This window comes from Macaca mulatta, chromosome 7 (assembly GCF_049350105.2).
Source record: "Macaca mulatta isolate MMU2019108-1 chromosome 7, T2T-MMU8v2.0, whole genome shotgun sequence".
Classification (NCBI taxonomy): Eukaryota; Metazoa; Chordata; class Mammalia; order Primates; family Cercopithecidae; genus Macaca; species Macaca mulatta.
In genome coordinates, this window is record NC_133412.1 from 137,441,340 (window position 1) to 137,729,697 (window position 288,358).

At 42.9% G+C, this 288,358-nt stretch overlaps 6 protein-coding genes, 3 long non-coding RNA genes and 3 pseudogenes across 24 annotated transcripts; 5 read left to right on the top strand and 7 right to left on the bottom strand.

The window, feature by feature from the left end:
• Positions 1-8,323: 8,323 nt before the first annotated feature.
• On the bottom strand, positions 8,324-12,785 carry LOC144329787 (uncharacterized; annotated as a pseudogene).
• A 24,599-nt stretch (positions 12,786-37,384) lies between these two features.
• Positions 37,385-38,300, bottom strand: LOC144329788 (uncharacterized; annotated as a pseudogene).
• Positions 38,206-112,234, top strand: MTHFD1 (methylenetetrahydrofolate dehydrogenase, cyclohydrolase and formyltetrahydrofolate synthetase 1). Its single transcript, XM_077941126.1, is given in 28 exon segments — positions 38,206-38,366; positions 52,205-52,289; positions 62,855-62,914; positions 64,580-64,633; positions 66,791-66,927; positions 67,073-67,173; positions 69,318-69,454; positions 71,279-71,390; positions 76,450-76,574; positions 77,679-77,776; positions 77,968-78,141; positions 79,470-79,606; positions 82,630-82,676; positions 83,945-84,052; positions 84,200-84,274; positions 87,931-88,033; positions 91,495-91,571; positions 92,502-92,642; positions 93,758-93,826; positions 94,120-94,231; positions 94,328-94,467; positions 96,763-96,804; positions 100,212-100,312; positions 101,436-101,613; positions 105,749-105,856; positions 106,718-106,870; positions 111,994-112,100; positions 112,102-112,234. Coding segments are annotated over 28 exon segments (2,883 nt in total). The 5' UTR covers positions 38,206-38,325; the 3' UTR covers positions 112,163-112,234.
• A 6,419-nt stretch (positions 112,235-118,653) lies between these two features.
• On the top strand, positions 118,654-124,944 carry AKAP5 (A-kinase anchoring protein 5). 5 transcript variants are annotated; one of them, XR_013396316.1, is made up of 3 exons: positions 118,654-118,754; positions 121,599-123,767; positions 124,885-124,944. XR_013396316.1 is itself a non-coding variant. In XM_001102077.5 (2 exons), exon 2 carries the CDS (start codon positions 121,862-121,864, stop codon positions 123,143-123,145), a length of 1,284 nt encoding a protein of 427 aa, XP_001102077.2. In that variant the 5' UTR covers positions 118,654-118,754; positions 121,599-121,861; the 3' UTR covers positions 123,146-124,245. The 5 variants fall into 5 exon arrangements, 1 of the variants encoding a protein (XP_001102077.2); XR_013396315.1 differs by having other exon boundaries at positions 124,892-124,944; XR_013396317.1 differs by having other exon boundaries at positions 121,599-123,754.
• A 10,797-nt stretch (positions 124,945-135,741) lies between these two features.
• Positions 135,742-140,904, bottom strand: LOC144330282 (uncharacterized). Its single transcript, XR_013396319.1, has 2 exons — positions 139,942-140,904; positions 135,742-137,292 (listed from the first exon to the last, which is right to left on the bottom strand). It is a non-coding gene; the product is annotated as an uncharacterized LOC144330282 (long non-coding RNA).
• An 88-nt stretch (positions 140,905-140,992) lies between these two features.
• Positions 140,993-164,060, bottom strand: ZBTB25 (zinc finger and BTB domain containing 25). Of its 6 annotated transcripts, none has more exon segments than NM_001194209.1 (3): positions 140,993-142,649; positions 148,115-148,294; positions 163,043-163,221. In NM_001194209.1, coding segments are annotated over 2 exon segments (1,308 nt in total). In that variant the 5' UTR covers positions 148,288-148,294; positions 163,043-163,221; the 3' UTR covers positions 140,993-141,514.
• On the top strand, positions 163,098-192,234 carry ZBTB1 (zinc finger and BTB domain containing 1). Of its 5 annotated transcripts, none has more exons than XM_015143884.3 (3): positions 163,098-163,463; positions 175,328-175,492; positions 179,803-182,963. In XM_015143884.3, the coding sequence occupies exon 3, from the start codon at positions 179,821-179,823 to the stop codon at positions 181,960-181,962; it is 2,142 nt and encodes a 713-aa protein (XP_014999370.1). In that variant the 5' UTR covers positions 163,098-163,463; positions 175,328-175,492; positions 179,803-179,820; the 3' UTR covers positions 181,963-182,963. The 5 variants fall into 5 exon arrangements, with proteins under 5 accessions (XP_014999370.1, XP_014999372.1, XP_077797253.1 ...); XM_015143886.3 differs by lacking the exons at positions 163,098-163,463; positions 175,328-175,492 and adding exons at positions 164,146-164,322; positions 190,192-192,234 and having other exon boundaries at positions 179,803-181,718; XM_077941127.1 differs by lacking the exon at positions 163,098-163,463 and adding an exon at positions 164,146-165,992 and having other exon boundaries at positions 175,437-175,492.
• On the bottom strand, positions 169,163-175,015 carry LOC144330283 (uncharacterized). Its single transcript, XR_013396322.1, has 3 exons — positions 174,732-175,015; positions 173,615-174,510; positions 169,163-169,370 (listed from the first exon to the last, which is right to left on the bottom strand). It is a non-coding gene; the product is annotated as an uncharacterized LOC144330283 (long non-coding RNA).
• Positions 186,651-199,059, bottom strand: LOC114679580 (uncharacterized). 2 transcript variants are annotated; one of them, XR_013396320.1, is made up of 4 exons: positions 198,890-199,059; positions 190,805-190,900; positions 188,769-188,876; positions 186,651-188,048 (listed from the first exon to the last, which is right to left on the bottom strand). It is a non-coding gene; the product is annotated as an uncharacterized LOC114679580 (long non-coding RNA). The 2 variants fall into 2 exon arrangements; XR_013396321.1 differs by lacking the exon at positions 198,890-199,059 and adding an exon at positions 198,459-198,596.
• HSPA2 (heat shock protein family A (Hsp70) member 2) lies at positions 194,496-201,829 on the top strand. Its single transcript, XM_077941130.1, has 2 exons — positions 194,496-194,575; positions 199,420-201,829. Exon 2 carries the CDS (start codon positions 199,425-199,427, stop codon positions 201,342-201,344), a length of 1,920 nt encoding a protein of 639 aa, XP_077797256.1. The 5' UTR covers positions 194,496-194,575; positions 199,420-199,424; the 3' UTR covers positions 201,345-201,829.
• Positions 201,830-207,647: 5,818 nt separating this feature from the next.
• Positions 207,648-251,143, top strand: PPP1R36 (protein phosphatase 1 regulatory subunit 36). Of its 2 annotated transcripts, XM_015143888.2 has the most exons (12): positions 207,648-207,867; positions 208,720-208,784; positions 210,602-210,649; positions 223,886-223,972; positions 224,490-224,587; positions 224,773-224,839; positions 228,098-228,196; positions 234,510-234,644; positions 248,572-248,614; positions 248,930-249,108; positions 249,843-250,034; positions 250,899-251,143. In XM_015143888.2, exons 1-12 carry the CDS (start codon positions 207,799-207,801, stop codon positions 251,083-251,085), a joined length of 1,269 nt encoding a protein of 422 aa, XP_014999374.1. In that variant the 5' UTR covers positions 207,648-207,798; the 3' UTR covers positions 251,086-251,143. The 2 variants fall into 2 exon arrangements, with proteins under 2 accessions (XP_014999374.1, XP_077797258.1); XM_077941132.1 differs by lacking the exons at positions 228,098-228,196; positions 234,510-234,644.
• Positions 219,352-220,021, bottom strand: LOC100426879 (small ribosomal subunit protein eS10 pseudogene; annotated as a pseudogene).
• Positions 251,144-288,358: the final 37,215 nt, after the last annotated feature.

The window sequence follows — 288,358 nt, forward strand, 5'->3', positions numbered from 1 at the left end:
GTTGAAGTTCAAGTCCAAAGAATGTCTGTTGGCAGAATTTTTCTTTGCTTGCGGAAGGTCAGTCTTTTGGTCTCTTCAGATGTTCAACTGATTGGATGAGGGCCCCCCCAAATTATGAAGGTAATCTGCTTTACTCAAAGCCCACCAATCTAAATGTTAATCTCATCCAAAAACACCTTCACAGAAACATCCAGAATAATGTTTAACCAACTATCTGGGCAGCACAGCCCAGCTAAGTTAACACATAAAATTAATCATCACGGCCAGGCACAGTGGCTCACGCTTGTAATCCCAGCACTTTGAGAGGCTGAGGCGGGCAGATTACGAGGTCAGGGGTTTGAGACCAGCCCTGGCCAACATGATGAACCCTGTCTGTACTAAAAATACAAAAAAAAATTAGCTGGGTATGGTAGCAGGCACCTGTAATCCCAGATACTCAGGAGGCTGAGGCAGGAGAATCGCTTGAACCCAGGAGGCATAAGTTGCAGTTAGCCAAGATCATGCCACTGCACTCCAGCCTGGGTGACAGAGGAAGACCCTGTCTCAACAGAAAAAAATTAAAAAATAAAAAAAAAAATAACAAAAAATAAATTACTATAAGAACAAAGACCAGAAGAGAAAAAAAAACACAGTAAGTAGCAGTATGGTGGACTTAAATCCAACTATATCAGAATTTAATGTAAATAGCCTAAACATTCCAATTAAAAGACAAAGATTATAAGACTAGATTAAAAAACAAAACTTAATTACTCTTTACAAGAGACATACTTTAATCACATAGACGCACTGAAAATGAAAAAGGGAAAAATACATACCGTGCAATCTAATTTAAGAAATATTATTTAGTTATGTTAATATCAGACAACCTAGACTGTAGGGCAAAAAGTATTACATGAAATAAGTGAGATTTCATAATGATAAAAGGGGCAATTCAATAGAAAGATAAAAATCCTCAATTTGTATGCAAGTAACTTCAAAATTAAAAAATAAATTTTGATAGAACTAAATAAACAGACAAATCCTTAATCAGTGATGGATATTTTGACATACTTTTCTCAATATAGAACAAGCAAGAAGTCCTGGGCCTAAAAATCTCAGTCAACTCAGCCCACACTGCACAAGAAGGATAGACAAAGGGCTGGGAACCAGACACGATATAAAAAGATCCTTTGCAGCTGGGCGCAGTGGCTCACAGCTGTAATCCCAGCACTTTGGGAGGCCAAGGCAGGCAAATCAAGAGGTCAGGAGTTCGAGACCAGCCTGACCAACGTGATGACACCCTTTCTCTACTAAAAATACAAAAAATTAGCTGAGTGTGGTGGCGCATGCCTGTAATCTCAGCTACTAAGGAGGCTAAGGCAGGAGAATCCCTTGAACCCAGGAGGTGGAGGTTGCATGAGCTGAGATCGTGCCATTGCACTCTAGCCTGGGTGACAGAGCGAGACTCTGTCTCTAAATAAATAAATAAATAAAGATTCCTTTGCACAAAGTCTCCTTCAAAGAGTCCTTCTCTCCCTTTTCCAACACTGGTAGAATGATGAAATATTGAGAAAAAATATCATGGTGTGTCACTCAGCCACCATTTCAGCACTAAAGACAAAAACTGATGGTCCCTAGAGCCTCACTCTGTAGTCTTATTTGAGACTGTGCTGAATTTAGAAGATGAAAAGGACAAAGAAATAAAATTTTTAAAATGAAATTATCCTGAAGCGTTTGCTATGCCTGATCACCTGTTATACATCGTTATGGCTATGGTTGATGAATTGATTTAATTACTTTTTCACTTGAACTTTTCAGCCATCTTATTTCAGACAATATCTGCACAACCAGAAAACACACACACACCTTGATGTCTTGTTGCTGGCTACTGAGTTTAATCTCTTAGTTTGAGTAAGTATTTGTTTCCCACTTCAGTTTCAGGCTCCTATGTTTTCCTTTTAAAAGTGATCTGGGAAATGCAAACCCCAGAGGAAAATGAAAGCTATCAGTTGGTCTAACATACAGTAAATAACAGAATAAAGATGGTCTACAACAGAATGTAAATCTGGATAGAAAAGCTTTTCCTATTTTGTGGCTTTCTTAAATATTACTCTTATTATAAGAGGATAAATTAATGACTATCTTTTCTCCTGCTATCAACAAGAGTACTGTACATGATCAAACATCTCCTCTCTATACACATTGACCAGATAATCACAAGTCTTTTTTTTTTGAGATGGAGTCTTGCTCTGCTGCCCAGGCTGGAGTGCAGTGGCGCAATCTCAGTTCACACCATTCTCCCACCTCAGCCTCCCGAGTAGCTGGGACTACAGGCGCCCGCCACCACCCCTGGATAATTTTTTGTATTTTTTAGTAGAGACGGGATTTCACCATATTAGCCAGGATGGTCTCAACCTCCTGACCTTGATAATCACAAGTCTTATAATGGAAAATTGTAATAATGTTAGACCAGGCAATAAGTAAAATTCCATGAGAGTAAACTCTGATCAATCAGGAGCATGGAGTTCATATGCTGTCTGTGTGCTTATGATCAGAGACATGTTTCAAAAATAAACTAGAATTTTCTACCTTAGTTTTATAATTCATTCTATTAAGTCCTGCTTGCCTCTTTTAAGACTCTGAATACTTATTTTTCAGACTTAATTCTGGTTAAAGATACAATATGTTCCTCTAGATCCTTGACATCCTATTTCAGGGACATTATCTGGGATGGCTATTAAACATTATTTTCTTTGTAGTTTTTTAGTTCAGACTTCAACTTTTGAAATGAAATTTCTTTAATAATGTATTAGTTCATTTTCACACTGCTGATAAAGATATACCCAAGACTGGGTAATTTATATAGAAAAAGAGGTTTTAATGGACTCACAGTTCTACATGGCTGGGGAGGTCTCACAATCATGGCAGGTGAAAAACACATCTTACATGGCAGCAGGCAAGGTAGAATGAGAGCCAAACAAGAGGGGAAACCCCTAATAAAACCATCAGATCCCATGAGACTTATTCACTATGATGAGAACAATATGGAGGAAACTGCTCCCCATGATTCAATTATGTCCCACCGGGTCCCTCCTACAACATGTGGGAATTATGGGAGCTACAATTCAAGATGAGATTTGGGTGGGGACACAGCCAAACCATATCATATGAGAAGTTCGTTTTGAGGATTCTTTACCTCAATAGAAAGCGTTTTAAAACTTATTTATAGGCCGGGTGCAGTGGCTCAAGCCTGTAATCCCAGCACTTTGGGAGGCCGAGACGGGCGGATCACGAGGTCAGGAGATCGAGACCATCCTGGCTAACAAGGTGAAACCCCGTCTCTACTAAAAAATACAAAAAAATTAGCCGGGCGAGGTGGCGGGCGCCTGTAGTCCCAGCTACTCGGGAGGCTGAGGCAGGAGAATGGCCTGAACCCAGGAGGCGGAGCTTGCAGTGAGCTGAGATCCGGCCACTGCACTCCAACCTGGGCGACAGAGCAAGTCTCCATCTCAAAAAAAAAAAAAAAACAAAAAAAAAACAACTTATTTATAATTTTAAATTTAAAAGATTCATTATTTCAAAATCATGATATTTTATATATAAATATATATTAAAGTCAAATCTTTCAAATCTGTATGTTCCAGTGTTCAATACATTTTAAAAATAAAATCAAATTAGCACATATAGCTTGGAATACAGTATTTTATGCTAATAAACATAAAAATTGTTTTTTTAAAAAGTAAATTGTACCAACAATGAATTCTGTAATTCCTAGTAGAAAAGAACATTAAGTGTATGCTGCTTTGTGCCATGCCTGTTTTGCTTTATGATGTGTCCTAAAGGGGTGTTCAGTCTTCTCACTCTACCACCAAACTTAGTAGCTTACAGAGCAAACATGTATTATCTGAAAGGAATCCAAAAGTGGCTTTGTTGAGGGATTCAGCTAAGGGCCTCTTTTGAGACATTGATTGACTGAGGATGATAAATACACTTCTCAGGTGGCTCATTCACATGCTCACAGAAGGCTTCAGTTCTTCCCTGGCTGTTGGGAGTAGGCCTATTTCTCACCAAATGTGCCTTTCCATAGCACTGTTTGATATGTCCTCATGACATGGCAGCTGCTTTACTTCAGAGTGAATGATCGAAGGAGAGGACAAAAAGGAAGTCATGACCTATTGACATACCTCCACATTGGCCATATTCTACTCATTAGAAGCAAGTAACTAAATCCAGCCTACACTGGAAGAAGAGGGGAATTAGCCACACCTTTGGAAGGAAAGAGTATCAAAGAAATGGTGGCCTTATTTTATTTTTTTGAGACAAAGTTTCCCTCTTGTTGCCTAGACTACAGTGCAATGGAACAATCTCAGCTCACTACAACCTCTGCCTCCTGGGTTCAAGTAATTCTCCTGCGTTGGCCTCCCAAGTAGCTGGGATTAAAGACGTGTGCCACCAGGCCTGGCTAACTTTTGTATTTTTAGTAGAGACAGGGTTTCACCATGTTGGCCAAGATGGTCCCAAACTCCTGACCTCAGGTGATCCGCCTTCCTCCGCCTCCCAAAGTGTTGGGATTACAGGCGTGAGCTACCACGCCCGGCCTGTGGTCTTACTTTAAAACCACCACAGGAATACTGTTTGGGTAGGGTTTTTTCCTAAAATAATATTTTTAATAAATAATGGTTTTTCCTAAAGTAATATATACCTAGCACTGGGGATATAAAGATAAACAAGAGAGGCAAACCTCTTTTAGAGCTTAGCTTCTACTGTGACAAGACAGTAAACATGTATAAACATTAATAAAATACTTTTAGGTAATAAGTGCTGTATATAGAATAATGTAACAGTGATCAGGGAAGGCACACAGGGAGTAACTTGTTAGTGTGACTAGAAAGGCCTCCTGTGATACATTAAGATAAATGGGGTTATACCATGCATTCTATTAGATACCCTGACTTTATCATTTAACAAAGCTATCTGTCTTAGCTTGGGCTGCTATGACAAAATATTAATAGCACAGACTGAGTGACTTTAAAAACAGACATTCATATCTGGCTGCGGAACCTGGAAAGACCAAGATCAAGGTGACAGCCAATTCAGTTCCTGGTGAGGACTCTTCCTAATTTGCAAATGGCTGCCTTCTCACCACATCCTCAAATGACAGAAGCAGCAAGCTCTGGTCTCCCTTCTTCTTTGCATAAGGACACTACTCCCATCTTGGGGGCCCCATCTGCATGACCTCATCTAAACCAAATTACCTCCCAAAGGCCCTGCCTCCAAACACCATCACATTCAGGGTAAGGGCGTCAACATATGAAAGTTCAGGGGACACAATTCAGTCTATAGCAGCTATCTCCCATATCTATACATTTATAGCTTCCCTTTAACAACTGCATCCATCTTGATAAAAATCTGCACATTTTTACAACTGTAAACAATGCTATGATAAACACTTTTTTTTTGTTGTTTTGTTTTTTTCAGACAAAGTCTTGCTCTGTCACCCAGGCTGGAAGTACAGTGGTGTGATCTCGACTCACTGCAACCTCCACCTCCCAGGTTCAAGTGATTCTCCTGCCTCAGCCTCCCAAGCAGCTGGGATTACAGGCATCCGCCACCACGCCCAGCTAATTTGCGTCTGTGTATTTTTTTTTTTTTTTTTTTTTTTTTTTTTGAGACGGAGTCTCGCTCTGTCACCCGGGCTGGAGTGCAGTGGCCAGATCTCAGCTCACTGCAAGCTCCGCCTCCCGGGTTTACGCCATTCTCCTGCCTCAGCCTCCTGTGTAGCTGGGACTATAGGCGCCCGCCACCTCGCCCGGCTAGTTTTTTGTATTTTTTAGTAGAGACGGGGTTTCACCGTGTTAGCCAGGATGGTCTTGATCTCCTGACCTCGTGATCCACCCGTCTCGGCCTCCCAAAGTGCTGGGATTACAGGCTTGAGCCACCGCGCCCGGCCGCGTCTGTGTATTTTTAATAGAGATGGGGTTTCGCCACGTTGGCCAGGCTGGTCTCGAAACTCAGGTGATCCATCCACCTCGGCCTCCCAAAGTGCTGGGTTTACAGACATGAGCCACTGTTCCTGGACAACACATTTATACATATATATGTGTACATTCTGTAATAAACACTTTTACACATATATATTTGTGTGCACATATTAGCATTTTTGTAGGATAAACTTCCACAGGTGAAATTATCAATGGAAACACAATTTTAAGTTGTAGATAATGTCAAACTGCCCTTCAAAATGGTGGCAGGCCAGGCACGGTGGCTCACGCCTGTAACCCCAGCACTTTGGGAGGCCGAGGTGGGCGGATCACGAGGTCAGGAGTTCAAGACCAGCCTGACCAACATGGTGAAACCCTGTCTCTACTACAAAAACACACACACACACACAAAATGGTTGTAAAAATTTACACTTCTGCAAAAAGGAGTAAACACTGTTTCCTTACTAACTTCATGTATAAATATTTCTATCAAAAGATTTTATGTATTTTTATTTTCTTACAAACAGGCCATTTTCAGTCTTCATTTTATTTGATCAGTGTAACATTTAACAGTTAATTCCTCCTTCACAGAACACATTTTTCACCTGTCTTGTAAGGTAGCATGCTCTTGTGGTTTTCCTCATAACACACTGGACTCTCCTTTTCAATCTTCCCTCCTGTTTCCTCATCTCCTTGAATTCTAAACACTGAAGTGTCCTAGGCATCAGTCTTTGGTTGTCTCTACCTAAACCTATTCCTTTGGTGGGATCTCATCCAATCTCATGAATTTAAATGCCATATGTCCATTTGGATGTCTAAGAGGCAAGGTATTTAAAAACATTTAAAGCCGAACTTATGATTGTACCACCAAAACCTGGTCCTTGCAGTATCATTTTATTTCAACTCAGTAAATCACAACTCTATCTTTGCGCTTGCTCAAATCAAACCCTTGCTTTCCTTCTTATATCCTAACTTCCTCTTCATTCAGATGTTTCTCATCAGATTCTGCCTCCCACTACCATTCCTTGCCCTTTTAACTCATCTATTAAAAAAAAAATAGATCAATCTCTAAAACTATATATTTCTTTACTTGATCATTGTCCTTCCCACCAGAGATGAGCTGAGGGCAAGAACAGTTCACTACGGTATCTGATTCACTAATATCTCTAGCACCTATAGTAGTGTTCTTGGCACACAGTGGCACTCAGTAATTCTTTGCTCAGTAAATGAGTGGCTTGTACTGGTCACACACATCAGTACTATAGTTGAAAACCAAGCTGTTGAGGTAGCAAGGGTAACAAATTGAGAGATAACTCATCGGGGTTTGGGGCCTAGCCCAGGCACAGGTATGCAGCTGTAGGCAACTTATCCTTCAAAGCCTATTTCATCATCTGTAAAATGGGATTTATGCATTTCCTCAGCTTAAAAACCAGTTGAAATGGTCAGTATCTATTTGGTCTTACAAAAGACAAAAGTTTCACTCCCTACAACCTACCAGGAATATTTGCTTCAATTCCCTTCTTAATTTCACTTGCTCAGGTATAAAACAACTTAAGTGGACATTTTCAGAAGCTCTTATATTACACTGTACCTCTAAGATATCCACTTGTGCAAACTTTGAGAACAGTAAAAAGCAATTACCAGAAAAAAACAAAAAATCGGCCAGGCGCAGTGGCTCACACCTGTAATCCCAGCACTTTGGGAGGCCAAGGTGGGCGGATCACGAGGTCAGAAGATCGAGACCATCCCGGCTAACACGGTAAAACCCTGTCTCTACTAAAAATACAAAAAATTAGCTGGGCGTGGTGGCGGGCGCCTGTAGTCCCAGCTACTCGGGAGGCTGAGGTAGGAGAATGGCTTGAACCCTGGAGGTGGAGGTTGCAGTGAGCCGAGATCGTGCCACTGCACTCCAGCCTAGGTGACAGCAAGATTCCGTCTCAAGAAAAAAAAAAATCACCAGATTCCTTAATTCTATGATGGTTGCACCACTCTGCAAATATGCTAAAAATCATTTAATCAATTAAAATGGGTGAACGTTATGGTATGTACATTATACTTGATAAAACTGTTAAAAGAGATTATATAATTCCATATAAGGGACTACTATAAAATATCCTCAGAATTTAGGAATAAGATAAAAATACTAAAACCCCCCAATTTTTAAAAAAAATCTGTTTTAGATGAGCTCTGCCATTAGTTGAAACAGGCCACCGTCAGAAACAGCCTGTAAAAGAAACCCGGTATCTGGTCAAGTCCTAAGTGACCTGAACGAAGCATCTTCAGAACCATACTGAGATGACTGTAACCTGAGTGCGGTTCCTCCAGCAGAGCAGGCACATTCATCGGACTCAGTAACTCAAGGGGCCAGTCCTCTCCAGCATCCCAGCTGCCGTCGCCCTGTCAGGCTCCCCAGGCAATCGCCCATCTTAGTCCCTCTCCAGCGTGGACGCCTAAGGGGAGGGAGCATCCCTCCTCGAGGGTCAACTGGCATCTAGCTTATGAAGCCCGCGTGATTGTCCAACCCCAGACCTGCTGCGGGGCGGGGACGTGGGGGTGACAAAATCTAGACTACGACCCTCCCTGAGCCCTGGCAACCCCGGGGTGACCCCGACACCGAGGGGGCCACGCGCGCTCCAGCTCTAACACTCCTTTCAGCTCGGCCAGGCCTGAAACAGCGGGATCCGCTTCACCAAGGGCTGAGAGTCAGGTTCAGCTGAGGAGATTCTAAAAGCCCGGTACTGGGCCCAGACCCAGGCCCTCCAGAGTAGAACGCGGAGAGGCCCGACCCCAGTCTGGTGGCGTAGGTGTGTGACAAAGTCGGAAGGCAAGGCGAGCCAAGCTCTCCAGTTCCACATGTGCTGTCGAGTCCAGCGCCCGCCACGCGTCCGCGCGGGGACCCACCCATTACTCCCTGGAAGCCGGGCGTCCTCACACTCCTGTACCTCGTCCCCTGAGCTAGGGGGCAGCCACGAGACTCGCCACCCGAACCCGCGAAACTCTCCCCGCTCCCGCGAGACCGCCCCGCCCCCCGCTCCACTCCCTGATTGGCTCGAATAGGGCGGGTTCCGGCGTCGGTTTCAGCCCCTCTTCAGGCGAGTTGCTAGCCACATGCAAAGGTGCGCTCTGGTCCGCCTCTTTTCACCCGCCAAATATCCGCTCCAGCCAGTCATCACCGACTTCCTCCACGTTTTCCTAGTCGTCTCCTGCCGGCAGTGTAGCAGCAGCAACTCCATACGTTGAAGTCCCCTCCCTCCGTCCCCGCCCTCACTTTCTTTTCCTTTAAGGACCTCGCACACGCTGCAGTATTCAGAGGGGCGCAGGCGCGGTAGCGCGGTCTCTTGAGCTGTTGGAAGCACCAGGTTGAGGTGGAACGCGCACCATGAGTTGGGCTGCACAGAAAAGTGGTCTCCGCGTAAACTGTTGCACTTGTCCCTAGGGAATGTTGGACCACAGGAGGGGACCTGAAGTACGATGTACAGGCCCTAATGGTCCCTCTTTATAGAAGCGGACACTTGTAGGGGAGGGGCCCAGCGGGATAGGCAGAGAACAAGGAGGCAGATCTCAGCCTGCCACACCTGAAGACAGGTGCCGTGCAGCTGAGGAATGGGGCCCCAGGCAGAATTTTCCTGGTGGCTGTGCCCCTGGCTCCTGTTCTGGGGCAACAGACTCCTTTATTTGACCAGAAAACGTTTCTGCCAGCCTACTTGTTTGTGGCTGCCTGAAACCCCATAATTCAAAAATCCAGGCCACGATTTATTTCTAGTTTTGAGATAAAGAAAATTCGAGTTTAGTGAGGTGACAAGACTTGATCAAGGGTTACAAGACTGGTTAGTGACGGATGTTCAAGAACCAAATTCTCCTTACAAGCCCATTGCTTTCTCCATTATGTTAGCGTATTACCATTTGCTTAGTGGAACTCTATGCTCTCCCCTGTTAACCATCTCCCAGTCCTAGTCACGATTCATAGCAGCCTCAACCTCCTGAGGCTCAAGTGATCCTCTTGCCTCAGACTCCTGAGTAGCTGGGACCACAGGGGCGCGCCACTATGCCCAGCTAATTTTTGTAGAGATGGGGTCTTTCCATGTTGCTCAGGCTGGTCTCGAACTCCGTGTGGCTCAAATGATCTGCCCGTCTCTGCCTCCCAAATTACTGGAATTACAGCCTGTATTTCTTTTAGATTTTCAATTTATTACCACTAAGTTACAAAATATTCTCTTAGAATTTTTTTTTTTTTTTTTTTTTTTTTTTTTTTTTTTTTGAGACGGAGTCTGGCTCTGTCACCCAGGCTGGAGTGCAGTGGCCGGATCTCAGCTCACTGCAAGCTCCGCCTCCCAGGTTTACGCCATTCTCCTGCCTCAGCCTCCCGAGTAGCTGGGACTACAGGCGCCCGCCACCTCGCCCGGCTATTTTTTTGTATTTTTTAGTAGAGACGGGGTTTCACTGTGTTAGCCGGGATCGTCTCTCGATCTCCTGACCTCGTGATCCGCCCGTCTCGGCCTCCCAAAGTGCTGGGATTACAGGCTTGAGCCACCGCGCCCGGCCAGAATTATTTTTATCTTTGCATTCTGTATCCATTCTGTATGCATATCTATGCATTCTGTATATTCCTCTTTTCTAATGTTGTGTATTTTCACTTTCTCTCTTTCCTTTTTAACCAGGCTTGCCTGAGGTATCTATTTTATCTTTCCGAAGAACAAGTGGTTCTTTTTGATACAGGGTCTGGCTCTGTCTGTTGTCCAGGCTGGAGAGCAGTGGCGTGATTACGGCTCACTGTAGCCTCAACCTTCAGGGCTCAAGTGATGCTCCTGCCTCAGCCTCCCAGATAACTGGAATTACAGGTGCACACCTCCACGCCTGGCTAGCTTTTTGAAGTTTTTGTAGAGATGAGGTTTCGCCATGTTGCCCAGGCTGGTCTTGAACTGCTGAGCTCAAGTGATTCTCCCGCCTCAGTCTCCCAAAGTGCTAGCATTACAGGCATGATCCACAGTGCCTGGCTGGTTCTTTTTTATAAATATACATTTTATGGCCGGGCATGGTGGCTCACCCTATAATCCCAGCACTTTGGGAGGCTGAGGTGGGCAGATCACTTGAGGTCAGGAATTCGAGACCAGCCTGACCAACGTGGTAAAACCCCGTCTCTACTAAAAATACAAACGTTAACTGGGCATGGTGATGTGCACCTCTAATCTCAGCTACTTGGGAGGCTGAGGCAGGAGAATTGCTTGAACCAGGGAGGTGGAGGTTGCAGTGAGCTGAGATTGTGGCACTGCACTCCAGCCTGGGCAACAGAGCTAGACTCTGTCTCAAAAATAAATAAATAAATATACATTTTACTAGTTTATTTTGGTTTATATATAATGAATATATATAGTATGTTTATTAAATCTGCACCCTACTTTCTCTTTTCCCTTCTTAAGTTAATGTGCTTTTTTTTTGTCTTTTGTTTTTAAATCAGAAAAGGAGTAAGTACTATTAAATGTTTCTCTGTAGCTTGTCCAATAGATTTTTATAAGAAATGTTTGTGGCCGGGCGCGGTGGCTCAAGCCTGTAATCCCAGCACTTTGGGAGGCCGAGGCGGGTGGATCACGAGGTCAGGAGATCAAGACTATCCTGGCTAACATGGTGAAACCCCGTCTCTACTAAAAATACAAAAAACTAGCCGGGCGTGGTGGCGGGCGCCTGTAGTCTCAGCTACTTGGGAGGCTGAGGCGGGAGAATGGCGTGAACCCGGGAGGCGGAGCTTGCAGTGAGCCGAGATCAGGCCACTGCACTCCAGACTGGGAGACACAGCGAGACTCCGTCTCAAAAAAAAAAAAAAAAAAGAAATGTTTGTTTTCACTATGTTCTATGTATTTTTGTAATTTTAGTGTTGATTTCCATTTTTTGAACTGAAGGTATTTAGAATTTTTGTTTGTTTGTTTTTTGTTTTTGGGACAGAGTTTCACTCTTGTTGCCCAGGCTGGAGTGCAGTGGCGCAATCTCGGCTCACTGCAACCTCCGCCTCCTTCCAGGTTCAAGCAATTCTCCTGCCTCAGCCTCCCTAGTAGCTGGGATTACAGGTACATACCATCATACCCAGCAAATTTTTGTATTTTTAGTAGAGACAGGGTTTCATCACCTTGGCCAGGCTGGTCTCAAACTCCTGACCTCAGGTGATCCGCCTGCCTCGGCCTCCCACAGTGCTGGGATTACAGGCATGAGCCACTGCACCCAGCCTAGAATTTTTTTAACCCTTTATACACACACACACACACACACACACATTTCATAATCAAATATACCAAGAGTATTTCATTGAAAAGGAGCAGCCCTCTTCTGTACCTCTCTTTTTTCCCAGAGGGAGCTCTTTTTAACTCTTTTAGCTGTTTCTGGTAGTAACTTCCATTTTCCTAAATAATTTTAAACCGCCTTATCTCGAGTTATCTATATTAGACATATTGTTGATTTCCTGTTATATGATAAATGAAATTTCATCTCTCTCTCTCTTTTTTTTTTTTGAGACGGAGTTTCATTCTTATCACCCAGGTTGGAGTGCAGTGGCACAATCTCGGCTCACTGCAACCTCCGCCTTCCAGGTTCAAGTGATTCTCTTGCCTCAGCCTCCCGAGTAGCTGGGATTACAGGCATGTGCCACCAGGCCTAGCTAATTTTGTATTTTTAGTAGAGATGGGGTTTCTCCATGTTGGTCAGGCTGGTCTTGAACTCCCGACCTCAGGTGATCTGCCCGCCTTGCCCTCCCAAAGTACTGGGATTACAAGAGTGAGCCACTGCACCCAGTCCGAAATTTCATCTCTCTTATACCACTTTCCTACCTGCTCCTTTCATCTTCCCAATATGGTTATATTGATATTTTAAGCTAAATGCATAATCAGCATTTACATTACCGTGATACTAAATGTTTACGAAAGCGTGAAGTTCTATATTCTTGGTACATTTTCTTTATTGTATTGCATTTTATTTTTCCTATAGTTAATGCCTTCCTTATATTTTCATACATTTAATTTTCAGCATTCATTTATTAAGGTTTTTTCCCGCCCAAATCTGTATCAGATGATCCTTTAGTCTGTAAAAATCTCCCATTTCTTCTCTCCCAAAGTCCTTCATTCCCTTGCTTCAGTCTGGATTTTGCTTTGGGGACCTGGGCACAGCTGTGATCCTGTGACTTTCCTTCTCTAATCTCCTAGTCAGGTTTCATTGTTTGCCAAATCACATTTCTTCCTCTTTTTTGGTTTCCTTTCTTATTTTACTGGAACACATCCTCCAATGGCTTCCTAAGAAATGGTGCCTTGTAGAGAGACATTTTTTGAGGTCCTTGTGTGAATGACAATGTCTTTGAATCAGCATACTCAATTGATAGCTGGGTTTAGACTTTATTTTCACACACAAACTCCATTGTCTTCTAGTGTCTAGGATTGTTATTGAGAAAAATATGCCATTTTGATTCTTGTTCCTTAATACGTTATTTTAGTTCTTTTAATTGATTAAAACATTTACCACACTTTTTTTGTAATAACATTTTAGATAACTAATTTTTTTCTCATAATAAAATTAGGCCGGGCGTGGTGGCTCAAGCCTGTAATCCCAGCACTTTGGGAGGCCAAGACGGGCGGATCACGAGGTCAGGAGATCGAGACCATCCTGGCGAACACGGTGAAACCCCGTCTCTACTAAAAAATACAAAAAACTAGCCGGGCGAGGTGGCGGGCGCCTGTAGTCCCAGCTACTCCGGAGGCTGAGGCAGGAGAATGGCATAAACCCGGGAGGCGGAGCTTGCAGTGAGCTGAGATCCGGCCACTGCACTCCAGCCTGGGCGACAGAGCCAGACTCCATCTCAAAAAAAAAAATAAAATAAAATAAAAAATAAAATAAAATTAATTCAGCTGGACATGGTGGCTCACGTCCGTAATTCCAGCACTTAGGGAGGCTGAGGTGGGTGGATAGCTGGAGCCCAGGAATTTTAGATCAGCCTGGACAGCATGGCAACACCCCGTCTCTACAAAATATTCAAGAACTAGCCAGGCGTGGTACACACCTATAGTCCCAGCTACTGGGGAGGCTGAGGTGGGACGATGGGTTGAGAATGGGAGGTCGAGGCCGCAGTGTGTTGTGATTGCACCACTGCACTCTAGCCTGAGCAACAGAGTGAGACCCTGTCTCAAAAAATAAAAAAACATGTGTATTAGTGAAGGTTTGTAAAGTAGAAAATAATAGAAATAAAATTGAAATCACCAGTACTGCCACCATTTTGCTATAACTAATATTAAATATAGGTACATTTCCCTCTGGTTATTTTCCATGTATATTTTTTATCATAATCGAGTTATGCATAGTTTTTCTTAATCCTACTTTTTTCATTAACTACATCATTGTATTTTTTCTTAATAAATATTTTTGAAAACAATTTCTAGGGAATAGATAATCTATCATGTAATAATTTTTCTTTTTTGACATTTGCATTGTTTCAGTTTTTTCTATTATGAATAATGTTGTAAAGAATATCTTTGTGGGCCAGGTGCAGTGGCTCACGCCTGTAATCTCAGCACTTTGAGAGGCCAAGGTGTCTGAGGTCAGGAGTTTGAGACCAGCCTGACCAACATAGTGAAACCCTGTCTCTACTAAAAATAAAAAAATCAGCAAGGCATGGTGACAGGTGCCTGTAATTCTAGCTACTAGGCTGAGACTGGGGAATCACTTGAACCCAGGAGGCGGAGATTGCAGTTAGCCAAGATTATGCCATTGCACTCCAGCCTGGGCCACAAGAGCAAATCTCTCAGATATTCAAAAAGAATATCTGAATATCTTTGTGGCCGGGTGCAGTGGCTCGCGCTTGTAATACCAGCACTTTGGGTGAGCAAGGCAAGAGAATCACTTGAGCCCAGGAGTTTGAGAAAAAAAAAAAAAAAGCTGGGTGTGCACACCCTGTAGTCCCAGCTACTCCAGAGGTTGAGATGGGAGGATCACTTGAGCCTGGGAGGTCGAGCCTGCAGTGAGCTGTGATAACGCCACTGCATTCCAGCATGGGCGACAGAGCAAGACCCTAACTTAAAAAATAAAATAAAATAAAGAATATCTTTGTGTGAATCTTTTCCCCCCCGCCCCCGAGACGGAGTTTCGCTCCTTCGCCCAGGCTGGAGTGCAGTGGCGCAATCTCAGCTCACTGCAACCTCTGCCTTCAATCAACCCTCAAGCAATTCTCTTGCCTCAGCCTCTCCAGTAGCTGGGATTACAGGCACCTGCTACCATGCCCAGTTAACTTTTGTACTTTTAGTAGAGACGGGGTTTCACCATGTTGGCCATGGTCTCGAACTCCTGACCTCATTATCTGCCTGCCTTGGCCTCCCAAAGTGCTGGGATTACAGGTGTAAGCCACCGTGCCCGGCCCGTGTGTGAATTTATCCACATGTTTGATTATTTCTTTATAATACATTCCTAGAAAAGTTGAACTAATCTATACTACTGCTTGGTACTTATAAAATCTATTTCATTGTACCCTTGGTAGTCCTGAGTCATCACTTTTGTTGTCATATTTTATTTTCCTGATTATTTTAATAATGCATATTTATGGTGAAAAATACTTTACTTATGGAAGTATTGTTAAACCTGCAGTGTGTTAGTCTGGAGTGGATGTGGTATTATGCTAGTTCAGAATAACATCTTAAAGCGCAATTTTTTATTTCAATACTGTTGATTTCTGCAAAGGAAAACTCAGGGACTAAGCATTCCCAGATAGACAAGCTTAACAAGAAGTTAAGAAAGCTAGAGAAAGACAACATGCAACAAAGGTTATTGAATATTTGGCGGAATTTGCAGATTGCCACAATGCAAAAATTGGAGGAGAAAATTCAGAAACTTCAGAAACAGCTCAGTGATTTGAAATCGTCTAATAAAAATATGAAAACCCAACTGACAAGAGTAAATGTCCTTAAAGTGAGTAAAGGAAGTGAGGCTTTCAGAAATTCACTTAAGCTTTGGTCTTTTACCATTTTAGCAGCATGCTGTTCATTGAAGTTAAAAAAATTAATATTAAAATTATTTTACATACATACAAAGAATATATATAATATTAAAGCATATAGAATAAAATTGGAATTGGAATTCACCACTCATTTTAAGAAACAAATATTACCAATACAATTGAAACCCCCATATATCCATATATCCTTCTCCTTATTCCTCAGTGATAGTTGGTATTCTAAGTGTTATGATTACAAATGCCTTGTTTTTTGTTTTATTATTAGTATTATTATTCTTTTTGAGATGGAGTCTCGCTGTGTCACCCAGACTGGAGTACAGTGGCGTGATCTTGGCTCACTGCAACCTCTGCCTTCCAGGTTCAAGCAATCCTCCCATCTCAGCCTCCCAAGTAGCTGGGAATACAGGCGTGTGCCACCATGCCCAGCTAATTTTTGTATTTTTAGTAGAAACAGGGTTTCACCACGCTGGCCAGACTGGTCTCACACTCCCGACCTCAAGTGATCTCCCTGCCTTGGCCTCCCAAAGTGCTGGGATTACAAGTGTGAGCCACCACATCCAGCCTGTTTTTTGTTTTAGTTTTACTTGTGTCTCTTACTGGGGTGATAGTTAAAAGTTGTAGTCATTTTGGGGACTCTTCTTTGGACCTTCTCCATATCAAGCTTCAGTTATACTATTTCAAAAATTATGCCTTAAGCCAAACAGGCATTAAATAACTGATCAAATGATATGCCAGTTTATCAGCAATATCTCTCTTACTGAAATGCCAGTTATGTTCTGTATTTCTGTATTTGATTAATGTAGGGCTTTAAGACCTTTGAGGATGCAGGAAACATGTTAAGACTATTTAAATCCCAAGTGGCCAGTTAATAAAAGTGCTAAGTAATAGTTATTGATGAGCACGATGGTGGGGAAATGTCTTAATTTAGAAATTATGGAATGTTTTTCTTTTCCATGTATCTCTCTCTTCACAAAAAAAGAAAGAAAAGGAAAAGATGCAAGAGTTATCATAACTGTTATTTAGAAGAGATCTAATCATAGTTATCTCCTTCCTTTCCCCCATCTTACATGCTGTCACAGGACAAAACAATTGAAAGGCTCAGGCAATCTTTAGCAAATGTTGAAACGATGAAAGAGAAGGCAGTTGTGAAAAGAGAAAACTTGAAAACTGCGTTAGACTCTGCAGAGCAAGAGGCAAGATCAGACAAAGAAAAGACCCAGCAGATGTTAGGTGCTGTCACTTCTGAGCCCCCTACAGCAAAGAGCACACCTGAAGAAGTATCAGGACAAGAACAAGAGGGTTTTTTTTAAACAATAAAATTAAAATTAATTTAGTTGAAGTGATAAACACCCATGCCTACTTAGACTGTAACTAACTGGACAAAAGGGAATATTGGCCTATGGAATCAAAGATGAGTTAAACAATCTAACCTCCAGGGAGACGGAGATGCACCTGGGCCCCAGGATCGGCACCTGGAACCTACAAACCCTTTCTCATGGTCGCTTCTTGGCATCTATGTGTCAGCTCATCCGTCTGACTGCTGGTTGCTTTTCTCCATAACAGGAAACATGGTCACTGGCAACCATGGAGATTTATATGGAGTTTCTTGACAGGACAGAGAATCCCAAGAAAGGGTCTTATTGGCCCAGTTTAGGTCAAGTGTTTATCCCTGCTAAACCCACAGTGGCTAGGGATGGGATATATGATTATTTTATATACTCTAACCAGTGACCAGGAGGGTAGAGTTCTATGACATCATGTGTCATCATGTGAAGCTCAGGGGAAACCATGTATGTCATTTTCTGTGTCACTGTCTAGGAGAATAGAGTAGTGCTTCTAAACTTGCTTAGATTTTCACTATACTTATAAAGCAAATATTTTGAGATAATTTTTTTTTTTTTTTTTTTGAGACGGAGTCTCGCTCTGTCGCCCAGGCTGGAGTGCAGTGGCCAGATCTCAGCTCACTGCAAGCTCCGCCTCCCGGGTTTACGCCATTCTCCTGCCTCAGCCTCCTGAGTAGCTGGGACTACAGGCGTCCGCCACCTCGCCTGGCTAGTTGTTTTTTATTTTTTGGTAGAGAGGGGGTTTCACCGTGTTAGCCAGGATGGTCTCGATCTCCTGACCTCGTGATCTGCCCGTCTCAGCCTCCCAAAGTGCTGGGATTACAGGCTTGAGCCACTGCGCCCAGCCTTGAGAGAATTTTTAAAAGGCTAACTGATCATTAGGGGCAATTTTTAAATTATATGTCACATCTCCATATATTAGTTGCTTAGGAAACTTATACCTTAAGATATGCTTAAGCCGGGCGCGGTGGCTCACGCCTGTAATCCCAGCACTTTGGGAGGCCGAGGCGGGCGGATCACAAGGTCAGGAGATCGAGACCACGGTGAAACCCCGTCTCTACTAAAAATACAAAAAATTAGCCGGGCGCGGTGGCGGGCGCCTGTAGTCCCAGCTACTCAGGAGGCTGAGGCAGGAGAATGGCGTAAACCCAGGAGGCGGAGCTTGCAGTGAGCCGAGATCGCGCCACTGCACTCCAGCCTGGGCGACAGAGCGAGACTCCGTCTCAAAAAAAAAAAAAAAAAAAAAAAAAGATATGCTTAAAACATAAAGTCATGATATTAGCATTTCACTTTTTTCTCTCCTTAACAGCCTCGACCTCCTGAGCTAAAGCAATCCTCTCACCACAGCCTTCTGAGTAGCTGGGGCTACAAGCGTGCCACCACCACACCCGACTAATTTTTGTATGTTTTGTAGAGACAAGGTTTCACCATGTTGCCCAGGCTGGTCTCAAACTCCTGGGCTCAAGCAATTCTCCTGCCTTGACTTCCCAAAGTGCTGGGATTACAGATGTGAGCCACCATGTCCAGTCCCTTATTTTCAGTCAAATCTGTTTTCCTTTGGTCACTTTGTAGTTCACTCTTCACTTTTTAGATGATTTTGTGTTTTCTCGCCTGAGTTAAACTCTCACATCTAGGTATCTTGGACATCTTTTTTGTTCATTTATATTCTGAATTATTACATTTCTGATTCAAAATAAAGTTTTTCCCCCATTCTTGTAAATCCTTTTAAAATTGATATTTAATTTTTTTCAGGGTGTTGTGTCAAATATGTGTCCTGTGTTTCATGGCTGGTTTTTTGTTGTCGTTTGTATTTGTTTTTTTTGAGATGGAGTTTTGCTCGTGTTGCCCAGGCTGGAGTGCAGTGGCATGATCTTGGCTCACTGCAATCTCCCCCTCCTGGGTTCAAGTAATTCTCCTGCCTCAACCTCCCAAGTAGCTGGGATTACAGGCGGCGCTACCATGCCCGACTAATTTTTGTATTTTTAGTAGAGACGGGGTTTCACCATGTTGGCCAGGCTCGTCTTGAATTCCTGACCTCAGGTGATCCAACTTCCTTAGACTCCCAAAGTGTTGGGATTACAGGCGTGAGCCACCATGCCCGGCCAATGGCTGTCTTTTGGGAGTATTTCTTTTTTTTTTTTCTTCATTACCTGAATGGTTTAGATGATAGTGCCTTTCTCTTTTCTTCTTAATTTTATGTGAATATAATTTGCTATTTCTGTATTCATTTTCAAATTCCGTGAATTGCTCTGGTCTTCAGCATAGCTGGTACCCTCAGGGTAGCTGGAGGGTACTTTAGGGTAGCTGGAGGCAGGGCTTACTCACTAGCTTCCTTAGCTCAATACCACCCTCTTCTGTTGGCACAATGAGTACAGTTTCTAAAGTTTACTAGATCAAGCCTTTTATTTTGGGAGTGAGGTATGATGTCTGATTCTGTAATACTGTCTCATTTGTATAAACTTCTTAATTTCCACTGTTTGCTTTTTGCTTTTCCTTTATTACCAAGCCTCCAAGGAACACCTCACCCAACTACCTCCCTCTCCCCTCAGAAACCTTGCCCTCTACAACTGCCATTTTTGGTCTCATGTGCTTCCAAGACCCTTGCTTTTCCTTCATTTGTCAGTGTTCTGATCCACCAGATCTCAGATTTGTTCTCGGTATTTCATCATTTATGAACTGTCTTGTTTCTGGGGGTAAGGTTGTCTGTGTTCTACACCGGTGAAAATTAGCTGCACCTTCCTCTGTAGCAGCCTCTGCTGGTTTAGGATATTTATTTCCCCACTTACATGCAAATTGAAGTTTGTGGTATTCTCTAGTTTTGCTTTAGGCATGATTTACAGGTAGTTTTTATTTGATCTCTGTGTTGATCACTATGGTTTTTGGAGGATGGGTAGAGAAATGTGTATTTAGGGGACTGGTATTCAGCAAATCAGAAGTCCAAAATGTAATTACCTTATGGATGAAAAATAACAAAATAAGCAGCAATAAAATTAAGTTTACTCTATAAAAGTGTAAAAACAAGAAAAAATTTAAATGCAAAGGAAATTTTAAATAGAGTTATTGTAATAGAAGAGACCATTTTTCTAGCTTAAAAATACTGTTTGAAAGTAGAATATATTGGCCGGACGCGGTGGCTCAAGCCTGTAATCTCAGCACTTTGGGAGGCCGAGATGGGTGGATCACGAGGTCAGGAGATCGAGACCATCCTGGCTAACACGGTGAAACCCCGTCTCTACTAAAATATACAAAAAAAAAAAACTAGCCAGGCGAGGTGGCGGGTGCCTGTAGTCCCAGCTACTTGGGAGGCTGAGGCAGGAGAATGGCGGGAACCTCGGGGGCGGAGCTTGCAGTGAGCTGAGATCCGACCACTGCACTCCAGCCTGGTCGACAGAGCCAGACTCCGTGTCCAAAAAAAAAAAAAAAAAAAGTAGAATATATTACATTTAATAATGTTTGATAAGACTAAATTTCTAGTACCAATTCTTTGTACATAATACATGGGTGACCCAAACTAATAACATATCTTGATTTCTGTAATCTTTTTGTAGCTCAGTGACTTTCAAGAAACTATTCTCAGCTACTCAGGAGGTTGAGGTGGAGGTTGCAGTGAGCTGAGATCGCGCCATTGCACTCCAGCCTGGGTGACGGAGTGAGACTCTGTCTCAAAAAATAATAAATAAATAAAATTGAAAATTTAAAATAAAAATGGAAACTGCTCACCTTCCGAGGTAGTTTTAGATGTACCCAAGATATCCTCTGTGGGAACAAGTCAGAAGCTGGACAGGCCTGTGGGAGTCAATGCCTGTTTCAGAGAGCTCTTCAGCATGGGAGGGCTGAGGTTATATTGGACCTTACAGAAGTAACATTTTGGAATGAAATAATTATCTTGAATACTCATTCAAGGGATACATGAGAATCACTTTCCAAATGGCCACAGCCATGATTCCCAAACTATGTGCCAAGGCACACTGGTGCACTGGAAGGATCTCAGCATGCCATGGAATATTTTTATTTTATTTATTTATTTATTTATTTATTTATTGAGGCGGAGTCTCGCTGTGTCACCCAGGCTGGAGTGCAGTGACGTAATCTCGGCTCACTGCAACCTCCACCTCCTGGGTTCAAGCAATTCTCCTGTCTCAGCCTCCTGAGTAGCTGGAACTATAGGCGCCTACCACCACGCCCAGCTAATTTTTGTATTTTTAGTAGAGACGGGGTGAAGGGGTGGCCTGCCCCTCCACACCTGTGGGGTTTCTTGTTAGGTGGAACGAAAGACTTGAGAAAAGAAATGAGACACAGAGACAAAGTATAGAGAAAGAAAAACTGGGCCCAGGGGAACGGTGCTCAGCATACAGAGGACCCACTCTGGCACTGGTCTCTGAGTTCCCTCAGTATTTATTGATCATTATCTTTACCATCTCGGAAAAGGGGAAGTGGCAGGATAATAGGATCATAGTAGGGAGAAGGTCAGCAGAAAGACATATGAATAAAAGATCTCTGTGACAGGAATAAGTTTAAGGAAAAGTGCTGTGCCTTGACATGCGTATGCAAACATCTCCATAAACATTTTTAGTGCATAAAGAGCAGCATTGCCGCTAGCAAGTCCCACCTTCAGCCCTAAGGCTGTTTTCTCCTATCTCAGTAAATAGAACAAACAATCAGGTTTTACACCTAGACGTTCCATTGCCCAGGGAAGGGCAGGAGACAGATGCCTTTCTCTATCTCAACTGCCCAGAGGCCTTCTTTCCTCTTATACTAATCCTCCTCAGCACAGACCCTTCACGGGTGTCAGGCTGGGGGATGATCGTCTTTCCCTTCCCACGAGGCCATATTTCAGACTATCACATGGGGAGAAACCTTGGACAATACCTAGCTTTCCTAGGCAGAGGTCCCTGCGAACTTCCGCAGTGTATGTGTCCCTGGGTACTTGAGATTAAGAGAATGGTGATGACTTTTAACAAGCATGCTGCCTTCAGGCACTTGTTTAACAAAGCACATCCTGCACAGCCCCAAATCCACTAAACCTTGAGTCTCCACAGCACATGTCTCTTGCAAGGACAGGGTTGGGAGTAGGGTCACAGATTAACAGCATCTCGAATACAGAACAAAATGGAGTCTCTTATGTCTACTTCTTTCTATATAGACACAGTAACAGTCTGATCTTTCTTTCTTTTCACCTACAATGGGGGTTTCATCTTGTTGGTCAGGCTGGTCTCGAACTCCTGACCTCCGGTGGTCCGCCCGCCTCAACCTCCCAAAGTGTTGGGATTACAGGCATGAGCCACCGTGCCCAGCCTGAATATTTTGATTTTAAAGGGAAACACTGTAATATTTGACATCTGTCAGGAAGGTACATGAATACTAGCTTCAACATTAGATCACCCTTCATTCTTTTTGATGACATATCTTTGTGATAGAAACTGCCCAAGTCTTCTCAGGATTTATACATTTGTTGCCGAGTGAACCTCAGTAGTTAGTGGTATGACTACTAAAGAAGCTGTCTTGCAAACTTGGGGAAGGAGGCTCTTTCCCCAGATTCTAGGATCCCTGGCTGCAATGTAAGAAACTTGCTTATCCTTCCTCTCAATAATATCACCAGCCTAGCAAAAGAGGAAAGGTGAGGGACACCCTGCCCAGAGCCTCCACTTGCAGCCCAGCCTGCTCAAGCTGTGAGAACCACTTTATTCAGAATTTCCCCAGGGCCACGACCCAAGGTTCATCTGCCTGCTGCAGCCTTAGCACACAGCAGCCTGGCCATGAACCAGGCAGATCCTCTCCTCCCTCCAGGACACCCTTCTCTCAGGAAATGGAGGCCCTACCAGCTCCTACAGCCAAACTCTCCATAAAGGCCAAGGTGTTAAGGCGGGCCAGTTTCTGAAAGCGCCACCTTGTGAGCATATTAAAGAAAAATCTCTTGTAGAAACAAAGACGGCTTAGGGTTAATGCTCCTTTATGAATTGTGTTAGTAGGAACTGACTGTTCAATCATGGCACAGTCCAAGATGTTAGCTGTGTTAACTCTGAGCAAACAGGGGAGATCCTCAAATACATGGAACACTCTTTCCTAGAAAAGGTTTTAATCATGTGGCCAAATCACTGCCACACTCTTCTTTAATGGTAAGAATTGGATTTAGATTTAAGGCTTTAGATAAACGATTCTCAACCTTCAAGATGCAATGAAATGACTTAAGGACACTTTTCTTCCTAGGCCTATCCAGAGATTCCAGTTCAGTTTGTGGTATGAGGCCGAAGTATGGATATTTTTTTCAAAGCTCCTTAAGTATATAAATCGATAAAATTACTTTGGAAAACTGGCAGTGTATGAGTTTTCTGTTGCTGCTGTAACAAATATCATAAACTTTGTGGCTAAAAAATACAAATTTATTATCTTACGGTTCTAGAGGTCCCACTGGGCTAAAATTAAGGTGTCAACAGGGTGTGTTCCTTCTGGAAAGGGGAAAATCCATTTCTTTGCCTTTTCCAACTTCTAGAGGTTGCCCACATTCTTGCCTCATTGCCTCCTTCCTCCATCTTTAAAATTAGTAGGAATTGATCAGGCCCGTCCAGTCTTTCTCATAGCTACTATTCTCTGGTTCTTTATCTGATTCTACAATTTATCTGCTTCTCCTTCTCTTGCCTCCCTCTTCTCTATTTTTAATGGCCCTTGTGATTAAGTTGGGCCCACCTGGATGATCGAGAATGCTCTCCCTATTTTAAGGCCACCTCTTGGCAAACTCTGTAAACTTAATTCTCTTTTGCCATGTAACCGAATATACTCATAGGTTCCAGGGATTAGGACAAGGATATTTTGGGAGAGCCATTATTTTGCCTGCTGTAGTTAGCATCTACTAAAATTGAATACATGCATGCCTTATGAAGACGTAGTCCCACTTCTACATACATGTTAGAAGCAAATTTTTCAGTGCTGCACAATAAAAGAAAATAGCACTCGAATATAAATTTTCTCAGCAAGGCAAATTTACTCCTGCAGGACAGTGCCCCTCATAGGTCTGGTCACCATGAGAGCACACACAAACAAAGGGAAGAAGGGGTTTTTATTATCTCTAATGCGGCTTGTTCCTGTTACTGTGTCTTGCCTCCATTGGCTGGAGTTGGACCTCACAATCTAAGCTGAACCTGGTTGGCTAACTTGAAAAGTGCAGAAATAGGGTTACACTGGTGGGAAGGCAGGAAGATCAGTTTTTTGGGGAAAGCTGTTACAGCAGGGAGGGGGTGATTTCTTGGCTGTCATGCCTGAGCACAGCAGGGCGGGAGGGGCTGATAGATTGCGGGGCAAGATTACTTTAGACAAAGAACAGGGAAATAAGACTTCAGGACAGACAGTACAAGGAAGTAAAGACCTCTTGGAGAAGAACACCTTGTTTGTAACAAAGTGAAACTCTTTAAAGAGGAACTGTCTAAACTACTTGTTTTTAACATATTTAACAGAAATGTGTATATATTCTTTTTTTATTTTTTAATTTTTAAATTATTTTTATTTTTATTTTTGAGATGGCGTCTTGCTCTGTTGCCCAGGCTGGAGTGCAATGGCGTGATCTCGGCTCACTGCAACCTCTGCCTCCCGGGTTCAAGCGATTCTCCTGCCTCAGTCTCCAGAGTAGCTGGGACTACAGGCGCCTGCTACCACGCCCAGCTAATTTTTATATTTTTAATAGAGATGAGGTTTCACCGTGTTGCCCAGGATGTTCTCGATCTCTTGACCTTGTGACCCCCCCACCTCGGCCTCCCAAAGTGCTGCGATTACAGGCGTAAGCCACCGTACCCAGCCTTATTATTTTTTTTGAGACAGAGTTTCGCTCTTGTTGCCCAGGCTGGAGTGCAATGGCACAATCTTGACTCACTGCAACGTCTGCCTGCCAGGTTCAAGTGATTCTCCGGTAGTCCCAAGTAACCACCGAGGATGCTGAGGTGAGAAGGTGGCTTAAGCCCAGGAGGCAGAGGTTTCAGTGAGCCAAGATTGCACCAACCCACTCCAGCCTGGGTGACAGAGTGAGACTCCGTCTCAAAAAAAAAGGAAGTAGTTGCTGAACTTTTTAAAGGAAACCCTGCACATTTTTGAGATGGAGTTTCACTCTTGTTGCCCAGGCTGGAGTGCAGTGGTGCGATCTCAGCTCACCACAACCTCTGCCTCCCAGATTCAAGCGATTCTCCTGCCTCAGCCTCCCGAGTAGCTGGGATTACATGCATGTAACACTATGCCTGGCTAATTTTATATTTTTAGTAGAGACCGGGTTTCTCCATGTTGGTCAGGCTGGTCTCGAACTCCTGATCTCAGGTGATCCACCCATCTCGGCCTCCCAAAGTGCTGGGATTACAGGTGTGAGCCACTGAGCCTGGCATAGTCTAAGGATTTCAAAATAAACTTTTTACTATCTCCTTGACAATAATCTGTCTCCCATCCTCCTCTCCCAGACTTCTGTAACACTTTCTGCTAATCATATGAATCACTGTCTGTTGGAGACCAGCCTCATTCCCTTCTTCTAAACCCAGCTCATACCCTAATTCTAGATGTCAGTGGCCCATGTAGATAACCCACTAAACAATTTAGCTATCACAGAGATGATACTGAAGATCCTTCAGCCAGGTGTGGTGGCTTACACCTGTAATCCCAGTACTTTGGGATGAGGTCAGGAGTTTGAGACTAGCCAGGCCAACATGGTGAAACCCCATCTCTAGTAGAAATTTAAAAATTAGCTGCGAGTGGTGGCACATGCCTGTAATCCCAGATACTTGGGAGGCTGAGGGAAGAGAATCACTTGAATCCAGGAGGCGGAGGTTGCAGTGAGCACAGACCACTCCACTGCATTCCAGCCTCGGCGACAGAGCAAGACTTCATCTCAAACAAAACAAAACAAAACAAAAAAACAGAAATGCTTCTAGTCCGCCATGCTGTACTGCTTCCCTTGATCCTCCTTTAAGAAGAAGACCAACAAACTACTCAACATTTATCAATTATCTCCTGGAATAACCCAAGGTAATAAAAATCATGTTTCTTCAAAAAGCAATAAAAATTTCTCCTCACCTTCGCCATGAAAATATCCAAGAAATCTTATTGTCCATTCATATGCATATAAGGGATGAATCTGTTAGTGCCTGAGAACAACTTCTCCGAAAAGTCTGCTTTTCTCTCTGCCTTTTCTCTTTCAACCAGGTGTACTCTATGTAAGATATCAGTAGGCAACCATATCATGAAACCAACTCAACCAATCTTCAAATTTCAACTTAAAATAACAAAAAGAGCCAACGATGCCAATATGGTGCATTGAGCAAGTCCTGTGCAGAGCCCAAAGGTGCTACTATGGCTTCCAATGGGGTCCCCATTGGCACTGCCAGCTGGGCAAGTGAAGCTCCCAAAATTCCAGACAATGTGGAAGATTGGCTTCAGGGAATCTACTGCTTTGCCACCCATAGCAATGATTTCTGGAGGAACTTGATCCTCAATTTGGGACTCTTTGCTTTCAAGTTTGGCTAGCCAGATACTTGAGTGGCATTGACCTCATGGTGTTAGAGGAACCTCTCCTTACCAGACCTCTGGTTTGATAAAACATGACCAGAAATGACTCCATCTTGAAATGAGTAGCTAGGCACTCACAAGGCCTCTGTAAGGTTAATGCTTGTGGTCTGAAAATAGCCACTGGTCTGAAAATAGCCACACCCAAGCTGACACCAATTATAATTACAGAATATTTGTGACCATACAGAACATCTCCCACCGATCCTGCAGAATGTCCAGATGTCCTAAGAGTATAGCCCACTTTATTAAAGATGCTGTTAATGAGCAGGCTTAGGCTGAAAGATTAATGGTCATCTATAACACCAATAGCCCCTACCTTTATTGAGCACATCTGCATGTTCCAAGTTAATTATAGCTTCTCGTAAGTTTCTTATAAATAGAGACACTAACAAGGATGGTGTGTTCCTCCTGCTTTCTGCGGATGACCTACTCTGTAACATTGTATGAACTTGCTTTTTTCTCTGTGCTGTGTGACTCCCCTTGAATTATTTCCTGTGCAAGATCCAGTAACCTGCTCTTGGGGTCTGGATTGGGACCCTCTTTTCTGGCAACAGTGTACCTCAGGCAGGAGTGTAGCCAGGTAGACAAATGGAATCCTGTGCAATACCCAAACCTTCCAAAAACAGAGCCTACAACATGTGACCACCACAAGATATCCTGACGGCAGCTGAAGTTTGCTTCAGATGAGCGCCTTCCCTTTCCCTGCCTAGTTTCCTTTTGTTCCTTGAACCCTCTCAGAATTCCATTCTCTGGTCAGTAGTCAGCCTTCAGTCAAAGCATTGCCCCTGTTCTGTAAAGTTCTGTGCATAGTTCCTAAGCTTCTGCAGGGGATGATCTTTGCTCTTACTCTGAGGAATAACAGTAATTTTTTGTTTGTTTGTTTTTCTGTTTTTTGAGACAAAGTTTCGCTCTTGTTGCTCAGATTGGAGTGCAATGGCACCATCTCGGGTCACTGCAACCTCCGCCTCCTGGGTTCAAGTGATTCTCCTGCCTCAGCCTCCTGAGTAGCTGGGATTACAGGTGTGTGCCACCACTCCCGACTAATTTTTTGTATGTTTAGTGGAGACAGGGTTTCACCATCTTGGCCAGGTTGGTCTCAAACTTCTGACCTCAGGTGATCCACCCGCCTTGGCCTCCCAAAGTGCTGGGATTACAGGCATAAGCCACCATGCCCGACTCTAAAATATATTTCTTATGAAGAAAGCTGTGCAGTTATTCAAGTGCTTCTAGAGAGAGATCAGAAATGGTAGAGAAATGGCCGGGTGCAGTGGCTCATGCCTGTAATCCCAGCACTTTGGAAGGCTGAGGCCAGTGGATCACTTGACCCCAGGAGTTAGAAACCAGCCTGGGCAACACAGCGAGACCTGTCTCAAAAAGAAATCGTAGGCCGGATGCGGTGGCTCATGCCTGTAATCCCAGCACTTTGGGAGGCCCAGGTGGGTGGGTTACCTAGGTCGCAACATGGAGAAACACCATCTGTACTAAAAATACAAAATTAGCCTGGCGTGGTGGCGCATGCCTGTAATCCCAGCTACTTGGGAGGTTGAGACAGGAGAATCGCTTGAACCCAGGAGGCAGAGGTTGCGGTGAGCCAAGATTGCGCCATGGCACTCCAGCCTGGGCAAAAAGAGAAAAACTCCATCTGGGGTGGGGAGGGGGGGTAGAAAGAAAGAAATGGTACATAAATGAAGAGAAAAACAATCCTGTGTTAAGTTCTGCAGTATTTCCCATGGTTGAGGTCAATTTTGAAGCCATTCTTTTAAAGGTGAAATTTGGGTGTGAATAGCTGCCTGCCACCACTGGTAATATTGTGACAATCAGGAGGTTCTGTCAGAGGCATTAGAACCAGAGCAACTCCATCTTGAGTAGGGGTTGGGTAAAGTAAGGCTCAGAACTACTGGCTGCATTCCCAGGACTTAGGCATTCTTAGTCACAGGATGAGATAAGAGGTCAGCACAAGATACAGATCACAAAGACCCTGCTGATAAAACAGAATAAAACAGAACGCGATAAAGAAGACAGCCAAAACCTACCAAGATAGTGACAAAGCTGACCTCTGGTTGTCCTCTGTGCTTATTATACACTAATTATAATGCATCAGCATGCTAAAAGACTCTCCCACCAGTGCCATGACAGTTTATAAATACCATGGCAACATCAAGAAGTTATCCTATACAGTCTAAAAAAAGGAGGAACCCTCAGTTCTGAGAAATGCCTGCCCCTTTCCAGAAAACTGATGAATAATCCACCCCTTGTTTAGAATATAATCAAGAAATAAATATAAATATACTCAGTTAAGCAGCCCATACTGTGATTCTACCTATGGAGTAGCCATTCTTTATTCCTTTACTTTCCCAATAAACTTGCTTTCACTTTATGGACTTGACCCTAATTCTTTCTTGCGTGAGGTCCAAGAACCCTCTCTTGGGGTCTAGATTGGGACCCATTCCCAGTAACAGTTCCACATGGATGCAGCTTTCTTTAGGGTAATATTCACATTACCCAAATGTCATTAAAAAAATTTTTTAATAACATCCTTCTGTGTTGTTATATATAAAACATATCTCTTTTTAAACATTTTTAAATTTTGGAGACAGGGTCTTGCTATGTTGCTCAGGCTGGTCTCAAACTGGTCCCAAGCTATCCTCCTGCCTCATCCTCCCAAGTATCTGGGACTATAGGTGGCATCTGGCTACAGTATGTTTCCTTCTTTATTTTATTTGAGATGGAGTCTTGCTCTGTCACCCAGGCTGGAGTGCAGTGGTGCAATCACAACTCACTGCAAGCTCTGCCTCCTGGGTTCATGCCATTCTCCTGCCTCAGCCTCCCAAGTAGCTGGAACTGCAGGCGCCCGCCACCAGGCCTGGCTAATTTTTTTGTATTTTTAGTAGAGACGGGGTTGCACCGTGTTAGCCAGGATGGTCTTGATCTCCAACCTTGTGATCCGCCTGCCTCAGCCTCCCAGGGTGCTGGGATTACAGGAGTGAACCACTGTGCCCGGCCTACAGTATGTTTCTTGAAAATGCTAAGCATTAGTTTTCTTTTTTTTTTAAAATCTTGTCTTGTACTGAAATGACTATACTGAAACCGCCTGTGCAAAACTATGCCTGAGACAGTGAAAGAGATCTAACTTAACTGACTCCATCTTGTTTCTAACCTCCAAACTGTCCTTGTGCATTCCTGGGTGTAGGCTGAACTAACTTTGGGAGAAACTTACTTTATAGTTTATAGTTTAAAACAAAGGGCCGGGCGCGGTGGCTCAAGCCTGTAATCCCAGCACTTTGGGAGGCCGAGACGGGTGGATCACGAGGTCAGGAGATTGAGACCATCCTGGCTAACACGGTGAAACCCCGTCTCTACTAAAAATTACAAAAACCTAGCCGGGCGAGGTGGCGGGCGCCTGTAGTCCCAGCTGCTCGGGAGGCTGAGGCAGGAGAATGGCGGGAACCCGGGAGGCGGAGCTTGCAGTGAGCTGAGATGTGGCCACTGCACTCCAGCCTGGGCGACAGAGTGAGACTCCGTCTCAAAAAAAAAAAAAAAAAAAAAACAAAAAAAACCAAAGACGACAGTCCTTTCCCAAAGCAGACCTCCTTCTTGCCTGGAGACTAGATTGCCTTGGTAGGACTAACGTTAGCCACAAGATTAGAAATTATGGTTTAGGAGTCATGCAGCTGGGGGTTACAAGATTCTGACCCTCCCTAAACTGCTCCTAAGATTAGTACTTGAGATATTTTGCAGACCCTGCACTTGATGGGTCAGCTGGCACCACCATAAAGTGGCTCATCTGATCTTGAAGTCCCCACCCAGGAATTGACTCAGCTCAAGAAGACAGCTTCCATTCCCTATGATTTCATCTCTGACCAATCAGCACTCATGGTTCACGGGCTTCCTCCCACCCAGCATGTTGTCCTTAAAAACTCTGAAGGCAGAATGCTCGTGGATACAGATTTGAGTAATAATAAAACTCTGGTCTCCCGCACAGCCAGGTCTGCATGAATTTATCTTTCCCTATTGCAATCCCCCTGTCTTGAGAAATCGTCTCTGTCTAGGCAGCGAGCAAGGTGTGGCCGGGCACGGTGGCTCAAGCCTGTAATCCCAGCACTTTGGGAGGCCGAGACGGGCGGATCACGAGGTCAGGAGATCGAGACCATCCTGGTTAACACGGTGAAACCCCGTCTCTACTAAAAAATACAAAAAACTAGCCGGCCGAGGTGGCGGACGCCTGTAGTCCCAGCTACTCGGGAGGCGGAGGCAGGAGAATGGCGTGAACCCGGGAGGCGGAGCTTGCAGTGAGCTGAGATCCTGCCACTGCACTCCAGCCTGGGTGACAGCGCGAGACTCCGTCTCAAAAAAAAAAAAAATAAAAAATAAAAATAAAGTAATTATTGAAATTGTCGGGTTTATCATGTTATTTATTGTTTTTCCCATCTATTCTCTGTTCCTTTACTACTACTCTACCACTTTAATTTGGATTTAAAAAGTTTTTGTTTGTTCATTTATTTTTTGAGAGGGAGTCTCACTCTATTGCCCAGGCTGGAACGCAGTAGCGCTATCGCAGCTCACTGCAACCTGATTCCCTGGTTCAAACAATTCTCCTGCCTCAGCCTCCCCAGAAGCTGGAATTACAGGCACGTGCCACCACGCCTAGTTAATTTTTGTATTTTTAGTAGAGATGGGGTTTCATCATGTTGGCCAGGCTGGTCTGGAACTCCTGGCCTCAAGTGGTCCACCCGGCTCGGCCTCCCAAAGTGCTGGGATTACAGGCATACAGGCATGAGCCACTGCGTCCGGCCTTGGATTAATAAAGTTTTTTATTTCACTTTTCTTCCATATTAAGTTTTTAATATCTTTTAAATTATTGTTTAGTTGTTAAGCTGGATTTTGTGATTACATAATGCATATTTGATTTATTACATTCTACTTTTTTCTTTTTTTTTTTTTGAGACGGAGTCTTGCTCTGTCGCCCAGGCTGGAGTGCAGTGGCGCAATCTCGGCTCACTGCAAGCTCCGCCTCCCGGGTTCACGCCATTCTCCTGCCTCAGCCTCCCGAGTAGCTGGGACTACAGGCGCCCGCCACTGCGCCCAGCTAATTTTTTCTATTTTTAGTAGAGACGGGGTTTCACCATGGTCTCGATCTCCTGACCTTGTGATCCGCCCGCCTCGGCCTCCCAAAGTGCTGGGATTACAGGCGTGAGCCACCGCGCCCGGCCTACTTTTTTCTTTTTTCTTTTTTTTTTCTTGAGAGTCTCGCTCTGTCGTCCAGGCTAGAGTGCAGTGGCGCGATCTCGGCTCACTGCAACGTCTGCCTCCCAGGTGCAAGCTATTCTTGTGCTTCAGCATCCCAAGTAGCTTGGATTACAGATGCGTGCCACCATACCTGGCTAATTTTTGTATTTTTAGTAGAGGTGGGTTTCACCATGTTGGCCAGGCTGATCTTGAACTCTTGACCTCAAATGATCCGCTCTCCTCAGCCTCCCAAAGTACTCGGATTACAGGTGTGAGCCACCATGCCCAGTCTATTACATTCTACTTTAATACTTTTGTGGTACCCCCTAAATAAAACATTTATGATAGCATAACTCCATCTACTATTTCTTGCCCTTGTACTTTTGATATATATTTTACTTTTTCATATGTTATAAATTGTATAGAATTTTTTAAATTAACTGTCAGCACGAATTTCTATTTACCCTTTCTTTACTCCTTATTCTACCCTACAGTTCTCTGTAGCCACCAAGGATCATTTTCCTTCATCCTGAAAAATTGCCTGGTGTGTTTCTTAATAGTGTAGTTCTTCTGACAATAAATGTTTTCTTTATTTTTCTTCTGAAACCATGTTTATTTCATCTTCAATTCTGAAAGATAATTTCACTGAGCATAGATTCTGGGTTGTCAGTATTTTTTCTTTCAGCACTTTAAGATGCCATTCAATTATCTTCTAACTTTTGGCTGGGCACAGTGGCTCATGCCTATAATCCCAGCACCTTGGGAGGCTGAGGTGGAAGGATCGCTTGAGCCCAGCAACTCAAGACCATCCTGGACAACAAAGTGAGACCTTGTATCTACAAAAAAAAATTTAAAAATTAGCTGGGCATGGTGGTATGTGCCTGTGGTACCTGCTACTCAGAAGGCTGAGTCAGGAGCATCACTTATGCCCAGGTGTTTGAGGTTGCAGTAAGCCATGATTGTACCACTGCATTCCAGTCTGGGTGAGAGAGTAAGATCCCATCTCAAAAAAAGGAGCTGCCTCAGCAATTACAGAGGCTGGCGTCAGGGTGGTGGCATGTATCTATAGTCCCAACTACTCAGGAAGATCACTTGAGCCCAGGAGTTCAAGGTTGCAGTGAGCTATGATTGTGTTACTGCACTCTGGCCTGGGCAACAGAGTAAAATCCTGTCAAAAAAAAAAAAAAAAAAAAATCCTGGAAGTATAATTATAATGTCAAAGAAAATACAAATTTAAAACTTTCAGGCCAGGCATGGTGGTTCACACCTGTACCAATCCCAGCACTTTGGGAGGCCAAGGCAGGCAGATCACGAGGTCAAGAGATTGAGACCATCCTGGCCAACATGGTGAAACCCTGTCTCTACTAAAAGTACAAAAATTAGCTGGGCATGGTGGCGCCGCCTGCAGTCCCAGCTACTCAGGAGGCTGAGGCAGGAGAATTGCTTGAACCTGGGAGGCAGAGATTTCAGTGAGCCGAGATCGCGCAACTCTCCAGCCAGTCGAGTGACTGGCTGTTTTCGTAGATATTATCAAATTACCCCTCAAAAAGGCTGTAAAAATGGGGCTTCTGCAAAAAGTAAACATTTTTTCTAGCAACTGCCTTTATAAGCATTTAGGTAAAAATATTTTGTCCTTCTATTCTCTTTGAAAGATTGATTTTCATTCTTTATTTGACCAATTTGCAACAGTTGACAGAATTAATTACCCCTTTTTCCACGAAACACATTCTTCCCTTGTCTTCTGGTTTTTTTTTTTTTTTGAGACAGAGTCTCACTCTGTTGCTCAGGCTGGAGTAGAGTGGCACGATCTCGGCTCACTGCAACCTCTGCCCCTTGAGTTCAAGCAATTCTCCTGCCTCAGCCTCCCTAGGAACTGGGATTACAGGCGTGCACTACCACACCTGGCTAGTTTTTGTATTTTTAGTAGAGACAGGGGTTTCGCCATGTTTGTCAGGCTGGTCTCGAACTCCTAACCTCAAGTGATCCACCTGCCTCGGCCTCCCAAAGTGCTGGGATTATAGGTGTGAGACACCGTGCCAGGCCTCTTCACTTGTCTTCTAAGGTGGGATGCTCTTGGGGTTTTCCTTAGAACACTCTGGACTCTCCTTTTAAGAGACAGGGTCTTGCTCTGTTGCCTAGGTTGGAGTGCAGTGGGATGATTATAGCTTACTGAAGTCTCCAACTCCTAGGCTCACAGGATCCTCCCACCTCAGCCTTCTGAGTAACGGACTATAGGCACATGGCACCATGCCCAGCTAATTTTTAAAATTTTAATTAATAATTTATTTTGAGATGGAGTCTCACTCTGTCTCCCAGGTTGGAGTGAAGTGGCACAATCTTGGCTCACTGCAACCTCTGCCTCCTGGGTTCAAGGGATTCTCCTGCCTCGGCCTCCCGAGTAGCTGAGATTACAGGCGCCAGCTGTCACACCCGGCTAATTTTTATATTTTTAGTAGAGATAGGGTTTCACTGTGTTGGCCAAGTTGGTCTCGAACTCCTGACCTCAGCTGATCCGCCCACCTCGGCCTCCAAAGTACTTGGATTATAGGCAAGTTTTTTAGTTTTTATTTTTGTAGAGACAGGGTCTTGCTATGTTGCTCAGGCTGTTCTACAAACTCCTGGATTCAAGTGATCTTCCTGTATTTGGTCTCCCAAAGTGGACTCTCCTTTGCAATCTTCCTTCTTGGTTCCTCCTGTCTCCTTGCATTCTGAACACTGAAAGGTTCTAGGTGTTAGTCTTTGGTCCTCTCTCTACCTACACTCATTCCCTTGGTTGGATCTCATTCAGTCTCATGGATTTAAATATCTTCTCTCCATTTGGATGTCTAAGAGAAATCTAAAAATGTCTAAAGCTGAATTCATAATCTTTTTTTTTTTTGAGATAGAGTCTCACTCTGTTACTGAGGCTGGACTGCAGTTGTGCAATATCAGCTCACGACAACCTCCACCTCCTGGATTCAAGCAATTCTTTTTTTTTTTTTGAGACGGTGTCTCGCTGTGTCACCCAGGCTGGAGTGCAGTGGCCCGATCTCGGCTCACTGCAAGCTCCGCCTCCCGGGTTTACGCCATTCTCCTGCCTCAGCCTCCGAGTAGCTGGGACTACAGGCGCCCGCCACCACGCCCGGCTAGTTTTTTGTATTTTTAGTAGAGACGGGGTTTCACCATGTTAGCCAGGATGGTCTCGATCTCCTGACTTCGTGATCCACCCGCCTCGGCCTCCCAAAGTACTGGGATTACAGGCTTGAGCCACCGCGCCCGGCCTAGCAATTCTTGTCTCACAGCCTCCCATGTAGCTGGGATTACAGGCACTTGCCACCATGACCAGCTAATTTTTGTATTTTTAGTAGAGACGGGGTTTCACCATGTTGGCCAGGCTGGTCTTGAACTCTTGGCCTTAGGTGATCCACCTGCCTCAGCCAACCAAAGTGCTAGAATTACAGGTGTGAGCCACCACACCCAGCCTCGAATTCATAATCTTAACCCCAAAACCTAGTCCTTCTGCATTTTACCTTATTTCACCTCAGCGAATGGCAATCCCATTTCTCCAGGTGCTCAAAGCAAATCCTCGCTTTCTTTCTTTTACATTCCAAGTTCCTCTCTTCATTAAGGTTTCTGCTCAGGTCGGATGCCCAAAGAAATCTCTCTTACCACATTTCTGAGACAACACTCTCCCACCTCCCAGCATCACTGCCTATACTCTTAGCTTGCCTATTTTTAAAACATAGCATGTCATAATCTCTAAAATTAGCCTATGTATTTCTTTACTTGATCGTTGTCTCCTCCACCAGAATATGAGCTAAGAGCAGAAATTTTGCTGGTTTACTGGGGTATCTCTAGCATCTAACAGCAGTGCTGTTGGCATAGTGGCCACTCAATAATTATTTGCTCCATGAATGAATGATTTATGCAACTCATACATAGATACTGTCAAAACCCAGCCTGTTGAGATGGTAAAGGCGGTAGATTTAGAGATGAAACATCAGATATGGGGCCTATACCAGCTACAACTATGCAGCTTTGGGTGTTATCCTTCAAAGTCTATCCCTCTCTGTAAAATGGGGTTTCTGCCATCTTCCTCAACAAATAAGAAAGCTGGAATAGTCAATATCTATTTGGTAGTATAAGACAAAAGATTCACTATCTGTAATTTACCAGAAACATTTCCTTCAATTTTCTTCTTAATTTCACCTGTTTAGGTACAACACGAGTGTGTTTTACGGTTATTATTATGACATCATTATATTACTAAGTCTGTGCCTTTAACATATCACTTGTGCAAACTTTAAGAATAGTAACTTTAAGGCCACGCACGCTGGCTCATGTCCATTATCCCGGCATTTTGGGAGGCCGAGGCAGACTAATCCCTTGAGATCAAGACCAGTCTGGTCAACATAGTGAAACCCCAACTCTATCAGAAATAGAAAAGTTAGCTGGCATGGTGGCATGCGCCTGTGGTCCAAGCTACTCGGGGGCTGAGGTGGGAGGATCATTTGAACCCAGGAGGCAGAGGCTACAAAGACCGGAGATCCTGCCACTGCACTCCAGCCGGAGCAACACAGCGAGACTCCGTCTCAAAAACAAACAAACAAAAAACAAAACCAAAAAATATATATATATTAGAAATAATTACCAGAAACAGAAAATCACGAGATTATCTAATCCCATATATGGGGCTACTATAAATAACCTCAGAATTTAGAAATAAGAAAAAAATACTAAAAGCCCCCAAATTAATAAAAAATCAGTTTTAGGCCAGGTGCGGTGGCTCACGCCTGTAATCCCAGCACTCTGGGAGACCGAGGCGGGTGGATCACAAGGTCAGGAGTTCAAGACCAGCCTGGCCAAGATGGTGAAACCCCCTCTCTACTAAAAATACAAAAATTAGCCGGGCGTGGTGGCGGGCTAACTAGGTGGCGCCTGTAATCCCAGCCACTTGGGAAACTGAGGCAGAGAACAGATTGTACCCAGGAAGCTGAGGTTGCTCCATCCTGGGCGACAGAGTAAGACTCCGTCTCAGAAAAAAAAAAAAAAGTTTTAGATGAGCTCTGCCATTAGTTGAAACAGGCCACCGTCAGAAACAGCCTGTAAAAGAAACCTGGTATCTGGTCAAGTCCTAAGTGACCTGAACCAAGCATCTTCAGGACCATACTGGGATGACTGTAACCTGAGCGCAGTTCCTCCAGCAGAGCAGGAACATTCATCCGACTCAGTAACTCAAGGGGCCAGTCCTCTCCAGCATCCCAGCTGCCCTGTCAGGCTCCCCAGGCAATCGCCCATCTTATTCCCTCTCCAGCGTGGACGCCTAAGGGGAGGGAGCGTCCCTCCTCGAGGGTCAACTGGCATCTAGCTTATGAAGCCCGCTTGGATTCTCCAACCCCAGACCTGCGGCGGGGCGGGGACGTGGGGGTGACAAAATCTAGACTACGACCCTCCCTGAGCCCTGGCAAACACGGGGTGACCCCAACACCGAGGAGGCCATGAGCGCTACAGCTATGACACTCCTTCCAGCTCGGAGGGGCCTGAAACAGCGGGCTGCGCTTCACCCAGGGCTGAGCGTCAGATTCAGCTGAGGAGATTCTAAAAGCCCGGTACTGGGCCCAGACCCAGGCCCTCCAGAGCAGAACGCAGAGGGGCCCGACCCCAGTCTGGTGGCGTAGGTGTGTGACAAAGTATGAAGGCGCGCCAAGCTCTCCAGTTTCACATGTGCTGTCGAGTCCAGCGCCCGCCACGCTCCAGGGTGGGGACCCGCCCAAAACTCCCTGGAAGCCAGGCGATTGAGACCCCGCCACCGCGTCCCCAAAGACTGGGCGGATACTGGAGAAGCGCCTCCCGAACCCGCCAAACTGTCTCCCGCGAGACTGTCCCGCCCCAGCCCCGCCCCGTAACTCTACTCCCTGATTGGCTGGAATTGGGGCCGGGTACCAGAGTCCTTTCCAGCTTAGTCTTCGGCCGGGTTTCCCGCCGAATGCAAAGGCGCACTGTGGACTGGCTCTTTCTTTCCGCCAATCATATCCGCCAGCCATTCATCACCGATTTTCTTCATCTTCCCCTCCCTCTTCCGTCCCTCAGGCCCCAACCCTTTAGCTCTCAGCTGGTTAAGGGACACCGGGCCTTCCGGGCTGCGCATGCGCTGCCGCGTCTGCCAAGAAGCGGGCAGGGGCGCAGGCGCAGTAGTGTGATCCCCTGGCCAGTCCCTAAGCACGTGGGTTGGGCTGTCCTGCTTGGCTGCAGAGGGACTGGAACCTCGATATTGGTGGTGTCCATCGTGGGCAGCGGACTAATAAAGGCTATGGCGCCAGCAGAAATCCTGAACGGGAAGGAGATCTCCGCGTAAGCACCTGACATTTTTGTTGAGTGTGGGGCTGTGGACTAGGGCTCTGAGGGTGTACAGGTCCCCCGGACCCATTTTTTGCGGGAGGGACACTTGTAACGGAAGAGTTAGGCCTATAATACCGGAAGACCTGCAGCCAAAGAAGGAGATCCCGAGCACAACCTGCATTTGCAAGTGGACTGCTTAGTGGCTGTAAGCCGCTGGCTCCTGTGCTTCGGGGAAAAGTCCTGTGCCGACTATACTCCCAAACGCGCAGCTGCTGGTGACTTTCTGCCGAGAGAGAGGGTAGTTGCGGCTTCCTGGAGACCCCCTAGTCAGAACTCAGAAATCCAATCTACTTAGTTCCCGTTAATTTGGAGGTGAGTAGATGGAGACTAGTGAGGTGACAAGGCTTGACAAGACCACAAGGCTGATAATGACAGAGGGTCCTTCCAGCTCATAGCTTTTCCCACTATATCATGGTCTTATCATATGCTAAGTGAAATCTAATACATTTTTCCTTTCTCTTCAATCTCGTGCTTCTCTCTAACAGCCATCTCTGTGCCTTGGTCCTAGAGTTACTTGAAACTTAATTTGGCTCCTGAGTCCTGAGAATATTCTGCATTCCACTTGACCTCTGCCTGTTCTACCCTTGCGGGACATCTGATTGCTTAATTAGTGGGTATCGTTGCCATCTTTACTCCCAGGAAGTAACACTGGCAGCTTTTTGTCTGGGAGGTGACTGGTGAGGAAAAATGAGAGTAGAAGGAAGAGGGAAAGATATATTCTATCTAGTAGAGGAAGGAGGGAAAGATATATTCTGTGTGACCTTACTGAGTTTGCTCTTGGGACCTTTCACATCACCAGTTATTTAAGTAACTGTTGCCAGTCACAGCAGTTACTAAATTGTAATTGTCCTGTAACTCCTAACTTTGTAATAGAGGTTTTTGAGTGAATTACAAAGTCATTGGTGGTGAAAAGGCTGGGCCCAGTGTCTCATGCCTGTAATTCCAGCACTTTGGGAGGCCAAGGCAGGTGGATCACCTGAGGTCTGGAGCTCAAGACCAGCCTATCCAACATGGTGAAACCCCATCTCTACCAAAAATACAAAAGATTAGCCGAGTGTGGTGGCAGGTACCTGTAATCCCAGCTACTTGGGAGGCTGAGGCAGGAGAATCGCTTGAACCCGGGGCTGGGGGGGGCGGAGGTTGCAGTGATCGAGATGCACCTTTGCATTCCAGCCTGGGCAACAAGAGCGAAACTCCGTCTAAAAAAAAAAAAGAAATCACAATACTTATTGCTTAGTGCTTTTCAAATGTGGCTTGCTAAACTGTATTTCTGCGTGACTTTTCTTTTTTGTTTGCCAGTATTCGAACTTCCTTTTCCAGTGGCTTTTTTTTTTGATATAAAAATCTTCCTTTTAGAAGGACTGTGAAGAGATAATTCAGTGCATAATAACAGTGTAGATAATTTACTGCAAAAATAATGCACCTTGGCCGGCACTGAGAACAGGTGCTCACTGAATATGCTTTCGTTGATTGGAGAGCAAATTAAATATGTTTATCAACTCCATAAGGGCAAATACATGTATTGTCTTATTTTTGTCTATATCCTAAACACCTAGAAACCCTCTTTCATGCCTTACTACTTGTGTGGTTTTAAGCAAATTAATTAACCTCTCTGTGCCAAAGTTTCCTCAGATGTTAAGTAAAAGTCATGTCTAGGTCATTGGGATGTCAGTAGAATTAAATGGGTTCCTAACAGATGATCATTTAGAATTCTTTCTGGCACATGATAAGTATTCGATATATGTTGTATTAATGATCAGTAATTAGTTAATGTATATATGAATGATTCATTATCTTTTTTTTTTTTTTTTTTTTACGTGGTAGCTGCTGCCTTGAGATCTTTTTTTTTTTTTTTGAGATGAAGTCTTGCTGTGTCCAATTTGGCTCGCTGCAACCTCTGCCTCCTGCGTTCAAGCAATTCTCTCTCTCTCACATCAGCCTCCTGAGTAGCTGGGATTACAGGTGCCTGCCATCACGCCTAGCTAATTTTTTTTTTTTTTTTTTTTTTTTGAGACGGAGTCTCGCTCTGCCGCCCAGGCTGGAGTGCAGTGGCCAGATCTCAGCTCACTGCAGGCTCCGCCTCCCGGGTTCACGCAATTCTCCTGCCTCAGCCTCCCCAGTAGCTGGGACTACAGGCGCCCGCCACCTCGCCCGGCTAGTTTTTTGTATTTTTTTTAGTAGAGACGGGGTTTCACCGTGTCAGCCAGGATGGTCTCGATCTCCTGACCTCGTGATCCGCCCGCCTCGGCCTCCCAAAGTGCTGGGATTACAGGCTTGAGCCACCGCGCCCGGCCTTTTTTTTTTTTTTTTTTTGAGATGGAGTTTTACTCTTGTCACCCAGATTGGAGTGCAATGGTGTGATCTCAGCTCACTGCAACCTCTGCCTCCTGGGTTCAAGCGATTCTTCTGCTTTAGCCTCCCAAGTAACTGGGATTACAGGTGTGCCACCATGTCCAGCTAGTTTGTTTGTTTGTTTGAGACAGAGGTTCACTCTTGTTGCCCAGGCTGGAGTGCAGTGGCACAATCTCGGCACACTGCAACCTCCACCTCTCAGGTTCAAGTGATTCTCCTGCCTCAGCCTCCCGAGTAGCTGAGATTACAGGTGTGTGCCACCCCGCCTGGCTAATTTTTGTATTTTTAGTAGAGACAGGCTTTCACCATGTTGGTCAGGCTGGTCTCTAACTCTTGACCCCCCATGATCCACCCACCTCGGCCTCCCAAAATGCTGGGATTACAGGCGTGAGCGACCGCACCAGTCCTAGAATTTCTTAAAAATCCAGCCCACTTCCCACATTCCATCCTGCGGATTAGGAAATCACTGGAGACCAGAAAAGTGGTGTGATTTGTCCAAGGGTGAATGGCAATGGCTCAACTAAAACTAATGTCTTCACTCAGTATATGATGTTTTTCATTCTAACCAGCACTTACTACTTGCTAAAAGGAATTTCATAAGCTTTTCTTTCTTTCTTTCTTTTTTTTTTTTCCAGACAGGGTCTCGCTCTGTTGTTTAGGCTGGAGTGCAATGGCACGATGTTGTCTCACTGTAACCTCTGTCTCCTGGGTTCAAACGATTCTCCCACCTCAGCCTCCCAGGTAGCTGGGACTACGGGCATGTACTACCATGCCCGGCTAATTTTTGTATTTTTAGTAGAGATGGGGTTTCACCATGTTTGTCAGGCTGGTCTTGAACTCCTGACCTCAGGTTTCACCATGTTGGTCAGGCTGGTCTTGAACTTCTGTCCTCAAGTGATCTGTCCGCCTCTGCATCCTAAAGTGCTAGGATTATAGGCGTGAGTCACTGCGCCCAGCGCTTTGCTTTTTCTTTGTAGTCTTCCTCTCATTACCATGTTTCCCACCCTGCTGAGAATGCTATCCCTGACTTTTGTCCTCTTCTATTATTCTCCTTTTATACCTTCCTGGGATCCCGAACATTGACAGAGTTCAGCATTCCAGATTCCTTCTCTACCTGCTCTACTCTGTGGGAAACTGGGTACTTACATGATGGATTTAGTTGCCAAATTATCTTTCTTTGGAAGTAAAAGCCCCATTTCTTCCTTACAGGGAATTCTAAGGTTGCAGCCTGAATTTGACAACTGGGGGAAGGTCCGAGAGGTAGAGACAAGTATCTGTTCTTTGTGGGTATTTATTCACTTACTCAACAAATAGCTGTGTGTGTCCTCTAAGCCAGGCAATCTTCAAAGCTCTGAGACTCTTAACAGTGAACAGCCCAAATCCCTACCCTCATTAAATTTGCATACTGATGGGTAGAGACAGACGTTGAAATAGGTGAAACAAATTGTGAGCTGGTGAGAAGCACAAAGAGAACACCAGAGCAGAAAAGAGGGACAGGAATTTCTGTGGCTTGGTGGCTGCAATTTTAAATATGGGAGTCATAGTCTTTGTAAAAGTGACTTACGGGCAAAGACTTGAAGGAGGTGGAGCCATAAGCCTGCCAATTTTGTGGGGGAAATAGCTCCTGACCAAAAACACAGCCTGTGCCATGGACCTTTGTCCTCACCAGTTAGTAAATTACTGCTTTGGGGGTCAATGGCAATGGCCCTGTGAGAAGCTGACTGAGTAGAGGCTCCTGAGTAGAGGAACTTGACCCTGCCCTGGGCAGAAGTCTTTTAAAAGATTATGCGAAGTGGCTGGGCGGTGGCTCAAGCCTGTAATCGCAGCACTTTGGGAGTGCCGAGACGGGCGGATCACGAGGTCAGGAGATCGAGACCATCCTGGCTAACGCGGTGAAACCCCGTCTCTACTAAAAAATACAAAAAACTAGCCGGGCGAGGTGGCGGGCACCTGTAGTCCGGAGAATGGCATGAACCCGGGAGGTGGAGCTTGCAGTGAGCCGAGATCTGGCCACTGCACTCCAGCCTGGGCGACAGAGCGAGACTGTCTCAAAAAAAAAAAAAAAAAAAAAGATTATGCAAAGTGGGAGAAGGATGTGCATTAGATAGTGTTGGAAGACCCACCTTGCTTTGTAGACAAGAAAGCATAGTTGTTCTGTAAGTACACCTTTCAAAGTGGGGCTTACTACAGTTATATGATTTCTTTGGTTTTCCCTTCCCTTAATTTGCTATAAATTAAGCCTGCTTTCTCCATTGGTGGCATTTTTCTTGATGAAGTCTCCTTTCTAAAGAGACTAGTTGTGAAGAGGCAGATGGTTTGAGTAGGTGCTGCGAGTGTTTGCTGGCCAAGTGCAGGGCAAGTTGGGTATGTTTGTAAGCTCGCTGTGGATGGTAGCTCCAGAGCCTAAGCACGGTGCTGCCTCCTTCTCTGTGCATCACTGGGTCATGCAATTTACCTCTGTGCCTTAGCTTCTGTATATTGGAGTAGTAATGTCACCTAACTCATAAGGTTGTTAGAATTAAATGAGTTAATACCTATAAAGCATTTAGAGAAGTCGTTGGTACACGGTAAGTTTTAGTAAATAGGTACTTAGAAAGTACTCATTGAATAAAAAAGTTATGTGTGTCTTTATCCAGCCTGTACCTTTGGGAGCTGGCTTATAATCTTGAGACTTAAAATTAGAATTTATCCTAGTGATCAAGGATAAAAGTTTGGAACCTTGGCTGTACATTTTAGCTACAGGGCTAGAAGAACTGTTTTTGTAAAAATAATTTGCTTGCCATAGTGAAGGGCAGGTCTTCTTGGTTACTGAGTTAACATGGATAAGGCTTTTACTTTGTCTTGTAGATTAAATACATGTAGGCCCTTTTATGCTTAAAAAGATTTGCCTGGACAGGGCGTGGTGGCTCGTGCCTGTAATCCTAGGACTTTGGGAGGCCAAGGCAGGTGGATCACCTGAGGTCAGGAGTTGGAGACCAGCTTGACTAACATGGTGAAACCCCGTCTCTAGTAAAAATACAAAATTAGCAGGGTGTGGTGGCACATGCCTGTAATCCCAGCTACTCCAGAGGCTGAGGCAGGAGAATGGCTTGAACCTGGGAGGAGGAGGTTGCAGTGAGCCGAGATGGCACCATTGCACTCCAGTCTGGGCAACAAGAGCAAAACTCCATCTCAAAAAAAAAAAAAAAAAAAAAAAAAATTTGCCTGTAATGAACTCCAAAGTGCAGGTTGTTCAAAAGTTACATGGAACCTTGACTGTCATAGCTGGATTGCTTCTGGAAGCCTGTGCAGGAGAGGTCAGAGTTCCAGAGAGGCTGGGACCTTCAGCTAGGACTCCAGCCAGGCTGTTGGGCAGGTAGCAGCGATAGTGCAGCAGAGCCCTGAGCTGGCAGCCAACTGCTATGGTCATGGCACCTGATTGGGGATGTGGTTTGCAAATAAGTGTCTGTCCTTGTCCATCGGGGGGTTGGGATCAGGCAGTTTGGGATTTGGGTAGTGGGGTTCTGAGCAGAGGTGTATGGTTCCCTGTTACATCCCCTATTTTCATGAAGAATCTTCTAGAAGGAAAGCTGGCCTAGCACAGAGGAGGGTCCTTGGAGTGGAGGGAAATGGCTCCCTTCTCCTCTAATTGACTCAGTAGAGGTTGGTAGAATAGAGGTTAGGGGGCAGGGACTGCTTGTGTGGCCTTGGAAAAGTTAGCCTCACTTTCCTCTCTGTGCAGTAGGGATGATGAGAACTGTCTACTTCCTGAGGTTGCCCCAAGGATTAAAAGAATGTAAGACTCTCAAAACAAGCTTCTGTGACATCCCATCCACAGTGCAGAAGGCCCCCATTCCCCCTGCACTGTGCAGTTGGCTCTCCTTTGCTCCCCTTAATTGACCAAAAAGCAGCTTCGGGCACCTTGTAAATCCTTGACCTCGAAGAAGTGGGTGGCTAAAGGTGCCACACTCAAGAATCCTCAGACGCTCAGCTACTACCCTTCCCCTCAATTTTGCAGTTTATGACACTTTAGCCAGAAGCGAAGTGACTTGCGCAGGTGTTCCAAGGTTGGTGGCAGAGGCTCGATGGTGCATTTCTTTCCCTACCATGGGCTTGTCATTGGCTTGCTAGAAGGAATTGCAAACTTCTACCCCCCAGCAGGAGACACCCTGACTTTGGTTCTGCCTGAGGCCTTTCCATTGTGAGGAAATCATTCCACCCCTCAGTCTGGTTGGGAAGCACCCAAACAGATTCTCTTCAAAAAGTCATTTTTGAGGTTATAGTCCAATTTTGACTGGTTAGAGACAGGTCAGACCTACTTACTTTGCTGGCTCAGCCTTTTTTTTTTTTGCCCCTCACCACAAGCCTGGACAGGAGATGGACTGCTTGGTATCTGATGATTGAGAGGTCCCAGGAGATAAGGGAGCATTTCTGTAAAAAGGTTTTGCCAGAGCCTGTTAGGAACTTAATCTTAATCTTGACTGCAATGAATGACTTAACATGATAAGTGATCTTTGGGTTTAGGTGCCCAAATACCAGCCCCTCCTTAGTTAGCAGCCTTTTAGACCTAACCTTTTCTACCTAAGGTTTTCTTTAGTCTTTTTGAAAAGCAGGAAGGCCAGGTCCTTGTGAGGCTTTTCTCATTATGAGCTCTTGGCAGGTTCTTCCCTCCAAGTGGAGAACCCTTACCTTCTCCATTCTTTCTACATTCCCGTCTGATGATCCAGAGGCCTGCAAGGGACCTAGAGTTGTTCACTGGAGCCCTAGTCAGCTCTAGTGGCCAGATCTATGGTTAGGTAATCCTCCAATGGTGAGACTAATTCTCAGAGTTAGGATTAGGAGTCTGCCTGTTCTCACCAGCAGACTTGCTGGTATCACCTCTCCTTTGTTGACATATAGTTAAGCATAGCTTCTTACAGATCCTCGTACTCAGAGCCAACCCTGTCTTGTCTCAAAACTCTTGCTACTGGCAGAAGGTGATAAAATTGTGGCCTAGAGGCCAAATGTTTTTTGTTTGGCTTACAGAATTAGATTACTTCCCAACACATTTATTACTTTACAACATTAGATTACTTCCCAACACATTTATGCCTGTAGTTACACATAAAAATCTGGATGCCTGACTTTTTGAAAGGTATGAAAAGTTTAGCAATACTATGCTGTCTATTCTTCATGCCACCAATTCGTTGGATCTGAGTAGATGCTGCCTGCCCCCTTCATCCTTGAGTGGGTGGGGGTGGGGGAGGTGGGACCTCATTGTTCAGGAATCCTACCACACTTGGTTGCCTGTACCAGGACTCCGAAGGTGCTTTTCTCTTTGAGACCTTTTTCTGAATGAACTTAACGGTCCACTTTTAAAATCCTAAATTTTATAAAGCCTTAACCAATCCAACCCAGTCCATTTATTGCACTAGATCAGAGGTTGTCAAATGGGGCAGTTTTTTACTCCCTCTACCTCAGGGTACTGGGCATGCCTGGAGTCTTTTGGATTGTCATACGGGGAAGGGGTGTACTATTGGCATCTAGCGGTAGAAGCCAGGACTGGTGCTGAGCATCCCGCAGCTGGATAGTCCCCTTAACAAAGGATGATCTGGTCCAAATGTCAGTGGTGCTGAGACTGAAAAACCCTGATCCAGAAGCTTAACATGAGTTATTGTGTCACTGTGCATGTGGATTAATGATGGTCTTTACCCTTACTAAGAATTATAGGATTCATTAAAATTTTACACTATTCTGACTTATTTTCATGTCATAAATATCAAGCAGTTTACCTTTGCTTTCTAAGGGCTTTGAGTTAGAGAGAATTGGATGGAAGAACTTTACATTGTAAACTTCCAATGAAGCATAAAATAGTTTCCTCACATTAAGCTTTCAAATATGTATTTGAGATACCTGTCAAATTTGGTAAATGTTTGGGTTAAATTATAATAATTTTTTGGTAAATATTCTTCAGTGTAATAATAGTACTATTATCAATTGACTGTCTTGTATACTGATATAATGTAGCTTTTGCTATATTAGTGATAGGTGAAAATCAGTTTTCTTTCAACGAGAAGGTTAATTTAGTGTTTTAATTTGACTTAAATGACTATGAATTTGAAATACATGTATTTCTTAGAACACTAGGTGGCCTCACAATCACAATTATTTTTACAAGGAACTACATATTAAGTTTTTAAACATTTTTTGAAGGTTTTTTTTTTTTCGAGATGGAGTTTCGCTCTTGTTGCCTAGGCTGGAGGGCAGTGGCGCGATCTTGGCTCACGGCAACCTCTGCCTCCCGGGTTCAAGCGATTCTCCTGCCTCAGCCTCCTGAGTAGCTGGGACTACAGGCATGCGCCACCACGCCCGGCTAATTTTTTTTTTTTTTTGTATTTTTAGTAGAGACAGGGTTTCACCGCTCAGGCTGTGTCAAACTCCCGAGCTCAGGTGATCCACCTGCCTCAGCCTCCCAAAGTGCTGGGATTACAGGCGTGAGCCACAGTGCCCGGCCGAAGTATTTTTTAGTAGTATGAAAATTGTTAATGAACAAATGAAATAAATCAACAAATAAACAAAATGGGAATAAGACATATTAAGTAAAACATTTGCGTTCTGCATTTTAAAAATCTTATAACAGCCGGGTGTCGTGGCTCATGCCTGTAATCCCAGCACTTTGGGCGGATCATGAGGTCCGGAGACAGAGACCATCCTGGCTAACACAGTGAAACCCTGTCTCTACTAAAAATACAAAAAATTCGCCGGGCGTGGCGGTGGGCGCCTGTAGTCCCAACTACTCCGGAGGCTGAGGCAGGAGAATGGCGTGAACCCGGGAGGCGGAGCTTGTAGTGAGCCGAGATCGCGCCACTGCACTCCAGCCTGGGTGACAGAGCGAGACTCCGTCTAAAAAAAAAAAAAAATCTTGTAACAGTAATCTATTGGGGCAGGGGGATACATTGTGTCCTTGTTTAGAAGAAGACCTGTGTCATGCGCGTTCATGTGAAGAAACCACCAAACAGGCTTTGTGTGAGCACCTGGCTGTTTATTTCACCTGGGTGCAGGCGGGCTAAGTCCCAAAAGAGAGTCAGCCCAGGGAGATAAGGGTGGGGCCCTTTTATAGGATTTGGGTAGGTAAAGGAAAATTACCGTCAAAGGGGCGGTTGTTCTCTGGCGGGCAGGAGTAGGGGGTCACAAGATGCTCAGTGGGGGAGCTTTTTGAGCCAGGAAGAGCCAGGAAGAGCCAGGAAAAGGAATTTCACAAGATAATCATCGCTTAAGGCAAGGACCGGCCATTTTCACTTTTGTGGTGGAATGTCATCGGTTAAGGCCAGGCAGGGCATTTGCACTTCTTCTGTGATTCTTCAGTTACTTCAGGCCGTCTGGGCGTATACGTGCAAGTCACATGGGATGTGATGGCTTGGCTTGGGCTCAGAGGCCTGACAACCTGTTTTTTGTTGTTGTTGTTGTTGTTGTTGTTGTTGTTGTTTTAGAAGAAGCCCTGTTTTTTTTTGTTGTTGTTTTTTGTTTTGAAACGGAGTCTCAGTGGGTCGCCCAGGCTGGAGCACAGTGGCAGGATCTCTGCTCACTGCAACCTCCGCCTCCCGAGTTCAAGCGATTCTCCTGCCTCAGCCTCCTGAGTAGCCGAGTCTACAGGCATGCACCACCACGCCTGGCTAATTTTTTGTATTTTTTAGTGGAGACGGGGTTTCACCATATTGGCCAGACTGGTCTCAAACTCCTGACCTCGTGATCTGCCCGCCTCGGCCTCCCAAAGTGCTGGGATTATAGGCATCAGCTATCACACCCGGCCCAAAGCCCTGTATTTTGAAGGTGAATGTTCTTGGTTCTTCTCTGATCAGTTACTAAAGTTGTTTTTCCTGTGCCTTTTGAGAATTATTTGAGAACTCCTCTAAGCTTGTGGCACATTTCAGCATTTTTGTTGTCTAAAGGCAGCCTTATTTTAATCATGTACATTTCACGCTGCCTCCTTTGCCTACCATATAGCTTCTGTTGAAATGTCCATGTTATATTTTATTTTTATTTACTCATTTTTCTATATCCATAATAAGAGTTAAAGGTTATATTTTAGCAATGTGTTTTTTTCTCTGTCGTAACATGTTAAAGATTTAAAATTGAGCCATGATGTTAAACAGTGAATTGGAATTTATAATGGATTTCGGCAAGAATGATTATATAAGACTTTGGACCAAAGAGAGCCTGGATGACTGTGTAGGGGTATTGGGCTATGCCCAGCACCACATCTGATTGTCATTTAGGGGAGCAGCTAGGCCTGGAACTGCTGGGGTGTGAACACTGCAGTATTCCCTGTTCTCTTGTCTCAGAGCGAACTGTGGTCTTTATCCAGGTCTAATCCCAGTTTAAAAAGAAAAAAAATCCAATGGTCTATTCTTTTGAGCTATATTATTGTAGAGAATACTGATTTGAAAAAACAAGGTCACTAACTAGAAATAAAATTTGAGCTGGGTGCAGTGGCTCATACCTGTAATCCCAGCATTTTTGGGAGGCCAAGGTGGGAGGATCACTTGAGCTCAGTTCAAGATCAGCCTGGGCAACATGGCAAAACCCCATCTCTACAAAAAATACAAAAATTAGCTGAGTGTGGTGGTGTGCACCTATAGTCCCACCTACTTGGGAGGCTGAAGTGGGAGGATGGCTTGAGCCCAGAAGGTGGAGATTGCAGTAAGCTGTGATTGTGCCACTGCACTCCAGCCTGGGCGATAGAGCCAGACCCTGTTCCAAAAAAAAATAATAATAAAATAAATAAATAAAAATAAATAAAAATTGGAAATCTTGGGTATGACTTCTTTCTTGTACCATTCAACATTCTTGATGTTTACTAGGCCAGTCCAAATAATCTATTTCTTGTGTGCCTGTTTATGTCAGTTTTTTTGTGACATGTGGAGAAGTGGAGCTGAGAGTAACCAAATTAGAATGAAGGAAGAGCTGTTTGTGAATGTCCATGTGACAAATGACAAAACTGGTTTTCCAAGAGGGACAGAGCTTGTTCAAGTTGAACGTTGTATCATATATCATAACTGGGCAAGGTTGAGCTATTCAGGTATTTATTTATGGATGTAATTTCATTTACTTGACATCCTAGAGTATTGTTGATGTCACGCATGTCCGTGTGAAGAGACCACCAAACAGGCTTTGTGTGAGCAATAAAGCTTTTTAATCACCTGGGTGCAGGCGGGCTGAGTCCGAAAAGAGAGTCAGCGAAGGGACATGAGTGTGGGGCCAGATAAGTGTGGGGCCGTTTTATAGGATTTGGGCAGGTAAAGGAAAATTACGGTCAAAGGGGGGTTGTTCTCTGGCGGGCAGGAGTGGGGGTTACAAGGTGCTCAGTGGGGGAGCTTTTTGAGCCAGGAAGAGCCAGGAAAAGGAATTTCACAAGATAATATCATCGCTTAAGGCAACCACCGGCCATTTTCACTTCTTTTGTGGTGGAATGTCATCAGTTAAGTCGAGGCAGGACATTTGCACTTCTTTTGTGATTCTTTAGTTACTTCAGGCCATCTGGGCATACACGTGCAAGTCACAGGGGATGCGGTGGGCTTGGCTTGGGCTCAGAGGCCTGACAGTTGAGAAGTTGTATGTTAGTAAATTGATCGTCTTAGTTTTGCAAGAGGTTATACTTTTTTTCACTCTAATAAGGAGACTGCAGGAGGTTATACTTTTAGCCTTGTGTTAAATTCTTGGTAGGGAAAATTCCTTTGTGAATTATAATATAATTTGTAAGTTTATGCTGAATTTGGAGGGGGATTCATTGATTCATCATTCAACCTTATGTGGATACCCTGTGGTAATCTTACTAGTGTAGGTTGAGCAAAAGGTGTGTGCTTGAGTTTGTTCCTATAAAATTTTTTCATGACAGCACCTGGAGAGTGGAAATGTGAAAAAAGATGAGGATCGGCACTTTCTAGAAGTGTTGGTCTAAGTTTTCATTTGTTTACTATATGATTTTGAATGCCATCAACTAATACATTTTCAATTATCCCTGAACCCTTTGGTCAGTTAGTGTCAGTAGGAGTTAGAAAAGATCCAGTTGGCCGGGAACAGTGGCTCACTCCTGTAATCCCAGCACTTTGGGAGGCTGAGATGGGTGGATCATGAGGTCAGGAGTTCAAGACCAGCCTGACCAACATGGTGAAACCCCATCTCTACTAAAAATACAAAAATTAGCTGGGCATGGTGGCACGCGCCTGTAATCTCAGCTACTCCGGAGGCTGAGGCAGCAGAATCGCTTGAACCCAGGAGGCAGAGGTTGCAGTGAGCAGATATCGCACCATTGCACTCTAGCCTGGGCAAGAACAAGTCCCCGTCTCAAAAAAAAGAAAAAAGAAAAAGAGCCACGTCTACTTGTGGCCTGGAAAATTGATGGGAAGTTCCTGTACACATTAAACCAGATAATGTCCATTCACTGGTGTTTTTATTTTATTTTTTTTGGAGACAGTCTTGCTCTATCATCCTGGCTGGAGTGCAATGGCACCATCATAGCTCACTGCAGCCTCAACCTCCTGGGTTCTACCCATCCTCCTGCCGCAGCCTCCTGAGTAGCTGGGACTACAGGTGCCTGCCACCACTCCCAGCTAATTTTTTATTTTTTGTAGAGATGGGGTCTCACTATGTTGCCCAGGATAGTCTTAAACTCCTGTTCTAAAGCAATCCTCTTGCTTTAGCCTCCCAAAGTCCTGAGATTACAGGCATGAACCATTGCCTGCTCCTGGCCAGTGTTTTTGATTTAAAAGAGAAATACAAGGCGGGCTCAGTGGCTCACGCCTGTAATCCCAGCACTTTGGGAGGCCAAGGTGGGGGGATCACCTGAGGTCGGGAGTTTGAGACCAGCCTGACCAATGTAGAGAAACTCTGTGTTTACTAAAAATACAAAATTAGCTGGGCGTGGTGGCGCATGCCTGTAATCTCAGCTACTTGGGAGGCTGAGGCAGGAGAATCGCTTGAACCTGGGAGATGGAGGTTGTGGTAAGCCAAGATCGTGCCATTGCACTCCAGCCTGGGCCGTGAGAGCAAAACTTCATCTAAAAAAAAAAAAAAAGAGAGAGAGAGAGAGAGAAATACAGGCCCAGTGCAGTGGCTCACGCCTGTAATCCCAGCACTTTGGGAGGCCAAGGTCGTAGATCGCTTGAGCCCAGGAAATCAAGACCAGCTTGGGCAATGGTGAAACCCCATCTCTATCAAAAGTACGAAAATTAGCCAGGTATGGTGGCACACACCTGTAAAGTCCCAGCTACTCAGGAGGCTGGGGCGAAAGGATCACTTGAGCCCAGGAGGTCGAGGCTGCAGTGAGCCTTGATTGTGCCACTGTACTCCCAGCCGGGGTGACAGAGCGAGACCCTGTGTTAATAAACAAACAAATAAAAGAGAAATACATCTAATAATCTGCATCACTTATCTGTGCTTGGAACATTCAATATTAACTCCACCCTTTCCTTTTTCTCTAGGCAAATAAGGGCGAGACTGAAAAATCAAGTCACTCAGTTGAAGGAGGAAGTACCTGGTTTCATACCAGGCCTGGCAATATTACAGGTATTATGATAGTTTATTTCCATTAATGTTGTCTTTGCTTGATTTCTTAATATCATTTCACACCTCTCCCTCTACTTTCCTTTCCTTTTTTTTTTTTTTTTTGGCTGCTGTGTAATCTCATGCCTTTTCAGTCTCTCTTGACAGGTTCCCCCTCTTTGGCTCAGTTTCTAAATGTTGGCATATCCCGGCCCTCTGCTCTTCTCTGTGGATACCCTTTCTCTAGGCCAGTGTCTCTTAACTTTTGGTCTTAACTTAGGGCCCCTTTACAATCTTTTTTTTTTCCTTTAATTTAATGTATTTATTTATTTACTTTTGAGAGAAAAGTTCTTACTCTGTTGCCAGGCTGAAATGTAGCAGTGCAATCATAACTCACTGTAGCGTTGAACTCTTGGCTTCAAGCAGTCCTCCTGCCTCTGCCTGCCAAAGCATTGGCATTATAGGCGTGAGCCACTGTACTTGGCCCCCTTTACACTCTTAAAGATGTAAGACCTCAAGGAGCTATTGTTTATACAGATTTATCCATTAATGTTTACTGTATTAGAAATTAGGAAGTTTTGGCCAGGCACGGTGGCTCATGACTGTAATCCAGCACTTTGGGAGGCCAAGGTGGGCAGATCACCTGAGGTCAGGAGTTTGAGACCAGCCTGGCCAACATGGTGAAACCCTACCTTTATTAAAAATACAAAAATTAGCTGGGTGTGATGGTGGGCGCCTGTAATCCCAGCTACTCAGGAGGCTGAGGCAGGAGAATTGCTTGAACCTGGGAGGTGGAGGTTGCAGTGAGCCAAGATTGTGCCACTGCACTCCAGTCTGGGTGACAGAGATTCCGTCTAAAAAAAAAAAAAAAGAGAGAGAGAAATTAGGAAGTTTTAAAAATGTTTATTCATTTAAAAATGCCAATAGTAAGCTCATTTATTATATGTTAACATAAATAACATTTTATGGAATAATAACTTTTTTAAAAACAAAATTTAGTGAAAAGAGGCATTATTTTATATTTGTGCACACCTCTTTCCTGTATGGCTTAATAGAAGAGAGCTGGAGTCTTATCTGCCTCTGCATTCAGTCTCTTGCTGTGTGCTGGTTTGATTGAAATATATGGAGAAAATTTGGCTTCATACAGATGTGTAGCTGTAAAAGGGAAGAACTTTTAAAATAGTCTTTCCAGGTAATTGTGGGTATTTTTCTTTGATGTTGTACCAGGACTCAGTAAGTAAAGTTTTAAAAGATTAGTTGCAATGTAGAATCTGAAACGTCATCAGTGAACTTTGATACTTTGCTACATCAAAATGTTACATTTGGAATGAATATTTACCCCATGCATGGTTTTGTAACATCCTTTGTTCCTCATTTGGAAAATAATAAGTTCCCTGAATTATGCAGATCTTCCAAATGTTAACATTTCATTATGCAATATGAAAGAATTGGAATCATTAACATCACCAAGCTCATCAGAGAAGTTTTCAAGTATTGAGAAGCTGTCAAGCTCACAGGGGTGGATAAAAAATTTTAACTTTCACCCAAAAACTCACGTTTTATCATTGGCAACAAATACAATTAATTGTTTCTCTGGAAATACCAGGCTCACTTTATTCATTTTTGAGAAAATATTTGTCAGATACTCAAGCCTGAATAATCATTGCTTGTCAGTTGTTATTTCAAGTAAAGATGGTGTTCCATATAAAAATGCATCTGTTTCAGCTAACAAGGCAAAAAAGCACAAGTGCAGCCTGGACAACAAAGTGAGACCCCATCTCTACAAAAAAATTAAAAAATGAGTCAGGAGTGGTAGTACAGACCTGTTGTCCCAACTACATGAGAGGGAGGCAGGAGGATCACTTGAGCCCAGGAAGTCAAGGCTGCAGGGAGTTGTATTCATGCCACTGTACTCCAGCTTGGGTGACAGAGTGAGACCCTGTCTCAAACAAACAAACAAAAAATGCACAAATACTTTAGTAACAACCACAACCACTGTACTTCTGTATATAGCAGAAGTGCATTATAAGTGCTTCCCAATTCCTTACATAGACTATTAAAAACACATGCACTCAAGAGTTGAGGTATGTGTGTGTGTGTATATATATATATATATAATTTACTCAGTACAGTGGTACAGTGGCACAATCTTGGTTCACTGCAACCTCCATCTCCCAGGCTCAAGTAAGTAAGTGATCCTCCCACTCAGTCTCCAGAGTAGCTGCGATTACAGGCATACACCACCATGCCTAATTTTTTTTTTGAGACCGAGTCTTGTTTTATCGCCTAGGCTGGAGTGCAGTGGTGCACTGCAGCCTCCACCTCCCAGGTTCATGCAGTTCTATTGCCTTAGCCTCCTGAGTAGCTGGGATTACAGGTGCCTGCCATCATGCCCTGCTAATTTTTTTTTTTTTTTTTTTGAGACAGAGTCTTGCTCTATCCCCCAGGTTGGAATGTAGTGGCGTGATCTCAGCTCACTGAAACCTTTGCCTCCTGGGTTCAGGTGATTCTCATGCCTCAACCTCCCGAGTAGCTGGGATTTCAGGTGCCATGCCCGGCTAATTTTTGTAATTTTAGTAGAGATAGGGTTTCACCACATTGGCCAGGCTGGTCTTGAACCCCTGACCTCCGGTGATCCACCTGCCTCAGCCTCCCAAAGTGCTGAGATTACAGGTGTGAGCCACTGCGCCCGGCCTTAATTTTTTGTATTTTTTTGTAGAGATTTTTTTTGCCTTTTTGCCCAGGCTGGTCTCGAACACTGGGACTCAAAGTGATCCTCCTGTCTCAGCTTCCCAAAGTGCTGAGATTATAGGCATGAGCCACTGTGCCCGGCCTTAATTTTTTGTATTTTTTTGTAGAGATGGTTTTTCGCCTTGTTGCTCCGGCTGATCTCGAACTCCTGGGCTCAAAGTGATCTTCCCACCTTTAGTCTCCCAAAGTCCTGGGATTACAGCATGAGCCACTGTGCTTGGCCACGTTAAGAAAATTAATAATGTATATTTCTTTATCAAGGGCCGTCCTAGTGAAACGGGCATCTAGTTTTACTGAGTGTGTGTGGTAGCGAAGGATACCTTGACAACTAGTCCAAAGCCATTGTCTTGATTTGTGCGGGTTCACTAATAGTCTTACACACCATTGCTTTTGCACCATCAGTACAGATGTTAACACAATTAAAAAGGCAAACAGCATTGTAGTGGTATTATAATGAAACTAGCCTGGCCCAAATAAATCTTTCAAAAGGTCTTGGGGTCCCTAAAGAGTGTGTGGGCCATACTTTCAGAACCATTATTTTAGGCAGTTTCATCTATCAGGCCAGTGACTTCTAAATCTAGATCTCTTCTGAGCTCCAGGCTCTTGATCTGGGACACCACTGGTTTCCTTCCCTCCTTGGAGTCTCCTTTGCTTGTTGTTGCTCATCACCCTAATACCTAAACCATTTGAATGCCTTGGGACTCACCCTTGAGGTCTCTTCCCTGTCTTATTCTTTCCCTAAGTGACCTCACCCAGTCCCATAGCTTCATGAGCGAATACTTCCAAATTTAGGTCTCTATCCCGAGTTTCTTCCCTGAGCTCCAGATTCACCCAGTAGGGAGGTATTCAATAAATATTTTTATGGACAAATGTATGAAGGAATGTTTACAGTCTTGATTTGGATGACAGGAAACTCAAGGCTTTCATTTGAAACTCCCGTCAGAGTTTCACCCAACTTGGACATAGTCTCCCTTACAATCTATATGTATGTCTCGAATACATCATTTAATCCCTTGCTAAGTTTCTATCCCTTGTTTATTAAGAATGTCAAAGTAGGCATTGTGCGGTGGCTCACGCCTGTAATCTCAGCACTTTGGGAGGCTAAGGCTGGTGGATCACTTGAGGTCAGGAGTTTGAGACCAGCCTAGCCAACATGGTGAAATCCCATCTCTACTCAAAATATAAAAATTAGCCAGGTGTGGTGGTGCACACCTGTGATCACAGCTACTCAGGAGGCTGAGGCAGGAGAATCGCTTGAACCCGGGGGACGGAGGTTGGAGTGAGCCGAGATCGCGCCACTGTACTCCAGCCTTAGACTCTGTCTCAAAAAAAAAAAAAAAGTCAAAGTGAATACTACTTAAATATCCCTCTCTCCTCTGCTGTTTGTCTAAAAGGGCTTAGCTGAGAAGAAAAGCACAGAAGGCCTGTCACTCTTTGCCTGGCATGTTCTCTGCTGTGGTGGATTTTCCCTTTTTTGCAAATTACTAAGAATCAAAAGTATATGTTGTGGGTGTATACTGGTACATTTGGTGACTGGTTATATCTTGGCTTATTTTTGCAAATTGTTTGTTGTAGAAAGAGTAAATGTCATAGGCAAGAAGTATACCCTTTTAAAAGAAATATTGAGTTCCCCCCCATTTTAAAAATTAACTTCCAACCTTGTTTTTTTACATTTATTGATGACAAATGTTTTTATTACATAAACACTGTTCTACAGCTAGTCTCATGTCCTTGCTGATAAAAAAAAGTGGTAGAATCTTTTAATTTTGTACTTTAGCACGAGAGTCAACAGCTTTCTGTGATACAAGATTTATGTAATACGTTGTAATCACATCTCCCTGCCTCAGACCTCTAGTCTTTTTCACTCTGGTGCTGGCACCACCGTCTTCCCTGAGCCAGAAGCCTGAGGCCGTCTCCTTACTGAGCTCTCTTCCTCACTCCCTGCATCCAGTTAGGGGCTATTGTCCTGTTGATTCTGCCTCTCATCAACTCTTGGAATCTGTTGCCTCCCCTTGATTCCTACTGCTCCCAACCCTGGGAACACTATAGTTACCTGCTTAATGATTTGGGGGTTCTATCTAGATACCTCCTGTCTGTCCTCCTGATGGCAATTTCAACCCTTGTTAAAATGCAAGTCTGATCACAATCTATCCAGCCACATTCACTCTCCATCCTTTACCAGAATGATAGTACAAGTTGAGTATCCCTTATCTGAAATACTTGGGACGAGAGTGTTTTAGATTTTGGAATCTGTATATACATAGGGATGAGATCCAATTCTAAAGCAAAATTTATTTATGTTTCGTTATATACCTTATACTTGTAGACTGAAGGTAATTTTATAGAAGTGTGTGTGTATATATACACACATATATATATATATTTTGAGACGGAGTTTTGCTCTTGTCGCCCAGGCTGGAGTGCAATGGCACGATCTCGGCGCACTACAACCTCCACTTCCCGGGTTCAAGTGATTCTCCTGCCTCAGCCTCCCGAGTAGCTGGGATTACAGGTGTGTGCCACCACACCTGGCTAATTTTTGTATTTTTAGTTGAGATGGGGTTTCACCATGTTGGCCAGGCTGGTGTCAAACTCCTGACCTCAAGTGATCTGCCTGCCCCGGCCTCCTAAAGTGCTGGGATTACAGGCATGAGCCTCCGCACCCAGCCTAGAATTTAAATTCCTCTGGGAAAGCACACAACACTGAGCCTGGCACAGTGTGCCCTCTACGACCTGGCTTTCTCTTTCTGCCCCGACCTCTCAAAGTGCTGGGATTACAGACGTGAGCCACTGCGCCCGGCCAATTTTATATATTTTTAATAATATTGTGCATGAAACGCACTTTTAACTGTGTTTTGACTGTAAGCCATCACATGAGGCCAGGTGTGGAATTTTCTACTTTTGGCATTGTCAGTGCTCAAAGTTTCTGATTTTGGAGCATTTTGGATTTGTGTTTTTGTTTTTTGTTTTTGTTTTTTGAGACAGGGTCTCACTCGATTGTCCAGGCTGGAGTGCAGGGGTGTGATCACAGTTCATTGCAGCCTGGATCTCCCAGGCTCAAGCTATCCTCCTGTCTCAGCCTCCCGAGTAGCTAGGACTACAGGCATCCAGTTAATTTTAGTATTTGCAACAGAGTTTCTCCATATTGCCCAGGCTAGTCTCAAACTGAGCTCACATGATCTGCCTGCCTCGGCCTCCCAAAGTGCTGAGCCACTGCACCTGACCGATTTTGGATTTTTGAGTTAGGGATCTTAAACCTGTACTACTTATATAGAGTGTTTACAATAGTTCAAATGATTTGTTTATATTTCTAATTGTTCTATGTTTTATCTATGTTTTATACTACCCTACGAGGTAGCAGATGGCCCCTTATAGCCATAGTAACTCATGCTCAAAGATCTTGGGTAGCTTGCCCAAAGCCAGTCAGGAAGGGACTGAGTCTGGGAAATGAACCTAGGTCTGTCTCTGAAACCCATTTGTTCTTCCTCTTTGTTTTTCTAATTCCTTAGCAATGCATTCAAGAACATTCATGATCTGGCCCAAGTATATATTTAAAAGTTGAGTTTTCATTTTTTTTAAATAAAATGGATGAGTAACTTCCCAAATAACTGAATATTTATAGGAAATTAAGACTTGACTTTTCATTATAAGAGATACTAATGGACTAAGCATGGTGGCTCACGCCTGTAATCCCAGCACTTTAGGAGGCCAAGGTGAGCAGCTTGCTTGAGCCCAGGAATTTGAGACCAGCCTGGGCAACATAGAGAGACTTTGTCTCCAAAAAAATACAAACATTAGCTGGTTGTGGTGGTACTTGCCTGTAGTCCCCACTCCTGGGGAGGCTGGGGTGGGAGGATTGCTCAAGCCCCGGAGGTTGAGGCTGCAATGAGCTGTAATCGTGTCACTGCATTCCAGCCTGGGTGACAGAGCAAGACTTTTTCCCATTAAAAAAAAAAAAAAAAATTTATGCTAAGGTGATAGAAATACAGCCTTAGCCCCATATAGCGTCATTAGTATTTCTCTCTCTCTTTTTTTTTTGAGTTAGAATCTTATTCTGTCATGCAGGCTGGAGTGCAGTGTTGTGATCGCTGCTCACTGCAACCTCTGCCCTCCCCTGTCCCCCAGGGGATCCTCCCACCTTAGCCTCCCAAGTTAGCTGGAACTACAGGCACACCACCATGCCCAGCTGATTTTTGTATTTTTTGTAGAGATGGAGTTTCGATATGTTGCCCAGGCTGGTCTCTAACTCCTGGGCTCAAGCGATCCACTCACCCTGGCCTTCCAAAGTGCTGGGAGTATCGGCATGAGCCACCGCACCTGGCCAAAAAACTGATTTTTAACAGTATTCGGGAACTATTCAGAGTGCTTTATGTACAGTAACTCATTCAGTCTTCACAAAATACATGGACAGAAACAATACAGTTAATAAACTCAACTAGACTGTATCTTCATAAGGTTTCTGAAACAGAAAGAAAAATGAACCAGTAGACCAATACCCAAGATATCTTATGGTGTAGAACATGGATTAGTAAACTGTGGCCCATATCCAAATGCTGCCCAGTTTATAAAGAGTTAAAAAAGCATTAGCAGCAGCTCCTATTACAGGGTATGTGTCCCATAAAGCCTAAAATATATACCGCCTGCCCCTCTACAGAAACAGTTTATAGACTCCTGGTATAAAAAAAGTGTCCCTGACCTGTTCTGGAATAGGATCTTTTGGATGATGTAATACTCAGCCATCTTCAAGGAAGAAATCAGCATTTTTTTTTTTTTTGAGATAGAGTTTTACTCTTGTCACCCAGACTGGAGTGCAATGGCAGGATCTTGGCTCACTGCAACCTCTCCCTCCTGGGTTCAAGGGATTCTCCTGCCTCAGCTTCCCAAGTTGCTGGGATTACAGGTGCATGCCATCACACCTGGCTAATATTTGTATTTTTAATAGAGATGGGGTTTCACTATCTTGACCAGGCTAGTCTCGAACTCCTGACCTCAGGTGATCTACCTACCGGCCTTGGCCTCCCAAAGTGCTGGGATTACAGGCGTGAGCCACTGCGCCCGGACAGAATACATGTTCTTTAAACGTTCGTTTTGCTTCTAGTCTATCAATGGTTCTATAGCCACTCTCCCCTATAAAATGCCTATACTGGCCAAGTGGGGTGGCTCATGCCTACCTAGCACTTTGGCAGGCTGAGGGAGGAAGATTGCTTAAGCCCAGGTGTTTGAGACCAGCCTGGGCAATAGTGAAACCCCATTTCTACAAAAAATACAACAATTGGCTGGGTGTGGTGGCGGAGGATTGCTTGAGCCTAGGAGTTGCAGGCTGCAGTGAGCCATGATCATGCTACTGTACTCTAGGATGGGTGGCAGAGTGAGACCATGTCTCAAAAATAATCAATCAATCAATCAATAGGCCGGGTGCGGTGGCTCAAGCCTGTAATCCCAGCACTTTGGGAGGCCGAGACGGGTGGATCACGAGGTCAGGAGATCGAGACCATCCTGGCCTACACGGTGAAACCCTGTCTCTACTAAAAAATACAAAAAACTAGCCGGGTGAGGTGGTGGGCGCCTGTAGTCCCAGCTACTCGGGAGGCCGAGGCAGGAGAATGGCGTGAACCTGGGAGGCGGAGCTTGCAGTGAGCTGAGATCCGGTCACTACAGTCCAGCCTGGGCGACAGAGCGAGACTCCGTCTCAAAAAAAAATTAAAAAAAAAAAATAATAAATAAATAAAACCTATACTAAAAGTGACTCTTTGAATTGGCTTTTTAGATGTCTTTTCCAATAAAACTTTGACATATGCTCATAACTGTAACTATTAAGTTTTTTTTCTGGAACTGGTTGTAGTTTTAGTGTTTTAGACAAACTCCTTCAGAAATATTCAGGCAGAAAAACAGTTACATATAAAGGAACAACAACAGCGAGAGACTTCAGACTTCTCCTGTGTGACATTAGATGCCAAAGACAACATCTCTGAAGGAAAATACTGTCACTCCATATCCACCAAGGCCAGTCAAGTGCAAGGGACAGCAGAAAAATATTTTCAGTTATACGGACTTAGAAAAATGTCCACCTACCTTTCCTGGAAAAGTGACTTACAGTTACATTTCACTTACCTGAAACATGAATGAAGATAAACTCTAGAACAGAGAATCTGTGGCTTAAAAAGGACTGGCAGCAAGTGGTAAAACAATTTAATCTCAGAGTTAAGACTAAATAACTAGTTGTAGGTATAAATATGAATGAAATTGTAAAAAAAAAAATACTTTTTTATTTAGAACCACCTCCTTTCCTACTTTGATCTAAAAATTCCAGAATGTATCAAATCTGGTAACTGCACCAGTAAGGGTTGGGTGGTGGGGCAAAGAACATACATAGAAAGTGACCAAAGAGGAAACATGAGAGGCACTAAAAGTCTAGGGAAGTCCCTACAGGAAGCATCTAATGTACTTAGATACAAATAATCCATTAAAAAAAAAGTAGAATTCCCCTCAAAGGACTCTTCTGGCTCTTGCGATTCAAATTAGCACAACAAAACTGAGAACTGTCTGTATAAGGGACAACTGAAGCTAAGATTCCGGCCATGTCCTGAGATCTGAGGGGAGCATCCAGTAATAGCATCAATATGACAAGGTCAGAAAATCCTCTGTCACAAAAGCTGGCTTCTTTCTTTGCCATGGTCCTGTTAAAAGGAGCTATGCTTCAGTTATCTTTGATATGAAGGGACCTACCACCTTTCCCTCTGTGATACCCTCTGTAATTTTGGGAGAAACACAACTTATGGTAGCATATATCAACCTTGAAAAGGAGAAATACCAACCACTGGAGCATGAAAAAATATTAGTAAAATAAAATTTTACAAATAAATGGTTATAATGATAAACTATAAATATGTTCATGGTTAAAGAAACAGAGGGAACATAGTGAGACACAGCATGGTGGTTCAAAGGATTTGGCGTCTGCACTACAAGTTTCTCCCTCTTTTTTTTTTTTTTTTAAGAGACAAGGTCTCTCTGTTGCCCAGGCTACCCAGGCACAATATCATGACTCACTGTGCACTGGTGCAATCATGGCAAAACTCCTGAGCTCAAGTAATCCTCCCACCTTGGCCACCCGAGTGCTGGGACTACAGTCGTGCACCACCACGCCTGGCTAATTTTTTGTAAAGATGGGGGTCTCGCTATGTTGCCCAGACTGGTCTCAAACTCCTGGACTGAAATGATCCTCCTCCCTTGGCCTCCCAAAGTGCAGAGATTACAGACCTGAGTCGCTGCACCCGGCCTTCTCTCTGTTTGGGCCGGGAGATTGCCCTTTGTCTTGCCTGGCTGTTTATTCAGTGTAAACTAGAGTGAGGTCCTTCCACCACCCTCCTTTCTATTTTCTGTGTGGAGGGGCCAGGGAGCTTTCCATTTCCCCTGGGGGTGGGGGAGAGGGTGTGGACTGTGCCCTCTGGGTGCTCCTGCCTCTCAGGCATTTTTCTTGCCTGATGACAGTTTCTCAGCCCTCCATACTCTGTTTTTTTTGGTATGGCAGAAATCCCACATGTTTCTGGTAGGCCTGCAGCATCCTTGCTTAGTTTCCTGTGCAGATGCAGATATCCTCTACTTTCTGTTTGAGGTTTTGCAGTGAGAACCACGTGGGCCTTGTTTAGGGGAGGGGCTGTAACACCATCTGTGTTCACATAATCCCTCCTGCCCCCACAGCCTCCCTATACTCCTGTAAGTTCTCTGCAACAAGAGTTGCATGATTAAACATTTCTTTTATTAAAACTAAAATTGTAGAAGCTTTTCTGTGCACTTTGCCTTTCCCTAATCATCTGATTTGCATGCATTTATTATTCTAGATTGGCAACAGAGATGATTCCAATCTTTATATAAAAGTGAAGCTGAAGGCTGCTGAAGAGGTAAGCCAGAACAGCCGTGCCATCACCCTCCCCCACCTCCACCTGGGTCCTATCAGTTACCCCTTGCCCTTTTTGTTCCTCCCTGTGTAAACTTTTATCACCCACAGGAGACATTAGTTTATCTATTTTGCAAGTCAGAAATGGGTGAGTTAGACCTGTGACCTCTGGTTTGCCCTTGAGTTTTTGTTTTCTCTTTAATGATTTTCTTCCCAAAGAGCAGGATGTCAGTTGAGAAAAGTGACGAGACAAGTCTCAATCATTTTAGGAGATTTATTTGCCAAAATTAAAGACACACCTGGGAGACAGGTCTATGCCTTTCTCTGAAGATGATTTCGAGTTCTCCAAATTTAAAGAGGAAAGGGCAGGTTATTGAGAAGTACACAATTTTCATGTAAGAGGTGGGTAGGGAAAAATAGTCATTCATGACTTTGGCTAAGTGAATCTGCATTTTTTTTTTTTTTTTTTTTTTGAGACGGAGTCTTGCTCTGTTGCCCAGGCTGGAGTGCAGTGGCCGGATCTCAGCTCACTGCAAGCTCCGCCTCCCGGGTTTACGCCATTCTCCTGCCTCAGCCTCCCGAGTAGTTGGGACTACAGGCGCCCGCCACCTCGCCCGGCTAGTTTTTTGTATTTTTTAGTAGAGACGGGGTTTCACCATGTTAGCCAGGATGGTCTCGATCTCCTAACCTCGTGATCCGCCCATCTCGGCCTCCCAAAGTGCTGGGATTACAGGCTTGAGCCACCGTGCCCAGCGAATCTGCATTTTTTACATAAGATGACATAGACAGTTGGACACCATGGCTTATGCCTGTAATCCCAATACTTTGAGAGGCTGAGGCAGGTGGATCACCTGAGCTCAGGAGTTCGATACCAGCCTGAGAAACATGGAGAAACCCCATCTATACTAAAAATGCAAAAAATTAGCCAGGTGTGGTAGCGCATGCCCGTAATCCCAGCTACTTGGGAGACTGAGGCAGGAGAATTGCTTGAATCTGGGAGGCGGAGGTTGCGGTGAGCTGAGATCATGCCATTGCACTCCAGCTTGGGCAACGAGAGTGAAACTCCATCCCCCCCAAAAAAAAGATGATATAGACAAGTGGGGCTGAGGAAAAATGCAGGCAATCTGCATTTTACATAAGATAACATAGACAAAATGGGGCAGGGGAACAATCAGATATACATTTGTGTCTGGTGGGCTGGGGGTGGCTGCACCTGTAAAGACAAGCTATCGGTTTACATTGCCATGGTGAAATTTTAACAGAAACATCATAAAGATCTTGCAGCTCACTAGGAATTTCCTTGTGGGCAAAATATGGGGGAGGCATGTAGCTTTTCATCTTGTAACATCTTATTTAGGAACCAAAAAGGGGGAGGCAGATTTGCATGACCCAGTTCCCAGCTTGGCTTTTCCCTTTGACTTAATGAATTTGGGGTCCCAAGATTTAATTTCCTTTCTCAAGGAATAGCAAGCGTGACATTGCTGAAGTGCCGTAGTGGCAATTAACCAGCGAATGATGAATGGGTTGAAGTGAGGGACTCATTCTTCAGAACATATAAGGGTGAAATGATGACCAACACCTCCTTGTTTGTTAGTCATGTCTGTAAAAGAAATGGTTCAATATCTCAAGTTGTCTTGCCATTTACCTGCTTTTAATGTCCGTTTTGCAGATTGGGATCAAAGCCACTCACATTAAGTTACCAAGAACAACCACAGAATCTGAGGTGAGTTTTTATGAGTTGATTGTGAAGAGGGAAGCTGAAGTGGTTTCCTCTCTGGTTTTGGTTTAGGGGGACTTTGGGGACTGACACATTTACCCAAGACCTCCAGGTACTTTTTTTTTTTTTTTTTGAGCTAGTTTCACTCTTGTTGCCCAGGCTGGAGAGCAATGGCGCGATCTCGACTCCCTGCAACCTCCGCCTCCCCAGTTCAAGCGATTCTCCTGCCTCAGCCTCCCAAGTAGCTGGGATTACAGGCGCGCACCACATGGCCTGGCTAATTTTTATATTTTTAATACAGACGGGGTTTCACCTCGTTGGCCAGACTGGTCTCGAACTCCTGACCTTAGGTGATTCACCCGCCTCGGCCTCCCAAAGTGCTGGGATTACAGGCGTGAGCCACCACCATGCCCAGCACCTCCAGGTGTTCTTTCTTCACAGACTCCCATAAAGGAGATGGTGCAGTCCTAGGGGAGGAATATTTGGTACTCAAAGTGTGACTGCAGTACTGTTTGCTTCCAAATCATCTGTTGTGTTTATTAAAACTGATCCTTGGCCTGTAATTATCTGCATTCTAAAAACCAAATATGTATTCCTTTTATATGAGGTTTAGGAATAGGCAGAACAAATTAGTGGTGATTAAAGTCAGAACTGTGGTTGCCTGTAGGTGGGAGATTAACGCTAAAGGAGTAGGAGGATAAAGCAACTTCTTTTTTTTTGTTTTTTTTTTGTTTTTTTTTTTGAGACGGAGTCTCGCTGTGTCTCCCAGGCTGGAGTGCAGTGGCGTGATCTCGGCTCACTGCAAGCTCCGCCTCCCGGGTTCACGCCATTCTCCTGCCTCAGCCTCCCAAGTAGCTGAGACTACAGGCGCCCGCCACCATGCCCGGCTAGTTTTTTGTATTTTTAGTAGAGACGGGGTTTCACCATGTTAGCCAGGATAGTCTCGATCTCCTGACCTCGTGATCCACCCGCCTCGGCCTCCCAAAGTGCTGGGATTACAGGCTTGAGCCACCGCGCCCGGCCAGCAACTTCTTAAGGTTATAGCAATGTTCCATATATGTGCTGTCCAGTATGGGAGCCACTAGCCCCAGGAGGCTATTTGAATTTAATTAAAATGACATAAAATTAAAAATTCACTTCCTTGGTTGTACTAGCCACTTTGCAAGGATTCAGTAGCTGCTATTGTATTGTAAGGTGCAAATTACAGAAAATTTCTGCCATCACAAAAAAGATGATTGGACATTGCTGCTCTACATCTTGATTTGGATGATTGTAACATGGGTATTATTGCTGTAATAAGTTATTAGAGTTCTTAGCTCTTTTTATTGTATTGTATTGTATTTTTAGAGACAGGGTTGCACTCTTGCCCCAGCTGGAGCACAGTGGTGTGGTCATAGCTCATTGTAGCCTCAACCTCCTAAGCTCAAGTGATCCTCCCACCTCAGCCTCTTGAGCAGCTGGGACTATAGGCATGAGCCACCATGCCCAGCTAATTTTTTTTTTTTTTTTTAAGACAGGGTTTTACTCTTGTCGCCCAGGCTAGAGTGCAATGGTGCGATCTTGGCTCACTGCAACCTCCACCTCCTGGGTTCAAGTGATTCTCCTGCCTCAGCCTCCCGAGTAGCTGGGATTACAGGCATGTGCCACCACACCTGGCTAATTTTGTATTTTTAGTAGAGACAGGGTTTCACTACGTTGGCTAAGCTAGTCTTGAACTCCCGAGCTCAGGTGATCCACCCACCTCAGCCTCCTAAAGTGCTGGGATTACAGGCGTGAGCCACTGCACCCAGCCCCTGGCCCTAATTTTTAAAAATTTTTGTAGAGATCACATTTCACTGTGTTGCCCAGGCTGGTCTTGAACACCTGGGTTCAAGTAATCCTCCTGACTTGGCCTCCCAAAGTGCTGGGATTACAGGCATGAGCCACCTCGCCCAGCCATTTAGCTCTTTTATTTGATGGACTTCTTACCAGACACCTAGGGGATGCATTTCTATGTTAAATACAGGTGTTCTGCTCAGGAGTCAAGGGGAAGGTACATTCTGAAAGAACTATAATTAAACTGTTGGGGGGAAATAGGGCAACCTAATTTTTGCCTTGAAAAGTGTTTCTTCCTACCTTTTGATTTCTATGTGATATACAAATTATATGTGGTATTACTTTTAGGTGATCAAGTACATTACATCTTTGAATGAAGACTCTACTATACACGGGTTCTTAGTGCAGCTACCTTTTGATTCAGAGAATTCCATTAACACTGAAGAAGTGATCAATGCTATTGCACCCGAGAAGGATGTGGATGGGTAAATGTGGCTTGGCTTCCTATGTCTCATTGCATGCTTTCATTTATAATATGTTTCTATTTGGGGAATACAGCATAAATGTTTCTAAAGAGTAAAGATACCTAATTGCCTTTATTTCCTTCTTATTTCCATCACTTTTTTTTAGATTGACCAGCATCAGTGCTGGGAAACTTGCTAGAGGTGACCTCAATGACTGCTTCATTCCTTGTACGCCTAAGGGATGCTTGGAACTCATCAAAGAGACAGGTAAAAACAACAAACCAAACAACAAGAAAGCATCATTTCCTGAAGCCTGGTCTTGACATGTGGTGGCATAGAGGAGGTACATAGTGGGCCATAAATAAATGGACTTGATTGGCAGAAGGGCCTGTCTAGTAAGGATGTTACCTAAATTTTCTCTCCATTTTCTCAGAAACTCTATGAAGTAGGTACTGTTACTGTTCAACTGCTAAGAGAATAGGCTCAGGCCAGGCACGGCGGCTCACGCCTGTAATCCCAGCACTTTGGGAGGCCGAAGCAGGCAGATCACCTGAGGTCAGGAGTTCGAGACCAACCTGGTCAACATGGTGAAACCTTGTCTCTACTAAAAATACAAAAGAATTATCCAGGCAGGGTGGTGTGCACCTGTATTTCCAGCTATTTGGGAGGCAGAGGTGGGAGGATTGCTTGAACCCAGGAGGAGGAGGTTGCAGTGAGCTGAGATCACCCCACTGCACTCCAGCCTGGGCAACAGAGTGAGACTCTGTCTCTAAAACAAACAAACAAAAACCAGCTCCGAGAGAGCAAGTAACTTGTCTAGGAGACAATGGAACCAAGATTTGAATTCAGAGTTATCTGAGTTGAAAGCAATTTATTTTTTGTGAAAAATAACCTATACAGTAATAAAAATTTGGATAGTTTAAAAGAATACGAAGTGAAAAGTCCCACCTCCCCCCACCCCCAAAATGGGCACTGAATCTCCACAGTAGTTCCAGGACTCGACAGATGGCTGGAAATGGGTCTCCTGTACAGTTGGCCATATTGTCCCATTACTAGTTAGCACCTTGCTATTTTAATTTCATTATGAGTACTTTTAGCAGAGGTTATTTTTTACAAGGAAATGGGTCCTGGTAAAAAGAAGTAGGTCAGAAGTTTCAAGTGGAAAGTTTTGGCCAGCATAAATGAAAATTTTCTGTGGTTGGCAAGAAAAGATCAATCAAGCCATAAACTTTGACAGTTCATTTCTACAGTTAAATGTATATTCTTCAGCATATTTAGCAAACATTGTAGTGCCTTGCTTAAAAAAGAAAAAAAATCCCACGAGGACAGCACCTGAAGGCCACTGCCTCTTATTGACAGTGATGCTATCATTTGCCCTGATGCAGCTTTAACTCTTCTGCTGAATCCTTAAAAAGTATAGAAAGTTACCTTTTAAAACTTCGTGGTCCTTACTTCTAGAGGTTCATGATGTTAACATTATTATTATAAGAGTTTATCTTTTCCTGAAAAAAACGATTTTATACAAGAAGCACAACTTAAACCCTACCTGCCTTGACCAAGGGTCCACTGCCCTCAGCCTTGACTGCCCTGAGGACTCTGATGAAGTCATCAACGTCTCTCTGCTTTCTTCTTTGTGGACAGCTCATTCTCGGGCTCCACTTTGTGGCCACAGACACCTACAGCCTGGTTCCATCCTCAAGCCTAACAGTCATGGGATTGGATCTTATCAGCTGAGGGAAGAAATATGGTCACCTGTCCACTACTGGATACTCACTCAGGCTGTCTTTAGTAGAGTATGAGTCAGCCCTAAAAAGGACATTGGTATATTGCCAGAAACATGGATGCTGTGATGCAAAAAGAAAGCTTGCTGCCACAGTTAAATTTCCCCTTTATCACTTCCCTGCAAGTAACCCTATGGCTCAGGCCCTAAGCCAAAAGAGAAATTTGGGTGAGGAACTGTATAAACAAACTTACCAAATTTGGAAAGAATTACTGATACTAATCTAATTTCCTACACATCTCTCCAACCTGTTACATACACCCTATTTGTTTTAACTGTTTTTCCCATGTAATTTAATCTGATATCTTCTGTATGGCTGATTAGCTGTATGTCAGGGTTTCTTTTTTCTTTGAGTGTAGGTTTTCTTCCCACTCCCTTATGACTCAATGAATGATCTTGGCTTAAGCTGCTCCCAAAAACCCACGGCAAGAAGGACACATGTACAAGTCCCAATTTATAGCTGAAACCCTAGAGTTAAGAATATTATTGCCAAAGAAGGAATGTTTTTGGGAAGGTTTCTGTTTGATGTTAAGAACCTGTTTTTGTGCACTTATTCTGAATTCTCCACGTGGCATGTGAATGAGGGCAGCTTCTATCCTCCAGCTCTGATGCAGGCTGGCTTTTCTTTCAGGGGTGCCGATTGCCGGAAGGCATGCTGTGGTGGTCGGGCGCAGTAAAATTGTCGGGGCCCCGATGCATGACTTGCTTCTGTGGAACAATGCCACAGTGACCACCTGCCACTCCAAGACTGCCAATCTGAATGAGGAGGTAGGGAGTCCAGGGGAGAGGTGAAGGTGTTACGGTGGGGAGGGTGGGTGTTCTTTTCACACACTAAGTGCCAGATGCTGCCATGTCCTTTATACTCATGACCTCATTTAACCCCATCATCTCATTTTTACAAGATGAAAAAGCAAATTCAAATTAAAGGCTGAGTGGGGTGGCTCACACCTGTAGTCCCAACACTTTGGGAGGCTGAGGCAGGAGGATTGTATGAGCTCAAGAGTTTTTGAGACCAGCCTGGGCAACATAGTGAGACACTTTCTCTGCAAAAAAATAAAAAATTAGCCAGATGTGGTGGGCGCATGCCTGTAGTCCCAGCTACTCGGGAGTTTGAGGCAAGAGGATTGCTTGAGCCCAGGAGGTTGAGGCTGCAGTAAGCCATGATCACACCACTGCACTCCAGCCTGGGCTACAGAGCAAGACCCTGTCTCAAAAAAAAAAAAAAATTAATTAATTATTTAAAAAAAAACATAAAATTAAAAGCGTGCCCAAGTTTATACAGAGTTTGTTCTGTGTAATTTCTCTTTTCTTTTTTCTTTCTTTCTTTTTTTTTTTGAGACGGAGTTTCACTCCTGTTGCCCAGGCTGGAGTGCAATGGCGCAATCTCAGCTCACCACAACCTCTGCCTCCTGGGTTCAAGTGATTCTCCTGCCTCAGCCTCCTGAGTAGCTGGGATTACAGGCATGTGCCACCGCACCTGGCTAATTTTGTATTTTTAATAGAGACAGGGTTTCTCCATGTTAGTCAGGCTGGTCTTGAACTCCTGACCTCAGGTGATCCGCCTGCCTCCGCCTCCCAAAGTACTGGGATTACAGGTATGAGCCACCACGCCCGGCCTTTGTCTTTTTTCTTTAGAGACAGAGTCTTGCTCTGTTGCCTAGGCTAGAGTGCAGTGGCAGTCCATCAGAGCCCACTGCAGCTTTGAACTCCTGGGCTCGAGTGATCCTCCTGCATCAACCTTCTGAGTAGCTGGGACTACAGGCATGTACCACCATGCCTGGCTAATTTTTAAGCTTTTTGTAGCGACAAGGGTCTCACTGCATTGCCCAGGCTGGACTCAAACTCCTGGGCTCAAGCGATCCTCCTGGTTCACCTTCCTAAAGTGCTGGGATTACAGGCATGACCCAACATGCCTGGCCTCTCACCAAGTACTTTCTACCTTAGTCTGCCTCGTGGTGGACAAGGATTAGCAGTATAGGCACTCAGACTGACCTCTGGCAGCCAGATCCCATGTATGTAAAAGTGGTGGCCTCAGAGTGGAGGTGCTCCAGAGGCAGTTGTGGGCAGTAGTCTGCTAATATCTACGGCAGCTTGTTCTAGATCCCTGCATCAGGTTCCTGAGCCCAAGAATGCACACATGCCCATGTGCCTGTTGACAGTGCAGTCTCTTAAATGTGGGGAGAGAGCAGGAGAGAGGTCTAGTACCTTCTCTTTTAATCCTCCCAAACTAGTGCTTTGTGGAAGGTGGTAGCCCCATATTCTGTAGGAGAAGAAGCAGTGTCTGGACATTATAACACGCAGGGCCCCAAGCCTGTTTGCCTCTCTGCCTTGCAGGTTACACTGATTTCCCTATTGGGTAAAATGGCTGGTGAAAGGGAGCTCTTTGGCATGTGTAGAAATGAGCATGGCATGTGAAGGGCTGTCAGAAACAGTGCGTGGCTTACATTTGAGGCCTTAACCCAGTGTCTTATGAAATAGCCTATGACAGTTAAGAATTTAATACAAAGCTCAGGGATATCCTTTTCATTTCTGGGTTTTTTTGGTGTGTATTTCATTATTTCATTTCTGATGTCCAAATCCCCTACCCCCTAGGTAAATAAAGGTGACATCCTGGTGGTTGCAACTGGTCAGCCTGAAATGGTTAAAGGGGAGTGGATCAAACCTGGGGCAATAGTCATCGACTGTGGAATCAATTATGTCCCAGGTGAGTGTTGCTGGAGGAGGAAGGTGGCTTCTGGTGTTGAGGATGGTGTCTAGGTCATCAAATGAAGCCTGAGAGAGAAGCTTGTCTCTAATTTTATGCTTGTAGTACTAAGGTTTAGGGAGACTGACTAGCCCAAGGGTGCACAGTTAGTAGATAGAAGAGGTGCCACTTGCAGGCAGGTCTGGTGCCAGAGCTTGTGATTTTAATCATGTGCTGTACAGCTTCCAAGATGACTTTGTCCAGGGAGAAAGTGAGACGGAGGGCAGGAGGGATATATCACTTTATGTTCATGTAGAGATCACCCTTTATTTCAGCAAAGTTGTTGGATGGATTTAAAACACAGTATAATCATTGCAAAGTGCTATGAGAGTCCAGAAGAAGGACTCATTCTGCCAAGAGGAAGGCTTTACAAGAAGATGTTTGACCTGGGTTTTTTTCTAGGCTGAGAGGATAAATCTAGCCTTTTAATCATGTCCATAACTATACTTGGCATCCTTATCTCCCAGTTACCCCTTACTCCCATCTTTTGGTTAGTACCACCATTCTTCCTTCCCACAGGTCTGAAGCCTTTTAGTTTCCCTCCCAAGCATTCCCTATATTGGATCCGTCTCTAAATATTAGGAATTGTTTTCTGTCTCCTCTGTTCTCAGTGTCACCACTGAGTGTTACCTTCTCAGCTGACAGGCTGTGATAACTTCCTTGCAGGTGTCCCTCCCTCCCGCTGCTTCCCACTCAGATCTATCCCCATGCTCTTGCCTTGCCATGTTCACCTTTGGGCATGGACCTCTGAGCCTCTTCCTTCTTACTTGCCAGACTCCTTAGCCTCACACTAATTTCAGTGACCTCTGCAGCCTGTGATCTCACTTGCGTGTGGTGAATACCTGTCTTCAACTTGTAAAGTGGACCACTTTCTCTTCCCTGCACATGCCTCATTTGTCCTTTGTAGCTCCCATCCCTGCATTCTTAGTGGAGTGGGCTATTCTTTCAAACAGAAAACTTCACAGAACAATACGGCAAAACTTGTATGCGTCCTCATAGATTCAAGAAAGGAACTATCTTTAACTGAGCAACTATTGTGTATCAAGCACAATGCCAGGCCTTGGGCTGCACAACTGAATAAGGTTCAACTTGACCTTCACCTTCAGCTTCTTCCTCCCTGTCATGTCCGTTATTCCTTCCAAACCTTGTTTGATTTCCCCTTATCAAGGGATGATCTTTCCTTCTCTGCCTCCCTCCTCTCCCACAGAGCATGTGTATTGTATCTTTTACTGTATGTGTCTCACGTGTGGCATCCTGTGCTCTCCTACCTAGATAGCTCCTCAAGGGCAGTGGTCACTGTGGCGCCACATCCAGTCTCCTGCCATCTGACCACTGGCACTCATATCTGTTGAATTGTTGAAGGGAGTTATAGCAAGAATAGCCTTTTTTCTCCCTTCCCATCTCAAGTTTCAGATGTAGACGCTGAGCTGCCAGGAACATTAGTCACTGTCAAGCCTTCACCGTTTTTAACCTCCCTCCCACTCTCCCCACCGTGCTTTTAAGACAGTAGCTCATAATTGATCACTCATTTTCTTGTAGTGTAATTATCTAACAGGCGATAAAGAAATTGCTCTCCTACAACTCCGCACTTTGAATACTTGCGATATGACATTCAAGCTCAGTCTGTTTAAAACCTTGCATCTTCTGTAACATATTTCTGCTTTTGGCATTTTTTTTTTTTTTTTTTTTGGATTACATGTGAGAGATGGAGAAGAAAAACCTGGGTGGGGATCTGGAGTCTTGCAGATAGGTAGGAAATGTTGACTTAAACATGAAACTTGCCATCTTGTTCACATTAATTTCTTACATAGACAATAAAATATGAATAAAATCAAAGCAGTATCTTCCCTCCTGGTCACCAGTGTTTTTACTGGTAATTTGCATATAGGCAAATGAATGTTGATAAAGCTGAATGTTATTGTGTCCCCCAAAGGATGGCAGAATCACTCAGTTATAGACCAGCAAATGGGCTGCAGGACCTAAAGACTGATATTTGCATATGTTCATTTTAGAAGCAACATATTCTACTACCGAGCTACTTCTTGGTTCATATTTTAATTACTTAAATAGTTTGCATGGTCCACTCAGGGATAACATTGTAAGTCACTTGCCAAATTAAGAGTGAATCAAGGTGTGTATACCTTTTCCAAAGAAGGAATATTTTTAAAGATTCAAGTGCAGGGCAGAAAGTATTAGCCAGAGAAACACATAAAAGTGTTCTTCCTGCTTGGCTTACTAAAGATAAATTGAGAAGGGCCAAATCAATAGTGTTTTATTTGGAAGAGTTAAAAAGAGGGAACAGATTCCCCACCCTACTCCAATCCAGTCTCAACCTATCCAGTGTAGCTGCTTCTGGACTGGCCTCTATTATTAGGGTCCCCAAATTAAATGTAAAAGAGTCAGGGCTCAGCTGGATCTTTTTTTTTTGAGACGGAGTCTCGCTTTGTCGCCCAGGCTGGAGTGCAGTGGCCGGATCTCAGCTCACTGCAAGCTCCGCCTCCCGGGTTTACGCCATTCTTCTGCCTCAGCCTCCCGAGTAGCTGGGACTACAGGCGCCTGCCACCTCACCCGGCTAGTTTTTTGTATTTTTTTAAGTAGAGACGGGGTTTCACCGTGTTAGCGAGGATGGTCTCGATCTCCTGACCTCTTGATCCGCCCGTCTCGGCCTCCCAAAGTGCTGGGATTACAGGCTTGAGCCACCGCGCCTGGCCTCAGCTGGATCTTTAGTTGAATTTTGTACATGTAATTTGGCAAGGAAAGAGAAATTCTGGGGCTGGGGGTAGATAACCAAAATGTCTGCTCATTACTGAGGTCATATACTTAGGTTGAGCAGTGGTCACTTTTTCCACTGACCACGTCATCCTATCCACGAAGCACTGCGTATTTAGCAGTGCCTCGTCAACCCTGACAGTATTTGGTTTAGGAGCAAAACTGAACTCATCTAGTGCTGCGTTTACTCGTGTAGTCAAGATATATGTCTCTTATCTGTGGGAAAACGAAAATGACTAACATTAACACATAGAAATAGATGCAGCAGGTATTTCAAGCTAACTACATGTGAAGACTATTGAAACTTGTACAGAGGGCAAACCTCTACCTATATTTCCTTGGCATTTTGAAATGACTCTAGGGGCTGTGAGAGAAAATGTTCTGCCATAGTTTGCTGCTTTATAATCTTTTAGAAACCTGAAACCATCCCAGTCAGTTGTGTTTACCAGCTCCTTTTACTCCATATAAAAAATATCTTATGTATCTGTGGTGGAAAGAGAAACTCTTGCGCTTGGAGGTTGCTTTTTCAATTTCAGTAATGTACACATTTTCTCATTTTGCCCTCAGCAAACTTGTGATAGGTAGTGTTAAGCCTTCTTTGCATTTTGGACTTCAGATTAATATGGAGCCCACAGGAGCTGCAGAACTAACTTTTTTTTTTTGAGCTGGAGTTTCGCTCTTGTTGCCCAGGCTGGAGTGCAATGCTCACTGCAACCTCTGCCTCCTGGGTTCCTGCGTCCTGAGTCTCCTGCCTCAGCCTCTGAGTAGCTGGGATTACAGGTGCCTGCCACCACCCCTAGCTGATTTTTAAAAATATTTTTAGTAGAGACAGGTTTCACCAGGCTGGTCTCAAACTCCTGACCTCAGGTGATCCACCCACCTTGGCCTCCCAAAGTGCTGGCATTACAGGTGTGAGCCACCACACCTGGACCTAACTTTTAATAAAAGAGCTGATGCTACAGCTAATCTCTTTTTATTTATTTATTTATTTTTTTGAGACGGAGTCTCGCTGTGTCACCTAGGCTGGAGTGCAGTGGCGTGATCCCTGCTCACTGCAAGCTCCGCCCCCTGGGTTCATGCCGTTCTCCTGCCTCGGCCTCCCGAGTAGCTGGGACTACAGGCGCCCGCCAGCAAGCCCGGCTAATTTTTTTGTATTTTTAGTAGAGATGGGGTTTCACAGTGTTAGCCAGGATGGTCTCGATCTCCTGACCTTGTGATCCGCCCGCCTCGGCCTCCCAAAGTGCCTGCTAATCTCTTAATTCTGGCTTCTTTTTTTTTTTTTTTTTTTTTTTTGAGACGGAGTGCCCGCCACCTCGCCCGGCTAGTTTTTTTTTGTATTTTTTTTTAGTAGAGACGGGGTTTCACCGTGTTAGCCAGGATGGTCTCGATCTCCTGACCTCGTGATCCGCCCGTCTCGGCCTCCCAAAGTGCTGGGATTACAGGCTTGAGCCACCGCGCCCGGCAATTCTGGCTTCTTGCCTCCACCTTGGAGCTTCTTCTCAGTTGTGGCGATCTGATCAGAGAGAAGTGGTGATGTCGCTACGACTACCAGATGCAGCCTGGGAGCCTTATTGCTTCAAGGTCTAGGCCCGCCCCCAGCCCCTCCTGGAAGTGCACTGAAGCCAAGTGTAGGATGTTCTTTGTGTGAGTGAGCAATGATGCATCACTGGGTTTTGTTCTCTTGAATAGCTATTCTCTGCTGGTAAGATTTGTAGTTGTTCTTGTGTCCTTTTAAGGGAAGTGTAATTATATTCTTTGCCTTTAGCATACATTTAAGTAGCTGTGTCTTTGGAATTGGATGTCGAATTGTTCCTCCAGCTCACACATGGAGCTCACAAAATGCTGACAGTTGCTGTAGAAACGATATGTGGCAGCTGTGACAGAGTTGGAGCTTTGTGCACCCAAAAAATTTCCTTTGTAGGCTTTGGCAAATTAACATTTTAAAAGGTGCTCATTATATACTGGGTAGTTGGTTTTAAGAATAAAAAACAGTTGATATTTTGTCACCTGAGAGACTACAAAAGGATTCTCCAGGTTCTGAAAAACCACTTATGCATCTTGGGAATTTTTGCAGGTAAAATAATTTTCTCCCTAAGAAATAGCAAGCATCTGTCATTCCATAGCTTTTAAGTTAAGTAGGCACTGGAGCCTGATGGGACTTACACACCCTAAAATTCTGCTGAGTTTTTGTCGTAACTGATCACCAGGATTAATTCTGAGACTTAGCTTTGATTTCTCCCCACTTGACCAGATGATAAAACAAATGGGAGAAAAGTTGTGGGTGATGTGGCATACGACGAGGCCAAAGAGAGGGCGAGCTTCATCACTCCTGTTCCTGGCGGCGTAGGGCCCATGACGGTTGCAATGCTCATGCAGGTACTTGTGAATAAAAGTTTCTATAAGAGTTCTGAAAAGCTGATTGAGTTTTGGCTGCCTTTCTCCCCAAGTAGAAATGTCAAAAACCTACTCAGAAGTTAAGTAAAGATGTGAATTTATTGAGAAAAAGGGAAGGGAAGAACAGAGAAGTAAGATCAGGCACATTAATAGAGGAAAGTAGGGATGGCATAATTCCAATCTCTTTTGGAATATAATAACTTTGAAAGAAGAAAAGTGCAACCCCGGTTTGGCCAGGTCTGTTTTGGTGTGCCTTCCCTTTCTTTTTCTTTTTCTTTTTTTTTTTTTTTTTTTTGAGACAGTCTCGCTCTGTCCCCCAGGCTGGAGTGCAGTGGCACGATCTCGGCTCACTGCAAGCTCCGTCTCCTGGGTTCAGGCCATTCTCCTGCCTCAGCCTCCCGAGTAGCTGGGACTATAGGCGCCCGCCACCGCACCCGGCTAATTTTTTGTATTTTTAGTAGAGACGGGGTTTCACCGTGGTCTCGATCTCCTGACCTTGTGATCCGCCCGCCTTGGCCTCCCAAAGTGCTGGGATTACAGGCGTGAGCCACCGCGCCCGGCCTCTTTTTTTTTTTTTTTTTTTTGAGATGGATTTTTTCTCTTGTTGCCCAAGCTGGAGTGCAATGGTGCGATCTCGGCTCACCACAACTTCCGCCTCCCGGGTTCAATTGATTCTCCTGCCTCAGCCTCCTGAGTAGCTAGGATTACAGGTGTGCGCCACCATGCCCGGCAAGTTTTGTATTTTTAGTAGAGACGGGGATTTCTCCATGTTGGTCAGGCTGGTCTCAAACTCCCAAACTCAGGTGATCTACCCACCTCGGCCTTCCAAAGTGCTGGGATTACAGGTGTGAGCCACTGCGCCTGGCCTGCTTTGCCTTTCTAACATGCACCAGCTGACAGGGGCCAGGCAAGCAGCCCCAAAGCATGTTAGGTGCCTGTTGACTCTGACCTCAGATGGAAGGATGGTAATAAGTGGGTGTGAAGCAGTTCATTTTGTGATTGAACTGGAGTGACCTGGAGCCTGAAACTGAGGTGAGGATTAAAATAACCACCTCTTCTAAGTTTCATTTATTTCATTTTGTTTAGAGCACAGTAGAGAGTGCCAAGCGTTTCCTGGAGAAATTTAAGCCAGGAAAGTGGATGATTGAGTATAACAACCTTAACCTCAAGACACCTGTTCCAAGGTAAAAATAAAATTTTACTGATTTAAAACTTTGTGAATTGTTCGTTTTTAGTTGAAAGATACTGTGGGTGCACATATGCTCCCTCTGAAGGCGCCATCGGTGGTTGGGGTTGGGTTGGGGGCTTGTTACTACTGTGGGATTAATTAAACTCAGTGGATAAACATTAATACCTATTTTCTATATTTCCAAAGTGACATTGATATATCACGATCTTGTAAACTGAAGCCCATTGGTAAGCTGGCTCGAGAAATTGGTCTGCTATCTGAAGAGGTAGAATTATATGGTGAAACAAAGGCCAAAGTTCTGCTGTCAGCACTAGAGCGCCTGAGGCACCGGCCTGATGGGAAATACGTGGTGGTGACTGGGTATGGTTTTTATTCATGTTGCCATCCAAATCTTCCTATCAGTCCTGATCGTTCATACCAGGCGTTGCATTTGCACTTTGCACATGTATGTAGAGGTGCCTTTAATTTGATTTTAGCATTTTCACCTATATTTGATCTCATTTGATCCTTACAGCAATCCTGAGAGGTAGGTAAGAATAGATGATAATCATAGATGAGAAAATTGGTCAAAGTTATCCATCTGGTAAGTGGAAGAGTTTGGTCTTAAAACCCGGTCTTAAGATAGAATCACCTTTTGTTGTTGTTGTTGCTGTTGTTGTTTTTGAGATAGAGTCTTGCTCTGTTGCCCAGGCTGGAGTGCAGTGGCATGATCTCAGCTCACCACAACTTCTGTCTCCCGAGTTCAAGCGATTCTCCTGCCTTAGCATCCTGAGTAGCTGGGCTACAGGTGTGAGCCACCACGCCCAGCTAATTTTTGTATTTTTAGTAGAGACTGTGTTTCACTATGTTGGCCAGATTGGTCTCGAACTCCTGACCTTGTGATCCACCCACCTCGGCCTCCCAAAGTGCTGGGATTACAGGCGTGAGCCACCGCACCCGGCCAGAATCACCTTTTTGAACCCCAAATTCATTAATTCAATGGATCTACTAAGCACTCATTTTATTGCTGGACTGAGGTTATATTAAAAAGCTAGTTTTTGAGTAGCTGGGATTACAAGTGTGCGCCACCATGCCCGGCGAGTTTTGTATTTTTAGTAGAGACAGGGATTTCTCCATGTTGGTCAGGCTGGTCTCAAACTCCCAAACTCAGGTGATCCACCCACCTCGGCCTTCCAAAGTGCTGGGATTACAGGTGTGAGCCACTGCGCCTGGCCTGAATATAAAATGAGAAATTAAAATTATAGCTGTGTCTCTATAAGATAAAGTATATTTGCTTCTTACAGCAAGAAGAGCTAAAATACAGGAATCATTTTTTTTTCTTAAAGTTTTTTGGAAATTACAACTAAGACTCTTGAAAAAGATGTCTTTCAGGGCTTTTGTCTTTCTTTTTCTTTGTCTTTTCTTTCTTTTTTTTACTTTAAGAGATGGAGTTTTGCTCTGTTGCCCAGGCTGGAGTGCAGTGGTGCAGTCATAGCTTACTGTAGCTTGGAACTCCTGGGCTCAAGTGATCCTCTTGCCTCAGCCTCCTATATAGCTGGGACTACAGGCATACACTGCTATGCATCACTTTGTTTTTCTTAATCTTTAGATTACGAGTCATTCTCTAGGGTCTGCTAGGTGTGACTTAGTGATTCAGATACACTTCACTTAATTCTTTAAACTTTCTCTCTTTTGCTTTCGTCTTGAAGAATAACTCCAACACCTCTGGGAGAAGGGAAAAGCACAACTACAATTGGGCTAGTGCAAGCCCTTGGTGCCCATCTCTACCAGAACGTCTTTGCATGTGTGCGACAGCCATCTCAGGGTCCCACCTTTGGAATAAAAGGTACTAGTGAGACTGGACCGTGGGTGATGACAGGGGACCTGCTTCTCCTTCAGTCCTCCCAGGCACACGTGACCTATGATACTTATGAGGTTTCGACTCATTTCAGCACCAGAAATGTCATTCTCACAAACCACTGTGACTATGCTTTTGATGAAGGCTGTCATTGGATCTCCCCAGCTCCTGCTGTCACTGTTTGCCACTGCACAGGGATTCTCTGGGATGGGTGATATGTAGCTGGGGGTGCTTTTATTTGACCCTCATAGTCCACTGCCACAGTAACAATAAAGGTAATCATAGCTACTGATCATCTTACGGATACTCTAGAGACAATGACAAACCCCACAGATGTTTCACTTTGTTGAAAATAAGAAAAGCCTACCCTTATTGAATATATGCTTTGTGCCAGATATTGTGCTGACCAGTTTTTGCATTTTATTTTATCATCCAGTACAAGATAGTATTGTCACCATTTTACAGTAGCAGCAACTGGGACTTCAGAGGTGGCTTGGTCAAAGGCACCTGTATTAAGTACCAGAGTGATTCTTCCATGTCTATTTCAAGCTCTAAGCTAGTACCATACTCATACTTTACCCTCAGATTTTTATTGCTGCGGTACTACGAACATGTGTTTTGTTTTGTTTTGTTTTTTTTGAGACAGGGTCTCACTCACTCTGTCGCCCAGGTTGGAATGCAGTGGTTGCGATCTCGGCACACTGCAACCTCTCCACCTTCTGGATTCAAGAGATTCTTCTGCCACAGCCTCCCAAGTAGCTGGGATTACAGGTGTGCACGACCATGCCTGGCTAATTTTTGTATTTTTGGTAGAGATGGGGTTTCACCATTTTGGCCAGGCTGGTCTTGAACTTCTAACCTCAAGTGATCTGCCTGTCTCAGCCTTCCAAATTGCTAGGACTATAGGCATGAGCCACCATGCCAAGCTGCTATCTTTTTTTTTTTTTTTTTTTTTTTTTTTGAGACGGAGTCTCGCTCTGCCGCCCAGGCTGGAGTGCAGTGGCCGGATCTCAGCTCACTGCAAGCTCCGCCTCCCGGGTTCACACCATTCTCCTGCCTCAGCCTCCCGAGTAGTTGGGACTACAGGCGCCCACCACCGCGCCCGGCTAGTTTTTTGTATTTTTTAGTAGAGACGGGGTTTCACCGTGTTAGCCAGGATGGTCTCGATCTCCTGACCTCGTGATCCGCCCGTCTCGGCCTCCCAAAGTGCTGGGATTACAGGCTTGAGCCACCGCGCCCGGCCTGCTGCTATCTTAATTAAAATAATTTTTATTAATTATGATAGGTTCTTAGAGTTAGCTTTCTCTGCTTGGTGACAGGGTATCAAATTTTGCTTGTTTTAGCAATTACTGCAAATGTTGACACGGGGTACACCTTCACCCTTCCACCTTTTTTTTTTTTTTTTGGCAATGGAGTCTCGCTCTTTTGCCCAGACTGGAGTGCAGTAGCATGATCTTGGCTCACTACAACCTCCGCCTCCTGGTTTCAAGCGATTCTCTTGCCTTAGCCTCCTGAGTAGTTGGGACTACAGGTGCATGCCACCATGTCTGGCTAATTTTTGTGTTTTTAGTAGAGATGGGGTTTCACTATGTTGGCCAGGCTGGTCTTGAACTCCTGACCTTATGATCTGCCCGCCTCGGCCTCCCAATATGCTGGGATTATAGGCGTGAGCCACCGTTCCCAGCCCACCCTTCCACCTGTTTTATAAATATAATCACTTAGTTCTGCTCTTGAGCTTGTCTTAACCCCCTTTCAACTTCAGCACGAGCTATTCCTTATTGTGCTTATTGAACTCTTTATTTTCCTTTTACTCTTATTGCAAATTGCCTCACTGCACGGTCTCTGCCTCACAAAAATGAAATACATATTAATAAATCTCTGGGCTGGGTGAAGTGGCTCATGCCTGAAATCCCAGCACTTTGGGAGGGCAAGGTAGGTATATTACTTGAGGCCAGGAGTTCGAGACCAGCCAGGCCAACATGGCAAATCCCATCTCTATTAAAAACACAAAAATTAGCTGGGCATGGTGGTACGTGCCTGTAATGCCAACCCATTACCCTCCAGCCTGTGAGACAGTATGAGACTGTCTAAAAATATATATATATATCTGATTTACATTTATTGCACTGATAACGTGGTAACCTGGACATTTTTGAGACACGGTCTTGTTCTGTCTGGAGTCCCAGCTCAGGCTGGAATGCAGTGGCATGATCATAACTCACTGCAGCCTTGATCTCCCAGGCTAGGATTACAGGCATGAGCAGCCATACTTGGTGTCCTGGACATCTTTAACTGACTTTTGGCTGATACAGATTGAGCATCAGAAATCTAGAAACCTGAAATCTGAAAGGCTCCAGAATTCTAAACTTTTTGAGTGCTGACACGATGCTCAAAGGATATGCTCATTGGATCATTTCAGATTTTAAGTCGTGGATTTGGGATGCTGGATCATTATGATGCAAATATTCCAACATCTGAAAAACAAAAACCCAAATCCAAAACCAAAATCCAGGCATTTTAAATAAGGGATACTCAACCTGTAATCCAAGTATAAATCTAGCAATCAGGCTGCTTTCTAACAGCCTAATCTATTTATATCTATTTAGGAAATATATCTCTATTTAGGAAAAATTGCAGTCTTTGTGTTAGGTGTATGTACTTTAAATATTTCTGTTTTAAAAGCCAAAGAAGCTTTATGAGAGTAGGAAATTGAACAGGTTTGCCTTTATGTAACTGTCAGCTGGGTGTTTTAACACATGCCGATAATCACAAGGAACCTATTTCTAAAGATAATGAGTAGGTATATATTTGTTCATGGTTTTGTCATTTAAACTCAAATTTCAATTGAGAAACTACTTAGTATTAGAAAACACTTGATCAAAACTGTCCAAATGATTGTAAAAGGTAAATAAATAAATGTGCTTAGTAGTTGCAATAATGCATTTGCATTTATTTGATTTCTGTCATTGGAGGATGCTTAACTGAGTCCCTACCCTTGACCTGTCCCCTAGGTGGCGCTGCAGGAGGAGGTTACTCCCAGGTCATTCCTATGGAAGAGGTAAAGTATTTTGGGATTTGGCTGAATTAGATCCTTTTTTTTTCTTTTTTCTCTTTGGCTGAATTAGATGCCTTTTTTTCCCCAAGACGGAGTCTTGCTCTGTTGCCCAGAGCTGGAGTGCAATGGCACGATCTCGGCTCACTGCAACCTCTGCCTCCCAGGTTCAAGCAATTCTGCGTCAGCCTCCGGAGTAGCTGGGATTACAGGCACACCACCACGCCCAGCTAATTTTGTATTTTTAGTAGAGACGGAGTTTCACCGTGTTGGCCACGCTAATCTTGAACTCCTGACCTCGTGATCCGCCCGCCTCGGCCTCCCAAAGTGCTGGGATTACAGGCATGAGCCACCACGCCCAGCCTAGATTCTTTATTATAGCTTTTTCTCTCTGGAAATTAGCCTTTTTTGTAGAGCTCTTAGTGGACAAATGACTTGTTTCCCAGCAGAAGCAACACCTAGGGGGAAAACAACTTTATTTGTAGACTTGTGATACAGCTTGGTTTCAAACTTTGGCTTTCAGTGGGAATGATCATTATAAGCAAATCACCAAATGAAGCATGGTATTGGGAAGCAGCAATACATAGCGAATTCAGAATTCATTTATGTAACAGCAGAAATAGGAACAGTGCATAGACATAGAGTTGGTGCTGCTCCCGTGCACTTCTCCTCGCTGTTTCAAGGTGTGTCCTCAGTAACCCAGTGTTGCTGTTGATCCCAGTGGTGTGGTATTTGTGGTCTCTGGACATCTCATTTTGGAAAAGCTGCAAGTTCTGTATTTGGGAGGAGATTCTTCTGCAGACAGATAATTGGTCATTTATGTTTTCTTTTTTTTGAGACAAAGTCTCCCTCTGTGGCCCAGGCTGGAGTGCAGTGGTGTGATCTTGGGTCACTGCAACCTCCGCCTCCCAGGTTCTCCTGTCTCAGCCATCCAGGTGGCTGGGATTACAGGTGCGCACCACCACACTTGGCTAATTTTTATGTTTTTAGTAGAGATGGGGTTTCACCATGTTGCCCAGGGTAGTCTTGAACTTCTGGCCTCAAGTGATCTGCCCACCTCAGCCTCCCAAAGTGCTGATATTATAGTTGTGAGCCACCATGCCCAGCCAGTCATTTATGTTTTCAAGAACTCTCTGTATTGGGTGTTCGTCCACTAGCTGGGCTGCCTTCAGTATTCCACTGGCTTTAAAATAGGGATTGAGCTTTGCAATAGAATGAAAGTTGGAAAGATACAGAGCAGCTGGGAGACTAATGTGGCTTCTGTTCTTTTGTAGTTTAATCTCCATCTCACAGGTGACATCCATGCCATCACTGCAGCTAATAACCTCGTTGCTGCGGCCATTGATGCTCGGATATTTCATGAACTGACCCAGACAGACAAGGTAGGATGCCAAAGCCCCATGAATCCCATTGAACACTTTTGAAAGTATTGAACCATCTGAATTAGTGTTGGTCTCTTGGGTGCTGAGGATGCAGGTAGCAAGGCAATGGGGTTCCTCTCATTTTAAAGCCCCTTTCTTTTCTTTAAGGCTCTCTTTAATCGTTTGGTGCCATCAGTAAATGGAGTGAGAAAGTTCTCTGATATCCAAATCCGAAGGTTAAAGGTAAGCTTTTTTTCTTCCACATTTTTTATATTGTGTGGAATCTGGAATCTGATCATTGATTAGGACATAAAAGTCTTCTTGGAGTAGCCTATTTTAGATGAAGTTACATCAGTAATCATAGTCTTAAAGTCGTGATACATAGCAAAGATTGATGGTAGAGGTTATTTCTCATTTATCTATAGATTAGAAGTGGCTAGTGTGGAATAAATAGAACACTGACAACCTGCCCTCAGCTCAGAAAAAAACGACACTTCCTTTATAACATGAACAAGAGTTAGGATGCCACTGTGGCAGCGTAGCAGCCTTTGGAGTTTGCATCATTGGGACCTTAAGCAAATTTGTTAAATGACTTGTTTCTCTGTTTACTCGTCTGTAAAATAATACTTGCCTTCCCCTGAATAGATAAGGGTCTGTGTTAAACAGTTAAAAGCGTGGTTATATCTATATGTTATTTGAATTTCTGTAACAAATATGCAGTTAGCATACACCATACCACCTGACCCAGAAATCTCACCCAAAATAAATCTCTGTTCACATAAAAATCTGTACATTAATGTTTTTAGCAGCTCTATTAATAATTTCCCAAAACTGGGACTAATCTAAATGTCTTTCAATGGATGAATAAATAAACAAACTGGTACATCCATACAATAAAAATAAATGAGCTATTGATACAAGCAACAACTTGGATGAATTTATGCTGGGCGAAAGAAGCCAGTCTCAAAAGCTTGCATATTGCATGACTCCATTTGTATGATATTCTCAATAAGAGAAAATTATAGTGCTAGGGAACAGATCAATAGATGCTAAGGGTATGGATGAAGCGAGGGTATGACCATAAAGGAATAGCAAAAGAGAGGTGTTTTGTTTTGTTTTTTGTTTTCTTTTTTGAGACAGGGTCTCTCTCTGTCACCCAGGCTGGAGTGCAGAGGCACAATAACAGCTCACTAAAGCTTCCACCTTCCAGGTTCAAGCAATCCTCTCACCTTAGCCTCCTGAGTACCTGGGACTATAGGTGCACACACCACCACACCTGGCTAATTTTTTACTTTATTTTTTGTAGAGACCTTGTCTCACCATGTTGCCCAGGCTGGTCTCAAACTCCTGGTTTCAAGCGATGGTCCTGCCTCAGCCTCCCAAAGTATTAGGATTACTGGCGTGAGCCACCACGTCTGGCCACAAGGGATTTTTTGTTTTTGTTTTCTGTTTTTTAATTTTTCAAAAAGGTATTGGTTTTGTTTGTTTGTTTGTTTGTTTGTTTAAGACAGAGTCTCACTCTGTCTCCCAGGCTGGAGTGCAATGGCGTGATCTCAGCTCACTGCAACCTCCACCTCCCAGGTTCAAGCAGTTCTCCTACCTCAGCCTCCTGAATAGCTGGGGTTACGGGTACCTGCCACCATGCCCAGCTAATTTTGGTATGTTTAGCAGAGACAGGGTTTCACCATGTTGGCCAGGCTGGTCTTGAACTCCTGACCTCAGGTGATCCACCTGCCTTGGCCCCCCAAAGTGCTGGGATTACAGGCATGAGCAAGGTTTTACTCTGTCACCCAGGCTGTATTGCAGTGGTGCAATCACATCTCACTACAGCCTCAACCTCCAGGACTCAAGTGATTCTCCCACCTCAGCCAACTAGGTAGCTGAGACTACAGCCAGGTACCACCATGCCGAGATTTTTATATATTGTGTAGAGACCGGGTTTTGCCATGTTGCCCAGGCTGGTCTCAAGCTCCTGGCTCAAGCGATCTGCCCACCTTGACATACCAAAGTGCTAGGATTACATGCATGAACCACTGAGCCCAGCTTTTTTCTTTTCTTTTCTTTTCTTTTTTTTTTTTTAAGAGATGAGGAGGCTGGGCATGGTAGCTCACACCTGTAATCCCAGCACTTTGGGAAGCCGAGGCAAGCGGATCACCTGAGGTCAGGAGTTGGAGACCAGCTTGACCAACATGGAGGAACCCCGTCTCTACTAAAAATACAAAATTAGCTGGGCGTGCAGCTGCATGCCTGTAGTCCCAGCTATTCAAGAGACTGACGCAGGAGAATCGCTTGAACCCGGGAGGCGGAGGTTGCAGTGAGTTGAGGATGCCCCACTGCACTCCAGCCTGGGTGACAGAGCTAGACTCTGTCTCAAAAAAAAAAAATTGGACTTGTGTTTTACAACACTTCTTGGTCACTATGATACTGTGATTATTTAGGTCTAGGCTTAGGGAAATCTGTTGCTCAGTTATAGGGACAAACATGTTAATAATACCTTTGTACGTGTGTGAGTAATGTGAATTTGCAGATATTGGGATAAAATCACTTTTGTCAGACCCAGAAAAAACAGGGCTGGGAAGACACGAAAAAGAGGAGGCTCACACTTACACGTCTGTGATAAGAACTGTTTGCAAGGCCTGTAATCCCAGCACTTTGGGAGGCCAAGGCAGGAGGATGACTTGAGCCCAGGAGTTCGAGACCAGCCTGAGCAATGAAGCAAAACCTCGTCTCTACAAAAAATTTTAAAAATGAGCCAGGCGTGGTGGCATGCACCTGTAGTTACACCCAGCTACTCGGGAGGCTAAGGCAGGAGCATCCCTTGAACCCAAAAGTTCAAGGTTGCAGTGAGCTATAATTGGGTCACTATAATCTAGCCTAAGTGACAGAATGAGATCTTGTCTCAAAAAGAAAGAGCAAAAATTGTTTCCAATGACTTCATAAAACCCCACAAGAAATCCCTTCACATCCTTCACACATCTCCTGCTTTGCACAGCTTGCACGTTTCAAATGTATACTTATGTTTCCATGACAAGACTTACCACTAGACATTCTTTAGGATGGGAGTAATTCAGATAAGATGCTCTTGAAAGGATGCTTTCGCAGTAACGGCAGCTGCACCAATGAATTGACAACTCTGCTTTGAGCTTCTGGGAGTGATGAATTCTGTATTTTTTATTTTATTTTATTTTTTATTTGAGACAGGGTCTTGCTCTTTCACCCAGGCTGTAGTGCAGTGGCTCAATCATGGCTCACTGTAGCCTCGACCTGAACTCTGTTTCTAAGCAGACTACATGAAGCTCTCTCTCCTTTTTTTTTTGAGATGGAGTCTCACCCAGGCTGGAGTGCAGTGGCATGATCTCGGCTTACTGCAACCTCTACCTCCTGGGTTCAAGCAGTTCTCCTGCCTCAGCCTCCCAAGTAGCTGGGATTACAGTCACCCACCACCATGCCCAGCTAATTTGTGTATTTTTTAGTAGAGACGGGGTTTCACCATGTTGGCCAGGCTGATCTCGAACTCCTGACCTCAGGTGATCTGCCCATCTCGGCCTCCCAAAGTGCTGGGATTACAGGCGTGAACCACCACACCCAGCCAAAGCTCGCCTTCATTGCTAGTAAAAGCTTCCCTTCCCTCACTAGGCATATTTGTGGCATCCCAAGTTATAATCCTCATCTCTCATTCCTGAATAAACTCAACCTACTTGGAGATAATTTTTTGTAATGTCTTTTTTTAGGTTGACAGTGGGAAATAACCCCCAGCTTTCAGTTTTTCCTTCTGAATTCAAGATGGTTTGCATTTCCTAGAGGGGATCCCATTTAGAGCTAGAGATCAAAATTTTTGTTTTACATTTATTGTGCTTCTATTTGTCTTATTTTATGTTTTCATTTTCCTACCCTTTCAGAGACTAGGCATTGAAAAGACTGACCCTACCACACTGACAGATGAAGAGATAAACAGATTTGCAAGATTGGACATTGATCCAGAAACCATAACTTGGCAAAGAGGTACCAGAGCAGTGTACAAATCCCGTTTGTTTTGACTATATTGCACACCCCACACCCTCCAGAATAGTTGTTAAAATGTGAGGCTCAGAAGCTTCCATGTTGGTATTTTACCAGCGAAGGCATGACTAAGATGGTGACATTATTTCTTTTTCTTGCCACCTCTCAGTATCTCTCCTTATTAGCTGTCATCAAATCTCTCTTCATTGGATTGGTCGAACATTTTGCTGGCTATTCAGTGTTGACTGAAATTAGGGTAGTTAAACCAAAACTAACATTTTACAACTTTAATTTTATGCAAAAAGTTTTGGTGTCATGAAGTAGAGAAATTATGTTTAATCACTTATTGAATCATGTGTGACCTTTATTCTTAGAACTCTTGTGTGGCATAAATGACTTGATTTTTTCTGTAGTTCTCTAGCTTACCTAATTTTTTTTTTTTTTTTTTTTTTGGGACAGAGTCTCCCTCTGTTGCCCAGGCTGGGCACAATCTCGGCTCACTGCAAACTCCACCTCCCAGGTTCACACCATTCTCTTGCCTCAGCCTCCCGAGTAGCTGGGACTACAGGCGCCTGCCACCACGCCTGGCTAATTTTTTGTGTTTTTAGTAGAAACGGGGTTTCACTGTGTTAGCCAGGATGGTCTCAATCTCTTGACCTTGTGATTTGCCCGCCTCGGTCTCCCAAAGTGCTGGGATTACAGGCATGAGCCACTGCACCCGGCCTACCTAATCATTTTTTTACCTCATTTTATTAAATTCTCTTATATTAGGTAGCCTTCAAGGATTAATTACTTACCAATTTAGTAAGTAGGTTGCCTGGCTTCACTGCCATATGTTACTTTTCTCAATGCACAACTAGTGTAGCTTAGATTTTACTTTGCATCAACAGTGCAGCTTTCTATTCTGTATCACTATTGAGAAGGAATCTTCATCCCCTCATGCAGAATGCAGCTGAAGGCCAATTTATTGACCGTTTTTGTGATTTTCCTTGACTCAATAACTGTTGCTAGCTAATGGCATTTTTTAGATGACACTCTCAACGTCTAAAACCACACAGGAATTTCTCTGCCTTTGCTTCAATAGCTTTAGACAAATGGTATAATATTTTATAAGGAATAAGCTAAAAGTCCATTTTGAAGATTTAGTATCCGATTTACTTTTCTTTTGCTCCGTGTCTCATTCATGTTTTCTAAGAAACTAGAGGCAGTCATACCTATTGACTGGCTATTTTTTACAGAAATATTAGTTACATGAAACCTGATATTTTTTTCTTTTGAAAAATAAGGGTTGGCTCTAACAACGCATTACAGTAAGAGTGGGGCGTGTGTGTGTGTCTGATTGCTATATAAGACACTGCTTTTGGTATGAAATTATGATAGTCTTTATGGAAAATAATTTGGCATGTTATCAAGTGTCTTAAAAATGCTTCTCCTCTTTGACTCATTTAGAGTATGAACTGGGTTTTTTTGTTCATTGTGTGTGTGTGTGTGTGTGTGTGTGTGTGTGTGTGTGTGTGTTTTACTTTGAAATTATTTTAATTTTGAAATAGAAAACATCTTGAAAGGAAAAAAAACCCACAAAATATATAGGCAAATTTGTACTCTGTGAGCTTCTCACATCCTCACACTTCTTCACCAATCTCTAAGATGAAAAACTCTGTTCTAAAACATATTCAGCCATCAACAATGATGTTATTAATAGGAATATGGATCAATTTCATTTTGTGTTTCTTTGATATTGTTTGACATTTGATACTGAAATGGCAACTCCTGTTTCCTCTCCATACTCATAGTACGCTCAGTACCTCACTTCTGACACCAGATGGGTAGTTTTTCTCTTCCACAACAATTCAACTTTCACTTCTCCAGTGGATATTGACTGAGTATCCTATGATTTAACTCAATTCTGATACTAACTGTCTGGAGCAGATCCTATAGGTAAAGGGCTTAGTCCTACAAGACTGCCCCACTTCACACACGAATCGCAAATCTAGGTTGTCACTTGTGCTTCTGATCAACTGGTTATGAACTGGAGGGTCCCCACAATCCCCTGCTCAGGTTCATTTCCTAGAATGGTTCACAGAACTCAGAGAAGCATTTCACTTGTGTTTATGGTTTATTATAAAGGATACAGCTCAGAAACAACCAGATGGAAGAGAAGCATAGGGTGCATCACTCTCCCAGCACCTGGATGTGTTCACCAGCCCAGAGGCTCATCAAATGTTGTTCAGGATTTTTTTTTTTTTTTTTTTTTTTTTTGAGACAGAGTCTCGTTCTTGTTGCCCAGGCTGGAGTGCGATGGAGTGATCTCAGCTCACCGCAACCTCTGCTTCCCAGGTTCAAGCGATTCTCCTGCCTCAGCCTCCTGAGTAGCTGGGATTAACAGGCATTTGCCACCATGCCCGGCTAATTTTGTATTTTTGGTAGAGACAGGGTTTCTCCATGTTGGTCAGGCTGGTCTCAAACTCTTGACCTCAGGTGATCTGCCCACCTTGGCCTCCCAAAGTGCTGGGATTATAGGCGTGAGCCACCACGCCCGGCCTGTTCAAGAGTAATATACACCCCTAATACCTTACCCAGAGGTTGGTGGGTGGGACTGAAAGTTCCAGTCCTCTAATCATTTGTTCTTTTTGGTGACCAGTCCTTTCCTGAGGCTGTCTAGGAGACCTACCATAAGTCACTTATTACCATAAACTCAGGTGTGATCAAAAGAAGTTTGTAATGAATAATAAGACACTCCTATCACCCTTGGAATTCCAAGAGCTCTATGAGCCTTGTGTCAGGAACCCATGGCAAAGGTCAAATATATTTCCTATTACACTACACATACAAAAAACCAGAACTGAGGGTACACTAAAATGTTAACAGTAGTTAGTCCTGGGAAGTCGTTAGTTGGTTAGTTGCTTGATCTTTGCCATGTTTTTCGTGGTTATACAATTGGATAGATATTCTGTCATCAGAATAGAAATTATCTCTGTTAAGTGTGCTATGTTTCCTAAATTTCCAGACCAGGACTGGCACCCAGCATGTTTCAAAAGATATTTGCACTTGCCCTGATTTGATGGCTCCTGTGTTTCTTACGGTGGTGGAAAGTCAATGAGTCATCATCCCACAGAACAACAACACAAACCTCAGTCTTTTGAAAAAATGTAGACTGCTCTGTTTTTCTTATATGTGGAATATGCTTTAAAATAGATTCCAGATTTCTAGTTAACTGTTTGAATTCTCTAGATGGAATAAAACCAAGCCACTCCACATTCCTTTGCTTTAAAAATAACTCCTGTGTATTTATGGTATATGAACATCATTTCTTTAACACATATTCTAGCTTTGCCATCCATTTTGAGATCAAATATTGATAGACAATCATGCAATTAGACTTATTGCTTTAAAACTCTGCTGCTTCCTTTAACTTTGTGGTCCTTTTACTCAAAATCGTTCTATATTTTGCCTGTCTGCTATAGTGTTGGATACCAATGATAGATTCCTGAGGAAGATCACGATTGGACAGGCTCCAACGGAGAAGGGTCACACACGGACGGTAACAATTTGTCCCTTTCCAAGGAGATTAGTTCGGAGGCACTAGATCTTGCTGCTTCTCTCCTCCTCCATCCTCTCTCATACGATTGATACTGCCAGGTGTTGTTCTGCCTTCTCCCTTTTAAAATGGAAGTGAGTAGGTGTGTGGCATTGAGCACTCCTGACAGCTTTTGCAATAAATCCCATGTGTCACCTGTGTGTTTTTCCCCCAGCATTTTTTCCTGGAGGTGGAGAGCCCCAAGTGAATATCCTTGCATAGAAATTGATTAAAATTGCTTCTTTTTTGTAGCCATTTCACTGTATATCTCCTTGGTTTAAGAGGTACCATATTGTTCCCTTGTATATGAAGAAAACAATAAGCACATGATTATAAGCGGCCATGATAAAATCATAGCTTTTTGGTCCTACTGTAACATTTATTTAAAAAAATTGACAACTCAGGGCTGGGTGTGGTGGCTCACGCCTATAATCCCAGCACTTTGGGAGGCCGAGGCGGGCGTATCACTTGAGGTCAGGAGTTCGAGATCAGTCTAGCCAAACCCCGTCTCTACTAAAAAAATACAAAAATTAGCTGGGCATGGTGGCACGTGCCTGTAATCCCAGCTACTTGGGAGGCTGAGGTGCGAGAATTGCCTCAACCCGGGAGGTGGACGTTGCATTGAGCCGAGATTGTGCCACTGTACTCCAGCCTGGATGACAGAATGAGACTCTGTCTTAAAAAAAAAAAATTGACAACTCAGGGTCTTGGAATAATTAATTAATATTTTTTGCTATTAGAAGATTATGTTCATTAAATATTTTGGGTAGTATTCTGTTATTCTATCCTTTTAAGCTATTTGTTTAAGCCTCAGATGTAAAAAAGGATCACTTGCAATTCACACTTCTGGTTTAACACACAGTTTTTGCTAGTGCTTCTTTTCCCTGCCCACAGGCCCAGTTTGATATCTCTGTGGCCAGTGAGATTATGGCTGTGCTGGCTCTCACCACTTCTCTAGAAGACATGAGAGAGAGACTGGGAAAAATGGTGGTGGCATCCAGTAAGAAAGGGGAGCCCGTCAGTGCCGAAGATCTGGTGGGTACCCAGGCATGCCAGGCTTGGCGACATCTGTATCTGTTGTCCTAGGGTCTTTCAGCAGTTATTAATAACAGAATTTAACGCTGTACTTAAGACATTGCAATTAACTCATCAGTTTAATCCTATTTTGCTAATTGCAAGATAATTATGAAATGTTTAAAAAGTACATCAGAGTGAGTAATAGGTGGTATGCTTTACTAATAGATCACAAGTCCAGGTGATTTGAGTAACATCTTCATCCTGTGGGCATCTCTAAAAGTGGGCGTATGACTTCAATTTGCAGAGAACATCAAGAGTACCATTGCTTTATCTTTGTTGCTAGTTAGTTCAGCTACACTTTGATGGCTTAATAGAGTGACCTGATGTTAAAAGTTGGTATTGAACTCTTGCGTAATATTGCAGTTTCAGCTTTGGAAGACACATATTGAGTTTGGTATTTATAGAAATGTCTGCCCAGATACCAGAGTTACAAATAACTGAGTACTCTAGGAACAAGCATTGCCATGCTTTAACCGAGTCTAGAATGGATTTCTCACATCAGTCAGCAGCAGAGCTTGATAAAGATGCTTGTTTCCAGAGTCACATGTTTTTCCAGAAATTACATGTGAATGTCATTTTTATTCTATCTGGCAACTTTGGCTGGGCGCGGTGGCTCACGCCTGCAATCCCAGCACTTTGGGAGGCCGAGGCGGGTGGATCACAAGGTCAGGAGATCGAGACCATCCTGGCTAACACAGTGAAACCCTGTCTCTACTAAAAATACAAAAAAATTAGCTGGGCGTGGTGGCGGGTGCCTGTAGTCGCAGCTACTTGAGAGACTGAGGCAGGAGAATGGCATGAACCCAGGAGGCAGAGCTTGCAGTGAGTCGAGATTGCGCCACTGCACTCCAGCCTGGGCAACAGAGCGAGACTGTGTCTCAAAAAATAAATAAATAAATAATTGGCAACTTCCTAGCATATCCAGAAAGAAACCATGAATGGTCTGATTCAGGTGAAAGTATCAGTTGGTCCAAGATGGCTAACATGGGTAAGCCTAGAATGTCAAATATTGGTTTCAGAAGGTTGGGTTTTTTTGCTGGTGGGAGTTCATGCTGCACACATTTGTTTCGTAGGGGGTGAGTGGTGCATTGACAGTGCTTATGAAGGACGCAATCAAGCCCAATCTCATGCAGACATTGGAGGTGAGCAGAGTGACTCCTGCCTTCTTGAATTGGTTTTGGACAGTCAGAGCAGAGTGGTTATAAAGCACACTTAACCTGGGTAGTCGAGACCTTCTCCACTTGCTCATCTCTTTCTTCTCATTCTTCCTCACACCTGTGACTGGGAGGTTACTAAAATAAAAGAGATGACTTTGTATTTTCCCTCTGGGAAGTATTTTTCCTTCTGATTCTAAATCAATTCCATATTCTTGAATGTATGATCCCACTTTGAAGCAGGATTGGCAACTCAGCTCACGGTGTCCTGGTTTCCACAGGGCACTCCAGTGTTTGTCCATGCTGGCCCGTTTGCCAACATCGCACACGGCAATTCCTCCATCCTTGCAGACCGGATCGCACTGAAGCTTGTTGGACCAGAAGGGTTTGTAGGTTAGTGTTTTTGCAAAACCAGTGAATAGACTGTATATTTCTTTTAACATCAGGGGAATTGGGATGACATTTTTACTGTTGCTTTCCTCCTTACAGTGACGGAAGCGGGATTTGGAGCAGACATTGGAATGGAAAAGTTTTTTAACATCAAATGCCGGTATTCCGGCCTCCGCCCTCACGTGGTGGTGCTTGTTGCCACTGTCAGAGCTCTCAAGATGCACGGGGGCGGCCCCACGGTGAGCAGTGGGTTGAAGTGTCTGATTATCAGCAGTGTGCTGACGGCCGAAAGGAAGTTGGATGACTTCTGCCTGTTTCTTCATTGAGCTGCTTTTATCCTCGTGATTAATAGGCAGCAAAAGCAAGGGATGGGCAGACAGCCCTTGTGTTGGCTGCCTTATCACTCACAGGCACTGTCAGCGCTCAGCATTTTAAGAGGGCCAAAATCGGCTGCCTACCTTTCGGAGGACATCTGACAACATCTAAACCCCTCCAAGGACGTGTGCTTGGCTAGCCCCACAAAAAACTGTTTTACGTTCAGACTGTTCTTTTTAAATCTGCATCCCTCTGTATAGTGACACTGGCAACCAGCCACCCAAACCAGTTAGCTGAGACAGAGGTCAGCCCCGTCTTGAGTAGTTCATGCTGGACAGGGCCTCCACACCCTAGGGAGGCAGCAGGGGAGAGGAGAATGACAGATCTGCCCAGGGCTGCCCTGGTAACAGAGAAACAGGTGGAGACTGGCTCATCCTCACCTCCAGCCTGAATTTTGTATTTCTCTGAATTCTTACTGCTTTGAAATTCCTACTACTCTACTTTTTATCCTAGTATTTTAACACCTTTTCTTTAGGTCCTACATGAAAAGGCATGGTGCTAGTTTTCTGAAATCATTTGAAAAACTATTAAATTCCTGTCCACCAGGAGCTTGTATTGTAACTTAGGAAATAAGGCTTCCTTCACCTACAGGATAAAAATCAAATTTCTTTTGGTCAGGGTTTGTTCTAATGTAGCAGTTCTCTGTTTTGGCCTCAGAACCTCTTTACACTCTTGACAGTTATTGAGGGCCTAAAAGAGCTTTTGTTCATGTGGGTTATAGCTATTGATATTTACCACATTAGAAATTCAAACTGAATTACATGTTAACATAAATAACTTTGTAAACATGAAAATGCACTATCTTTTCCCAACAAAATTTAGGCATTGTCCATTTTTCAGATCTTCTCTGGGTCCGGCTTAATTGAAGATAGCACTTAATCTGTTGTGACATCACATGTCTCATAACATTTGGAAAAGTCCATTATATGCTCAATGAGAGGATGATAATGAGAATAAAAGGGCCATAAGATGTTATGGAATCTTATGGAAATAGTTTTGACCTCATGGAGCCCTTCAAAGGATTGGGTCCCCAGAGCACACTGGGAATGCTGCCATAACAACCCCAGCACCCCATCCAGTCTTAATTATCCCTGAGTGCCAAAGGCACTCCCAACCCAGCACACCCCTTTCTGCTAGTAGCGCAGAATAGACTCCCTTTTTTTTCCCCAGTCACAACTAACATTCCTCTCTCTTACACCCCTCACTCACCCTCACACCATCGCACCTCCTTTCCTTGCTTCCTCCTGACCTCACAGTCAGGATAATGTCCTATAATGCTGTGCATGGAGGGGAACATTTGCACATATGGCTCTGTCAAGGGAGTAGGCGTCCTGCTCCCATTACCTTACTGACGGGAAGCTACGTGTAAGGTCCTTGCTTCTTGCTATGCCTCCTCATGACCCCTTCTGGAGTTGTAGCATCATGGTCTCACTGCAGTGGGAGAGGACGGAGCTTCCTAATCACTATCCACTGCCCATGGTGGGGCCCATGAAATGGACACCTTCACCCACTTGCTCAATTCTGTGGATGCAACAGGGCTGAGCCATGGCATAGATCAAGACTGGGGGCCGGGGGGCGTTGAGGGGGAGGGTGGCACCAGACATCTCCATCCTTTAGATACACTCTATAAAAGAGAAAGAAAATCCTTCTGTATTGTTTTCCCTCTTGTTTGTATTGACCCTACACCATGGTTCAGCTCCACCAATGCTGGGTTGGCATTGTGGACCAGCTCATGAAACCACAGCAGGGCTCATCACAGGCTCCATCGACAGACATCCCAGGATGACTTCCGCAGGCCCGACCGCTTCCTCTTTCCCCACACTGCCCTTGATTCCCAACCCCACTGCTATGGCCTTCACTCGATGAGTCACTGCATCTGCCTAGGGTACACCCCTTTCCACTTCTCCCACCATCGATCCGGTCCTTCTCACCTGCTTAATTCAGGTCATAGAGGTCTTCCACGCTGCTCAAAGCAGTCGTTTTTGTTCTGTGCTGTGTGATTGGTCACATGCCCTAAGTCCTTAGGGCAGGAAATAATCTTATACTACTGTACAGTCTGCAAGCATTGCAGCCTCTTGCCTTTAACACATGACAAGCACCGTTTTAAGCTAGGAGATTTAAATAGGAAATGCCTCTGACTCTGTTTCTTTTCCTTCCAGGTCACTGCTGGACTGCCTCTTCCCAAGGCTTACATAGAGGAGGTAACCTCAGTTATTTCTTATCACGTGTCCTAGAAAGCACCACACTTTGAATCAGCATTTCTCCACCTGGCCCGTGTGGAAATGAATGGGTTATTGCTGTGACCCAGGGTGCAGGGTGCCAAAAGGCCTGCAGTGTGCTGAGTAGTTACATTAAATGAGTAGATAGGGAAGATGGGCCTCACAAAACAGAATTGTCCTACATAGGGTGTCAATAAGCCACTGCCCTAGACCAGTGGTTGCTGCTCAACAGCTGATTTTGACCCCGGGGACATTTGGCAATGTCTAGAGACTTTTTTTATTATTACAACTGGAGGTGAGGAGTGCTACTAGGATCTAGTGGGTAGAAACAGGGATGCTGGCTAAACATCCTTTAATGCACAGGATAGCCCCCTACAACGTTATCCAGCTCAAATGTCGGGAGTGTGAGGCTGAGGAACCCTGTCCTAGACTAATAGCAGTTCCCTTCCATTGTCTTCCCTGCATTGGCTGGGTAAGTTCCAAATGCCGTTCAGATCAGAAACAAGTAGAGACCTTTTTTGAAATGGCTTCTCCTCTCCAGATTTAAATCGATATTAAAGGGCCAAGATACATGGTCAGGATTCTGGTGGTTTTTCTAGACAAAGCTTCCTGGATATTTATAGCATCAAACAGGAAGCTAGAGAACAACTGTGAGCTCAAACCTTTTCATATTTATGTCATTTACCATCAAAGAAACATCTCTGAAGCCAGTTTGGGGTGGTTACAGGAGAGACAGGCCATCATATAAGGTGGCAAGGTCACCTGCTGTCACTGCTAATTCAATTTTTCTGCCTTTTTGGAAGGCTTTTAAATTATCAAGCAATACAGGGTCAGCAGTGTTCAGGCCCCAAATGAAGTATTTCAAAACTGGCTAGAAAAAAATTGAGTCTGCCTGTCATCTGAGTTATGGTTTGCCTTTTATGGTCATTTGTCTGATTCATGCGTAGGAGGGGAATTCACAGTTCTGGCCCTCCTGCCACCCCACAGCCTTTCCTGTGTCTAATTACAGTGACTGCCCCTAGCTGGCCCAGCTGGTGTCTTCATTTAAGAAATTCTGCTTATTTAAAACTGTTCTTGATCAGCCTTACATATTAATTGGTTTTCATGTAAAGAATTAGCAGTGTTCTTTAGAAGCTCAAATAAATCATAATCTCAGTTTTCAATTATTAAAGGAAAAAAAGCATAAATCATTTATAATGAATCAGTTGTTTTCCACCTTTTATCCTACCCATTTCTGCTTTTTTGGTATCCACAAATATTACTGCTGGGTTTTGCTCATGATTCAGTATATGTATTTTTATAAGACTCTTTTATTTTTAAAATATTTAATGTATTGTTAAGCCTACAATAGTAATATACCCTTTGTAAAAAATAATAAACAAACATTACAAGAATATAATATATGTGAGTTGAGTCCCCTTAACAGTTCAGAGCATATTTCTCAACATTTAAAAAATTATCATGAATTATACGCATGTATTTTTGTTTGTCCTAAAATGGAATAATTAAGCTCTCCATGGTTTTGCACCTTTAGTACGTCTTGGACAGGTTCCATGTTAACACAGATGGGTCTCACTTTCATAACATCTGCATGATAAATATTCATTGAGTGTATGTATTGTAATTCATTGGCCCAGTCCCCCTTGGAGGAGGTTTATGTTTATAATTTTCCAATGCTACAAGCAGGGCTGCAGTAAACATACTTAAAGGTACATTTCCTTAATGGCTTCCCTTTAGTTTGTAGTACTTGGTTTTTTTGTTTGTTTGTTTGTTTGTTTTTTGAGATGGAGTCTCGCTGTGTCACCCAGACTGGAGTGCAGTGGCGCCATCTCGGCTCACTGCAAGCTCCGCCTCACGGGTTCACACCATTCTCCTGCCTCAGCCTCCCAAGTAGCTGGGACTACAGGTGTCTGCCACCACGTCCGGCTAATTTTTTTGTATTTTTATTAGAGACGGGGCTTCACCATGTTAGCCAGGATGGTCTCGATCTCCTGACCGCGTGAGCTGCCGCGCCTGGCTGGTTTTTGGTTTTTTTTGATGGACAGGGTCTCACTCTGTCACCTAGGCTGGAGTGTAGAGGCGTGATCATAGCTGCAGCCTCTAACTCTTGGGCTCAAGCAGTCTTCCTGCTTCAGCCTCCCAACTAGCTGGAAGAACAGGAACATGCCACCACACCAGGCTAGTTTTTTAATTTTTCGTAGAGACAGGGTCTCCCTATGTTGCCCAGGCAGGCTGGTGTCGAACACCTGGGCTCAAGTGATCCTCCAATCTCAGCCTGCCAAAGTACTGGGATTACAGGTGTGAGCTACCACATCCAGCTCGGTTTTTTTTTTTTTTTTTGAGATGGAGTCTTGCTCTTTCGCCAGGCTGGAGTGCAGTGGTGTAATCTCGGCTCACTGCAACCTCCGCCTCTGGGGTTCAAGTGATTCTCCTCCCTCAGTCTCCCAAGTAGCTGGGATTAGAGGTGCCCACCAGCACACCTAGCTAATGTTTATATTTTTAGTAGATACGTGGTTTCACAGTGTTGGCCAGTATAGTCTCAATCTCTGGACCTTGTGATCCACCCACTTCATCCCCCTCAAAGTGCTGGGATGACAGGTGTGAGCCACCCCACCAGACCCAGCCTTTTTTTTTTTTTTTTTTTTTTTAATTAACTTTTCAGTTGTGGAGACAGGGTCTTGTTATGTTTCTTAGGCTCGTCTCAAACTCCTGGGCTCAAGTGGATTCTCCTGCCTTGGCCTCCCAAAGTCCTGGGATTACAAGTGTGAGCCACTGGGCCCAGCCACTGGCCTGATTCCTAAAGACAGTATTTATCTTATTTCTTGCCCTCATTCACAGCCGAGTTCATTAAAACCTTTGAAAACATCGCTGCTTACTTCATATTTCCTGGCAGTATTTACGGCAGCCATGTAACGAATACCTCTTCTGTGCCAGCCACTATGTTGTTAGACTCTGTCTTCTGATGGAAGGGTCTGTGCTGTGCCGAGTAGAGTCAATTTGTATTATCATACCCCTACGAATACATAAAATCTAAAAACACAATTTGTAAATATAATTTGGGTAAGGGTAACTAACTCCTTTCAAACAGTAAATAAGCTATAATGTTATGGCATAATGACAGCAAATATACCAGCACTTTTTTTCTCGAAGGCTGGGAAACAAGCAGAGCTCCACTCTAGTGTCATAGGCTGGAGTGAAAGCTGCAGTCCTCCATAGCATCCACTCACAGCACTGGAAGAAATGCACCAAGGGACCTTCTCTTCTTTCTTGGCCTCCTTGTCCTGACAGTGAGTGGCTGCTGGCTCAAGGAGGTTGTTTGCCTTTGAAGAAGAACCTGCAGTGGTTTGCAACTCTCTGATCTCGTAGACCTTTCACTGTTGTTTTTATAGAACCTGGAGCTGGTTGAAAAAGGCTTCAGTAACTTGAAGAAACAAATTGAAAATGCCAGAATGTTTGGAATTCCAGTAGTAGTGGCCGTGAATGCATTCAAGTAAGTGTAGAGTGTAAGAGAAAAGGATGAATGTGGAAAATCTTCTGGAGCTGATTGTACAGCACTGCTTTTAGCTTTATTTTGTTTTTCAGTTACTGCTATTAGTTATAGCCTGTGGTTTTAGCCAGCACCATGACAGGCACTGCGTACGTCACAGCGGGCTCACCACCTCACCCACCGAGGGTCCCAAAGTCAGATTCAGCTCCTGTGGGCCCTTTTTCTTTCCACTGGGGGAAGTAACACACAAGCCTGAAGTTCGGTGTTCCTTTTTCAACTTTAGAGGCCTTTTATGCTAACAGAAGGTCATAGGCCTATAGTGTTCCATTATTTTACTCATCTGGTGGGATGTTGTCTTGACAAAGAATTGGGCATATTACACTGGAAGGGGTCATGCAAGAACTTGTGTGGGTTGTTTAGGTATTGCACTGGTGGTCAGGGTTTTGTTATAATGGCCTCACCACAGTAGAATGGGAAGCAAAATTCTTCTTTTTTTTTGAGACCGAGTCTCTCTCTATCGCCCAGGCTGGAGTGCAGTGGCACGATCTCCGCTCACTGCAAGCTCCGCTTCCCAGGTTCACGCCATTCTCCTGCTTCAGCCTCCCAAGTAGCTGGGACTACGGGCGCCTGCCACCACGCCTGGCTAATTTTTTGCATTTTTAGTAGAGATGGGGTTTCACCGTGTTAGCCAGGATGGTCTCGATCTCCTGACCTCGTGATCCTCCCACCTCAGGCTCCCAAAGTGCTGGGATTACAGGCATAAGCCACCGCGCCCAGCCAGCAGAATTCTTAAAAGCTAATATTTACTGATTCCTTGTGGAGTGCTGGGAATTTTCCAAGTACTTTACGTGAATTTACCATCTGAGTCTCATGATGTCCCAATGAAATAAGTGCTGTGATTATTCTCATATTACCCAGGTGGAAATTGAAGCACATAAAGCTTAGGTAACTGGCCAAAAGTTACCAGCTCGTAAGTTTCAGACCTGAGATTCAAACCCAGGCTGAATTTCTTAGTTAATGTTTGTTTATCAGTGGGTGATTCACATGAGGTTTAATGGCAAAAAGAAGACAGACTCTGTCTCTCCAGCTATTTTCCATGCTTTCATATGAAGTGCTTCCTTTACAGGACAGACACAGAGGCTGAGCTGGACCTCATCAGCCGCCTTTCCAGAGAACATGGGGCTTTTGATGCCGTGAAGTGCACTCACTGGGCAGAAGGGGGCAAGGGTGCCTTAGCCCTGGCTCAGGCCGTCCAGAGAGCAGCACAAGCACCCAGCAGCTTCCAGCTCCTTTATGACCTCAAGGTGGGTGATTTGCTGTTTGCAAAAACAAGAAAAAAGACGGAAAGGGCACAGTGAGGTTTCTGTGTGGCTACTTCTATTAGAGCCCCATGCTTCGCAGCTTCAGCCTTGTGGTTTGATTCCCACATAGGTGAGTTACCCAACCACAGCCTGGACTATGACCTGTAGGCAGCCTTCTTTTTATTTCTGAGACAGAGTCTTGCTCTTTTGCCCAGGCTAGAGTACAGAGGCATGATCTCAACTCACTGCAACTTCTGCCTCCTGGGGTAAAGTGATTCTCCTGCCTCAGCCTCCCGAGTAGGTGGGATTACCGGCGTCTGCCACCGTGCCCGGCTAATTTTTAAATTTTTTTAGTAGAAACGGGGTTTCACCATCTTGGCCAGGCTGGTCTCGAACTCCTGACCTCGTGATCCACCCACCTCAGCCTCCCAAAGTGCTGGGATTACAGGCGTGAGCCACTGCGTCCGCCCAGACAGCCTTCTTATAAACATATGCCATTGCTCACTTACAGAGAGGATTTAAGCAGGAATACCCCAGGGTGGCGGGGGAACCGTTGCTCATATCCTAACTTTGAAAAGGGTCAAAGTACAGGTGGCAGAAGAGAAGGTTACGTATAGACCAAATATGTAATTCACTGTAGCCTTTAACACAAGGCACCAACCATGTGGCAGATTGGTAAGGGGCTGCATCGAGCTTACAAAATTTTTCTGATGGCTTTTCAGTAAAGGGGGAAAGAAGTGGGCCCCCAGGCTCACTTCTCAGTAAGGTGCTGCCTCAATTTCAGGGCCCTCACATGCAAAACCAAAGTACTCCAGGAAGCTTCATCATTTTTTCCATCACTAAGCAAATTAAATTACACCTGGTCTAAGTAGAGCCCTGTTTACTCTATGATACAATAAAGTTAATTCAGGAAAAGGTTTTTCTTATTATAGGGTTGTGTTTTGTTTTCATTTATCTGTCCAATGTATTTCAGGATGTGATTTGACATAAAGTAGTATGGAAAAAACAATTGGAAACTTTGTTACGAATATGAGATATATGCTGTAGTTAATTTTCCTATTCTCTAGGCTAGTTTTTGGCTTGGTTTTTTTGTGTGTTTGTTTTTTGTTTTAAGACAGTGTCTTGCTCTGTTGCTCAGGCTGGAGTGCTGTGGTACAATCATGGCACACTGCAGCCTCAACCTCCTGGGCCCAAGTGGTCCTCCCACCTCAGCCTCCTGAGTAGGTGGGACCACAGACATGTACTACCAAGCCTGGCTAATTTGTTTTATTGGCCGGGCGCAGTGGCTCACCCCTGTAATCCCAGCACTTTGGGAGGCCGAGGCGGGTGGATCACCTAAGGTCAGGAGTTGGAGACCAGCCTGGCCAACATGGTGAAACCCCATCTCTACTAAAAATAAAAAAAATTAGCTGGGGCTGGAAGGTTGAGGCAGGAGAATCGCTTGAACCTGGGAGGTGGAGGTTGCAATGAGCTGAGATTGCACCACTGCACGCACTCTAGCCTGGGCAACAAGTGCGAAACTTCGTCTCAAAAAAAAAAAGTTTGTTTTATTTTATTTTTCTTGTAGTGACTGGGTCTCCCTATATTGCTCAGGCTGGTCTTGAACTCCTGGGCTTAAGTGATCCTCTTGCCTCAGCCTCCCAAAGTGCTGGGATTATAGGCATGAGCCACTGTGCCTGGCCTGGCTTGGTTTTTAATAGATAATCATAGACTTTCAAAAATAGCCCTGAAAAACCAGAAGGAATAAACTTATTACTCTTGAGTTTTAGTGTTCTCTTATTTCTCTTTGCTTCTTGCAGATATAATACACTTACAGTTAATTAACATTGACATTGATATTCTCCTGTTGAGCTTTGGTTTTATAGACAAGTTTTAAAATCTGTTCAGCAATCATCTTTTTAGAAAAATGCCATAAACCCAAATTTGTACACAAACGCAAAGCATTTATAGGCACCCTCTCCACGCTCCCATGCATAGCACCCAAGACTGGAAACCCAGTCCTTGAAAACCAGCAGGAGACCTGGAAGAGCAGGGACATATGGACTTTAGAACCCATTTCTACTTGCAACTTTTATCCATTCTGGCAAACAGGAGGCTGCCACTTTTTGTCTTACTCAGCGTCTGCTAGTCTTAAATCACCCTTCAACCAAAGTGCTTTTGCTTCAGAAGTTCTAAATGTGCCTTGGCATTTATAGAGCTCCAGTTATGAGATGCATATGAAAATAATCTGTTTCATCTTTAAAGTCCTTATTGAAGATTCACTTTATTCATGTCCATTATACAAAGCCCCTTCATAAATTATCACTATTTAGTTCAAAAGGGAATTTTTGTTTTTATAGATATAGATTATTGCTCCTTTTAAAAACAAAACTTGGCTGGGCGCCGTGGTCACGCCTGTAATCCCAGCACTTTGGGAGGCTGAGGCAGTGGATCACCTAAGGTCAGGAGTTCGAGACCAGCCTGACCAAAATGGTGAAACTCCGTCTCTACTAAAAATATAAAATTAGCCAAGCGTGGTAGCACACGCCTGTGATCCCAGCTACTTGGGAAGCTGAGGCAGGAGAATCGCTTGAACCCAGGAGGCAGAGCTTGCAGTGAGCTGAGATGACGCCATTTCACTCCAGCCTGGGCAACGAGTGCAAAACTCTGTCTCAAATAAATAAATAAATAAATAAATAAATAAATAAATAAATAAAAACTTGCCTAATATGTTCTTTTAGCTTTAGTTGCTAGGGAGTATAAAGCCAGATATATTGCCTAATTTTTGTAATTTGCTCATCCAAATTACCCATGAGTAGCTTTCCTTCTCATTTCCTTTAGGCAACCTCTCCCTATGCTGTTCTCTCTGAATCTTAATGCCCTGAACTAGTCTACACAGCATTTAAGAAACCAGCTCCACTTCTCTGAAGGCTTTGCCCCAGAGGAAACAGCTCATGGGACTGAGCCCTCACCAGCCAGACCATTGGTCTCTGTCCACTGCACTGTTTGCCTCAGGTGCCACAGAAAGTAGACACACCCAATGTGTGTTGATCATGTAAATCACTGGGTTGTTTTTTCCAATACCTAGGTGATTTTGCTTTTATGATTATTTCCTAATTCCTGGTGTTTGCACTTAATCAATTGTGTTAAGGGTAGCATCTGCCTCTCATATACAAACTGGGAATTATGTAGATGGACATTGGTTGTCTTATTTCATAAACAGTGTCCCCAGATCTGGTTTGACAGGACTGATCTCCAGTATTAGAACACCTACTTTTTAATTTTTATTATTTAAAAATTTTTATTTTTTAAAGAGACAGAGTGTTGCCATGTTGCCCAGGCTGGTTTCAAACTCCTAGGCTCAAGTGATCCTCCTGCCTTGGCCTCCTCCCAAAGTGCTGGGATTATAGGGATGAGCCACCATACCCAGCCTGAACATCTACCTTTTATTTATGAAGAAATAATTATTCTTGGGTAGTCAGCAATACTGTTTATGATGTACTTAGCAAGAGATTTTAAATATGTACTTACATAAAACCTTAATATATGTTAATGCATGTGTGTATCTATATCTATATATATAATATATGTATGTGTATATATACGTATGCATATATAGATATAAAAACTTTACCTCTGTGGGACATTTTCACTTATAAAATCTGAGGCTTGATACTAAAAGAAAGTGTTCCTGGCCGGGCGAGGTGGCTCACACCTATAATCCCAGCACTTTGGGACGCCAAGGCGGGCAGATCACCTGAGGTTGGGAGTTCGAGACCAGCCTGACCAACATGGAGAAACTCTGTCTCTACTAAAAATACAAAATTAGCTGGGCTTGGTGGTGCATTCCAGTAATACCAGCTACTCGGGAGGCTGAGGCAGGCGAATCGCTTGAACCCAGGAGGCAGAGGTTGCAGTGAACTGAGATCGCGCCATTGCACTCCAGCCTGGCTGGAATTGCATCTCAAAAAAAAAAAAAAAAGGAAAGAGAAAGTGTTCTTAACCCAATCAACCTCAAACTATTTGCATATATATATATTTATATAAAAACCATCTTCTGCCCCTTTTAGGGACTCTGACCTAGAATGTGGCTATGTCCTGGTTAAATGTCCTCACATGTGTCCAGTCATGGTGTCACCATCTCTTTCTTGTGCTGTAGCTCCCAGTCGAGGATAAAATCAGGATCATTGCACAGAAGATCTATGGAGCAGATGACATTGAATTACTCCCCGAAGCTCAACACAAAGCTGAAGTCTACACAAAGCAGGTAGATTTTTGGTTAGTTTGTCCTTTCAACTCTTTGCAAAGCAGGCCTGGAGTCACAATCTCTGGGTCCTCCCAACCCTGGCAAGTACCCATTGCTTCACTTCTGTGGGTGGCAGCCTTCTCTCCTCTGAAATTCTGGGTTTGGATTAGGCGGCACAGTCCCTGGTTCTTTATTTACCCATAGGCGGTATATGAATGTGTAGAAATCCATGAGGAAATACAGAATGTCTTACCAAAATATTGAGAATGTCTCCAGTTTTTGTTTTTTTGTTTGAGACAAGGTCTGGCTCCATTGCCCAGGCTAGAGTGCAGTGGTACAATTTCAGCTCACTGCAGCCTCTGACTCCTAGGCTCAAGCAATCCTCCCACCTCAGCCTCCTGAGTAGCTGGGCCTATAGGCACGCACCACCACACCTGGCTAATTTTTGTGTTTTTTGTAGGGATGGAGTTTCGCCATGTTGCCCAGGCTGGTCTCGAACTCCTAGGCTCAAGCAGTCCACCCGTCTCAGTCTCCCAAAGTGCTGGAATTTACAGTCATGAGCCACTGCACCTGACCCTCTCCAATTTTATTCTCATATCTACTCCAAACTGTTATTTTAAATTGGTTTTATGTTATTTCCATAGATGGAAATAAAATATTCACTTGTGGACTACAGTTGTGAGTACATAACTCCCTCACTCAACAGAGTTCTTTTTTTTGTTTTTTGGCATAATAAATAAGCTGGAGGACAGCAAGGTAGAGATGTATATAAAGGGAGTTGGATGTTTCAAATAAATGGAAGGAAGAATCCATGTAATCACAGGGCCCAGATGGTCACTGCTGTGTTGTCATCTTTTCATTTGTCTTCCCTTCTTTCCCCAGGGCTTTGGGAATCTCCCCATCTGCATGGCTAAAACACACTTGTCTTTGTCTCACAACCCAGAGCAAAAAGGTGTCCCTACAGGCTTCGTTCTGCCCATTCGCGACATCCGCGCCAGCGTCGGGGCTGGTTTTCTGTACCCCTTAGTAGGAACGGTAAGTGTGTGCTGCAAGGGAGGAGCGGGCGCATCTGCACTTCTTGTCTGAAGTGTGTTGCTGAAACCATCAAGCAAATGCCAAGTGAGCAGAGTTCGCTGCCCAGAAGAAAGTTTGGAATCACGCCTATTATGATTGCTGTGGATCATAAGCTATAAAGCAGGACCTATATAGCTCTTGCTGTGGACTGTCTTGGTGTCAATTCAAGAATGATGCCATGACTACTCATACTGAATAAAAAATTCTGTTTCCCAGGGGCAGTATGCCCTTCACTGAATCTAGGATGATCCCAGTTGATAGGCTGGGGTAGTGCTAACATAATCACAGTTAATGTTTATTGGGAGCCTTACATAGATTAACTCAGTCCCCCAACAGCCCTAGGAGGTAGGGACAGAGGTTTTATACCCCCAGGGTCTTGCTGACAGGCCTAGAACTTATGCCTGAAATTCAGCGGGTTTATTATTTTTGAGTAAGGAATTTCCCCATTAAAAAATGCAAATGGGACCCTTGAGATATGAAAGGTGAGGTTGCTTATTTACACTTCAAGGTGAACGAGGTATCCAGTGCTTTCTTATCTTACAGATTTTATGCATATTCAAGGAAGAATATTGCCAATTGGGAAACAGAGGGGAGGGATGCTTAAGGACATAATCATAGTTTGGGCTGACATTGTTCCAAGGTTAGCATGGATCCTGAATCTAGGTTATCCCCTAAATCTGCCCCGTATCCTATATCTACAGATTATACTGCCATGCAATATAGGATTGAAATATTAAACTAAACCAACACACATGGAAAAGAAACCAACATATCTCCTTTTAGATTTATGTCATTCTTTCAGTATGGTAAGAAAGTGGTAGGAGGTGGCATTATAGAGTTGAAAACATAGGACATTAGAGCTGAATCCATTTTCACCTCCAGATCTTGGCCTTGGGCAAATTATGAAAGGTGAGAGCCCTGCTGCCCTCAGTTCACACTGTAGGGCAACATTATCACATCACAGTGGTGCTTAGCACAAATGCCTGCATCTCACTGCCTCCTTAGCCCTCTAGAGAGCAGGAGGCTGAGCTTTGCTATGATGTACATCAGTCTCCAGGATTTGTAGAAATCCCCTTTGGTAGGAATGTTCCACCATTTTTTCCCAGCACCTTGAATACTGCAGAAATATGTGGTGGTCTTTTTGGAGAAGTTGTCAGCAACTACCAGCTGAAAGAGGCGTAGCTGTACTCTTTCTTGTCACTTTTGATCTTCACATGAAGAGAAGGATAACAGTAGAGGTGAAAGCAAATCTGGAAGCAGTCAGGCCAGTAAGAGTCAGGCTGTAAGGTGGAGAGAGACACAGCCTGCCCAACTCAAGACTTTCTCATTTAGAACAAAGTATGCGTCAGAGGCCTTCAACTTTAAGTTGGACCAAGATGTTTCCACACATGATCAAATGGTTTAATCACTATTCTAACACCCTCCAGTTGCCGTTGAGGCCTTAACAGGACTCAGATTATTTGAATATTTTCTATATTAATTCAAAGTGTGATGGCTTCTTTTCAGAACTTTATATCTAAGTTCATACAAGTGTGTACACATAATATTTTCTTTTTTTGTATATTTTCTGATTATCAGTGACCAGTGTTTAGGAGGGAAAATCCTCTTGAGGAACGAGTGAAAATATCAAAAATCCTACTCATCACTGTTTGGGAACCATCTTTAGGGTTTTCTGCTGACATGTACATGTATGTCTACAACAATGGGCATGTGTCTTTTATCTTTATAATGTCATCTTCTGGTTTTTCTGCTGGGTCTAAGGACCCATCCTTTCCTTTCTCCTACTTGTCTCACACCTAGCACCTCCTTACGTCTTACACGATATGAGAATATAAACCAGTTGTCAGATCCCTGTAATGTTTTGGGGAATATTGACTGGTACTCAGAAGTCAGTCAGAATGAGGTTTTCTAAAGTATTGATGATGTTTTGTGTTACAGAAGATGACTCATTCTTTTTTAATAACCTTTTTATAGTTAAGTTTTAGAAGTAACCTAAGCTGTTTTCCTGTCTAGATTTAATTTGGAACTTGTGTGTATTCATTATATAGGACATTGTTACAGATAAAAATATACTGAGTTTTCACTTGCAAGCCATACATATTTGCATCTAAGTAGAAATTTGTCAAAGCTGAGTCTTTAGAAAAGCAGTGAGTACAAATATAATTTGTAAGCATTACAAGTTTAGTTTTAGAAGGCCATTTTGGGCCAGTAAGAATAGTGATTATAAAACCGTCTAGATTATGTACAAAAGTGTCTTGGCCCAAGTTAAAGGATACTAACTCCTACCGTCGTGTTGCTGAAGCAAAAATCACATGGGCAGCTCAGCTAGCAAGACTGAATAAAACAAAATTTAAAAGCAGACAAGCCCCGCACCTCCTTTTGGTCTTGCAAAGTGTGAGCTGAGGAGGTGAGTGAGCAACTCCTGCACTCCCCAGCACTCATGCGTGTAAGGTGAAAGTGGAAACACCTCCTGCTACTGCTTGTGACCACATGGAAGATGACCGCGAAGGCTGGCATTTGGTTTGCAGAAGGACATGAGGAATCAGTTTCTTTTTTTTTTTTTTTTTGAGATGGAGTCTCGCTCTGTCACCCAGGCTGAAGTGCAGTGGCGCAATCTCAGCTCACGGCAACCTCTGCCTCCCAGGTTCAAACAACTCTCCTGCCTCAGCCTCCCGAGTAGCTGGGATTACAGGGACACGCCACCATGCCCAGCTAATTTTTGTATTTTTAGTAGAGACCGGATTTCACCATGTTGGTCAGGCTGGTCTTGAATTCCTGAACTTGGGTGATCCACCTGCCTCGGCCTCCCAAAGTGCTGGGATTATAGGCATGAGCCACCATGCCCGCCTGGGATCAGTTTCTAAGTCTGAGTTTTTTAACAGGATTAGTGACTTTATTTTTAATATGTAACAAGAAGAGTACCCACTTTATTGACAACTATAAAATGATGTTCTATCTTTGTGCCTTGGGCTTTCTTTCTGAAGGAAAAGTGAAAGTAAAGATGACTTTACGTTTATTTTAGACATGGCCTCGCTCTGTCGCCCAGGCAATGGGATGATCATGGCTTACTGCGGCCTCAACCTCCTAGCCTCAAGCAGTCCTCCTGCCTTAGCATCCCAAGTAGCTGGAACTACAGGCACATGCCATCATACCCAGCTAATTTTTTATTTTCTGTAGAGGTGGGGGTCTCACTATGTTGCCCAGGGTGGTTTAGAACTCCTGGCCTCAAGTGTTCCTCACCTCAACCTGGTATTACAGGCGTGAGCCACTGTGCCCAGCTTTAGTTTATTTGTATTGCTTTTTTACATCCTAGATGAGCACAATGCCTGGACTCCCCACCCGGCCCTGTTTTTATGATATTGATTTGGACCCTGAAACAGAACAGGTGAATGGATTATTCTAAACAGGTAAGTTGTTACTGGGTAAGAATTTTGCTTTTTTCCTTATGTAGCTTATTTATGAATTATAGAGCTCAAACTGACGCTACAAAAAATCACATTCTAATGCTTTCAAAACATTTCTTTTCAGACTTCCCTGAGGGGAGAGGGGATAGGAATGAGAGTTGGCAATAACCAATGAGTTGAAATATTTATATTTCTTTTTTTTTTTAAGATTTTTTTTTTTTTTTTTTGGAGACGGAGTCTCGCTCTGCCACCCAGGCTGGAGTGCAGTGGCCGGATCTCAGCTCACTGCAAGCTCCGCCTCCCGGGTTCACGCCATTCTCCTGCCTCAGCCTCCCGAGTAGCTGGGACTACAGGCGCCTGCCACCTCGCCCGGCTAGTTTTTTGTAGTTTTTAGTAGAGATGGGGTTTCACAGTGTCAGCCAGGATGGTCTCGATCTCCTGACCTCGTGATCCGCCCGTCTCGGCCTCCCAAAGTGCTGGGATTACAGGCTTGAGCCACCGCGCCCGGCCGAAATATTTATATTTCAACGCATTTTTGGAAGAAGTGCAGCATGGCTTGTCACAGGTTGACAGTGTAGGGGAGAAAACTGCTGTCCAATAAACTACAGAGGAAACTACAGGAGGCATTAGACTCCCTCTGCTGAAGCCCCAGGAGGCTTGGGGTTCAGAGTTGATGACACATTGCAGGTCAGGAACAGCTGACGGTCTATATACTCTGAATAGGGAGTTAGAAGGCAAGAGTTAGTAAATGTCTTAGGAAGTATAATAGAAAAGAGAAGGAAACAGGACCAATCTGGAAGTTCTTAGGGCCTTAGGTGAAAGGGCCCTGAGTACCGACTACAGTGAGTGACGTTGCATTGTTTGATATTTTTGAAATTTCAACAGGACGTGTCTCTCCTTAGGCAGGTCCTTGGGGCTGAAGAAGCAAGCTGCAGTGTGCACTTATATTCCTAGACACGTCCTGTTGAAATTTCAAAAATGTCAAACATGAAAATCCCAACATCTTTCTCCAGAGAATAAAAAAGTGGCTTGCCTATGAAAAAAATGAGAACTAGACTTAACACCCGTCTTATTGGCAATAAGAAGCTTTTAGACAATGGAGGAGTGTCCTGTAAGGTCACAGGGAAGATGACTTTCAACATGTGCTCACACCTAACCGAATCTATCTGGATGTTTTCAGACATGTGAGGGTTTGCTGCCCCACATCTCTTCCTAAGAAGTTATTTAGCAATGTACTTAGCAAAATGAGGAATTAACCAAGAAAAAAGGAAGACACGAGTTTTGGGAAACTGAAGCCTCATTTGCACATTAGTGAAGGGGCATTCTGATAAGCATACAAATGACCTAGAGTTACAAATCCAGTGTGGAACAGGATGGGGAAGCACCTGAGAAAAACTAGAAAAAGCTAGAAAAGACAAGGATATCAAATGGTCATAGTACAAAACAAAAGCTCTTGCATTATTTGAGAAAGTTAAGGTCCAAGTAGAAGCAAACTGTAGTTTGATGCTAAAACACTATTCAAATCCATTTATGGACATGTCCTAGAAGAGCTGGTGGTGGGAAAGGATGTAAATGTTAACAACTTTGGCAATGTGAGTGGGTAATGGTGCAGTATGGAAGGAACAGGAAACATTTCAGTGCTTAGAGAAAACATTATTTCTTGTTTGTTTTTCCTTCCAGATCCTCATCCATCTTCAAGAAGCTACTTTGAAAGTCTGGCCAGTGTCTATTCAGGCCCACTGGGAGTTAGGAAGTATAAGGAAGCCAAGAGAAGTCAGCCCCTGCCCAGAAACTAATAGTAGGAGTTTCCCCGGAAGTCATTTTCAGCCTTAATTCTCATCATGTATAAATTAACTTAAATCATGCACATGTCTATTTACTTTAGTGACGTTCCACAGAATAAAAGGAAATAATTTTGCCATCTTGGTGTTGCAATATGAATTACAGCCTTAACAGACTGTGCCACAGGTCTCTGCCGTCCTTTGTGAGCTCATTTGTCAGGTAGACCCTTGGGCTGAAGATACAAGTTGCAGTGTGCCCTTTATGATACTGTTGTGTTTAGAGGGAAATGTATGCATGCTTGTGTATTTCTGAGAGGACACACAATTCAGGGGACCTCCTGAGAGGGTCGGGTTGGAAGCTAATGACTTACCTTTTTATCTTATACCTTTCTATGTTGTTGAATTTTGTTTTTCTACCCTGAGGAAGTATTGCTTATACAAGTTTTTGCCTGAACTTCCTTGGAATTCCCATTTCTGTCACAGCTTTAGCACTCTATGTTTAGAGTTCTCAAGAAGGATGGTCATACAGCACCAGCCTTAGGTGAGCCTCTATTCTGTTGGTGCAGCAAGTATTCATTGAGTTTCTTCTAAATGCCTGGGCTCTACCCTTCCCTACAGACTTTCTTTTTTTTCTTTTTTTCTTTTCTTCTTCTTTTTTTTTTTTTTTTTTTTTGAGACAGAGTCTCACGCTGTGTCACCCAGGCTGGAGTGCGGTGGTGCGATCTCGGCTCACTGCAAGCTCTGCCTCCCGGGTTCACGCCATTCTCCTGCCTCAGCCTCCGAGTAGCTGGGACTACAGGCGCCCGCCACCACGCCCGGCTAGTTTTTTGTATTTTCAGTAGAGACAGGGTTTCACCGTGTTAGCCAGGATGGTCTTGATCTCCTGACCTTGTGATCCACCCGCCTCGGCCTCCCAAAGTGCTGGGATTACAGGCTTGAGCCACCGCGCCCGGCCTCTTTTTTTTTTTGAGACGGTGTCTCTGTCACCCAGGCTGGAGTGCAGTGGCACAATCTCGGCTCACTGCAACCTCCATCTCCTGGGTTCAAGCGATTCTCCTGCCTCAGCCTCCCAAGTAGCTGGGATTATAGGCATGAGCCGCCATGTCTGACCTAGACTTTCTTTTTCCTAAAACATTAGGTTGGTAAAAACCACAATTACTTTTGCACCAACCTAGTATTTTTTTTCCTCCTCTTCTGGCTGGGCGTGGTGGTGGCTCATGCCCATAATCCCAGGACTTTGGGAGGCCTACGTGGGCGGATCACTTGAGGTCCAGAGTTCAAGACCAGCTTGACCAACATGGTAAAACCCTGTCTCTACCAAAAATACAAAAATTAGCTGGGTGTGGTGGCAGGCACCTATAATCCCAGCTACTTGGGAGGCTGAGGCACGAGAATTGCTTGAACCCAAGAGTCAGAGGCTGTAGTAAGCTAGGATCATGCTGCTACACTCCAACCTGGGAGACAGAGCTAGACTCTGTCTAAAAAAATAAAAGAAAATATTTTTCCTTCTCTTCTTGTTCTTTATCTTCTATCTCTGTTCTTCCTCTCCCATTTGTTTCCTTCCCTTTTCCCCTCTGCCTTCCTCCACTGGATCCTTCCAGAGTATGCTGCATGTCACTGGTGCCAGTGCTAAACCCTGCTGATGTTGGCAGAGCAGTATTTTTCCCAGTGACCTTGGTTTTATTATTTTTAATTCCCTAGGTCCACATCAATGTTGTAATACAGTCAATTTTACAGTCCACAGAAATGATAGCAGTGCCTTGAGAGGCATATGGCAAAGGGGTCACAATGCAGAGCCCCAGCTCTGTGGCGCAGAGCCTCACCCACCTCCCTGCCTCCACATCCTCACCATGGAAATAGGAGCACTGTTGGTACCTACCTCGTGAGGGCGGTTCTGGAATTACTCAAACACATCATCTAAGATGCTTTGTACAGGGCCCGGCACATTGTAAGCACTTGTCAGTTCCTGTTGCAAAGCATCATCCAGGCCCTGTTTGCACAGTTAATTGCTTCTGGTACTTTTTTTTTTCTGGTGGGGGTGACAAGAGTCGTGCTTTGTTGCCCAGGCTGGAGTGTAGTGATCTCGGCTCACTGCAACCTCTGCCTCCCAGGTTCAAGTGATTCTCCCGCCTTAGCCTCCCAAGTATCTGGGATTACAGGTTCGCACCACCATGCCTGGCTAACTTTTTGTATTTTCAGTAGAGATGGGGTTTTGCCATGTTGGCCAGGCTAGTCTCAAACTCCTGGCCTCAAGTGATCCTCCCACCTTGGCCTCCCAAAGTGCTGGGATTACAGGCGTGAGCCACTGTGCCCGACTGCTTTCTAGTACATCTCTTAAATGTCCTATGAAACTTCACCTGGAATGGGATTTGCTGGGAATTAATTTTATAGACAAGGGAAGGATGCAGTCTTGTTAGATATGGTGACTTAAAGATCATCTTAAAGGATTTAGGTTTTCTTATATTGCCAAAAACCACGTGGGTTTAAATCCTCAATACTGGTAGGGGCTGGGCATGGTGGCTCACACCTGTAATCCCACCACACTCAGCTGAGTTTTGGAGTTTTGTTTTTTGTAGAGATGGGGTCTCACTGTCTTGTCCAGGCTGCTGAGGCAGGAGGATCACTTGAGCCCAGGAGTTCAAGACTAACCTGGACAAGTCAGACCCCATCTCTACAAAAAACAAAACCCCAAAATTCAGCTGAGTGTGTGGTGCACGCTTGTAGTCCTAGCTGCTTGGGAGACTGATGTGAGAGGTTTGCTTGAGCCCAGGAGTTGGAGGCCACAGTGAGCTATGACTGAGCCATTGCACTCCAGCCTGCACAACAAAGCAAGACCCTCTGTCAAAATAAAAAAGAACTATAGAAGCACTCGTGCTTGGGGTAACTATTAGCATGTGCTGGCAGAGAAGGTCTAGTGCCTTCACCTTGGTGCTAAGAGTCCCTCCAGAGAGTGCCTTCCCCGTGCCCTTTCTCTTCTCTGGGCTGCTAATGCCTTCCTTCCCCATATTAGTAATATTACTGATAAACAAATTGTGCATTCTGTGATCTCACTTCAGAGACTGTTTCTGTGCATTGAAGATGTACATACAGTCTTAATTCAAAAGAGATAACATTCATGTGCTGCCACATTAAACAGATTGCAACAGTATTACTACTGAGTTTGTGTTGACTCTGTGCACCCTCATGGTGCCCAGGAACAGATGAAACCACCAGAGACTTGGAGCCTCAGGTTCATTCAATGGCATCCCAGGGAACGGGGTTGAAGGGCTTACTCCCAGAAGGCCTCTGAAATGTAAGAGCTATTAACAAGGAGTTGTAAGTCATTTTTGGTAGCTATAGGCCCAGGCAGTGGGTAGGTAGAGGTCAAGATGGGAGAAATGGTAAGATCAGTAGAGTATTGTTCAGATAAATATGTAAGCTATTTTATTGGCACACTGTATCTGGTGATATTAACATGATAAGCTATAGTCTGGATACCAATTTCTCATCAGATTGGAGAAATATATTTATAGCCTATTTCCTGTTATATAATGAAAAGCTACTAATGGGGTAGTAGACAATGATATGGGTAATAGCTTAAACAGCCTTCGTTGTCACTTACCTGAATTCAGGAATGACAGGTTTCTTTCATGCATGAGGTACTGGATACATTAAACACACACACATACAGATATAGCAGAGTTCTAGTCATATCCTAAAGAAAAACCATGGTGCGCTATGTTATAGTGTGTGAGTGACTCTGTGTGTGTATGTGTGTTGGTGGAGGTCAGGGATGACTTGTTTGTAATATACCTTAAGGAAGTCTGTCTGAATTTGCCCTTTAAATACTAAATTAATTCACCTCTTACCTCAAACTGCCTTTCAGTTCCCTTTTACTAATTCTGTTTAAAAGAAAGCCAAGTGAAGGCCGGGCGTGGTGGCTCACACTTGTAATCTTAGCACTTCAGGAGATCAAGGCAGGAGAATTGCTCAGGAGTTCAAGACCTGAGCTCAGGAGTTCAAGACCAGCCTGGGCAACATAGGGAGACCCCCATCTCTACAAAGAAAAAAAAGAAGAACCTGGGCATGTGGTCGCATACCTGTGGTCCCAGCTGCATGGGAGGCTGAGGTGGGAGGATTGCTTGAGCCAGGGATTGTACCACTGCACTCCAGCCTGGGCAACAGAGCAAGACCCTGTCTCAAATAAAAATAAGACAGCTATTCTACCCTGTCTTCACTTAAATAAGCTCATCTTATTTTTTGCCTGAAACTCTTGCAAACTCCCAGGACTGCTAGTTTTGAGATACCTTGGATCTCAATAAAGAATAGTTCTCAATTGCTTATGAGTATAATGTATTTCTTTTGGCTTAAAGTTCAACACTGGCAACAAGTAGGGCTAACAACCCATAGAGAGATACGAAGACCATTTCTGTAGGCGTGTTTGCTGAGTGAAGAAGGCTGACTGAATTTTTTTTTTTTTTTCTTTTGAGACAGGGTCTCACTTTGTTGCCCAGGCTGGCGTGCAGTGGTATAGTAGTGGCTTACAGCAGCCTTGACCTTCTGGGCCCAAGTGATCCTCCCATCTCAGCCTCCTGAGCTCCTGAGTAACTGGGACCATAGGTGCACCACCATGCCCAGCTAATTTTTAAATTTTTTTTGTCTCCCTATGTTGCCAAGGCTGGTCTCAAACTCTTGGACTCAAGCCATCCTCCTGCCTTGGCTTCCCAAAGTGCCGGGATTACAGGTGTGAGCCACTGCACCCGGCCCCGAATTCTTAATTACAACTAAACTAGATGCTTGTGGATTTTCCTGTTTTACAACTCTTGCCTCTTTTATCTGTAAATTTAAGATCTTGACAGTTTGTTTATATTTGGCTTTGCTTTTGTGTCCCAAGAGTTCTTTCCGTGATAAGCCTATGTGGAAACTATGGAACCTTACAAATATAAAACATTTCCAAAAAAACATACAAAAATGGACACCTGACATCTACACTCCCTAAGATCGTGATCCTCTTGAAGAAAGGAGATGAACGCGGCTGCTTTTCAGTAGTTCTTCACTGCACCTTACCAGGTTCTTCATCTGGATGCTATGCTGTGAGGGCCTGAGGAGCAGGCTGGGATTGTGATGGATCCTACTGGATTTTACAGCTGGAGCTCCCAGGAATGCCCTCATAGGGAATGTCCTGAAGGGAATCATGGGTAACTTGTAAGCTACCTCAACTTATTTTTGGAACTATGTAAGATATAAGATGGATGGAGCTGGGTTGCTGTGCCTTTCTCGCCTTGTCCGCATAGAGATGCAGCTGCTCCTGCAGGCCAAAGTTCTGCACGAATCACCTCCACCTGCTTCCCACTGGGAGACAAAGGTCTGAGAGCCTGTTTAGCGATGAACCACGATGATCTTTTTTTTTTTTTTTTTTTGAGACGGAGTCTCGCTGTGTCGCCCAGGCTGGAGTGCAGTGGCCGGATCTCAGCTCACTGCAAGCTCCGCCTCCCGGGTTTACGCCATTCTCCTGCCTCAGCCTCCCGAGTAGCTGGGACTACAGGCGCCCACCACCTCGCCCGGCTACTTTTTTTTTGTATTTTTTTTTTTTTTTTTTTTTTTTTTTTTTTTTTGAGACGGAGTCTCGCTGTGTCGCCCAGGCTGGAGTGCAGTGGCGCGATCTCGGCTCACTGCAAGCTCCGCCTCCCGGGTTCACGCCATTCTCCTGCCTCAGCCTCCGAGTAGCTGGGACTACAGGCGCCCGCCACCACGCCCGGCTAGTTTTTTGTATTTTTAGTAGAGACGGGGTTTCACCGTGTTAGCCAGGATGGTCTCGATCTCCTGACCTCGTGATCCACCCGCCTCGGCCTCCCAAAGTGCTGGGATTACAGGCTTGAGCCACCGCGCCCGGCTGTATTTTTTAGTAGAGACGGGGTTTCACCGTGTTAGCCAGGATGGTCTCAATCTCCTGACCTCGTGATCCGCCCGTCTCCGCCTCCCAAAGTGCTGGGATTACAGCCTTGAGCCACCGCGCCCGGCCTACGATGATCTTATACTCAAGTCACTCCTGAGAAAGTCGGGTTTCTTTCTGTTTCCATTTCTATATGTAATTTTCGCTTCAAACAAAAATGACCTCGCTATTCCATACACAGTTTTGAATCCTGCTTTTAAAATGCGATGTCTGCCTTGTCTTTAAATATTCTGAGGGGGAGGAGAGGACATGTGTAACAGGACTGTCTATAATTTGAAACTGGACCTCACCATTTAGCGTCTCAGAAACGCGGGGTTCATTGCCCTGGCCGCTCCCCGCCTTCCCTCCGCCCCCCACCCCTCCCCGAGCCTTCGGCTGGCTCTCGCGGTCCCCGCCTCGGCGATAATGTAGTCTGGCGGCGGAGATTGGCGCCCAGGCGGAGCACGGTGGCCTTCCCCGCGGCAGGCAGGCTGCTGCTGCAGGTGGGTCCCGGCTTCCGTGCCGCCCCCCGCCTCCCGCGTCGCCACGCCCCTGCCCGCCCGCTCGGCTCCGCTCCGCTCGCATTGGCTCTGCGGGCTGTCTGTCCCCGCGCGGTGGGGAGGGGGCGCACCCGGCGGCGGGCTCTGCAGAGGGCGCCTTGCTTCGGCTCCCTGGAGGCCTGGGCGCCGGGCCCCGCGAGCGCGCCGCCACCTTGGGAACAGTGTTGGCCAAGGACCCCGACGCCCTACGTGAGTAAAGGCAGGGCGGGGAGCCTGCTGGAGAGGAGGGTCGGGGGCAGTGTCCGGTCAGCGGACCGCGGAGTGGGCAAGAGGCGCCCACTGGACATGGGGGATGTGAGCCCCCTGAGGTGCTGGGAGTAAGAACGCGGGAGGTCGCTTGTCCGCAGGAATCCGCGGCCAGGACGACCCTCATCAGGTCTGCCCACCTATCACCTTCGCGTTACAGCTTGTCTTAGAAGCATGGGTTGCCGGTGGCTTTTTTCCTTCTTTATCCCTCTTTGCGAAATGTGATTCTGGGTTTCTGGCCATTACATTATAATTCTGCAGACAGCTTGAAGCTGGGTTATCTGTTCCACGCCCCCGGCATTTTCCTTTTTGAGTACTTTATCCTGCGCTCTGTCTCCTGCCATAAGGGGCGTCAAGCTAGAATTCGAGATTCCTTCCTCCAGGAGGAACCTTCGTGGTCCATATCTGGTGCTGGGAAAGATGCATTGCTTTCCTCGGGTAGTGGATGTTCTTTGCTGCTTAAGGGAAAAAGGAAAGGGAGTGTTTTCTGTGACATGAGACTTGAAATTCTATCAGGAAATGAGCACAGGGACTTTAAGATTTCCTGAGGCGATAAAGCTACCCTTGCTGGTTAAGAGCGAATCCTTTGCAGTCTGACATTCTGCAAAGTTTTAATGTCTACAGACTGCATTATTTTCCCCCTTCAGTTAAGTTTCTGTTTGGGCATTCGTTTTATTTCTAGTGTGTGAGACACATTCAAGTGAGCTTCTCAAACCATTGTCTTTGCGCAATCCACGTTAGTTTCAAATGATACACTCCTGAACATCTCATTTCAATATTTCTATTATGTGGTAATACAGCCTCTGCTTAACAAAAGTGCTCAGGTGTTGAAAACTCACAAGAGGTGAGAAGATTTAAACAGAGTTATCAGCTGAGGTTCTAGTGCTCACTGAAATATAAATGTGAGGAGAAACACTGTCAAATGTCCATATTTTAGTTCCGTCATTGTTCTAGAATGACTTTATCTTTCTGTTAGAGGCATACAGTATGAAACACCCAACCTAAGAGAATATTTACTTAGATCATAAACTGATTTTCAGGGTTCCAGTTCTTTCCACAGTTCATAAAATTATGGGTTACCCACATGAAACTTCAGTGAAGGATTTACATAAAAACAATATAAAGAATGAGTCCCTTTGCTTATTTTAGGGCATCCACCCACTAAAATTCATAGGATCTTTGTTAGATAATCACTTCCCATTTCCATTCTTTGGTACCATCATACCATTCTGAGGATTAAATTTTCAATACACCTTTGTATTATCTAACAGTTTGCCAATTGCATAGTTTATCAACCTATTTTTGGCTGTTAAATTAGTTCCTGAACCGAAAAAGCAAAATATAAAGAATTTCTTTTTTTTTTTTTTTTTGAGACTGAATCTGGCTCTGTCGCCCAGGCTGGAGTGCAGTGGCCGGATCTCAGCTCACTGCAAGCTCCGCCTCCCGGGTTTACGCCATTCTCCTGCCTCAGCCTCCGGAGTAGCTGGGACCACAGGCGCCCGCCACCTCGCCCGGCTAGTTTTTTGTATTTTTTAGTAGAGACGGGGTTTCACCGTGTTAGCCAGGATGGTCTCGATCTCCTGACCTTGTGATCCGCCCGTCTCAGCCTCCCAAAGTGCTGGGATTACAGGCTTGAGCCACCGTGCCCGGCTTAAAGAATTTCAAAAGCTTGGTTTTCAAATAACAAGAACTCAGACTACTCTTGGTTCAATTATGAGTTGATAAGTGCCTTGTGATTAAATGACCATTAATCAATTTTTAAATTTTTTTACTAATGAATATACTGCAGATTAGTATCCCCAAACAATCCATTTTCTGATGAAACTCTTAAAGCCCAGTTTCAGAACATAAGCTTTAAGCAACAAGCAATCTTTTGTTTAATCTGAGCTCTGTTACAGCTCTGCCTTAATCTCAGCCAAATTGCTTCATCTGTAGATGGTGATACCACCATCTTTGTAATACTGTGGTGAGGATTACAGATGTATGTAAAAGTGTGTGCACCGCCTAATACCCAAGAATTGCTCAATAAATGTCAGCTATTGTTACTCTTACTGACCTCCAACTATGTGCAGATTATGGTGGAAACATGTGATACAGCAAATACAGTACTTAAATGAAAATGTCAAAATTATACAACTAATTTAAGAGTGGGAAATGACAGTAATGCTAAATTTTCCTAAGAATATGTATGAAAAGTAGCACTTCCTTGATGGAACATACATTTTTAGAACAGAAACCTTATGTTATAATGGAAAAACTAGAGAGTCAAAGTCTCTAGTTCTAACTCTGGCTATGACCTTATCTAGCTGCATGGCTTTTAACAAGACAATTGCTCCCCTCTGGAGTTCAGTTTTGTCATCTGGCTGGATTTGAGTAATCTCAAATAATCTCTAAAGTCCTTTGCAGCTTTAAAATTATTTATTGAGTGTGATAAAAAATACATTAGCTTGTTTTTCATCCTGCACTTCATTTTTTGTTCTTCCTGTTGTTTGCTTAATTTGCACTTTAGAGCCATAAGCAATTCACACAGACAACACAACTAAAGAACTAATAATATCAGACTTGCAGGGTAATCCAAAATGAAGTTTCAACAAAGAGGATAAAACAATAGAACCACATTGAACTCTTTAATAGGGCCAAAGTAAACCCCAACGTTTATTCTCCAGTCATTTCATTATTATATGGAAAATATGCCTGGTAGAATCTTATACATTCAGCTGAAATAGTCTCCATAGAAAATAATAGGCTCATAGTGAAATAAAATACCACTTTCTTTTCTCTCATCAGGTTGATCTTTAAATAAAGCAAAAATTTATTCAAGAAAGGGCTTTCATCAAGAAATTAAAGAGAGAAATTACAAGCAATAGAGAAACTGGGCATTTCTATACTAGAGAAACCACCTAAAACAACTGTATGGAGTAAGATGAAAGGTATGAATATGCCTGGATGAAATTTTACCTAGTGTGACATTTTTGCCCATCTTTTTGTCACAAAAGGCTGCTAAGGAAGAGAGAATATAGTTTTCTAGAGAATAAGAGTACAGTGTAAAAATGGAAACCACAGTTTCAGAAATTCATGTAGAAAACAAGGATGAGAAGAGATCAGCAGAAGGTAGTCCTGGGGCTGAAAGACAGAAGGAAAAGGCATCCATGCTTTGCTTCAAGAGAAGAAAGAAAGCAGCTAAAGCACTGAAGCCCAAAGTTGGCTCTGAAGCTGCTGATGTGGCAAGGAAGTGTCCCCAAGAAGCAGGAGCTTCTGATCAGCCAGAGCCCCCACGGGGGGCCTGGGCCTCACTCAAACGTCTTGTAACACGCAGGAAAAGGTCAGAGTCTTCAAAGCAGCAAAAGTTATTGGAGGCTGAAGTGCAACCTGCAATAAACACTGAGGATGCTGATCTTTCTAAGAAAAAGGCAAAATCTAGACTTAAGATTCCCTGCATAAAATTCCCAAGAGGGCCAAAAAGGAGTAATCATTCCAAAATTATAGAAGACTCAGACTGCAGCATCAAAGTCCAGGAAGAAGCTGAAATTTTGGATATACAAACACAGACCCCATTGAATGATCAGGCAACAAAGGCTAAGTCAACCCAGGATCTAAGTGAAGGCATCTCACGGAAAGATGGTGATGAAGTCTGTGAATCAAATGTGAGCAATAGCATAACTTCTGGAGAGAAAGTGATTTCAGTAGAACTTGGATTAGATGATGGGCATTCTGCTATTCAAACGGGAACTCTAATCCTTGAAGAAATTGAAACGGTCAAGGAAAAACAAGATGTTCAACCCCAGCAAGCAGGCCCACTTGAAACTTCAGAAACAGACCATCAGCAAACAGTACTTTCTGATGTTCCACCTTTACCTGCAATCCCAGCTCAACAAATTATGGAAGAAGCCAGTAACAATATCCTAAAAAGTGCACCAAATGGGAAAGACTATGAAAGTAGAGAGATTGTAGCTGAAGAAACTAAGCCAAAAGATACTGAATTGAGCCAAGAATCAGATTTTAAAGAAAATGGGATCACTGAAGAGAAGTCCAAATTAGAAGAAAGCAAACGAATAGAGCCCATTGCTATTATTATTACAGACACTGAAATCAGTGAATTTGATGTTAAGAAATCAAAAAATGTCCCTAAGCAATTCTTAATTTCAACTGAAAATGAGCAAGTAGGGGTTTTTGCTAATGATAATGGTTTTGAGGATAGAACTTCAGAACAATATGAAACACTCTTAATTGAAACAGCCTCTTCTCTTGTCAAGAATGCTATTCAGTTGTCAGTAGAACAGCTGGTTAATGAAATGGCCTCTGATGATAATAAAATAAACAATCTTCTACAGTGACTTACTCTCCAGAGTCATGGCAGGAAAAATAAGCTTAATGAAGAATTCTTTTATACATTTGTGGCATTTCTTACTCAGTAACAAATGAGAGATTTATCATCTCTAGAACTTAAAAGGTACAATTCCAGCGTAGAAGTGCTAAAGATTAAGTCAAGTTTATAAAACTCTACCACTGAAATGCAGTCACTTCTGGATTGGAGGAAGTCAGCACAGATTGCAGTATAAAGTGACATAACATACAGGGAGTTGCTAAAACGGCATATGGAGATTGGAGTGCTTTGGGGGAGGAAGATGTATTTATTGAGCACTTATGGTATGCCATAAGCTTTTTAATGACCTCTGATATAACAAAGTCTGGTTTCCTTTTGATAATTCAGCTGTGTATAGGCTAACATCACATTGAGTTTTTAAAAACTTATTTTTACAGTGCACATATATGTTGTTTAAAATGGTGAATAAGGTGAGCTACTTTTGTGAATGTGATTTGTAATTGTTACATTCCTAAGCAGTAGGCTTAACTCAAAAAATACATTGCATTTTCCCAATTTCAGCAGATAGTGTGCAGAATACGCATATTGAAATTAAACGTGAGTGGTTTTCTAGTCTTAAGTCCCTTATAAGAGCTATTTGGCCGGGTGTGGTGGCTCACACCTATAATCCCAGCACTTTGGAGGCCAAGGAGGGTGGATCAGCTAAGATCAGGAGTTTGAGACCAGCCTGGCCAATGTGGTGAAACCCCGTCTCTACTGAAAATACAAAAATTAGCTGGGCGTGGTGGCGTGCGCCTGTAATCCCAGCTACTTGGGAGGCTGAGGCAGGGGAATTGCTTGAACCCGAAAGGTGGAGGTTGCAGTGAGCCAAAATTGCACCACTGCACTCCAGTCTGGACACCAGAGCAAGACTCCATCTCAAAAAAGAAAAAAAAAAAAAGGAGAACCATTCACAAATCCTTCAATCAGGCAAACTGTTACTAAGTGCAAAAGTGTAGAAAAAGGAGTGGGTTTTTCCCTCTCTTCTTTCTGCCTCAACAGATCTGTATATATCCATTTCTGCATGGATTTATCTGTGAAAAGTTAAAAAACGAAACAGCAAAAACAAAACAAGTGGAATATTCTTCTTCATCCAGAAGAAGGGAAAATTCCCAATTAAATTATCATAGATAATATAGGATTCATCTTGCAGAATTACTTCTTTAAGAGCCATATTCATCAACCTCTCTCCAAAGAGGCGAGAGTAGATTCAAAGCCAGGCTGGTAGTAATGGTCCTGGAAAATCCTAATAATCTAGTGCAAATATTATTTATTTTTGGCCAAAAATGAGCCATGAATGTGGGTGAATAGAAAGTGAAAAGTTAAAGCACATTATAATTTAAATGTCAATATTACTTCCTGTCTGTGTGTTGAGAGAAACCAGTAAAAATCATTTTACATGGATATTGACAATTAACTTTTTCATCACTATTTTCCTTTCTTTTCTTTTTTTGAGACGGCGTCTTGCTGTCACCCAGGCTGGAGTGCAGTGGCGCGATCTCGGCTCACTGCAAGCTCCACCTTCTGGGTTCATGACATTCTCCTGCCTCAGCCTCCCAAGTAGCTGGGACTACAGGCGCCTACTACCACGCTAGGCTAATTTTTTGTATTTTTAGTAGAGACGGGGTTTCACCCTGTTAGCCAGGATGGTCTCGATCTCCTGACCTCGTGATCCTCCCGCCTCGGCCTCCCAAAGTGCTGGGATTACAGGCGTGAGCCACTGCACCCGGCCTTCATCACTATTTTCAATCCAGATATACTTTACAAAAATGAGAAAGGCTTATTTGCATTTTTATTTACATATTGAAAGGGAAGCATCTGATCTCATCAATGATTGCCATATTTTTTGAAAAAGTAATCCTATTTCAATCTTTCCTTGTGTGAAATGGCCATAATACCACAATGCACTTCCCTACCTCACAGGTTAGGATTCAAAGTGTGTATTCCCCCATTGTGTAAATTGAGTGATTATGTTACTACTTGAAACAGATGAAGTAATAAAGATGAAGTACGAGATGTAAGGTATTTGTTCAAGAGCTCCATGTGGAGGAAAGAATGCAAATTAGATGATTTTAAATGATCTGGGTGAATTCTTGCATTGTGTATGGATTGCATATAGAAAGTATTTGCAGGCCGGGCGCGGTGGCTCAAGCCTGTAATCCCAGCACTTTGGGAGGCCGAGGCGGGTGGATCACGAGGTCAGGAGATCGAGACTATCCTGGCTAACATGGTGAAACCCCGTCTCTACTAAAAATACAAAAAACTAGCCGGGCGTGGTGGCGGGCGCCTGTAGTCTCAGCTACTTGGGAGGCTGAGGCGGGAGAATGGCGTGAACCCGGGAGGCGGAGCTTGCAGTGAGCCGAGATCAGGCCACTGCACTCCAGCCTGGGAGACACAGCGAGACTCCGTCTCAAAAAAAAAAAAAAAAAAAAAGAAAGTATTTGCTATTTTGTCCTACAGAATCAGCTTCGTTTCTTTCTGTAAATACATATTGAGACCTCTATCAAAAGAAATTAATCTGACTTTGAAATTGAACCAAATCATGGATATTATTAGCAAGATTCTTTGCTGAAGTGCAAAAATATTTCCCCCAGATTTTCCTACCTTCACGCTTATAATCTTGGGGGGGTGGAATCCTTCAATTTAGCAAGATGAAAAGTGTGTCATTCAAAACACATGACCCAAGAAGTCAATTTCTTTTAATTGTACAACTTTTAAACATAAAAAAAAAGACGAAGTCATCTTCTCTGAAAACACTATTTAACTCACTATATATGGTGCTAATGGACTTGGACAGCTACCAACTATCATATTTAAAAGTGAACAATTTTAAAAACCTGACTAAGGTTGGTGCATTTTACAGTGTATTGAAGAATCCTGTCCTCATTTACTGCAAGGATGCCTCCAAGCCAATACACTGCATTGTAAATGTTTAATAATCTCATGAACAAGCAAAAAGTATAGCACTTACCGTTATTGAAAATATTTTGGGGGATTTTAAAAAAAACAGATAAATGGTAAATATGTGTATTGAATTTTTTGGTTAAGAAAGTAAAATTTTATCTAATGCTAGGTTTTTACTTTTTTCACTGTGGTTTAATACATATTTTTGTTTAGAATGTATTGATTGTTTTTATGATGAGATGTATATTTTACTTGCATTCATTCTTAAGTGGTTTCTGTTTTTCTATTGAGAATAGCTGTTGAATTAAGTACGATTTCAGTTAGAAAAAGGAATTCAGAAATTAATTGGTCTCAATCAGATTATATGTGCTACATGGCCAAATCCTATTACAGTGAATTCTAAGGTGATTCAAATTGTTTTATTGTTATAGAAATATGCAGAAATTAGATGGCTTCAAAGTCATAAAATATTTTTCTTGTAATAGTATTTAGGCAATTTGACCTTATATGCAAACATTAAGTGAATATAAATAGGTTCTGGTTCAATTCATGTCCATTTAACGACATTAAAATAATTATTAGGAACACCACATGAATTTTCATTTACATTTGCTGTGGTATAAATTCTGCTTTTAATGAATGTTTATTTATTTATTAGCCATAATTAAGTTTCTCTTTGAACCCAGAATTTTACAAGGCTGGGGGTTGGGGATGGGGATTATTGGATACGTGTTAACTTTTTCAGCATATTATCATCCCTCTTTTAAGAGTCAAGTATTATTCACTTTGCTTCTTACAACCCAGAGAAGGTGAAAATTCTCCTCTATTTTATGTAGCACTATTCACTTAACATTTTTTCAAAGCACTTTATAGGATATAAAAATAGTACCCTAAGTAAAGGTAGCAGAAAACAAAAGAACTTTCAAACAGAAATTATGTTCCCTGCCACCTCCTCCACCTCAAAGAATAATAAGCATGTGGCACAAAATGGAGTTCTTCAGAAAAGCTGTCTGCATAATTTTCCTTCAAGGTAATGTGTTTGACAGCATGAAGTTTGTGATGATCTTACTTGGTCTACTATTTAGTTGAGTCTTAGAATCTCTTTTATTTACTTCTGAGACATTGTTATTTCACCAGTATATGTGAACAGGCTTGCTAAAGGCATTAAAGATATGGATCATGAGGGCACCAAATTGGCTTCTGTATGCAATCCAGCATTAACTTCATCCATAAATTTCTAACTTCAAGTTGCCTTATTTTTTATAGTTAAGAATGTTTTTAGAGGTTTACAACAGAATTTTAAAAATAATTGTCAGGCTTTAGAATCCCATTGTTTGAAAAGATCCTTTTAATGTCAACTTTATTGAAATATGTAGTCTACTTTCTAATTTCATCTGATACTCAATACAGCAGGATTTGATTTTTCTGCCTGCCATTTCTGCATTAAAAAAAAAAATCCTCATTTAGGATTTAGAGTTATTTAGGTTCAAATTCCTATGATGTTTTATTGGGTAACATGAAGTCTCTTATACATAGTTCAAAATTTCAATCCATGGTATATTTTATGGTACATTTTTGAAAAGAAAATTTGTAATGCTCCTTAGTTACAAAAATTAGAAGGAAGCTACATAAAATGCAGGTGTCCTAATTAAATTTAATTTAATTCAACACACGTATTAGGCAAAACTCATACCTAACACTATTTGATAAGGGGGACAGGCTCCCTGCTCTCCAAGAGCTCAACCTAGGGAGCAGTGACAACAGCAACTGGGTTGGGGTTAAGGCAAAGAGTCATGGATAATGCTGCAACATGAGTGGCATAGACGGGAGTACACAGAGAGAGCAATTAATTTTGGTGTGGGGAAGGTGGTGATCTGAATACAGCAGCAGTTTGAAAGTGTTCCATTTTTAAATAAACAGTATGCTCATTTTTTGATTTGTGACTAGGTGTAGAAAAAAGCCTGCATAGTGTTACATATTTATAGTAGTTCTTTGTAAAAACATTAAGTGGATGAGCTATTATGAGCTATTATGAAAGTAAAAGTTTCAATTTTTTCTCATTAAAATTAGTACTAAATTACTGTGGATCAGATGATAATATTAAATAATACTCTGTAGAAAAAACGTTTCAAGTTGAATTAATTTATGTACTGATTATTAATACAGAATAAATGTTATATTGACTCATGTTTGTTTATTCAGATCTTTTAAAAGAACTGTGGGCAAACTATGTTCATTTCCTAAAACTACAAAGATCACATTGATGGAACTACTGAGTTCGCACTACCAAAAGTTCTACTCTGCTAATTGGAAATTGGACAGAGATTTCACAGTAACACTCCTAAAACAGTCCTTCAGCAAGAGAAATAAAAACACCTAAAATGTTGAACTAATTCAACCAAAAGGGCAGTTCTGAATTTGATGACATTTGTGAATCTGACAAAAACACTGTTTTCATCTCTTGCTATACTCATTAGTTGTCTTTTCTGCATTAACCTATGAATTGTTAATAATCTTTATGATTTTTCAAATGACTAATCAATGTGAAAATGCTAGAATTATTCAGATGGTACGTACTAAAGGTGGGTGTTTAAAAAGTTCTGTATTTACTAAGGCACTGACTTCATTTTGGTAATGTTAACACCCTAACTTTTCGTAACCACAGCCCAATGATAACAATCAGGCTCTAGGAAGGAGTGTACTTTCCAAATCTTGGGACCAATTTAAAACTTGATAGTACCTTAAAAGTCGTAAAACTAAATCTGGCTTCAAAGCAAAATGCCTTCTTAATGTACAAACATGGTAATAGCGTAGCTAATATTTCACATTTTGCAGGATTTTTAAGAGTTTTATGGTCCAGCGCGGTGGCTCACGCCTGTAATCCCAGCACTTTGGGAGGCCAAGGCGGGCGGATCACAAGGTCAGGAGATCGAGACCATCCTGGCTAACATGGTGAAACCCCCGTCTCTACTGAAAATACAAAAAATTAGCCGGGCGTGGCAGCGTGTGCCTGTAGTCCCAGCTACTCGGGAGGCTGAGGCAGGAGAATGGCATGAACCTGGGAGGCGGAGCTTACAGTGAGCCGAGATCACGCCACTGTACTCCAGCCTGGGCGACAAAGCGAGACTCTGTCTCCAAAAAAAAAAAAAAAAAAAAAAAAGTTTTATTAAATCTCATCTTCTTGGTTTAAAAAAAAAAAAGATACACTACACTTCACAAAACTTGTCCTCACAGGCAATTCTGTTACTCCCTTTTTAGACCTACCTTTAATGCTGACGTCTGGAGTCCCCAGCCCTTCTGTGAATACCTACTTTTCTTTCTTTTTTCCTTCCTGAAAGCTTAAGCTTACTGAGGGTTAAGTTCCTGAGCTTAGGAAAGAGAGTATGCGTGTTTGTACACTACACATTCACAGAAAGTCCTCTGCAAAACTGGGTGTGGGCACAATGAGCAGTGAACGGAAACCTAGGTGAGGAGAGGACGGTGTGGCGCTGAACCTGGGAAACTCCCAGCCTTAAAATTGTCTCCATAAACTCCACCCTATCAATGGGAGCAGTGTCCCCCAGTTTCAGGACATTAGCAAGACTAGATGCACTTTCCCCACCACTTGCTTTGTGGTGAAACTCAAAAAGAACTTTTGGCCTTGATCTGACAGTGCTACTATGGGAGAACGATTATACACTTTTCACAGCTGTACTTGTGGTCTTAGGACCCAGGCCTTCCATTTCTGCACTCCTGGGAGATAGGGAGCACAAGGTGACACCGAAGCAGATGCAGTCATTTGTACACTTGTAACCGAACCTTTTATTCCTCAATCCCTAGTCTGACATCTAAGCTGTTAGGTCACAGAAAGGTCTGGTTAGTATGGCTACACGCGGGTTTCTGTACCATATCTGTGATAACCATCACAATGCAGCTTCAGGCATGCATGTGCTGCTAATCAAATATCTATAAATTACAATGCAAAGGTTCCATATGGAATGGCCATTTGCAGCATAAGAACTTTAGAATATCACTTCTGTTTAAACAGTTCTTTCAAAACTAGAGTATTTCTATCCTCCTGACAGAATGACTAAGTTAGAACTGCCTTGTACTCTATATGGCTGAGATGCAGAAAATGCCAAAACAATTGGTCACGACTCAATTCAGGTAAAAAAAAAAGTCAACCTGAGTTTTTGATCTTTTATCCAAATGTATCTTTTTTTTTTTTTTTTTTTTTTGAGACGGAGTCTCACGCTGTTGCCCAGGCTGGAGTGCAGTGGCGCGATCTCGGCTCACTGCAAGCTCCGCCTCCTGGGTTCACGCCATTCTCCTGCCTCAGCCTCCTGAGTAGCTAGGACTACAGGCGCCCGCCACCGCGCCCGGCTAATTTTTTTGTATTTTTAGTAGAGACGGGGTTTCACTGTGGTCTCGATCTCCTGACCTTGTGATCCGCCCGCCTCGGCCTCCCAAAGTGCTGGGATTACAGGCTTGAGCCACCGCGCCCAGCCTATCCAAATGTATCTTAAATGGCCTTATCAGTAACTGTCCTGATTTCAGGGTGAATTTGTTTAGAATTCTTTAAAAAACCCTCAGTGTCTGGCTGTTGTGTTTTTCCTGAAGGATTACCAGTGAATAATGATAATCACTAGGGTTCATCAAACTCTAAGACATATTTTTCTGTGTGGTATGAATGTTTTTCTCATTGAGGTATAATTTACATACAGCAAAATCCGTCCTTTTAATACAAGTTCTACCAATTTTGACCAAGACATTAGTTGTGTCACCTACGGGTAATTTTAAATCTTATTCTGATTTCTTTTTTTTTTTTTTTTTTTTTTTTTTGAGACAGAGTCTTGCTCTGTCGCCCAGGCTGGAGCGCAGTGGCCGGATCTCAGCTCACTGCAAGCTCCGCCTCCCGGGTTTACGCCATTCTCCTGCCTCAGCCTCCCGAGTAGCTGGGACTACAGGCGCCCGCCACCTCGCCCGGCTAGTTTTTTGTATTTTTTAGTAGAGACGGGGTTTCACTGTGTTAGCCAGGATGGTCTCCATCTCCTGACCTCGTGATCTGCCCGTCTCGGCCTCCCAAAGTGCTGGGATTACAGGCTTGAGCCACCGCGCCCGGCCTCTTATTCTGATTTCTATACCACTTGTCTTAGTTTAATCCTGACTATCTCAGTGAAAACTGCTACTTGCTGCAGAAATTCAAAATAAGGGCTTCTTAAACCCAATGTTTAAACCAGGATAAGGAAACGCAAGGCTGTCATGCACAGCTGTGTCATCGGCACAGCACAACTTTGGGAGAAGCCTTCATTCAATTGAGGCACCCCTAGCACTGTGTTGTGTACTGTCTGCATGGCCATCATGGTGGCTCTGAGTGTAGCCAGCAGCTTGAGAGAGCAGCAAAAACTGTGGTATGTTGATAGTGAAATAGGAGATATTTAAGATTTAAAAAAAGGATTCTTCCCTTTATATGTCTTTCCTCATAGACTTTAAAATACTGTGATAGAGAGGACAGAAACCACTGAGCTCACACCACCAGACCACACACATGTGAAAAAAGAGCAATGTTGGGAAATGAGAACTGGTCAGCTAGGAATATTGTTGAGATTCACTCCCCTCGAATCTTTGATCTGCATTGTAAAACCTCTCCCCTCGCCTTTGCAAATATATTTTCGCCTTCAAAAAGTAACCGGTGTGACTTCACTTTCTACAGAACCACTCCAGGTTCTTCAGGTTTTCCTCCCTATATAGTAGTTCATAAACGCCAGTTCAAAAAAATTTTTTTTAATTACCTGCATATGGTCTGAACTAAGTTTCATATGGCTTCCACTACAGAAAAAATGTGGCAGAGCTAAATGCACAAGATCCCATTCCTCAAAGGCCTGCTGGATGCACATAAATCTGACAGGGAACCTCCTGAAACTTGGTAATAACACAGACCAGACAAGGGATGACGACCACAGTGGGTGAGAGCAATCTTCTCCAGCCTCCCTCCTGGCACAAGCCTCTCCCGTTTCCAGGACAGTAGGGACACACCAGTTGTACAGAAAATCTCTCTTGGAGCAGTGTAATTCCTTCAGGCATGTGACATAAAAGGACACCATGGTGTTCCAGTAGCTTAACACTTTATTATTTTGATACAATACCACCAAATTGTTTCAATGAAAAAAGTTTCAAACTTGTATAAACAGTGGAAGAGAATGTATCTGAGGGAGAGTGGGTTCATTTTCCAAGTTGGCTTATCAGCTGTAAAATAAACTTAGGAGAAGCAATTGGTGATTAGGTACGAAGTCCTAGGATGATGAGAATAATATTGTAATCAGAAATGAAGGGGGAGGCAGACTGTATTCACTCAGTATTGGAAGGTGAGAAGAGTTGAAGGTAAGAAAACTCTTAACTTGGGGGGAGGGGGGAGGGATTGCATTGGGAGTTATACCTGATGTAAATGATGAGTGCTGACGAGTTGATGGGTGCAGCACACCAACATGGCACAAGTGTACATATGTAACAAACCTGCACGTTGTGCACATGTACCCTAGAACTTAAATTAAAAAAAAAAAAACTATTCAGAATGGAATGGGTTGGAAAGTATGAGAGAAGAAAGTCAGTTGTTGAACCATAGTTGGAAAATAAAGTAAATTTCAGTAGGTAACATACTGGCCTACCTCATAGATTGTGGATGTACAAAAAATGAACAAAAGGCAAGAAAGAAGCAAGGGAGCGTATTTACTCAAATGTCCTTCAATCTATGTCTTGACCAGGCAGAACACCAAAAACTGAGTGTGATGCCTGATTAGAAGAGCCCAAATTCCAAGGCCTCACAGTTAATGACTTGGAAAAATCTTCAGAAATGCTCAATGTATCACAATAATGTGGTATTTTACAAAGTTATCTGCTGAGATATGTACATGTAAATCAGAGGCATCTTGATTAAAGAGGGATGTCAAGATACTGCAGTACCTTATGAAATTTTAAGAAAATTCTCATTAGTCTTGACTCTATAAAGCATGATCCAAAAGTAGCTAGGCCCTAAATAATATTTACTATTAATAGTAATGCTGAATTCAAGTATAATGAACTTTTTAAAGGTACACTGGTGCCACCTTTTGGCCAGATTAAAAATTTACAGAAATTATAACCTACAATCTCAATTTCATGAAGAGACCTCTTCGGAGACACAATTATTTAGTTGAAACATTATATGAATAGTTTCAAAACTGTCTTGCTCATTAATACATCTCTGATTTTTAATAATCACATTCATTCCTTTTTAATAATCACATTTTTATCTTTTAAAAGCTGGGATCAAGGGTAATACAAATAGAATTTAATTCTGAACACATCTCACACTCTAATACTTACTCTAAACATGACTGGGATAGAAATCCCCCAAATTAGGTTTCTTTGTATTCTTTTATTTCTGACAACCATCACAAAACTTACTTTAAGATCTTAGGTCAACCTCAGCTCTAATGACATTTTGAGGTACATATTCTTTATTGTGGGAGGCTGTCCTCTGCACTGAGATGTTTAGCAGCATCCCTGGCCTCCACCTACTAGATGCCAGCAGCAGCCTCCCTCATTGCCCACCCAACTGTGACAACCGAAAACATCTCCACATCGTCAAATATCTCTATGGTCGGGGGATAGCCTTGTGTAATGGTTAATTTTGTGTCCAAATGACTGGGCCACGGGGTGCCCCAATAGTTAGTCAAACATTATTCTGGGTGTGTCTGTGAGGGTGTTCTGGAGGGAGATAAAATCTGAATCAGTAGACTGAGTAAAGAAGATCACCCTCCCTGATGTGGGTGGCTCTCATTCAATCAGTTGAAGGCCAGAATAGAATAAAAAGAGACCTTCTCTGGCCTGACTGCTTGAGCTGCAATTATTGGTCTTTTCCTCCCTTTGGACCCAAATGGAAACATCAGCTCTTCTTGAGTTTCAGGCCTGCCAGCTTTTGGACTGGAACTTACGCCATAACCTCTCCTGGTTCTCAGGTCTTCAAATTCAGACTGGAACATCACTGACTCCCCTGGCTCTCAGCCTCCCAACTGCAGATCTTGGGACTTCTCAGCCTCCATAATTGCATGAACCAATTCCTTGTAACAAATCAATCTCTTTCTCTTAGTTCTACCTGTTGTTTCTTTCTTTTTCTGGAGAATCCTGACTAATATACCTCAGTTGAGAACTACTATTGTGGATCATGTTACTTGGGGCAAAAGGCGATACAGTAGACTGTAAATAGAGAAGAAAGCAGCAGCTGGGCACGGTGGCTCACACCTGTAATCCCAGCACTTTGGGATGCTGAGGCAGGTGAATCACAAGGTCAGGAGTTCGAGACCAGCCTGGCCAACATGGTGAAACCCTGTCTCTACTAAAAATACAAAAAATTAGCCGGGCGTAGTGGCAGGCACCTGTAATCTCAGCTACTCAGGGGGCTGAGGCAGGAGAATAGCTTGAACCTGGGATGCGGAGGTTGCAGTGAGCTGAGATCACTCCAGTGCACTCCAGCCTAGGCAACAGAGCGAGAATCCATCTCAAAAAAAAAAAAAAAAGAAGCAAAGCAAGAAACTTCTGGGAAATGACGAGATACTACCTTTCTTTCCAGAGACGGCAGTTGGAAAGCATTTGGTTAGGACATCAATTTTCTATTAACACAGATTATGGTTGGTAAGAATTAGGCCCAAGAATGCATTTTTGCATCACACCTCCAAAATGTTACCCAGTACAAAGACTACTTACCTCAACACCAGGAACACAACATTTGTCAAACACTGATGTAAAATAAGAACACATTCTACAAGCTGAGCTAATAAACTTTCGATTAAGTCACATTAATTTGTCTTGATAAACTAAATGAAATTCATTGTTTCCATTTTTCCATTCCAACTACAGGATACACAACATTTTTTTTTTTTTTTGAGGTGGAGTCTTGCTCTGTCGCCAGGTGGAGTGCAGTGGCGCGATCTTGACTCACTGCAACCTCTGCCTCCCGGGTTCAAGCAATTCTCCTGCCTCAGCCTCCCTAGTAGCTGTGACTACCTGCACGCGCCACCACACCCAGCTAATTTTTTGTATTTTACTAGAGATGGGGTTTCACCGTGTTGTCCAGGATGGTGTCGATCTCCTGACCTTGTGATCTGCCCGCCTGGGCCTCCCAAAGTGCTGGGATTATAGGTGTGAGCCACCGCACCCGTTTTGTTTTGTTTTTGAGACAGTCTCACTCTGTCGCCCAGGCTGGAGTGCAATGGCACGATCTTGGCTCACTGCAACCTCCACTTCCCGGGTTCAAATAATTCTCCTGTCCCAGCCTCCCAAGTAGCTGGGACTACAGACGCGCACCACCAAGCCCAGCTTATTTTTGTATTTTTAGTAGAGACAGGGTTTCGCCATGTTGGCCAGGCTGGTCTTGAACTCCTGACCTCCGGTGATCCACCCGCCTCAGCCTCCCAAAGTGCTGGGATTACAGGCGTGAGCCACCGCCCGTGGCCAAAATTTTTGGCAGAGATGAGGTCTCACTATATTGCCTGGGCTGTTCTTGAACTCCTGGGCCTTGGCCTTCCAAAGTGCTGGGATTATAGGCATCAGCCACCATGCCCGGCTGATACACAACTTTCTAAAAGAATGTTTCTAAAGCAAACTCACAGTATATTAGGTGGATGAGTTTAGCCACACAATGTATTGTTGATTTTGGTCTCCTGTATTTGCTATGTTACATGTACTTTGAAGATTTTTTCAGTGGGTCTTTTCTATTGAACAAGTTTTTATAATCTAAGTTTATTTTAAAGTTTATATTTGATCCATTCTGACTAAATGACTTTATTTAGCACAAAATAGAGGAGCTGATGCCAGTTAGTATCAATTGCACCAGAGCAATACTTACTAATTAATCAAGTGCAGTACAAATACATACTGAAGCACAATGAATTCTTCCAGGTCTTCAAGACAAAAATCACAGTTTGTAATTCCTTGTATTTAAGACATCCAGGTTTGGGATTGTGTAATCTCACCAGTTTTCAAAATGTCTAACCATACAAACACAGAAGTACAGCAGAGAATAATCATTTACAGACTTCACTCTTAAGAAATTAAAAATTAACAATTTAAGTGCTACAGATCTATATGTAGTTCAAAACATATAAAGACACAAATTACATTATGAAAATTCTTCGCATGGCCCATTTTTACATCAATTACTATAAAAAATGGACATTTATCAAATATCAGACTCACAACATCAAGAATGTGCCTGCACAAACAAACGTTAATGAAATTACACATTTTTCACACTATCTTTTTCCATGATTAATATGTATTTCCTTCAGTTTTCAGTGAAGACTTTTCTAATAATACTATGTTATTACCTTCAACCCATTTCCTGTCCTCATCTACTATTTAGATCACCTACATTAAAGAAATAAAAATGGGCTGGGCCTGGTGGCTCACACCTGCAATCCCAGCACTTTGGGAGGCTGAGGTGGGTGGATCACAAGGTCAGGAGTTCAAAACTAGCCTGGCCAACATGGTGAAACCCCGTCTCCATTAAAACTACAAAAATTAGCTGGGTGTGGTGGCGTGCACCTATAGTCCCAGCTAATCGGGACGCTGAGGCAGAAGAATCGCTTAAACTTGGGAGGTGGAGGTTGCAGAGTACCAAGATCGTGCCACTGCACTCCAGCCTGGGCAACAGAGCGAGACTCCATCTCAAAAAAAAAATAAAATAAATAAACATATTTCTTTATTGTTTTTGTTCCTTTTCCTTTGTGTAAACAATGTATTTGGGAGAACTTTCAATAAAGCTGAAATTGACAAAGTTTTACTCCCAATAATGCCAAAGAACTAATATCCTCCTTACTGAAGGCTAAAAAGAAACAGTGATGATTAAATTACAGTAGAATAGGAATTCTAGCAACAGTATTGTTTCTAGAGTTATTTGTAAAAAATAACAATAAGAGTTCTGTCAATTAGTTATTGAATATTAGATAGTACATTACTGCTTTTAAGAACGTTCTAGAATTTATAGGCTGAAATACTAAAGTTAATACGTCTATCTAAAGAATAAATGTCGTTTATATGGTTGGTTTTAATCAATAATACTGAGAGAACTTAACACATTTAATATAAATCCTCACAACACCCCTGTGAGGTAGGTATTGCTTACACTCACTTTACAGATGAGAAATCAGGAAGAGCAAGAATTAACAATCTCAAGATTTATAAATAAAAAAAATTCGGCTGGGCGCGGTGGCTCAAGCCTGTAATCCCAGCACTTTGGGAGGCCAAGACGGGCGGATCACGAGGTCAGGAGATCGAGACCATCCTGGCTAACACGGTGAAACCCCGTTTCTACTAAAAAATACAAAAAACTAGCCGGGCGAGGTGGTGGGCGCCTGTAGTCCCAGCTACTCGGGAGGCTGAGGCAGGAGAATGGCGCAAACCCGGGAGGCGGAGCTTGCAGTGAGCTGAGATCCAGCCACTGCACTCCAGCCTGGGCGACGGAGCCAGACTCCATCTCAAAAAAAAAAAAATTCTTATTTTCTTATAAGGCAGACTGTGCTGAGTTCTGATGATATGCTAATAAGAACAAATACTAAAACAGTCTCTATTTTTCTCCAGAAAACAACTGTGTAAGATTTTGAAAGAAGGAAAAATTTTAAGCTGACTCACGGGGAAAATGTTTGTTTAGTATCTGCCTGATACACAGATGAAAGTGCATACGATATTTCCAGTTTCAAGCTTGGTAATCGTTATGCAAACTGCACCATATTATTAGGATACTGGCTAACCGTATAGCTCCATTTTGTGGAGATGTAGTCCAAAATAAAGGTTTTAGCTGGAAGAACTTTTTTTTTTTTTTTTTTTTTTTGAGATGGAGTCTCGGCTCTGTCACCCAGGCTGGAGTGCAGTGGTGCAATCTCAGCTCACTGCAACCTCCGCCTCCTGGGTTCAAGCTATTCCCCTGCCTCAGCCTCCCGAGTAGCTGGGATTACAGGTGCCCACCACTACGTCCGGCTAATTTTTTGTACTTCTAGGGTTTCACTGTGTTAGCCAGGATGGTCTTGATCTCCTGACCTCATGATTCACTCGCCTCGGCCTCCCAAAGTGCTGGGATTACAGGCGTGAGCCACCACGCCTGGCCTAGGTGGAAGAACTTCTAAAATACAAAGCAAATTTTCTCAGTGAGCAATCACATCTTTAAAAAATAATACTCAGGGCACAGTGTTAGGCATATGACAGTTACTTTAAAAGATGCCTGCAGAGCCGGGCGACGGTGGCTCATGCCTGTAATCTGAGGCCAAGGTGGGCGGATCACGAGGTCAGGAGCTCAAGACCATCCTGGCCAACATGGTGAAACCCTGTCTCTACTAAAAATATAAAAATTAGCTGGGCGTGGTGGCATGTGCTCAGGATGCTGAGGCAAAAGAATTGCTTGGATCCAGGAGGCGGAGGTTGCAGTGAGCCAAGATAGCACCACTGCACTCCAACCTGGCGACATAGTGAGACTCCATCTCAAAAAAAAAAAAAAAAACCCTGCAGCATAAATGAAAACAACAACAACAAAAACTGGGGGTCAGTCCCACACCATTTACTGCATCTCTGGAATTCAGCTTTTGGGACTTTTTTTCTATAAAATGAAGTTGATATTTTCCCACTTCTTAAACAGAATGAATGTTATAAGGAACAAGGAAAGAGCATTTGCTTTGAATTCCCAATATTAAAAGGAACTGTAAGAATAGAAATAGTTAACAACTATTTTCTTAACTCTCAACAAACAGATATATTTCTGCTTTAAATCAGTGTCGTCTATCACGGCCAATCAGCTGCTAACAAACTCTTACCATTTCTCCACACTCTGCCCTGACAGTGCTTGCTGTCTTATCCCATCATCCATATACAACTCTACCTCCACCCTTTAGCTATATACAAGGATTTCCTGCGTCAAAGAATAATGAGTGGGCTGGGCACGGTGGCTCACACCCGTAATCCCAGCACTTTGGGAGGCCGAGGCTGGTGGATCACCTGAGGTCAGGAGTTCCAGACTAGCCTGATCAAGATGGTGAAACCCCGTCTCTGCTAAAAATACAAAATTAGCTGGGTGTGGTGGTGCATATCTGTAATCCCAGCTACTTGGGAGGCTAAGACAGGAGAATCGCTTGAACCCAGGTGGCAGAGGTTGCAGTGAGATGAGATTGCACCATTGCACTCCAGCCTGGGCAACAAGGGCGAAACTCCTTAAAAAATAATAATAATAAATAATAATAATGAGTGGGCAAATAGGGAAGAATACAGAGGAGAAAAATTAAGGCTAGGAAATATATCCTAACTAGCCTAAAATACAAAAAATAAATGTTAATACTTGTGTTCTTCCAATGAGATGAAATCTTTGAGGGCAGTACAAATTTGAATAGTTGCCTAAGTGAATTGGTAGGAAAAAGTTTAAGATTAGATGAAGTTCTGAGTTCTGACCCCAAAGAGCAATACATTTGTTTTAATTACTCCCAATACAATTGATCTTATAAATAGTTAGATTTGTTCTCAACACACATCAGTCTTGACCATAGGAGCCTTTACTCACTTGTCTAAGGCAGAAACTCAACTGCCTGACACAATATCCAGTAGTTTTTTCTTCATTCAATCCTCAAGAAAAACTTACCACTTTGTAATTTACCTAAACTGTTTATCTAGAGAAAACCTTTGTGTCCTTAGAATTAGCTGGATTACTCTTTGAGCTCCCTCCTGACTGAACGCTGATGCTGTTGAATGTGTCAGGAAATATCCTCGGAAGTGGAGGGAGCTCAAGAGTTTTTTAAGTGGTTAAATTCTAAGGCTCACAAACCAAATTTTTTATATGTATTCAAATGCCTGTGAAGCTCAGAATTTAACAAGAGGGCAAAAAAAATGTCTGTTTTATTATCCTTGACTATGTGGTGTTTGAAATTTAAACATTTCAGAAACAATTTAGATCTATCCTTTGTGGTGAAGCTTAACCAGATATTTCCCAGGTATATAGAGCCACGGAATCTGTAATTTATTCCATCAACTTTAACTCTCCTGGGGTTTTAGCTTTGTAAGTGTCACCATTATAAAGAGGGTTAAGTTGATTTATAGAGGGAAAGCTAACATCATGGGTTTTAAATGCAGTTACAGAACACTCAATGTATCCACTTTGCTGGCTTTATGGATCAGGAAAAAAGTAAAAACTGTGCCAATGAAAAACTACTTTTTCAAGTGGTTTTTAGAAAATTAGTATCAACCCAGGAAGCCCCCAAAATCCTCTGACATTGAGGGTAGAAAGATGATTTATATTTTATCATCTTTCTCTTTCAACTCATGTAAACCTCTGGTCATAAAAATCTCAAATTGCTTTTTAAGCTGTCTAAGAAAACACTATACACCAAGGTAACAACCCTGGGGTTTTTAGTCAATGTAGTTCTAGCTCAGTCTCTGTCTCTGCATGTTTATTTATCTATGTGTGTATATCTTACTGTTTCTTAAAGATTTTTTAATTTCTCTCTGACTCTTCTCCCTTTCTTTTAACTGTTTCTTATTAAAAATGAGGTATACCATGCCTGTAATCCCAGCACTTTGGGAGGCCGAGGCGGGCGGATCACGAGGTCAAGAGATCAAGACCATCCTGGCTAACACGGTGAAACCCCGTCTCTATTAAAAAAATACAAAAAAGTTAGCTGGGCATGGTGGTAGGCGCCTGTAGTCCCAGCTACTCAGGAGGCTGAGGCAGAATGGCGTGCACCCGGAGGTGGAGCTTGCAGTGAGCCGAGATCACGTCACTGCACTCCAGCCTGGGCGACAGAGGGAGACTGTCTCAAAAAAAAAAAAAAAAAAAAATGAGGTATACTCAATGTTAAAAAGTAAAGAGAAGCCATGTAGGTAAGATGTTGTAGAGCTAGTTGTTAAAAAATAAAACTACTCATGATTTGGTATATCTTAAAATAAATTTTTATACATTATAACATATGTATAACATATAGTTATGCACTAAAATAAGTATTAATTTCCTATATGGAAGAAAATATTTAAAAATAATCCTTGTAGGAGTGAATTCATGTGAAATGTAGGCAGAAGTGATAGTTTAGAATATGCTTTAAAACAGATTTCATTTACTTTATATTCAATCTGATATTACTGGTTCTGTAACTGGAAAAACAGAAATTCTATAAATAACTATTTAAAGTTTCCATATTTCTACATTGATTTCTGATTTCTAAATTGTAATTTCATTTGTGAAAAGTTCACAGTAGTAATTGAATGTTACATTTTAATAGCCACATATTAATATGTCTTATGAGAAGATCTAATATATACAACCTTAAAACCATGGATAAGCTGTGAAGAAAAAAAGTCAACCAAACTTGAGGAGGAAAATAATTTATGAATAAAAAATGCCATGCGAATTTTCTTTTTCAGAATTGGTATAAAAATTCTGAAAGAGAAGCTGCTACTCAACTAGGATAGCATCCACATTTTCTTGTGTAAGCTCTGACTCTAAGGCACAAGGCAAGTCTAAGTGTTCTTGTGACAAGCGAGAACTTTTCAGGGAGACATCAGACCAGTTGTCACAGTATGGCTGAAATCTCTGGGCCAATGCATTACCAAACCTTTGGAATCGGTTATATCTGTAAGATTTACCTTTGTGTGTATACATGTGTTCCAACAATTGGCTCTTTCGAGGGAATTTATGACCACAGATGGTACAGCTCATTTTTCTTTTCCTTGAAAAAGAAAAATTACAGTTTAATTCTACTGGCTCTGCGTCTTTGGAGATCAAAGATACTTGACTGATCTGCAAAGGCTCTGTGGTATCCCGGTTGGTGTGGTCTGGCTGCTGTTCATTCTCCTTAACAATGAAGGAGCTGAGCCTGTGGCATTCAAGGGCCTTGCTGTTTTCATTAAGGGGATGCACTTCACCAAGGTCATTGCTTTCCAGAATGGAAGCAGGGACACCGAATGGCAGGGATCCAGACACATGTGTATGGAGATGTTGCCTTAGGTTACCACGGGAATCAAAACGTTCCCCACAGTAATGGCATAAGTGTATTTTGATACTGTTTTCAGTAGAAGTGGGGCCTGTCACCTCTGATGATGGTGAGGGGTGGCTCTGGGAGATCACAGATTCTGGGTCACATCTCTCCTGCTTGATGGAAACTGGGGGCTTCTGGTGCTCCTCCAGCGCCTGGGTGACAGGATGGGCCCTCTGCTGGTCTGCAGTGCCATCATCCAGACCAATAGCAAGAGACAGCTGTAACTGGGGGTGATCACCCTGGACAGCAGCTCTGTTTCCACTGTTACTAGAAGGAGCTTCTTTGACCTCCAGTCCTTGTTTCACAACTGTTTTTTGGGTTGTTGAGATCTGAATGCCATATAAATTTGAGGACTGCACAGTCTCCGGTGAGAACACTTGATTCATTTCAGTTGCAATGTGAGAAAGGTAGTCGGCGTGAAGAAATCGAATCCCTTCCTCCAAACGACTATGATCCACAATCTGCTTTGGCCCTTTCCCCGTGTACATAATATGCAACAAATAGCTGAATATGTCAGGTTGGATGTCAGTTGGCTGTATTTTTATGCATTCACTGTTAAAAACAAAAACAGACCCACAAGAAATGAAACACAACCTAGTTGGCCTTTCAGCTAACAGCATAGTCTGAGACTAAAGCAATTTCTTCCTAAGAAGTTCAAACTTAGCAATCTGCCTTATAAAACATGGCAACACAGGCTTAAACTTTCATTTTATACCAACTTTATGGCCTACCAAAAAGTCTTCCTGTATTCAATCTACTGCCTAAAGTTAGGAAACACAGACACATTCTGATTAGTTCAACGTTAATCGAATGACTCCTAAGTGATATGCACTATACTAGATGCCAGGGGTAGAAAATTGATGAATAAAATAGGTACCCTGCTCTTAAGGAATTTAACAGTCTGTCGAGTAAACAATCAAAAGAACTAAAAACAGGGACTCAAAACAGATACCTGTATGCCAATGTTCACTGCAACATTACTACAGTAGCCAAAAGGTAGAAAGAAGCTGAGTGTCCACCAAAAGATGAGTGGATAAACACAAGATGGCTTACACATACAATGGAATATTATTCAACCATAAAAGAAGGAAGTTCTGATACCTGCTACAACGTAGAGAACCCCGAAAATATCATGCTAAGTAAAATAAGACAGACACAAAAGGATGAGTATTGTATAAAATATCTAGAATAGGCAAAGTCATAGAGATAGAAAGTAAATTAGCGGTTTCCAGGGGTTGAGAGTGTGAGATGGGGCATTATTGCTTAACGGGTACAAAGTTTCTGTTTGGGGTGATAAAAAAGTTTTGGAAATAGATAGTAATAATGGTTGTACAACATTGTGAATGTGATTATCACCACTGCATTGTATAATTAAAAATAGTTAAAATGGCAAATTTTACATGTTTATAGCCACAACAAAAATATCTTAAAACTGTTGAAAGAATCTATTGAAATCGGCCAGGTGCGGTGGCTCACGCCTGTAATTCCAGCACTTTGGGAGGCCAAGGCAGGTGGATCATCTGAGTTCAAGACAAGCCTGACCAACATGGTGAAACCCCGTCTCTACTAAAATTACAAAAACTAGCCGGGTATGGTGGCACACGCCTGTGGTCCTAGCTACTAGGGAGGCTGAAGCAGGAAAATTGCTTGAACCTGGGAGGCAGAGGTTGCAGTGAGCTGAGATCACACCACCGCACTTCAGCCTGGGCAACAGAACGAGACTCTGTCTCAAAAAAAAAAAAAAAAAAAAAGAATCCATTGAAATTGATAATATTTAAAATCTAAATGCTAATCCTATTTTGGCTTCCCAAATATATTCATATATGTGTTCTTTAAACCACAAATGAGAGGCCAGGCATGGTGGTTTATGCCTGTAATCCCAGCACTTTGGGAGGCTGAGGCAGGTGGATCACTTGAGCTCAGGAGTTCAAGATCAACCTGGGCAACACAGCAAAATCCTGTCTCTACAAAAATACAAAACAAAAAAACAAAAAATTAGCCAGTCGTGGTGGCATGCACCTATAGTCCAAGCTACTCGGGAGGCTGACATGGAAGGAACACTTGAGTCCAGGAAGCAGAGGTTGCAGTGACCTAGGATCGTGCCACTGCACTCCAGCCTGGGCAACAGAGCCAGACTCTGTCTCAAATAATTAAAAATAAAAATAAATAAATAAATCACAATGAATACAGGTATAATTTTGAAAAGCTTAAAAATAATCCCAAATTTCAATTTTTACGTATGAATCTAGAATTCAAGTAATAGATGGAAATAAGTATGTAAGAAATCAGACATATCCCTGCAAAATTAGAATAGGACAACCTGAAGGAAATGTTGCTATCAAGGAACAATGAAATCAGTGAATGGACTTACCTTCCCTGAAGCAGAAGTTTATGTCAGTGCATCAGATTGCTCTGGGTGGCAGTATGCTGGCAATCCATTGCTTTAGTCTTGATACCTTAGGACTTCCCTCTTCCTCTACTGGGTTCCACTCTTAGCTCTAACCCACCCACTAACATGGTTTGTGGCAGGGCTTTTAAAAATATCAGTTCAGGGTTCTAATAACATGATTTTTAGTTGCTCAATACAGAGATACCACATAGCAGGCCTACCTTTGTATCACCTGGGTTCAGTTTAGCAAGCACATAACAGGTGCACTCAGAGCTGAACCAACTCACAGCTCTCAAGAGACTGCTCTGAAGGTGGCGTTTCCAATATAGTGAGAGTAATCTACACTGACACTTAGGTCAGATAAGAAACTCCTTCATTTGCCAGAAAAAGTTGTCCATTACTTGTCCCCACTCCAATCTCCTCTCCACTTTGTGCCGTATGTTTCAACCATTCCGATCTATTCTGTGGTCTGAATGAGCTGGCCTGGTTCATGTATCTGTATATGTTTTCATGCCATTTTTTCCCTCTGCCTATGATGCACATTCTTGAGTCCTTCTACAACATCTGAAAAACTCCTTCTGATTCTTCAAGATCCAGGATCTCTGTAAAGCCCATTCCAACCTTCTCAAAATAGGGCCACTGAAACCTTACTCTATCTTGTATACACTTCTATGACAGACTTAAGGCATTATTATTAATAGTAACAGTAGCTAACAGTGCAAAACTTTATTCTAAGCATTTCAATACTATTAATCCATTTAATCTTCTCAGTACCCATGGGGTGAGTATACTATTCAAACATTTTATAGATAAGGAAATGGAGGCACAGAAGGGTCAATTACAGCACAACTATTTGCTTTATACACATTACTTATCAGACTATGAATTGCTCAAAGACAGAGATTATAACTTACCTGTTATTGGGTGATATGGTTTGACCCATATCACCCAACTCTCATCTTCAATCGTAATTCCCATAATTCCCGTAATTCCCATGTGTGGTGGGAGGGACCTGATAGGAGGTAACTGAATCATGGGGGTGGTTCCTCCATGCTATTCTCATGATAGTAAGTTCTCACGAGATCTGATGGTTTTATAAGGGGCTTCTCCCTTCACCTGGCTCTCATTCTTCCTCTTCCTGACACCATGTGAAGAAGGAAGTGTTTGCTTCCTCTCCTGCCATGATTGTAAGTTTCCTGAGGCCTATCAAGCCCTGAGGAATTGTGAGTCAATTAAATCACTTTCCTTTTTAAACTACCTAGTCTCGGGCCAGGTGCAATGGCTCATGCCTGTAATCCCAGCACTTTGGGAGGCTGAAGCAGGTGGATCACCTGAGGTCAGTAGTTCAAGACCAGCCTGGGCAATGTGATGAAACCCTGTCTCTACAAAAAATACAAAAATTAGTTGGGTGTGGTGGTACACACCTGTAATCCCAGCTATTCGGAGGCTCACAAGAATCACCTGAACCTAGGAGTTGGAGCTTGTAGTGAGCCGAAATCATACCATTACACTCCAGCCTGGGGGACAGAGTGAGACTCTGTATCAAAAAAAAAATGAAAAAAAACCCCCCAGTTTGAGGTACGTCCTTACAGCAGCATGAGAACGGATTAATACACTGAGGTATAGCACACAGCCTTACATATTGAATACTTATTCAATAAATATTTGAATGAATTAACAATTAAGGCCGGGCATGGTGACTCACGTCTATAATCCCAGCACTTTGGGAGGCCGAGGCGGGTGGATCATCTGAGGTCGGGAGTTCTAGACCAGCCTGACCAACATGGAGAAACCCCGTCTCTACTAAAACCACAAAATTATCAGGGCGTGGTGGCGCATGCCTGTAATCCCAGTTAACTCAGGAGGCTGAGGCAGGAGAATCACTTGAACCCAGGAGGCGGAGGTTACAGTGAGCCGAGATTGCACCATTGTACTCCAGCCTGGGCAACAAGAGCGAAACTCTGTCTTCAAAAAAAAACAAAAACAAAAACAATTACAATGTATAATTGAGGCTGAACTCCTATTTCAAGTAAGGTTATTTAAAAAAACATATAGTGTTCCGTCACTTTCAATCTAGGATGGAATAAAACTACTCTACCAAAAGGTTAGAATCTGAATACCACTTTCCTTCCCCCTCCCTACATACCTAATATGTTGGATTAACCCAAATTTGAAAAAGCAAAGTAATTTTGAAAAAATATTTGAAACAAGTGACCCTTAAACTATAATAAAGACCATATGGCAGGTAGAATTAGGATACTGAAACTTTGCTATGAAAGTGTTATATGAGCCCGGGTGCAGTGGCTCACGCCTGTAATCCCAGCAATTTGGAAGGCCAATGCGGGCAGATCACCTGATGTCAAGAGTTCGAGTTCAGCCTGGCCAACATAGTGAAACCCCATCTTTACTAAAAAATACAAAAATTAGTCAGGCGTGGCGGCACACACCTATAGTCCCAGCTACTTGGAAGGCTAAGGCAAGAGAACTGCTTGAACCTGGGTGGTGGAGGTTGCAGTGTGCCGAGATCGCACCACTGCACTCCAGCCTGGGCAACAGAGCTAGACTCCATCTCAAAAAAAATAAAAAATAATAAAACAAAAGTGTTACATGAAATAAAAATTAACAGCTTAGTGACTAGAAGCATAGACATAGCTTCAGACATATCTGTATCAAACTTAATGGCTATATAATCCTGCATGGGCAAGTTACTTAACTCAGTCTCAGTTTTCCTTTCCCTAAAATAGGGAGAGCAGTAGAATTTACACTACAGGGCAAATACTTAGTGCTTTGGTATGGGATAAGCCTTCAGTAAATTTTAGCTATTTTTTTTTTTTTTTTTTGAGACAGAGTCTTGCTCCGTCACCCAGGCTGGAATGCAGTGGCACGATCTCGGCTCACTGCAACCTCCACCTCCCAGGTACAAGCGATTCTCCTGCCTTAGCCTCCCGAGTAGCTGGGACTACAGCTGTCCACCATGCCTGGCTAATTTTTGTATTTTTAGTAGAGACGGGGGTTTCACCATATTGGCCAGGCTGGTCTCAAACTCCTGACCTTGTGATCCGCCTACCTTGGCCTCCCAAAGTGCTGGGATTACAGATGTGAGCCACGGCAACCGGCCAATTTTAGCTATTCTTAGTTTCATTCTTATTTTCCACTATGGAGCCTACCCACTGAGTTTAATTACTGATGTATAAAAAATTATTATAATTTAGCCAGGCACAGTGGCTCACGCCTGCAATCCCAACACTTTGGGAGGCTGAGGCAGGCAAATCACCTGAGGTCAGGAGTTCGAGATCAGCCTGACCAACATGGTGAAACCCTACCTCTACTAAAAATACAAAAATTAGCCAGGCGTGGTGGCACGCGCCCGTAATCCCAGGTACTCAGAAGGCTGAGGCATGAAAATCGCTTGAACCTGGGCAGTGGAAGTTATAGTGAGCCGACATTGCGCCATTGCACTTCAGCCTGGGTGACAGAGCAAGACTCCATCTCCAAAAAAAAAAAAGAAAAAATTATAACTTTACTTCTTAGGGTGACTCTGTAACAAAGAATTTCCAAAATGATATTATAATAAGGCTTATATAAATCACAATATTAAAAATTCTTATTTACAAAAACACATCCTTACCTTGTTTGGTGAATAAATATCATCTTGAAATAGTTAGAAAAAGCAGCAAGCACCGCTCTGTGGGCTTTGAAGTAAACATCTCCAATTGCAACTGTGCAATCACACAGAAAACCAAATTCTCGCTGCATGTTCAGTTGTTGGAGAAGAACAAGGCTATGGCTGGCAGTGTCCATTGTGGTTCTGAAAAAACGACAAGATAAATATATATAGGTGTGTATTTATATACGCATTACTTTTTATTAACATAAAATTGTCTACAGTTCACACAAACCTACAAAGTAACAAGGAAACCTAAATTTAAATGAAATTATTCAAGTTTTCCATCCTATTACTTTCACTGCAAACACGGCTAACACTAAATTCCTCCATTATGCCAACTGATATAAACTCTGCTGAACCATAAAATATGACCCTTTTTCCTCTGATAAGAAGATAGCTTGGTATGGTGACACACGAAGACAGACCTGTCCTTTTCCATCTATGTGAACACAATGTTTCTAATCTTGTTTCCTCATTAGAAAAATGAAAAGGAGATACTGATTCCTGCCTCAGAGTTAAATGAGATAACTTATGTGAAAATCATGTTGTAATGGAAACTGCTACTTGATGTTAGCTATGTTAATAACATAACAGGGTATCCTGGCTGAGCTAGAGATGTCACTCCTCCTCACGGATCCTCTGGTACTCAGGGGATACTGGCCTCCCACCTCTCATCAAATGTTTGGGGGACTTATCAGTCACAGTAGCTCAGGAACCCTTAAAATAGATGTCAAGCCACATCCCCAATTTAATTGTGGCCCAAGAGCCTCATGAGAAAGAACTTAAGCCGGTGCAGTTGCTCATGCCTGTAATCCCAGCACCTTGGGAAGATGAGGCTTGAGCCCAGGTATTCGAGACCAGCCTGAGCAATATAGTGAAACCTCATCTCCACAAAAAATAAAACAATTAGCTGGGTATGGTGGCATGCACCTGTACTCCCAGCTACTTGGGGGGCTGAGGCAGGAGGATCACTTAAGCCTGGGAGGTCAAGGCTGCAGTGAGCTGTGATCACACCACTGCACTCCAGCCTGGGCAACAGTGAAACTGTCTCAACAAAACAAAACAAAACAAAAAACCAAAAAAAAAAAAAAAAACAAACAAAAAAGAAAGAACTTAAACCCTGATCTCATCTGGATTCAGATGCACATTAGAATGTAGGTTCCCAAAGGAAGTAGAAGGCAAGGTGGAACAACTGTCGGGGGAGCCTATATGAGGAAGAATATGCAGAATTCTGGCCAAGAAGCCGAGTATAAGCAGCAAAGACATTCAGAAGTGCCCTGGTTTCAGGCAGGTGCGAGACTATCTCATCTTCTCTACCCTACTGTGGAGAGAGCCCTGGTAGCTGTAGTATAAAGGGCATCACTGGGTGGCCAGGAGAACATCCTTTGAAAGAGCAGACACTGAAAAAAAGAATGAGGTTTCCACACCAGCCAGTTAGACCAAGGTCTAAGGAGGTCAGTGATGGAATGCGGGGTTAGCCGTCTGGAGACAGGCAGTGGCTTGGGCAGCAGACAGCTAAGTGATCAGTAATATAATAAATATAGCTAACATTTTATAGTGCTTCCTATGTGACAAAAATTAGCCAGGCATGGTGGTGCATGCCTTAGTCCCAGCTACTTGGGTGGCTGAGTCAGGAGGACATCTTGAGCCAGGAAGATTGAGGCTACAGCGAGCCATGATCATGCCACTGCACTTCAGCCTGGGTGGCAGAGCAAGACCCTGTCTCAAAAAAAAAAAAAAAAGCCGGGTATGGTGGCTCAGGCCTGTAATCCCAGCACTTTGGGAGGCCGAGACGGGCGGATCACGAGGTCAGGAGATCGAGATCATCCTGGCTAACACAGTGAAACCCCATCTCTACTAAAAATGCAAAAAATTAGCTGGGCATGGTGGCGGGTGCCTGTAGTCCCGGCTACTTGGGAGGCTGAGGCAGGAGAATGGCATGAACCCGGGAGGCAGAGCTTGCAGTGAGCCAAGATCGCGCCACTGTACTCTAGCCTGGATGATAGAACATGACTCCGTCTCAAAAAAAAAAAAAAGGTAGAATCTATTAAAACTACATATTTAATGTACTGATGTGGAATAATCCCCAAATTTTATTATTATTACTCTTATTAGAGACGAAGTTTTGATCTTGTTGACCAGGCTGGAGTGCAATGGCTCCATCTCAGCTCACTGCAACCTCCGCCTCCCAGGTTTAAGTGAGTCTCCTGGCCTCCCAAGTAGCCTCCCAAGTAGCTGGCATTACAGGTGCCCGCCACCATGTCCAGCTAATTTTTGTATTTTTAGTAGAGATGTGATTTCACCATGTTGGCCACGCTGGTCTCGAACTCCTGACCTCAGGTGATCTGCCCACCTCGGCCTCCTAAAGTGCTAGCATTACAGGCATGAGCCACTGTGCCGAGCCTAACAAAATAAAAATCTATATTGACAATTTCAGCATGTGAAAAACGTGTCTTAGAATCAATGAAATGATTATTTTTTGAATAATAATCAATTTTTTGAAAAAACTGAAGTATCTTAAATTAGCCTGATAAATTGTCTCAAAAAACAAAAACAAAAACAAAAAAACACCAAACCCTCAGATCATAAACATTTTCACCAGTTCTTCCCATTATGTAGTATAATGAACTACTGAACCACAGGGAAATGAGACATAGCACACTAATAAGCCACCCATACGGGAATCTTATGGTTAATGGTCTATGGGTAATAGTTAAATTCTTCACTTATTCAACAGATTTTTTGAAGAGCAATTTTTTTTTTTTTTTTTGAGACAGAGTCTCGCTCTGCCGCCCAGGCTGGAGTGCAGTGGCGTGATCTTGGCTCACTGCAAGCTCCGCCTCCCGGGTTCATGCCATTCTCCTGCCTCAGCCTCCCGAGTAGCTGGGACTACAGGCGCCTGCCACCTCGCCCGGCTAGTTTTTTGTATTTCTTAGTAGAGACGGGGTTTCACCGTGTTAGCCAGGATGGTCTCGATCTCCTGACCTCGTGATCCGCCCGTCTCGGCCTCCCAAAGTGCTGGGATTACAGGCTTGAGCCACCGCGCCCGGCCTGAAGAGCAATTTAATAAAGAAAAAATATGTAAAAGCGTGCATTGTACAAGGCATGGAGACAGAAAAAAATGACAGATGTTACACTCAAGATTACAGGCTCACAGGAAAGATAAAACATCAAACCATAATTATAATATGAAATAAATGCATTTAGTAGCATAGAGCAGTTAGAGAACATGCTATCAGAGGGAGACAAACACAGGCAACTCAATGGGAAAGAAGGCCAGGTAGAAAAAAAAAATAAAATGAATAAAATTACTGGGAAGAATATGAATATTTAGATAACAGAAGGATTCAGTCTGGCATAGAAAAAAAAACCAAAGTAACAGAAATAATGAGATGTGGTCAGCTCACAAAGGATACTGAATATAAGACTAAAAAGTAGTATAGTGTTTGAAATCAACTATCTAAGACGTGTGGGTAAGAACAGCATGATCAGTTACCTTACTCTGTGGGAGGGAGAACAGAGTGTGGTAGTTAAAGCTTGAACTAAAATCAGACAGCTTAAAATTTTAGCTCTGCCATTTACCAGCTGCATGGTCTTGGCAAGATACTTAACTCTCTGGGCCTCCATTTCACTTATAAAATATGGATAATGACAGTATCTAACTTAAAGGTTATTTGAATTTAATGATATAATGCACTTAGAAATAGTGGGCCCATAGTAAGTGCTTAATAAATACGAGGCATTATCATCATCACCATCATTAGGCATGAATCAAGACTGCTCTAATAGCAACATATAAAAAATATTAGCAAGGGAAAAGGCATGGAGAAAGAAAAGACTGGCTAGAAGCCTACTATGATATCAAAGTAATCGTGGTGGGAATGGAGGAAGGAATACAAAAGATACATTAGACACAAAACTGACATGACTTGGCAACAGATTGGATGTGGTCACCACAGAGATCAAATCAAAGGTGAGTCTCAGAATTCCAGCTTGGGTAAATAGAAGAATTCATCCATTCCTTCAGATCACATTTTCAGAGTAACTGCCACGTGCTAGGTGTTGATATAAAGGCAGAGTCCCAGAACATTAGAGAAGTAGTACAGAAACTGGCTTGATAAGAGGCTCCCACCTCAAAAAAAAAAAAAAAAAAAAAAAAAGGCCAGGTGCGGTGGCTCACACCTGTAATCCCAGCACTTTGGGAGGCCAAGGCGGGCGGATCACCTGAGGTCAGGAGTTCGAGACCACCCATGGTCAACATGGTGAAACCCCATCTCTACTAAAAATACAAAAAATTAGCCAGACGTGATGGCGGGTGCCTGTAATCCCAGCTACTCGGGAGGCTGAGGCAGGAGAACCGCTTGAGCCCGAGAAGCAGAGGTTGCAGTGAGCCAAGATCATGCCATTGCACTCCAGCCTGGGCAACAAGAGCGAGTTCCGCCTCAAAAAAAAAAAAAAAAAGAAGAAGAAGAAGAATAGAGGTTTCACCTCAGACACCCTGAGCTCCAAATGTCTACCAGATACCTAAGTAGAAATGTTTAGTGATCAGCAGAGACAAGAAGCAGGACTGGGCTCTAGAGAGAGCAGAGCCAGAGAGGGAGAAGAGGCCTCTAAAATGACAAGGCTGAAGTAACCAAGTATGAAAATAATAAAGTAGACTAAAAAGTAGAATGAAATAAGAGGGAAAAAAGCTAACAATGAATCTTTGGAAAACAGAAAAGACACAATAAGACAGAGAAGGAGAAATAAGAAAACATCGTCATTGAGGAAAAGCAATGACCTTGCAGAAAGGAGGTGGCAATGGTGCAAAATAACTGAAGAGAAACATGGGGGTGAGGCCCATTACAAACATGTCGAGTGTAATGACCAAAAGATTCCTGGTGACCTCTGACAATAGCACAGGAAAGCAGCAAGGGCCAAATATTTGACTGCAGGGGATATTAGAAACCAGAGGCTAGGCCAAGCGCAGTGGCCCACGCCTGTAATCCCAGCACTTTAGGAGGACAAGGTGAGTGGACCACTTGAGGCCAGGAGTTTGAGACCAGCCTGGACAACATGGTGAGACCCCGCTTCTACTCAAAATACAAAAATTAGCCGGGTGTGGGGGCACATGCCTGTAATCCCAGCTACTTGGGACGTTGAGGCCGAAGAATCACTTGAACCCAGGAGGCAGAGGTTGCAGTGAGCTGAGATCCATTGCACTCCAGCCTAGGCAACACAGCGAGATTCTGTCTCAAAAAAATAAAAATAAAAATAAAGAAACCAGAGGGCATAAAGCCTAGACACAGACATGACAGGACAAGACATTAAGGGAGCTTCAGATCAGAAGAAGACCCAAATGCACCTCTTCCCTTTACATATGAAAGAAACCTGGAGTAATAAACTCTGAAACTTACATAGAGCACTGAAGTTTACACAGAACTTTCATATACAATAATTTATCTACTTCAGATTAGATAATTTCTATTAATCTATCCTCAAATTAAATGACTTATCTCTTCTATCTGCTCTGTTAAATCTATTCAAGATTTTTGTTTCAAATACTGTATTTTCAGATATAAAATTTTCATTTCGTTCTTTTTTAAAGTTTCTAGTTCTCTGCTGAGATTTCCTATTTGTTCACATATACAACATTATTTTGCTTTACATCCTTGAGCATAGTTATAATAGCTGCTTTAAATCTTCTCTGCTAAATCCAACCTTTGGCTCATTGTGGGGTCAGTCTCCACTGATTACGGTGATGGTTTCTGGATTATAGCCTAGATATTGTGATTAATACAAATGACTCTAGATTCTGTAATATTCTTCCAAAGAGTGTTTATGTTTTTGTTTTTGTAGACAATTACCTCAGCTAGACTTAAACTCCAAGTTCTGCCTCCCCTGTGGTGGACAGCAGCTAAAATCTCTGCTCCTCTAGCCTTAAGTGTGCTGTTTGGAGGCTGCTCCACACATGTACAGTTCAGGGCTTTGCAAGAAATTCAAGCAGAGTTTATAAACAGTGTTTGGGGTTCTGCCACTCCAACATTCTTTCTAGGATTTTCTCCTGCACTTTCCAGCTGCGTGATCACTGTGAGCTCTGTCCCCATTTCTTCTAGAGAGATTACAGGTTGTTATTACAGTTGTAGCCACCTCTTCATATCACCAGCTGGGACCTATGCCAGTCTAAAAGCCATAAAAACAGAAGCTTATTCACTGCTGTTCTCCTCTTCCAATTGCAGACCTCAATCTAGTTTCTGTAATTCTCAAATGTCATCTAGTCATTTTTAAAACTTTCATCAGCTGGGCGCAGTGGCTCACGCCTGTAATCCCAGCACTTTGGGAGGCAGAGGTGGGCAGATCACCTGAGGTCGGGAGTTCGAGACCAGCCTGATCAACATGGAGAAACCCCATCTCTACTAAAAATACAAAATTAGCCGGGTGTGGTGGCACATGCCTGTAATACCAGCTACTCCAGAGGCTGAGGCAGCTGAGTTGCTTGAACCCGGGAGGCAGAGGTTGCGGTAAGCCGAGATCGTGCCACTGCACTCCAGCCTGGGCAACAAGAGCAAAACTCCATCTCAAAAGGGAAAAAAAAAAATTTATCAAGTTTATATTTATCTGCAGGAAATTGTCCTGATAGAAACTATTCAACCATTGCCGCCTCCTCCAACATTTTGTGTTTTTTTTTAAATGAAAGCAATTTATTAGAAAATAAATAAAAGAATGGCTACTCCATAGGCAGAGCAGCCCTACTCAACCATTACTGTTTATCAGCAGTTCTAAAAACCTGTGGTCTCATGATCCACTTACACTTTTTAAAAAAAGTATTACAGGCTGGGCGCGGTGGCTCACACCTGTAATCCCAGCACTTTGGGAGGCCAAGGTGGGCGGATCACAAGGTCAGGAGTTCAAGACCTGCCTGGCAACTTGGTGAAACCCCATCTCTACTAAAAATAAAAATAAAAATAAAAAAATAGCTGGGCATGGTGGCATGTGCCTGTAATCCCAGCTACTTGGGAGGCTGAGGCAGGAAAACTGCTTGAACCGGGACCTGGGAGGAGGAAGATGTAGTGAGCCGAGATCACACCACTGCATTCCAGCCTGGGCTACAGAGCGAGACTCTGTCTCAAAAAAAAAGTATTACAGATTATGAAGAGCTGCTGTTTATATAGATTTATCAATATTTACTATATTCAAAATTAAAAGACTTTAAAATATTTATTTAAAATAGCAATAAACCCATTACATACTAACATATTTTTTCCTTAAAAAACTTTCAAAAACAAGTGAGAGGAGTGGTATTAATTTACATTTTGCAATCCTCTTTAATACCTGGCTTTAACAGATGCAGCTGGACTCTCTTATCTGATTCTGCATTCAATCTGTTGTCATATGTTGTTTTGGTTCGAGTATATTGAGAATCTGTTCTTACATAAGGGAGATCCTTATTGACCCATGAAACCTTCAGTGGCTCCTTGGACCACACTTTGAGAACCACTGCCCTACACTATCTTTTTTTCTTGTTTTTTTTTTTTTCTTTTAAATCTTGTGAGGTAGTAGAGCAGGTACTATCAGTTCTATTTTATGGCTGGGAACCACAGGCTCAGAGAAGGCAGGAAACATACCTAAAGTCAAACAACTAGCAATTAAATGGCGCTGGTAATACCTCAAGACTGACTTTAAACCTGGGGCCCTTTCTTTAAAACCCCATCTAGAACTTTCAGCATTTATACTGTTGGCAGATTTTGCAAATATGTTGAATCAAATAAGGGAGTAAACTTTTCAAGTGTATAAAATGAAACAAAATCTATTAAAAAAAAAAAACACCAAGTACACATGAGATGCGTTCAAACTTGTTTTGCATAATAGACCTTTGATGTTGTAATATATCAGATTACTTCAAATCAATAGCCCCATTCCAGTGCAAAGTTATTAGAACATTTTCTAATACAACCTACTTTGCAAACTATTAGCTAGACTTTTTGTATAGCCTTTGCTCATCATTCTTTGACTGTCTATTTTATTTTCTCTAGTATGTGAAAAAGCTAAAGTTTCCCATGAATACAGAAAGAGCTTAGAAGTTACATTTGAGACTTTCTGATGAGAATTTTAAGATGTGAGAGAAATTATGGAAAAATAATGTATCATTTTATTATACTTATAAATACTAGAATCAAAATGTAAGAGTGCTACATTTTTAGAAGTTTTATCTGTTATCAAAGTGATACATTATCATGATATGTTTAGCATTGATATTTAAGAGATTACAAAAACCTTCTTTACCTTTTAGATTGTAGTAACTCTGGATTACTTCAAATTAAGATGGAACAACTTTATACTAGTATCTATGTTTGTTTAAAGCTGGCTTGATATTCAATATATATCTTTGATTCTTATGTATTTAGAAAAATCTACTGTACTAGACTGGACTCTCAGATCTATGGTAGCCAGACTGATATCCTGGACTACACAGCTCTTCATTCTCTCAGGCTGTAAGAATCTTTAATAAAAAAGGAACAAAAAGAGCAAGATGACTGTTTCTGTAGGAAAACAGTCTTAGATATTTTCTCTGTCAATGCTTACCACTGATACTTTATGATGAATTATCATTCAGACAAGGAGACAGGAAAGTTGGCAGAGGAGTATGTACAGCTTTTTTGAGCTACTTACTCACGGCTATAAATACAAAGGCAAAAGCAAAATATTTCAAGTGCCATATGATAAAAGACTTTATATAGCGACTAACTTTTTTAATGGAACTTTCACATGACTGTAGAGGTGTGACATTTTATTACCTAGAGAATGAAAAAATGTTTGTAGAAATCATTTTATCCTGAAACAGAGGTTCTTATTGCTGACTATACTGTAAAACCTTCTATGAAGAGCTGTATTGATGTCTGAGTCCCAACCCAGGCTTAGCCCAAACAGAACTGAATTCCTAGGGGTGAGGCACAGATTGTTTTTTTTTTCTTTTTTAAGACAGAGTGTCGCTCTGTCACCCAGGCTGGAGTGCAGTGGCGTGACCTCAGCTCAATGTAACTTCCGCCTCCTGGATTCAAGTGCTTCTCTCTGCCTCAGCCTCTGGAGTAGCTGGGACTACAGGCGCCCACCACCACATCTGGCTAATTTTTATATTTTTGTGGAGACGGGGTTTTGCCACGTTGGCCAGGCTGGTCTCGAACTCCTTACCTCAGGTGATCCACCTGCCTTGGTCTCCCAAAGTGCTGGGATTACAGGCGTGGGCCACTGTTCTCGGCCAGATTCTTTTTTTAAAAAGCTTCCCAGGTGATTCTAACGTGACACCTCAGTTAAGAACCACTGCCGGCCGGGCGCGGTGGCTCACGCTTGTAATCCCAGCACTTTGGGAGGCCGAGGTGGGCGGATCACGAGGTCAGGAGATCGAGACCACAGTGAAACCCTGTCTCTACTAAAAATACAAAAAATTAGCCGGGCGTGGTGGTGGGCGCCTGTAGTCCCAGCTACTCAGGAGGCTGAGGCAAGAGAATGGCATGAACCCGGGAGGCGGAGCTTGCAGTGAGCCGAGGTCCAGATCCCGCCAGTGCACTCCAGCCTGGGCTACAGAGCAAGACTCTGTCTCAAAAAAAAAAAAAAAAAAAAAAGAACCACTGCCTCAAAGGAACAGGGGACCAAGGAAACCCAAGAAATTATTTCACACTCTACAATTACAGTGATATTTAAGAGACTATAAAAAAAAAAAACCTTCTTTACTTTCTAGATTGTAGTAACTCTGGATTAGTTCCAACTAAGTAAGATAGAGCAACTTTATACTAGTCTCTATAAATAAACAATTCCTTAAGAGCATTCAAAGTGTGGAAATTATGTTGACTAGATTAAATGAACAAATATCAACAACTGTAATTCTAATTGTAACCTTAAAATATTGGCCAGATTGGCCGGGCGCGGTGGCTCATGTCTGTAATCCCAGCACTTTGGGAGGCCGAGGCGGGCAGATAACGAGGTCAGGACCATCCTGGCTAACGCAGTGAAATCCCAATTCTACTAAAAATATTTTAAAAAGTAGCCGGGCATGGTGGCGGGCACCTGTAGTCCCAGCTACTTGGGAGGCTGAGGCAGGAGAATGGCATGAACCCAGGAGGCGGAGCTTGCAGTGAGCCGAGATCACACCACTGCACTCCAGCCTGGGCGACAGAGCGAGACTCTGCCTCAAAAAAAAAAAAAAAAAACTGGCCAGATTAAGAAACAAAAGTGCTCCATGGCCGGGCACAGTGGCTCACTCCCAGCACTTTGGTAGGCTGAGGCAGGTGGATTATCTGAGGTCGGGAGTTCGAGACCAGCCTGACCAACATGAAGAAACCCCGTCTCTACTAAAAATACAAAATTAGTCAGGCGTGGTGGCACATGCCTGTTATCCCACTGCTCGGGAGGCTGAGGCGGGAGAATCGCTTGAACCCAGGAGGCGGAGGTTGCGGTGAGCCGAGATCACACCACTGGGCAACAAAAGTGAAACTCTGTCTCAAAAAAAAAAAAAAAGAAAGAAAAAAAAGAAACAAAAGTGCTCCTAAACTGGCAACCGGGCATGGGTGGGGAGGCAGAGGAACACACTATTTTCAGCCTTCTTTTCAAATAGTACTTAGGAAAAAGAAATATTTACTCTCTTACTCCATTACACCTAGATTGGATTTCATAACATCTAAAAGTGATATAGAAATTCCAAATCTGGGCCGGGCGCGGTGGCTCAAGCCTGTAATCCCAGCACTTTGGGAGGCCGAGGCGGGCGGATCACAAGGTCAGGAGATCGAGACCACAGTGAAACCCCGTCTCTACTAAAAATACAAAAAATTAGCCGGGCGCGGTGGCGGGCGCCTGTAGTCCTAGCTACTCAGGAGGCTGAGGCAGGAGAATGGCGTGAACCCAGGAGGCGAAGCTTGCAGTGAGCCGAGATCGCACCACTGCACTCCAGCCTGGGCAACAGCGTGAGACTCCGTCTCAAAAAAAAAAAAAAAAAAAAAAAAAAAAAAAAAAAAAGAAATTCCAAATCTGAAAATACTGTTTGAGGTAAAATCTGCTATAATTCCAGACATCTGCTTATTAAGATATACTGAGAATGTTAGCAAAGAGGGTATGAAGTGGAGGTGGTAGATGATACAGGAAGAGTAGTTATGCTCTAGAAACCTTTAATGGAACTGGGAAACATTAGTTTGGGGCCTCCTGCCTGTTGGCAGACATAGGCAACCTCCAAGCACTTCTAACTCCCATCTAACCAACATGACATTGTAGGATGCCTGATAAAGCCAAGCACACAAGAAAACTAACAACAGTGAGCACAAATTGTTAACAGACCTTTAAAAAAAAATCAGAACCCGGAGAAAGAAAGGAAAAGATTCTTCTTAGTCCATTAAAGACCAAATTTCTAAAAGAAAAAATAAGGTACTCGAAGGACAGGAGAAAGCTGGAAAATTACAATGCTAGTACAGACCTAGACAGTACAGACAAGAGTAACTAAAACTTCTGGATACAGGTAAACCAATATTTCTTTCGCAATGGAACGGTACTCCCATGAACCCATTACTCAAGTGGGCTAATAAAACCCTTTGCTTAAAGTGCCTGGAGATTTCAGGAAAAACAAAACATCCATGCATGACTGATTTGTAAACAGAGAAGAAATGAATTAGAAAAATATCAAAAATAACTGAAAACTCTTAAGTACTTTTTCTCCCAATAAAGTACACACGCACACACAAAAGAGAAAAAATTCCTGTTAGCAAAGGGAAAGTAGAAGTGTAAATAAAAGCCTGTAATCCCAGCACTTTAGGAGGCCGAGGAGGGCAGATCACCTGAGGTCAGAGTTCAAGACCAGCCTGACCAATATGGTGAAACCCTGTCTCTACTAAACATACAAAAATTAGTTGGGCGTGGCGGCAGACACCTGTAATCCCAGCTACTTGGGAGGCTGAGGCAGAAGAGCTGCCAATAAGGGGGAAAAACTCAAATGTCCATGGATAATCAAATGGATAAAGAAAATATGGGCCAGGCACAGTGGCTCACACCTGTAATCCCAGCACTTTGGAAGGCCAAGGTGGGCGGATCACTTGAGGTCAGGAGTTCAAGACCAGCCTGGCCAACATGGCTAAACCCCGTCTCTACTAAAAATACAAAAATTAGCCAGGTGTGGTGGCAGGCGCCTGTAATCCCAGCTACTTGGGAGGCTGAGGCCAGAGAATCGCTTGAACGCAGGAAGCGGAGGCAGCAGTGAGCCGAAATTACGCTGCTGCACTCCAGCCTGGGTGACAGAGGTAGACTCTGTCTAAAATAAATAAATAAATAAACTAGAAGTATAAATAAATTTAATAAATAATCCTGAAACTGGTGTTTGCTTCAAACACTTTCTTCTTCCTCCTCTATCCCTAAGCAGGTTCAAATAGCAGTATCTTTCCTTTCTTAAGGAGAATACTGCTATTCTGGTTATTTTCAAAACCTATTATTATAATAAATACTATATGCAAGGCCTTGTGCTAAGTGCTGTATATACATTATCTCTTAAAATCCTCACTGTGATGACTAATGTATTATTTTCATTTCCATTTTACAAATGAGGAAAAATCCTATGCTTAGGACACACAATCAACAAATGGTATAAAGCGGAGATAAAAAGCCAGGTCTGTCTCCATAGCCTGTGCTAATAAACTAGAGCAGTATTTTCTCAGCTTTCTCTCCTTAAAAGACTGAAGTTCACATGCTATTTGGAATAAATATGCAGAAAAGGGGCACAGGAAGTGGTGTAGAAAGAAGCACTTTATAACTTATCAAGATAAGAGCACCTGCACTGCTTGTTTAAAACAAGGAAAAACCCTGCAATAACATAAAACCCCCAACTCTTTTCTGGCCCTGTTATTGCTAAAACGGACAAGTTGGTCAGGCACCACCTACGGACCATAGTAAATAAATCACTTTGGTTCAGTGGTGGGGAGGGCATTATGCAACACTTCCCAGCACAGCCCTGGCCAGGATATTTTACGGCCAAGGCACTTGGGCCCCTCCTCCCCAGCTAGACAGCCTGGCTCCTTCACATTCCCCTCAGGAGATAGGGTGGAAGCTCACAGCTCCATTTTGTAAGGCATAGAGGGCAGCTGAAAGTCCTGCTTGGCCTCTCTGGGCAACCACAGGCGCCAATAAATCAGCCACAGGCGATTCTCTCATTCCCTTCCTGGCTGAAGCAGGAGCAAGACATAATGCAAAAGAGCACTGATTGGACTTGAGAGATAAGCGATCTAGGCTTAAATTCTACTGCAAATGACTATATCACCACAGCCCAGGTAATGGCCTGTTTCCTCAGGCTTGTAACATGAAGACAGTACCATCTCCTTTTTGGTAAAGATACAAAGTTCATTTATGAAAGCAGCTAGTATGATACTTCGCCCACTGCAAGTATTCAGTAAACAGCGGCCAACTTGAGCAGAATCCATCTCTAATACATGCAAATAAGACATTCAAGGTAGGACTGGACAAAAAAGGTGTAGCAGGTTATGTGGGTTCCTCTCTGCTTTCTTCCTGACCATACCTTGATATTTCATTGATTGCCAGCTCTCAGAACTAATCTATTCCATGTCCTATCCCATCAGTGTTCTGTTCCCTGTTAAGGAGCTGATGTCCGATAACGGATTCATGATTTGCCCTTAACTAAAATATATGAAGATTGTTAAAGAAGACTTTGATGCCTTAACATAAGGAAGCAACCAATGCTGCAAATAATGGTTATTCTTGAAGAGAACAGCAATGAAATTTTCAGGGGTGGCTGAGGGGTGAAGGCTTTTAGTTCCAAAAATACACCATAGCTGGCCTACCTCACTAGAAATACTATCAAACCCACACAGTGGCCATGCCTGATTTCTCCATAATCTGAATCAAGCCAAGTATAATGACCTCCGCCGGATACATTCTCTACAGGTGAGTGGGGTAAACTGGCACTGCGGTCCTGGCATAGTGGAGAGTGCAATCACCAAGGTGTCTGGAGCCTTGGAGTCTTAGCTATCAAGAGGTGTAGCTAGCTCCAGTTACATCACGCTCTTTAGGCCTGGTGTCTTCTCTGTGATGATCAACAGATTTTCTGTAAGGCACCGCTCAGCTCTAAAACGTGAGATTCCAAAGTGTACTCTACACACTTGATAGTCTTGTGAGAGGATCAATAGCTCTGCCAGACGAACTTGAGTTTCAAGAGAAAGAATGCCAAATTTAATCCCTTGGGGGAGACCCGGGCGCTGACTGTTGAAAACATGCTAGGTGCTGTCAAGTTCCAGGTACTACGCTGTGCTATGCGCTGCCTCCGCAACTGATAACACCTGATTACTCCAAATAATGAGTGCCAGAGAAGGCGGTGATGGGTCAAGCTTCAAAAAGAAAAACTGGATTTGCTTAGAACAAGATAAACATTTGAAGACAGAAAATAAATTATGAGGGCGCGGGGAAAGTCTTCTTGCCCTAGAAACTAGGTAATCACAAGCTGGGAGTGGAAACACTAGCCGCAGCGTCCTCGCAGCATATGGAAAGTCGCCCGCTCCTAAGAGCGGTGGGCGCCAAGCGGGGGAGGCCGCAGGCCTATTGGGGTTTCCTGCTAGGGGTCGCACCCGGACCCGCAGCACGGACGGCTCCGCACCTTCAAGGCACCCCGTGTGCCACCCTGAATCAGGCCCCGGCGGCCGCTCCTAGCAGCAGCAAAGGGTGGTTCTGGGTATTGTTGGCCCAGCGCTCACTCGCGGATGTATTTTCCTCCTGTGCCCTGCCTGACATCTCAATGGGACCAAAAACACCCCTCTCCCCAGCTACTTGCATCTGTCCCGCGACCGGTGCAGCTGCAGGCCGCCGCCCTGGGCGGCTCGCGGCGGGAGGGACTGAGACCGGGGCAGCCCACAAGGGCTGGGCCGCGTCGCTTACCCAGATGCCGCCGCGGCGGCAAGCCGACTCCTCCGTGCAGGAGGGGCGGGCTCCCAAGCCGCGCACAGCAAGCGGTGGAGCCGGCTCACGCACCCCGCGGCTGGCTCTCGCGCGGCTTCCCGCGCCGGCAGCCCGCGATGGCCCCACGTGACCGCGTGTCTGGTAGCAGGGGAACGAGGGGCGCCAAGGCCAGGGTGTGCGTGCGTGCGTGCGTGCGTACGTGCGCGCCCTCCCGCCCGCAGCCGGGCGGGGGTCGGCCCGCGCTCTGAGCGCTGCCGCTACAGTTCGCAGTCGTGACTCTGTAGGCGGAAGCACAGGGACGAGCCTGAGCGTCACAGGCTCCCCACAAACAACCGCGTGACCCGGGGACTTTCCCCAGGGTGTGCAAAAGCACAGGCACCCCCTCAGTTCTGGGGTGAAGGTGGGGGTGGGGAAGGATGCGCCCGCGTGTTCGCTGGGGAAGGGATGAGGGCGCGGGGCCAGGGAGGCCGAGCCGCGGGAGCCTGGGTGGAGAGGCGGACTGGGCGAGGTGGGGCATGGCGAGGGAAGTGACTCAGGGCCAGAGGCGGACAGGCCCACGGAAGGTGGGGTGGGGGGAGCGCGGGGACTAGGCGACCCTGAACCGACCGGACAGAGCGAGGTTTCCGAAGCACTCGAGGCGGACCGCGAGGGACGGCCCAGCTGCTGGGCCCAACGGGGCAGGGGTCTGACATCTGGACAGAGTGGGAAAACAGCCGCGCATACTGCCCTGGGGAGTCGGGAGGAGCCCAGTCACATCCAGCTGTGCAAACAGGAGGAGGAGGAGGTCCCAAGCCTACCCTTGAGAGAGGGGCGAGAGGGGTGGTCAAGCCGCCGCTGCCGCGACAGCCCCCGCGGTGCGGGTTGCGCCAGCCTCCTCGGAGCCCGACGCAGAAACTTGTTGCAACAAACAGGCGACCGCGGGTGCCCCTAGCAGCCAGCGGCAGAGTGGGTGGGCGGGCGAGAGGGAGGGGAAGGCTGGCGGACGCCGCAGCGAACTGGTGGGCAGACCCGGAGTCGCCGCGTAAGCGGGGCCGGCTCAGTGCGGTGCGGCAGGCGCGGCTGTGCGGCAGCGGAAGTCCTTTGTTGCAGCACAGTCCCTGGCAGAGCCAGAGCCTCTCCGCGCAGCCCAACCCGAGCGCCGAGCGCCGAGCGCCGCCGCCACTGCAGCTCGCGGCCCCTTCGCCTCCGCCCGCCTTTGCCGTGGCTGATTTGCCTTAAACTCCCTAAAATCTCCGCAGCTCTGGTTCCTGCTGCGGCCGGTAAGTATTTGCCAGTTGTGGGGCTATTTGCGCAACTTTCGCCCGGGCCGGAGGGCGACGGGCCGCGGGCCTGGCGGAGTGCGGGGCCGGAGCGGCGCCGACCCGTGCGGGGAGCCGGAGCGCGGCGGACGCGTTGCAAGGACCCGGTGACGGGCGGCTGCCAGGCCGCCTGCTTGTTGCCGGCGCGTCAGGTCCCGGGCGTGCGGCCTCCCTGAGTCGGAGGCAAAGCCCTTACGGAGACTAGTTCCCAAATTAGTTACCTTCTTTTCTTTCTTTCTCTGCCTTTATTTTTTTCGAGGGGGGGAGGGGAGGTGTAGACGGGAGGCGGGAGAACCCGGTTGATTGACGTGCCTGGAGCCCGCTTCTCTCAACTTACAGCTGCGGCTCCGCGGCGGGTGGGAGGGGAAGTGTCCCGGAGCCCGAGGCTGCAGACTTGGGCGCGCTCCGAGGGAGGAGGCGTAAGAGCCGCAAATTCTTGCTACGCTGTTTCCCACCCCCTCTCGCCGGCACACACGCTTTTTGTTCAGTAAAAAGTGGAAGGTCTGAGTTTGGGAATTTTAAGTGGAAAAGATCTGTTTCCTGGGAAGGAAGTGCTTTCGCTTGCAGCGGTGGGCGCTTACTTAGAAGTTCGGTAAATATGTTGGATGCAGATCGGGAGTCGTTTACTACTAAAGTATGTAGGCAAGGTCTGAGCTCAGCCACCCCACCCAGTCTCCCTTTCTACCTAAGCAACGCGTGTACATGATCTGAAGGGTTGACATGACATTTTCTAAATTGGGCGCATCAGGAAGAGGTTGATGAAAATCCTTGACGTTTTCCGGGGATAGGACATTTGTATGTGTGTGATAATGTTCTTAAATCGAGTTTCAGTGTGGCGGTGCACGCAGATTCTTCATTGGTGTTAGTGTTTCCATACGGTATGTATCACTACAAGAACAGTGTTCCCTTTGACACTCGAACCCAAGGAATGGTCCGAGGCTTTTTGAGGCAACCTAGGATCAATGTCTTGAGTTGAAGTTGGAGGCACTCTGAAGCAGATTTGGTGAAGGATGCAGTTCTTGTAATTTACAGAGCAATCACAGTCTTCTTTGAAACGGAGAAATTAGATTCTATGAAATTTTATCAGTGCAGATAGATATGATGTGGAGAAACGGGGAAAATTGAGTACAAAAAGATGAGGCTTGAATGATGGCTGGCCATCATTTGCTCAGAACCTCAAAACTTTGCTTTTGAATCACTTGCTGGATATCTAATAAAGTCTCAATAATAACTGGATGACTTTGGGAGCTAGAAAGCGGCTTACTCCTCTTAAAGAAACAGGAAACTGGGCCGGACGCAGTGGCGCACGCCTGTAATCCCAAATGCCGAGGCGGGTGGATCACCCGAGGTCAGGAGTTCAAGACCAGCCTGGCCAACATGGCGAAACCCCATTTCTCCTAAAAGTACAAAAATTAGCCTGGCGTGGTGGCGGGCACCTGTAATCCCAGCTACTGAGAAGGCGGACGCAGGAGAATCGCTTGAACCCGGGAGGCGGAGGTTGCAGTGAGCCGAGATCGCGCCACTGCACTCCAATCTGGGCAACAAGAGTGAGACTCCGTCTCCAAAAAACAAACAACAACAACAAAAACCAGGAAACTGAAGCCTGGTGGAGGTGAAATGCTTTTACAAAGGTTAGTAGACACAACGTCTACAGTAGAGCCTTCAGTTAACCTCTTACATTCATTTTATGAGCAGTCTTTCTCCATTAATACCACATTTTCATGGTATTGAATAACTCGGGTAGAGCAGTCTTTCCTGAAGCCTTTCTATTCTTCCCACTCCTAATATGATGGCCTACTTTTTCGAGTTTTTTGTGGGGAAGGGACTGGTGTATCATTGTCAGAGAAAAGAGAAACCATATTTAACCAGGGCCTTAGCAGGGCATGAGCGCAGTCACAGCCACTTGCTCTTGACCTTGTGCTTTGATCTCACTTTAACACTTCTAAATTTTTGTACTGCTTCCTCATTCTCCTCTTTTGCCAGGCTCTGGGGAAGATATAGTTCATGGACCTTTTTAAGAGTATCTCGTTTTATTTGTAGCATCATTTCCCTTTCTAATGTGCAGGAGAAAAGAAGTACCTGCTTTCAGACTTGCCCTCTAGCCAGGAAAAGCACTAAGCCTTTGCTCTTCACCTTCTGGTGCAAAGGAGAGGAAACTGTTGATACAGAAATACAGAAAAATTCCCGTAGATTTTTGTTAATAAGCTGCAATCTGTTGTCTTCCCAAAAAATTGAGATATATTTGAGAAACATCTTCTTGAGAGGTCACTTTGGTCTCTACAGAATGTTTTCTCCTGACATTTTCTTCCGTGCTAGTATCTCATGCTAAAACGGAAATTGTTTTTTCTCATATTCTTATATGAACCAAATTAAGGGTTATTCATGTCTTTTTTCTCAAAATGTAAGTAATTTTTTATTATAAAATCCATGCTCTTTGCAAAAATTCAGCCTGTACTGAAGTATATAAAATACAAAAATGAAAGTCATTTTGACTCCCACTCCCCAGAGAGAATCACTGTGTACAGTCAATTCCTTGTTTAAAACCTGGTTACAGCCGGGCGCGGTGGCTCAAGCCTGTAATCCCAGCACTTTGGGAGGCCGAGACGGGCGGATCACGAGGTCAGGAGATCGAGACCATCCTGGCTAACACGGTGAAACCCCGTCTCTACTAAAAAATACAAAAAACTAGCCGGGCGAAGTGGCGGGCGCCTGTGGTCCCAGCTACTGGGGAGGCTGAGGCAGGAGAATGGCGTAAACCCGGGAGGTGGAGCTTGCAGTGAGCTGAGATCCGGCCACTGCACTCCAGCCTGGGCGACAGAGCCAGACTCAGTCTCAAAAAAAAAAAAAAAAAAAAAAAAAAAAAACCTGGTTACAGCTGTGCTGCTGTGTGTGCCTCACTCTGCCTGGGGATGGCCTGTGGTGATTCATGGACTCATGTTCTCTATTCACGTTACTCAGGTTGGTAAGAATTGCCAAGTAAAGGAAAGGGGAGTGTTTTGCACTGGGCTGATTTAAAATTATTTGATTAAGTAACTGGGCTGCTATTTTAGGTTTGTCCTTATTAAATACTTACCGTATCATGGTGGACTATTTTTCATACTTTGTTTATGTTAATGTTGTTGCCCAGCCTCTGATGGATTGATTTACAGCAGGCAAACACATCAAAACAAAAGCAAACCCTCAGCTTTATAGTTTCATAATTTATAATTAGGAAGGAGTGGGTATACTTGCCATGAAGACCACCGCCAGTATATCCCTATGCTGATATACGATGGGGTTCCTCTTGATCAGCACCAAAGATTGCATGCTGAACATATGGAAAGGAAATTAGAAGAAAGGGGTCAATGACTGCTGTTTTCAGATGTGGCATGGAAGAGACTGATATTGGGGAGGAAGCGGCGGGGACTCACTCCTTAGATGTGTATTTAAGAATGAACTGTGAAGAAGTTGATGATGATCTAAAAACAGAGCCCCAAAATAGTACATAGAAAGTTAATTACAACATTGGTTATTTGAGGCTGTTGGGGACATGGGTGGTTTTTATACTATTCTGTCTTTGAATTTAAAATTGTTTTCAAAATAAAATTTGAAGATTAAAGAATTATTAACCAGATTTTCTTTTGTCTATATGAGATGCATGCAGTCCTTTTTAGAGATAACTGAAGAGCTCCATCCCCACTTTGAAGTATTAGAAGAGGCATGCTCTGGTGGACAGTGGGGAGTTAGCAGATGGAAGGGGATTTAGGGAAGGGACAGGACCTTCCTGCAAGATGGGGCAGTGAGAGAATGATGAGAGCTTTTAGATTCGTGAAAAAGGTGACTCAGGGAGGCTTAGAATGTTCCAAAGGGGCACTTCAGCTAATAGTCATATTTAGAAGAGTGTTGTCTGGTTTACACAAACTGAAACTTAGGGCTTTGAATCAAGAGTCTCAGCTTCTACTTAGAAGATAAGCAGTTTCGGGGAAGTCAACCACTGAACCTGTTTCATTTACAAAATGAAGATAATAAAAATACCTATCTCAGGATGGTTATGAGATCAGTTGTATTAATATATGGGAAAATGCTTTGTAAATTTTCAACTACTATGTAAAAGTTGCCATGATTGAAATAAACAAAAAATTGATAAGCAAAATAAAACTTCCGTGTTTAAACATGTATTCATTCAAAAACTCATCAAATATCAACTAAATGTCAGACATTTAGTAATGAATGAGATACTGCCCTGGTGTCAAGGAGCTTACAGTAAAGCAGGGGAGCCAAATAATTGCAATACCTGCCTTAAGTGTGTAATAGAGCATCACAGTTTGGATGATGCATTATTGGTACCATATAGTTGTATGTATAGGCTGTTTTGGCAGCACGGAAGAGAGGCATCTGCCTCACCCTAAGATCAGAAAAAACTTCCCAAAGAGGCCAGGCACAATGACTCTCCCCTGTAATCCCAGCACCTTGGGAGGCCTAGGCAGGCGGATTGTTTGATCTCAGGAGTTTGAGACCAGCGTGGCCAACATGGCGAAACACTGTCTCTACAAACAATACAAAAGTTAGCTGGGCGTGGTGCCGCATGCCTGTAGTCCCAGCTATTCGAGAGACTGAGGTGGGAGGAACGCTTGAGCCTGGGAGGCGGAGTTTGCAGTGAGCCGAAATTGCCCCATTGCACTCCAGCCTGGATGACAGAGCCAGACCCTGTCTCAAAAAAAAAGAAAAGAAAAAATACTTCCCAAACAGGGTGAGCTAGACATTGAAAAGGTTTGAAGCAAAGGAACAGCATGTGTGAAATGGCAAGACTTTTGAGGTGTTAGGTTATTTGGGATGAGGGGGAATCTTAAGGCTTAAAAATGGAGTTAAGTTTCTTAGAATGAACATACATTTTATGATACTTTTTATTGGTTTCATTTTGTTGAAGTTTAATTATATGATTGTGATGTTTTCAGGATTTTGGTTTGAATTAAAACTGGTGCCACAAAATTGGAAACAATACAATTTTTTTAAAAATGTGTAGGATCTGGCTGGGTGTGGTGGCTCACGCCTGTAATCCCAGCACTTTGGGAGGCTGAGACAGGCAGATCACAAGGTCAGGAGATGGAGACCAACCTGGCCAGCATGGTGAAACCCCCGTCTCTACTAAAAATACAGAAAAAAATTAGCCAGGTGTGGTCATAGTGGTGGGTGCCTGTAGTCCCAGCTGCTCGGGAGGCTGAGGCAGGAGAATGGTGTGAACCCGGGAGGCAGAGCTTGCAGTGAACTGAGATTGCACCACTGCACTCCAGCCTAGGTGACAGAGTGAGACTTTGTCTCAAGAAAAAAAAATGTATAGAATCTGCTCAAAGAAGGAAACTGGGTAATCCCTCCCATCATCATAGAGCTGCCTCACCAGTTATTCGTTTAGTAACATTTACTGAATACTTAATATTCCAGAGAAATGAAAAAGCCAAAGTCCTTGTCTCAGAGTTGTTCACAATCTCATGGGGGAGACCAACACATAATTATAACCAATTCTTATTTAGCATTTTACTCCCTGAGAGATACTACTTAACAATAACTCCTAAGAGGTAGAAAGGATTACCATCCCTTCATAGATGACAGAAGTGAAGCACAAATTGACTAAGCAGCCTACTCAAGGTCACACAATAAGTGGCAGAGCCAGAATTTGAACCCAGGCAGTCTGGTTAGTTTGTGCTTTAATGCCTACTTTATGTAGCTGTTCTGATTATTAAAATACAGTGTAAAAAGTGCAAAATAGAGAAATAATACACAATGAGATCAAAACCTAAAATAGTGGGAGAGGAAGGTGTTACAAAGGCTTTCTGCAGGAGGTGATAAACTGATTTTTAAATGATACGTGGGAGGTTCAGACCTAAAGAACCTATTGGTATGAGTAAAACTGGAGGGGAGGTAAGAAATTCATGAAGTATGCTGGGTGTGTGTGGAGGAGGGTGAAGGTGGTGACAAGCAGTTTTATGTTGCTTGAACATGAAGTTTGGAAGCAGGCACTAGCTAAACATGTAAGACTAGATGGGTGGGCATGGGGGGCTTTGTATGCCTCAATAATGATTTTATACTTTAGCCTGAGGATATGTGAGGGGAACCATGGTAGAATAGTGTGATATGATTTTTCTTCTTCATGAATCATCTTCAAAACGGCATTGCTCTTGGAAGGAAAAAAATTACCTGAGAGTGAAGGATTTGAGGGACTGGTTGAGGAGCCTATTTTAATAACTCAGGAGTGATAATAGAGGCCTTACGAGAACAGGAAAGGTAGGGATGGAGTAGATGGGCAGATTTGTGAAATATTTAATGGGAAAATTGGCAACACTTAATGGTTGATTATGAGGGAGAGGTTCTAGGCAGCTCCCAGGGAGTCTAGGTGATTGGTACATAGTGGTGGCAGCTGAGACAGAATATGGGGGAGGGGCATTTTTAAGTGGGTTCCAGACAAAATCAGATTCCACAGAATTAGTACTTTCAAACAGAAGTCCTACAAAACGGACCCTAAGAATACTAATGCTATGGGCAATAAGAGATTTCCTGGTGAAGCACATTTGGCTGAAAGAGCCTACTGTTTACACAGTGCCCTCTGGTGGTCAGAAGATGCTGTGCTGCCTCTTTAGCATGAATGGATTAAAATGTACTTTTCCTCCTCTACTTCTGGAGGGAGAGGGGAATATTCCAGAAGCCACTGTGTTCCTTCTGCTTTCTGTGTGGATAAGTTCATTTCTTAGAACTATAATGCAACTGAACTACAGGAACATCTCACTTATTTGTAAGTTATATGGTTGGCAACCTCAGCTATCCAGTGCTTTGGCCTGATGCAAAAGAGGAAGGAAATTTGATCACCTGTCAACAAAATTCAGGAATTAAAACTTTACATCTTATGAGCATTTCCTTAGGTCTTCAGAAGATGCTGTGCTCCCTCTTGAGGATGAATGGATATGTAGATTCAATTTTCAATGAGTTTTTGTCTAATTTCACAGCCAAGAAGAGATTGAAATGGTGGGCCACAGAAGATCAGCACACCTTTAGGAAGTGACAGTTGTTGGCTTGCAAGTAAAGAGACAGAAAAATACTAACCAGCCAACAAAGCACAATCTCCAAAAGCATAATAGTCTGATCTGAGGCCATTTTGTGTAGATGCAAACAACCCTTGCAAATTTGAACAACTACTGTATTTCAGCAAAACATAATTGTTTCAAAGGAGAAAACAGCCAGCCAGGTGATGCTATATGTGTAGGCTGCAGTTAGAGTAGTATGAAGAGCCCTAGACCAGGATTGAGGAGACCAAGGTCTTATCCTGACAGCCACTAAAACTAAACTAAATGTGACTTTGAACATACCACTTAATCTCTTAGGCCCTCAGTTTGCTTTTTGATCTGTAAAGCAGTGGGTTGAACTTGATCATTTCATAAAATTCTATAAACTATAATTATGACATTAATTTTTTAAAAATTGTACTGTGCTTGGATTGAAAAGGCAAAGGAACATTTGTCATCTCTAATTTATGTAAGAGTCCTGTGAGAAGTATGATTATCCCAATTTTATAGATGAGAAAATGGGCTTAAAGAAGTAAAGAAGTTCCCGCATAGCTAAACCTAGTGGTAGAGTTTGTATTCAAACAAACAGTATATGCCCTCTGGGTTCTTTTTTATTTCCTTCACTTGACAAGCACGTATTAAGTGTCAACTATGTGGGAAGAGTGTGCTAGGCACAAGGAACACAAAGGCCATTAAGCCTTGTCCCTGTCTTTGAGGCTTCAGTACAGTAGGCATTGCTATGTCACACTGCTCCTTGGATCTCTTGTCAGTGCTAATGATACAAGTAATACTACTGCACTGTTAGGCTTAATATACAGCTCCATTATGTCTTTAAGATGTGGGTATAAAACTAAGCCACCATTTATATTATTGTTTCTATGGGAATATGTGTTTCAAGTTCCAAATAAATTAAAAATAAAGTTTTAGGATATAACCCAGTTATTATTGCAGAACTTCCCGTACTAAATACTGAATTTGGAGTCTAATGCACAGCCACTAGTGCAGATAGTGAATAAAATTTTCTAAACTTGATCATATTTGTCACTTAAGTGCATTGAAATAAAATCTCTTATTTTTGGGAGCCTCTACAACTGGTTATTCTTGGAAGTTTCAAGGAGAAACCAAGAGAATGTAATAGAGATTGGACCCTATGCCCTGCAAGATGGTATTCTAGGAAAGAATTTTACCAATGTGACGTTATTTTTATAGATGGCAAAATCTTTAAGGTCATGATCTTGGGCTCTAGAGTCATTGCCTGTGTTCTAATCCCACGAAGTCCTCTCTTTGTGATATTACAAAGGTTATATAACACTGTATGCCTCTGTTGTTTAATCTTGAAAATGTGTCTTATAGCAGCATCTACTTTGTGGGGTTTGTTAGGAAGATTAAATGCTAAAATGATTCTTACATATGCATACATATACAAAATGATACCTATATATGCATATATACACATATATGCACATATACACACATACATGTATATATATCCATACGTGTGTATATGCAATATATGTGTGTGAGATATGCACACATATATATTGCATATATCCATATGTATATATGTAATATATGTGTGAGAGATATATACATCTCCTTATACATCTGCCTGGAATAGAGCCTGGCATATAGTAAGAAATAACAAATGTTAGCTATTCACATTATTATTGTATTACAGTTGTCATTTACTGTACTTTGATAACCTTCATCTACCAGTCCAGTAAAGCAAATATACCTTCCCTCCCATTACATTTCCAGCCAAGCTACTGTGTACCCTTGTCAACTATTTACATACACATCTATATAAATACTTGAAATGCCTCACCCTTGCTTTCTGTTTATCCTACTCATTCATCAAGGCTTTACTCAAATCCTGCATCCTTCCTAAAGCCTACTATTTTGGTATAATTAATGCTTTTCTTCTAAACCCTTGCTGAACTTTATTCAGTATAGTTATTTTTATTTTTATATTTGAGATGGAGTCTTGCTCTGTTGCCCAGGCTGGAGTGCAGTGGCTCAATCTCAGCTCACTGCAACCTCTGCCTCCCAGGTTCAAGTGATTCTCCTGCCTCGCACCCCCCAAGTAGCTGAGATTCCAGGCATCCGCTATCATGCCCAGCTGATTTTTGTATTTTTGTAAAGACGGGGTTTCACCATGTTGGCCAGGCTGGTCTTGAACTCCTGACCTCAGGTGGTCCACCCACCTCAGCCTCCCAAAGTGCTGGGATTACAGGTACGAGCCACCTCACCTGGCCTCAATATAGTTTATTAAACTCCTCAAATTGTTTCTTGGTTTCAAATTTAATTCCTCATATACAGTTATCTCTATTGTACACCATCCTTCTCCACCCTCCATTTCAATGTTTTATCCAGTGTTAGGAACATTATGAGTATTCAATACATTCTGATATTCTGATGTTAAAATGTAAGAATCCTTTCATTACATTTTAGACTTTTAAAATACTCTGTAATCCTCAAATCCATATGCGTACATACATTCGACCTATAAGACATAGAAATAGGTAAAAGGAAACATACATATGTAAATCTCCTTGAGATCCAGAGGTAATTGTAAGTCAGTCAGAGATTGGGGTGCTGAATTGGGACTGTGATGCTAGGCTCTCTAGACTTTCACTGAGACTAAGCAAATCTTCTTCAAATGCCTCATTGGTGCTGCAAGTCTATGACACAATTTAAAGGGTGATTATTTGCCTCACAGAAACACTTTTAAATTCCTTTAAGTTACTTCTTTATTCATCGAATATGCTTGTTTATAGACCCTTAAATTATCATTTACCAAGGCTGGAGCAAGAGAAACTTTCAGCAAAACTGTTATTTCCAATTTAACAGATCTAGCAATGAGGAAAAATATTTCTGAAATCTTACTATGTCAGTGAGAAATTTACTGAAATAGCTTACACAGTATAACTTAGGGAACACATTTATCAAATAAGACTAGATTGACAAGCTCCGCCTCCTGGGTTCCTGCCATTCTCCTGCCTCAGCCTCCTGAGTAGCTGGGACTACAGGCACCCGCCACCACGCCTGACTAATTTTTTGTGCCTTTAGTAGAGATGAGGTTTCACTGTGTTAGCCAGGATGGTCTCGATTTCCTGACCTCGTGATCCACCCGCCTCGACCTCCCGAAGTGCTGGGATTACAGGTGTGAGCCACTGTGCCTGGCCTCAAAAATTTTTAATGAAAAAATTATCTTCAAGAGATAAGCTAAAAGTCTCACAGGAATTTAGATCCCTCCTCCCCTGCCCCATACGCCTCTACCTCTTTTTGGTGTATTAATCCTTCTTAAAGCCTTTCTGGGCTGGGCACAGTGGCTTATACCTGTAATCCCAGCACTTTGGGAGACTGAGGTGGGAGGATTGCTTGAGCCCAGGAATTCGAGACCAGCCTGGGCAACATAGCAAGACCTCATCTCTACAAAAAATATACAAAAATTAGCCAGTCATGGTGGCGTATGCCTGTAGTGCTAGCTATTCAGAAGGTGCGAGGTGGGAGGATTGCTTGAGCCCAGTGAGCTGTGATGGCATGCCAACCTGGGTAACAGAGTGAGACCCTGTCTCAAAAAAATAATAATAATAATTAAAATTTAAGAAAAAAGAAAAAAGCCTTTCTGAATGAGGTGTAACAAGGACAAAGTTGCTGGTGCTAATGTGTGAATGATTGCTATCATAAGTTACTCTGCCTAAAATCAGTTTTACTCAGAACTTGGACATTTGCATAGTAATGTTACTTAAACTACAATTCTAGGTCAGCCTAAAAACTGTTGTGTTAGAATTAAAAATTAGACACAGCATTTGTTCAGCTTTCATTTGTTTAGCTTCCAGCTCTATAGGGGGAACATAGGAGTATAAACATGGAGGCAATGGGATTCACACTGTGATGCCTCTGACCCAGAGCACTTGTTCTTTCTACTACAGCATGATGCCTTCTTCTGTAGAGTGGGCACTTTACAGAATACATGTTGAATGGAATCACTGATTTAGGAAAAGTAAAACTTCCTCAAATGATGTTTCCTTGATATTACAGAAAATTTGTGCTACTGCTGATGATCAATACTTTATACAGTTCCTGGTATACCAAAGGTACTCAATAAATGTTTGTTGAATGAATAAATGTGCATTAAAATGCTATAAGTGCTCTTATTTGTTGTAGTGCTTTATGTTAATAAAAGAATATGTATTTTTACTCAATTGAATTGTGACTATAGCTATAGATGTGCCTATCATATTGATCTTCTATGTAGTTGTATTAATTTTGGTTGCTGATGGTAAAACTGCTGTTCATCTAGATAAGAAAGGGTCCTTGGAACTTCTACGCTTTTTATATCATTATTTCAAGCCTGGACTATTTAATACTTGAAAGTTTTTATAGATTAACTACTGGCTTTCTAATGGACTCTTATTTGGAAGGAAATTTTAAGGTTATCAAGTCAAACTTACCCTGATGCTTAAATAAACATTGCCACCATTACAACATCCACTGTTACTTTCATTATTACATGCCAAGCACCATACATTTTACACATTGCCTCTGTGAATCCTCATATATGATATTGTATTTGAGGTATTGTTATTCCTACCTTCACAGTTCGGGAAACTTAGGGTCAATGAGGATAAGCAAGTTCCCAAAAGTGGGAAAGCTAGATAAGAAGCCAGGTCTGTCTGATCCCAGGCCTATGCTCTTTTCACTACTCTACTGTCCTCAGTAGCATCCTGTTCCTGCTTTAATATGGGTACTCATTCTCCGAACAAGTTTGTTTCATTCTTGAACTACTCTTATTAATAGAAAGTTTTGGTTTTTTGGAAATAATACCTATCCCTCTGGCTCTTACTCTATGGTTGATTATTAAATGTCTTTCTGAATCCTACAAAAATGACTATAGACATAGAAATTTCATCCTACTTAAAACGGGCTTGGGTCAACATTTTCGTGTATTTTTTTCATCTTTTTCCCCCCACCTTTTGAATAAGGTTGTGGCGTGGATTTGTTTTATATAATTCTAACATAATTTTGTATCCTGTGTTTATTTATTTGGCTCTCCATCTTGAACATTTTCCCACTTCGGTAGTTTCCATTCAGAAATATAATTTTTAATTCACTGCCATGTGACAGTGAATTCTGGGGCATAGATTTACCTTAACAACTCCTTTTTTTACTAGGCATTCAAATTAGAAGTAACACATTAATAAGTATATTTGTGCATACATTGCTTTTTGTATCTAGATATATGCTGAACATGATTCCTCACAGCTTTTTACAGATACCTGAGTTACAGAGGTTTGAAATATTGTACCTACTTGAAACTTGATCTGGCTTCCAGAAAAGGTGCAGTGGTTGCAATTTTAAGAAGGTAGCAGGTCTCATCATAAGCCATCTTCATTTCACCAGTCCCATATCTCTGGCTATGGAACTTTATGTCTTAGAGGTGGCAGGATGGGCATATAGGTAGTAAAAGGGGTGTGTGACCTATATATGATCTGTGAGGAATGGATAAAAAGCAAGTAGAAGTACGTAAACTTAGATACCCTTAAATTACTACTACAGAGCTTGAAGAGTGAACATTTCTCTGAACAGCTTGTTACGTGCTCTTTTTAAGTTCAGTCAAATTGCATAGGAACTTATTTTTAAGTAGAAGATAGATTCTGAAGCTTTATGTATATGGATTAAAAATTGAGGCTAAAATTTGATCTTATTTTAACTTTATAGTTTGATAGGATTTCGAGTGCTTTTAATATTTCCTCTCCTTTCTTCCTTATCCAAAGCTCCCTACACTAAAAATACTTAAATGCCCACTCATATTAAGTCTAATGTTAAGTGAAGAAAACTAGTTGCAGAGAGGTATATATAGTATGATAACATTTAGGTTAAAAAATACAACAAAAGCAAAACTATTTGCCTGGCATCTCATAGGTACTGTATATGCTAACTATGTACATGTGCATCTCAACAGATCTGAAGGTATATAATCCAGAGTGTTTGAAAGGGTTACCTCTGAAAAGAGGTATGTGACCTGAGGTATGTTTTTAGTCTATATGCTTCTATGTTTGAATTTTTTGCTACTTTTTTTTTTTTTTTTTTTTTTTTGAGATGGAGTCTGGTTCTTGTCGCCCAGGCTGGAGTGCAGTGGCATAATCTCTGCTCCCTGCAACTTCCACCTCCTGGGTTCAAGCGATTCTCCCACCTCATCCTCTCAAGTAGCTGAGATTACAGGTGCCCACTATCATGCCTGGCTAACTTTTTTTATTTTTAGTAGAGACAGGTTTTCACCATGTTGACCTGGCTGGTCTCGAACTCCTGACCTCAGGTGATCTGCCCACCTCAGCCTCCCAAAGTGCTGGGATTACAGGCATGAGCCACCGCACCCAGCCTTACTTTTTTCTTTTAACAATTAAAAAAAATATAGAAGAGGCCAGGTGCAGTGGCTCACACCCACAATCCCAGCACTTTGGAAGCCCGAGGCAGGAGGATCGCTTGAACTCAGGAGTTCAAGACCAGCCTGGACAACATAGCAAGACCTTGTCTTTACTAAAAAAATTAAAAAAAAAAAAAAAACCTGGATGTGGCGGCATGCGCCTGTAGTCCCAGCTACTCTGGATGCGGGAGGATTGCTTGAGCATGGGAGATTGAGGCTGCAGTTAGCTATGATCATGCCACTGCACTCCAGCCTAGGTAACAGGGTGAGACCCTGCTTTAAAAAAAAAAGGAAGAAAACTTTACACTCTCAGGATAAATAAAATACCTTCTCAAATAAACCCACGCTTCCTTATACCATGAAAAGCATGTTGAGCAACACGAGACACATTCTAACTCTATAGACCTATTGCTTCTCTGATAATTCAAGAAAAGACAAAGGCACTAATCCAACTTATTTGTTTGGTGCCATTTCTGTATAATCTAATAAGGTTTTTCTGTTTTGTTTTGTTTTTGAGATGGAGTCTCGCTCTGTTGCCCAGGATGGAGTGCAGTGGCATGATCTTGGCTCACTGCAAGCTCCACCTCCTGGGTTTACACCATTCTCCCACCTCAGCCTTCCAAGTAGCTGGGAATACAGGTGCCTGCCACCATGCCTGGCTAATTTTTTTTGTATTTTTAGTAGAGACGGGGTTTCACGGTGTTAGCCAGGATGGTCTCGATCTCCTGACCTCGTGATCCACCTGCCTCGGCCTCCCAAAGTGCTGGGATTACAGGTGTGAGCCACCGTGCCTGGCCCTAATAAGGTTTTTTTAATTTTTATTTTTGGGACAGAGTCTTGCTCTGTCACCCAAGCTGGAGTACAGTGGCGTGCAATCATGGCTTACGGCAACCTCAAAATCCTGGGCTCAAGACATCCTCCTGCATCAGTCTCCCCAGTAGTTGGGACTACAGGCGCATCATCATGCCGGGCAAATTTTTTTTTTTAAGGCGAGGTCTTGCTATGTTGCCCAGGCTTAATAGGGTTTTAAAAATAGATTATTTTAGCAACACATGGCCAATCTTGTATCATCTATTGCTGCCCACACCCACCCCATTTATTTTTAAGCATATATCAGATATATAATTTCATCTGTAAATACTAAAGTATGTATATCCAAAAGATAAAGATTCTTTTTAACACAATCAAAATACCTTTCTCACACTTAAAAAATGAGCAATAGTTCCTTAGTATTAATCATCTAGTAAGTTTTTAATACTTTACAATCTAATTGTTAACTTTCAGTTTAAGTTGCTGTTTTATTTACTTTAATTACTCATATCCTTAAAGAGTTTTTTTTCTTTTCTTCTTTTTTTTTTTTTTTTTTGAGACAGAGTCTTGCTCTGTCATCCAGACTGGAGTGCAGTGGTGCGACACAGCTCACTACAGCCTCTACCTGTCAGGCTTAAGTGATCCTCCCACTTTAGCCTCCCAAGTAACTGGGACTACAGGTGATGCCACCAAACCTGGTTAATTTTTTAAACTTTTTTGTAGAGATGAGGTCTCACACTATTGCCCAGGCTGGTCTCAAACTCCTGAGCTCAAGCAGTCCTCCTGCCTCAGCCTCCCAAAGTGTTGGGATTACAGGCGTGAGCCACAAACTTGGCCTCCTTCAAGTATTTTTAAATTAATGTCTTTTTTTTCTGTTCAAATTTAGTGTACATGTTCCCCCCAAGAGTTGTAATGAAACTAAAACTGTCTTTTGCTTTTGATGCCTTTGTTCAATTTGAAAAACCTGAATAAATGGCTGGATGTCTTCATCTTCAGATTTAAATAATGATTCAAGTATATATTGTTGAGTTTTACTATATAAAGAATGGAAAGCTCTTAATTTCTTGATTGTAATAGCAAAGTCATGCAAGTCACAAATCATGATAACAATTACTTTTTTCAAGTGCTTTTCTATATCTTGTCTGACTTTAATATTTTTGTTTTACATAGGTGTCTAATTAATAGAAGATGGCAAAGCCCAGCCACAGCAGCTACGTCCTTCAGCAGCTAAACAACCAAAGAGAATGGGGTTTTCTCTGTGACTGTTGTATTGCAATTGATGACATTTACTTTCAAGCACACAAGGCAGTTCTAGCTGCCTGTAGCTCCTATTTTAGAATGTTTTTCATGAACCATCAACATAGTACTGCACAACTGAATCTCAGCAACATGAAAATTAGTGCAGAATGTTTTGATCTCATTTTGCAATTTATGTATTTAGGAAAAATTATGACAGCTCCCTCCAGTTTTGAGCAGTTTAAAGTGGCAATGAACTACCTACAGCTGTACAATGTTCCTGATTGTTTAGAAGACATCCAAGATGCAGATTGTTCTAGTTCAAAATGTTCCTCTTCTGCTTCCAGCAAACAGAACAGCAAAATGATATTTGGGGTAAGAATGTATGAAGATACTGTGGCTCGAAATGGCAATGAAGCCAACAGGTGGTGTGCAGAGCCAAGTTCAACAGTAAATACACCACATAATAGAGAGCCTGATGAAGAGTCTTTACAATTAGGTAATTTTCCTGAGCCACTATTTGATGTATGTAAAAAAAGTTCCGTGTCCAAATTATCTACTCCAAAAGAACGTGTGTCAAGACGCTTTGGGCGGAGTTTTACCTGTGATAGCTGTGGATTTGGTTTTAGCTGTGAAAAATTATTAGATGAGCATGTGCTGACCTGTACTAACAGACATTTATACCAAAACACAAGATCTTACCATAGAATAGTAGATATTAGAGATGGAAAAGACAGTAACATCAAAGCTGAATTCAGTGAAAAAGATTCTTCTAAAACATTTTCTGTACAGACGGACAAATACAGAGGAGACACAAGCCAGGCTGCTGATGATTCAACTTCAACCACTGGAAGCAGAAAAAGTAGTGCAGTGGAGTCTGAAATAGCCAGCGAAGAGAAAAGCAGAGCTGCTGAGAGGAAAAGGATTATTATTAAGATGGAGCCAGAAGATATTCCTACAGATGAACTGAAAGACTTTAACATTATTAAAGTTACTGATAAAGACTGTAATGAATCCACTGACAATGATGAATTAGAAGATGAACCTGAAGAGCCATTTTATAGATACTATGTTGAAGAAGATGTCAGCATTAAAAAAAGTGGCAGGAAAACTCTAAAACCTCGAATGTCAGTAAGTGCTGATGAAAGAGGTGGTTTAGAGAATATGAGGCCCCCTAACAACAGCAGTCCAGTACAAGAGGATACTGAAAATGCATCCTGTGAGCTGTGTGGACTTACAATAACCGAGGAGGACCTGTCATCTCATTACTTAGCCAAACACATTGAAAATATCTGTGCATGTGGTAAATGTGGACAAATACTTGTAAAGGGTAGGCAGCTTCAGGAACATGCTCAGCGATGTGGTGAGCCCCAAGATCTGACCATGAATGGGTTAGGAAATACTGAGGAGAAAATGGACTTGGAAGAGAATCCTGATGAGCAGTCCGAAATAAGAGATATGTTTGTTGAAATGCTAGATGATTTTAGGGACAGTCATTACCAGATAAACAGTATCCAAAAAAAGCAGTTATTTAAACATTCTGCCTGCCCTTTTCGATGTCCTAATTGTGGCCAGCGTTTTGAAACTGAAAATCTAGTGGTTGAACATATGTCTAGCTGCTTAGATCAAGATATGTTTAAGAGTGCCATCATGGAAGAAAATGAAAGAGATCACAGACGAAAGCATTTTTGTAATCTGTGTGGAAAAGGATTTTATCAGCGGTGTCACTTAAGAGAACACTATACTGTTCATACTAAGGAAAAACAGTTTGTTTGTCAAACATGTGGAAAGCAGTTTTTAAGAGAGCGTCAGTTGCGACTGCACAATGATATGCACAAAGGCATGGCCAGGTATGTCTGTTCCATTTGTGATCAAGGAAACTTCAGAAAACATGACCATGTACGGCATATGATTTCTCATTTATCTGCTGGTGAGACTATATGCCAGGTCTGCTTTCAGATATTCCCAAATAATGAACAGTTGGAGCAGCACATGGATGTTCATCTGTATACATGTGGAATATGTGGAGCAAAATTTAATTTGAGGAAAGATATGAGATCACATTATAATGCCAAGCATTTGAAAAGAACCTAAGTGATTTTCTACTGTACTAATGTTTAGGTGATAGCAGGTAAAACACCAAAGCAAAGGATATGAGCTATTTAGGAATTGATTATATAAGATGATTTGTTAGAAACAAATTTCAAGGCCCTTTTAACTTTAATATTTTTGTTAGGATTTTAAGTATCTACATTTAGGTATTAAATGTTTATCATTTTTGTTGTTTCTTAATAGAATTATTTGTTTTTAGTTTTTCTTAGCTATGATTAAAATTACTTTTTAAATGTAGACTACAAGTGGTTGTTACCCATTCAATGACTATTAAACTTTAGTTTTTCATCAATAAGGTGATGACTTCACTATTTCTATGTGGGTTTTTTTTTTTTTTTTAAGGTTATGTGAAATTTTAAACCCAGAATCATTGGCCATTTCTGTTTAAATTTTTAAAATTCTTTAAGTAATTACTTGAAACTATCCCATTCACTTCTAGTGAGTTAACTACTCTTTATTCCCCCTTATTAATGAAATTCACATTCTTAAATTGACAAGCTTATTAGGCAAGTTAGGTGCACTGAATCTAACCTTTAAGGTTGACATGGGCTCAAACTTGGCCTAAAAAGATTGATGGACCTGAGGAAATTTTTATAAATGAATATTTCCTATAATTGATAAAATATTATCATTTAATTATCACATTTAAAACTTATATTAAGTGTAAATTCCAATGGCTTTACCTCACTTGAAAAATTAGTGAGGATAAGTCATTTTGTTTTGTGATATTAAATTTAACTATGATAGTTAAAAAGACATATCTTGTATTCATTAAAATATTTTAATTTAAAATATTCTGATTTCTAAAGTGTGTTAGTTTATCAATTATTTTTGTTTATAAATAGACTTTAATAGCTCTCTAAGAATATGACATCTAAAGGAAAAAATGATTTTTTACAATTACATACTTTTGGAATTTTGAGATTTGAGAAAGCTTCCATGTATATTGATAAATCTAATAAAATAAAGAGATCAATTATAAACCTGGTTGTTCTATAAAAGTAGAGTGCACAAAAAAATGTCTTGTGTTTTATACTGTCTTAAGATTTGGAGGAAATGTGGCAAATTGCAGTTTATCGCCATTTATTATCTTTTTTTCTGTAAAAGACTATAAAACGAGGATTCTAAAATAATCACAGTTTATCAATGGAAACAGTTTATCGTTTTTTCAGTTAAAGTAGTAGTATTGTTAGTTGTTGCTGACACAGGGTCTACATAATTACATGTGAATTAAAACATTGGCAAAACTGACCCACAATAAACACATCTATTGAATAGAATGCCTTTTAATGTGAGTTACTTGCAATGTAGTACCCTTTTCATAATGAAAGGGATTTTAATTAACTCCTAATTTTAAAAATATAAATTTGTGATTCTGAACACTAATTTGACAGCATTGCTCTTTTTGTTCACATCATATTTAAAGTATGCAAATCATATTTTGTATACAATTTACATAAAAGAACAAGTTGCCAAAAGAACTGAGAGACATACTGGCGAGTACAGATTTAGTTGAAAGCATTAGAGCACAATGTGAGCTCAGAGATTTGTGGGGATATGTTGAAGTGTTAAGTAAGGATAGGAACAGCACAGGAACCAAGTGCAGAATTCAAATAATGGGAAATAGGCAGGGGACGGGTAGAATACACACAAAAATTGAAACTTTAACAGCAAAAGCAGGAAAAGTGATTCATCTTACTCTTACTTAGATACAATAGTTTATCAAGTAATTAAATTTGAAATCCAACTTAAAATGAAATGTGGTATGTATATTACTGATAGGAACCAGATAAAAGTTCTCTAACCCAGAGACCATCAGAGAGTAGTATAAAGAGATCAGATAAACCAAGTTTCCAAACTACAGTGTATAGTATCATAATGGACATAATTTTCTTTGAGATCACTTTTTTTGTGACTTCAACATTTTTCTTGCAGTGGCTTTCCCCATCATTAAAGAATAGGGCTTTTTCTAAATACTACCAGTCTTTGAAGAATATTCCATTAGGAAGGGGGCTTAATTTAGTGTTCTGACATGTACTAACAGCTGACAATTAGCAAGCAAATATATAAACTTTACTCTCTAATTTTACATGACTGAGATGTTTATAGTTTTAGAAAGCCATACCTCAATTTATTTTTTATTTTGTTTTTATTTTTTTTGAGACGGAGTCTCACTCTGTTGCTCATACTTCTTGGCTCACTGCAACCTTCACCTCCCAGAATCAAGCAGTTCTGTGCCTCAGCCTCTGAGTAGCTGGGATTACAGGCGCACGCCACCACGCCCGGCTAATTTTTGTATTTTTAGTGGAGACGGGGTTTCACTGTCTTGGCCAGGTTGGTCTTGAACTCCTGACCTTGTGATCCACCCACTTCAGCCTCCCAAAGTGCTGGGATTACAGGTGTGAGCCACCTTAATGTTTTTTTTCTGAGTTTCATGTTTCACAGAACATACTTTTTTTGTTTTGGAACTAGCTACAGGGAAGCACAGGCTTCTCTAAAGTAGAATGTACAGTTCTCCTTATCAAGGCAAAAAGTTAACTTAAAGACTACTTGCTTTTTAAAATTAGGGAGAATGAAAAATATCCAGCACTTTTCTCCAGCCCAGTTCTCCAACCCAGTTCCTTCATATCTCCTTCCTCTCCTGGGGCAGAGCTGCAGAGCTGTCATTCCTTGCTGTTGCTTCTTGCCCTCCCTGGGTGTGAAGATAATGAAAGAAGTTTGTAGAAGCTGCCAGACCTTCTGCCTTTGTAACTTAGGTGTTTAGGTTCCAAATATAAAAATGAAAGGAGAATCTACAGAGATAGATAGTGGAATCAAATTCTCTTTCTGTCTCATGAATACTGTGAGACTCTTTTGCTTTGGCCCTTTTATTCTACACAGCAAGAAAACCCAGAGGAATGGTTCGCAAGTTTGCCATCAATTATAGTACAATACAACTTGCATGTTCTACGATTACTTAGTAAACAGGACTAAGAATCTCAGAAATTAATAAAGCACAACCAAGGCAGCAGTGGGTTAGGACTCAGAAATGTGTCTTCATCTCCCTCATGTTTTTAAGGTAAAAATATTCAGAGAGGCCAGGTGTGGTGGTTTGCATCTGTAGTTCCGGCTACTTAGGAGGCTGAGGCAGGAGGATCACTTGAGTTCAGGAGTTCCAGACCAGCCTGGGCAACATAATAAGACCCTATCTCTATGAAAAAAAAAATGTTTTTAATTAGCAGGGCATGGTGGCATGCACCTGTAGTCCCCAGCTACTCAGGAGGCTGAGGTGAGAGGATCAGTAGAGCCCAGGAGTTCAAGGCAGCAGTGAGCTATGATCATGCCATTGCACTCCAGCCTGGGTGACAGAGTGAGACTCCATCTCTGAAAAAAATTAGAAATAACGCACATGGGTTAAATGGTATATGGCAAATGTTTAATGTGTAACTAACAGTTTGAGTATGGACAAAAATTCAATTAGAAGAAAGAATTCCAGAGGGGCTCATTATTAAAAAAAAAAAAAAAAGTTTGCTAGAGCAGTCAAGACACTAATTAAAAGGAAAAGTAGAGGCTGGGCACCAGCACTTTGGGAGGCCAAGGTGGGTGGATCACCTGAGGTCAAGAGTTCGAGACCAGCCTGGTCAACATGGCGAAACCCCATCTCTACTAAAAATATAAAAATTAAGTGAGGCGCAGTGGCTCAAGCCTGTAATCCCAGTGCTTTGGGAGGCTAAGGTGGGTGGGTCACGAGGTCAGGAGTTTGAGACCAGCCTGGCCAACACGGTGAAACCCCATGTCTACTAAAAATACAAAAAAATTAGCCGGGCATGCTGGTGCATGCCTGTAATCCCAGTTACTTAGGAGGCTGAGGCAGGAGAATTGCTTGAACCCAGGAGGTGGAGGTTGCAGTGAGCCAAGATCACACCACCGCACTCCAGCCTGAGTGACAGCGAGACTCCGTCTCAAAAAAAAAAAAAAATTGGCTGGGCATGGTGGCGTGCACCTGTAATCCCAGCTACTTGGGAGGCCAAGGTAGGAGAAACTCTTGAACTTGGGAAGTGGAGGTTGCAGTGAGATGAGATCACGCCACTGCACTCCAGCCTGGGCAACAGAGCAAGACTCCATCTCAAAAAAAAAAATTAATACACATGAAAAATCATGTTTTACTATAGCTAAAAAATATATGAACAGGATATAAGAATTGAATAAAAATCAAACATTTGAAAATTATAGGTGAAATGAGTAGGGATTAAAAATAATATGATTATAATTATAGAATGCCTAATGGAACAATTTTATGAACATGCCAAGGATATGCCTAAATAATTGAGATTTTTGTAAGTGATGAGAGAGGAAAAAATAATTTAGATACTATCTTTTATATTCTAAAAAAGTAGGAAGAGAAGCTGGTGGTTGTTGACAACTTTTTCCCTGGTTAAACAATACTTATTCCTCTAAGTCAGTAGTTAAGGAACTTCGTATTTAATAAATTTCTGGAAAATCTCACCCAAAACCAGTTTAACCGTTGTAGTATTTAAATTAAACATAAAACTTGTGTCACCGTTGTTAACAAAAAGCCAAATCACTACCAAAAGAAAAAAATCTGAGTGTATGTGCACACATGGTTGAAAATAAAGAAATCTGGTATACCTAATTTTAACTGGGTTTTTATCATGAATTAAAAGTGAAAACTTTTTTTTTTTTTGACATTCATCTATTTTGATCAGTTCCTCAACTTTCCTTACTACTCCCATCTCCTTTGTAACATATGCTTCTCAGTGACAAATGGCCTGTGCTCTCCAGACATCCTAGCATCAACAACTTCTAGGATTGCAGGGTACCAAAAAGCTCTGGGGGAACATATGCTTGTAGAATCCCTCCTACATCCTTGATAACCTGAGGTGCACTAAACTGGGGATGATAGCATGAATGCCAGGAAACTAAAGCAAGTAGGGTTATATTTGGTGTTAAGAACTTGAAATTGCATCCCATATTTGGGAACCCATGATCCATCCATCTTAGGGCTGTCAATAACCTCAGCATCCATTTATTTAGCACTCTCTATACTCCGTGAAGTGCTCTACATACATAATTTTAATTAATCCCTACAGCCTTATGAGGTAAGTATCATGCTAATTTTCCACATGGGGGACTGAGGTTCAGAGAGATTATTTTTCCTAAATCACACAGAAACTATATATATTAGAGCTGGAGTTTGAACCTAGGTTTCTGACTTCTACATTCCTGTACTCCACCTACCAAGAAGTATAAAGAAGGGCCTTTCAGCCTAGGAACACATGTGATAAAGCTCCTATGAGACTGTGCTCCTTGTTCATCTGTCAACTGCTGTGCCTGGTAAGGTGGCTAGTAATAGTGGGTACCCAAGTAACATGCTGAATAATGTGAAAACATGAGTGGAAAACAAAACTTTATTTAAATGGTTGATTAAGAATGATGTTTTAGAAATAAATAAAAAATGCTGTTATTTTTTGATTTTCCTTCATTTAAAACAGTTAGTGGTACTCTCAGCCATTTTGAGGGGCCCATAGTAGGTGCTCAATTAAAAATTAATTTGAATTCAACTTCCACATTTCTGTGTCTGTGACCTTTTCCTCCCTTATTTTCCCTATTCCTGTCCTTTATGTTTTAATCTCCCACCAATCTCCATTTCCTTTTATTGGTTATGAGACTGTTGAGTTGAAGGACTCAAATCATTTGAAAATAAATATTCCCAAGAAAAAGCAGGATAACAGAATAACCAGTTTCCTCTTTTTGCCTTAACAGATGATGTGGATAAGAAATTCATCATTTTAGCCAGGCACGGTGGCTAACACCCATAATCCCAGCACTTTGAGAGGCTGAGTTGGGAGGATTGCTTAAGCCCAGGAGTTTGAGACCAACCCTGGCAACACAGCGAAACCCATCTCTACAAAACTTTAAAAATTAGCTGGGCATGGTGGTGCATGCCTGTAGTCCCAGTTACTTGGGAGTCTGTGGTGAGAGAATTGCTTGAGCCTGGGAGGTCGAGGCCACAGTGAGCCGTGGTTGTGTCACTGCAGTCCAGCCTGGGCAACAGAGCGAGACCCTGTCTTAAAAGATAAATAAATTCATCATATCTTTGACTAATAAGCAGAATAACCCCCTCCCCCAGTTACCATATGTGATTGATTTGATTAAGATTTATAGAGCAATCTAAGTTTGCCTAAAAACAAAAGTTAGTTAATCTAGCCACTTATAATTCAATTTCCCAAAATACCTATGGATTTCTAGGGTAAACTTATAGAGACAGTTTTACTCATAAAACAAATGAAAGATAATTTCAGGAAATGACACATAGCTGCATAACCACCCTAACCTAGCAGCAAATTTTAAAAAAGGTTATTTAATGGTTTAAGTGAAACAATCTCCCTCAATTTAATATTATTTTAACTTTATGCATCTATTACCTGATTTCTATACTACTATGTTAAACCTACTGCTTTAATGATCTGGCTACCATCTGCCAAATGTCACTTTTCAAGTAAGAACAGAAGAATGACATGGTGAAGATTCTGTGGACAATGTCTATATAATCATTTAAGCGTTAAATATAAACTAAACGACAATAGCAGCTTGTAAATTAATGCCAATTCTGGCCGGAAGCAGTGTCTCAGGTGGCTCACACCTGTAATCCCAGCACTTTGAGAGGGCGAGGCAGGTGAATCACCTGAGTTCAGGAGTTCGAGACCAGCCTGGCTAACCTGATGAAACCCCTCTACTAAAAACACAAAAAATTAGCCGGGAGTGGTGGTGCATGCCTGTAGTCTCACCTACTCTGGAGCCTGAGGCAGGAGAATCGCTTGAACCTGGGAGATGGAGGTTGCACTGAGCTGATATCGTGCCACTGTACTCCAGCCTGGGAGACAGACAGACTCCATCTCAAACAAACAAACAAAAATTTAATGTTAATTTTGAACGAACAATACCACTCACATTTATATGCACACAATTGGTTGAATTTAGCATTAAGAAGTTCAAATCCTACTTAAATTGTTTCTTTATTCAGGAGAACCAAATCACTGTAGTCAATTAGTAGTGTCAAAATTGCTCATTCTTTCCATCAAAATCCACCACAGATCACTAAGGGACAGAAAGCCATTATAATTTCTCATTATCCATCTCAATTGTTGACCAAAAAAGATAGTATTAAGATTACAATTAAATACTTGGCTCTGAACTGAACGTATCAATGTACTAATCATTATTGTATTAAGTGAAAACACAGGAATGTCTAGGGCCAAAGGATGACCAAAATTTAAAAGATTATTTCATATCAGAGTCAGGGATATTAATAATTTTATGTGAGAAAATTTGCAATTTGTTTTCTCCTTTTTGAGGAAGGAACAGTTATACAGCTTACAAAGCCCCCACTTACTTAAAAAGTTAACGTGTTTTTATTCTCCTTAAACCAACTTCTCATATCAAACACAATCAGGAGAGCTCATTTTTAGATAATAGAAACATTAATTCTAAGCATCCAGATTATGAACCATCTTTTTTTTTTTTTTTTTCAAAAGCTTATGTTCCCTGATGTGAGCAAAACATCTTAAGAGAGAATTTATTTTATTAAAAAAAATTTTTTTTTTTATTAAGGATCTTATTATGAGGGCAAAGCACTGTTGCCAAAAATACGATTTTACTCAGAATCACTAGGGCAGGTTAGGAGGCTTATAAGCCTAGGAATTTGCAGAAAAACCCCTCCTCTTCTTTTGTGTGTGTATTTGTATGTGTGTGTATGCTTCATTTTCATTTGCAGAGTGGCTGAAGACAGTAAAAAGAATATGAACTTTAAAAAAAATTGTTAGATTTATGTTTCAATCAGAGATTTGTCATTAACAAGTTAAAGTACATTGTAAAATTATTTTATTTGAAGGAAAACACTTCTTAACTGCTTCCTTCCTCCCTATTTTCCTCTACTTGTCTGACCCCTATCTTTTTTTATGTTATATATTTATATGTCCTACTGATAGATTAATAAGAACATCTTATATTTGAACGGTACAAGTTACATTCAGGAAGTAATTAATTTAAATTCTAGCGGCTATGCTTGTGTTTCCATGCTCTGTTCTGTTAACAGTGTGTTGGCCTAGTGCCAAAGCCAAGAAATTCTGATCTAAGAATTATGTTGTATCTTGTAGAGCAGTCAACTTGTAATATTATTTTTCTTGAGTTTTGTCTTTTTCTGTGTGGCAGTGGTGAAATAGGGCCTTCTAAACCTGTGGAGAAGTGAAAGATCTGAATTTGGAGAGGACATGGGGAAGAATCAATCTTCAACAGATAATCTTTAAGTGCAGACCCAGGAATATCAGATCTGAAGTGGCACCATCTTTTCTGTCTTCCTGACAAACTTCATCAGCCCAAAAAGTTCCAGTTGCAAAGATCCAAGAAAACTCAGTAAAGATCACTTTGGAATCACTTTGTTGTAACAAAATTGATTCATGGTGACTCTCTAATATTTGTGTAAATCTGCTAAAGAAAAGTAACTAGAAAATTCATACAACATCAGTGGTTACAGCTATACTAAAATAAAACTTTATATGCTAATTATCTTCAAGGGTCTTTCTAAAATAAAAGGGGTTGTTAGGCTACTGCAAATATAAAGAGACATAATCACAAATCTATTTATATAGATACATATAATTCTAAACTTAAAATCACTAGAATTGTAGCTTAAATATTACGAAATGTACTTAGGCAACTTAAAAAGTTACACCAAAAATCTGTAGTTTAGAGTGTAAGAAGTAATGGGTACAGAGAAAAAAATTTAAGACCAATATTTTAACAGGATAATTTGGTTATTACTCACTGTAGTAAAACACTTGCCCTTCTTCCTTTTCCACTGTAAATGCCAGTCACAATCTTGATCATTTATATTAATGAAACTCCTTTTTAAATCTGTTAACTTGAAGGAGAATAGAAGTGGTATTACTTCAATAGTAGATTTCCACAAATCAGACACATTATTTTTTTCTGAACTTGGCAATATAACCTAATAAGGCAGAATTAGTTTCTGTTAAAATACTTATTCTCAATATTTATGTATAAACTATGCTTCTCAGCTTTCAAATTTCAAGATAAAATTTAAGTATTCAATGAAACGATGTTAACAGGTTTTTAAAAATCTTTAATGGAGAAGTTAAATATTTGGTGAGATTTTAGCCTGGCTATAAATGCTTTGTTTTATACATATATATGCACATATACACATTACTTAACCATATGCATTTTATTTCCTTATTCTGAATATACTTGTAGTTTTACTTCTTTCTGTTTATGTACCCAATTCCTTATAATTTTTCTTTTTTACTTTCTTCTGCTGAACACTTACTTTTTAAAAATTTATTTATTTTTTATTATACTTTAAGTTCTAGGGTGCATGTGCACAACGTGCAGGTTTGTTATGTATGTATACATGTGCCATGTTGGTGTGCTGCACCCATTAACTCGTCATTTACATTAGGTACATCTCCTAATGCTATCCCTCCCCACTCCCCCCACCAATTCCTTATGATTATTTTGTTTCTTCTGCAATATCAAGATGTTATATATTTTGAGAAATGCTTATTTTTATGACTATTTATTCCAATGTTTTAACAAGAAGCACAGAGATTTGCAGTATTCTTAATAGTATGTACAGAAGTTACATAATTTTAAAAACCCTCACTATAAAGTAGGATAACTTGAATATTCATTCTAATAATTATACTAAGTGAAAATCTAAGAGTTAATTGCAACGTGATAGTGGGTAGAAAGAAGAGAAAAACCCACTGAAGTGTTCAAATACATGTGAATTCAACTGCTTTAAGAGAAATAAAACAAATAAGCCTAGGGAAGTGTTAGAGTCTAAAAAACCCTAGAGTTAATCTCTTTTGGGAACATGAGGAGGTATACAGAACTGCAGACTTCTAAACATAAGTAGGAAAAAGAAAAATAAAAGAATATTACCAATAATTAACGGTGCCAGATCAAAGGAGTAATAAATCAACAAATAATTTTTGATTGACTGGTGGAATTAGATTTATTAAATAAAAATGGCTTAAATTTTGACTGTACTAACTATAAATGTAATGAATTATAATAATTATAAATGGTATAAATGCATTCTACAATGTGATTATTTTCTGTATTTTAGTATACAGTATAAAATGGAATTATTGGGTTAAAGTACTTTTGTTACATTTTTTAATCCATTGTTTTTACCTAATAAAATTTCCTCCTCTATATTCCAAAGTTAAATTGTCTGTATATTACTTTTATTTATACTGTATTTTTTTCAATCTGGCCATTGAAAAAAATTACTAGTTTTGAAAATTATTAACTCCTTCCATCCTCTAATACCACAATAATAAGTATCTGATATAGCTAAGATGATGTTCTCAGGTAGCTTAAGATGTGCACAAAGAGAATTAACTAAAATTCTTATTGCCAGATCCTGATTTCTTTCAATATAGAAGAATGATCTGTTACTCAGCCTGGAAAGTAGTGGCAAGATTATAGCTTGCTGTAACCTCAGACTCCTGGGTTCAAGGGATCCTCCCACTTTAGCCATCCTAGTAGCTAGGACTATAGATTCCCACCACGATGACTGCTAATTTTTAAAATTTTTTGTCAAGATGGGGTCTCCCTGTGTTGCCCAAGTTGGTCTTGAACTCCTGGGTTCAAGTCATCCTCCTGCCTTGGTCTCCCAAGTGCTGGGATTACAGGTATGAGCCACTGCATCTGGCCTGGGTTTCCTTCTTAATACACAAAGAAATAATTATTTATAAATATCCACTGATAAAGTGTTCAGCTCTTTCGGAGGCTTAATTCATTTTTCAAATAACAAACACAATTTACTGTTCAGAGAAATAACTTATTTGCCAGTATAATTCATTTTTTTTTCAGTTTAAGAATTAAATAAGTATTAACAATAATTGCATATTGAATCTGATTCTCCAAGTCTCTTCTTCCAGATTATTTCAGTCTCTTCCACAAGGGTCTATAAGGTTAGCACTAAAAGCTGAAGTAGGTACAATTTGTCTGCTATTGTCATAGATTAACTTCTCTTCTGGAAAAAGCCTTCCAGGTTCAGGTCTCTTACCCTTCCATACCAGGCATAGAAGTGTCTTACCCCAGCCTACTGTGTATCTACAGCTTAACTGTAACTCCAAGACTGAATTTTTTAAGACTTTAAAGAAACAAATGGCAAGTTTTTTCCTGTAGTGATAGGTGAAGAAATATTTTGGGACACAGCACTTTGTAAGAATTATAAAATGGCAGTATTTATAGAGATCTTTAAGATAATCATTAGTTGAACTTCAGTTTGCTCAAGGGCCCTCAAATGAGAGGCTGTTATTCCATCTTTTCTTCAGGCCAACATTATCTCCTCAAGAAAATCTACAACCCTTGTGAAGGTTGTGCCTGTGTAGAGATTGAGAGGATTTTAGGAAAATTGACAAGTTTGGCGTTTTTTTCCCTAGTAATTCTGCAAAAATTTATTATTGCTCAGTCTCCTTAGGGCAGGTCTAATACTCAGGCCCATAGTTTTAGGCCATATCTTATTCACCTTAGTATCTCTAGTACAAATATTTTCAGATATGACTTTATTTCAACTTTTGGTCTCTGCAGTGTCATTTAGTACAGAAATATAAGAGGTAGGTAGAGTATCTTCCTACTATAAAGAAAAAAATAAGTTATTATTTTCAGTTTTTTTGTTAAATAATGTGTCTCAGGTCACTTTTAATAAATACTAAGCTAGTGATTACTACTGCTTTCCAGGCACTCTTCTGGGTGCTAGGAATTAATTACAGAGGATTTGACATATGTTAAAGCTCTTGTTTTTCCCACCATTTAGTCTTGTGGTACCTTAGTCTTTGGATTTAAAAAATACTTTAAAACACCCTAGTATTTATAATCTGCCAAAGAGAGAGTTCACTTGTTGAAAATCAGTAATAATTTCTATGTAAGACTAATAAACTTTGTTTCAACTGTTGATATGGTTTGGCTGTGTCCCCACCCAAATCTCACCTTGAATTGTAGCTCCCATAATTCCCATGTGTTGTGGGAGGGACCTGGTGAAAGATAATTGAATCATGGGGGTGGTTTCTCCCATATTATTCTTGTGGTAGTAAGAGCTGATGGTTTTTATAGGGGAAACCCCTTTCACTTGGTTCTCATTCTCTCTTGCCTGCTGCCATGTAACTGGTGGTAGTGAGTAAGATCTGATTTTTTCTTTTTTTTCGGCATCCAAAATCTTTTTAATAAGAGAGTAGGATCCAAGGTTGGTTTTTGTAGCCTCGGCTGGCCTGTTGGCCTCTGGTGCACTAGAACTTTCACCCCTTGGAGCAGACGTAGGGTTTGGTGTGGCTGTGTGGGGTTCCCGGGCCTTGCTGAAATACTGGTACACCTTTCAGCCCTTGCAAGGACTGGAAAGCAGGACAGTACCACAGCCCTTGGGGGTGTCCAGGGGCAAGATCTGATGGTTTTATAAGGGGAAACCCTTTTGCTTGGTTCTCATTCTCTCTTGCCTGCTGCCATGTAAGATGTGACTTTTTTGCCTTCTGCCATGATTGTGAGGCCTCCCCAGCCATATGGAACTGTGAGTCCACTAAACCTCTTTTTCCTTTATAAATTACCCAGTCTTGGGTGTCTTTATCAGCAGTGTGAAAATGGACTAATATAGCTGTTAATAGTGAAGTTCTCAAAATCAATTGTAAAAGTACAGTAAGGAAACTTAGAAAAATTACTGATAATTCTACCTTCTAGATAACTAATTTTGATGCATTTTAAATCTATATAAGAATATCCTATATATAAGAAGATACAAGTTTCATATATTTTGTTCACTTAATTATACCAAGAAAATTTTCCCATGTCTTTAAAAATCTTGCACACCATGTTTATGGCTGCATAAGAATTCATCATATGCATGCACTATAATTTAGGTAATCTCTTATTTTTGGATATTTAAACCATTTCCTTTCTATTATCATTAATATAAATAATACTACCTGCATTTTCTATTATTTCCTTAGAATAAATCCCATGATGAGTAATGCTAAATAAAAGGCATGATCATATTTAATGTAAAGAAAAAATATTGGCCAGGTACGGTGGCTCACTACTATAATCCCAGCACTTTGGGAGGCTGAGGCTGGTGGATGGTTTGAGCTCAGGAGTTCGAGGCCAGCCTGACCAACATGGCAAAACCCCATCTCTACAAAAATACAAAAATCAGCTGGGCATGGTGGTGCATGCCTGTAGTCCCAACTACTCCAGAGGCTGAGGTAGGAGGATCGCTTGTGCAAGCTATGAGCCTGCCACTGCATTCCAGCCTGGGTGACAGAGAAAGTCCCTGTCTCTTATTTATTTTATTTTATTTTATTTTTTTTGAGACAGAGTCTCGCTTAGTCGCCCAGGCTGGAGTGCAATGGCGCGATCTCGGCTCACTGCAAGCTCCGCCTCCTGGGTTCCCGCCATTCTCCTGCCTCAGCCTCCCGAGTAGCTGGGACTACAGGCGCCCACCGCCTCGCCCGGCTAATTTTTTGCATTTTTAGTAGAGACGGGGTTTCACCGTGTTAGCCAGGATGGTCTCGATCTCCTGACCTCGTGATCCGCCCGCCTCGGCCTCCCAAAGTGCTGGGATTACAGGCGTGAGCCACCGCGCCCGGCCCCTGTCTCTTAAAACAAACAAATAAAAAAAAAAAAAAAACCCAAAATACAAATACAGTGTATTTTTTGGGAAAATCTTAGGATGCCACTTAAACTATGGAACATATGAAACACAAATTAGAGCAGAAAAAAGTCTACACGGCTAATGAAAATGCGGGTATAATTGCTACTGTGGTTTCAGAAAGCTGTGTTAAAGATGAATGTGGTGGTCAGATTGCAAGATGTGTTTTTAATAACTGGGCACAGAGGTAGCACAGTTACTGTGCAAAAGAAACTATTCCTCTGAAGCTCTAATTTTAGTGTTTCTATGTGAGAACCCTGGCCTGCTTGCTCTTTTGCAATCTTGGTTTGCTTGAAGTAAGTGTGTGAGGGCTGACTGAATGCAAGAGATCTAAAGAATTTGTGTTTCTCACATTCTTTTTTCAGTTGTAGCTGAGACTGTATCTCTAAGTCATATATCATCAGTTGTACAAAGAATATGCATTGCTTCCAGCCCACTAATTCCCTCTTTTCTAAAAAAGAAAAGAGAAAAGAAAAACTCAGGCCTGTAATGCCAGCATGTTGGGAGGCCAAGATGGGCAGACAATTTAAAGTCAGGGGTTCAAGACTAGCCTGGCAAACATGGTGAAACCCTGTCTCTACCGAAAATACAAAAATTAGACAGGTGTGCTGGTGCATATAAGTAACCCAGCTATCTGGGAGGGTGAGGCATGAGAATCTCTTGGACCCAGGAGGCAGAGGTTGCAGTGAGCCACTGCACTCCAGCCTGGGAGACAGAACAAGACTCTGTCTCAAAAAACAAATACCCCCCCACCCCGAAACTACACAAAAGACAAGACTTTCCAAGAATAAAATCAAGAGATCTGTACTCACAATTCATGACAGTTTCAATTAGAAAAGTCTGGGTTTTATCCTTGTTTTCCTAATATTTTCTTTTCTTTTTTTTTCTTTTTTTTCTGAGACAGTCTTGCTCTGTTGCCCAGGCTGGAGTGCAGTGGTGTGATCTCAGCTCACTGGAACCTCCACCTCCTGGGTTCAAGCAATTCTCTGCCTCAGCCTCCCAAGTAGCTGGGATTACAGGTGCCCGCCACCACGCCTGGCTAATTTTTGTATTTTTAGTAGAGACAGGGTTTCACCATATTGGCCAGGTTGGTCTTGAACTCCTGACCTCGTGATCTACCCACCTCGGCCTCCCAAAGTGCTGGGATTACAGGCATGAGCCACCGTGCCCGGCCTTCCTAGTATTTTCTTTAAAAGGTCTCCTTTTTCGAAATTTTTTCAAATTCATGGAAAAGAGGATAGGAATTATGGTTAAAACTAGTACTAACTGATGACACTAACCGATTAATAGCAAATTATGTTCTTAAAAACTGGAAATGATATACACCACTACATAAAATAATCTTAAATGTTCATTGACTGACTTTATAGAATTCTGTCAACGTTACTTTTTGGTCACAGATAACTTCTGGGTTGACAAAAGCTTTTCTTGAGCGCCATTTCATACAGCTTTTACATGGCTGCACATCACTAGCCTGCTTTAAAGGATGGTGCTCCCAGCCCAAAGCCTCAGGAAAAAGACCATGGCCCAGAAAGCTCTGAGATGTATCCTATCCACCTGAAGAGCCTATTGCTTGCCTGTATCCCTCCCTTCCAGTGACACTAATCTTCTGTACAGAAATCCTAGTTCCCCAGCAAACACTGCTCTCATCTTCGCCCATAGGCAATCTATGTAAAGAATGACTTTCCTACTCTTTGCTGGCGAACTTCAGCTCCCGGCTCAGGCATGCCACCTCTTCCAGGTAGCCCTCAGCAACGCACTTTTCCCTCAGCCTGGTTGTGCTCCCTGTGTTCCCTGTGGCGCTTTGCTTTCAGTGCTTCTCCTAAATTATGTTTACCGCTTTATTAGACTCTCTACCTCTGAAAACCAGGCCATGTCATTTGGTTTTTACTGCCATGTAGTAGGTACCCGTTCAAGCTTGTTGGAAGGACATCCCCAGCCTCCCCACACATATTATGTAAAGTGATCGCTGTCTTTGCATCCACCTGGAGACCATTTATTTTATTTTATTTTTTTGAGACGAAGTCTCGTTCTGTCGCCCAGGCTGGAGTGCAGTGGCGCGATCTCGACTCACCGCCTCCCACGTATCTGGGACTACAGGGCGCGCGCCACCACGCCCAGCTAATTTTTGTATTTTTAGTAGAAACGGGGTTTCGCCATGTTGGCCAGGCTGGCCTCGGAACTCCTGACCTCGTGATCCACCCGCCGCGGCCTTTCAAAGTGCTGAAACTACAGGCATGAGCCTCCGCGCCCGTCCAGGAGCCTATTTATATGGGAGTCTGCTTCTACAGATTATCACCCGGTACCAGGGTATTTTCCAGATCTGTCCTCACATTCGTGTTAAACAGGAGGAAGTGAATCGCGCTCCTTTTCATCTATCTTCTCGGAGGGTTTATGCCTTCAATAGTAACCTCAGCACAGCCAAAGAAAATCATTCCATTCCATTGAGCGGAGTCAGAAACATGACTAGGTCGCGATCACAACCGCGTGTGTGCCAGGGTGACCGAGACTGACTGACTTTATGGTGTTTCAACGTGTGGGTTTTGACTGATTATATTACAGGTTTTTCAGTCAAGAACTCAAAGCAGTGGATAAAGCACTTGCGACCTAAAATAAGCAATGGAATGAACAGGAAGGCGAAACCAGAGTTTAAAGCGGCAGGACAAACAGGAAAAAGAAAGAGTGAGACTACAGGCACGTGCCACCACGCCCAGCTAATTTTTGTATTTTCAATAGAGACGGGTTTCACCTTGTTAGCCAGGATGGTCTCGATCTCTTAACCTTGTGATCCGCCCGCCTCGGCCTCCCAAAGGCTGGCATTACAGCCGTGAGCCACCGCGCCCGGCCCCAGCCAGGCAGTTTTAATCGAGTGCTCACAACCACTGAGACTCAGCGAAGCACGCACTGTAAAATCCCAGGAGGCCGACCGCTGGTTCAAACTTTGTCTTTTATCCCCGTCCAAGAGATCCGCCCTCACCCCCCACCCCAGCCACGCCAACTCCCTATTCCCTCCCCTTGGACGGCGCGGGGGAAAACAAGCTGCTCGAGCCGTAGTTCTTCGGTGCAACCAACTCAGAATGAGTTCCTCCGTCCCTGCGTGCTCAGCGAGTCGGCACCCTAGCACTGAACTGCATTTAAAGCCTCAGGAATTGAGCTAACCCTCCCGGGGGCTTTCCTCACCCGGCTCCCCTTCCACGCCTCCTCCCCGTGCCACGCCTCAGTCCGCGCTGCTCATTGGTCGCGTGTCCCGCCAATCCGATGCCCATCGGCTAGGGCAAACACCGCGAAAAAGCGCGTACACCTGGCTCTGGGAGCGCGCGCCCAACGCCCGCCAGCAGCAGGAGGCGCGCGAGGCGCCGCGGCCCGGCGGCCTAGAGTCAGGGAGGAACCTTATTTACATAACGGCCGCCCCTCTCTCTCCTGGCGGGGGCCGGAGTCCCGCCCCTCGTCCAACTTGAAATCTGTTGGGCCACGGGCCAGTCACTCCGACCCAGGCAAGCCTGTGGTGGAGCTGGAAGAGTTTGTGAGGGCGGTCCCGGGAGCGGATTGGGTCTGGGAGCTCCCCCAGGCGGCTATAAGAACCGGGAACTGGGCGCGGAGTGTTGAGAGTTGCTGGTAGTGCCCGTGGTGTCTGGTGGGAGGTGACCGTTAGTTGACTCCGCGGAGTTCATCTCCCTGGTTTCCCCATCCTAACGCCGCTCGCCTTTCAGTCAGGATGTCTGCCCGTGGCCCGGCTATCGGCATCGACCTGGGCACCACCTACTCGTGCGTGGGGGTCTTCCAACATGGCAAGGTGGAGATCATCGCCAACGACCAGGGCAACCGCACCACCCCTAGCTACGTGGCCTTCACGGACACCGAGCGCCTCATCGGCGACGCCGCCAAGAACCAGGTGGCCATGAACCCCACCAACACCATCTTCGACGCCAAGAGGCTTATTGGACGGAAGTTCGAGGATGCCACAGTGCAGTCGGACATGAAACACTGGCCATTCCGGGTGGTGAGTGAGGGAGGCAAGCCCAAAGTGCAAGTGGAGTACAAGGGGGAGACCAAGACCTTCTTCCCGGAGGAGATATCCTCCATGGTCCTCACGAAGATGAAGGAGATCGCAGAAGCCTACCTGGGGGGCAAGGTGCACAGCGCCGTCATAACGGTCCCCGCCTATTTCAACGACTCCCAGCGCCAGGCCACCAAGGACGCTGGCACCATCACGGGGCTCAATGTGCTGCGCATCATCAACGAGCCCACAGCGGCGGCCATCGCCTACGGCCTGGACAAGAAGGGCTGTGCGGGCGGCGAGAAGAACGTGCTCATCTTTGACCTGGGCGGTGGCACCTTCGACGTGTCCATCCTGACCATCGAGGACGGCATCTTCGAGGTGAAGTCCACGGCCGGCGACACTCACCTGGGCGGTGAGGACTTCGACAACCGCATGGTGAGCCACCTGGCGGAGGAGTTCAAGCGCAAGCACAAGAAGGACATTGGGCCTAACAAGCGCGCCGTGAGGCGGCTGCGCACCGCCTGCGAGCGCGCCAAGCGCACCCTGAGCTCGTCCACGCAGGCGAGCATCGAGATCGACTCGCTGTATGAGGGCGTGGACTTCTATACGTCCATCACCCGCGCCCGCTTCGAGGAGCTCAATGCCGACCTCTTTCGCGGGACCCTGGAGCCGGTGGAGAAGGCGCTGCGCGACGCCAAGCTGGACAAGGGCCAGATCCAGGAGATCGTGCTGGTGGGCGGCTCCACTCGTATCCCCAAGATCCAGAAGCTGCTGCAGGATTTCTTCAACGGCAAGGAGCTGAACAAGAGCATCAACCCCGACGAGGCAGTGGCCTATGGCGCCGCGGTGCAGGCGGCCATCCTCATCGGCGACAAATCGGAGAATGTGCAGGACCTGCTGCTCCTTGACGTGACCCCGTTGTCGCTGGGCATCGAGACAGCTGGCGGTGTCATGACCCCACTCATCAAGAGGAACACCACGATCCCCACCAAGCAGACGCAGACCTTCACCACCTACTCGGACAATCAGAGCAGCGTGCTGGTGCAGGTATACGAGGGCGAACGGGCCATGACCAAGGACAATAACCTGCTGGGCAAGTTCGACCTGACCGGGATTCCCCCTGCGCCTCGCGGGGTCCCCCAGATCGAGGTCACCTTCGACATTGACGCCAATGGCATCCTTAACGTTACCGCCGCCGACAAGAGCACCGGTAAGGAAAACAAAATCACCATCACCAACGACAAAGGTCGTCTGAGCAAGGACGACATTGACCGAATGGTGCAGGAGGCGGAGCGGTACAAATCGGAAGATGAGGCGAATCGTGACCGAGTCGCAGCCAAAAACGCCCTGGAGTCCTATACCTACAACATCAAGCAGACGGTGGAAGATGAGAAACTGAGGGGCAAGATTAGCGAGCAGGACAAAAACAAGATCCTCGACAAGTGTCAGGAGGTGATCAACTGGCTCGACCGAAACCAGATGGCAGAGAAAGATGAGTATGAACACAAGCAGAAAGAGCTCGAAAGAGTTTGCAACCCCATCATCAGCAAACTTTACCAAGGTGGTCCTGGCGGCGGCAGCGGCGGCGGCGGTTCAGGAGCCTCCGGGGGACCGACTATCGAAGAAGTGGACTAAGCTTGAACTCAAGTCAGCGTAAACCTCTTTGCCTTTCTCTCTCTCTCTCTCTCTTTTTTTTTTTTTTTTTTTTTTTTTGTTTCTTTGAAATGTCCTTGTGCCAAGTAGGAGATCTATTGTTGGAAGTCTTTGGTATATGCAAATGAAAGGAGAGGTGCAACAACTTAGTTTAATTATAAAAGGTTAGTTCCAAAGTTTGTTTTTTAAAAACATTATTTGAGATTTCTCTTTAATGCATTTTGCGTGTTTGCTGACTTGAGCATTTTTGATTAGTTTATGCATGGAGATTCGTTTGAGATGAGAAACCTGAAGTTTGCACACCTGTTCTATAGAAGCTTGGAAACAATAAAATATATAGGAGCTTAAATTGTTTATTTTTATGTACTACTTTAAACTGAACACTGCAGTACTGTTAAGGACAGGTATACTTTTTGCAAACAAATGCATAAATGCAAATGTAAAGTAAAGCTGAAATTGATCTCAAAGTTACTGTCTTGGAGTTTTCAATTTTCCTTCCTTTATATTTTACCCATATTAGTCTTTTAAGATATTAGTATGATGTGAAATTTATCTGACCAATCTTGTTTAATTCCCAGATGAGGGTGCTGCCTTGAATTCCAACAACTTAAGGGGAGAAGAATCTGGGTAAACTTCACCCACCCTTAAATACAGAAACCTGACTGGGGGTCTTCCTAGTGTACCCAAACTCCTACAACTTAAGTGTCCAAATGAAAATTCACCTGAATATTCCAGGAAAATATGAGCTATATTCTGGGGTTAAGTGTAAAATGAGCCTTTAACAAAAACTGGGCAGAAGTTGTCTTATAATTGCCAAAGAAAGTATGGAAACAAGTTAATTTTGTGACATACAGGAGCCTGAAACAAGAGACAGCAGGCAAGCTTTCAAGTGATTTAATAGTGAGTTTAAATTTAGTCAAACTTGTTTAATTTTCTAGTAAAACAGCTCAACTTCTAAGCTTATGGCAAATTCTAATAACATGTTTCCTGCAGTTAGAATTACTTGGGTAGGGAAACACAGATTATTATTTTTTTTTCTGGTTTAGGGATCGTAATGCTTTTGCAATATTTGCCTTAAATCACTACAATAGATTTCTTTTTTAAAAGGCAAACTGTACTAGATAGTCTTGTATTTTGTTAATATACAACTTGTCCATTTTCCTCCATAACCAATTTGAGATTGTTATAGATAGGAATATTGCAACCTTTTGGTGATCCACTATCCTGGACTTAATCTTTAAAATTCACATCCTTCAGAGAAAGGAATTCATTTTTATTTTTTAGTGAAATGACATGACTACTCTTTTCTTACTTTCTTTAAGGAGAACTTGGGAGAAATTCAGTAAAACTAATAGGAAAATGCATAGTTAACCTAATGTTTTTACTGCACATACACATTTTGATATCTTTCCAAATGATATAGGTTTGCTTCATGTTGCTCATAAGACAAGTTATGAAAGCTTTATCTTCAATTTAGTAGTGGACCCATCTATGTCATTCAGAGAGATTAATTTTATGAATAATGGAATAAGTAATAATTTTAAAACTAGGTAAGAAGTTAGCCTAAGAATACTGGCCTTTGGTAATGACCCTTTCATACAAGAGTTGACTCTTAAGTACAGATAAGGTTTTTTTTGTTTTTGTTTTTTCCTTTTTAGCAAGCTTCATTTGGGTAGAGGGGAGGAATATAAATAGCCAACAGTGAAATTGCTTCAAAATAAACCTAAAAACCTTTTTTTTTTTTTTTTTTTTTTTTTTTTTTAAAGGAAACTGCTTTTTATACTGTGAAAAGCTAAAGGTAACTCCAATTTATCAGTGCTGGTGTCACATTGGTGGAAATTTTTCAGCAACAAGCATTTAATGGTGTTTCATGGACTATAGGCATAAATATGTGACAAACTACTATGGTACTACAAAATCAAGTTTATTGTAGCTTTAGAGTGACGTTTACTGTGAGTTTTACCAAGTACCCATTCTGTTACCCTTTTATTAGTCTTTTATTTGTTGAAAGTGTTCATTCCTTGTTCTAACTTCAAAATATAATGGAGTCCTTCTGTAAATGTAGTTTGGTATGAGTCATTTTAGACTTCACTTAAGAGATTAGTTTCTAAAGTATCAGAAAATGACCATTGGTAGTTTTTGATCCTGCGGCCTGGCCTCCGGTAACTTGCTATAATACTAACATCAATCTGGCAGATACTTCATTTTCTATTTTGAAAAGTAATTTGTAAAACTCCTAGCATTCTTGAGAGTGTTTCTTATTTAATTCTCTCTTTTCAAATTTACCTAGATTTGCATATTACTAAGATAAAGCCACCTAAGTAGCCATTCACTTTCCAGGGGTCAGTTGAAACTGGAACCTGATAACTCCTGGGAACTCCTTTGCAGATGTTAGATCAGCCATAGTCAAATAACAGTGGAAAAGTACTTGATGTTAGGATGGGGCTAAATTACAGTTTAAGGAATAACTAGTATCATTTGAACTAAGTAGTGGGTTATGTTGGGGACTAGAGGTCATGACTAAAGCAAATTCAATATATATAGAGAGCGAGCGAGCGAGTGAGAGTGTGTGTTAAGGGACGGAAGAAGTACATTTCTCTGACAGGCACTTATCTAAAATTCTTTTTTTTTTCTTTGAGACGGAGTTTTGCTCTTGTTGCCCAGGCTAGAGTGCAATGACTCGATCTCGGCTCACTGCAACCTTCGCCTCCTGGGTTCAAGCAATTCTCCTGCCTCAGCCTACCAAGTAGCTGGAATTACAGGCATGCACCACCACGCCTGGCTAATTTTGTATCTTTAGTAGAGATGGAGTTTCTCCATGTTTGTCAGGCTGGTCTTGAACTCCCAACCTCAGGTGATCTGCCCGCCTTGGCCTCCCCAAGTGCTGGGATTACAGGCATGAGCCACTGCACCTGGCAAAAGCCCAGTATTTATTCTTTTTTTTTTGAGACAGAGTCTTGCTCTGTTGCCTAGGCTGGAGTGCAATGGTGCGATGACTCACTGCAACCTCTGCCTCCCGGGTTCAAGTGGTTCTCCCACCTCAGCCTCCCGAATAGCTGGGACTATGTAGTAGAGACAGGGTTTCACCATGTTGACCAGGCTGGTCTGGAGCTCCTGACCTGAAGTGATCTGCTCGCCTTGGCTTCCCAAAGTACTGGGATTACAGGCCTGACTCACCATGCCTGGCCCCAGTGTTTATTCTCGATATAGCCATTTTTTTTTTTTTTTTTTTTTTTTTTAGTCAGAGTCTTTTTCTGTCACCCAGACTGGAGTGCAGTGGAACAATCTCGGCTTACTGCAACCTCCGCCTCCTGGGTTCAAGCAATTCGAAGCAGTTCAAACTTAGCCTCTGGAGTTGCTGGGATTACAGGCACCCACCACCACGCCTGGCTAATTTTTGTATTTTTAGTAGAGACGGGGTTTCACCATGTTGGCCAGGCTGGTCTTGAACTCCTGACGTCAGGTCATCTGCCCGCCTCAGCCTCCCAAAGTGCTGGGATTACAGGCCTGAGCCACCGCACCCAGCCTTGATATAGCTTGATATAGCTTTTGAAATGGAAATATTTTAGGGTATATGCATTTCTGAAATTTAATAGGGTGATGCTTAATGTTGAAATGTCTTTCCCTTAGAACATACCAAGATGTCATAGGCCCTTTCTTCCCCTGTCTTTCAATGTAGATTAGGTTGTCTTTTAATTGAAGGCTTAGTAAATAAACACTCAAAAATGGAGCTGCTCGCCCGGCATGGTGGCTCACGCCTATAATCCCAGCACTTTGGGAGGCCAAAGTGGGCAGATCACTTGAAGTCAGGAGTTCGAGACCAGGCTGGCCAACATGGTGAAACCTTGTCTCTACTAAAAATACAAAAATCAGCCAGGCATGGTGGCGTGCCCCTGTAGTCCCAGCTACTCGAGAGGCTGAGGTGGGAGAATCGCTTGAGCCTGGGAGGCGGAGGTTGCAGTGAGCGGAGATCAGACTACCGTACTCCAGCCTGGGCGACAGAGTGAGACCCTGTCTCAAAACAAAACAAACGAACAAACAAAAAAACAGGAGCTGCCATCTCTAGATGTATAGTGTCAGAAAAAAAAAAATTTTTTTTAAAGGAGTTGCTGATTCAAAATTTTCCATTGCTGTTTTCTTCTGTGGAAAGTTAATTTTTTAAGGTAGAATTATAAAACCCTGTCCATTGGCTGGGCTTGGTGGCTCACGTCTGTAATCCCAGCACTTTGGGAGGCCGAGGCAGGCGAATCACGAGGTCAGGAGATCGAGACCATCCTGGCTAACATGATGAAACCCCGTCTCTACTAAAAGATACAAAAAATTAGCTGGGCATGGTGGACGTGCCTGTAGTCCCAGCTACTCAGGAGACTGAGGCAGGAGAATGGCGTGAACCCGGGAGGCAGAGCTTGCAGTGAGCTGAGATCGTGCCACCTCTCTTCAACCTGGGCGACAGAACAAGACTGTCTCAAAAAAAATAATAATAATTCTGTTCATTATCTTTTTTATAGAATTAGCATGCATTATATTCAGTTAATGTCTTGGACCTAAAATCTGGGACCAGCAATTTAGTTATATATTATATGCTCTTAGATAGTTATATGACCTTAAGGTTCTCTTAATTAGGCAAAAGAAAATTCCCTCACAGGACACTTGGAGTTATCAAATATTTAGAAAGTACTTTCATCCCTACTTTAAATATCATCAATTGTGTTTTTTTTTTATTTAAAGGGAAAATCGTATTTCCAGTTTTAGTTGTGAGTTTCTAATGTCATTTAAAAAGAAACCTAATTGGTGAAAAATGTACCTTAGGAAATAGGTGGGTCACTTTTTAAAATAAGTACTGTAATGATTTAGAGATGTAAAAACAATCTTTTCTTCCTGCTTTTGTTTGGGGTAAAGTGATAGAGAAGTATAAGATTGTCCCTTCGGAGTTACTGAAACTTTCCTTTAAATATTATGTCCCTCTATCATATGCGAAATAAATTCTCCTTTAATTTTTAAGTAGATATTGTTTTGGACTCTCAACTTTTATTTTTACCTAAGTTTTGTACATTAGACATCCTAAGTTTATTCTGTGATAAGATATATAGATCTTAAGTTTTCTATAAGCACTTCTCCACATATTATTGGGATGAACTGAAGAGGTTTACTGACCACTAGTTTGTTCTTCCCGATAATGATTGTGTAGTGATTGGATGCCATCCAGATTCCTTGGTCTTTCTTCATCTTTTCTGGAGCTTTACCTCATTATTTCCCTGTCCTGTCCACCCCAACTTATGTTCACTACTTGGTGAAAAGCTCTCGGCATATATGGGATATTCTCCTTTTCAAGCGTGTCATCATGTAGTAAGAAAGCCTTGTCTGCAGCCAGTATATAGGTGGGTTTCCATATATCTGGACCAAATGAACAGCTGCCAGAATGGACTCAAGTGAGCAGAACATGAGTCTAGATGATTACTATTTAATTGCTGTAGCCAGAAATTGTGTATTACCAAGCAGTGAGACTGGGAGGGTGGGAACAGAAGAAGCAGTGGGATGCCTACTGACATAATTTAAAAGTTTATGGGAGTATATACCCACTACTTATGAGCCTCTCATGCCATTTACACTGTGGTGATACAAAAGAATATACTAGGCATTCCCAATCATGTTGCATCATCTAGCATTGCTCACTCAGAGCTGGAAGGAAAAAAAAAAAAATCAACCAGAATCAGCATTATCAACTCAGTTGCAAGAAGAAATTACAAGACATATGATTTGAAAAGTGTAAATGTAAAAACATCAATTGAATACCCATTGACACTAAGGAAGGTTCTTTGTTTTTGAGCAACACTAATTTTGAGTACTTAAGACTGGTGCTTTACACACACCACTCCTTAAAAATCCACATAACCCCTGATTTGGTGTTTTCAGAAGCAGGATCAGAGTAGTCTTGTCCTAGGTTCCACAGCTCGTTAAGCAGCACAACTGTTCTTATTTCCGTACCCAGGTTCTCTTCCACGAGGCTACCCTGCTTCCCCACCTCAACCCTGCTCTCCTCATCAACCTAGGTCCATCCTGGATTTGAACTTAATAATAGTGGTAATCATGAAAGTTTGGAAGAGATGGATCTTTCTTCCCTTAGGACTGAATGTAGTTACTCCAATTAAAACAGTAAAGTGAATAACTTCATGAAGTTTACGGTTGGAATGCCATGAAGCATGATGCCTGGGCGGCTTTTCAATGGATAGGCCAATAAGTCGCCACGGCTTTTAAGACTGGGAAACAGGGCACCAGGCTGGGCTTTGGAAATCTCGGCAGAAGCCTGCGTGCGGCAGCAGCCCGCGCGGCCGAGGACGGAAGCGACGCCCCGCCCCGCTCAGCGCCCCGGGCCGCCGGGTGCAGGCGCCTGCGGGCGGTATCCTCGGCGACGCCGTGTGGCGGCCGGGGAGAGGCCATGTACCGGGTGCCCGAGTTTTATGCGAGGAGGAAGCGGTTAGGTGGGCAGACGCCTTACTTAATGGATGTAAGTGCAGCCTTGGTCGCTCCCATACCTGGGCTGGGAGCAAGGCGGGCCCTGCTGCCCCCAACCGGCTCTTGGCGCCGCGCCCCTCGCCCTCCTCCAGAGGCAGGTCGTCGCCTTCGTCCCAGGCTGGCGGTTCTCAGAGACACCTGGCCATATTTGCCTGGAAAAAAAAAAACCTCTGGTGTATTTGACAGATGGTCAGAATTGAATTCTGGCTCCCTGCGCAGGTAGTTAGGTATTTACGAAATCCCACCTCACCACCTCAAATTGGTTGTCTGCAAAATAAGGGTACCTACTGCAGGGGAAGCAGCCCCGCTCTGGGTAGAAAGGATGGTGGGGTGCTAGCTTCCACAGGTGAAAAGGGTGTACTTACTTTTTGCCACTGCCTGTGAAGGGCAGTGTTGGAGCCTGGAAGGCTCCAGAACTAGACAGCTGAGGTTGTCCTGGGCATCAGTTTATTGTCTGAATTCCAATTAATTGGTAAATTGCTATGATGAGCTATATGTAGTCTCAATTTCCTTCCTTCCTTTCGCCCTTCCCTTCCTCCTCCTCTTCTTTCCTCCTTGTCTACTTTCCTCCCTTCCTTTCTCCCTCTCCCTCCTTCTTGCCTTTTTACTGAAACCACACCTAAAATCAAAGGGATAAAATCCTAGCTTCAAGTTTAACACTTTAGGATTCTACACTCTTATTGGAAGTGTAAAGAGGAACTAGTAAGAACCATTGTTTTTTGTTTCCTTTTTATTACTTAAAAGGTGTGTTAGTAAGTAGGAATTATTGTTAAAGGTTTGTTGTCGCATGTGGATTGTAAATTGAGCTTTTAATTATTTTTGCTGCAATCATTTCGTTTTACAGCAGTTGGGATTGCGATTAGGGATGTGGTACTGGAAAGATGAAACCAGAACTCTTGAATTCAGAAGGTAAATTTTAACAACACTTTATTAGAGTTTTTATAAAAATTACATGTGCCTGGGGGGAAAAAAAGCAACACAGAAGAGTATAAAGGATAAATACCCACTGAAACCTCACCATCTGGAGACAATCATTTCAATGAACGGCCTTTCTCTGAACACTTATCAGCTGCTTCATATGGACCAGACACTGTGCTAACCAGTTTACCAACTCTTTGAAACAGCTGCATGTTAACCAGTTTACAGATGAAGAAACTGAGGTTTCAAAGGGTTCAGCGATTTGAGGAAAATTAAGTGACTTAGCCCAATCACACAGCTCAGAGGTGACTAAGATTATTTAAATGTAGGTCTGTTTGATTTACAGAGTCCACGTTTTTAATTACTTTATAAAATTGCCTTTTTGAGTTAGAGAAATACAGTTTTACATTAATGGGACCATATTATACCTGCTGCAATAGATGGTGAATCTCACAAGATAAAATTACTAAATTAGGAAAAACTGATTCTAATCTCTATTAAGAAGACACTGACTCTTAACAAGTGTATAGCTAAACTAATAATACTAGACACTCTGTTGTGCACTGATTATGTGCCAGATATTTACATATTTTTCCAATTCTTAAAACAACTGTGGAAAGTGAACATTAATGTCCTCATTTTATAGATGAAGAAACAAGGCTCAGGGAGATTAAGCAACTGAACCAAAGTCATACAGCCAGTAAGTAGCAGAACTGATAGTTTGAACCAAGATTTGTCTAATGCCAAAGCCCTTTTCGTGTACTCACTGTCTCCCTCAACTAGACAGTAAGCTCCTCAGTGGCAGAAACTGTCTTATGCATCTTCAGGTCTCTGGAGCCATCTACAGAACCTCTTAAGTAGGTACTCAATAAATATTTATTGAGCATGTTCAAAGAATCTGCTAGATTCAAACAGAGGAAGAATAGATGCAGGTGATCAATTAGAAGGTCAGTTATAGGATTACAGATAATTATAAAAGTAAGCAATAGCGAGAGTTAGAATTAACTCCATGTTGGTAAAAATAGAAAGGCAAAGGACTAAGAAATACTTAAGAGATAGGATTGACAGGATGTTTAGATAGGATGTGGGGACTGGATGTGAAGAGAGAGGGAAAAGCAGGTGTTTAGATTGGCTCCTAGTTGTGTCTGACTTGGGTGATCAGGTGGCTGGGATTGCCCTTCACCCATATACAGCATTAAAGTGACAAAACTGGCGGCCGGTTTGGTGGGTCACGCCTGTAATCCCAGCACTTTGGGAGACTGAGGTGGGCAGATCACTTGAGGTCAGAAGTTTGAGACCAGCCTGGCCAACATGGTGAAACCCCACCTCTACTAAAAATACAAAAATTAGCCGGGTGTGATGGCGGGAGCCTGTAATCCCAGCTACTTGGGAGGCTAAGACAGGAGAATTGCAGGAACGTGGGAAGCGGAGGTTACAGTGAGCCAAGATCGAGCTACTGCACTCCAGCCTGGGCAACAGAGAGAGACTCCATCTCAAAAATAAATAAATAAATAGCATGACAAAACTGGCCGTGTGTTTCAGGTTGCTATGACTTGTTCACATTAATATGTCTTGGGCTGTTGGACAAATGGGGCTGGAGGTCAGGAAAGGAGTTAGCTAAGCAGACATATATACACTAGATGTTTATAGTTACATTATAAATATAATGACATGTAATTAAACAATAATTCAAAGGCTTAACATTTTATTACAGTCAAAATCAAAAGTTTACATTTTATAGAATATATACTTGAGTATTTCTGAGTAACCCATCACTTCAAAGCAGTAATTTCAGTTTTCTTTCTCAGGTTTGCTGCAGAAGATTCTGTCCAGTGGCTCCTGAAACATCACCCTCAGTAAGTGTGAGATAGACAGTGAGATAGCTTTGGATTAGACAGACAAGATAGTTACAGGAGTCAAAATACATGTTAAAGCACAAGAGAATGTGTATATAAATATTAAATGCCATTTTTTTTTTTTTTTTTTTGAGATAGAGTCTCACTCCTGTTGTCCAGGCTGGTGGACAGTGGCATGATCTTGGTTCACTATAGCCTCGACTTCCCAGGCTTAGGTGATTCTCCCATCTCAGCCTAGTCCCCACACGACCATGCCCGGCTTATTTTTTGTATTTTTAGTAGAGACAGGTTTTCACCATGTTGCCCAGGCTGGTCTCGAACTCCTGGGCCCAAGTGATCCACCCTCCTAAGCCTCCCAAAGTGCTGGGACTACAGGTGTGAGCCACTGCACCTGGCTGACAGTATTTTTCAAACTAATTTTCAGTGCTAATCTGACGACCCACCCCAAATGGTGCTATTTCATATTTGAGCCTACTAATAAGTTCACGGCTATCAGTTTCATATCATCTTTCATATCTGTAAAATATTCATATTCATAAACTAAAGTTTCTTTTTGTTTGTTACCAAATTGTTAAACTGTGGCTTGATTCGATTTCCACTAATTTTGGAGAATAGCTACATGATGGTATGATTTAAAATGTAGGTTATATGACAAAATATAAAAACATGAGCAAAAGAGGCCAGACTCAAAAATGTAAATACTGCATGATTACATTTGTATAAAAGTTTTAATAAGTAGGCAAAAAATAACTTTAATGATAAGAGTAAATAAAAAATAGTGGTCACCTTTAGGGAGTTATCAACTGGTAGCAGTGGGAGACAGTATAAGGAAACCTTCTGAGGTGGTAGAAATGGTCTATATGTTGATCTGGGTGATAGCTTTGTGGGTATATACATAGTAAAAAATTCATCAAGCTGCACACTTTAAGATTTATGCACTTTACTACATGTAAGTTATAACTCAAAGAAAAAACAAAAAAAAACTCCAAACCCCAGACTATGTGGAGTACACAAACTGGGGGGCCATTAAGGGAGGTGGAAAAGGAATATTATGAAGAACAGATGGGGTTGAGCCAGCCCGTTTTTGGTAGAGCTGCTTTGTGTTTAAGTAACTTAATGTGGTGAGCCTTATAGTATCAGGATTACCTTGGGCATCTACCTGCTCAGGTAGAGGAAGGCAGACCCTTGTGTATTTTAGGTCAGAGTTGGTATTTGGATTCATTGGAAATACAGGTATTTGTTCCCTGTTAAAATCTGAGCATATTCCATCATAATTTTTTTTTTTTTTTTTGAGACAGAGTCCTTCTCTTGTTGCCCAAGTTGGCAGTGGCACAGTCCTGGCTCACGGCAACTTCCGCCTGCCGGGTTCAAGCGATTCTCTTGTCTCAGCCACCTGAGTAGCTGGGATTACTGGCATGCACCACCACACCCAGCTAATTTTGTATTTTTAGTAGAGACGGGGTTTCTCCATATTGGTCAGGCTGGTCTCGAACTCCCGACCTCAGGTGATCTGCCCGCCTTGGCCTCCCAAAGTGCTGGGATTACAGGTGTGAGCCACTGCACCTGGCTTCATCACAAATTTTAACAGATAGGTTCCAAGTCAGAGAGGACTCTTTAACTGGAACATGCTTTTTCTGTCACGGACAGTGCTACTGGGAACTTACGGACAGTGCTACTGCTACTGGGGACTTATGGACAGTGCTACTGGGAACTTACAGACAGTGCTACTGGGGACTTATGGACAGTGCTACTGGGAACTTACGGACAGTGCTACTGGGGACTTACGTTACTCCAGTTGGTAGTGAAGGGGCAGGGCTGAGGCAGAGGTGGTTGAAAGTAGACGGTGGTAGGGATGGAAGCTGCAAAGGTAGCAGGTGTGTTCAGTGACTGCTCTCACACCCAGCAGGGCAAGATTGGAACTAGGCAGACAAGACAATTATGCAGCAATCCAAGATAGAGGTGACTAGGACCCAGATGAGCTCTGGCAGGCGAATGGAGAGATAAGCAGGGGTGGGGAGAGCCAGTAAGTGTGTGGAGTGGGTAAAGGGTAACAAGCTTATTTTTTAAAATGCATACTATTCAAGGTGCCTGCCAATAGGACCCCAGGTTAAGAATCCAGTAGGCAGGAGTTTGGCCCTTAAGAGAAAGGCAAGTGCAAAATTAGAGTGGGAAGTGGAATGATTGAGGCCGGAACCCTAGGAAATACCTTCTTAAAAAAATTATGAAATATATTTTTTAAAATCATACTATTTAACCATTTTCTTGTTTGCCTAGAGAATACTCTCCAGTGGCGCTTGCAGCTACAGCGTTTACCCCAAGATAACTTTGCCATGAAATATCTCGCTTTCCTTATTATTTTCTCATCGTTCTAGTATATTGACTTTGGAAACAAAAGACATTCTGTTTATAGCGTTTGGTTTTTAGTGGTATTACCACTTACGAAATATAGTAATTGTCTATTGCTGAAGATTTCAAATCCTAGAAAACGTAGCATTCCTAAACATGATGTTAACATCGTTCTCGAACAGTTGTTAGCCAAAGATTCAGTTGATGAATATGATTGTTCTGAAATAGACGATTCTGATGATTGAGATGATTCTGATGTTAGTTCTGTTGAGAAATAACTCTAAGAATGGTTTTATATTTTATTTTCACATGGAAAATCAGTCAGATTTGCTTCAGCCTCAAAGAGGGTGTTTATGTAAAATTAAATGAATGCTGGCAGTGAGCTACACTTTTTTTTTTTTTCTAAATAGGAAAAGGGTTAAAAACATCAGTGAGTGCCTGTAGTCCCAGTAAGTCGGGAGGTTGAGGGGACAGGATTGCTTGAGACTAGGAATTTGAGGTTATATTGTGCCATGATCACACCTGGGAATAGCATCAGCCGCTGTACTGCAGTCTGAACAACATAGCAAGACCCTGTCTCTTAAAAAAAAATTGCAAAATACTAATAAGCAAAAACAAAGCACAGTCCCACCCAGCAAGTAACTGTTAACATCTTATGGTATACATATATAGCTTTCCAAATCTTCTTCTGATGTTCCCCTCTCTCTCTGTCTCTCTCCACACACACACTCTCTTAACATTCTGCATTTCTATCATTTCATATCTTTTTCCTCATTAAAAAATTGTACATATCTACTGAAAAACAAGTATATAAATGTACAAAGCAGAAAGTGAAGATTCTACCACAGTTGTATACCCAAAGACCACCAGTGCACCAATGTTAAGAGTTACCATGTTATTTTTATTTTGTGTTTTCAACATACTGGTTACATTTACTTTACATTTTGTGACTGGTAATTCCAAAATCTGAAGTCTTTGTAGGTTCAGGTTCTTTTTTTTTTTTTTTTTTTTTGAGGCAGGGGTTCACTCCCATTGCCCAGGCTCACTGCAGCCTCCGCCTCCCAGGCTCAAGCAATTCTCCCTTAACCTTCCAAGTAGCTGGGACTACAGGCAGATGCTACCGTGTCTGGCTAATTTTTGTGTTTTTGTAGAGACAGGGTTTTACCATGTTGCCCAGGCTGGTCTCAGACTCCTGAGCTCAAGCGATCTGCCTGCCTCATGCTTCCAAAGTGCTGGGATTGTAGGCATGAGCCACGGTACCCTGCCCTGCAGGTTTGATTTTGTTGTCAATTTTATTTTTCTTGCAGCATTATTTTAAAAACTTAAAAAAATAAGTATAAATAGGCTGGCTGTGGTGGCTCACATCTGCATTCTTAGCACTTTGGGAGGCTGAAGTGGGAGGATTGCTTGAGCCCAGTAGTTTGAGACCAGCCTGGGCAACATAGTGAGACCTCTGTTACCACAAATTTTTTTTTTTTTTTTTTTTTAATTAGCTAGGCCTGGTGGTATGCGCCTGTAGTCCCAGCTACCTGGGATGCTGAGGTGGGAGGATTGAGGCTGTGGTGAGTCATGATTGCACCACTGTGCTCCAACCTGGGTGACAGAGTAAGACCAAATCTCCAATATGTGTGTGTGTGTGTGTGTGTGTGTGTGTGTGTGTGTGTAAACATTTAAAACTTTTTATTTTATTTTAGAATTTTAGAGACAGGGTCTCACTTTGTCACGTAGGCTGGAGTACCGTGGCATGATCTTGGCTCAGTGCAGCCTTGACCTCCTGGTCAAGCGATCCTCCCATTTCAGCCCCCACCACGCCCACCTGCTGCCCCCCAGCAAATAGCTGAAACTACAGGGGCATGCCACCAGGTCCAGCTAATTTTTTTGTATTTTTTTGTAGAGATGGGGTTTCGCCATGTTGCCCAGGCTGGTCTGGAACTCCTGAGCTCAAGCAATCTTCCTGTCTCTGCCTCCCAAAGTACTAGGATTACAAGTGTGAGCCACCATGCCTGGCCACTTATAACTTTTTATATTAGAAGATTTCAAATATATAAAGATAGGGAAGCTGTTGTAATGAACCCCAACCAACCTATAACACAGCATCAACAAGTACCAAATTATAGTCAATTTCATATCTATACCTCTGTCTACCCCACTCCTCAATTATTTTGAAGCAAATCTCAGGCATCATATCATCTGTAAATATTTCAGTATGTATCTCAAAAAATAAGCACTACCTTAGAAAACACAACCGATGTAGGTTGGGAGTCCCAATATATAAAATAAGAAGAAGAAGGGGAAAGAGAAGGAGGAGGGGGACAGAGAGGGGGAGGAGGAGAATACAACTGAATTACTATTTATATACCTAAAAATACAAATGGTAATTCCTTAATATCATATATTCAATTATATTCAGTCGGTATTCAAATGTCCCCTGTTGTCTGATATTTTTTAAGTTTGTTTCAATCAGTCTTTAAAATAAGGTTTGTACATTACAATTGGCTTGATATATGTCTTAATTATTGTACACATTTTAAGCCTTTGATCGGTATCTTCATACTGCTCTCAAGAATAGGAGACAGGCAAAGAGGAATTGGCCAAAGACAGAGAAAGAATGGGCTGGGGGTGGTGTCTCACGCCTGTAATCCCAGCACTTTGGGAGGCCTAGGTGGTGGATCATGAAGTCAGGAGTTCGAGACCAGCCTGGCCAAGATGGTAAAACCCCATCTCTACTACAAATGTAAAAATTAGCCAGGTGCGGTGGTGGGCGCCTGTAATCCCAGGTACTCAGGAGGCTGAGGCAGGAGAATCGCTTGAACCCAGGCGGCAGAGGTTGCAGTTAGCTGAGATTATGCCACTGCACTCCAGCCTGGGTGACAGAGTGAGACTCTGTATCAAAAAAAAAGAAAAAAAAAGAGAGAGAGAGAAAGAATGATTAGAAAGATCAGAGGAAAAACCCTGATACAGATAGGCCTCAGGGGCAAAAGAAGGTTCTCCAAGAAAGAGGATTGGGCAGGGAGGGGTCAGCAGTGTCACAGGCTGGAGAGTTCTGAGGAGGGCACATACTGCAAAGAGGCCTGTGGATTTAACAAGTTAGGGATCTCTAGGGACTAGGTGAGAAGCAGCTTCAGGAAGGCTGTAGGGTATATATCAGATGACAGTAGTTACAGGTGAGAATCTAAGATAAAGATGAAAAACTAGCAAAAATAGAGTACTTAGCCAGGTGTGGTGGCTCACTCCTATAATCTCAACACTTTGAAAGGCCGAGGTTGAGGGTCACTTGATCCCAGGAGTTTGAGACCAGCCTGGGCAACATAGCAAGACCCTGTCTCTCCCGAAGATGGACAGAATTAGCTGAGCATGGTAGTGCGTGCCTGTGGTTCCAGATACTTGGGAGGCTGAGGTGGGAGGATCACTTGAGCCCAGAAAGTTGAGGCTGCAGTGAGCCATAATTCCACCACTGTACTCCAGCCTGGGCAACAGAGTGAGACCCTGCCTCAAAAAACAAACAAACAAAACCCCCAAAATAGAGTACTCTTGTTTTTTTTGGTTTGTTTTGTCTTTTTTTTTGAAATGGAGTCTCTCTCTGTTGCCCCAGGCTAGAGTGCAGTGGTGCAATCTCAGCTCACTGCAACCTCCCCATCCCGGGTTCAAGCGATTCTTTTGCCTCAGCTTCTTGAGTAGCTGGAATTACAGGCATGTGGCACCACGGCTGGCTAATTTTTGTATTTTTAGTACAGATGGGGTTTCACCATGTTGGCCAGGTTGGTCTCAAACTCCTGACCTCAGGTGATCCGCCCACTTCGGCCTCCCAAAGTGCTGGGGTTACAGGCGTGAGCCACCGTGCCTGGCCCAAAATAGATTACTCTCATCAGTAGGTTTACCGGTGAATGAAGGAAAGAAAGACATAGTAACCTTTAGTGGATCTGGGAGTAAGGCAAGGTTTTGGGAATTTTTGTTAGTTTTGATTTAAAGGTAGGAAAATCTTAAGTGAATTTGTTATGGCAGAAAAAATGAATAGACAGAGAAAGGAAGGTGGGACTGGGATCAAGATCAGAGATCAGGGTTGGAAGAGAGAGCTGCAGCTTTTCCACTGAGTGGTGGGAAGGAGGTAATGCAGACAGCTTGGGCATTTGGAGGTACAGGCAGGGGTATCCATGCTGCCCTTCTTACTGAAAAGAAACCAGACCCTTCCAGGCTATAGTCAAAAAGAGAGCTTTTTGTTAGCAGTGCTGTTGAACCGAACTCTTTTTCCCTGAGATTGCTGCTCTGCTTGGGGCTCGCTTACGAGGAATTGCTGCCACTGCCACACTGGGCTGGGCACCAGGGCTGAGGAAAGTTGTATTCACCAAAGTGGCCTGATCCAGATATGGGACCCGGATTTCCTGAAGTCCAGTGGACAGAGGAGACAGAGAAGTCTTCCCAAGAGAGGTGATATCTAAGCTACGACCTGAGGAAAAATAGGAATTGGCAAGGTAAAGGGCCATTTGATTGGGGAGGAAGAGAGTGCATTCTAGGGAGAAGGAACATGGGCAAAGCCCAGACCTGTAAGCGCATGGGCCATAATGTGGGGACTACAGGTGGTTCACTGGGCTGAGTATATGGTCCCAGACGAAGTAGATTTAAACCAGGGCCAGATTATAAAAGCTCTTGTATATCATGGTGAGGAATTAGAACTTTATTTAGATGGCATAGGGAAGTCATCAAAGCAGAGAAGTCACCTGTGATTAGAATTGTATCTTAGGCCCGGGTGCAGTGGCTCACGCCTGTGATCCCAGCACTTTGGGAGGCCAAGGCGAAGAAATACCTGTGGTGAGGAGTTCAAGACCAGCCTGGCCAAAATGGCAAAACCCATCTCTAGTGAAAATACAAAAATTAGCTGGGCGTGGTGGTACCCGCCTGCAGTCCCAGCTACTTGGAAGGCCTGAGGCAGGAGAATCGCTTGAACCCGGGAGGCGGAGGTTGCAGTGAGCCGAGATCATGCTGTTGTACTCCAACCTGGGCAACAAAGCTAGAATCTGTCTCAAAAAAAACAAAAAACAAAAAACCACATCTTAGAAAAATGGCTGGGCCAGGCACAGTGGCTCACGCCTGTAATCCCAGCGCTTTGGGAGACTGAGGCAGGCAGATGGCCTGAGCTCAAGAGTTTAAGACCAGCCTGGGCAACATGGCAAAACCCTATCTCTACCAAAAAGTACAAAAATTAGCCAGGCATGGTGGTGCACACCTGTAGTCCCAGCTATTTGAGAGGCTGAAGTGGGAGAATCATCTGGGCCCTGGAGGTTGAGGCTGTAGTGACCATGATGGTACCACTGCACTCCAGTCTAAGCGACAGTGAGACCCTATCTCAAGAGAAAAAGAAAAAGAAAAAAGAAAAACGACTGGCTAAAAGATGGAAAATTGTTTTGGGGGAGACAAGACTGAAGGCAAGGAGATCAGTTAAGAAACAATTGCAGAAATTCAGTTGACAGATGGCTAAAATTAGGATGGTGGCAATGGAAAGAGAGGGAAGTAGCTTAAAAAGATATTAAAGAATTTAGTGATTAGTGAGCCATGAGGGGTGAGGGTGATGGAGGAATCAAGGAAGACACCATTTTCCAGCGTGAGCACCTGGTTTGATGGTGGTACTTATTTACTGAGATGGGGGAAACAGGAGGCGGGAATACACAGTTAAGGGGGAATGTGTTTATTTTGGACAGACTGAGTTTGAAATGCTTCTAAGACAGCTGATTGATGGTGTTCAATAGACTGATGTGTCACTTTATAAGTGTGCAGAAAGATCTGAGCCTTGAATATAAATTTGTGTGTTACTGGTGCTAGTGAAGTAGATGGAATTATTCAGAGGGAATGAGAAGAATAACCATATGGGGTTCTGAGAGGGGAAGGAACATTCCTCAGAAAAGGAGCTTTAGAAGGAGACCAATAAATTGTAGCCAGAGAGAGGGGAGGAAAATGGAGTGTCCTGAATCCAGATAATCTGTTTCATAAAGTAACATCTTGATCTCGGGGGGCATTCAAGTTTTATCCCATCAACTTAAGACCCTGAAAGTTCTGAGGTTTTAGTCCTCTTCCACCTGGGGTAGGCCAGCTTCTATACCACTAGCCAAGAGGAGTGCTAGACTTCTAGGTATTCTGAAGTTCAGATCAAGAAAAGATGATCCCTTTCCCCTCCCCCAGCTTGAACTCCCTGGCCTCTCTCCTGGTCAAATGACAACGGGAAATCTTACCCTTAGAGACAACCTAGCTCCCTACTCATAGGCAAGTCTTGTCTTACTTTTGCAGATTATACCCTGATGGGGATGGCTATCAGAATACAACAGATACCCATAACCTCCATGCCAGAAATGCCAGGGAAAGGGTGGCCATTATTTCTTTCTTTCTTTCTTTCTTTTTTTTTTTTAAGGTTTTTTGGCTGTAAGTTTATTCAATGCAAAATAATCCTCTTCAATTTTACTGAGGTGGCTGACCACGTCCACGACCAAATCCACCTTTAAACTGAAATTCGGTTGCTGACCCAGCCCCAGCCTCGGCTTTCTTGTCGGTACCAGGTAGCACAGCACTCCATCTGTAGGTATCTCTGTCAGTTTCCCCTCTCGTGAGTCTCACAGGTCGCTAACCCTCCAGACCTTTAGGCCGAGGCCTGCCAGTCTCTGGACGGCTACGGCGTAGGGTGGCAGGCACCGTCTCCAGGGGCAGATGAAGATAATCACAGAGATACTGGATACCCTCATTGGTAAGGTACCAGTAGAAATGTCTCCAGGAAACTGTTCCTTCACGTAGCCTCGGGACTTGAGAGACTGCATGGCCTTCATGACATGAAGGTTGGGCACATTCTTGTCTGCCAGCTCCAGGTGCTTAGGCATGTGGACATCCTTCTTGGCCACCATGACTCCCTCCTTAAAAAGGAGTTCGTAAATGGCAATCCGGTTCTTCTTAAGCATCAACGTCTCGGCGGCTGCAGCGTCTGGGGCCAGGGCTCCCATTATTTCTTAAGAGGTAGTTAAGGAAGAGCAGTGGAGAATGGTTTGAAGGGAGATCTGGGTTCACATCCTAGCTCTGCCCCTTACTAGATGGTTATCAGTTGTCAAGTTACTCAGCCTCAATAATTCTCAGCTCCTTAATCTATAAAATGAAATAATAATGCCTCGTGAGATGTAAACGAGGGTGCTGGTATAGTTCGTCAGCATGCATGCCCATTTCTTACTTGGTAAAGAGATAACACCTTTACTCACAGGCATCATCTAAGTTGGCCCACGAGGCAGACTTTTCTCTCTCACATAGTACCTGTTATCCTTTCCCTTCTTGCTTCAAGTGCCCCTATTCCAAAGCTGGGAGGGAACCAGCAGTCTGCCTGAATCTTTGCCAAGGTCATGGACTCCCCTGAGGACATAAAACCAAGGAAACCCTACTCTATGAGTAGACTCTGTGAGAACCATCAAAGAGGTCTAACTTGTGTGGAAGCCAAAAGCCCTCTGCATTTACGTGATGGATTCTAGAGAGAAAATATGAATTGCTTTCCTGTTTACTTCAAGGCAAGGGGAATGACATGAATATATTGTAATATTAGGAAATTATATCCACCTTGTACTCTGGAGACAGTAGGAGGGTACAGGCTAGCTAGCCCAGACTGTGGTTTGGGCACCAATCAGAGGTTCAATTCACAGTGCAATTTTCAATTATTGGCTGGGTGTGGTGGCCCACGCCTGTAACCCCAGCACTTTGGACGGATCACTTGAGGTCAGGAGTTCGAGACCAGCATGGCCAACATGGTGAAACCCCTTCTCTACTGAAAATACAAAAATTAGCAGGATGTGGTGGCAGGCACCTGTAATCCCAGCTACTTGGGAGGCTGAGGCAGGAGAATCACTTAAACCTGGGATGAAGAGGTTGCAGTGAGCTGAGATCGTGCCACTCCAGCCTAGGTGACAGAGTGAGACTCAGTGCCCCCCCCCAAAAAAAAATTCAGTTATTTCTAGTGTTGTTTCTTGGTGAGTCCAAATGCATTGTGAGCATAGGCTGCTTTAGGGCTATAGCAGAGCACTCACTCACAAAGTGGAACCTGTCTCACCAGCCAAGCTAGAGAATGACTTCAGTGAAGTGAAAGCCACTCAGACAAGTGTGAAGTAGAGAAGGTCTGTCCAGAGGTCAGAGCATAAGGACTAAAAGCTTAGCAGTAAATGCCAGGCTATTTACTGGCAGGCACCACCTACCAGTTTCTAACACTGGGACATGGGTCAGCCTCTCCAAGCCCTAGTTCTCCATCAGTAAAATGACAGCATTATACTAGATGATATTTTTTACTTCTAATAACCCCCAGATTCTATGATTTTATGATTTTATTTTTTATTTCATTTTGTTACTATTGTTTTTTTGAGACGGAGTTTCGCTCTTGTTGCCCAGGCTGGAGTGTAATGGTGTGATCTCAGCTCACTGCAACCTCCGCCTCCCAGATTCAAGCGATTATCCTGCCTCAGCCTCTCAGGTAGCTGGGATTACAGGCATGAGCCACCACGCCTGGCTAATTTTGTATTTTTAGTAGAGATGGGGTTTCTCCATGTTGGTTAGGCTGGTCTCAAACTCCCAATCTCAGGTGATCCACCTGCCTCGGCCTCCCAAAGTGTTGGGATTACAGGCGTGAGCCACCGCGCACAGCCTCGCTTTTTTATTTATTTTTAGACAGGGTCTCACTCTGTCACCCAGGCTGGCTAGAGTTCAGTGGTGCAATCTCAGCTTACTGCGATCTCCACTTTCTGGACTCAGGCAATCTTCCCATCCCAGCCTCCCAAGTTGCTGGGAACACAGGCATCTACCACCACACCCAACTAAAATTTTTTTGTATTTTTAGTAGAGACAGGGTTTCACTATGTTGCCCAGGCTGGTCTCAAGTTCTGGGCTCAAGCGATCCCCTGGACTCAGCTTCCTCCCAAAGTGCTGGGATTACAGGTGTGAGCCACCAAGCCTGGCCAATTTTATGGTTTTATAGTTCCAAGTTCATCTGACTTAGTTCATAGACCTGATCTATATAAATAAGATAGTCCCAAATGTATCTTTCCAAATTTCTTATTTTAAGGCTTTCTTGTCTCAGAACATCTCAGGCAAACTAGTATAGCAAGAAACTTTGAATTATAGTGATGGGCCGAGAAAAGGGGGAGGAGACACAATTTTATTTGACATTAACTTAGATTTAGTGTTTCTACCTTCTCTCATCTTCTAGAGAAGAGAAACCCAGGAGAGAGCTGGGAGCACCTGGGATTTCTTTAGTCTGTATATCAGTGTTTTGAAAAGTTATGCAGGTAATACATTTTCATAAAAAATTCAAATAATGCAGACGTATACAGATGTGAAATTGAGATCTCTTCATTACCCTCTCTCCTTCTTGCTCCGTCTGATCCCCCACCCCTCTCTGGAGGTAGCCACCACCAATGTTTGGTATCTTTCCATTTCTTTTTCCCTGCACACCTCCACCTCCAGTATTTTAGCACACCCCGCCCCATGAATACCCATTTCTTGGAGACCGGTGATAAAAGCAGCACCAGAAAGAATGAAAAGCTTAGAAATCATCACTGGCCAACTTGGTGCCAGTCATCTTAAAAAAAAAAAACAAAAAAACAGTGGAATAATTTTTAAAAAATCATTCTCTTGAGGTAATATTGTGTACGTGCTTTTAGGAACTAACCTACAACATGAATATTGCCAGGCAGTTGGAGAAACTCCTGGAAGAAGAAGAAAGTACCAAGCTGACTTTATTACTCTCATGGGGAGGTATTTCTTTAACAAAATTTATTTGTGGGATTTACCAAGGAAATAATAAAGTTCTCATGATTGATATTTGTCTTTAGAGAATGAATAAAGTTTAGGGGAAGTGCTTCTATTACTGCATCTGCATCTCAGCTTAACAGAGGGACACATAACTTTGGGCAGAGGGTAAATTTCTGCATTGTGTTATCAATGTGGCATTGTTATAACCCACAATGGGTTTGACAGACACCACAGTTCTCCCAGAAAATGTACTATCTATAAGGCAGGAACCTCGTCCTGTTAGTCTTCAAAACACTTTTCTCTGTTTTTCTGTTAGCATTTGCTGAGACTCTCAAAAGTCTATTCAATGGCTCTGATGCGAAACCATCTTATTTCCAATGTCATAGCAATTCCTAACACATAGTAAATCGTCAGTATAGATTTGTTTGTTACTTAATTGGGTTCCTGTGTTAGTCAGACTCATTACGGCTTAGTAGTGCTCGTACAACACGCTGAGAAACTCTGAGTTAAGTAAAAGGCCCTGAAACCCACCTGGAGATGGAGATGGCTGAGGCCTTTAGAAGAGTCCACAGCAGTGAATACTGAGATTGCTGTTTGGAAGGCAGGATTGCCTGGTGGCTCAGCACTCGGCTCTATGGCTAAAAACCTAGGCACCAGTCGTGACTTTGCCAGTTGCTGTTATTTTAGTCAAGTCACTTAATTTCTCTTTAAGTTTCCATTTTTCTTGTATGTAAAGATGGTGATCATATTTTGTGTTAGAGTTTCCATGAGGATTAAATGAGATTGTGCCTAAAAGCACTTGTCATATAACAAGTACCTCAATAAATAATCTTTTCAAACTTGCCAAGAGCTTTCTCTTTCTTCCGAAGTTGCTACAAGATTTTTCAGATACTCTGTGTGTGGTGGTATTCTGGAGACTGCTCATGGTTAGAGGCTGAATGTAAAGTCTGAAGTTTTAATTTTTCTCTAGATAAGTATTCCATCTATAAATACATGAATTGAACACTGCTGTGTCTCAGATTCTCTTCAGCCTCTGCTGATAATATATGCTAGTCCAAAGATTATGAGCTATGATATGATTTGACTTGTTTTCCCCTAGAAAAGGTGAAGTCCCTAATTATCTCATTTTTATTGCAGTTTTACACCTGCAGTAGAAGTCAAGGAAAAAGGAAAGAAAGGCAAAGCAGTTCACTTTGCAGAAATTGATGGTCCAGCTTCAGACAGGTAGATTAACTTTCCAATCATGCCAGAGTTGCATAGCATCTCTCAGTGGAATGGCTTCAGCCTTTACAAAGTACGAAAATACCATTCCTGTTATTCTAGTTTGCAATGCGAATACCCATCAAAGAAAGAACATGCGCTATTTCAGAATTGTGGTAGGAATCACAATAGTCCCGATAAATGTATTCTGTTAACCTGGCTGTTAGCACATCTTCAACTTTTTACAGTTTTTTAAAGTTTGAAAATGATAGGTACACCAGAACAGATGATTTAAATGATCTATTTTGGATGGTATTTGTAGAAACATTTTATATCAGACAGTGAACATCCCTCTTGCCTTAACATAGTAAATAAAATGTTTAATAAAAAGCATTCCAAAATGATCTTACATCAAACAAAACCCATGTATGACACTCAGGCTCTTATTACTGTTTAATAAATGCTTTCTGCACCTCAGGATAGATTGAATACAACTAAAATATATTAAACCACTACTGGCAACTGTTATATTCCAAAACAGGTTGACAGATAAAAGACTTGCTGCAAGAGATGATAAGTCAGCTAAAACTTTAGAGAAACGAGGTCAACAGGGCACCATTACACTGGATGATGTTAAATGTGAGTAACTGTTTCTTTATCCATACATAAACATTCGTCTGTACATGCATACATAAACATCCATCCATCCATCCGTACATAAACATCCACCCATCTATACATAACATCCATACATAAACATATCTTGTGTGACTCTCTAAGGCAGCTCTTTGTGCCTCTCTCAATTGTCCATTTTCTCTTTTCAGTTGTTACTTTGCTTTTGCTACAAGATACTGAGATGCAGCGGATCTGTTCTTTTACAACATTTATGAGGTATCTATTGCTTATGAGGCATTTTAGATCTTTTATCCTTTATTTTTCAGTAACTTCATCTGATAAGTGATGACAAATCTGATTTTTAGAGGAAGAGTGTGAGACTGACTCTGTGCAAGCCATCCTAGTCACAAAGACTGCGACCAAAGAGTTGGGGAGAGGAAGCCAGAAGTCATAGGAACCCCAAATAAAATCCCAGGGCAAGTAGTATGGAGAGCATGCTGTCAGAGTCTCACATGGACTGTGCTATTTTTATATAATAGTTAAAGGATATACCCATTTGCTGGCCGGGTGCAGTGGCTCACGCCTGTAATCCCAACACTTTGGGAGGCTGAGGCAGGCGATCACAAGGTCAGGAGTTTGAGACCAGACTAGCCAATGTGGTGAAACCCCATTCCAAAAAATACAAAAATCAGCCGGGCGTGGCGGTAGGCGCCTGTAGTCCCAGCTACTTGGGAGGCTGAGGCAGGAGAATCACTTGAACCTGGGAGGTGGGGGTTGCAGTGAGCTGAGATTGCGCCAGTGCACTCCAGCCTGGGTGACAGAGCAAAACTCCGTCTCAGAAAAAAAAACCCAAAATACAAACATTAGCCAGGCATGGTGGCAGACGCCTGTAATCCCAGCTAGTCGGGAGGCTGAGGCAGGAGAATTGCTTGAACCTGGGAGACAGAGGTTGCAGTGAGCCAAGATTGTGCCACTGCACTCCAGCCTGGGCGACAGAGTGAGACTCCCTCTCAAAAAAAAAAAAAAAAAAAAAAGATCTACCCATTTACTGAAGATCACTTTTCTCTACTAGTTATGTTTGGCAGCCCCAGGATGTGCTAGGTGTGTGGCTCTGGGTGAGTTTCTTGACATTTATTTATTTATTTATGAGACAGAGTCTTGCTCTGTCGCCCAGGCTGGAGTGCAGTGGCGCAATCTCGGCTCACTGCAAGCTCCGCCCCACCCGGGTTCACGCCATTCTCCTGCCTCAGACTCCTGAGTAGCTGGAACTACAGGCGCCCGCCACCACGCCCGGTAAGTTTTTTGTATCTTTTAGTAGAGACGGGGTTTCACCGTGTTAGCCAGGGTGGTCTCGATCTCCTGACTTTGTAATCCACCCACCTCGGCCTCCCAAAGTGCTGGGTTTACAGGCGTGACCGTTTCTTGACCTTTCTAAGCCTCAGTCTCCTCAGCTACAAAATTGGGAAGTAATTGTGTAATTGTGTCCCCTTTGTGTGGCTGTGCGTGGCTGTGCCTCACGTAGCCTCTGCACCACGAACGCTCAGTGAGAGTTGGGTGCCCGATGCCATTTGCACCCCTCCCCATTCCCTTAGCATACACATGCAGGCTGCTTGTGGCAACTGCCTGAGACTCGGCCTGAAGGCTTCATTCCATCACAGGCACACACTCAGCCTGACTGCAGGGCAAGCTTGGAGCTAGGGAATCAGTGCCCTAGAAGCAGCCCTTATTCAATGCCCTGCTGGAGGAGGAGTTGGTAGGTAAATTCTTGAGATGTTTTCTACGCTGTCTCCCAGAGTCCCCGCAGGACTGAACTCCACTTACTTGTTAACACCCTCTTTGTTGGCTTCCTTTCCTGCCTCATTTCCCCACTTTCCTACTGATATTTCCTGAGATCACTTCCAACTAAACTGTTCACTTTCAAGTCTTCGGCCCAGTGTCTGTTGCTGGGGGAACCCAACCTGAGAAGGGGAGTTATTAATATCTTGAAAAGAAAATCTGTAATGCTCACCCTCATCCTGCTCTTTAGGTATAGTTCAAGAAAGCAGTGCCGGAGAAATAATTTCCATTTGGGGCCACACAGAAGGCAGCAAAAGTCTTGAAAAAATATTTAGAAAGAAAACAGTGACTTCTAGTTAAAAACAAATGAGAGAGCATTGTAAATCAGTGCAGCCTTTTCAGAGAGCGAGGCACATACACTCTGTGGTAGCAATTTCACTTCTGTCTATAATATTTTTTTAAAAAACGAAATACCCACAATAGAAGACAGTTAAATATGAGGTATAGAATATTCTATTCAGCTCTTTAAAAGAATGAAGAAAATCTACATATAATATCATAGAAAGAGGTCTATGCTACACAGAAAAGTGACAAAAGCAAGTTGCAAAGAATTGTATATATAGTATTACCCCACTTATTACCAAAATACATTTTTTTTTTTTTTGAGACAGAGTCTGGCTCTGTTGCCCAGGCTGGAGTGCAGTGGTACGATCTCAGCTCACTGCAAGCTCCGCCTCCCGGGTTCACGCCATTCTCCTGCCTCAGCCTCCGGAGTAGCTGGGACTACAGGCTCCCACCACCACGCCCAGCTAATTCTTTTTTGTATTTTTAGTAGAGACGAGGTTTCACTGTGTTAGCCAGGATGGTCTCAATCTCCTGACCTCGTGATCCACCCGCCTTGGCCTCCCAAAGTGCTGGGATTACAGGCATGAGCCACTGCGCCGGGCCACCAAAAAACATTTTTAAGGCATGTATTCTTATACATGTGTATATGTTGGTGGAGGAGGATGAGGAGGATGTTATATGTGATTGTCTTATGTTTTAGAAAGTTTAGAAAGGATTCATACCAAACTCTTTTTTTTTTTTTTTTGAGATGGAGTTTCGCTCTTTTGCCCAGGTTGGAGTGCAGTGGCACAATCTCAGCTCACTGCAACCTCCACCTCCTGGGTTCAAGCGATTCTCCTGCCTCAGCCTCCCAACTAGCTGGGATTATAGGGATGCACCACCACGCCCAGCTAATTCTTGTAATTTTTAGTAGAGATGGGGTTTCGCCAGGCTGGTCTCGAACTCCTGACCTCAAGTGATCCACCCGCCTTGGCCTCCCAAAGTGCTGGGATTACAGGCATGAGCCACTGTGCCTGGCCCATACCAAACTCTTAGTAGTGGTAACCACTAGGGAGTAGGATGGTGACAGATGTAGAAGGAGAGAACTTTTTACTTGATAAATTTCTCTATATTTTTTAAACAATGGAAATATATTGTATAATAACTTTTTAAAAATGAAAATTAATTAGTAAGCACAACTATAAGAATTTAGTGTCTGACCTCTCCAAAAGTTTTACTTACAAAAACCAGACTTCTTAAATCTTTAAATATATAGTAGATATAATTTTAAGTGGTAAATTAGTTCTTTGATAGGCATGATAACATGGTTTTCTATTTATTCTTGTGTTGTGTGCTCAATTTTTTTTTATGAGAAATCTTATGTTTGAAATAGGTTAGCGTTGACTCTTTTTGTTGTTTCAAATATCCCCATAGGAATAAGAATCTTGATAATTTCCTCATGGCATTATTGTACTACTTAGCTCGTTACTTGGAAAAAAACTCACTGGAAAAGAAACCCAAAAGCTATATGGTGTAAGTAAGATTTTATAGTGTGCTTTAGAGTTTTTTCACTGCCAGTATTAAAAGTAACTTTTGTCTAGGATAAAGAGATGATGGAAATTTTTAAATCTTTGGGATGTACTGAGACATTTTACATAGGAAGAGTGTGTCAGTTTTTAAAGCTCACTGGATAATTTATATGTGTATTCCAGTAACAAAATATTCCAACTGATACAGACTAGCACTGCACAATAATGAGATAATGAAAGCCATGTATGTAATTTAAAATTTCTGGTAAACATATCTTAAAAATGTAAAAAGATACATGTGAAATTAATTTTAATAGTGTCTTTTATTTAACCCAATGATGCAAAAAATATTATCATTGCAACAGAAGTTGATATTAGGAAGTTATTAATGAGATACGTTACTTTTTTGTAGTAAGTCTGGTATCTAGTTTATACCTATAATATATCTCAATTCATACTAGACACATTCTCAGTAGCCACACGTGGCTAGTGGCAGCCATCTTGAATGGTGCAGATATAGTTGTTGTTTGTGTGCTTTTTATGCTTACAAAGTTCTTGCTAAAGGGCTTGTAAGCATACAATTAAAAAACATCTAAGAATTAAAAAAATTCATAGATTTGGCCAAAGTGGCATTCCACATCACAGGAAAAAATCCAAGGTTTGTTAGGCTACTTATAAAGAATTTAAATGCTTTAGCTTTAGGCAGAAGTGGCACAGAGGTGTACACCAGGGCAAGAATCTGGGAACTCAGAGTACAGAGCAGAACAATGCCTCTCAGCCTTGGTGACCTTTTGCAAACCATGGAACTTTCCACGTGCCAGGCTGCCCTCCCCAGTAAGTGTGGAACCAACCCAATGATTTAGCTGTTAGGAATGCTGGGTAGAGTAATTAACTTGTTGCTGCAGGATGTTTTCAAAACGCAAAACCCTGTATACAATCAAGCAGTTGGAAAAACATCTTATGGACGGAATAAATGTATCTGGATGGCAGTTTTGTAAAGAACCAAATAAATAATTTAAAAACTCTTGTTCCTGTAAAACCATCATAATATACAACATCAGTGTTATTTTGGGACTGTATTTCACAACAGGGCAGCCAGAGCATGAAGTGTTTCTATGGTAGCAAGCAAAAGGGTTTAAAGCCAGCTATGGACTTAGAAGGTTTGAAGATTCTTACTATTTCCAAATAGAAACTTATTAGACATTTTTTGCACTTTGGCTTATATTTTTATGGTATTTCCTCTTCTGAGGCTTATTGCTAATCTAGCAAAAAGATTTGTTTAATTTCTTTTTTCTTTTTTTTTTTTTTGAGATGGAGTCTCGCTCTGCCACCCAGGCTGGGGTGCAGTGGTGCAATCTTGGCTCATTGCAACCTCCACCTCCCAGGTTCAAGCGATTTTCCCAACTCAGCCTCCTGAGTAGCTGGGATTACAGGTGCCCACCACCACGCCCAGCTAATTTTTGTATTTTTAATAGAGATGGGGTTTCACCATGTTGGCCAGTCTGGTCTCGAACTCGTGACATCAGGTGATCTGCCTGCCCCAGCCTCCCAAAGTGCTAGGATTACAGGTGTGAGCCACCATGCCTGGCCTACTTTCTTAATTGATAAGAATAGATAATAAGACAGGTTTTCTAGTTAAAGATGCAAACAAACATATTAGAACACAGTGGTATAAGGCAGACTGTTCCTTAGAAGGAATCAGTTACTCAGATTGACAAAAACAAACCAATCAAAGCCTTAAAAGTATGAATTTTGGCCGGGCGCGGTGGCTCACGCCTGTAATCCCAACACTTTGGGAGGCTGAGGTGGGTGGATCACAAGGTCAGGAGTTCGAGACCAGCCTGACCAACATGGTGAAACCCCATCTCTACTAAAAATACAAAAATTAGCTGGACATGGTGGCACACGCCTATAATCCCAGCTGCTCAGGAGGCTGAGGCAAGAGAATCGCTTGAACCTGGGAGGCAGAGGTTGCAGTGAGCCGAGATGGCACCACTGCACTCCAGCCTGGTGGACAGAGCAAGACTCTGCCTTAAAAAAAAAAAAGTATGGATTTTATGGTGTGATTCTAAAAATAAAAATTACAACTCTTTATTTTCAGGCTTCCTGTGGTCAGTTGGTTTACTTACTATAATAGAATTAAATGTTGATTGCATTGAGGTATCTGCACAGAAGAAAAAAATTGATTTCAAATACCAAGATAGAGCATAGGGATAGTAATAGCATTTAATTCACAGAGTTATTATACAGAAGTAGATGAGACAGTGTTTCTTAACCCAGTGCATGGCACTTGGGAAGAAAGCCTACAGCCATGAGAGGAAAGCAGAAAAGGGTGAAAATGGATGGCAAAGGTATACTTAGATGATGTCAGGTGATTAAAAGCCCTACTTCCGGAAGAAGAAGTCTTATCTCTGTTTTACAAGTGAAGAAATTAAGGCTCACAGAGGTTAAATAGTGTGTTGGGGATTACATACTATACCTAGGAGATTACATTATAGTTCCTAGGTGGAACTGATGTTAGAACCCAGGTCTGTTTAACTCCAAGGCTTGTGCCTGAACCACTGCACAACATGCCCAGCACTTCCCACCAGTCAACTGCACTGTTTTCCAGAGTTTATCTGTCCATAATTAGAATTTTTAGCTTCTGAACAATTATGTATGTACTGTCTGTTTGTTTGAGACAGAGTATTGCTCAATCAACCAAGCTGGAGGGCAGTGGCACAATCTCGGCTCACTGCAACCTCCACCTCCTGGGTTCAAGTGGTTCTCCTGCCTCAGCCTCCTGAGTAGCTGACACTACAGGCATGTGCCACCATGCCTGGCTGATTTTTTATATTTTTGGTAGGGATAGGGTTTCACCATGTTGGCCAGGCTGACCTTGAACTCCCGACCTCAGGTCATCCACCCACGTCAGCCTCCCAAAGTGCTGGGATTATTGGCCTGAGCCACTGTGCCCAGCCTGTATGTACTTTTAAACATAATATCATATGTACTTTCAAGTTATTATAATCTTCATAATTATAATTTTTAATGGTAGCATAGTTTTCCATCAAGCCAATGTGTGCGCATTGACTTACCTACTAAGAGGCAGTATATTGTAGTGGTTAAGGGTAAAGATTTTGATGCCTGGGCTACATCTCGTGGGAGACTCACTCATAAGTTAGGTTAATAAGCATCAAGTCCTTAAACAATATCTGACTGTATTGCTGCTCCCTTTATCCTTCTGTATTAGTCTGTTCTCATGCTTCTAATAAAGACTACCCAAATGAGTAATTTATAAAGGAAAGAGGTTTAATGGACTCACAGTTCCACATGGCTGGGGAGACCTCACAATCATGGTGGAAGGCAAATGAGGAGCAATGGCACATCTTACATAGTGGCGGGCAAGAGAGCGTGCGCAGGGGAACGCCCGTTATAAAACCATCGGATCTCATGAGACTTATTCACTATCGTGAGAACAGTACGGGAAAGACCTGCCACCATGTTCAGTTACCTCCCATTGGGTCCCTCCCATGACACATGGGAATTATGGGAGCTACAATTTAAGATGAGATTTGGGTGGGGACATAGTCAAACCGTATCACCTTCTATTTTATATATTTTGGCAATTTCTAGTTTTTCTGATATATAAATAATGATTGCATTGAATGTCCTCATGCATAAAAATTTCCTCCTAATTTTGGATGATGTTTTTAAAAGAATAAATTTCCAGGAGAGATGATATTGGATCAAAATTTATGATAATTTCTATGGCTCTTGAAATTATTTTCAGTTTTTTTTCCCAGAGGATTATGCCAATTTTCTTTTACAAGCAATGCATAAGCATATCCATTTCAGCAAAATTTTGTCAGCATTATTGTTTGCATTTTTAAAGAATGTGCTTTAAAAATGAACCACTAACTGGGTTTGTATTTAAGGCAGTTTTACAAAATTAGATGAAAACAGTATGGGGGAATGGTTTCCAGACACAGAAATGTGGTGCAAGCAGGCCACCTCTGCCTGGAGTTTTGTATATAGGTTAGCTTCTCTTGAGTGTTTTTTTTTTTCATAGCTTTTTCCTTTTTTTTCCATTTCAACACATCAGTCCTTTATGTATATGTGTATATGTGGTCTAGGGACCACTTGCCTTGGAATCATTTGGGAAGATTGTTTTAAATTTCCTGGGCTAGACCCAGACTCCTGAGCCAGAATCTTGGAGAGAGGATTGCACTGGGAATTTGTACTTTTAGCAAGTATCCCCAGTGATTCTTTCATAATTCATAGGTTTATTAAAACTTGAGAAGCATTGGCCTAAAAGCTTCAAGGCATTCCTTGGTGGTTGTAGTTTGATTTGGTTGTTTTCTACAGCAAAAGAAGAATATGAGCTACTGGCAGCTCTGGCAGAGTAGGGTGACCAGTGAGGGTGGGGCTGCTGAAGGAAACAGGCACAGGGGTGTGGCCACTGGGGTGCGTCTGGAGGGGTGTGTTTGGGTTATATGGCATTTGGGCACTTAACGTTGGAGCTCTCTTTATTCCAGAAATCCATTTTATTCCAATGACTCATAAGCCTTTTCATCACATGTGATAACATTTTCTGCTTTGAAATGTCTATATTATCCTTAAATACACCCCCTTCCCCTCATGGCATATCTTCATGGAGTCAGTCTAATGGTTATATCAGAAGGGGCAGTCATTTGTCCCTGTTTAGAGTAAATATCATTTGGTGTCTAGTGACACCTCACTTTTCTTTTTTTTTTTTTTTTTCGAGACGGAGTCTCGCGCTGTCACCCAGGCTGGAGTGCAGTGGTCGGATCTTGGCTCACTGCAAGCTCCGCCTCCCGGGTTTACGCCATTCTCCTGCCTCAGCCTCCTTTCACCGTGTTAGCCAGGATGGTCTCGATCTCCTGACCTTGTGATCCGCCCGTCTCGGCCTCCCAAAGTGCTGGGATTACAGGCTTGAGCCACCGCGCCCGGCCGACACCTCACTTTTCAATAAGAGTACAACTCACTTTTCAGTAACAGTACGTTGGAATGTATCATCAGCAATATTGTTTCCTACTGTATTGTACAGCAGAAACTTAAAATCTGGCTTCAGACATGCTGTAACCTAAGAACAGTTTGTCTTTGAGAAAGTTCATTTGCAATTCAATTGGAACTGCGGCTGGTTTCACAGGGAAGCAGTGTTATTGTAATTGATGCCAAAGTTCCCAGAGTAGTAGTCCACAGATGCCTCCTTAGCAAACACAACTACACTCAGAACTGAGTGTCGGTCCTTGTTCACACGCTGAGCCCCAAGCTCAGTAATGACATAGAGAACACAGGGGACGCTGAGGTACATAGCCTTCACGGTTGTTTTAGGAAAATAGCAGGAAAGTAGGCTGCTAACTGCCTCAGCAACCAGTATAGATAATTTGTTAGTTGAGCTGTTCTGTATAAATTAGGACTACCTGCCTATAAAATTGGGGATACATAACATGAAGTATAATCTAATAAAAAAGCAAAAATAGGCAGGGCGTGGTGGTTCATGTCTGTACTCCCAGCTCTTTGGGAGGCCAAGGTGGATGGATCACTTGAGATCAGGAGTTTGAGACCAGCCTGGCCAACATGACGAAACCCCATCTCTACTAAAAATACAAAAATTAGCCGGGCATGGTGGCAGGCACGTGTAATCCCAGTTACTCGGGAGGCTGAGGCAGGATAATTCTTCGAACCGGGAGGTGGAGGTTGCAGTGAGCCAAGATCATGCCACTGCACTCCAGCTTGGGTGACACAGCAAGACTGTGTCTAAAAAAAAAAAAAAAAAAAAAAAGCAAAAATACACCGTAAACTTGAGATGCTGATTCCATTGATTAAATACGAAGGGACTTTAAGGATTTTCCTATATCACTGCTTAAATAAAATAAACTCATTGGTAAGTGAAGTCTGTTGACTCACTTGTATTTCTTTCAAAATAGTTTATGGCTGGGCACACTGGCTCACACTGCCATCCCAACACTTTGGGAGGCCAAGGGGAGGATCACTTGAGTCCAGGAATTCAAGATCAACCTGGACAACATAGTGAGACCCTGCCTCTACACAAAATAAAAAAAGATTAGATAGGCATAGTGGCGTGCACCTATAGTCCCAGCTACTTAGCAGGTTGAGGCAGGAGGATTGCTTGAGCCCTGGAGGTTGAGGCTGCAATGAATTATGATAGCACCACTGCACTCCAGCCTAGGTAGCAGAGCAAGACCCTGTCTTAAAAGAAAAAAAAAGTTTATAATTCTGACTTTTTGCTAGTTAATATAGGCATTTATGAAAATTAACCCAAATTCTCTTTTTTTTGTTCCCCCCATCAGAGGCCTTGTAGAGAAAAAAGAAATGGAATTGGTTTTAAGTGAATTAGAAGCAGCACAGACGTACTTGGCGCAGAAGTACTGTATCCTTGTGCTGGGCTTGGCAATGCCGGATAAGCATCACATGTGCTGTGGAAAGTAAGCACACATTTTACACTTCATTAGATCATCACTCCATCATAGACCCACACCCTTAAGATGCTTACGTTTGGCTTTGGTTAACTTGAGAAAATGTTCCTTCTTCTGTTGTCCAGAGTAATTGGGCTCAGGTGAGAATCTGTCCCAAACCCTTGTAATGTCTCCTTTGAGAGAGCGAAGTGCATGTGGAAGAAATCTCAGAATGTCAGCTGATATTTTTAAAACTTTCCACTGCTTGAGATTGAATGACATGGTCTCTCAGTGAAATCTTGCTCTCAACCATGAAGGGCTCTTGCTGCCAGACTTGGCTCCCTTGGGCAGGAGGCCTTGTGGGGCTGGTAGTGCAGGGGGATTAGGTGTCTCCCTACCCTTTCACTGCTTATTTTGCAGCAGCAACAATTGTGAGTAGGAGCTGCCGAGGTGTGGATTCTAAGATGGTTCTTTGTGGGAAGATCATTTTTACCTTAGGATGACTATTTTACACCACTGTAATTAAAACTTAAAGAGGAGTCTCATCACAGGTTTGGGATCACAAGGTCGAAAACATCAACCCTTAACTCAGAATCTCCTTCTCTGAGTTTCACAACAGGCCCCAGATCTACACCATGTCAGCCAGAACAGCTTTTTTCCCCTATAGGAAAATAATTTTCCCCTCCATAGGAAAAGAACCTAGTATATGATGTGTCTCTTTCTACATTCTCCACATTTTCAAAGACCAGCTTTGTTAATGAGCATACTTACACAGTTGTTGGTATATACATTTTTGTATTCTGTATTTCTGGGGTACTTTCTCTTATTATTCTGATTATATGATTTCACTTACCACTTTGAATAGGATTCTGTTATGTAACATACATATTTGCTTAACCATTCTTTTTGTGTACATTTGCATAATTTTAGTTTTTGTGTGTTATAATATTTCTGCATTGAATAGCTTTATACAAACTGCTTTATTCATTTGGACTATTTCCTTGTGGCTTATTTTCCACAGTATATTTACCTAGAAGGCCACAAACAGTTTTGTAGCTCTTGATACATACTGCTAGATTGTTCTCTAAGAAGGTTAAGACATTTTGTATTACCATCAGCAGTACGTATATCTGGTTGCATTGGATTTTATTACTTTAATATTTTTGACAGTTTAAAGGTGTATAAAAAGCTTAAAGATGTTTTATTTGACTGAGTATCTTTTTTTTTTTTTTGACGAAGTCTCACTCTTGTCCCCCTAGTCTGTAGTGTAATGGCATGATCTTGGCTCACTGCAACCTCTGCCTCCTAGGTAGTAATTCTCCTGCCTCAGCCTCCTGAGTAGCTGGGATTACAGGTGCTGCTACCACGCCCAGCTAATTTTTGTATTTTTAGTAGAGATAGGGTTTCACCATGTTGGTCAGGCTGGTCTCGATCTCCTGACCTTAGGTGATCCTCCCACCTCGACCTTCCAAAGTGCTGGGATTGCAGGCGTGAACCACTGAGCCCGGCCTTGACTGAGTATCTTTTATGATGGTGGAGGCTGTGGTCTTTCTGTGTAAAATAATTTGCTGCCTGCCTGTTCATTTAGTTTTAACCATCTATTAAATGGAAACTGGGAATTTGTATTTTTTTTTTTTTTTTTGAGACAAGTCTTGCTCTGTGGCCCAGGCTAGAGCGTAGTGACAAGGTGTGATCTCAGCTCACTGCAACCTCTGCATTCCGGGCTCAGGTGATCCTCTCACCTCAGCCTCCTGAGTAGCTGGGGCTACAGATGTGCACCACCATGCCCAGCTAATTTTTCTATTTTTAGTAGAGATAGGGTTTCTCCATGTTGCCCAGGCTGGTTTCAAACTTCTGGGCTGAAGTGATCTGCCTGCCTTGGCCTCCCAAAGTGCAGGGATTACAGGCATGAGCCACTGTGCTCAGCTGAAAATTTGTATAATTTTAAAATATGTATCCCATAGCAAGGATTGGTCATTTGTATTTCTAGTTTGTTGCTTTCTTTTTGGTATTTATGTTTTTACATATTAGGAAAATGTTTCACATTTTTATTTATTTGGATACATCTACCTTGTTTCTGATGCTACTCGAGAGTCATGCAAGTTCTTGCCATTCCTAGGTTAAACTATTTACCTTTCTTTCCTAGTTTTAAACAATAAGGTTTTAAAAAAATGTTGATCTTTGATCTATTTGAGATTTGTTACAACATATAAGAAGAGTTATGAATCTTAAGATATTTTGTCTTTACTAATATCCAACTTTCCAATACTTAGTGATTTTAGTCTCCACACTCTGTAACATTTCTTATTTATTAGGTGTTGAATTTTTCTAATATTTTAACCCAATTTGGGGAATTCCTATTGAGTTTTATTGATCAGTTTTTCTGTTATAAATACAGGACTATATGGCTGATATTTTTCTTTGATTTATTCAACTCACGTTGAGTGCCTGTTATGTGGTAGTTATGGTGCCAAGTGCTAGGGTGCAAAGAACATACAGTCTTCAAGGAGTGTGTACAGTCTAATGGAGGAGTCATCAAGTAAGGAAAGCAAAGATTGCTGGTCAGTATAATAGCGGCATAGACAGATAATGGGCACCCGTAGCAGGAGAGTGAGGGGTGTCCCTTAGGGACACTTGACTGAGGAGCATAGGCGGAAGCCAGGCAGGAAAGGGTGTGACTTAACATCTGATAACAAGAGTCACTCCTCTTTCCTTTGGCAATGTTCTATCTGGCCATTTTGCCTATTTGAGATAAGTTGCTAGTTTGTCCTAAAGATAAATTCCTTAAACTAGAATTCCTGAGTCAAATACTATGCACATTTAAATGTGATATATCATGTGTAAATTTTAAGAGTCTTATTCAAGAACACATGTTGCTGTGACAAAAGATAAATGGAAAAACATAATTTGAGGTCCCTTTTTTGGGTTAGTCTTGGTAATTGAAAATGCTTCATGAAATTCTGTGTTTATATTTTGCTGTTCTTACCCTATTTTTCCAGTTTATTTTTTCTTATTACCCAACTCTTACTAAAAGTTTTGCTTAATCCGTGTTTTAATGTCTTTCATTTGAGCATCAATTTCTACCCTCCCATATAATTAACTTTACAAATATGAGATGTGGTTGCAATTTTTTTTTCTTTTTTCACTTTTTCTGGATGTTCCAATCTTTTCTGCCTACCTACGAAAAGAAAAGGCAGGACAGAGACTGTATGTGGCTAATTCAGTCTTTTTTTTTTTCTTTTTTTTTTCAGATGGAGTCTCGCTCCATCGCCCAGCCTGAAGTACAGTGGCACTATCTCTGCTCACTGCAACCTCTGCCTCCTGGGTTCAAGCAATTCTCCTGACAGCCTCCCGAGTAGCTAGGATTACAGGCACACACCAACAAGCCTGGCTAATTTTTGTATTTTTAGTAGAGATGGGGTTTCATCATATTGGTCAGGCTGGTCTCAAACTCCTGACCGCAGGTGATCCACCCACCTCAGCCTCCCAAAGTGCTGGGATTACAGGCATGAGCCACGGCACTTGGCCCTAATTCATTCTTTAGTTGGGTAGATTTTTTTCCAAGTTACCTAGGGTCTGAGGGGCACAGGCATATATTCTCTAATTTCTTCTTGGCTATTCATAAGGAGCTATATTAGTTTATAAAGTTAAAAAACAGATATACATATGAAGTTTCTCTCGGCTGGAACTTGATATTTATTGATGTTTGCATCGATATACTTTCAGTTCAGGCTCACTTTCTTTGTGTTTTGGTTGTTTCTTGGCATTGTTGGCCATTTCTCTTCTTTCACACCCCTGTTTCTATAGTGGTAGATGTCCTCGGTCCACTTCCGAGGCCCACCATCTGTGTGATTCGATTCACCATGTGTGTGTGATTTTTCATGACTTGGGAATACACTCTTAATGTGTATCCCTGACAACACCCGTTCTTTATTCTACTACATCCGTTCTGCAGCTTTCAAGTTTTTGCTGCTGCAGTTCTTTTATGGAGTTGACAAGTTTGGTTCTGCTTTCCAGCATGGGACCATGAAAATGTGGCACTCAGGGAGTGTAACTGAGCAGTGGCCCCAGCTGTTGCGCCTGAATCCACCACCAGGTCTGCACTGAGGCCACATGTTTTAGCCTGTTTGGGTTGCTATAGCCAAGTACCATAGACAGGGTGGCTTATAAACAACAGAAATATCTTTCTCACAGTTCTACAGGCTGCAGGTCTAAGATCAGTATACCAGCATGGTCAGGCTCTGGTGAGGGCCCTCTTCTAGGTTGCAGACTGCCAGCTTCTCATTGTATCCTCAACATGGCAGAAAGAAGATGACAGAGCTTTCTGGGGTCTCTTTTCTAGAACACTAATTCATATATAAGGGCTCTATGTTCATGACTTAATTACTTCCAAAGGCCTCACATCCTGATACCATCACACTGGGAGTTAGGATTTCAACATACGAATTTCGGGAGAACACAAACATTCAGCCCATTGCACCATGCTTCCCATAGGCTGCCTCCTGCCAGTGTCTGAGTGCAGCAGGCCGATTCCTCACCGTTGCAGGAGTCCTCTGACTGACAGCTTCAGCTCGAGGACTCCCCTTTGGCCTGGTCAAAACTTTCCTAGAGCTTTGCCACTGTCTGAGTTCCTTCCTACCCAGACCCTCCTGCCTTTCTTCTCTCACAGGGTCAGACATGCATTGAGGTGTGACGGCGCTCCTTGCCTTCTCCAGTTCTCTCATTTTCTGTCACCATCGTTTCCTCCAATAAATCTCATGTCTAGTCCTGTCTTGGTGTCTGCTTCTGATAACATATCCAACATCATAGCATTTTTAAGCTTTGCTGCCATGATTACTTTTTTTTTTTTTTTTTTGAGACAGAGTCTTGCTCTGTCGCCCAGGCTGGAGTGCAGTGGCGTAATCTCAGCTCACTGCAAACTCCCCTTCCTGGGTTCACGCCATTCTCCTGCCTCAGCCTCTCAAATAGCTGGGACTACAGGCGCCCGCCCCCATGCCCTAATTTTTTGTATTTTTAGTAGAGATGGAGTTTCACCATGTTAGCCAGGATGGTCTCTATCTCCTGACCTCGTGATCCGCCTGCCTTAACCTCCCAAAGTGTTGGGATTACAGGCGTGAGCCACCACGACTGGACTTTTTTTTTTTTTTTTTTTTTTTGAGACAGAGTTTCACTCTTGTTGCCCAGGCTGGAGTGCAATGGTGCAATCCTGGCTCACTGCAACCTCTGCCACCACGCCTGGCTGATTTTTTGTATTTAGTAGAGACGGGGTTTCACCGTGTTAGTCAGGCTGGTCTTGAACTCCTGACCTCAGCTGATCCACCCGCCTCGGCCTCCCAAAGTGCTGGGATTACAGGTATTTCATCACCGCGCTTTTTGTGTCTTTTAAAAGTACAGTCAGTCCTCGTCTTTTATGCATTCAGCTTTCTACAGCCTGTTATTCTTTCTTACAGTAATGTTCCTAAACCAATGTTTTTCAAAGTATAAGTTACAACACATTAATGGATCTCAAAATCAATTTAGTAAGTCTTGAAGAGAATAGACTAGAACTTTAAAAATCAGAGTACATCATAAAAAGTAAAAGTAAGTATTGTTTTAGGAGACTTTTGTTTCAGTGTGTATTGGGGACTCTATTAAATATATTTCTTTCTGTGGGTTACAGTAAAAAATAAAAACCACAATGAGATACTATTTCACACCAGTCAGAATGGCCGTTATTAAAAAGTCAAAAAATAACAGATGCTGGCAAGGTTGCAGAAAAAAGGGAACCCTTATACACTGTTGGTGGGAGTGTAAATGAGTTCAACCACTGTGGAAAGCAGTATGGCAATTCCTCAAGAGCTAAAAGCAGAACTACCATTCGACCCAGCATTCCCATTACTGGGTATATACCCAGAGGAATGTAAAGCATTCTGCCATAAAGACATATGCATGCGAATGTTCATTGCAGCACTGTTCACAATAGCAAATACATGGAATCAATGGAATCAACCTAAATGCCCAACAATGACACACTGGATAAATAAAAGGTGGTATGTTTACACCTTGGAATATTCTGCAGCTATAAAAAAGAATGAGATCATGCCTTCTGTGGGAACATGGATAGAGCTGGAGGCTATTATCCTTAGCAAACTAGCACAGGAGAGGAAAATCAAATACTGCATGTTCTCATTTATTTATAAGTGGAAGCTAAATGATAAGAACTTATGAACACAAAGAAAGAAGCAACAGATACTGGGGTCTACTTAAGGTGAGAAGGGTAGGAGGAGGGAGAGGAGCAGAAAAGATAAGTAGTGTGTACTGAGCTTAATACCTGAGTGATGTGATAATATGTACAACAATCCCCCGTGACTCGTGTTTATCTATGTAACAAGACTTCACATGTACCCCCAAACCTAAAATTAAAAGAAAAAAGAAACCCAAAAGGACAAGAGCATATATAAAATAATGGAATTGTTACATTTAATATCTCTGATGAGTGAGGTATAGTAGTAGATATAACATAGAGATACTTAGAAGTTGGGGATGTTTCAGCATCAAAAATACCTTTCTGTGATCCAAAAACAGGAAGCTTTTGCCGGTGTCTAGGGCTGTTGGTGGAGGTTTAGCTTGCTGTAGACTTCATTGTTTACAAAGAAGTAGTGTTTTCTCTTGACAAAGTTTTTAAGAAAAGCATTATGATAAAATTACAGTTATCTTTATAGTTTCCTACTCAATCATTTACAACATCACTATTGACACTGATTTCTTTTGTCTTTAAAGTGTCACTTCTAGTTAGAAAACTAGGATTTAAGGTTAAAAAACCTGCTCTTGGGCTGGGCACGGTGACTCACTCCTGTAATCCCGGCACTTTGGGAGGCCGAGGCAGGCAGATCACGAGGTCAGGAGATCGAGACCATCCTGGCTAACGTGGTGAAGCCCAGTCTCTACTGAAAATACAAAAAATTAGCCGGGCGTGGTGGCGTGCGCCAGTAGTCCTAGCTACTCAGGAAGCTAAGGCAGGAGAATGGTGTGAACCTGGGAGGCGGAACTTGCAGTGAGCCGAGATCACGCCACTGCACTCCAGCCTGGGGGACAGAGTGAGACTCCATCTCAAACAAACAAACAAACAAACAAAACAAAAACCTGCTCTTAAGAAATGATTTTAGCCAGGCACAGTGGCTCATGCCTGTAATCCCAGCACTTTGGGAGCCTGAGGCAGGAAAATCACTGGAGCCCAGGAGTTCAAGACCAGCCCAGGCAACACAGTGAGACCCTCTCTCCAGAAAAAAAATTTAAAAATTAGCTGGGCATGGTGGTGCATGCCTGTATTTCCAGCCACCTGGGAGGCTGAGGTGGGAGAACTGCTTGAGCCAGGGAGCTTGAGGCTGCAATGTGTCGTGATCGTGCTGTTGCACTCTAGCTTGGGTGACCGAACAACACCCTGCCTCAAAAAAAAATTTTTTTTTTAATTTCTCATACTTAAGGTTTAATCTTTAAAAACACATATACATTGCAAACTAATGTTGGGATAAAAAGCAAACTATAAACAATTATACCATAATTAGAGAATTTATAATATTTTTTAGTTCTCGGCATAATTGTACCACTGAAGTAATTGTACTTTTTCCAAGGCAATTTTTATATAAACCTTTAAAGGAACGCATATGTTTGAAAGTAGGTGATGGCCTCTGTTTAGCACTAGCTCATTTCCAGATGGTGCTGGTCATTTTTCCACTGTGTGCGACATAACCCATGTTTCCTCTGCCTGCTGGATAGCACTTTATAGAAGAATGAGCGTAGATCTCACCACCCACATAACAAATTCCATACAGGTCAGACGCTGAACAAAGGACATAGAAGACAGACTGGAACAGGTTTTTGCCATGATTCAGAAGTTTATATTGTTCTTTTGGTGGCTTTTATGTAGGAGGAGATGAGGACAATGTTTTTGCCAGTTATGGTGATTAACTCATTTTAACATTTCACTTCTTTCTGATTTCAGTAAGCTAATATTTGCATGTGTGTTTTCTGATTTTTCTCTCTCAGATATGTGTTACCGAAGTGAACTGGGGTCTGCTTGCCTGATGCAGTCAGGTGAAACATCCACACCATGGTTTGTAATATCAGGAGAAAGGAGAGCATTTATTTGCAGGTCGCCAAGCAAGTAGAATCAGGCAGCTCTCGCTTAAGACCTGACCTCTCTGATGGCTTGCAAGCAAGGGTTTTTAAAGGCAGGAGTAAATTTTAGGAAAGCAGAAGTTACAGGCAAAATTGTAAATCAATACATGGAGGTTATATATTGGTTTGGACTAAAAAGGCAGGATATTTTGAAGCGGGGCCTTACAGGTCATAAGCAGATTCAAAGATTTTCTGATTTGGTTAAGGTAGAGCAGCTTTGTTTAAAAAACTTGGGGTCTGTAGGAAGATGTGTTAGGTCTGGCTCGTGGACATGACTTCTTCTAGGCCTCTCAGGAAGAACTTTAGAACAATGAATGCAGTCAGAGTTCAGTCCTCAATCTCCTCTTATCTGAGGTCTATATGCCAGTGGACCCATTTGGTGGGGGTCTGAGTTTCTAAAAAACAACCAGGGACGTATGTTAAAATGTTATTTTTACTTTATATAGAGAACCAAACATCTTGTGACTCTAACTTCCTTGGCTGTCTTTTAAGCTACTGTTACCTTCTTGCTTATCAAGTTGCTCATTTACTTCTCAGAGCTAGCTAGGTGCCTGGAATTTCCCTTAAAGGAACTCAAGGCTTTCCTTTATTTCCATGTTTGGGGGTGGGGGTGGGGTGGCAGGTCCCTAAGTGTAGGGGGGTTGGTCCCTGTTTTGTCTCATATGCACACTTAATATTGGACTACAACACGTTATGCTATTTATCTCTAGGATTAAAGATTTTAGTAGAACCAGCAGTTTGGATGCTGTTAATTTAGTGCTTTCATGTCTCTTGAGAAGTAGAAGCATGTGCCTTTAAATGTCTGAGGAACCCTGACATCCCAAAAGCTTTGGCAGAATTTTGATGAACATGTTCAATAAAAGTTCTCTGTGTTTTCCAAGTTAAGATATGAAAACCTCCTTGGTGGCAGGCACATGCCATAGTTAGATCTTTTCTTTGGTGATGGCCAATGCTGGCTCCACCCCCACCTTGACCCTAGCATTTATACCTTCTTCCACTGTTCTCAGTGCAGCTGTCACTTGATGGGTGACCAGAGAGGCTAGCGGTGGGGCTGACGGGGAAAAAGGGAGTCTTTTTGAAACTCAGGTGTATAAATTATCCCTAAGCCCTGTTCCTCTGCCCTTACCCCCAGTCACATGCTGCACCAAAGCCTCTTTCCCCTCCCCTAAAATACATCCCTTTGATACTGTCTTGTATAGAGCAGACCTTGCCCTTCATTGAAACCTGATTATACCTACAGCAGCAGGGGGCAAATAGGGGAGCACAACTTTTTTTTCTTCCCAGCCCAGAAGTCTGGGACTAAACTTTGTTTCCCTTTAGGAATGACAAATCATAAAATATACTTTCTTCATTTTGATTTGGAGCCAAGAGTCTAAGGTAGCAAGAAGGAATAAGAAAGCATCATAACAGGCCACTAAAAATCTCTAGATTTACTACCAGGCTGGCTTTCCCCTCTTTCCTTTGGGTTGTGTCCTCAAACATGGAATGCATGGCGTCTGTGCTCACCAGCATGGTGGCCACTTGCCACAAGTGGCTAGTGAGCACTTTGAAATGTAGATAGTCCAAATTGAAACATACTGTAAGTGAAAAATAAGCACTGTACACAGAAAATCTAAAAATGAATAAAATATCTCAGTACTTTAGAAATATTGCTTCTATATTGAAATGATAATGTTTTGGGGGGTTTAGATAAAATATATTATTAAATTAGCTTCACTTGTTTCTCTTCACTTGTTTTTCTTCTAGAAAATTTAAAATTACATTTATGACTTGTATTATATTTCCACGGATTGTATTGTTTAAACCCCATTTCTATTTGCAGACAATTTTGGGAGGCTTAAATTTTGTTATTTTAATTTTTTAAAATTAAATTAAATTTATTTTTATTTTTTATTTTTTTGAGATGGAGTCTCACTTTGTCACCCAGGCTAGAGTGCAGTGGCACTATCTCGGCTCACTGCAGCCTCAACTTCCTGTTCTCAAGCAATGCTCTCACCTGGCCCCAAAAGTAGCTGGGACTACAAGGTGTGTGCCACCACTCCCAGCTATTTTTTATTTTTTCTGTGTTTTTTTGTAGAGATCGGGTTTCGCCAACTTGCCCAGGCTGGTCTTGAACTCCTGAGCTCAAGCGATCCTCCTGCTTTGGCCCCCCAAAGTGCTAGAATTACAGGTGTGAGCCACCACGCCCAGCCAATTTTATTTTATAATCAATAAAATTTTAAATTTATAATCAATTTATTTTAAGTATATATACTTAATATAAAAATTATAAAATACCAAAAAAGACAGGAAAACGACTCAAAATATACCAGCTAGAAATAAATATGTAGAGCTTTTAACTTTGAAGTCCCCAAATGTATTCATTGTATGCACCCATTTCCTGGGCACATTTCTATTTCATATGCAGGGCTAAATCAGAATGGTAAGAAGAAACCCATGACATTCTGTACTTAATTTTTGCAGTATGGGTTACATCAGTTTGCTTTGGGCATTAAGAGAGAAAGAGTTAGGCCAGGCGCCATGGCTCACACCTGTAATCCCAGCACTTTGGGAGGCTGAGGCAGGCGGATCACCTGAGGTCAGGAGTTCAAGACCAGCCTGACCAACATGGAGAAACCCCATCTCTACTAAAAATACAAAATTAGCTGGGCGTGGTGGTGCATGTCTGTAATCCCAGCTACTTGGGACACTGAGGCAGGAGAATCGTCTGAACCTGGGAGGCGGAGGTTGTGGTGAGCCAAGATCGTGCCATTACACTCCAGCCTGGGCAACAAGAGTGAAAGTCTGTCTCAAAAAAAAGAAAAAAAAAGAGAGAGAGAGAAAGAGTTGCAGTGTGTATGGCAACTTGAGGGAAAGTGGAAAGAGGTTCATGTTACCTTCTCTTCTTCTTTTTTTTTTTTTTGTCTTTTTTTGAGATGGAATCTTGCTCTGTGCCCAGGTTGCAGTACAGTGACGCGATATTGGCTCACTGCAACCTCCACCTCCTGGGTTCAAGCAATTCTCCCTGACTCAGCCTCCTGAGTAGCTGTGATTACAGGCAACTGCCGCCACGCCCAGCTAATTTTGTATTTTTAGTAGAGATGGGGTTTCTCCATGTTGGCCAGGCTGGTCTCGAACTCCTGACCTCAGGTGATCCACCTGCCTCGGCCTCCCAAAGTGTTGGGATTACAGGCGTGAGCCACTGTGCCCAGCCTTACCTTCTCTTCTAATATCTAAAAAAAGAACCCAGAAAGAAAAGGAAAGAAAGTGTGTTTCCTGGGCAATCACTCTCATTTCAAAACCGTGCTAAGATGGTGCTGGTTTGCCTTGTGCTGTTGTGAGCTCTGCTCTCGATCTCCCAGAATGCAAGCTGACTTTATTCCCAAAACAGACTTTGGCTGGTTTTCTTGCTTCAGCTTGGCAGGTGTTCATGGTCTCTGGTTTCAGCTGGCAGAAGATTTACAGTTGGTTACGGAAGAGGAGCTTTCAAAGGGCAGAAATTTCACATCAGCACACCCCTCAGGTGGAGGCCTCAGGTTGCACAGAAAAGAAATGCTGAGGGTTGCTCCGAAAAGTTTCCGCTGAGCTCTGTTGTTCAATATGTTTATCTGCAAACTATTTTAAAGAAAAAAGCTTATTCTCCTCACATTCCAGTTATGAGGACAGATGTGGGTATCTGACAGGCCTGATTTTTAGTACAGGATCTGCCCCTAATTAAATATATGTCTTTGGACTTAAGTCTCAACTTCAGTTTCCTCAGTTGAGAATTGGGAATAATAATGTTGACTATACCGTAGGGATGTTATGAAGACCAGATATGATCATACATGTAAAGGGCTTAGCATGGTGCGGGATGTTATGAAAACTAGATGTGATCATACGTGTAAAGGGCTTAGCGCGGTACCCGGCACATACTCCATACTTAGTCCATGTTCACTGTAATTGCTATTGCCGCAGTTCTTTATTGAAGACTTGCACATGAAGAAACCAATATATAATGAAGAGAGTCTGTAGGAGGGGAGGGGCAGGCCCCAGTAACCACCTCTTCGGCCTCATTCCCCAAGTGAAGGGCTAGTTTAGGCCCATTCAGACCAGGAAGTCCTTGTGAGAAGGCCGAAGGTCCTGTGAGATTTGGGTCATCTTTCCCAGACTGTGGGAGTTCAGGATGGTTCTGGAGAGCCTGGTACCAAGGCCAATCCTCAGAGTCACAGTTCCTCCAAGGAAGGCTCCAACAAAAGCAGAAGCAGGTCGGGCACCTTGGCTCATGCCTGTAATCCCAGCACTTTGGGACGGTGAGATGGGTGGATAGCTTGAGCTCAGGCATTCGAGACCAGCCTGGCCAACATGTGAAACCCCGTCTCTACAAAAAATACAAAAATTAGCTGGTCGTGGTGGCGTGTGCCTTAGTCCCAGCTACTTGGGAGGCTGAAGTGGGAGGATCACCTGAGGCTGGGGAGGTCAGGGCTGCCGTGAGCCATGATTATGCCACTGTGCTTCAGCCTGGGTGACAGAGTGAGACCCTGTATCAAAGAAAAACAAATAGCCAGTGTGGTGGTGTATACCTGTGGTCCCAGCTTCTTATGAGGCTGAGGTGGGTACCAGGCTCTCCAGAACCATCCTGAACTCCTACAGTCTGGTGGGAGGATTGGAGGGGGGAGGATTGGCAGGTGGGAGGATTGCTTGAGCCCAAAAGGTTGAGGCTATAGTGAGCTATGATCACACTACCGCACTCCAGCTCTGTCTTAAAAAAGAAGCAAAACCAGGATCAGCCTTGAAGTGTCCAGGGTCTGGCCTTGGCTGCTGTGACTGATGAAGTGATTGCAGATGCATAGCCCCCTCAATCAACTCTCAAGGGCTCCCCAGACCAGGTCTGGTTTCCTAATGCTGGGAGTCAGAATCAGAATTGTTAGGAGGGGAGGCCATGTTCACTAATTGTGCCCATGCCAGTTTAGTATGTTTTTTTTTTTCTTTTTGAGATGGAGTCTTGCTCTGTCACCCAGGCTGGGATGCAGTGGCACAATCTCGGCTTACTGCAACTTCTGCCTCCCAGGTTCAAGCAGTTCTCCTGCCTCAGCCTCCCGAGTAGCTAGGATTAGAGGTGCTCACCACCACACCCAGCCAATTTTTGTATTTTTAGTAGAGACGAGGTATCACCATGTTGGCCAGGCTGGTCTCAAACTCCTGGCCTTAAGTGATCCTTCCACCTCGGCCTCCCAAAGTGCTGAGATTATAGGCATGAGCCACTGCGCCTGGCCAAGTATAGTATTCTTAACATTGAATTTGTGTTCCAAGGACTCCTGGTAAGAGAGAAGACTCAGGTTTGCCCATGCCCATCAAAAGGAGGAGCACACTGCTGTTCTCAGTCTACTGGTTGGTTTGGCATAGATCTTTGTGGCTTTTGTTTCTGTTTCTTTTTGTACCCAATAGCCATAACTATTGTTTGCTAATTATTTTCCTTTTCTTTATTGCAGCCTTACCTTCTAGTTCTCTGCTTCCTCTTTATCACCTTTCCACTCTCCTTACCTCCCCAATACTCAAATTACTAGAAGTCTTTGGAAAAATACATTTCCTCACTGGTTTGTTGACCCCACATTTATATCGATTAACTTTTTACCATTCTAGGGATTTTTATCTGGGTAACATAGGAAGTTGAAGAAGAAAGTATTGAGACTCTTTATCAAGGCCTTTTGATAGCATTTGTGTAGCTGAAAATAATCTTGGGGCCAAGATAATGACCCTAACTTTAGAGGAAGATAAGGACTAGGTCCCTGAAAGATTGAACTTCCCTCTCAACCTATAGTTGTGACTTGTTATGTTACAGGGAGAAAATATCAGATACACAGAAAGACTGGAAGTTCTTTGAGGTGAGTCACTTATGTTTTGGTGCTTTTTGATATGAAACAATTTATACCAACAACAAATGACCATTTGTCAGACACTTATTTTTAGCGAATAGCCTTTCTAGAAAGGATGCTAACAAGCTATGTGCTATACCTTAAATTGTTGGTCTGATCTTCCTTGTGCAAAAGTGAGTACATGTGTAATTTTGCACAGTGTTTCAGGAATATTGGGAAATGGGGTCATCTGGGTTTGTGTCTGCTTAGCTGTGTTATATAGACAGGTGGGAGTTTTCCATTTCACAGCTAAGGATTGTGATTCTTGTCTATTTTTTGTTATAGTCCTTTTACACTTTCTGTACCTATGTGGCTTGGATTGTCTTCCGACGTCAACACTTGACAGAGATTGAAGAAGAAGTAGGGAGACTCTTTCGTACCAATATGTTCAACATTCCTCGCAGGAGGCGTGAAGATGAGGAATCAGGAGGGGAAAAGAAACGCATGACTTTTGTTCAGTTTAGGTATGACCTTTTGACTTTCCTATGCTCAAGGATATTTCTTTTCTTCCTTTCTTCCTTTCCTTTCTTTTCTTTTCTTTTTTCTCCTCTATTTTATTTTATTTTATTTTTTTGAGACAGAATCTTGCTCTGTTGCCAAGGCTGGAGTGCAGTGGCACAAGCCTGGCTCACTGCAACCTCCAACTCCTGGTTCAAGCAATTCTCCTATCTCAGCCTCCTGAGTAGCTGGTATTACAGACATGCACCACCACGCCTGGCTAATTTTTTGTATTTTTAGTAGAGACGGAGTTTCACCATGTTGGTCAAGCTAGTCTCGAACTCCTAACCTCAGGTGATTCACACACATCAGCCTCCCAAAGTGCTGGGATTACAGGTGTGAGCCACTGTGCCTGGCCTCGTCTTCTTTTTTTCAGACAGCATCTTATTCCGTCACCCACGCTGGAAGGCAGTGGCATGATCATAGTTCACTGCAGCCTCAACCTCCCAGGCTCAAGTGATCCTCCTATAGCTAGGACTGTGGGCATGCTGTCTCGCCTGGCTAATTTTTGAAATTTTTTGTAGAGATGGAGGTCTTGCTATGTTGCCCTGGCTGGTCTCGAACTCCTGGACTTAAGTGATCCTCCCGTCTTGACCTCCCAAAGGGTTGGGATTACAGGCATGAGCCACTGCACTTGGCCTCAAGAACATTTCTAGAAAACAGGGTTGTATGACCTAAATGTCACCTTCCTCCCCGACAGGAGAATGATGGCAAAACGCCCAGCAATTAAAAAAGCCATCAACATGCGTTCTCCAGTCATGTCTACTCTGCTGCCATCTCTCAGAGAAAAAGCTCAAAACGTCTTTGAGAAAAAGTATCATCAAGTAGATGTCAGATTCCCAGCTGAGATGCAAAAGCATGTGGGAGCTTTGGACTCTGTGTCCATGCCAGTGTAAGTGGCTTGGCAAGAGAAACATGAGTGCCTTGAGGTGGCATCCCAGGTGGGACTGGAAGGGGCAGGGGCCCTCTGCCAGGGAACTGAGCCATGATGACAGCCCCCATTTTCTTACTTCTGCCCTGCTGCCCTCCTAGTTTCCTTTCTAGAGAATCTTGAGGTACACCCATCTAGACCAGAAAAAAAATTGCTAGAAAGTGGTGCTAGACTCCAAATAGTTCTAGTTTGGAGGAGTGAGTAACTGATTTATTTGTTTATTATTATTATTGTTATTATTATTATTATTATTATTTGAGACAGAGTCCCTCTCTTGTTGCCCAGGCTGGAGTGCAGTAGCCCAATCTTGGCTCACTTCAACCTCTGCCTCCCGAGTTCAAGTGATTCTCCTGCCTCAGCCTCCTGAGTAGCTGGGATTACAGGCATGTGCCACCAGCCTGGCTAATTTTGTATTTTTAGCAGAGATGGGGTTTCTCCATGTTGGTCAGGCTGGTCTCAAACTCCCAACCTGAGGTGATCTGCCTGCCTCAGCCGCCCAAAGTGCTGGGATTACAGGTGTGAGCCACCGTGCCCGGCCCTGTAACTGAATTTTTTTAAGGCTGAGGTTTTTCTATTAGTAGAATCATTTTTGAGAAATGTGGGAAGCGCTACTACAAAATCTTGCTAAGAATTTACTTTTGGACTCATATATTAGACTACAGTAGTAGTTCATGGAAACAGGGAAGGTTTTTAAAAAGGGAGAGAGTGTATCTTAGCTTTAGTGTATATACACACACACATACACACAACCACAATCACAGTCTCAACTCTCCACGTCAGTCTTTGGCCTCACCACTTCAGCTGTCCCAATAATTCTTTTCACAGAGTTGGCATCTTGGGGGAGCCTCGATGTCTATTCAACCCCCATACGCTTCACCCCCTTGATCCAGAAGAAAACACAAAATCATTTGGGAGACATCCTTCCCTGATGGAAACAAATAACATAAGGATTCAGGATACACTGGACTTGGTCATGAAGACACTGTCCTCTCAAACATCATGCCCTAAGTAACCTGGTACATTCCATTTCTGTGATAAGTCCCTGTATCTCAAGTAAACTACTTTGACTTTATAGAAGATGGTTATTCGTTATTATTAAGCTTTAAAAATTTTTCAGATTGTCTGGTTAAAAGTTGAACAGCAGTGAAAGAATTCCTGAAAGCTCTTGAAAAGCTCATTTTCCTATTTTTAGTAGTTTGCTTTATTGTTTATTTATTTATTTGAGCTCTATGTGACTACTAAGAGCAATGTATTAGAACATTTAGTCAGTGCTCTAGTGTACTAGTGAAGAAACATTCGTTTATTTTTCGAATTTTTTTTTTTTTTTTTTGAGACAGAGTCTTGCTCTGTAGCCCAGGCTGGAGAGCAGTGACGTGATCTCGGCTCACTGCAACCTCCACCTTGGTCAAGTGATTCTCCTGCTTTAGCCTGAGTAGCTGTGATTACAGGCGTGTGCCACCATGCCTGGCTAATTTTTTTGTATTTTTAGTAGAGATAGGGTTTCACCATGTTGGCCAGACTAGTCTCCAACTCCTGACCACAAATGATCTGCCTACCTCAGCCTCCCAAAGTGCTGGGATTATAGGTGTGAGCCACTGCACCCGGCCTTGTTTGTTCATTTCTAAGTTCATTTTTGCCTTATGAGATGTCTTCTTTGGTACACGGGGAAACAGAACTTCATAATTAAAAAGGCAAATTAATACTTTTTAACTTTAATCTCTTTCTATGACTATATTATTATTGTTATTACTGGCATTGGGATTTAAACTATATCAGATTCATTTAGAAGCCTTTTAACATTTGTTCTTTCATTCAACAACAAATATATATTAAGCCCCTATTCCATCCAGAGCCATGTACTATGTTATGTAGGAAGAAAGATGAAGACAAACACAATATCCTCCAGGTCTATGTAGCAGAGAAGATAAATAAAATACATCATCACAATATAATATTAAATATGTTGTTAGCCACAGAAGTGATAAATGCACGAGGTGCCTCAGGAAGACAGAGCCATGGAGCAGTCAGTTCTGAGGGCTGCAGGAGAGTTCTGATTTGAACTTAGCTTTGGAGGGATTCGGTGGTACTGAAAGGGAACTTGTAGTTAGAGGAAGAGCGCTTGCAAAGCCACAGAGTTGGGAAAGTGGACCCTGTGACTGTGGAGTGCCAAGAGCATGGTGTCTGCAGTGGGCAGGCCTGAAAGGTCAGCTGAGTCCTGGACATCTGGCTAGGGAGTGAGTTGGATGTTATCTGGTAGGCAGTGAAGATAAAGAATCGCTAATAAAACCAATTCACTAGATGGAATACAGAGCTGTTGATTATATAATATTATCATTTTAAAAGTCTTGTAAGGGTATAGAATTTAGTCACCTGAAACAACGGGACTAAATTTGCCAGGCCACAGGTTTATCCTCAGACTTCAACATCCTCCTTTCGGCATTCAGCTTCATAGAAAAACTGGACACCTTTCCCAGATTCAATATCCAGGGCAGAGGAACATCAATTCCAGCCTATTGGGCTGGATATTGGGGCAGCTTTTTAAACATGCACTCTGTCTTTACCCTCTCATCCTCTATTACCCATGTCAACTCCTGGACTATCGGCTAACCCTGGTTGGCTTTTTTTTTAAAGTGGAGAATTAGATTATAATAAACTCTGTTATAACAAATTTTTAACTAGACTATGTTGACATGGTTTTTTTGTTTGTTTGTTTTTTGAGACAGGGTCTCGCTCTGTCAAACAGGCTCCCAGCCTCAAGTACAGTGGCACATTCATGGCTCCCTGTAACCTCCACCTCCTGGACTCAGGTGACCCTCCCACCTTAGCCTCCTGAGTAGCTGGGACCACAGGCACGTACCACCACACCCAGCTAATTTTTGTATTTTTTGCAGAGACAGAGTCTCACCATGTTTCCCAGGCTGGTCTCGAACTCCTGAGCTCAAGCAATCTGCCTGCCTTGGCCTCCCAAAGTGCTGGGATTATAGGTGTGAGCCACTGCACCTCCTGTTTTGTTTAAAAAGTCTTTTTTTTTTTTGAGATGGAGTCTCGCTCTGTCGCCCAGGCTGGAGTGCAGTGGCGCCATCTTGACTCATTGCAAGCTCCGCCTCCTGGGTTTACGTCATTCTCCTGCCTCAGCCTCCCAAATAGCTAGGACTACAGGTACCAGCCACCATGCCTGGCTAATTGTTTGTATTTTTAGTAGAGACGGGGTTTCACCATGTTAGCCAGGATCATCTCAATCTCCTGACCTTGTGATCCGCCTGCCTCAGCCTCCCAAAGTGCTGGGATTACAGGCATGAGCCACCGCGCCTGGCCCATTTAATAAGTATTTTTTAAAAAGAAAATCCTGGAATTATGAGACTTTTGTAACTATCTTTACTAGGCTTTTCTCTCCCTCCTTTCTGAACTATGAGGCTTAGATGTATTTATTTATTAATTCATTCTTAAGTTTACATTTTTTATTCTACAATTACTATGTCCCCACTCTGTGCTAGGCACCATATTAGGTGCTGGGAATTCAGTGTGGATGAAATAAATACAGCCTGCTCAGTTATGGAACTGACAGTCTTGAGGGAAGACAGGCATAAAACAAATACTCAGATTATGAACAAATTGCCATGGTGATGAGTGCTGCAAAAGAGAAGAAGAGGATGCTGTTAGAATGTATCATCAGAGGCCTGCTGGTATGGGGGAGATTGTCAGGGAAAGGGAAAGTCATCCCTGAGGAATCGACATTTAAATCTGAGAACTGATGACTCAAAGGAGTTAGAGAGGTGGAAAGTTAGGAGGGGAATATTCCTGGTTGTCTTCATTATCTACTGCTATATAACATTACCTCAAAACATTGCGGCTTCAAACAGCAACATTTATTGTCTCACAGTTTTGGTAGGTCAGGAATATGGTAGCAGTTAGCTGACTTCTTTCACTCAGGGTCTCTCAAAAGGCTTCAAAGTGACAACCACGGCTAAAGTGAAGTCATTTAAAGCCTCAGTTGGGGATTGACCCCACTGCAAAACATCACTGAAATAAATTAAAGAAAACCTAAATAAATATGAAGACATCTTATGTCAGTGTATTGGAAGACAATATTGTTATGATGGCAGTAATCCTCACATTAATCTACATATTCTATGCAATCTCTATCAAAACCCTAGCTCAGTCTTTTGCGGAAACTGACAAGATGATTCTAACATTTATATAAAATTGTAAGGGTTCCAGAATAGCCCAAATAATCTTGAAAAGGAAGAACCAATTTGGAGGACTAACACTTTCTGATTTCAAACTTACTACAAGCTTTAGAAATCAAGACCATGTGGTACTGGCATAAGAACAAATATTTAGATCAATGAAATAGAATCAAAAGTCTAGAAATAAACCCATGCATGTATTATGGGCCATTGATTTTTTTTTTTTTTTTTTTTTTGAGACAGAGTCCCCCGGGCTGGAGTGCAGTGGCACAATCTCAGCTCACTGCAAGCTCTGTGCCTCCTGGGTTCATGCTATTCTCCTGCCTCCGCCTCCTGAGTAGCTAGGACTACAGGCATCCGCCACCACGCCCAACTAATTTTTTGTATTTTTAGTAGAGACGGGGTTTCACCGTGTTAGCCAGGATGATCTCGATCTCCTGACCTCATGATCTGCCCACCTCGGCCTCCTAAAGTGCTGGGATTACAGGCATGAGCCACTGCGCCTGGTCAGGCCATTGATTTTTGATAAGGGTGCCAAGATCATTCAATGGGGAAAATAATATTTTCAACAAATGGTTCTGAGACAACTAGATATTCACAAGCAAAAGAATGAAGTTGGATCCATACCTCACACCATATGCAAAATTGAACTCAACATGGATCATAGACCTAAATAAAAGAGGTAAAACTAGACTATTAGAAGAAAACATAGGAGTAAATCCTTATGTTGTTGGGTTAGGCAGTAGTTTCTTGAATGCGACACCAAAAGCACAAGCAACCAGAGAAAAATTAATAAATTGGACCTCATCAAAATTAATAACTTCTGTGCTTCAAAGGACACTATTAAGAAAATGATGGTGATGGTTGTATAACTCTGAAAACACTAAAAACAACCAAATTGTTACATTTTAATGAGTGAATTACATGGCATGTGGATTATATTTCAATAAAGCCATTATAAAGAAAAATAAGAAAGTACAAACCCAACCCCCAAAATGAGAGAAAATATTTGCAAATCACATATGTGAAGAATCTAGTATTCAGAATATGAAAATAACTTTGATTTCACAAAAAAAGACACAATATTTAAATAGGCAAATGATTTGAACAGACATTTATCCAAAGAAGTTGTATAGCTAACCAATAAGCCCATGAGAAAATGCTCAACATCAGTAGTCATTTAAAAAATGCAAATCAAAACTACAAGGAGATACCACTTCACACCTACTAGGATGGCTGTAAGCAAAACAACAACAACAAGTGTCGGTGAGGATGTGGAAAAATTGGAACCCTCCTAACATTGCTGGTGGGAATGTAAAATGATGCAGCCACTTCGAAAACTAGCATTTTCTCCAAAAGTTAAGCATAGAGTTACCAAATGACCCAGCAATTCCACTCCTAAGTATATCCAAAAGAAATGAAAACATTATGTTCATGCAAAAACTTGCCCACAAATGTCATGGCAGTATTATTCATAACAGTCCCAACATGGAACAACCTAAATGTCCTTCAGCTGATGAATAGATAAACAAAATGCAGTTTATCCATATAGTGAAACATTACACAGCCGTAAAAAGGAATGAGGTACTAATTCATGATACAAGATGAATGAAATTTGAAAATATTATGCTAAGTGAAAGAAGCCAGACACAAAAGGACACATAATGTGTGATTCCAATTGTGTGAAATGTCCAGCATAGGCAAATCCATTAAGACAAGGTATTATTAGTGGTGGCCAGAAGCTGCTGGGAGGAGGGAAAGGGCAGTGACAGCTAACAGGTGGAGTTTCTTTTTTTTTTTTTTGAGACGGAGTCTTGCTGTGTCGCCCAGGCTGGAGTGCAGTGGCGCAATCTTGGCTCACTGCAAGCTCTGCCTCCTGGGTTCACGCCATTCTCCTGCCTCAGCCTCCCGAGTAGCTGGGACTACAGGTGCCCACCACCACGCCTGGCTAATTTTTTGTATTTTTAGTAGAGACGGGGTTTCACCGTGTTAGCCAGGATGGTCTCGATCTCCTGACCTCATGATCCGCCCGCCTCGGCCTCCCAAAGTGCTGGGATTACAAGTGTGAGCCACCGCGCCCGGCCAAGGTGGAGTTTCTTTTAGGGGAGATGAAAATGTCCTAGAATTAAATAATGCTACTGGTTGTACAACTTTGTGAATACAGTAAAAAATCACAGAGTTGTACGCTTTAAAAGGGTGGATTTTATGGTATGTGAATTCTATGTCAAACAAGCAAAGTCTGAGAAACTGCAACACGATTACTAAATGTAATACAGTATCCTGGATGGGCTTCTGAAGAAGGAAGGTAGAAATTAAGAAGATTCTAGGTATAGATTTTAGTTAATACTTATTATTATTATTACTTTTTTCATTTTTAGAGACAAGATCTCCCTATATTGCCCAGGCTGTTCTCGAACTCCTGGGCTCAAGTGATCCTCCTGTCTCAGCTTCTCAAAGTGTTGGGATTATAGGCATGAGCCACCACACCTGGCCAATTTTAGTTTATAATAGTGTTCAATATTGGTTTATTAACTGGGCAGACGTACTGTACTCATATAAGACGTTAAGAATAGGGGAAACTGGGTGTGGGGTATATAGGAACTCTCTACTATCTTCCCAATTTTTCTGTAAATCCAAAACTGTTCTGAAATAAAACATTTGACTTTAAAAAATGTTCAGCAAATATTTACATGGCACCTGCTATGTGGACATAGAGGACAACGTGCAGTCCTTTACTCAAGTTGCTCTCTGGGCAGAAGGGTGAGGATAAGACAAATACATACTCAAAACGGAGGCCAAAAGTCAGAAATAAAGAAATATAATGCCTAGGGCTTAAAGGAGAGAGCCTATGAGCGGGGATGGAGGGATGGGCATAAGGTTGGCTCTTGAAGATGTGTGGGGCCTTGCTAGACAGAATCGGGATGGGGATCAGGAAATGCTTCATGAGGTCCTTACAGGGTTTGAAACCGGGTGGCCATGTTCTTTGGAGCTGGACTGTGGGGTTGGTTAGAAGGTAGTGAGGACTTCTCCCTTAAACAGGAAAGATAGGGTCTTACTGCTTAACCTTTTGCCAGTGGCTGCAGAAGTCTCTTTGTTTTAAGGCTGTCTACTCCAGGCTCCTATGACACTTGAACCATCACCCTCTTCTGAGATGCAGCCTGCCCCACTATGTCAGCATTTCCATCTTCACATCCGTTTGGGGTTTCGATTTCATCACAGATACAAACCATCCTATTTAGGACTTGACGTGTAGCATTCTGATCTCTTAGGTAATTTTTATACTTTATTAAGAAAGAAAAGTAAATTGAACTTCTCCAAGACCCATTACCATTCATCTGTCCTCCCTCTGAACAAGTTTCAGGTTGCAGAAAGAAGTTTCAGGGAACCGAAAGCATGGGATGGACTCCCACCCCTTGTTTTATTTGCAGATCTCTCTGCTTTCATCTCTGGAGCAGTCTGTGCCTGGCGGCAGGTTCATAAAGTTGTTCTGTATCTGAGTTTGGGGACAGGCTGGTGGCTGTCCCTGTGGGGTGATGCCTCAGGCAGTCTAGGGGAGCCATGCCAAGAGGCTTGGTGTCTGGGGCCACTTCCTTTGCATCTTGGTCTCCCTCCTCCTTGTGCAGAATAATTTGTTCTCATTTCCTTTACCTCTCCTACCTCTAACCCAGAGGCTTATGCAGAACACAAGGAAAATGCCCTGGGGCTGAGGGCCTGGGCCCTCACCCTGAGAGGTCAGGTCACACTGAAACCTGGTACAAGAGTGGTAACCTAAGCCTAGGGCCTTGGTTGGGGGATGTCACTTCTCCCACTTCAACTGGCCAGTGTCAGAACATTGGCTCTATTTAGAATCAAATTCTTAAGTCTATTTGTGGTTGCCCCACATCAACCAGTACTTCTCTTGAAAATCATTTTTAATGACATCTTCCCCACTACTTCACACAAGTAATATTTGTTCAGTGTAAAAAACCTTAGAAAAAGCACAAAGAAAAAATTAAACACTCATAATCTCCTGACCCAGAAAATCTTATTGTTAATGTTTTGGTGACTCTCTTTTCAGACATTAGTGTGCATATATGTACAAGCAAAAATGGGGTCATACCATGTACCCTTTTGACAATCTCCCTCTTTCACATGGTAATACATTGTGAACATTCTCCTACATCAGCCAATATTCTTTTAAAATATGATTTTAATTGCCCCACAGTATTCTATGGTATGATATGCCACAGTGTACTTGTCCACTCCACTATTTTTTGTTTGTTTGTTTTTGTTTTTTAAAGAGACTGGATCTTGCTATGTTTCTCAAGCTGGACTTGGACTCTTGGGCTCAGGAGATGCCCTGGCCTCAGCCTCCCGAGTAGCTGGGACTGCAGTGTGCACCACTGCACCTGGCTTTCAATCCCCTACTTTCTTTTACACACATGTTGCCGCTCAAATTACTGGTCATTTCCTTAGGGTAAGCTTCTGCAAGTGATACTGGTGCATCAAAGGGCAGATTTATTCTCAAGAATGTATTAGTGTCAAATTTTCTCTCAAAATGCTAGCTCCAAAGCGTATTACCTGCATCTCTGTATGAGAATGCCCACTTTCTCGCCACTTGCAAACTCTGGGCATTATCATTTCTTGGAATCTTTGCCAAGTCTATAATAGTAAAAAATGGAATCATATGTTTGTTTTAATTTATGTTTCCAACTAACAGTAAGGCCGAATACCTCTTCACATTGGCCATTTGTGCCTCTCGTTTTGTGAATAATTACCTATTCATACTCTTTGCCTATTTTTCTATTAACAAACTATCATTCTCTTATTGATTTGTCATTCTTTGAAGAGATCACAAAGATTCTTATGAGGAAAACAGGTTACAGAAAAGCTGAATAGAATAAGATCCTGTATATGTGAAAAACACCTACACTTACATGTTTAGAAGATCTGGAAGGAAATAACTATTTACTAACAATGGTTCTGAGAAGCATTTTTTACATACATGTATTTTTTTCTCCTTTTTTGCCCCCCCCCGAGACAAGGTCTCCCTCTGTTGCCTAGGCTGGAGTACAATGGCATGAACCCAGTTCACTGCAACTTCTGCCTCCCAGACTCAAGTGATTCTCCTGTCTCAGCTGCCCGAGAAGCTGGGACTACAGACACATGCCATGGTGCCTGGCTAATTTGTGTATTTTTAGTAGAAACCAGATTTCACTATGTTGGTCAGGCTGGTCTCAAACTCCTGACCTCAGGTGATCCACCTGCCTCGGCCTCCCAAAGTGCTGGGATTACAGTAGTGAGCCACTACACCTGGCCATATTTTCTTCTTTTTAAAAAACAATAGATGTTTGTTTTGAGAGTGTCCTGGACTTCATGCATTGTGGCATTTAGCACCCAGTCCCACCCAGCAGTACACAGGGACCTCAATGCAGATGAGTAAGAGGCGTGAATAGGTAATCAACCGCAAAAGGAGGAACACAAATGGCCAATGGGAAGAGGGGTTAGTTCTCGCTACTAACTGAAGTATAAACTAGAACATACAATGGGCCAGTGCGGTGGCTCATGCCTGTAATCCCAGCACTTTGGGAGGCTGAGGTGGGAGGATCACCTGAGGTCAGGAGATCGAGACCAGACTGGCCAACATGGTAAAACCCCATCTCTACTATAAATACAAAATAATTAGCCAGGCATGGTGGCAGGCGCCTGTAATTTCAGCTACTCCGGAGGCTGAGGCAGGAGAATCACTTGAACATGGGAGGTGGAGGTTGCAGTGAGCTGAGATTGCGCCATTGGACTCCAGCTTGGGCAACAAGAGTGAAACTCCATCTCAAAAAAATACAAAAAAACCCAAAAAAACATGATTCCATTTTTTAACCTATAGAATTGGCAAAGATTTGAAGGAATGATAATGACTGTTGGCAAGTGAGTGGGAATGTGAGCATCCTCATGCACAGAAGGCAGGGCAGGAGTGTGCTCTGGTGTGAGCGCTGGCAGGCAATCTGGCAGTAACATATTACCTTTGGAACATCCGTGTGTTTTGCGTATTTAAGACTGGTTCAAATATCTGGCTCCTTCATGTTGATCTGGGACAGTGTTGTTCATTATTGATTTAAGACTTATTGAGGGTTGGAACTATGTCATTCCATCCAGCCCTGTGACCAGATAGACACTTCAGAAGTGCTTGTGAGAATTATTATAAAATAAATAATTTATCACTTTGAATTTACAAGCAGTCATTCATTGATAGGTGACTCAGTGCTCAGTGCCTTGCTAGGACTATGAGGGACTCAAGAAGTATAAGGTGGGGTTCTGCCCTCAGAGCTGAACTTAGGAGTCAGGACAAAGCTCAGTAACAGAACAAAGGAGCAGGCAGGTGAGGAATCGCAGAGACTAAGGGCTTAGCAGTCAGCCAACTCATAATTATCCATGCAGAAGTAATGGGGCCCCGCAGATTAGACGATCTCAAATCTCATTTCCATTAGTCGCTCCCTCCTCCTCCTGTATCAATGCCTTGAGGAACACTCTTACCAAGTAGCCCAGAGGGTTCATCTGAGTTTTGCCTCTTTTCCCTGGTTTTTTCTACCCCACAAGTCTGAAAATGGCACATAGTGATTTTCCTTCCAAATTGTACCTCAGAGTGACCCAAATAATTGATGAGGAAAAATTCCTCTTTATAGAAATATTCCAGGTAATAAATTAAAAAGGAGTGATACAGCTAGACTATCACCATTTTGAGAACTCTTAGTGCAATAATGGATCTAGGTACTGATTATCAGTGGCAGCTGACATCTTGAGAGACACCTGGGCATCAGGTGCCCCCGATGGAACTTTACAACACTCCTGGGCATCTATGAGTTGCCCTGTGTATGCACTGGGAATAATTAGGAAATGTTCTCTCCAAAAAACAAAACCTGCACCAGACTGAGCCACTAAATCTAACAACCAATCTATAGGAAATTCAGGGAGGGAGGAACATGTTAAATAGCACTACAGGGATGCAATTAGAAACATTCAAAATGAGAACTCTACAGAAAAAGTTACCCAGTTTCTTCAACAAATAGCAAGGGGATAAAGGGCTAGAAGGAGAACTTCTAGGTAAAAAAAGAAACAGGAGACATATTGGCCAGGCATGGTGGCTCACGCCTGTAACCCCAGAACTTTGGGAGGCTGAGGTGGGAGGATTGCCTAAGGCCAGGTAGCTCAAGACCAGCCTGGTCAACATAGCAAAACCCTGTCTCTACAAAAATTAAAAATTTAGCTGCAGTGAGTCATGATTACTCTAGTGCACTTCAGTCTGGGTGACGGAGCAAGACCCTGTCTCAAAAAAAAAAAAAAGAAAAGCCGTATCAGTCAAATGTAATGGGTGGACTTTGTTTGGATCCTGATTTGAACAAACCAACTATTTAAACATATATAATTAAGGAAATTTAATACTAAGGGGATATTTGATGTGAAGGAATTGAAAAATTTTTTTATTATTTATTTATTTTTTGAGACAGAGTCTCACTCTGTTGCCCATGCTGGAGTGCAGTGGCACGATCTCGGCTCCCCGCAACCTCCGGCTCCCAGGTTCAAGCAATTCTCTCTCCTCAGCTTCCTGAGTAGCTGAAATTACAGGTGTGTGCCACCACGCCCAGCTAATTTTTGTATTTTTAGTGGAGACGGGGTTTCACCATGTTGACCAGGCTGGTCTCGAACTCCTGACCTCAGGTGATCTGCCCACCTCAGCCTCCCAAAGTGCTGGGATTACAGGCATGAGCCATCGTGCCCAACAATTTTCAGATGTAATAGTGTTATTGTGGTTTTCTAAGCCATCCCTCCTTTTTTCAGAGGAGCAAACAAATATTTACAGATGGAAAAAAAAGGCAGACAATGGAAAAGAGAATGGGAAAAAAATGAGTGGATATCAACTCTCCATAAACTACCAGGATGTGGTTGCAAGTTGACTTATGAGTATTTCATTCCCTTCTCCAATTCTTTCACTTTGCAACAAGCACAAACCAATGCACGTGTGAGAATGTTAAAAAAAAAAAAAAAAAAAAAAAAAGAACAAAACACCCTCAAGAAAAAAAAATGCAGTAAATCCTCTACATGCTCAGACAGCTCAAATCAGTGTCAGCTTGTGCCTGCAGCAGGGCAGAGGACTCACGTGGATGTGGCAGTGGCTTTACTGCACGCTTTTTAATTCAGGGAAGCGTGTTCCTTTGTGTGGTTTCTCTGAGCCACTGACTCTGTTTAAATGTGCTGGTTGCTACCTGAATACAGTCGCTTCACCTGGAAATAATTATCTCCTCTCCTACACTCTTTCCCTTCACACACATCCTTCAATGTGTACTGATAATCCCACGCTGACGCAGACCTGAAAGGTATAAATTGAGCATTTGCTGGAGGACTCCAGAGTCTTGTATCATTGCCTACAAAGAACAAAATGAGGAGGAGACCTAAATGTCATCAGGGTACTCAAACTGTAACACATACCCATTAAAGAACTATTGTGTGGATTTGTAAAACCAGGCCATTTTTTCCCACTACTTCTCACAGCAAACCAGAAAGCATGGTGGTTATAGACGCTGGCTTTTCAAGTCAGGACCCTGAGGTGCAGAGCTGTTATTACCAATGTTGAATTTTAAGTTTCTCTTACTAAGTCATCGATTCACTGATTGACAAACAAATATTTATTGTGCACCTGCTGTGCTGAACCCTAAGAATGCCCCCCATGACTACGCAGACATGTTCCATGACATTTTGGATGAATGAGAGGGAGTTGGTGGGAACCAGATAATTTGTGTTTCACAGGTGTGTAGGGTGTTGGGATTTTACACTAATTGGGTTGGGAAGCAGATGGAGGGTTTTAGGCAAAGAAGTGTTAGAAGGGGCAGAGAAGGAGCAAATAAAACACACTAAGTTCCTTATGGTCTCCAACAACCCAAATCGGCTTCAGAATGTGCTAACAGCCAGCAAGATATCAGGAAAACCCAGAGCGTGGGGAGTCATGGGACAAAAAACTGTGTCATGAAGTAGACAATGGGAAGCTGAGTAGAAATGCTGCAGAAAGAACCAGTAAGGTGAGAACAGAGAAGCGGCCCTCAGACTTGGGAATGTGGCGGTCAACCATGCAGGTTCAGAGGTGTGCAGCCTTCCCGAAATGGGGTGAGTAGAGAAAGGCAGGTGAGAAAGCAGAGACCAAGACTATGGACAAATCGATTCCATAGTCCTTGGATTTGCTGAGCAGGGAAGGAAAGAAATGGCACAGTAGCTAGGAGGCATTGTGGGTCAAGGAGGCGAGGAGTTTGGGGGGTTATTCTGGTTTTTGGCTTCTCAGAGACAGGAGATACTAGAATACATTTGTATGCTGATGCTCATGACCTAATGGAGCGGGTGGGCGGGGGGGGGAACTGCTGATGCAAGACAGAGGGGATGCTTGGCGGAAATGAGACCTTGAGGAGGCGAGAAGTTTGGGATGGGAAGCACAGGGTGGGGTTGCCTTGAATGGGAAAGGAGAGCAGGTGATGCTCTTTCTCAAGTTCTTCTGAAGCTCTTAGATGCCCAGGGGCCCCCTCTATGTGCATCACTTGAGCAACACCCAGTCCTTGAATTTTCAATAGAAGAATCCCAGGTAGCAAAAATTCTTAACCCAAAGAAGTGCATCCCTAATGGTGGACTTTCAGAGACTGCATAGCAAAGACATAGCTGGGCTGTGAAGTATCATTTTTATTTTCTTGAAGCCATATTTTCCGGATGATCATCTGTTACACTTATGTGTTAAGACCAGCCCTGAAAGTTGTATTACTATTTTCTCAGGATCCCATAACCAAGTCATGGATTGTGTTTTTGTGTTTGTTTGTTTTTGAGACAGAGTCTCACTGTCACCCAGGCTGGAGTGCAATGGCACGATCTTGGCTCACTGCAACCTCTGTCTCCAGGTTCAAGTGATTCTCCTGCCTCAGCCTCCCGAGTAGCTGGGATTACATGCGCCTGCCACCATGCCCGGCTAATTTTTGTATTTTTAGTAGAGACAGGGTTTCACCATGTTGGCCAGGCTAGTCTCAGAACTCAAATGATCCACACACCTCGGCCTCCCAAAGTGCTGAGATTACAGGCGTGAGCCCCCTTGCCTGGCCAGTCATGGATTATTAAGCATTAAAATGAACAGCATCTGAGCTCTTAGCCTGCTTAGCCTCTGTAGACCTTATTTTGTGCTCTGCAGGTTATATTTTAAGACTAAGTTCATCACTCTTTCAGAATTGACTTCCAAGGGAAAGATTGTCTCTCCTAAAAATGTACCATGATTATTTTGATCAGAGAACAAGAATATAAAACCTATCGTGTTTTCTTCTTTTTATTTTGCAGCAAGGAACCACAGAAACAAATTTAATACTTAATCATAAGAGCTTAGTGTTTTGGTTGCTTAGATTTTTAGATTTTTATTTTTTTGTTTGTTTTTGAGATGGAGTTTCACTTTTGTTGCCCAGGCTGGAGTGCAATGGCATGATCTCAGCTCATCGCAACCTCCACCTCCCAGGTTCAAGCGATTCTCCTGCCTCAGCCTCCAGAGTAGCTGGGATTACAGGCACATGCCACCATGCCCAGCTAATTTTGTATTTTTAGTAGAGATGGAGTTTCACCATGTTGGTCAGGCTGATCTTGAACTCCCGACCCCAGGTGATCCACCTGCCTTGGCCTCCTAAACTGCTGGGATTACAGGCATGAGCCACTGTGCCTGGCCTTTTTTTTTTTTTTCTTTTCTTTTCTTTCTTTTTTTTTTTTAGACAAAGTCTTGTTCTGTTGCCCAGGCTGGAGTACAGTGGAGCGATCTTGGCTCACTGCAGCCTTGACCTCCTGGACTCAGGTGATTCTCCCACCTCAGCCTTCCTATAAGCTGGGACTAGAGGCATGTATCATCACACTCAGCTAATTTTTCTTTTTTAATTTTAGTAGAGATGAGGTCTCACTGTGTTGCCCAGGCTGGTCTCAAACTCCTCCTCAGGAGGAGCTCAAGCGATCCTCCTGCCTCAGCCTCTCAAAGCATTTATATCCTTTTTTTTTTTTTTTGAGACAGAGTCTCACTCTGTTGCCCAGGCTGGAGTGCAGTGGCGCGATCTCGGCTCACTACAAGCTCCGCCTCCCAGGTTCATGCCATTCTCCTGCCTCAGCCTCCTAAGTAACTGGAACTACAGGCACCCACCACCATGCCCAGCTAATTTTTTGTATTTTTAGTAGAGACGGGTTTTCACCGTGTTAGCCAGGATGGTCTCAATCTCCTGACCTTGTGATCCGCCTGCCTCGGCCTCCCAAAGTGCTGGGATTACAGGCGTGAGCCACCATGCCCGGCCTTGTTTCCTATTTTTACAGCTTTATCTTGCTTATACATTTTCATTTGTTTCTTTTTTAAATTCAACTTTTTTTTGAGATAATTACTGATTCACATGCAATTGTAAGAAATAATGCACAGAGAAGATCCTGTGAAAGCTTTACCTGGTTTCTCCCAATGGTAGCATCTTGCAAAATTATAGCACAATTTTACAGTGGATATTGATATTGAACCAGTCAAGACACAGAACATGGCAGGGCATGGTGGCTCATGCCTGTAATCCCAGCACTTTGGGAGGCCTAGGCAGGAGGATTGCTTGAGCCCAGGAGCTTGAGACCACCCTGGGTAATATACTGAGACCCCACCTCTACTAAAAATACAAAAAAAATAGCTGGGAGTAGTGGTCCCAGCTACTTGGGAGGCTGAGATGGTAAGATCACTTGAGCCCAGGAGGTTGAGGCTGCAGGGAGCTGTGATCATGCCACTGCACTCCAGCCTGGGTGATACAGCAAGACCCTGTCTAAAACCACCACCACCACCACCAACAACAAAAAACCAAGAGTCCCTCATGTTTTATAGCCACATACACTTCTTATTTTAAGAATGTTATATGCATGGATTCATTTAGCATGTAATTTACTGGGATTGACTTTTTACTCAGCATGATTCTCTGGAAATTCCACCCAGGTTGTTGCATTTATCAATAGTTTACTTTTATTGCTAACTAGTATTCTATTATGTGGATGCACCATAGTTTGATTTGTCCTTTGAAAGTCATCCGGGTTATTTCCAGTTTGGGGCTATTACAAATAAAGCTGCAGACATTCATGTACAGGCTTTTTTGTGTGTGAACATAAGTTTTCATTTCTCTGAGCTTATACTTTTTCTAGTGAATTGCATTAGGTAGATATATATAACCATAAATACCGCCCACTTTCTTTGTATCATGATTGTTATGAGCATGCTATTATCCTTCGTCCTCAGAGCCTCCCAGTCTCTAACTCCTCTGTGGCCTACGACAAGCAGATGAAACTTACAAGGGTTACAAGGTTTGTTTGTGGTTCCAGCAAAGCCAGAATTCTGCTGTATATCCCTGATTCCTGGCTGAGTATGAAAACCACTGCAATTATTAATATATAGGTGCTATTTGCTTTTTCTCTCCAGAACCCTGGTCAATATGAGCCATGTTTGGTTTCAAGTTGCTTGCTTAAGAAAGGTTCAGAGGTGTGATTGGATATTCTTTGATGTGACAATTAAACATTTCAATAGAGATGGAAGTTCAGTTGACCCCTAGTCCCACTTTATCTGGACCTAACATTTGAAGTTAAGATAATAACTTCATGGAACTATAGCTTTATAAAAATCTCTGCTAAAAAGAATGCTCAATTTAGAGAAAGGGACAGAACTAGTCTACCACGAAACCCAAGCCATACATTTTTTTTGAAGCCACATCTGACAAGCCTTCAATGAAAGAGTAGAGAATGAGAAAGTGTGTGCACCTTTTCATTTTTGAGGTTTGAAAGTGACACATACAGTTAAATGCAGCTTTCACTCTCTCTGCCTACATTGATGTAATATCTAGCAATTAAGTTCTATTTGCTCATTTATTTCTTTTAACATTCTGCTCACTCTGTGCCAGGAACTGGGTTGGGGGCTAGAAATCCAGAGATTGGGGGTGGGGAAAAAAAAAAGAAATCCAGAGATTAATAAGATGCTCTTCCTATGCTTAAGAGGCTTGCAGTCCAGAGGGAAGAACAGGTGCATATCTAAATGGTTACAAGAGGATGCGCTAGGTGCTACTGCGAAGTCCTCAGGTGGCTGTGGTACCAGCAGCAGCATCTAGTGACCATGGGTGGTAGCAGCAGGGGGTTCACTGGACTGGGCCAGTGGTGCGGCCTTGCCTGTGGCTGCGGCTAGTTGTCCACCCTGCCTTTATTCTTGTCTGTTTTCTTAGCCATTCTGGAGATTGTACCCAATATTCTCTTTACCCAGTAATTTCTCTTTCTGTTTCAATCAGCCAGTATTGATTGACAGGCTGCTAGTATCAGGCTCTTGGAAATCCTTCCAGAATTCTTTTCTGCATGTAAGGACTAAGCTTCATCTGCTTGTGAATATCTTCAAATATTTCCATATAAGTTGGTAAATAGACACTGCTCCAGGCCCCTGAGACGCAGCCACTCTGGCCCCTTTTCTGGGACCCCCTTCTTTACAATCATCTAAAAGGTTACACCGTGCACAGATGTTCTGGCACTACAGGTGGCATTCTTTCTGATTGGTGCCTGTCGTGAGTTACTACACACAACACACATGCGCACACACACACAAGATGTATATATGTGTGTGTTACATGTATGTATGTATGTGTGTATAGTATAGCAAGTATATATAAGTATGTATACATTAACAAATGCCTGTCAAATGGAAACTTACTACACATTCTGTATGGCTAATGTGAGATCTTTCCATATTAACATGTTTAGATTTAATTCATTTTTAAAAAGATTGCTTGGTATTCTATTACATAGATTTAATCATAATCAATTTAAACTATTTGGGGGAAGTTTTAACCAATAGAGATGCCCTGCCTCCACCTCTCAATACCACCATCATGATGGAGATTAGAGAGGGGTTAACCATATGCATTTACCAAATGCTCCCCAGGTGGTTTTGCTCATCAGCTAGGCCTAGGATTTATTGGCATAAACAGTACATCCTACAAATAGGAAAGCAAACAAGCCCTAGAACTTCCTTTTAAAAAAAAAGCCCATCTTTCCTTTTCTAGGAGACAACATCTAAAATAAATAGTACAATAACCTGTGTTTAAAGACTTCCAGTACTTCAGTTTATAGTTGCCCTGGCTTGCTACCAGATTGTAATTTTTTCACTGCTAGGCAATAACTAAAAGGAAGAGCAGCCTAGGAGCAGACTTGGGGCAGGGCCCTCTCAGTAGGTTCCAGATATCCAGGCCAAACTTTTTGCTTCCAAAGAACATTGCTGTCCCTCCTGTATTTAGGGTATATTCGGCTCTGGTTGTAATCCAGGAACTGAAGCCAAACAGCAGCATTTCTTCAGACTTGGAAATGAGTTTTGATTATTTCTTCATAAAATGGCATAAAGCTCAGATAATCAACTGCAGTTCTTGGAAAGAATTAAAATGTGAACTCAGCTCATCACTCCCATGGTATCTGGAAGCCAGAAAAGTATATTTATGGGAGAAGAGGTTTATATAAATAGCTTCCTCAGTGACCCACATGATAGAGTTGAGAAAAAGCATCTTGTGTTTGGTGAATGATACCAAATTAGGTGGAGTTGCTAACATCCCAGACAGTGAGAACTAAACTCAATATGTCCCTTTCACATTGGCGTTGACAAACTAAAACACAAAACAAGAAAAGAAAAAAGATCCATACCACAAATTCAAGATGAAAAATGGCTTGTAAGAGGTACTGTTTAAAAACATATTGTGGAGTTTTCAAAGTTAGCATTTGTATCACAAGTACAAAATGACTCAGCAATAGAGAATCACTAGGAATGCTGGAATGTTAATGAGGAAAAGATAAACCAAACTCCTGAATCCTCTTCCCATGTATGGCATTGGTCAGGCCCTAACTGGAGAACACTTTATCATTTAGAAAGTCTACCCCCTAAAATAAAGTGTATCCCAAAAACTATAGGTGACTTAAGAGATGAGGTGAGAGGATCTCTAGGAGAAATTTTAAGCTAATTGGAATTGTTTAAACTATAGAAGGAAAACTCAGAAACAACTTAAAAACTGGTCTTCAAATATTCATGGTGAGATTATAAAGAGAGTGCTGAATATCTTTTTCTGTCTTTCACAGCAGACGCAACTGGAAATCAAGAGCTAACTATGTGATCATTCAGATTACACTAGATGTAAGGACGTGTTCGCTTGAGGCAGGTCGACTGGGCAACTTAGAGTACAGTCCATGGTGCCAAACAGAGCGTGGACTCTGGGGCATGAGTTCAGATCCCAGCTCCACCACTCACCACCTCTGAGGCCTTGGGTAGGTTCCTTAGCCTCAAGCTGCCTCAGTTTCCCCATCCAAGAAGTGGGAGGGCAATAGTGTCTGCCTCCTACATGTGTGGGGAGGATGGCATGAGATGATAAATACAAAGCCCCAAGGAGTGTGTGATTATTAGCTGAACACTAAGGATCTTGAACAGACTTCTAGAACAGACCCCTGGAGAGGATCCTTAACTCTGTTCCCAGCCGTTTAAAACACTGTCTCAAACTTATCGTGAAATTTCTAGTTCTACTTTGAGTCAACTCTGTCAACAACACATGGTGTCTATGTTAAACATCTCACTGACACAATATTTTAGGCATAATGTGAAAATTGCCTCATTCTATCACATTTTTATATCATAAAATTATACATCTTATACACCAGCTGTGGCTGCCTTGCACACAATACACATATTCAATCACATGGTTTGCAAACCCAGACATGGCTTATGAGACTATTTGCTTCTTGGCCTTTTGATTGCCAAATGCTCCTCATCACATACCCCAGAGCATATCCGTGCCTAAATTTTGTGTTAGTGTGCCAGTTTAATTCAATTCAAATAAATTCCATTCCATTGAACTAACATTATTGAGGACCTGTGCTAGGCCTCCAGAGAGACAAATAACTCTTATTCCCTGCCTTTAGAGATTTCACAGACTAACAAGGAAAGGAAGAAACAAAAATAGTTCCTTTTACTATCAAGTGATAGATGCCATATTTCAGGTGCAATTTGCTACGGAAGCACAGACTTTGATTGATGGTTTTTGCCTGGGGAAATCACTAAAGGTTCACAGAAGCCCACTTACATGAGCTTGCAGAAAGTCAGGGAGAGAGGGGGGCATTTCTCAAGGTGAAGCTGAGAGGGGGGTCTAGGGAGTGAGAGTTTCTGCCAAGTCCGGGGACAGGCACTCGTGGCTGGAGCACAGAGCATGATGGTACAGGCAAGAGTCATGCGCCAAGGGTACAGGGGTCATTCATTCCAGGGGCTGGTTGCAGCGGGTGATACTCCCTGGCTCTGCTAGAGCCCTATTCTGCCTTGGTGTTGGTCAGTAAGCAATCTGGGGATGGAATAAGTGATCTCTTCCAGTTCCTCTCCTGCCCTGTGTGTTGAGAAGTTATTCATGTTAAGTCACATGGACTCCATTGTCTAATAGAGAAAAAAAATCCACATTTCATGATTGTGGTCTTAGGGAAGTAATACATCTTTTATGGATCAAGAATAGTTGAATGAGCACTGGATTTAGACTCAGCTTCTAGGCCCAGGTTCAAATCTCAGCTCTGCCTCTTAGTGGTGCATTACCCTGGGTAGGCTGTTATCAGTACCCTAGTTTTCTGAATAATGACTTTATCTTGCCCAGAGGACTGCGTAAGGTTGGAATGAGAGATTGCATGTGAAAGCAGATGACATAAAGTAGATGCTCTCTTTATGTTTGAGGGATTTTTGTAACTGTTACTGTTGTATTTTATCTAAGCAGTGTTGGTATAGCGCTGTGACATTCCCAAATGAAAACTAACATAAAGCAGTATTCAAAGGCAACAAGAAGTCAGAGGCCACGGGCTTAAGCTGTACCTCTGCCTTGCAGAGGATTTCAGAGTAAGAATCCTGCTCTGTGTGTGTGTGTGTGTGTGTGTGTGTGTGTGTGTGTGTGTGTGTGTGTTTACAACCATTCTTACACATTTGGACCAAGACCATTTTGTAAATAGTAGAACAGCAAATGCCAGCGCACAACGTCCTGTCTCTGATGAAACGGAGTGGGGGGAAACTCTTTCCTTGAGCCCTGTTTCTAAGGGTTCTGGTAATATCACCTCAAACCCACAGAAGCATGTTAGAAGTAGGTGCTCATTCCAGTTTATTCTATGTCCCAAATAGATGAAAGTATAGAATACAAGTAATGTGGAAGAATTCAAGAAGCTCCAACCCCCTGAATGTTGTTACTAAGTTTTTCATGACCAGAACGATACGGAGAAATCGTAGAACAAGGAGGGCATGGAGGAGGAAAACTGCAGGCTGAGGACACCAGGTGCCCCTGCAGATTCAGGCTGAGCGGTGGTTAGGGGAGCTCCTTGAATTTCCCTTCAGGCAGCGTGTCTGTTCTCTCTCAGATGTTTTCGTAAATAATAAGTGAATCCTATGATAAACCAGCCTCTCCTGGGGTTGCAAGAAGGACAGCGGCTGTGCCACTGATGAGGCCAGTCCCAGCCCAGCAGGCTCAGGACCCTGAAGGGACAAAGCCGCATGTATGTTCTTGGGCACCAGCATGACTCTAGAAATGGCAGACAGCTCCAGCATTATTAACAGGAAATCATTCTTTTCAGAGCTGGGCTGGGGAGAGGCAGCTGAATAAAGAGTGTTCAGTGCTTTCCTAGGACACAAGGTCAAGGTTTTTTTCAAAGTAAATGACAGATTGTCCTTTGTCCATCCATGGCTAAATGATACCCGAAGCCCCAGGAGGAATAGTCGGTACCTGTCACGAGACTCCACGCCCTTGTCACATGCTTGTGTCAGTTCCTAAAATGAGAATGTGATGAGGCAGCCCTGTGTCCCCACCCCTGACCTCTGGCTTACTCCCCAACTTTCACCCCCTTCTCTTCTCTGGTGTCTGGTTTCACAGATGCCAAATAAAAACCTCATTGATTCCGCATTTGGGATCATTGGAGCTGAATAAACTGAAGTTTTCCTTTGCAATACCTTTAGAGAAGGGTTTGCTAAATAAATGAACAAAGTAAAATGTTGTTAGAGGAAGGGAGGATTTAACCCGTTTAAAATAATAAATGTACCAAAAAAACTTTAACGCAAGTTGATGTGTTAGTGATACATGGGTTTTTCTGTTTTTTAAAAGTATGGCTAACCTCTGACTAACACAATGCTGAGAAAGATTATGCATTTAAAAAAAAAAAAAGGAAGAAAGGAAAAGAAAAAAGGTTATATCTGAGTTTATTTAGAAACAGTACTGTGATTGATTAGCAATGTCTGCCCTGGGCTTAATAGGCCAGGTAGGTAGTTACTTCCTTGATAGTGTTCAAATCCCTTTTAGAAACAGAGCTATATAGAAAACAAATAGTCCGGGCGCAGTGGCTCATGCCTGTAATCCCAGCACTTTGGGAGGCCAAGGTGGGTGGATCACCTGAGGTCAGGGGTTCAAGATCAGCCTGGCCAACATGGTGAAACCTCGTCTCTACTAAAAATACAAAAATTAGCTAGGTGTGGTGGTGCATGCCTGTAGTTGTCTCAGCTACTGGGGAGACTGAGGCAGGAGACTCTCCTGAACCCAGGAGGCGGAGGTTGCGGTGAGTCGAGATCACACCACTGCACTCCAGACTGGGCATCAGAGCAAGACTTTGTCTCACAAAGAAAATAAATAAATAAATAAATAAATAAATAAATAAATGGAATGAACGCAAATAGCATTAAGTCAGCATTTATTATGTTCTGGACCTATGCTAGGTACTTTAAATTTTTCATTTGATTCTTCTTTTTTTTTTTTTTTTTGAGACAGGGTCTCACTGTGTTGCCCAGGCTGTGGAGTGCAGTAGTGAGGTCATAGCTCACTGTAGCCTTGACCTCCTGGGCTCAGGTGATCCTCCCATCTCAGCTTTCCGATTAGTTGGGACCACAGGTGCACGCCACCATGCCCAGCTAATTTTTCTATTTTTTTTTTTTTTTTTTTTGAGACGGAGTCTCGCTCTGTCGCCCAGGCTGGAGTGCAGTGGCCGCATCTCAGCTCACTGCAAGCTCCGCCTCCCGGGTTTACGCCATTCTCCTGCCTCAGCCTCCCGAGTAGCTGGGACTACAGGCGCCCACCACCTCGCCCGGCTAGTTTTTTGTATTTTTAGTAGAGACGGGGTTTCACCATATTAGCCAGGATGGTCTTGATCTCCTGACCTCGTGATCCGCCCGTCTCGGCCTCCCAAAGTGCTGGGATTACAGGCTTGAGCCACCGCGCCCGGCCAATTTTTCTATTTTTTGTAGAGATGAGTTTTTTGCCATGGTGTCCAGGCTGGTCTCAAACTCCTGGGCTCCACCCACCTCAGCTTCCCAAAGTGCTGGGATGACAGGTGTAAGCCACTGTGATTCTTATGGTAAGAAGAATGGTAAGCCTGATTCTTATGGTACTTTGAAAAGTCATAAAGATCATCTCAATTTACAAATGAAGAAATAAATCCTATAGAAGTTACACTGAGAAAGGCCACACAGTTAGTGGTAGAGTCAAGTTTCAAATACAGGTTTCGTTGACTCCAAAGTCCACGCTCTTTTGATGAAAATAATATGAAACTCTACTGGCAAGACATTGAAATAATCATTAATTTGGGTTCAGTATGCATGGGAACACTTTCAATTAACATAGTTTAAGTGGAGATAAAGTAGAATAACAAAAAATATTAATACTCAATTCACGAGAAGACAAGAGAAAAAAAAGAACAAAGAAACCATGTGACAAATTGAAAACAACTAGCAAGATGGTAGATTTAAATCCAACATAGCCATAATTACATTACATTACACAGTCTGAATCATCCTAGTTTGAAGGAAGAGGTTGTCAGATTGAATATCAAAAGGTAGACCCAACTAGAGCTGCCTATAAAGACAAATAGATTAAAAGTAAAAGGATGGAGAGGGATAAAATATGTTGACCTTAATCAAAAGAATGCCGGAGTAGATTTCAAAACAAGGAATATTGACAGGGTTAAGAGGTATATTACCTGATGATAGGGGAGTAGATTTCTCAAGAAGGTCTAACAATCCTAAATGTGTATGTACCTAACAACAGAGTCTCAAAGCACATAAAACAGAAACTGATAGTAATGAAGGAGGAAACAGAAAGATCCATAATTACAGATGGAGATCTCAACAGAACAAATATACAAAGCAGGCAGAAAAATAGTAAGAATAGAGAAGACCTAAAGAGCCCTATCAACCAACCTAACCTAATTGACATTTATTTACAGTACATTCTACCCAACTACAGTAGATACTCATTCTTTCCAAATGCACACAAAATACGTCCCACCATAATTTGGGCCATAAACGAATGTTAGCGAATTTAAAAGAACTGAAATCAAAGTGTGTTCTCTGACCACTGTGGAATTAAACCAGAAATCAACAAGAGAAAGATACTGGAAAATCCCTTAGTATTTGGAAATTAAACAATATACTTCCAAATACCCTATGGACCAAAGAATAAATCACAAGGGAAATTAGAAAATATTTTGAATTGAATGAAGTAGCCTAAAATGCTGACATTTTACAAAGCCCACCTGGTCTGAATTAGTGTGGTTTGCCTGCAGGTTAAGAGCAATGTGCAACTGTGGCAATTTTATTAAAATAGGAGCAAGAAACTGAGCTCTCAGTCTCTAAAATAAAGAGCAGATGAATCATGCCTGTAGGACACCTTCCCCTTCAACTTCCCCTCTTCCTGCATCCCTGGTTCTCTCCAGGTTTCAGATCGTAAGTGCATTTTTGGGAACGCACACAATGGAATATCACTCCAGACATCATACCAGTGTCAAGTATTTCTGGGTAAGTTTGTTGCCCACAGTAAAATCAATTTGCAATAAACCAAGAGGCAGAAGGGTCGCTTCTCAATGAGCAGGAGTCAGCGGTCACACTGGCTCTGAGCAAACTTCTGTAGAGAGCCAGAGGCCTGCGGGCAATTGATTCCATCACCATGGGTGAGGCAGCCAGAACCGGGCTTAGACAACAGGAAGCATGAACCTAGATATGAGAATGTATAGATTACATGTTGTTAACAGTAATGATAACATTTATTTACTGCTTACGCTGTTCCAGGCATTATTTCTTTAATCTTTACAGCAACTTATGAGATAGGTCCATTCTTCTGCAGAGGGGAGATAGAGGCAAAGTGAGTTAAAAAAAAATTACTTGGGTTTTCACAGCCAGCAGGGCAGGGATTCCACTTAGGCAGGCTGTTCTAGCAGCTGAGTGGCTTTAGTGGTCTATGTTTAAATACACGGTCTCAACGAATCTCACCAGAGGGAGGCCTTGTGATTGAATGGGGGCAATGGATGCTGAAAAGTTGCAGTGCCTACACAGGTGAGCTCAGGTAGAGGCCCAGGGAGGTTAAGTGACTTGCCCATGGTCATAAGGCTGTTCATGGGAGATTTCAAGCTAGAACTCTGCCCTTATAAACCCCAGTTCGGTGTCCTTTTCCCCACATAACACTGCCTTCCTTAGCTGGGTGCCCCAGGAGAGTCACTCATATTCCCTGTGACCTGGTGTACACAACTTCCAAAGCACCAATGTGATCAACTATATGTGCAGGCGTGGGTATAATAAGCGGAGCAGAGGTATTATTAGTGGGGTACAGTATAAGCATAATTCTGAGAGCTGTTTGGCACGGGGGAGGGGGAGGGGACAAGGAATTACTGGAGTATGTGGTTCCACGTCACAAGGATCTGGTCAGAGAGGCTCCGGCCACACATATGAGCTGTGTGACTTCGAGTAAGTTACTTAACCCCTCTACGCCTCTATTTCCTCATCTGCGAAACTGGGATAATAATAAGCCTCATAGGTTCACTGTGAATATTAAAGTGGCTACTGCACATAAAGCACCTAATCTAGTGCCTGGCACATAGGAAGTGCAAAAGCAATGTTGGCTCACATTTTCTAGGAGTTGCTTTTTGGGTCTGCCTAGGAAGAAATTGCTTAAGTGTACACTCCTCTTACTATAACCTCTGGATTGATAATGAAACCAAGTTTTTCTCTTCTCTCCATTACCTTCTTGAGAGTGGTGCTTTCTACCCTGTCTTTACCAGGTGCTCACCAGCTTCAGCTTAGAGACATTTGCCTGTGGGAGCCCGTCCCTACAGTCCAGTTTTGTGCTTTCAGCACACACCCAGCGTCTAGGGAATTCCTCTTTGGATCCAGAAAGGGTGTGTCTTGCAATGCATTCTTTCCAAAGCTCGGAAGTGGGAGGACTTCATGGAATGTTCTATAGAATATACATGTACAATATATGTATTTGGCAGAGGGGAGAAGGCTGTGTGAAAAAAGCCGCTTGTTTTTTGCTTCCTACTTTTGTACATTCACCTTCTTCTAGAGTGAGGTGGGACTTCATTTGAAGTTTTTAGAAAGAATTGTCGCTAGAGTCTTCCTTGAGATCTGCAGGGGATTTTCCTTAATGTTCTGGCCCCTTCCATTGGAAGCATCCAAAGCTGCCCACTGCACTGACTGAAATGCTGGAATCTGGCCAGGCACAGTGGCTCACGCCTGTAATCCCAGCACTTTGGGAGGCCGAGGTGGGCGGATCATGAGGTCAGGAGTTCGATACCAACCTGACCAACATGGTGAAACCCCGTGTCTACTAAAAATACAAAAATTAGCCGGTAAAAATACAAAAATACAAAAATTGGCACACGCTTGTAATCCCAGCTACTCAGGAGGCTGAAGCAGGAGAATCACTTGAACTCGGGAGGCAGAGGTTGCAGTGAGCCAAGATCACATCACTGTACTCCAGCCTGGTGACAGAGCAATGCTCCTTCTCAAAAAAAAAAAAAAAAAAAAAAAAAAGGAAAGAAAGAAAGAAAGAAAAGAAATGAAATGAAATGCTGGAATCCTTCTCCTTGAACCTAACTCTTGGTAATGTATCAAGAGGCTTAGAAAGATTCACATTCCACTTTGTATGCATGATGCTTTGTGTGTGTGAAGATAGCTTAAGTATGTATACATACTTTATTCTGAGATATGGTTTAACATAGTGAACAGGAACATGATGGCTAGTTAGTTAGCTAGTTAGTTAGAAGGTTATACCCCAAAATGTTAATGATGGTTTTGTCTAGGTGATGAAATTATAGATGATTTGTCTTTTCATGTATCCAAATTTTTCTACCAAAAGAATCACTTGGGTAATTTATCCTAAGAAAATAGCCACTTATTCTGACAAAGATATTTTAACAGCATTATTTATGGAGAAAACTATAAACGACTGAAATATTTGCCAATAGGAAATTACTTAACTAAGGTATGTATGGTTCATCCATATAATGACTTATAGTGCATCCATAAAAAATGACATTTACAAAGAATATTTAATATCGTGGGGAACATTCATAATCTAATGTTAAGTAAAAAACACAGAATTTAGAACTATATATAATGACACATTCAACAGAATGGCTAACATTTAAGACTGGCTATCTCAAGTTTTGGTGAGGATGTGAAGGAACTGGAATGCTCATATATGACTGATGGGATGGTACAATGGTACACTTTGAAAGACACTTTGACTTTATACATATATAAGTTTAAACATATATATACACCTTATGATTCAGAAACTCCACTGCCAGGTATTTACTCAAGAGAGATGAAGACACGTCCACACAATGACTTATTCATAGCAGCTTTATTCATAATTGCCCCAAATGTCTATCAACAGGTGAATGCATAAACTGTGGTGTGACTATACAATGGAACACTACTGAGTAATCAAGAGGAATGAACTACTTAGACCTGAAACAACATGGATGAACCTCAGAAACATTATGCAGAGTGACAGAAGCAGACACAAAAGGAATGCCTGCTGGATGATTCCATTTATATGAAATATTAGGAAAACAAATATAATCTATGGGGCTAGAAAGCTGATCAGTGGCTGCCTGGAGCTGGGGGTTGAGGGAATTGACTGAGAAAGGACACACGGGAACTTTTTGGGGTAATGGAAGTATTCTATATATCTTGATTGTGGTAGTGGTTCTGTGAGTGCATAAAGAGGTATTTACTGCCACTATTTACAATATGGCTAAGTAAAAGATATTTAGTATATGTGCGTGCATTATCTATATGCTGCAATTTGGATGTTTGTTCCCCTCAAAACTAATGTTGAAATTTGATCCCCAGTGTTGGAGGTGGGGCCTCTTGGGAGGTGTTTGGGCACAGGGAGTGGATCCGTCATGGATGTCTTGGTGCCATCTTTGTTCTTGAGGTAATAAATGAGATCTTGCTCTATTAGTGCCTATGAGGGCCTGAAACTCCCCCACCATAACCCCCTTGCTTCCTTTCTGGCTATGTGATGTCTGCACATGCCAGCTCCCCTTTGCGTTCCACCACGATTGGAAGTTTCCTGAAGCCCTCACCAGAAGCAAATAATGGCTCCATGCTTCTTGTACAGCCTGAAGAACTATGAGCCAAATAAAGCTCTTTTCTTTATCAATTGCCCAGCCTCTGGTCTTCCCTTATAACAACACACAAGAGACTAAGACAATAAACATGTATACATCTACGCATATACATATGACATGAGATCTCAATTTTCAAAAGATAAAGGGAGGCAGAGAAAGAACAGCAGGGGCATATTTACTGAAAGGCCTCTAGCTTATGCAGTTACAAGAGATTAAACAATTAGTTTAATACTTTTCTGTTTTTTTTTTCTAGATTTTCTTCCATGAACAAATATGAATATGTTAGCAAACACAATCTTAAAATAATTCTTATTTTAAAATTTTCATCTTTAAAAATATGTAAGGACTATTTGGTGATACACATCATAGAGAAGGGTAAAAAAGAAGCAGGGCTGGGCATGGTGGCTCATGCCTGTAATCCCAGCACTTTGGGAGGCTGGGGTGGGAGGATTCCTTGAGCCCAGGAGTTTGAGACCAGCCTGGGCAATATAGTAAGATCTCCCCCTCTACAAAACATTTAAAAATTACCTAGACATAGTGGCACACGCCTGTAGTCCCAGCTACTCAAGAGGATCACTTGAGCCCAGGAGGTTGAGGCTGCAGTGAGCTGTGATCACACCACTGCACTCCAGCCTGGACAACAGAGAAAGACCCTGTCTCAAAAATAGGCAGGGTTGGGGAGGCAGTGAGTACCTTGTTCTCTAGTTAATTGACTGTCTCTCTTTACCAAGGCAGTGAACTCCCTGCCAACCAAAACATGTGAGAAAAGAACCCCACAATGCTGAGTAATGCATCTCAGCAAGTGGGTGCCTCCTAAAAATTTAGAGGGTGTAGATGAGGTAAGCACATTTTGCCCTAGTATCATGCTGAGATCACTGAGCCCTCACTATGGGATACCAGGACCTTCAGGGAGGTGGAGCTAAGGAACTTCTGGGCAGACCCTCTGGGAACCCTGACCTAAAGGAGCTCTGTGAGGACCACCTCCTCACTCCAGGGTGTGCCGCCCAGTCACATGGGCATAAGGAGACAGACACCCTGGCGTATCACCCCATGGGGCGGATGATACTGGGAAGGACTCCTTTTCAGAGGGACACTCCCAAAGCTGGCACCCTTGATGGCCATCACCCTCCTTGAACTCCAACATGGTGAGAGCCACAATTTCTTCTTTGGTACCTCCCACTCCCATAGCTCCTGTATGTGAAGGTAGCCAATGATTAATTTTACTGAATTAGGTCATTTTTTTTTTTTAAGTTGACTTCGTGGGACAAAAGGAAAGGAGCCATTTCTCTTGACAGAAGGTGCTGATGCCAAAGCCATGGCTGAGGGCAGGAACCATGACCCAAACTTCTCCCAGGGGTTAGCAGTCCCTGGATATTCTCGTGCAGTCCTTGGGAAAGATCGAGAAGTCGGCCAAACCGTTCTTTGTCTGAAATAAGAGCAGTTGCTTCTTCACTAACTTCCCGCCCTTGGTCTTCTTCCTCCAGGAGATCATTTTCACCCAAACTAGTTCCACCACCGGAGCATGTCCCCAGCTCGGCCAACCGATCACAAAGAATGAGCCATTCTGGTTGAAACCTGGCTCGTCTTGCTCATGATCTTCACAGTGGCTTGCTTTGTATTTCCAAGCCCTATACTCTTTGGCTTTATTCTAACTTCCCTGCACTGAGAAGAGAGCTGAGGAAACTTGGCATTGCTGTTCCCTGTAGACCTGCCACCCACCACGGGAAATGGATGTGGCACTGAGAAACCAGGCTGGCCCTGCCCACAACACATAATTACTGGTTTTACTATTTGGATGGTTTAATCCAGTGCCAGGTCTCTTGTTCCTGAAGGAGCAAGGACATAATCCCCTGTCCTTTCTTCCAAAGCAAACCCAGGGAGCCTTTATTCTCTGGGTTGATTTCCTTTGACGAGGTTTTCCTGGCTTTCTTCACTCACCTCGGGCACTAATTCTGGCCCACACCCACTTCCATCTGTTGTGGTTTCTGAGCTAGGAATGGAAGTGTAGTTGGATGTTTTATCATCACTTTGGAACAAGAGCCTAAAAAAGCCCAACCTTCCCTGTAATTTCCACTCCTCTGGGCTTCTGTCCAGCCTTGTTTTTTGCTGAAACAGCGCAATAAGCAAAGAATAGACAAGATATGGGTCCTTCTAGTGCCACCCACCTCCGTATCTTATCAGAAAAGCCAATCAAATGACGGAGCCAGTTTCCATCTTTAATCATCCATCCATCAACAAGGGAGCAGATATTTATCCCACACCTGCCAAAATGCCAAGAGGCCGTGGGAGGTTCACAAAGGTAGAGGCCTGCCCTCTGTCCCAAGTAGTTCACCACCTAGACTGTGCAGTCAGAACATATTCTCAGCACAGACCCATGCAGCTGCTCAAGAACAGATCAATACTCAATCCAGGAGAAGACCCACAGCAATATGGAATTACATTTGTTGCCTATGCTGTGGACAGCTCTGCAAACTCAGAGCAGTTTGAGGTCGCTGTGGCCTGGAGGGCTTATGGAAGGAGAATCAGAAGAGCTCTTTTTTTTTTTTTTTTTTTTTTTTTTTGAGACGGAGTCTCGCTCTGCCGCCCAGGCTGGAGTGCAGTGGCCAGATCTCGGCTCACTGCAAGCTCCACATCCCAGGTTCACGCCATTCTCCTGCCTCAGCCTCCCGAGTATCTGGGACTACAGGTGCCCGCCACCTCGCCCGGCTAGTTTTTTGTATTTTTTAGTAGAGACGGGGTTTCACCGTGTCAGCCAGGATGGTCTCGATCTCCTGACCTCATGATCCGCCCGTCTCGGCCTCCCAAAGTGCTGGGATTACAGGCTTGAGCCACCGCGCCCGGCCCAGAAGAGCTCTTTGAACTGAGTCTTAAAAATCAAGGAAGAGGCTGGGCGCAGTGGTTCACGCTTGGAATCCCAGCATTTTTGGAGGCCAAGGCAGGAAGATAACTTGTAATGAGGAGTTTGAGACCAGCCTGGGCAACATAGTGAGACCTTGTCTCTACAAAAAATTTTTAAAAAATGAGCCAGGCATGGTGGTGTGCACCTGTTGTCCTGGCTACTTGGGAGGTTGAGACAGGAGGATCACTTGAGCCCAGGAGTTCAAGGTTGCAGTGAGCTATGATCACACCTCTGCACTCCAGCCTGGGGGAAGAACTTATCTCTGGACAAAAAAATTAAGGAAGAGTTATTCAAGAAAGAAAGGAAAACAATACTGCGTGAAAGTGAGGGTGAGCTGAGCCCTTCCAGGGGCTGATGCTGTGGACCCTTCCTTTACTTTGAAATGCTTCCTGACTTTCTCCTTCAACTGGTTTAACCAAATAAGAGAACCCTGTTAGGTTGCGGGCCTACCCCTAAATCAAGAGACGATTTGAACTCCTGAAGGTGAAGGAGCCCCTAAATCCCAGCTCCCCCACGCCAGCCAAGTGACCCAATACATGCATATATAGTCTCAGAAATAAGAATAGCTCATTTCAGAAGCTGGGGTGGGGTGAGGGGTTGGACAGAGGGTGAGCCAAAGGCTAGTCGGGGTGGAAGTGAGGGGTAAGGGGAGACCCCAGAAAGAGCCGCTGAGGAACGCTGAAGATTTGTGCAGAGACTCTTGTGGGCTTGAGGAGGTCAGACAACAGGCTGCTCTGTTTGTCTTGTAGGTGGGGGGCAGAAAGGCAAATAGAAGGAAAGAATCCAGAGCTGATCTGCCCCACCCTCTGAGTTCCATATTGAGCCTTTGTAATCCAATAGTAAGATTCTCCCTGAGGCAACAGACTACCTCTCCCCACTTTCACAACTACAGGGATTTCATAGTTTAAACTCTGTGCATGCAGGGAAAATAACAGGAAGGACATGCGTGGTGAGCTCTGTGACCTTAGGTCCCTTGTCAGTCTCAGTGTCTCTGTGCTGTTTCCTTGCACTTGAACTGGGTGTCCTGGCCGCTTTCAACCTCGGAGCCAGCTCTTGCCTCAGCTCACCAGCTTCTCCTCCCTGCACTCCCTGGCTGCACTTTCTCTTTTTGATCCCTGTGCTTACAACAGCCCAGGCAAGTCAGGAGTACCACGGGGCCTGCCCAGGCCCTTCTTCTGGATCTGGAGCAGGAGGGAGGAAGAGGCAGCAGCCCAGCACGTGTGAGGGATGAAGCCAGAGGAGGACGCCAGCAGAGCCCCCCTGACTTGCTCTGTGAGGGCCTCTGACGGGTCTGAAGGGCTGCTCAGGAAAACATGCACCTGAGCCAGTGGCCCTGGGGCTGTCAGCCTGCCTGGGAGCTGGGAGCCACTGTAGTTTGGTTTTTGTGTGGGAGTTGCCTTTTATTTTTACCTGTGTATTTATTCATCTGGATTATATAATAACTCTAAGAGGACAGGTCTAGTCTTCACCACTGATACAGTTTGGCTGTGTCCCCACCCAAATCTCATCTTGAATTGTAGCTCCCATAATCCCCACATGTTGTGAGAGGGAACCGATGGGCGGTAATTGAATCATGGGAATGGTTACCCCCATGCTGCTGTTCTTGTGCTAGTGAGTGAGATCTCATGAGATCTGATGGTTTTTAAGGGTTTTCCCCTGCCTTTTGCTTGGCACTTCTTGCTGCTGCCATGTGAAGAAGGACATGTTTGCTTCCCTTTCTGCCATGATTGTAAGTTTCTGGAGGCCTCCCGAGCCCTGCTGAACTGTGAGTCAATTAAACCTCTTTTCTTTATAAATTAGCCAGTCTCGGGTATGTCTTTATTAGCAGCATGAGAATGGACTAATACAACCACTATTAGCAAGAAGTGTCATAATGGCACTGCCAGGGGGAGGTGCCCAGTGAGGCTTTCTTCAAATGAAAAGAGAATATAAGCTTCAAAAGGGTGGGGTGCGGGGGGAGTGTTGCTGTTTTATTTATTGCTGTAACCTCTAGTCTGGGGGTGGGGATCCACTGTGCTACGTTAGAAGCATGATAAGGGGAAGAGAATCACAGTCTTTACTGTTTCTATAGGTGTAAAAACCACTTAAAGTTGTTTTGTCAGGAGTATTGGAGACCTATGTGCTTGTCACATAGTAGGTACTAAGTAAATATATATATTTTATTGAATTAAATAAGCCTTTACCCTGATCTAGGCTAGAAGCCTTTTTTTTTTATTTTTATTTTTATTTTTTTTATTTTTTATTTATTTTTTTTTTTTGAGACGGAGTCTCGCTCTGTCGCCCGGGCTGGAGTGCAGTGGCCGGATCTCAGCTCACTGCAAGCTCTGCCTCCCGGGTTTATGCCATTCTCCTGCCTCAGCCTCCCGAGTAGCTGGGACTACAGGCGCGCCGCCACCTCGCCCGGCTAATTTTTTGTATTTTTTTAGTAGAGACGGGGTTTCACCGTGTTAGCCAGGATAGTCTCGATCTCCTGACCTCGTGATCCGCCCGTCTCAGCCTCCCAAAGTGCTGGGATTACAGGCTTGAGCCACCGCGCCCGGCTAGAAGCCTTTTTAAAAGGTTATGGTCTGGAGCGAGTCATGGCAAAATTTTTGCAGAGCCCGAATTCCAGATCACTCCATCCATTTAACATTTACTGAGTGCTTACTATATGCTGGGCACAGTAATAGATGTTTGGGATACAAAAATGAATCAGATATGAACCTGTCTTCGAGAGGGCCACAGGAGATTTTTAAACTAAGGAAAGTGGGGAAAAAAGCATTGCAGGAGTTGGGCAGAATCAGAGAGGTTGTTTAGAGAAGTGGATAAAAGCATGGGTCCTGGCCTCAGGCAGATGGAGTTTTAAATATTTATCTAAGCCTAAATTTTCTTATCTGTAATGAGGGATAATCATCATTTCTGTTTATTGTAAAGGTTGTTGTGAGAATTAAATGAGCTAATGGGCCGGGCGCGGTGGCTCAAGCCTGTAATCCCAGCACTTTGGGAGGCCGAGACGGGTGGATCACGAGGTCAGGAGATCGAGACCATCCTGGCTAACACGGTGAAACCCCGTCTCTACTAAAAAATACAAAAAAAACTAGCCGGGCGAGGTGGCGGGCGTCTGTAGTCCCAGCTACTTGGGAGGCTGAGGCGGGAGAATGGCGTGAACCCGGGAGGCGGAGCTTGCAGTGAGCTGAGATCCGGCCACTGCACTCCAGCCTGGGAGACAGAATGAGACTCCGTCTCAAAAATATAAGTAAATAAATAAATAAATTTTAAAAAAAATGAGCTAATGCATGAAGCTCACTTTGCACAGGGCATGGCTTACACTAAACACAGTAAACACAAAGGGTCCTGGTATGGTTTGGCTCTGTTCCTCCACCAAAATCTCATCCCAAATTGTAATCCCCACGTGTTGAGGGAAGGACCTGTAATCCCCATGTGTCAAGGGAGGATGGTGATTGGATCTTGGAGGTGGTTCCCCCATGCTGTTTTTGTGATAGTGAGTTCTCACAAGTTCTGATGGTTTTATAAGTGTTTGGAAGTTCCTCCTTCACTCTTCTCTGTCCTACCACCTTGTGAAGAAGGTGACTGATCCCCTTCCACCATGATTGTAAGTCTCCTGAGGCCTCCCCAGCCATGTGGAACTGTGAGTCAATGAAACCTCTTTCCTTTATAAATTACCCAGTCTTGGCTGGGTGAGGTGGCTCATACCTATAATCCCAGCACTTTGGGAGGCCAAGGTGGGTGGATCACTTGAGGTCAGGAGCAACATGGTGAAACCCTGTCTCTCCTAAAAATACAAAAATTAGCCAGGTGTGGTGGCTCATGCCTGTAATCCCAGCTAATTGGGAGGCTGAGGCAGGAGAATTGCTTGAACCCCGGAGGTGGAGGTTGCAGTGAGCCAAGATTGCACCATTGCAGTGCAGCCTGGGCAACAAGAGCAAAACTCCATCTCAAGAAGCAAACAAAAATTAGCCAGTCTTGGGCAGTTCTTTAGAGCAGTGTGAGAACAGATTAATACAGGTCCCATAGAAAAAGCAGTGTGTTTCACGTGGGGAGGCAGTGGTCACAAAAGACTCCTCAGTGGAGGGACTCAAGCAGTCTTCAAGGATGAGTGGATGTTAGCCAAGTAGGCAGAGAGGAGGGTGTGTTAGTTGGGACGATGTTGAGGAGAAAGATACACAGTTCTTCTAGGTCCAGCAGATGAAGGAACCCCAGGAGACCATTGGGGGAGTGCTCAGTGCAGAAGCTGCCATGACTACCCCGTACCCGACACACAGCCTTTGGCAGTTTCCACTCCTCTCCATGGGATCTCTGTAGTGTCACCTATGCATTTAGAGCACCCTGAGCCACCACACTGACCCCTAGGATGTGCTTCAGCTACATCCCCAAGCACACAGAAGATATGCACACAGCAATGGAGGGTGACCATTTGTGAGTTGTTAGTCTTCAGGAGAGTGGGGCCAAACACCACCTGAAACTGCCTTGGTGCCAGGCTCTGTTCTAAGCATTTTACCTATATTAACTCCTTTAACCCTCACAAGGAGCCAACGAGGTAGGTACTATTATTTGTCCCGTTTTATAATTGGGAAAACAAAGACACAGAGAGGTTAAGCAATTTGCTTGAGGTCACACAGCTAGGAAATAGTGGAGGGAGGCTTAAAGACAAGGCAGTCTAGTCCAGCGGTGGGCCTTCTAGCCGCCATGCTATGCTAACAGCATGATAAGGGGTAGAGAATCACAGTCTTTACTGTTCCTATGGGTTGCCTTTTGAGGAGAGTTGGAGACCTATGCACACCAACTGAAAATCTAAAAACTATCTGCACACTCTTCCCAGAAAACACAAGGTTGCAAATGTAATTCTAGTGGGTTGTGGGGACGCCTATCTGTGGATCCTGCAGGCCTGTGAACTTGAGGTTAATGGGTGTGAGATTTCCAGTGTGGCCTGGAGGTGGAGGTGGGGGAGGGAAGTGGGTTTGCTGGAGAGTGCCAAGCAGGGGGCAGACTGGTTCTGAGGCCAGGGCCGGGCCCAGCTGAGCGCAGATGATGTGCTGGCCAGGCTGGCTGTGACTGCGTGCTGCCCAGCTCACTGCTTAGTTCTTTGGAGATGAAAGTGCTCGCCTCAGACTCTGAATCATCCCTTGCTATTTCTTTACATATTTTTGCAAGAAAGAAGTCTTTATTTGGAATGATTCACCAACATCTTATAAATCAAGAGATACACAAAACAGACTTCAAGGAGCTATAGAAACCTACAGAGACACGGAAGCCATAAAAACAAACTGTTTCCAAGGGCCCTATGCTGTGGCAAGGCATGTCTCACATGCAGAGAAAAGAAAATTAAAATCAACCTTTTAAGAGATAGATTAGAAATCTAGCTAATATAATGCACAGCTATTTTCTTTTTTAATAAAAGGAATTGAGGTAATACATACACTGGATTAAAAAGTAAGAAATTTGACTGGATGTGGTGGCTCAGGTCTGTAATCACAGCACTTTGGGAGGCCGAGGCAGGTGGATCACCCGACGTTAGGAGTTTGAGACCAGCCTGACCAACATGGAGAAACCCCGTCTCTACTAAAAATACCAAAAACTAGCTGGGTGTGGTGGTGGGTGCCTGTAATCCCAACTACTTGGGAGGCTGAGGCAGGAGAATCGCTTGAACCCAAGAGGTGGAGGTTGCGGTGAGTTGAGACCGTGCCATTGCACTCCAGCCTGGGCAGCAAGAGTGAAACTCCGTCTCAAAAAAAAAAAGAAAAGAAAGAAAAAGGTAATAAATTTGGAAAGTCAAGCAATAAAATCCAACAGTTGCATCTCTCCCCAGCTGAAGTCCCAAACTCTAAAGGTAACTACTTTTACTGCTTCTGGGAGCTACCTCTTTACATCTAAATAATATGCTTACCTTCTGTTGTTCTGCTCTGACAGACTAGAATTTAGATATGTCACCACCCTGTGACCCCTCCATTTCTTTGGAGCTAAATTCCTATTTTTTGCTCTTTCGCATTGTTTAAGAATGTAACTTTGAAATGCAGTTGGTCCTCTGTACCTGGGTGTCCTGAATCCTTGGGCTCAATCAACCACAGATCAAAAACATTTGAGAAAAAAAATGACATCTGTACCGAACAGGTACAGACTTCTTGTCATTATCCCATAAACAATAGAGTATAACAACTATTTACATAACATTTACATTGTATTAGGTATTATAAGTAACCTAGAGATGATTTATATGGGAGGATTTATGATTTATAGTGGAGGATTGCATGGGTTACATGCAAATACTACACCATTTGTATCAGGGACTTGAGTATCTGCAGATTTTGGTATCTGTGGAGGGTCCTGGAACCAATGCCCCATGGATACTGAAGAACAATTGTATATATACTTAAGTCTATCTCTCATTCATTCCACTTTTGCGAATCTGTCTTGTTTCCCTACTGTACAGATGAGAAAAGGAGGTTTGGAAAGATCATGCCTTGCCCAAGGCCACACAGTTGGTAAATGGTAGAGCTGGATACAAGCCCAGGTCAGCCCCTACCATCCCCAGACTACAAGTACTGTGGTCCCTGAGACATTTTCGCCTGACACCTATCCCGGAAGTGGTCAGCTGCTATTTTTACACCTGTTACTATGCAGAAAGAGCAGTCTCCCCCAGGACTCAGTTCTGCTGTGGATACCACATTAGCAGGTGGAAGAGGGGGGTTTACAGAATGGATTGCAGAGGACAGCAGTTCAGTCCTGGAAGTCTTAGGCCCATT

What these genes read in the sequence shown, in the direction of transcription:
- ZBTB25 (XM_077938094.1), bottom strand. Translation starts at nt 162,093, where the DNA reads ATGCCAGGACCGCAGTGCCAGTTTACCCCACTCACCTGTAGAGAATGT. An exon ending in AGAGAATGTATCCGGCGGAG is followed by an intron (nt 148,295 to 162,034) that starts GTCATTATACTT and finishes TCGTTTTTTCAG; the next exon opens with AACCACAATGGACACTGCCA. An exon ending in ATATTTATTCACCAAACAAG is followed by an intron (nt 142,650 to 148,114) that starts GTAAGGATGTGT and finishes TGTTTTTAACAG; the next exon opens with TGAATGCATAAAAATACAGC.
- AKAP5 (XM_001102077.5), top strand. Translation starts at nt 121,862, where the DNA reads ATGGAAACCACAGTTTCAGAAATTCATGTAGAAAACAAGGATGAGAAG.
- HSPA2 (XM_077941130.1), top strand. Translation starts at nt 199,425, where the DNA reads ATGTCTGCCCGTGGCCCGGCTATCGGCATCGACCTGGGCACCACCTAC.
- PPP1R36 (XM_015143888.2), top strand. Translation starts at nt 207,799, where the DNA reads ATGTACCGGGTGCCCGAGTTTTATGCGAGGAGGAAGCGGTTAGGTGGG. An exon ending in ATGACTTTTGTTCAGTTTAG is followed by an intron (nt 249,109 to 249,842) that starts GTATGACCTTTT and finishes CCTCCCCGACAG; the next exon opens with GAGAATGATGGCAAAACGCC. An exon ending in GACTCTGTGTCCATGCCAGT is followed by an intron (nt 250,035 to 250,898) that starts GTAAGTGGCTTG and finishes TTCTTTTCACAG; the next exon opens with AGTTGGCATCTTGGGGGAGC.
- ZBTB1 (XM_015143884.3), top strand. Translation starts at nt 179,821, where the DNA reads ATGGCAAAGCCCAGCCACAGCAGCTACGTCCTTCAGCAGCTAAACAAC.